The following is a 288,358-nucleotide window of genomic DNA, read 5'->3' as shown; positions in this document are numbered from 1 at the left end:
CTGTGGTATCATTCCTACAGTCAATTGCATGGAAACACACTCCTATAACTAAGCACTTCATGTGGGTGTTGGCCCTTTTCCTTCACTGTGAGCAGGACTTCATGTGGGTGTCTGACAAACAGCATAACAGAGGGTAGTTGGAAATACCTCTTACAACAAACACTGTGGAGACAGGCCAACTGGAGGGGGATGTTCCAGACATGGAGACAGAATGCAAGTATTGCTGTTCTACATTTAATACATTATAATACCCAGAGACCACTCTTCACCTACAGATTATACACAAACACTCTTGGCTCATTCTCTCTTTCTTTCTCTGTCCCCCCCCCCTCTCTGGTAGATGTGGAAAAATACATCTATTTTGCATAGACAGCAGCTTGGCTGTGCACAAACTGGAGTCCCCCACTTACTAATTGCATGTGGAACAGCTGTGGTATCATTCCTACAGTCAATTGCATGGAAACACACTCCTATAACTAAGCACTTCATGTGGGTGTTGGCCCTTTTCCTTCACTGTGAGCAGGACTTCATGTGGGTGTCTGACAAACAGCATAACAGAGGGTAGTTGGAAATACCTCTTACAACAAACACTGTGCAGACAGGCCAACTGGAGGGGGATGTTCCAGACATGGAGACAGAATGCAAGTATTGCTGTTCTACATTTGAAGTAATGCTGGTTTAACAGGGTTTTCCTGGATATGGCTGTTCTGCATTATTTAAAGTGTGGCATGACAGTGTTATGTGGTTGAGAAAACTCTCACCTGTAAGGCTAACTGCAGACTGGTCAGACTTTGGAGTCTTAGATGTGGTGTGTTACTCACACATTTTCTGTCTTTATAAATGCAATAGCATACTCTGATGATTGCAGTCAGAAAATGTTAACATCCTTGTGTGTTACTGACTTCATATCCCTCAGAAGAGATATGTCACAACAAACCCTGTTACACCAGCAATTTTCTCAGTTTATCACAGCAATATGTCAATATTAGCCCTGTGTTTGTCCCTCTGTCCCACAAGTCTGTCACCCTTTGTCCATATGTCATGCAGTAAGAGGTGGATATGTACAGTGTATCATTATTTACTGACATCATTCCTGATATCAAGCCAGTGATATATCAGACTGCCAGACATGTTATGTATAGGAGGCCTTATATTTGAGGACAACACCTGGACATTCTGTTGTAGTCTGTACAGTAGTAAGGTTTGTGTACTTATGGTGATTGTTAATAGAGTGTCAGTATAGTGTAGCAGTGCATTGTGAATATGTTATTTGGCTTGTGTACAGACAGGGGTAGATGTTAGTGTTCTTGGTCGTGTTCTATCTGATGTTGCATGCTGCTCCAGTTTATGGTACCCTGTCAGCTCATATGTTTGTAGGACCTCACTGAGACATGTCCCATACCACAGCATCAGACTACACTGTGAAATGGGCCAGTATATGTAGGGGTAGTGTGTGAGTGGCAAATATGATAATGGGTTTTGTTCACACAGTCCATATACTGTGCTGTTAATTAGGCTTACCATAATGTGACTGTGACTGTGTTAAGATTGGTTGTGGGTATGCACTTTCACACTGGTGTCTGTTACTCCATGCTGTTACATGCCTGTAGTGCCTGCTATATTTGCAATTACATGTGTATTCCCCCATAGGGAAATTGGGTTAGTGTTGTGGCAGACTGCATGTAGTTTAGACAGTGCTTGGTGACATGCCTAGCAGTTCAGTTTATGTACCCTAGTGTGATGTTATGTCCAGATATTTGTCAGATGTACTGTTGCCTGTCCACTATACATGTTGTGTATTTCTGACAAAGCAGTGGTATGCTGTGAAGATGTATGACACTAACTAGTGGGAGATATGAGGACTTGGGACCTCTGCTCCTCCAGTTAATATGTGTTAGGACAGAGAGGAGGGTGTGAATGCATCAACTGTGTAAGCTTATCTACTCCAGTATTTGTGATATATCCCCATTTTCATGGCTTTCATGGCTTTAAAGATCCCCTTTGTCAGGCTTGGTCCACATATCTTGCACTAAGGTGTTGTGTGTATACCTCTCAGCTGACCCGATTGTTTCAGACTGTCCACGTTTATTGCTCATATTTCTGCTGTATTCCGTAGGATCATTACTGTGATTTGATACTTCACTATGATGATTTTATGATGTCTGTCAGTAACTGTTTCAGAAGAACCTTCCTTCACAACATGTCTGTTGACACAACCCCTGTTACTGTAGCAACATTCTACATTTATAACTGCAATACTTACATTACGTTCCCTTGCACTAAGAGGTTATGAGTCATGGTGCTGAGATATGACTCCACTACATGTTATGGGCATATGTTATATATAATACATATATATATATATATATATATATATATATATATATATATATGTCTGTGTGTGTGTGTGTGTGTGTGTGTGTGTGTATGTACATGTATGTATGTGTGTATATATATATATATATGTGTATATATATATATATATATATATATATATATATACATACACACACACACACACACATATATATATATATATATATATATATATATATATATATCCTTGTTATGTGTAAACATGAGTGTTGTTTATACCTTCTCAGATGTATCCCACCATATTTATCTGATAAGTGTATATTTGGATATAAAAATATGAGTGATTCAACACTATTTTCACTAACAAGTAGTAAACAATTGTAGTAGTCAAAGCAGTTGTTCACTACTATTCAGTACGTGTACTGAATGATATATTTGAAAAAGCAACATACATTTTTACAGCTCAGATGGTTTACTGGTTACTGTAACTATAGTCTAGAGGGTCCTGGGTTCAAACCTACAATGGCTGTTTATTTTGTTGCTAGGCAGAACAAGGACTGTTGGATACAGAGTGGTTAAGGCAGTTTTAAGCAGCTTTAAGCGTGTTTGCGCAGGTTTGCCCGACGGTAAGCAGTGCTAATGTACGGTTAAACTAATACGTGCTTAGACTGTCTAGGCTTTGCTTACCAGTGCGCAAATCTGCTTAGCATTTACAATTAAACAATGCTTACACCTGCTAGGCATAGCTCAACCCTGGTAACCAGTGATCACATTCCAGTCTGATAAAATAGCAGGGTAATGAAATATTTAATAAGTGTATTTAATTCCATGTACATAACATGCTTCTATGTGCTGTCATTACAGTAGCAAGGGGTGGTAGTATACTGTATGGGACACCTGAGTATACATGGGTAATACCACAATCTTTTCTCTTTGTATGTGTTTCATACTTGAGTAGTATCCCAGGTTATATGCAGTCACACTTGCATGTATTGTATCATTACATTACTACTTTTAACAGGCTTTTCCAAGTAAGAGCAGATTGCACATTGTAGGACTGGAACCATACACCCCTGCATGCAAAGCTGGACTCTAAGTACTGACTATCATACTCTTGGTGTTTGAGCTCTATGTTTTTAAGTATCTCCTATTGGATATTGATCTGATATGTTGATATTAACTGTAGACTACTATGTTTTTAGGACATGTCATTGAGGACTGCTGTCATGTAGTAATGGCATACCTATCAGTTTCAGACATCTATCTTTCAAAACATTCATCCTAATGCATAACCTGTTGGCTAGCTACTTTCTGTCTGTCCTCTGTACAGATGGTAGCTATTCATCTTGGCTGCTTACAGGCAATCTCTGATTGAATGACACTGATATGTCTGCCCAGCTGTGTTATGAATGCCACAGCTAGGAAATCCCACTCTGTATGCACCACATGCCATGGATGCCTCAACCAGACTACCACAGTCAACAGAACATGTTTGGATACAGGTCCCTAACCCAGACACTGGCCATGTTATGCAATATATGTGGCATACGTGTCAAATGGAGCACCTCACTGGCCCTCTTCAAGAGAAAACCAGATGAGTGGATGTTGAATTTAACTGTCACCCTGGGGATCAGTGGCATCAGTTGATAGATGGCCTGCTGACAGTTGTCAGGTGGCATGATACCAGTGTACTCACATGCCCTACTTTTCTCATCTCTCCATGGACATTAGCTTGGTACACACCTAGGAACACCTGCACCTATGGACCTCAGTACTGACAAATGTGTCTGCGTGCATTACTGAGTATAACAGTGTCTGTGTGTTTGTAAACTTGTAGTTGAAAATACTCTGAGGGCCTTCTCACCCACTACACCCCCATTGCTATACTTAGAAAAGGCTGCTGTTGTAATTCACATTAAATGTACCTTGTGACACTCTTCACCCTATGGGCTACCTGAAGATTGCAGTACAACCATAACACTTTTCTACAAATGGGTAGATAGGCATGGGTTACCCTCTAAGTCCTAGCAAGTGTGAGTATGTATGTGTGTGCAATTGTGTGTGAGTGTGCATATTTGTAGGAGACTGCATTCTGAGGCCACATTCTCCAAATACACTAAACTTTGCCATACATTATAAGGGATGGTGATGTTGCTGACATTAGGAGAGTCATGATGAAACCCTCACCCTACTATCCCTGTGGCATGTGCAATAAATGCATATCCCTGTAGTAGCAATAATTAGCTAGAAAAGGGTTTGTATTGCAGTCCTGGTCAGTGTGTGATTGTGGGTATGTCAGAGCATTATCATGGGTTTCAGTGAGTACAATATCCAATGTGGGGTGGTGGTGCTGGGTATACTGTCTTTACACCATGGTACCCCCAGTACATGTCCCAAGGTCCACTGTGTGAGGACTGCTGTCACCATCAGCAATACGGGTAACTGATGACACTATCCAGCCCAATGATGCATGTGCTGTGAGCAAAAACTCTGTAACAGTATGGACTCACTGGCAAGATAGTCAGCACTGCTAAACCCAGGTCTGTCAAATGTGTGCATGACTGTATGTGTTTGTCAGTGTGTATATGACAGTATGTTATACTATGTATTGTCCATTAACACCCAGTACATTCCCCATTACCATGCTTTACAAGGCCTGGTGATGTTGTTCACTTTAGAGGATGCTCGGGACACATCTCACCCTACAAGTTCTGTGGTGTGTGCAATTAAGGCCAAACACATCAGTAGTAATAAGATCCTAGGTAGGGGTTCTATTCTCAGTATTGCCAAGTAAGTGTGTGTGTATGTGAAGGGATCTACTTCAGTTTGCAGAAAATATATTTCCCAGGAGATCATTTGTCCAAGAACTAACTGGCAAAAGGTAACATTTCAAAGCAATTATCTTGTGAAAATTAATTCCATCAAAACTAGCAATGGATGTGTAAATGCCCTCTTCCCCACTGTACAGCTGTACAGCGATGCTGGAGTTGATATATATATATATATATATATATATATATATATATATATATATATATAGAGTTGGGTGTAGTTGTTGTGGGCACAGCCACCCACATTGGGGTTATTGTTGGCGTATCCCCCTGCTTAGTGTGCTATTATACTGTAAAGTTTATGTTAAGAGGTTAAATAGTTGTTAATCACACTATCTGTGGTTCTACACCACCCCACACCCTCCAAAGTGGGGGGTTGTGCCCCCCCACCAGCACACCTATGTTTACTAACTCCAGGACTGCACTACATTGGGGAAGAGGACATATACCCTGCCACTACCATTTTCAATTACATTAAACTGGCGGACTGATTATTTGCTGATGTGATGTTTTGGCAATTTGGTCTTGCTGGAATTACATAGGCCAAAAACAGTTCTCTGCAAAATGAAGTACATCCATGTGAACAGTATTCTCTGTGTATTGCATCAACGCAAAAGCCTCTGTGTGTGTGTCATTCACAAACATTTGGTGTGTGCCACCCAGTACACTTATCATTGTCCACTGTAAAGAGCTGCTTACATCAGCCACCATGCATTCACCTGTATACACCCCTCAGACCTATCAGCCATGTGGCACATGCAGTAACTGTTATACAGACCTGTTACCTGTGTTCAGCTGTACCCGGGATATGACACAGTCAATGTGTCACCACAGTGCCACACCTCTTGTAGGAAAGGACAACAGACCAACATCCTCCTGACATAGACACCTAGAACACAAACAGAATACATTATGGAGACCGCAATCAGTCAGTGTTAATAACCGCTATAATGCATCATGGCTGGACAGCTACACACCCTGATGTATAAGCATTAAACATTCCAGATGACAACACGTTAAACAGCATTACATTGCCAAACTTTAGAACATTCACCCTGTGCATCAGAACAATATTAGCATGTCCCTGCATCGATGGTATGGATAACATGGATGTGGCACAAGTATCATCATATGTACATGGTATGGTGTGGGTTTGCCAGAGGCCTAGGCTGAGCCATTTGGTTTACATCATGTGTGTGGGTTAGGGGGGGTTCTTTATTAAATGGCCTATGCAGACGTGGTGTGTGTAAGTATGGAGGTGCCCTGGCTGTTTTGATGATATGTGTGTGTATGTATGCATACAGTTCTGCCATGTGGCTGCCCTATACAGGTGTATGTTGGACAGGTGCAGACCGTACATGGCAGGGTGTACATTTCACCATGTCTGGCTATGGATACGGGAACTACACCTGCCAGGGAGTTGCACAGGCACCACCAGGCAGAATCCCAGATATGGTACTGTCACCTAATGATGACAACTGTCCGCTGGATCTGTGTCCCTGATGGGACCAGCCAGGACCAAGTGCACGTGGCCTGCTGCATTGTGGTGTGGACAGCACTTTCCTGCAGTGCTGGTGCTGATACTGCCACTAGCAGGAGTGGGCATGAAATGTCACATGTTCATGTAGACCTCCACCTGTTGGCGTTGTTGACCTATGTCCATGTGGCTGACACCCTACTCCCACCACATGCTCTACCACAGACACCACATGGTCGAGGATTCCCACCATCTCAGCCAACCATCTATCCATGACCTCTGCAAAATAATGGTGGCCATCTGCAAGATCACGGATGTAGTCACATACAGCAGGTAGAGTATCCCTCTGCAGCCTCAGACTATCTCTGGAGTAATGTTCCATACATGTCTGTGCCTCCATGATGGCCCGAAACATGTGTCTGGTGACACCTGCTGTGGCACTTCTGCCAGGGGCATGATGGCCAGCAGCCCTCCTATGAGCACCCCTGTACATCTGCCTGTGTGAGACCTCATCTATCATCCAGCTATCGCTGCTATGTACAGACACATCTCCCATAGTCACCACACTTTCCTGTCCCATGCCACCTCCCGCCAACTGTCCATCATCTATTGCCCCTGGTGATGGAGTATGTATGGGCATTGTGACTGTGTGCTGGGATGGGGTGGATAAAATTGGGATGTCAACCAATGGCACAGATTCACCCCCGGACAACCCTGCCTGTGCCTCACTATGCCTGTCATCATTGTCAGAGTTTGTATGGACACTAAAAAGAAGTTATGTACTTACCATAATGTTCCATGTGAGTTGTTTATCTCGCCTTTATTCTCACTGATGGGTTCTGAGCTGATCCTCGGCTCCAACATGGCTGATAGCAAAGCTCAAGGTTTGCCAGTAGCTCGAGACCAAGCCCCTTATCCCACAATGCACTGCTGGAATTACCTCAGATCTTGTTTGCTGTGAGTATACATACCCTTTTATTTATTTCTACAAGGAAGCACTTCCCAAAAGGGAAGAAGAAGTATTGAATAACCAAGATGATACTAGCCTCTAAGTCAACTGTCAGCCAGGAGGGGGAAGGAGGGAGGGACGTGAGAATAAAGGTGAGATAACTCACATGGACGCTATAGTAAGTACATAACTTCTTTATGTGAAGTTGTTAAATCTCACCATTTATTCTGACTGATGGGTAGCGTCCCTAGCATCCTCAATCTTGGGTGGCTCATGGAAGTACGTTTTTCAGTACCTTGGAACCAAAGGAAGACCTGTCCCTGGAAGCCTTATCTACTTTGTAATTTATGATAAAGGTATGAGGCTTAGACCAAGTGGCTGCAGCACAAATATTGTCAAGGGGCAATTTAGCTTGAAAGGCAGAAGACGTAGAAATGGCTCTGGTAGAATGAGCCTTAGGTTTGTGTGTCAATGGCATACTAGCATTCGCATAAACAAAGGATATACAATCTGATAACCATTTAGATAAAGTTGTTTTAGCCACTGGATTACCTTTTCTGGCTTCTGAAAAGAATACAAAAAGTTGATCTGATTTTCTAATATCCTTAGTTCTATCAAGATAAAATCTGAGCTGTCTATGTACATCACGTTGGTGCAGCATGCATTCCAATTTGTTAGAGTGGTTGGGAAAAAAAGACTGGCAGCTCAATGACCTGATTGATATTGGATTCAGAACAGACTTTAGGCAAAAATGAGGGGTTTGTTCTGAGAGATACTCTATCAGCATGGAAAATCATGTAAGGTGGTCTGACAGATAATGCTTGGAGTTCTGACACTCTGCGGGCAGAAGTAATGGCCACTAGAAAAATAGTTTTCCAGGATAAATATTTCAGATCACAAGAAGATGCTGGTTCAAAAGGGGGAGAATAATTTGAGATAGCATAAAGTTCAAATTCCAGGGAGAATAAGGAATTTTGACAGGAGGTCTCATATGAAGAACACCTTTAAGAAAAGTTTTAGATAAATTATGGCTCATAACATTCGAGCCACCAAATTCAAGGTGGAAATTTGAGATGGCAGCTAACTGGACTCGAACTGTAGCAGCTGCTGCCCCTTCCTTAAAATTTTTTGTCAAAAATTCTAAAATGGGTGATAGCAGAGCTTGGAAATGGTAAATTTTCTGTGTGTTGGCTCAAATTGAGAACCTTTTCCACTTACTGCAGTATAATTTCCTGGTGGATGGCTTGTGACAAGACAAGAGAATTTGTCTTGTATCTTCTGAAATCGAATGAAGCCTAGCAATTAGGGAAAGAGGATTAGCCAAGCAGTCAGTTTCAGGGACTGCAGGGAAGGATGGAGGTCCCCTGACGGGTGCATCAGAAGGTCCAGAACTGGGTCCAGAATCCATGGATCCTCCAACAGGTGATGGTGGAGAAATGGGAACCAAATCTGTCGAGGCCAGTAGGGGGCTATGAGGATAACAGTTCTTCCCAGTGATTTTGCTTTCTGTAAAAATCTGGGTATCAATGGGAAGGGTGGGAATGCATAAAGGAGACCCGGAGGCCAATCGTGTAAGAGTACATCTCTCGGGGGGGTGTCCTGGAGGTGGTATTAGGGCAAAGTAGCTTCTGCATTTTTAATTGATGTGGCTGGCAAAGAGGTTGCAGCAAGGCTGGACCCATTTGCGGAAAATTAACTCAGCAACCTGTTGTTTGAGAGACCACTCATGAGGGAGCAATATCGCCCTGCTTAGCTTGTCCGCTATCACGTTGGATTTCCCCGGGATGTGCATTGCTAACAGAAAATGCTGGGATGACACAGCACATTGCCAGACCTTGAGGGCTTCTCGATGGGGGGGGGGGGTAAGCCTTGGTTCCGCCTTGTTTGTTCAAGTACCAGACCACTGACATGTTGTCCATCTGAACTGCAATAGTTCCTAGAGGAAGAGAGTCCTGAAAGTACTGCAACGCCAGAAGTACCACTCTCAACTCTAGAACATTGATATGCAGATGTGACTCTTGATCCATCCATGTGCCTTGGGCAGTCTTTCCTTGAACATGCCCCCCCACCCTATCAGGGAAGCGTCTGTGGTCACAGTGGCTACTGGGGGGGGGCAAATGGTCTTCCGATTGTGACATGAAGAGACATCAACCACCACAGAAGGTTTCTCTCTTGCAAGAATCCATGATGAGAATCATGTGGTGCATCAGTAGTTTCGGGTAAGACCACTGAGCAAAGAGGAGCCATTGAAGAATTTGCATATGCATCCTTGTGAGTGGTATAGCCAGGATTGCTGCCGCCATCAAACCTAGCACCTTCAAGACTTCTGCTGCTGTAGCTTTGTTCTTTGACACCAGTGAGCTGATGTGTTAGCGGAGAAGTGAGACTCTTTCGATTGGAAGACGTAGAGTGGTAGTTGAGGTATCTAACTCTGCTCCTATAAAAACGGTATGGCGATAAGGCAGACTTTTCAAAGTTGATTGTAATGCCTAATTGATGGCAGAGTGTCAGAATGTATTGTGTTGCCTGAGTCAATTGATATCTGGTGGTAGCGGTGAGGAGCCAATTGTCTATGTATGGAAACACCTGGAATCCTAGATGCCTCAGGTGAGCCGTGACCACTGCCATGCATTTGGTGAACACTCTGGGGGCTGTAGTGAAATCAAAGGGCAGGGCTCAGAACTGGTAATGATTGGCTCCCAGCCAGAAACACAGGTGATCTCTGGAACATCTGTTCATCTTTATGTGATAGTACATGTCCTTGAGATCTATGGAGCACAAGAAATCACCTTTCCCTAGGAAGGGAAGAATAGACTGAAGCTTGACCATTCGGAACTTCTCTTTCTTTACAAACTGGTTGAGTCTGCTGAGGTCCAAGATAGGTCTCCAGTCCCCTGTTTTCCTTGGTACCAAAAAGAATCTTGAGTAAGTTCCGAATCCAACTTGGTCTGCTGGGACTGGTTGGGTGACTCTTTTTTCTAGCAATTTGTGGACCTCTACGGTTGCTTGTTCCCTGAGACTGGGTGGAACATCAGGGATACTGTTTACAGGAATGGGAGGGGAAGAGAACGGTATGAAATATCCTCTTCAAATGATGCTTTGTACCCATGTATCTGATGTTATGTTTAGCCAGGCTTCTGGGTACAAAGACAAGTGACCCCCGACTGCCTCCAGAGCCAAACAGCCATGCCCCCTTTCAGGGGCACTGGTAGGGTTAACCAGAGAACTGACCCCTGTCACCCTGTTGCTGTGGACCCCCTCTGCCACAGGGGTGGTGTCTTCCATTATAACCCCCTCCTCTGCCTCTAGAGGGGGTTTCTCCACGTGTGTCCTGAAAGGCTCCCTGTGCTTTTCATTATCACATTTTCCCTCCCCTAGGGCCCTTGGGGTAGGGCCAAGTAGGGGTAGAAAAACAGACTCCAATGGCAGATAAGGTCTTGCCTTCCTGCTCACACCTGGTTAAAGTTTCCTTTACTTTAGCCCAAACAGTGATGAGCCATCAGATGGGATGTTGATAAAGGAAGACTTAAAGGGTTCCACAAAGGAACAGAGATGCATCCAGGCTTGTCTTCGGAGAGCAATGCCTGAACTAGCGGCTCTACTCGAACCATCAGCTGCATAAGATGTGAGATGCATGGACAAGTTTACAGCTGAGTTTAGGGTAGCGAGCTGTGTGTTGACTTTTTCGGCAACCCCTGCAGCTACCATACCCTGGAGAGTATCTCCTAGCTCTTTCAGGAGATCTCTTTGTAGTCTCATCAAATAGGTTAAGTAGTTCAGTGATCGCAGAGAAAAAGTCGCTGAACTAAACATGCATTTCCCATATCTATCCATGATCCTAGAATCTCTTTTAGGAGGATGGATAGATGCGGATGTTTCAGACACTTCCTTTTTGGTGGCTGCAGCTACCACCATGGCATCAACAGGCACTCCTTTGGTCAAAAATGGCTTGTCCACTGGGGCAGACATGAATTTATTTGGCTTGCGAGGGACAGGTTCCATGGCCTCTGGTGACTCCCACTCCTTATGAGAGATCAGTTCCATGAGCTCGTTGTAAGGTGGAGACACCCAAGAAATGGAAGGTTGAGACCCAAAAGCCTTCAAGAGCACGGACTCATCCTCAGTAGGGGTCTTGGACTACCAATCACCCCTCTGACTAAGGATCTCTAATATCTCCACAAAGGAGATATCCTCAGAGGGGGATCAAGGGGACCCTTCTGACTCATCCAAGTCCATGTCAGATGTCAAAGACTCCTGTGGGGAGTCTAAGTGCCTCCTCTTGCACAGTCTCTTCCTGGGCACCTCCTCAGTGGGGAGATCTGGGGAGGTCTCAGAAGAGCAGGGGACTGGAGCAGAGGAGAAGAGGGAACCTCAGAGACCAGCTCCAAGACTGGGAGCTGGCTCCGATTCAAAGGGACACTCAGTTCTGAGGTCTGTGGAACCGATGATCCTGTACCCTCTGAAGTTCTTGCCTTTTTTGCAACTTTGGGATTCGAAGATTTTGAAGATTTGGAGGATTTGGAAGAAATGCTAGCACCTTCCTGGCTACTTTACAACTCAGAAAAGGAATGCTGTAGTTATCCCCTGTCAATTAGCTTCCTCCTTCTCTCCAAGAGGATTCTTGAAGAAAAGGAATGGTAAATGCTGCAAGTGTCTTGGAGGTGTTTAGCCCCCAGACAGTAAACACATTGAATGTCTGTCATTGACGGACATTTTCTACCCACAATCTGGGCATTTCTTGAATCTCGATTTAGGATGGGACTTTTCCTTGTCATCCAACATACTAAATAGTACAACACAAAAAACAGTATACTGAAACTAATAGAGTGAAGTCCTTCCTTTCTTTGTAAAGACCTACACTAACTAAGGAAAGCAACTAAGCCCAAACCAGGCACTATCTATGACAGAGGTAAACTATAAATTACAAATACAGGGCTAAACAGGCCCACTGAGAAAAAACCTGACTAGAAGAAAATAGAGATTATTAAATCTAAAAAGAGCTAAAAGGCCCACACCAAACAACTAAGCCAACAGGGCACTAACTATCACAAACTACTAATTCTATTATTATAATTTTAACACTAACACCCAAACTGTATATATAAAAAAATATCTAAGAGAAAAAAGAAGATTTTTATCAAAAACTTGCTATTTTTTTTCACAAATGGTCTGAGCTAGCTGGATCACCGAGATCTCTCTTGCCGCGGCAAACTAGATCTGAGGTAATTCCAGCAGTGCATTGTGGGATAAGGGGCTTGGTCTCAAGCTACTGGCAAACCTTGAGCTTTGCTATCGGTCGTGTCGGAGCTGAGGATCGGCTCTGAACCCATCAGTGAGAATAAACGGTGAGATTTAACAACTTCACATCATCAGTTTACTTGCAGGAGGGACCCTGACCCACCTCGCCACCTGTGAGGGGCAGACAAAAAAATGTAAATTAAGACCTGTAAGTTATGGTTTACTTCTACACACATGTGCACACACACACACACGCACACACACACACACACACACACACACACACACACACACACACACACACACACTTACAAGTGAGGTGGCACAAAGATATTACACAGACCTCTCATTACCCAACAGTCAACATGCATGACATATAGCACTCAACAGCATCCACTGCAGCCATACTCAATCCTTGTTACTAAATTTGTACATCTCTGTGATGCATGAGTTGTGTTAGTAGGTGATGCCCCTTCCCCTGAAACACACTGCACCCATGTACACAATATTGCTGTGCACCTGTACAACACACTGGCATGTACTGTGCGCCATAACTCACAAGTGTACACACCATTGCTGAATGTGTATATGTGTGGCAGTTATATTTGCTCTGTTGTTTACAGCCCCTATGTGTTTGTCTGACACATACCTGGGATGATATGAGGACTGATGTCAATAATTAATGCCTGACCTTTGATTTGCAAATCTCATCATCAGCAGTGCATGTATGTGCAATCAAATCTGGTTACACTAACAACCTTCAAAGCTTAACGTGGGTATGAGGAGTGTCCACACCATTGTTGACATGCCAGCCTCTTCTATGATATGCAGTGGGGCCACAATACTGCATTTCTTAACATTACACACACCTGATATGTGACATATGACCTGTGCAATCCAATGCAATGTCAAACAAATGTGTTAGTCGTGCAGATACTGAATGAAATGCATACAATATGTGGGTTGCATAAGTGTGCACACCCTTAACACGATGGTTTGTTGAAGTACCTGTTAAGTGAACTACAGCAGTCACTATTCCTGGAAGGGGTATACTAGCATGGCCCATCTTCACTTGCCATTATTTGGTCATTGCAAGGTCAGCTCATATGCACAGCCCTTGGAGGTCACACAGTGGCTTCACTATTGCTGTAGAGTCTGGGTTATGTCTGGCACAATTCATGGTTTGAATAGGTTGCAGCATGGCTTTTGTAGGTGATGCTCATGTTCAGGTGATGGCCTCTGCACCGATTGCTGTCTCCCACTCGCTAATTGTATGCAGGCAGCTGTGTAGTTCTTCCAATAGCCAATGTCATAGCAATCCACTACTATAAATAACTACATCATGTGGGCACTGTCCCTTTACCTTGTCTGTATGGAAGACGTCCTTCATGTGTGGGGACAGCAGTATTAACAGACAGCAGGTAGAAATACCTCTTATAACACGACTTGTGGGCACAGACCAACTACATGTTTATATAAGGTTCCAGACCTAGGGACAGTGTGCAAGTATTGCTCTTATATGCATTGAATATGGCTAGTTTTACAGGGTGTGTGTGTGTACATGCTAGTTTTGCATGGAATGCAGTCTGTCTGCATAGCTCTCAACTGTGGGGCCATCCACATGATGACCAGAGGTTTGGCTGTTATGTTTTGTCTGTTCCCCACACAGGTCTTGTCCTTGACAAATCAGTGGCATTCTGTATGTTGATTGCTTTCAGTACATGGCAACATCTATTTGTGTTTCTGACTTCATATTTCTCAGTAAGGGTATGCTGCAACCAATCCTGTAACATCAGCAACTTTCACAGTGTATAACAACAATATTGCAAATATGGCCCTGTGTTTCAGCCTCTGTCCTCCAGCTATATAACAGGCTTTGTCCAGATGTCATGCAGTAAAAGGTTGATAGGCAATGGTCTATCATTATTTAGTGCTGACATTCCTGCTATCATCCCAATGATGTTGTGGACTCCCACACAAGTTGTGGGGTAGGGGCCATATATGTGAGGGTTACAGCTAGACAACATGTGTGACCCTTTACAGTCAAGATGTCAGTGTATAGAGAACACTGTTATATGCCCTTGTAAGACATTTTATGCGGGAGAGGTATTAAATGTTTTTAAGCTAGGCTGTTAGAATGTGTGAGGAATATCAGTAATAAGAAACATAAAGTTATATGGCTGTACATTTTCATACATTTCACCATGGAGACAGTGGAGGGCTACAGCCTAGTGTTTTCAACACAGTTCTGTTTGTCAGTGTGATAGTACCATTTTAGGTTAAGCACTGTTATGTAACAGATACATTTACATTGTGACAATTGATACTTTCCCCTGGGAGATTGACTATAAAGTGTAATTGGAGGCTGTTGAACTACATCTGTAATAAAATGTTGATTGATCCTTGTCTTCAAGGCAAGTGTGTTTTTTACTGTTGTACTACTTGAAGACTTTAGCCTAGACAGCAAAGTATCTTATGTTTTGCAGATTACTGTATCATATGTTTTCTTTGAAAGTTGCATTAATCAGTTATGTATTTCAGACACCTAAATGCTATACAAAATGGCATAATCAACTGAAATAGTATACAAATAAGCATTTATATGTATGCAAAATATGTGGTGTCATGTCCTTTGCATTGTGTGTGGGTATATGTTTTCATGCAATAATTCTCATTTGTAGGAAAGAATCAGACTCTGGCCATTTGAAAAGATGGCAACTGTAGGAATACTGGCTGTTTGATATTCTGTGCACCCTCTATATATACTTACTTTATATATATCTATAAGTATTTATATATGTATATGTATATATATATATATATATATATATATATATATATATATATATATATATATATATATATATATATATATATGTGTGTGTGTGTGTGTGTGTGTGTGTGTGTGTGTGTGTGTGTGTGTGTGTGTGTGTGTGTGTGTGTGTGTGTGTGTGTGTGTGTGTGTGTGTTTATTGCTTCTAAATTGTACATTCCCTATGGTAGACTGACTGTTCTGTATGAGATGTTAGATAAATCATCCCAACATCTTACAGCTCAGATGGCTTAGTGGTAATTTGTGTCTATGGTGAGTAGGGTCCTGGGTTCAAGACTTGCAAGGGCTGGTTATTTTGTTGCAAGGCAGAACAGTTCAGCTGTGGAGAAAGGGATAAGGGCAGTAATTACAAGAGGTCCCTAGTTTGGGCCCCTTCACCCCCATTTACACTTCCTTTGGTCAGATGTTTTGCAGTGAGAGGTTCTGAGTGTGGATCTGATGTCCAAATGCAATATATATATATATATATATATATATATATATATATATATATATATATATATATGGATTCACTGAAAGCCCATTTCACTGACAGCCCATTTCACTGAGACCAAATCACCTAAAGTTCATTTCACCTAAAACTCATTTAACTGACAAGTAGTACTCTAGTGTCTTTTTCCTCACTGTAGTGCGATCCTGGTGTTAGTATATATAGTTGGGGGTGGGTATATATATATATATATATATATATATATATATATATATATAGGTCTACTTCAGTCGATCAAACTTTTGCAAGTTCGAACCACATACGGTTGAGACCATATGTTCGAACTTGTAAAAGTTTGAAAACCGAAGTAAAACCACAAAAAACAAAAAACACAAAATTAAAAGTCTATAGCAGGAGGGGCTACGCCCCCCTGCACCCCCCACACCCCCCTTACTTAAATATACCAACTCCGAGATTACACTACATTGCAGAAATAGGAGATCTTCCCTTTCTGCTCTGTATGGAGATCTCCATTTAGTCAGATCAGACTTTTATAAGTTCGAACATATGGTCTCAGCCATATCTGGTTCGAATTTATTACATTCGATCGACTGAAGTAGCCCCATATATATATATATATATATATATATATAAATATATATATATATATATATATATATATATATATATATATATATATATACACACATATATGAATACGTTTTCCCTACTGTTGAATGACTGCTGCATGATATGTTTGAGAAAACATCAAACATATTTACAGCTCAGATGGCTTAGTGGTAAATTGGTGTGGCTATGATGTTCAGCGTCCTGGGTTTGAGACTTACAAGAGCTAATTTTTCTGTTGCTGGCCAGACTGAGGCACTTTTAAGCAGTTGTAATTGGGTTTGTGCAGCAGTAAGCAATGCTAACTTCCGGTTAAATATGCTTACATACAGCCCGGTTCCATGGCTAGATGAGGTGGGAGAGGTGGGTCCGCTGGGACCAGCCTTCCCAAATGTGCTATGGTGCTGCAGTATTAGAACATATGTGGGTTAGTAATAGTCAACACAATTCAGGATTAGTTATACCAGCATGCATAGATATTCTCATTAACCCAAAATAAGAGATTTGGAACAGTTGCATAGCAAACAGAACACATGCATATATGGAACCACAGCGGCCATTACAACAGCATGCAGATTACATTGATAGCAACAGACCACCAATGATAGTATTTCAACATGGAACATTAATATATTTCCTTGAACAATAGGACATATGTCCTAACAGTAGGTTTGGTGTAAAACATACCCATTGATTTGTGTGTTTAGATTATTGTGCAGATATGGTAGGGGGGGAGAGATGTCAATTAACAACTTGTATATCCTTGCAGTACTCACAACTTTAGTAACCATTGCTCTAATCATTACTCTACAGGTATTATTACAATACCCTATGGCATTTGGCATTGGTTTGGGAAGTGGAATGTTTGTACACAGTATATACTTCAATCTTCTTATAGCTACATTCTACTTCTCTTACCTGGTAGACCTGTGGGGGGAATGTTTGCTAACACTACCTGACTATTTCTACACGTATTTCCAGATTCCTTATGCATACAGCTTACTACCACTCCTGGGATTTGAGCCATGGCTGTGTCTGCTAAAAATACAACAATCTGTGTTTCATCAGAGTGAGCTATTTAAAAAACTGCTGTCTCTTCCTTCAGTGTTTTCTGTCTAAGTCACTCTTGGTTGTACAATCTGACCTTGTAATTACAGCATTCTTATACAGACATTCCTAGACATATTGTTATGTAGCACAGTGTGAGAAACAGTGGTTGACACAACAGTACTATTTGGATATCAGATCTTGGTGAATGCAACATTTCAGGCCATACAATACCAGAGTAAACACAACCAGTCCAGGATTTAGACCTTCATTGCCAGGCAGTTACACTTTTATTTAAATATGACCTATGTGGGACTATTACTGTCATATTGTCTGGTTTATTCAGTACAAACCATACACATTTTTATAGTGCTAGGTGACATTTTACTCCTTTATATTTATTTGGTATGACTACTACAAGCAGGATTATTAATCACCAGTCTTTCGACACAGCCTTTGCAACCTGCTGGCTGGCATGGGCTTCCTGGTTCACAGTTTACTCAGCTGCAGCTGTAATGAAAATAGAGAAACATTTATGGATACCTATCCATCACACACACAGGTTGGACTTTGGTAAACAGTTATTGTTATGAATTCTTACACACTGCTGGGACATCTCCCCTCTGTCTTGCTTCTTGGACCCACTGTTCCAAGAGCTCCCTCTTCCTCCGTTTCAAGTCGGCATAGTGGTGCCGGGCCTGCTCACCAGTCCAAGGGATACCAGTGGCACTGCTGAGATCACAGGCGAGACTTTCCCAGGCTTCTGCTTTATATTGGGAGCCCTGGTACTGCTCCTGCAGCAGTCTCACATCATGCGTTTTTACCAGGAGTCCTACCATGACCTTGGATTCCTGTATGCCCCAGTGCTGTGCCAGAAAGCGCATCCCCCTCCAACACCTGCCATACTGTCTACAGTGGAGAGCTACAACCAGTTATGAGCTGTATTCCCACCTGTGGGGCTTAAATACGGCCAATTTACTGCCCTGTGCCATTATTGAATGGTTTTGAAAATGCTGAGCTAAGCTAAGCTATGGGCAAACCTGCTTAGCTAAGGTTGGCAGTGCTTAAAGGAGCAGGTTCAGCATTGCTTACCAATGGGCAAATCCACTTAGCTGGGCTAGTCATTGCTTAGTATTCATATGTACACAATGTTTACACCCAGTCAGCATAGCTGTGCAGTGCTTAGCATTGCTTATGTTTTATTATATTGGTCTAACACCTGTGTGGGATTGATTCATCATTCATTACATAATATAGATTTATTTACCTTCCCTGACATCCCCCAGTGTGCTGTAATTAATTTATTCTTGTGTGACTATACTGTATTTGCACTTGTGTTTATATGGGGGTTTCACTACTTTATTACACTGACACCTCACATCTGGGCCTAATACACTACTCTGGTTGAGAACAATAAGTTACTTCCTACATAAATATACAAATAAATTACAATTGTAATGTTTACACATACAAATGGCTTTGGCGAGGCTTGAACCATGAATGACTACATGCACATTTTAACTGCTATACTATTGCACTTATGCTTATACTGGATGTCTATTGCTCTTTAACTTATCCTGACATTTCAGCTGGACTAAGCGTAGCTAAGCAACGGGCACACCTGCTCAGCTACGCTTAAACTTTATTGCATAACTCAAAAAAAATGTATTCTTGTGTTTTATAATATGTAGCCATCAGAATATCCATGCTAATGCTGAACCTGTTATTCTAGCAACTTTCTGGCTTTGTAGGGACGATTGTCCCTTATGGCTTTCTCCAGAGTCCTTACTCTGATGGGTTGGGAGGTGTGCGCTATGTGCTTATGCTAAACCTGTTATTCTATTAACTTTCTGGCTTTGTAGTGACAATTGTCCCTTATGGCTTTGTCTAGATTTCTTACCTTAATGAGTTGGGAGTGTTACGAGCGTTCTCGCTCATTTTAAATTGCCGTACAGCAATTCTAGTGTGCAGGGGGTGTGTGTATTGTGAGAGCACTGCTCTAAGCCACACCCCCTGCACTCATACATAGACCTGTGTCCATTTTACAGCATGGCAGTGCGCCTTCATACATATGCATGGCATGCTGCCATGCTGAACAGCCATGGTTGCTCACAGACATTTGTTGAATCCGGGGGAATGTCTTTGCTATTGATGAGAAAGAGTAGAAAAATAGTGAAGTACTCCCATACAGTGCTTGTTACTGGAATAGGTAGAGTAGGTCATGTCACCTAATAAAATTTACCTCATTCTCTGTACAGCTTCCCAACCACTGTTTCAGTCATCTTTTTTTTTTGTTTTTGTTTTTTTTTTTTTAATATTTTCAGTGTCACTGTGGGAATCAGAATGAACAGAAATTCTGTTTGCAATGGAAACCAGTACAACACTGAAATGCCCCAAATTAGTCCTCATACCCATAAAATTGAAAAATAAAGATAAGTTAATCTAGATGATAAAGTCTAGATGATAAAGTCTATATATATATATATATATATATATATATATATATATATATATATATATATATATATATATAGGTTCATAGGTTCATAGATAGGTACTAGGCTATCTGCCCAAGGGCATTTATGAGCCTAGCCAGAATGTGTTGGCTTTCGCCTCCCCTTTAAATTAGTTTCCTGGGCCTCTGTCTAGCAGGGCCACTGAAGTGATCCCAGGGGTAAACCTATGATTTCCCACCCACTCGTCAAGATTTCTCTTGAAGAGAATCAGCGAGGGGCTCTGCCTAACATAAATTGGGATTCTATTCCAGAGTGAGGGAAGTCTCTGAGACAGGAATCTATCCCTCCAGCATGTCCTGTTTATTGTTGTGCTGAGGTTTGGTTCACTGGAGCATGTGGCTCTAAGAGATTTGGTTTTCTTGAGGTGGAGCATGTCCATTAATTCTGGGTTGGACATGGCCTTGTACGTCAGGCAGAGATCACATCTGAGCAGGCAGTAAGCAACCGAGTAAAGCTGGAGTTTTTTTTAGACGAGCTGCATAGGGCATCTTTTTGAGGCCCATGATCCTCTTGGTGAGGTACTTTTGTGGTCTTTCCAGCTGTTGCAGGTGTTGAGTAAGGTACATTCCAAATGGGGCATTGTACTCTATTATGGGCCTAATGAGTGATGAGTAGAGGGGCACAATGACCTCTCTTGATCTAGAGGTGAACCTTTTCGTGATTAGGTGGGCTACATAGAAGGAATTTCTAACTACTTTGGCAATGTGATTATCGAAGGAGAGTTTGCTATCTATCTGGGTCCCCAGGTCCCTAATTACATCTTCCGTACTTAGTGGATTACCACCTATGTGATAATTCATGGACACTTTGTTTTTCCCAAAGGGGATGACTATGCATTTTTTGGCATTCAGCTTGAGGCCATGGTTTTGACTCCAGGTATCTGTCTCTGTAAGACCCTTCTGGAGGATGTCTGTGTCAGCCGGTGAGTTGATTATGGCCCCCAGTTTGCAGTCATCTGCGAACTTGGTCAGCCATAGTCCTCCCAGGCTTGCCTGTACCTCAGAGAAGTATATACCAAACAGGAGGGGTCCCAGGACCAAGCCCTGTGGGACGCCACTTGTAACTGATTTAGAGTTGGTCATGGTACCTGCGACTCTGACCATGTGTGTTTTATCCATGAGCCAGTTGGCCACCCATCTCATGACATAGGGGTTGATGTTCAAGCTGGTGAGCTTATCTATGATGCCAGAGTGTGGAATGGTGTCGAAGGCCTTAGCGAGGTCCAGGTAGGCTGTGTGGACTATCTTTCCTTCATCTATGGCCTTGGTAACTGTTTCAAAGAAGTCAACTAGGTTTAGGAGGCAGGATCTGCCTTTAACAAAGCTGAATTGGGTATGGACTAGTGTCTGGAGGTTCCTAATATCTCTGTTTATGAGTTCCATGATGATTCACTCCATAGTTTTGCAGACCAGGCTAGTCAGGCTTATAGGACAATAGTTCCCTGGTTCTGTTGTGGCACCACCTTTGTGGAACGGGATGACTGTTGCTATACACCATTATTTGGGTACATAGCCTGTGGTAAGGCTGAGTCTGAACAGTGAATTTAGGTGAGGGTATAGTTCCTTTTGGAGTTCGTGTAAGACACAGCCTGGGACACCATCTGGTCCCATTGATGCTGTGTTTTTAGCTTTGGAGAGGGATGTTTTTACCTGCATGTCCGTGATGTCTGGGGCTTTGCATTCTTCTGGGATGGACACCGGCCCTTTTGGGGGTGGGGGTGGGGGGTAAAGTTTGCACTGAACTTGTTAGCCAGGATATTGGCAATGTCAGTTGGTTCAGTGTATTTTTTGCCATTTTGCACTAGCTCAGAGCATATCTGAGAGTTACCACCTAGATTTTTGACATAGCTGAAGAAGGCTTTATGGTTATCTTTAGAGTCCTTGGCAATTTTTCTTTCAAAACTGGCCTTGGATGATTTTATGAGGGATCGTAGTTTCTTGCTAATATTGATCACTTGATGCCTTTCCGTTTTGGGATTTAGCTCTGTCATGTAGTAGTTTCCTCCTTCTGTTGTATAGCTTATTTATGGCCAGGGACCACCAGACTGGTTTCCTTTTTTTGGAGGAGTGAGTTTTGGTTTTACTTGGGATGGCTTGATCCATGCATCCCTGTAGATGCTCATAGAATGCACTTGTAAAGGATTCTGTGGTTTGGGCAGCATTATCCTTTAGCAAGGGGGCTATGAAACTTTCCACCTCGGTCTTGAGAAGTGTGAAGTTGGCTTTTGAAAAGTTTTTCACAGTGGTTTCCTTGACTTAGGGTGGGGTCGGGATGTGGATGTCCAGTGAGATTATTTTAAAATCTGATCTTACCAGTGAGGGGTTTAACTCTGGTGTGGAGCACTGATCCCCCATGTTGGTGATGATCAGGTCCAGTATGTTGTCACCTCTTGTGGGCATGGTGACCAGCTGTTATAGGGTGTTTGAGTTTATAAACTCTAGGAAGCATTGGGCAAAGGAGTCTGTACTTGAGTAGTTAACCCAGTCAATGTTTGGGTAGTTGAAATCTCCCAATATCATGGTGTTAGGTAGGACCTTTGTATTTTTCAATGTTCTCAGGAGTGCTGAGTGGGGGTCCTGAGACAAGGTAGGTGATCTATAGCAGGCTATGATCTGAAAAGCAGCTTTGCCCACTGATAGTTGCACATGGATGGTCTCCGAGGCCTCGTGCTGTACTACTAACCTGGAGGCGTGGGCATCCTTTATGAAAATGGACACACCCCCTCCTTTTGTATTTTGGTCCGGGTTCTTGGGCTGAAAGGTATGGTATGAGTTGTAGCCTGGTAGTACTGGGGTGCTCTCTGGAGCTTTGAACCAGGTTTCTGTTACTGCACAGATATCGATTTTCTCCATGCTAAGGAGTACCTCGAGTGTGTGCATTTTGAGGTTTAGACTTCTGGAATTGACTAGCATTACCCTCAGTTTTTGGTTTCTTGTGTTGTTTATGGAGGTGGGTTTGTCTTTTGAGCCTTGCCTAAAAAAGGCACTATGGGGGTGGCAAGAGCCTTGGCCAGTATTTGAAAGCCTAGGGGCAACAGGTGCAAGCCATCTCTGGCGAAGCAGCGTGGCTTGTCAAGCATGTCGTTCCAGGCTGACAGGCACTGGATCCCCTTTGAACGACACCAGTAGCTTAGCCAGTTGTTAAAACTGATCATTTTTTCTTCATACTGTGGCATCATTCTTGGTGAGGGCAAGATGCTACTCAGGGTCAGGGTCATACAGGCCTGGGCTACATGATCAGAGAGCTCCTCTATGTCTCTTTTCATGTAGTCCAGGGAGGTACGTCTCAGGTCATTTACACCAACATGTACAACAACAGAGTAATATTTGTACTTGTTTTGGAGTGACCTGACTGCTTGTGTTATGTGGTGGATCCTGGCACCCGACAGGCAGCTTACAGTAACCTTCTCCTTGTTCAGTCTAGTGAGTGGGACGTCAGTGTGCCTGACAATAGAGTCACCTATTACTAGTGTACTGGATGTGTTGTTGTGCCTTAAGGGCTGTGGTTGCATGGCACACTGACTTTGTGAAGTATGTGATACGTGGTTGTTGTTTGAGTGTGGAGGTTGCTTGGATGTCTTCTTTGGAGGTCTCTGCTGCTTATTCAGATTTTTATTTAGAGCCTCCAAATATGTTTTTGTGTATTTATGTGTGTTGTTTTCTGGTGCATGTGTGACTATTTTATGTGAGACTGGAAGTGTGGTGCAAGTGTTTCCCTTCTCCTCCTGGCTGGCTGTTCCTGTCATGGGTTGAGAGAGCTTGGCCTCCAGTTTGGCTGTATAGTTGCATCTCTCACATATATTTGTGCTTGTTGGAAGGAGGAGAGGGTTGTCCGTGTACATGAGGCAATTGTAACATTGCCTCAAGATTCCCAGATTCACAAGCTGGCCTGGAGAGTATACCCAAAACTGCCTTTGGACATGCCTGTATGGGTAGCTGAACTGTTTTACTGATTGTCCAGTAGGGACGAACTAATGAGTCTTGTACTATTGTATAGTAAAGGGGGAGGTGTTGTGTTAGCATTTATTAGTGTTTACTGAGAGCTTGGAGCAAGTGTTGGGCTGTAAAAGGAAGTTAGAGTGCTTAATTTGAGAGTATTGACTAGTCCTAAGGGAAAATTGAAGAGCAGACTTCGTGGAGCCTGGAATAGTTTAACCCTAAATCACAGAAACTCTAGAAAATCTGCATTTTAGGCAGCATTAGCTAAAGGCAGCAACAAAATGCAGAAAAATGATACTTAATCACTCCAAAGTCTCTCTTTTGTCTCTCTGCTGCTGTAGAACTCTGCAGGGCACCAGGTAGGAGCTTGCTGAACTATATACTAGCACAAAAACCCTGCAAATGTGGATTTTATAGCAGGGAAATGAAAGAGATAAAAATGAGCCCAAAATGGCCAATAAACTACTAATTTTTGGGCTGAAACCACTCCTCCAGGGATAGATAGGCTGCTCAAAGCTCCCTCTCTCACAGTGAACAGAGAAACTTCCTTCTATCCAAGTAAGGTATGGGCAAACACAGAAACTTGTAACACAGCCCTGAATTCAGCACTAACCTGAAAACTGGACTAAACTAGCTTAGAAAGGCAGGAAAACAAGTATATATATTTTTTTTTTGTTTGTTTTTTTTCAGAAAATAAAGCAGATACAATAAAAAAACACTTTAAATGCACATAAATGGCTATCACACTTGAGTGTGTAGCCTACAACAGTTAAACAGGTAATTTAAACACAAAAACAACTTTGTTAAAGTGCAGGCAGTAAAATAAGTACAATATGTAGCAGAAACTAGATTTTTAAATCACAGAAACTCTAGAAAATCGTCGTTTTAGGCGGAATTAGCTAAAGGCAGCAAGAAAATGCAGAAAAATTATATTTAATCACTCCAAAGTCTCTCTTTTGTATCTCTGCTGCTGTAGAACTATGCAGGGCACCAGGCAGGAGCTTGCTGAGCTGTATACTAGCACAATAATTGTGCAAATGCGGGTTTTATAGCAGGGAAATGAGAGAGATAGAAATTAGCCCAAAATGGCCAATAAACTAATTTCTAGGCTGAAAACACTCCTCCAGGGACAGATAGGCTGCTTAAAGCTCCCTCTTACACAGTGAACAGAGATATACATATATATATATATATATATATATATATATATATATATATATATATATATATATATATATATATATATATATATATATATATATACACACACACACACACACACACACACACACACACACACACACACACACACACACATACAGACAACAGCAAAATTGTTCTTTCTCCGGAATGAGCTCGAATCATATAACTGCATGATTTACTGGACTTAGTAAATAATACCTTCCAGTTGCACTATACTTGGTAATCTTGGTGCAGCTGTAGGTATCTGACTCCACTCAGCTCTTCATGAGAATAATTGTTCTCCAATTCTTAATTCTGTCACCTAAAGGAAAACTACTGACACCATTGTCCTCCCAAGTGTAACTAAAATTGCATATATAGCCCAGAGGGGTAATTAGATCACATTTTAAGAAATAAATGTGATATGAATATATATATATATATATATATATATATATATATATATATATATATATATATATATATATATTCACTTCAGAAGCTCGAAATACTGAAATCTCGAATTTCAGTATCTTGAGCCCAAGAAGTCGAATCCAAAAAACAATGAAAAGTAAAAAACGCGAAATTCAAAACCTTAAATACCGGAAGTTTTGAATTTTGCGGTTTTACTAAGCACACAAACACACCATCCACCACACAAACACACACAATCACTGTACTACATGAAAGCAGGGGGGCAAGCACCTGCCATGTGGGGGGCTGCACCCCCACACCCCCCTACTTAAATATTCTCACTCCGAGGTTGCACTACATGCAAACACATACAAAACGCCACCACACAAGCTACTTTCTCTTCGCACACACACATCACAGCAACAATACACACTGACACACACCACAGCCCCTACCCAAACCCCTTAACACACACACACTTACCTGAATACATGACCATAGTGGAAAATCAGAAGCACAAAATTCAAACCTCCGGTATTTGAGGTTTTGAATTTCACGCTTCTAAACTTCACTATTATGTGGATTCGTCTTCTTGGGCTTGATATACTGAAATATGACATTTCAGTATTTCAAGCTTCTGAAGGGAACCCATATATATATATATATATATATATAAAATGGGAGGGAAGAGGTTTCCTTCATGTGAAGATGAGTTTGTTTATTTCATATCAGAGTGAACTAGTAACTGTAGGAGGTTTAACTCATGCAAACTTTTTAATACTAGCAGAAATAGGCAACAAACATTACTTAGTTACATTTTTACTTTGGATAATATTAGAGCTAGTTTATTAGACATGTAACAGTTGTATATCTCTTTGTAAAAGAATAAGTGGGAACAAAGTTTACTTTCTGAGACCCCCTTGAATGAAAAGAAAATATAAAGTTAAATGAAATGGGGTTGCTGGAATATGCAGGACATGTATTTGTATGGAACTCAACACCTGAGAAATAATGAACAGGTATAAACTTATTAAGTGGGAATTAGATTATTTGAACACTTAAAACAAATAACGTTAAAAAATGACTAATAATGCATAGTCATATGCAAGTAATCTTATTTCAGAATAATATGACTACAAAGCAATACCTAGAAAAAAATGAGTTCTGTATTTACTAATACAGTCGTTTGATGCTAGTATACTTTTAAAACAATGAAAACATGATAGCGATCTGCATCTCATCGAGAAGCAGATAGGCTTAGTGGTAAGATAGGTCGTATAAAATACAAGATTAAAGAAATGAACTCTGAGAAACGATATAAGAACATGTCATAGTTCCTCAAAAGAATTGTCTGAGACAAGTCCAAAAAGAGGAAATGAGCAAAGTTTGTAAAAAATAAAGAGTAATTAAATGAAGAAACATTAAAAGAGTTTTTTCTGTCATAAACATTTTAGACAAAAGTTAGACTAAAATAATCCTAGTATCTTGTTATCTGAGCAAATTGCAACAAAGCTAGCATGACATAATGCAAGTATAGGTTCTGTTTCCACCTCACTGCCTTCAGTGCGCATGATTTCTGCTAGAGTTTTACATTTTATCATAAATAAACTGCATGATCCATGTCAATTAGTTGGTCATGTTGACATACTTGTAGGCTGCTCTGGAGTGGGTTTTTTTTAATATTTAAAGAGAGGTTTCTTACTGTAGATGTTACTGTGGTAGAAAGGGAAAAGTATAGTTGTGTAAGTAAACTTACCACAACAATAGATGTTTGAATAATCACTGCTGCAGTAGCCTACGTTATTTGGGTTATATATGCCAAGGATATAACAGCCAGACATCTTCCAATGCTTCAGGGCAGGCACCTCCCACATGCCCAAACTATCAGCCAGTTCAAGCTGAGCTAACTAAAAGAAAAGTTTGGGTACCAAGCTCTTCAGAACTTTGCTGCAAACATACATTGGGAGGCTGAGCCCTGAAAGGGCAATGCCAGGAATAACAAACAATCAATAAATGCCCATATCCTTGCATAAAAACACACTAAAAATACATGGGAGATGGAGGGAGGGAGCAGGTACTGCAGTAGTGATAATGCAAGTGTTTTTTTTTTTTTTTGGTGTTTTGTCTTTTGGTCTTTCAGGGTCAATGTTTAGCCATTCGACATTTGTGCACTTTGATTTTCCAGTACATCCATGTCTTTGCATCTGTCTTTGGTGTCCCACACATCCTGCACTTTTATCCCTTGTGAAACTGCTCTCCAAACAAAGTCCAAGGTGTCTGTGGTGACTGACTGCTTTGGAACAGGGAGGGAGAAGGGAGACCCAGATTTGAGGATATCTTTTGTCTCCACCAAATAATAATTATTCTAACAAACCCCAGCACTAGGATTTGAAAAGACAAAGGGTGTTGGTGCTGGGACTAAAGAGACTTCAGATACCATTGTATCTTTCTCATGTTGAGTCATGCCATGGGTATCATGAGAGTCATAGAAGTCATGGGACCCAAATTCCTGGGGTATTCCTTCACGGTGACTGAAGTTTAAGTGGAAAACCTTAGAACTAGATGTAGAAATTTTACTGTCTTGTTGACATCCCAGAAACACAGTACTGTGTGATGCTATCAAGAAGGATTTTTGAATATTCTCTTGGAATCTGAGCATGCAAAATATCTCTCACCCAAGAGAGAGAGAGAGAGAGAGAGATTCCTGACACTTTGAAAAAGACTCTGCAAAGATAAGCAAAGAATCTAAATATGAAAAAGTGTGGTTACCTTGTAGTCTGCAATGAGCTATAACTGGAGCTTGATACTTTGTGAACACTCTTGTTGTGGTGGATAGTCCAAAGGGTAAGGCAGAGAACTGATAGTGTGATCCAAAGATACAAAACCTTAAGAAAAGTTTGAAGTCTGGATGAATATGGATGTGTTGATAAGCATCCTTTAGGTCTAGTGTTACCAGAAAATGTAAAAGAGGAAGAAGAGATAACAGGTTTTGAAGTAACATTATTTTGAATTTGGGCACTATCACAAACAGGTTTAGGAAAGAAAGATCCAAAACTGGTCTCCAAGCATTTTCACTCTTTGACATTAGGAATATCCTTAAATAAAATCCTTTCCCCACCTGGGAAGGAGGAATCGGTTCTATCATTCATTGGGATAGCATATAATGAAGAACTGATGGAAACGAAAAAGTCTAATCTGAAGAATGAGGAGTGATCCCCTGGAAATGAGGTATTTTCTCTCACTGCCACCTGTAACCTTTATAAATGATCTTCAGAACCCTTTGAAACTATCTGTTGCTAAACAGAAAATTGGAAATTCAGACTTTCTACTAGAAAAAATAGGCCAGGGTTGGTGAAGGCCACAGGGTTTCTTGAACAGTCATTCAGACTGGACTGTCCTTGGTTTTTGTAGGTTTGAGGCTTCTTTTTCAAACTCCCCTTGCCATTTCTTCTTAAATGGCTGTTTACCTGTATTTTGTTGAAATGCCACGCCAAGTAAACTTCTTCTGCCTAAGGAAATTTGATGAGGCGTAGACACACCCTTAGTTTTCTGTTTCTTTTTGATGGGTAAAATGGGGCCAACTGTGTTACTAATGGCAGCAGCAGCTTTCCCAAAGATGGACACAGCATTCTGACATAGCAGAGAAGTCTTCCTTGTTCCCTCTCCCAGGAACAAGACTGGCTCTCCCTTGCCTACTTAGGGGACCCCAAAAGGTGCAGAGGACATGGCTATCCCCTGGTCCCTAGTCACTATAGGTGCTGCACCATCACCATGGGGATCAGGGGCAAAAAAATGAGTGGTCTGAGGTACAACAAATGGCCACAGCAGTGTCACCCACCTGCAGCAGAGGCAAATTGCTAGCCTGCTGTGGTGGCAAATGCTGTTTACTTAACTTTTTTTTTTGTGGCTGGTAGAAGGATGGACCATGTGACTGGTAGTTTGTTCCACTGTCAAGCCAAAAAATGGGGTGCCTCTTTTGCAGGGAAGACAAGCAGCAAATGCAGGCAAAAACTACAAGTCTTTAAATGTCATTTTTTTCACAGACACCCTAAAGAGCACTTTAAAACACCTTTCCCAGACCAAAACAAGTAAAATAAACACAATTTCTTCACAGAAAAAAATAGTTCTCAGCTACTTTGCACAACTTTTAAACTGACAGGCAAAATGAGAGCTCTTGTTTAAAAGTACAATACAGTCTTATGAAAGTCTATTAAAACACAAACCTCTTAGTTTTCATATAATTTCCTTAAGAGGAAAGTGATAAAATGCAACCAATATTTAGAAAATTGAAGGTTTTTCCCCAAAGGGAACTTATCTACCGAGCAAAGGAACAGCACCAAGCCAATCATCAATCCTCAAAAGCCTTAGAGAGCAGTAAAGCTCTGAAGGGCATGGCATGCAAGCTTGCCTTTTAGTCAGTTCAGCTTAAGCTGCATGGCAGTTTGGTCTTGTAGAAGATGCCCTAAAACTTTGGGAACTGGATGGCTATTATATCCTTGGCAAGATATGCAGTAGTGATCAATATGATGAACATCTAGTTTTCCTTATTTATTGTTAAAGTGGTAGAAAGGGAAACTGTTTTTCTTTCTTTCTTTTTTTCGTGATTTTAAGAAGCCAGGGAGCTCTGCAGAAAACTTGTAAAATCAAATAAAATTGGTGTGTATTTTCCTTTCTTGGTTCATTGCCTTGCAGTTGCACTTTAGAGTGCTTTTGCCAGAGAAGCTGTTAGATGACTCAGTGGATGGAACAGCTAACAGTAGTTTCATAGGTTCATAGTTTAGTACTAAGCTAACTGCCCTTGCGAGCCATTTTAAGCAAAGCCAATTATTCCTTGTGAGACTCAAACCCTGCACCTTGTGTTTGTAAGGCAAACACCTTAGCCATTAAGCCACCGGTCCAACCCAAAAATGGCCTCTGCAAGGCTTGAACCCAGGACCCTGCACACCATACACAAAGTGATTTACCACTAAACCATGGCAGATATATATAACCCTGATTATATATATATATATATATATATATATATATATATATATATATATATATATATATATATATATATATATATAGATAGATAGATATTGATATATATATATATATATATATATATATATATATATATATATATATATATATATAGTACTTACGTATTATCACAACCAGATTTTTAATGGCAATACCGGTTGCTTAATGATCATGAAATATGGTTGTTTTATTACTAAAAAGTTAAATAAGCTTGATATGCTGCAAAAGCATGGATCTGTTTCATAGTAACATAGAACAGCATACTCATAGTAATCCAAGCATGCAGGTGATGCAGTGTGGCTGGGGTTTTGAAATCCCATAAACCATTTCTACTGTGTAAGTTAAGGAAAATATTCATTACAATCCTGAAAACAGCATTCCTTTTTCACATGCTGTCAAAATGCCATGGTTGCATACTAAAAGCCTTTCCATAAACAGAGATAACGTAAGAATTATTCTGTGTTTCGACAAATGATACATCACTCTACCTACCCCTTTCCAGTACCTACTCCATAAATGTGAAATGACCCCCAAAATGGAAAAGAACAAAAAAAGAAAACTATTTACTCGACAGTCAGACTTGCTTCTAATTTTGTGGGCCAATCAAATAGTTGCGGCACTGGCAATCCTCAGCACGTGACAGTGAAATTACATGAAATTATTTATAATAAAAAGTCCAACACCATACAATTGTAAGGTCTTACCCACAAAAAGTAGTATAATGTAAACAACATTTGTACAACATTATTGACCATATGCCATGATCATTAAGCAACCATTTTTGCCGTTAAAAGTCTGGTTGCGATAATACGTAAGTACTATATATATATATATATATATATATATATATATATATATATATATAGGATCCAGACACATGCTCAACTACCAAATGTCCGAACCACAAAACATCGAACACACATGCATGAAAGCATCCAACATCGACAAGCGCTTCCATGTATGTGTGCCTGTTTTGTAGATCGGACTACAGTGCGGGTAAGGTCTTTTAAAATGCAGTGGCTGTTTCTAGAGTTTCAGAATATTAAAACTATCCATCAGATTAGATACTGAGTGCTGGCAGATACTTCAGAATGACAGAAAAACATGCATTATAAGAAAGACGTATTTTGGCAAAAGCCTTTCTCTCTTGGAAAAGCTGAAGTGAGTAGTTTTGACTAAAGATTAATACTGAAGTGTAGCATTTGGATTTTTAGATCTAGCTTATTACAAAAGTATTTTTTGTCTGTTTAGTTAACTATTTTAAATAATATTTTCTTAATGGGTTACCCAGCTATAGTTTAGGTGACAAAGACCATTGAGTCAGTTCAGGTCAGTAAGGAATTAAAAACATCTATACTCCATATCTTGAGTAAGTGCATCTAGAAAATAGCCATAGTAATATTGTTTTCTGCATCTTTACTTAGATGCAGTATTCTTAAGTTGCTACACATTAATCTGTTTTCTAAGTCATCAGTTATGTTCCACATCTTTTTAATATTTGCTTGTCCATGGCTTAAAGAGCACTCATGTTCATGCAGCATTGTTGCAGTCAAGGTAATTAAAGATCATAGAAATATTATTTCATTTCAAGTCTTCAGGATTTTGCTTAGCCTGCAAGTATGAGATCAGATGTCTTATGCTAAAAACCTTTGCAATCTTCATGGTTAGCATAGTTGACCTTAGGCCAAATGGTGATCCAGGCAAAGGGCTTCATTGTGTCCCCCAGCTGCCCAATGCCACCACACACGTCACCTGGTGCTTCCCAGACCCTCATCCTTTCCTGTCCACACCATTCAGATTACATTTTTCTTCCTTTTCTCTGTTTGTCTTACTCTTCAGTTGTCTTTTTCTGCAGTTATTCATTCATTCAACATGTTCTGTCTAGGCAAGACTGTACTCTGATAACTATGAAGGAAACAGAAGTCATGAGGGTTCAAAATGCTCTGAGGTGCATTTTAGAGTGTTTTAAACAACTTTTCCATCCAGTGATGGTCAGAATAAAAACTATGATTAAGGAAAGAAATTCAGTCTGACTCTTCAACCTTTCTTTTACATTCATCCTTTCAGCATACTCCAATTGGCCAAGACAGCCCTGTAATAGCTAGAGTGGAAATAACTGTATTAAGCAGTGGGTCTGGAGGCATACAGCATGCCCCCAAAAGACAGACACCTTCTGAGTATATATCTGATGTCAGACTAGGACAGAACTAAAAAAAAAAAAAATAGAACATAACATATTTGCTGTCGGATGTATTTAAATAACATGCTTCTTTACTCTCAGCAAAGATGTTTGATTTTGAGGAAAATTAAAAAATAATGAATATAATAGTTTCCATCTTTTTACTTTTAACAGTATAGTGCTCCTATACAAGCTATAGGGACCTCTGTGCATCCGTCTGAAATTTGTAATTTGTACTGTCTCCTGCATAACACAACATATAGTGACTACTTAGGTTTAGCAGGAATGTTAGAGAAATAATGACATCATCCCCAGACCTCCATACAAGTACAGCAATGTTCTGTGTACGTACATATGAGCACATATGAGCAGGGTGCTTTTAGGCTAGATGGGGCTCAAGGCAGAGGTGACTACTAAATCCATGTCAAAATTCAGTTATACAGCCTTGGTGTGTGGGGGCCACAAACCTGCACAAGCTCTCGAGGTCTGGGCATTCTGTGATGTATTTTATTCTTTATTTATTTATTTATTTTGAGATACGACTGTTAAACTGAGCAAGTGACAAGCAGGTCAGTTACTTTCATCCAGACAGCCCCCACCAAGCAGTTATTCCATTTCTACATACAATTCACATATCTGACTGTGTTAAAAAGAGGATATCTGAGTAATGTATTTCACCTTTTTTTCCAGTTAGTTGCCACCCATTCAAATACTGTACCAATGCTTCACATAAATCATATTAGCCTTGAAAAGCCAAACTAAAAAGCAGACAGCAGCAGGCAGCTAGACATTTCATTCACAGACAGCACCAGCAATTGTACCTGCTCTGTCTTTGCATATCAGGTGTTTAGTTAAGTGGTTTATCTTACTTCTCACAATTGCACACTAGACTTGTAAAGCCAGACATTGTCAAATGACAACAAGGTCACTTGCTTTCTTCCAGCCACCTAAACTCTGACTGTGCAGATATAGCCACTATGTCTGATGGCTCCACACAAATCACAATGCCAGAAATATTAATGAAAATATCTGGCTACTCGCTACCAGCATCATTGCAAAAATAATAACACTTACCTCCGTGTCTTTAATCACAATGCACCATTCCCCATCTGTTCAGAATTCTACAAAATGTCTCTGATTTTATCTTTGTATTTTTTTACCTCTGTCCCTCATAAAATATTTTATTTCAATTTATGACATTACAGTCAGTCAGTAAAGCCAGGCATTACAGATTCATATTTCTTATTTTGTTCAGAAAATACATGCTGAATCTTTAAAGGCTTCATACCTACATTTGAACATTGTAACATCTCTGCTCCTTGACCTCACAACATTCAACTCTAATGCGATGTGAACTGAATGGTCAAGTGAAATGGAACACTCTCCCTGAGGCCTCTGTCATTCCATGGGCATGTCTTAACAGAGCCCCTTTATTTATTTATTTTTTTAGAGCAAAATAAATAAATAAAAGCAGGAAAAAGTGCTCCTGCAAGCACCATGCCCCAGCAAGACACCTAGCTAGCTTATGGTTAAGGCCAGCACTGATGGTTAAACTGTCTAGTTTGCTACTAATATTACCGAGAGAATGCTGGTCTCTAGACATTTCAGAAGTACTAATAGCAGTTTCTTTGCTAGCTTGATTTGATTTTCAATTAAACATTATAACAGCTAAAAATAATATTTGTATCATCATGCAGTCATTTTTTTTCATTCTGTCATTCATTAATCCTCTGACATTTGTTTTATCATATTCAGCATAGTACCAGAGCCAGAACCTATTTCAACAAGCAGTGGCTGTGAGGCAGAGAACCATTCTGGAACAGGACATCAGCTCATCACAAGATGTGCATACATACCTACATACACACACACACACACACACACACACACACACAAACACACACACACACACACACACACACCTAAAGGCAGTATATTGGATCACCTATCAGCATATCCTTGGAATCACACACACACACACACACACACACACACACACACACACACACACACACACACACACACACACCTAAACACAGTTTAATGGATCACCTATCAGCATATCCTTGGAACACACACACACACACACACACACACACACACACACACACACACACACACACACCTAAAGAAAACCCCAACAAAACCCATCCACACAAAAGGAAAACATGCACATTCCAAACTGGGGCCACCCTATTCAGAAACTGAACCAGGAAACTAAGCAGTCTTAACCAATACTCCATTTTGCCTTCCCTGTGGTATGATGTACTATCTTATTTTTTGCTAGTAAATAAATCTATTGAAACTAGCCAGAGGGTAACAGAGGTTTAAATGATGAATATAACCTTAGCTATTTGTAGGTCACCATGATTTTTAAGCAACTTTATCTTCATTGCTGCCAGCTGACCATTAGTCCCCTGTTGGCCAATTGAGTTGTCCATTCTCCCTTCACCAGTGGTGAGAGCTGACAGACAGGATGTTGTTATTTCGTCAGCCATCTGGGGTTTTCTTATTTTTAGCTGTAATGACACAGCACATGCCTGGTGACATGTTCCAGGATTCACTGTGCAATGGGCAGCAATGAGGGTGTACAACTCACTTCTGTAAGTGACGTTACCAACAAAACTGCCCTGCCCCCACCCTGCATCAGCCAGTGCTCCCCTGTGGTCTTCAGTCTTCACTGGGGATTCTACTGCAAAACTCTACACCACAGGCATGTGCCTCGCCCCACGGAAAAGACATTTGTCAGCAGTTCTGTGTCAATCCTCCATTCTCCCTGCCAGCTCAAGCAAAGAACTTTGCTGATAATCAAACTCAGGTTGCTTGGCTCATAGTCAGGGCTTTTCCCCACCATGCCAACAGAGCTGGCTTCACAGAGTACCATGATTTGATTAAACATGTCAGTTCATAAAAAATATAAATATTAGAACTAAGGTTTCCTGTGAGGGAGATTTTCATATATCAAGGAGGAGCTCTTAGAAGACTCAATTTTTGGAGATGGGAGTCAGCTTCCGGTGATTATTTTGAAAGTTATATTATTGCTGCTAATCTCAGAGCCCTGCAGTTAAAGCTGACAAGAGTATTAACTGCTGGCTAGAGAACCCCTCCCAAGTTTCAGGCAAGAATGTGACATAGGCACATAGCCAGAGTTGTCATACCCACCTCCTGCAGCATCCACTCACTGAATAAGAAGCGCATTTCTCCTCAGTTTTATACTAACATCTCTACTTTTCTGCTGCATCAGGACTACATTTATATGGCACCAGTTATAAATATTATATATACCACAGGAATCTAAAATTAACAACAGAGCAGTCCATCCCTTTTACTGAGTTTTCTTTTACTATACAGTTTGTGATTATTGTTAGATTTAGATATGTATACTTCTGTTTATTAAAATATATGTGTAGTAAAAGTAATAGTGCATGTACACCTCTGTTTGTTAGAATATATGTAGGAAAATATAGTCATAGGTTCATAGGTTCATAGGTAGGTACTAGGCTATCGGCCCAAGGGCCTACGTAAGCCTAGCCAGCAAGGTACCATAGCTTACGCCACCCAAGAAAGTTATTTTTCTGTGCCACTGTCCAGCAGAGATACAGAAGTGATCCCCGGGGTGTATTTCCTATTTCCCATCCACTCATCAAGATTTTTCTTGAAGAGTGCTAATGAAGAACTTTGCTTGACATAGATGGGTAGCTTGTTCCAGAGTCAGTTAGATGCATGTATAAATTAAAGGGTTAAACTGCTCCCAGCTAAAATTCAAGTAAAAAAAAAGTCATCCAGTTGTTTGTAGCATGAATGTTCAGTGTCTGATACTTCAAGAAAATGCTGAAAAGGCATTTTGCTGTATGTAAGTGTCTGGTACAACTATAATGGAAAAGGCTGATAAGGCTAACTCCTTAATTCCTGAGACGCAGGAGCAAGTAATAAACAACTCCCTACCAGGTTGGAGGCAAGGATGACTCCTAAACTGTCACATAATTCACCTTGAAACAGAACACAAAATAGCTTATCAACAGACTGCATGAGGGGGGTGGAGCCTAGATGGCCAACTGGTAACTGCTTTTTTCTTGAGCTCCATATCAATTACTAAGAAACAGGAAAATTATTATTTAAAATTCTATTACCAGCTCCTTAAAGTTATACAATCTATTTGGGAATCTATAATCTACTAGATTCTCAACTTTGGAGCCTTTTCTTAAAAAAATTCCTGTCAAAACTAAGGATTATACAACTAAACAGAGATGAGCAACTCAAAATCTTCACATGCTGATTCCACATTAAGGAAGGAGATCCAGTCTATATCTACCACTCTCCAGGAACTGTCTTTAAAAAATGGATAGATTTACTGACAATCTTGAAACTTTAAAGATGAACTGTCAACAACAAACTGATGTTCTGAAGGAAATACTCCAGCAGCAACAATCCAAAATTCTGAAGATTGAAACTTCACTGAATGACATAGATAAAAGCTTAAGGAAGATGATTCCCACTGTGAGACCATACTGCAGCAAAATAACTGGCTGATAAATAAAGTAGATGACATTGAAAACAGAGAGAGGAAAACAAATAATTGAATCTTTGGTCTCCCTGAAAAAAAACAGAAGGAGAAGATATTATTTCCTTCCTAAATTCCTGGCTGCCTGAATTCTTAGACTTAAAAGAAGGTATGTCATACGGGATCGAGAGAGCACATAGAGCCATAGGGAAACCTATTTCTTCTTCCCCTAATGCTTCTCCAAGATCCATTGTTGTGAAGTTCCTATCCTTTTTAGATAAAGAACTTATTCTGAGAACAGCTTGGAGGAAAAGTCCCTTATCTTTTAAAGGAAACCAAATAAGGCTAGACAATGATTATTCCACAAGAGTCCTGGAAATGAGAAAAAGCTCTTGGCCACTGGTAAGGTTTTTAAAGCAAAATAAAATTAAAGCACAATTAGTCAATCCAGCCAAAATCAAAATCTACCAGCAAAACTAGATGAGATCTTTCAACAATATAGAATAAGCTGTTTCTTTTATCCAAAACAATAACATCATTACAATCCCAGAAGGTATGGACTGGACACCATTTATGACCCTGAAAAGATCATTTAAGAAAAACAACTGGATGGATGTAAGAAAGAAGAAATTGAAAACTGGAGCCAAAATTACTGGACTTCCTAATTCTCTCAATGATCAGACTAAGCCATAAAAGTTTATGGAAACCTAGACCTAAAGAAGTATGTATCATCACTTTATTTGTCTTGCATATGTCTTTATAAAGCTTGCAATCTAAAACTAATAATGCTATACTATTATTAGATACAACTGCTAGTGATACCTAGGGTGTATAGCTAGTTGAACCCTACACACATATGTTCATTTATTTATTGAATTGTCTTTAGATACAGCTGCTAGTGATACCTAGGGTGTATAGCTAGTTGAACCCTACACATATATGTTCATTTATTTATTGAATTATCTTTCCTTCCTTCCATTGATTTGTTAAGGGAAGAAAAGGGAAGTGGTGTAGGGAGAGTTTTGAAACAGGTAACTTTAGAACTGTCCGTTTAATTAGCAATCTGAAATAGATAATTTCAGAATCTGATTTTATATATACAATGCAAAGAACTCTTGTTATATGTTTATTTATTTATGTTTTCCTTTTTTTTAAGTCATTTCAAGCATTCTGTCACTATATGATTTCAACATATTATAATATTCTTTCCCGACTCTATTTCCAGTTTAGCGTTTTAACATTCCAAATTTCTTTCTTTCGTGAGGAAAGTAACCTCAAGCACTGCACTGAATTCAAAAGTTGCTCTCCCTTTGTTTTTTTTTGTTTTTTTCACTCATGTACTCTCGTGGCTACCTGTAAACTGAGCTTTGTTTAACATTAAGAAGCTTGTCTGAGTTGCCTTTGAGTACTGTGTTAGAAATCCGTGGTCAGCTGTACGAGTGTTGCTGACGTGTAGAGGAGATCTCATTTGCCTATCTCGCTGATTCAGCAGCCTGAAGTTACTTGATACATAACGCAAATAAGACATCAAACTAAATGCTAGAAATTATTAAAGTTGTTAATTTGATCCAAATAAAATTAATTAGAAACTGATCTCTGTGGTAACCAGGGTGGGACTATGTAGATGACGATGACATCATTGCTATATTACAAGTCTCCTCGAGTGTTTGGGAAATTAACAGATCAAAAATTAATAGATTTGGCTTTACATAATATGTCACTAATAATTAAGTACATTATTACTCTAGTCTACACACAAGCAACTGTATATATAAAAAAAATGAAAGTATTCTGCAAATAATGGATAGAAAAAGATAATAAAAAGAAAAAAAGGAATCTTTCTGTTGAATGGAAGAATGCTTACAGCTGTCATCGTTTGTAAGTTCTGGCTGTTAATGACAAATGGAGCTTGGACATGGGCAAATGCTTCACTCCATTGGGACTTGCCAGTCCCTCTATAGCTTGTTTCTTGAGTGGTTTGGACTAATTGTATGAAAGTGGGGCACGGAAGGCTAACTTGTTGTGGGAAAAAGTTTAGTTGATGGATTTCCTAGAAATCTTCATCATTCAAATAGCCTCTGGTAAAGTGCTATTACTCTTGAGTAACATGAATGAGGAAATGCTATAGCACACTGTGCTGTTTACGCTAACATATTCTTTACTGAGGAAATAACTGAATGCAACTCGACCACGGGGGGGGGGCATGTAGGCTTCACACGGGGGGGGGGCAGGAGAGCCTCTTACTGTGAGGCAACAACGGTATAGTCTAGAATGGTATAGTAAAATCCTAGATCAATAAATCAAAAAAGTTAACATGACAAACTAAAGTGGTTATGACAACTGTGAAAAATAAGCCATGAACATCAGATACGGTAATCTTCGTTGAGTATATTCATCTGTGCTAATTAAGAAAAGGCCTGAATCAGCTTATGCTTATTTTTGCATCTAAGTACAGTATTGCTTTTGACTATATCATAATCTCCTTTAATACAGAACTCCACCATTCACAACCCGACTGTAACATGAGCATAACATCAGAACAGATGCTGTTCCATCCTGAGGATGCCACATAGATAATACAACTGATATATTGTGAAATCCTGTGAATTTGTACATACATTAAGCATGTCTGGTACCCTGATCACTGCTGTGCACAAATGAATACACGAGAAAGAAAGCAAATCAGGCATTTGTTATTAATTCATACCTATTAAGGGGTTCTAGGGGCAAGTATAAATTACAGATATGAGCCTATACATTATACATCATAGCTGACAGTAACTAATATATGTTTAAACAGGTTCTGATGACTCATAGAAATCTTAAAAGCTCTGTACTAAGACCTCAGTTTGTGATCAAGAGCTGTCATAATAATCTAGTGACAAGTTCGAATATAGTATAAATATTTAGCTACAATTGGCTCTAACACATCTAAACTGTTCCTGTTTAAAATCTCCCAGTGGGTAAAACAGTAAGGATAGTCATAGGGAGCGTATAAAATCATTTTCTAGTACCATCATTTCACATTTGGACTCAGGCTCTTTCAGTTTTGATTTGGGATATCTGCTTCATTTGGTACAACTATGCTGTACCTTACAGTGTAGCTATTGAGGAAATATACAATATCACTGTTATAGGGTCTGGCCCATGAGGCACAAATATCCAAGATATTAATAAATTTCTGCTTAGCCATGCTTAGTGATGTTACAATTAATCTCCATCCTGCAGTTGGTATATAAAGAAGTTAAGCTAATTTCAAAATGTTAAAGCCCTAGAGGATTACTACTATTGGAATGTTGTCCTCATATACAATAGTGGGGGGAAAAGGATAGTAGATAGATGTCTAGTTAGATGTGTGATTTTAAAACTCTTTGAACATTTATTGTAATAAGAGTTAAATGAAAATGAATCTACCTTACTATGTGCACACAATGTCTGCAGTATAGACTCTAATATACTTATCAGTATATGAGATGTGATACAAGAAATTGTCTGATAACTACAATAACAAATAATTGGACAACACGTTAAGAAGGGGAATTTTCCTTTAATTCCATTCTCAAACTTTTCTTTCAAACACAAAGGCTCTCTTGGTTATTGAAAAAAATTAATACAGAGAATGTAAATTAACATATATGTGCATAATGATATGTAGACATAAATATGTGCTCATATATATAAGGATACATAAGAATATGAACAGGTATATATATATATATATATATATATATATATATATATATATATGAAACAACTATTATGATGAAAACAAAGTTTATACACAAACACAGTACTATTGCAATTAACTAGGTCACCAAGTCTGACCTGAGTAAAAGGCTGAAGATTAACTATGTTGTAATGGGGACTCATTGTGCAGTGCTCAAATGTTCAACTCAGTACATAAGGGATGTAATGGCAATGCTAAGGTTTATATAGCAAATGTTTCTTTTCATTAAAAGAATGTTGAAAGAGAAATAGAAAGAGGAAATAAATAAAGAGGAAATAAGTAAATATACATGTACAAAAAAAGAAGAGTTTTTCTTGAATGAGTAATGACTCTGCATTTAAATATGTTTGAAATTGTTGACTCTACCAAGTTTTACCTTACAATAGTGAAGACTATTCAATTGTTGATGAAATATTAAGACATGCTTCTTTATATAAAACCTTGCATAATTTGTTAGAAAGTAAATTTATATTTATTAATTATTGTTAGAATCTTTCCATGGCTATATGAACTTACTGAGTTTGTGATAGATAGGAATTGCTTGAGCAGTATCTCCTCTGTCAGCCATCATCATTTGTAAATATACATCCCATTTCCATATGTCCTGCTTATGATTATACTATTGTAATATTGTTACTAACCAGTAGCTGTAGGGAAATATGTGAAATTACTATATAGAGGAGTGACAATCACATAACACCTCATAGTGAGAGAAATGCTTTAGCAATTAGTTACATGTAATATATGTTACTATAAATACTTTAAATGTTGATCTACTACTGTACTGATTTATCATGGTTAACACTGTTATGTTTACCTATCTTTAAATTATTGGAAATTTTACGTATTCAGATGCTCTTTGAGACCTTAATTGATAAATATCACCTATACATGCTCATTATCAAATTATAAATTCTTTGCTTCTATAATAATTCATACAGAAGTGAGGATATGTATTTTTTAATCAAATAAAGGCTTATTAGTGAAATTTAGTTGTACTATATATAATCAAACTATATATTATATCAATATATTGTTGTTCGCTCATATCAATTAATCTATAGAATTTCATAAAATACATACTCTAGAGCCTCAAGTTGGGCAAACTTATTCCAAAAAATTGGAAGTGATGGTTAATCTGACTGGATTTTTTTTCCTGTCAGATTAGGAATGTTTTACATTCCATGTCAATTAATGGATTTACTGATTGTTAAACGTTTAGCTTTAAATATTTTTTCTTTTTTTAGGCCTCAGTCTGATATTAAATTGTATTTTATATTTGGAATCAGCACCTCATCGCTAAAATATAACCCTTCCAAGAAGGGTACGCAAATCCTAAATATTATGATTACTTTGTTATCGCACCTATTACACTCTAAAACATTGAATAAATAAGATGGATTTGATTTTTCTTTCCTTAAACGTTAATGGATTAAATAATCCAGGGAAAAGACTCAGCCTGTTAAAATACTTGAAATTAAATAAAGCACAGGTAATATTTTTACAAGAAACCTACTTCAAAATTAATGATAGTTTTAGCTGGAACCCGAACGAATACCTAAAACTATCCAACTCCTCATACACCAAAAAGACCAGAGGTGTTCTAACACTATGGAGGAAAAGCATTATTTCTCCTCAAATTTTGTATAATTATGAAGATAAGGAAGGACTTTTATCAATTATAATAATAAAATTTAGTAATAGAATTTGGACACTGGTCAATGTCTATTGGTTTCCAGGAATTGGGGTAACAACAATAAAAAAAACACTTAGAACTCATCACTAACAATTCCAAGGGTAGTTTGATTTTAGGAGGTGACTTTAATTGTTTGCTGAATGACTCAGAAACTACTAACAAGAGACCTTTTTGTATTACTCCTATAGGGAAAAATCTTAAAAAATGGGTAGATAACTTACAGTTATTTGATTTATTTTATCTTAGAAATGATAATTCATTAGAATTTTCCCACTGTGATTTTAGATACAGGACTCAAACCAGAATTGATAAAGTATTTATATCCCAAGATCTAAAAACAAAAATATAATGCTTTACAATAGCCCATGCCTTATGTCTGATCACAATGCACTTACTTTTAATCTTCAAACAGCTTTTAAAAAACTGTCTTTCACTAAAAGAATACCAGCATATATTACCAAATTGAAACAGTTCAAACCTTGGCTTGATACAGAGATAGAATTTTTCTTAGATACAAATTTAACCAGTGAAGTAAATGTAGTAATACTTTGGGATTCATTGAAAGCCTATTTATATGGCAAAATTATCTCATGGTTTAATAATAAAATGAAGGAATGGGAGTCGGAACTTTCTAATATACAAAAACAAATTGTATCAATTAATAAAGATAATACTAGAACCATTCCACACAAGAAAAAAGAAACTGAATCCTTAAACAAAAAATATAATGACATTTTAACTCATAAAACCAACTTGGCCCTAGAAAAACTTAAATTAAAATCTTTCTCTGTATCTCCAAAATATATGCGTAATTTAATAATGAGAGTGAAAAGAAATCCATTGAAAATAATATTGTGAGTATACTCCATGAAGGGAGAAATAATAAAAAAAGTTTCTGATATTGGTGATATCTTGGATGCCTTTAAGTATCACTTCTCGGAACAGTACAAAAACAAAGACATTCAACATGAATTCTCAGAGCATAGCTCGAACTTCCCAGAATTTAAGAATCTACCAGTGACTTTGATTAATGAGATTCAGAAACAAATCTCTCTAAAGGAAATTAATGGGAAATTTCAAGAAAGCAAAAATAATAAATCACTGGGTATAGATGGTATTATTAACGAAATATATATGCTTCTGCCACCCTCTGCTATATCACTCTTACACAAAGCTCTAAATGAATCTTATTTACAAGGTACAAGTCCACCCTCATGGAAATACTCACTAATTACTCCCATATTAAAAGAAAATAAAGACTCCCATTTATGCAAATCATATAGACCGATTTCTTTGATTAACAATGATTACAAACTATTAATGTCTATAATAGTTAACAGATTTAAGAAATCATTAACCTATCTCATCTCAGAAGACCAAATGGGATTTATTTATAATAGACATACCCAAGATAATATCCCAAGAGTTATAACTACTATAGATATCCTAAATAGAGACAAACAAGAGGTTCTTATAATCACTCTTGATATTGAGAAGGCCTTTGACTCATTAAACTAGAATTATCTTTTTAAAATTCTAGAATTATATAAATTCTCCACTCAATTCATTACTTTTATAAAAAAATATCTATTATAACAATTTAGCATATGTAAAATTAGGCCCATTTACATCAGAATCAATTAAAATTACTAAAGGTACCAAACAGGGATACCCAATGTCTCTGATTTTATTCACTTTAGCAATAAAACTCCTTTCTTTGGCAATTCAGCCAGATCCTAAAATTATAGGCCTAAATATAAATAATCAATTTAAACCCAAGATAATGTTATTTGCAGACGATATCTTGCTTACTTTAATAAATTCCGAAGTATCCTTACAAGAATTAGATATGCTAGTCAAAAATGTTACTATATTTCTGGTCTTAAAATTAGCAGCTCCAAATCTAATCATATGCTCTTAAATAAAAAAATTCTAATGATAATACTAATTTAACTACTAATGAAATAATTGGAAAACAGGTTTCTTCTTTGAAGTTATCTAGGGATTGACCTATGTGAAAATATAGACCTAACTTTAAACACAAACTATAAAAACATTATAAACTCACTAAAATCTCTCATAGAGAAATGGAATAAATTACATCTAAAAATTGAAGATAGATTACAATTAATTAAAATGATCTTATTGCCAAAAATAAATTACATAGCTCTTTCTATTTTTATATTACCCAGTAAAAAATGTTTAAAAGAAATAAACAAAACGCTATTAAAATTTTTATGGTACCCCAAAAAGCATAGAATGACTCTAACCAATCATATCAGACCATGGGAGCTTGCAGGAATACATTTTCCAGATTTAGAATCCTATATCAAAGCCTCTAACCTAAAAACAATATTAAATTGGATAGATCCCAAATATTCTTTGGCTTGGAAAATGCTACATATAAGTATTATCCTAAATGAAAATAAACTAATAAAAAAAATTACAATTAAGCAAATTAAGTAACAAACTTTGGTATGTACTTTGTATTAATATACAGTAAAATACTATTAAATTTACTAACCTAGATTACTTAAATCATATTTATAAGTCCTTTAGAAGTTTTGTAAATAACAATATTAACATTAAAATATGGATCCAGCTTTTATTCCCCTTTAAAGCTACAAAAAACTTTTTCGATAATATTAGTCTAGATACACTCAGCTATTGGGAAAGGAAAAAGTTTACATGCTGGTTTCACTGCACAAAGAATTTAGTTACCATAGATACACAAATTCTGATTAAAGAATATGATCTGCCGTCATCAGACTGGCTAGTTCTCAATAGTCTGCTTCCATTCACTCAAGATTTGTGCAGAACAATACAGAGTTCTTCCTTTAACTCTCCACCTAAATGCATAACTGTTATGAATGAAATACTACATGGTGAATTTAAATGGAAAAATTTAATTTCAAAAATTTATAAAATTATTATTACTTATAAGACTACTCCTAATCAGAGGTTTTGGGATTTTGTTACTAAAGACTGTACATTGTCCCTAACTTCTATGAATAAATCAAATATTTTGTATTCTCTTAAATTAACCTCTAACTTACAAATGTGAAAAGTTTTCTCCTGGAAATTTTTGCATAGAGGTTTTTACACGCCTAGTAAGATTGCTAAATTTAACTCCTCGGAGCAGGTGATGTGTTGGAGATGCGCTTTAAAATGCAAGGCTGATTGGTCTCACATCTTTTATGATTGTTCACACATTAAGAAATTTTGGAATGATATTGAAAATGTTCTCCAAGCCATCTTTACTGATTCCTTTATATTATCAAAACCATTAATTTTTCTGAATGTAAATGAATCTATTGTATTGAATAACAAAAATAAGTATATTTTTTGGACAATCCTAGCAGCAGCCAAAACATGTATTACAAGAAGATGGAAGTCACCCTCCATTCCAACCTTACAAGATTTCAAGACCCTCTTGGTTGAAGTAGCGTCGATGGAAATAAAAGTTAAAGAAGCAAGAATATATCCCAGAAAATGGACTAACAACCCCTGGACAAAAGTTTTATCCCTTATTCAGTCATTGAATTTAGATCTATCTCCATCAAATTAGTCACTTTGAAAGTATGAATGAATGAATAGTGTACCCTTCTTTATATCTATAACATTTCATGCAGTGCATGAGGCCTTTGTAAAATCTGTACATAGTTTTATCATAATTTTTGTTGTTTAAATGATTGTTACTGAAAAATCAATAAAAAACTTTGGAACAAAAAACAGACTGCATGAGATCACACAAATTCCAAACCTGTTAACATCAACAGGCTGTTCTTATGGACAAGATCCAAATGGCATGAGAAAAAATATAAAAAGGACATTAAAAGTGTATGATGTTAGATCTAATTTCTTGTTAGATCTGTATACTGGAGAACATCTTTCATCTTGTTTAAAAAGTTTAACCTGAGACATTAAAGGGTACTTACGTATTATCGCAACCAGATTTTCGCAGTTGCGAAATTCACATTGTGGAATCAAAATGAGTGCAGGAAACACAGTAAGGTGTCATTGTAAGTCTTTATTGCTGAAGAATAACTTTGGATTGCCTTCAGGAAGAAAACAAATTGCAAACTTTCTATTCCTGTTTTCTGTGCATTACACACGCACACTTGAATTGTCATGGCTGCTCTCTTACTGACAAAAGGAATTTTTTCAGTGTGTGGAAGGAATCCTGAGAAGGAAAACAGAGACACAGGAATCATGCTTTTGGTAAACAATTTTTTTCACAATTTGTAAACATACTTGAAAAGAACCCTTTCAATGAGAAAGGTGTAATAAGTAATGCTTTTCAAAAGGGAGAGTGGATTATGTGGGCAGCTGATTCTGGGGTCGTTTTTCACGGAAGAATTTTGCAGTAGTGGTTTTGTTTTGTTTAAGGATGGTGGCATGTTCGGACAAATACAGACTGTACTTCACTGATTATTGATTTTCTTACTGCTGTAACATTGTGGAGTGCTCATTCACTGGTTTGGTCTTTCTGTGTGGTGGTAAATTGTCAGCAATTGCAGTTAGTAGTGCATTATGCAGCTTGCAATAAGCGAGATGCTGGCAGTAAAGTGCATACATAAAAACAGGACATTTTTCAATTTTTATTGACAACACTACACAAAACAAACTGCAGTGATAAAGGGAACACATTATATTACTTTTTTACAACATTCACAAACAGATTTAATGAGTGGGAAGCAAACGCTATTCCTGCGAAAATCTGGTTGCGATAATACGTAAGTACCCATTAAAGCTATAAACTGTACAGTATTGTACATGTTATCTGTTGCATAGACAAGTTATTTTATTAGTACTGTGCAAGAAAGTTAATAATATACTGCTGAAAAGGTTAATAGTCTGAAAGGTTTAGTCATTGATCAGACTTTTATTTTAACAAGGCACTAGAAGCATCAGCACAGACATCAGCACATCTGCATTTAATTTTTCAATAATATCATGGTTGGTGTAGGGGAATGAGAAACAGAGGATGTGAGAAGTAAACAGGAGATAGGTAAGACTTATGTTATCATAAAGTTTTGGTAAGCATCTATGTTATGCATAATTATTGCATTTTTCTTGTTCAGAGATTATACAGTTAGCTTGGAGCTCCTTAAGGTGGGTTGTTTGCTGAGGTGTGGATGGCTATACCTTCTCCTTCTTTAGGAGATAAACTGCGGACCTCAATATAGTTGAAGTTATAGCCTTCTTTGACTTCAGGATGTTATGGTTGCATCATTGCCCCTATCTAGGTAGCTTTTTATTGTTTTGTAGTTTGTTATAAGTAAATAAGAGAGTATATGAATGACACAACACCTTTTTGTATTATACATACTGCTCTGTATAACCTGCTGTTTAGTTTTCTTAGGGAACCATAACATTTTCAAACTCTGAGAATTATAGAATGTTGTGCAACTGGAATATGGAATGTTTGCCAGAATCTTTATACATAAAAACATATGCAGGTAACACCTGGAAGAGGAAACATCTGCAGCTGGAGTGTGTTTGCTTGTGCCTTACTTATCAGAGCCTTGCCAAGTGCTTCATAGAAGAAGGAGTTTGCTTTTTTAATTAATATTAAGTGATTCAAATACCCAGTCAGTAGAAGCAATATCATTTACTATATGAAGAAGAAGGTTGATATTCTCCTGTTCTAAAAGATATGTTTATCCCCAGAGGAAGGACCGATTCTTTTACCATGCAGGGATAAAGCCCTAACTATGACCCAGTTGACCCAAGATTGATTTTAGCTTTTTGGGAAGTTGATGGAGCTGACAGGGCATGATGGGTTTGCCCATTCTTGGACTGAGAGAAGGATGCAGTGCAGGACCATCCAGTGCCACAATCCCTCAGAGAGGGGCAGTGCTGAACGATGTGGTTTTTGGTTGCATGTTTGGCCAGCAAACCACTTCAATGGTCACTCTCATCTTGAATGCATAATAGTACATACCTGCATCAGGGAGGGCACAATGGTCATTTCAGTAATGGAGGTCATCAGTACCCTTCCGATGGAAAGGGTTAGGCCTGTAAATACTCCCTCTTTGCTAGCATGCTGAAAAGGGCACAAAACACCTCTGAGGTTGCCTGTATGACAGCCTTGCACTTCCAGCTCTCACCATCATTGTGGAATACCCAGGAGATCGAATGAATGGGCATGTGGGGATGGAGGGTAACAGTCAGTAGGTGCAGTGGGTAAAAGTACATAAGATGCATCCCCACAGGAACACAATAAAATAAAGAGATATGGACACAATTTAGTTGTATCCTTAGCTCATTCCTCTGTCAAAACAAGAGGAGTGGCTATTGTGGTTGAACAACCTACGGATGTTGAAGTCCTGGACATTTTGCATAATAATAGTGGATGGTTAGCAGGGTTTAAGGGGCATTTGAAGGCTCCCTTACTACAACAAAGTCAATCTATGTTCTCCAGGATCAGCTCTATGATTTGGTGAGGTCTTGGCTTCTGCAATTTAGGAACTGGGAAAGAGGAGAGGTAAGGATTTTCAATTTCCTCACATCTCTGGAAGATAGTGATGTTGATAGCGAACCTTTTGACTCCCCAGTTTAGACTAATATGATTGGTTGATAGGAAAGTATTTTGGGAACAAAATGGCATGCTTCATTTTGCATTATAAATCTATGGCCCATGTAAACACCAGAACAATACAATGAGCTGGTCTACTATTGCAGAAAATTAAGTTCCCCCTCCCCTTATATTGCTGAACCACACTCTGCTTTCTCTAAGTCATTCCCAAGAGCTCTCACCTCCCTCCCTGAAGTGTGTTGCACATCAGTCAAGTAGTTGTGATGAGCACTTGTTGTACTTATAATTGTAATTGTAGGTGTGACTATAGTTGTTGGTTTTAAACCACAAAAGTTCATAGGTTCATAGGTTCATACTAGGCTATCTGCCCTAGGGCATTTACAAGCCTAGCCAGAGTGTGTTTGGCTTTCGCCACCCATTTTAAATGAATTTTGCTATGCCCTATTTCGAGGTTAGTATACTGTGCCTCTGTCTAACAGTCACAGAAGTGATACCAGGGGTAAACCTACAATCACCCATGCACTCATCAAGATTCCTCTTGAAGAGAGTCAATGAGGGACTCTTCCTAACCTGGACTGGGATTTTATTCCAGAGTGAAGGGAGCCTCTGGGTTATGAATCTGTCCCTGCAGCATGTCCTATTTATTTCAGTGCTGAGGTTCAAGTCTCTCGAGCGCATAGCTCGATGGGATTTGGATTTTCTGAGGTGCAGCATGTCCATTAATTCCGGGTTGGACATGGCTTTATACGTCAGGCACAGATCGCCTCTGAGCAGGCGGTATGCCACTGAGTAGAGCTGGAGTTTCTTTAACTGGGCAGCATATGGCATCTGTTTGAGCCCTTTGATCCTCTTGGTGAGATACTTTTGGAGTCTTTCCAGTTGCTGCAGGTGTCTGGTAAGGTACATCCCAAAAGGGGCATTGTACTCAATTATGGGCCTGATGAGGGATGAGTAAAGAGGCACGATGACCTCCCCTGATCTAGATGTGAATCCCTTCATGATTAGGTGGACTATATAAAATGTTTTTCTAACCACTTTGGCCATGTAGTTGTCGAATGAGAGATTGCTATCAACTTGGGTCCCCAGGTCCCTAATTACTTCTTCCATACTTAATGGATTACCACCTATGTGGTAATTTGTGGGCACTTTGTTTTTGCCAAAGGGGATGACTATGCACTTTTTGGCATTTAGCTTGAGGCCATGCCTCTGGCACCAGTTGTCTGTTTCTATGAGGCCCAGGATGCTTGTGTCAGCTGGAGAGCCAATTATGGCACCCAGTTTGCAGTCATCTGCAAACTTGGTCAGCCACAGTCCTTCCGTGTTGGCCTGTACCTCCGAGAAATATATACCGAACAAGAGAGGTCCCAGGACTGAGCCTTGTGGGACGCCACTTGTAACTGGTTTGGAGTCTGACATGGCTCCAGCAATTCTAACCATGTATTTTTTTTTTTAATTTGGCATACAACACTACACACAGTCACATTAAAATGAGGTTAAGGTATAGGATCTCCTTCCAGATTAGGGGATAGGGATATCCTTCCAGATTAGGGAGTGCTGCCCTCTGACTTGGCTCCTTAGAAGATTCTTCACTGACTACCATTATCCGAAGAGGACAGAACCCGGACCTCTGCAGTAATGAAAGCTTTATGAGTCCTTTTCTCAAGTTCATATTTTTTGTTATTGTCCTGCTGGCTAGCATGGCTATTCTTACTACCTTCTCACCTTATGTGCTGTTGTCTTTCTTACATAACATTCTTCACCTTAATCCTTATATCCTGTTTCATTGTATCCTTTTTTATTTTTTAATTTTTTTTATTACTTGATTTTATTTTGGGCAGGTAAGTGGTCATGAGCTCTGGAGTCCCTTTTCAGCCACAGCATAATTACAATAATGAAAAATAGATGGAAATAAACAAAATCATGTCAGCATATCAGAATATGCAGCAGAGAGGAAAAAATAATCAAAACTATCAAATAATTATTGTAAACAGTGCAGTAATAACAACTAGTACTATATGAAAAAGATAGAAGTTTAATATTTCAAATCTAGAGATTCAAACAGGAACACAGTGACAAAGGTAAACAAGGTAAGCAGGGAATACTAATAGAAAGAGGACATAATATAACATGGGGCAACTTTAGACAGGGAGAGCAGAGAAAAGTGAGGTCACCATTTCCTGAGGTGAGGATAGGAAAAGGAAATGTTGGTGGAGACACAGATAGCTTCAGAAATTGTGGTGGTAGATGTTCAGGAAACCAATTGTGAAGTATTATAGGAGGAGAAGAAACAAGCAAAATGAGGTGAGTTTAGATAACCAAACAGTGTGTATTATAGCTGGGGAGATTACTCTCTCCTAAAGGATCCAATAATTGGAAGGCTGTGGATGCTGCATGGGACACTTGCTTGAGGCAGGTGGGGTATAACTGAGAATACCTCATGACCAGTAATTAGAGAATAGTTAGGAACATTGACATTGTATGATCTTTGAGTGTTGGACTGAGGAGATCTTGGCAGAAGGAGGACAATAAGTGACCTATGTCTATATTAAAGAGGCTAGAATTAGAAGGCTCACTGGACAGTGGGTAGACAATTGGTGTTAGTCAGAACTCAGCAATGCTGCCCCTTCATGAAGGTCTGAACTATGAATTGTCAGATTTGATTTAAAGACATTTATAGACCAGAAACGTTTTCCCAATCTATGAATGGTAGACCCCTGTTCACAAATAGGCTGCAAAACAATGAGTCCAGAATGGACAGCTGTGGAGTTCCTCCACATTGTTTGAAAGGGATGGGAAGAGGACCCTATAAGCAAATCCTGGTAAAGTGATGTCCTACATAACTACTAAGTCACTTAATGTCAGTGGGTGTTATACCCTGACTTTTAGCTATGTTTAGCAGGAGGGGATAAGAAACACAATGAAACAATTTGCTGAAGTTGATGAAAATAGCCCTGGTAAGAGCAGTTTCTCCATATTAGAGAAGATTTTATAAGCAAAGGGTAGCATAGCTATAAGTTGCTAAATGCATGTCTAAAGTCATGTTTTGATGGATTCCAAGTGATTATGTAGATTGAGATGAATGATGAGTTAAGTAGTAATGACCCTTTCTGAAAGTTTCCTTAAGGTAGCAGAAACTATGATGATGGACATCGATTAAAAATGATGGATTTAGAGAAAGGTTTTGGGATCGGTATAATAGAAGATTTCCATAGTTCAGGAAACATGCTTAGAGAGACAGACTGATGTATGATGTGGTTGAGGAGGACGGCAACAGACATACCCAAGGCCTATACAGACTTAGGATACAGCTCATCAGTGCTAGGAAGGCCATGGGACGAAATGCATTTTAATACCCTGCTGCTGTCATACAGCCAAATGAAAGTGAATGAGAAAAAAAGAGCAGGCAGGTAGTCTGTTAGTGGTTAGGGGTGAAGATCATTTCAGAAAAGGTAGTTGCTCTTTATAAAGTTCTACACGGAAAATAACCATACCCACTCAAGTGTCAAGATTTTAAAAGAAATGTTCGGATTTGTGCCACATATTTTGGTATGTTCCTAAAAAATTGTGATTTTCTGGCAATCACTGGCAACTGAAGTCACTAAACGATGGCAAAATTTTGAGATTCAGACTTCATATCCTCTCAGAAAAGGTATGTTAAGGCAAAACTTGTTATTCTAGCAAGTTTACCAGGACAATATTTAAAATCTGCCCCTGCCTTGGGGCAAATTATGTTTGGCTTTGTATACCAAATAAAAAACACCAACAAAACAGAAACACTGCATAGAGCCATTTGTTGGAGCAAACCATGTAAAAAAATATTCCTGATTGAGTGCTTTCATCTTTCCAACCAGGCACTTGATCAGAATCTAAAAAAGAATGATTATATCACTTTGTTTTGTAAGAGAAATGCCCTTGAACACCAGCATCATTAAAGAAGCGTTATTACGCCAACATTAAATAAATAAATAACGAATAAAATTAATGTTACACCTAATTTATAAGACACTTTACAAATCACATTTAAAAATATTTAAAATGTTTAAAAATAATTATAATCACTACTTCTCGTTGATCTAAAAGAAAACAGAACTTGGAGAGTTAAAAACAAGTATATCAGAGTTGTCAATAATGAAAGATAAAAGAAAATTAAATAGCAAATAATAAATAGAGAGTCAAATTGGGAATGACAGTTAATGAAATGGTATATCACTAACCATGAACAACAAACCAATAAAATAATATAATACTGCCCAAAAAACAATTCATCCATCCACCCACAGCCAGTTTTCCCTTTTCGCATATGGTAGGGAATTATTACAACAGTGACAATCATCAACAGGGATGGATCACCCCTATTGAGCATGTTGAATAAAACCAATCACGTAATACAAAACACTGAATAAGTAAATACATGTGATCTTATTTGTTATAACGTAGCAGGCCATAGTTTTAAAACCAGTATCATGTAAGCATATTCATTCAAACCAGGTGGTAAACTTGCATTCAACCTGAGTTGTCACAACAACTCTGGCTAATCTATGAATCTATGAATCTATGAACCTATTCTAATTTAGTCTCCCATAGCCCTCCTCTTGAGTCAATGTTAACCTTTTCCATGATCTCAGACTTAAATTCTTTAAGCGCTTTGCTGGTCAGTGTGTATTTAGATAAAGCACTATTTATATTTTTGTTCCAAATATCACATTTGTGTTCATAAATTATCTTTCTCAAGATTCTCTCCATTTTACCTATATAAAATCTAGAGCAACTTGGACATACAACAATATACACTACCCCTGATGTGGAGCAGTTACCAGCCTACACTTTCACAATAGCATCCAACTCATTCTCAAGGGCCAAGGTCTCAAGAAGGAAAATACTAGTGCAGTGCTTACAACAATCGCATCTTCTCTTCATATGTCTGTAACCCCCATTCCCAATCCCTATGGGCTGTTCAAAAAAAACTTTTAAAATTCCTAGCTGTACAAACTTGGGAACAGGGCTCTCCACCTTAAGGACTAATGGGTTTGTCAAGAATATTATCCAGTTATCTCTAACAGTCCTCTTTACCTTGCTAAAACGTTTGTTGTACTGAACAACCAAAGCCTTGCTAAAATTAGCATCAAAATTGTCATGATGGCTATTTACCCTAGAAGTTGGAAATTAACTTAAAAGGCCTAATTAATAACTCTTTCGTGTAACCTCGATCAACAAAATTTTTCTTTAATTTGTCGAACTGTCTTTTCAATTCTTCAAACCAAGAAGCAATTATACCCACCCTTATTAATTGTCCCCTAACAATACTTTTCTTCTGGCTAAAAGGATGGTGACTTTTAAAATGTAAGTATGAATTGCTAAAAGTGGATTTCCTAAAAATCTTAGATTTAAAACTCAAATCAGACCGTTATATCACAACATCCAAATAACTAATACTCATTCTACTAAAGTTAAAAGTAAACTTAAAAAAATGGAAGTACTATTTGAATAAGATATAAAGTTGTCAATATTTTCAGTTGGACCATAAAATTCAAAAAGGCCAGTACTCAAAGTTGGAGTTGTCTTGTTCATTTGGACCATCCCATAAAATAAAGATGTCACCAGCAATATAAGATATAATTTACAAAAATTAAAAAACATTAACTTGAAAACAAATTTATTTTCCCATGCTAATACTACCAGGTTCCTATAGATGGGAGCACATGCTGACCTCATTGTTACATCCTTATCTTGTTTAAATATTCCCCTTTAAAAATAAAATTATTATCTAACACTTGGGAAATCAATTCAGTTAGCAACATAACTGACTCATTGGTTAAAAAGTCACATCCTGCTAAACTGTCAAGGAACCATTCAGTACCCTCTTCATGGGGTACTGAAATTAATAAATCCACAATGTCTATCATTAAGTATTTGTGTTGCATTGAATATTAACTGAAAAGGAAGTTTTGACTCTGGTTTTTCAGTTAGTTCTCCACCCCCCCCCCCTCCTGGTTTTGTTTTGGTGTTAATCTTGGTGGCTTTGAAATTCCCTGCCCCTGTTGTTTGGATACTCCTTCTGGGCCCATCTGATTTGCTCACTCAACTGAGTGCAGTGAGGTCATATTCTGATTTCAGGCACTCCTACTGTGTACAAAGAGAGCATCTGGGAAAGAAAAAAAAATAAAAATGTTAAGCTTGTTTCCTGCCTTTCCTGTAAGTTGTCTAGACTTTGTAGGCTTCTGAGCCCCCAAGCCTTTCTGTGTTGGAGGGAAGCCTTCTAGCTTAATTTTGTTTCTTAGAACTAGCCAGTTTTCTAGTTTCAGCACTCAAATCTGTTTCTTTGAGCTCAGCACTTGTTCAGAACTCATTGTAAGCACTAAATAAGCTACAAATTACTGCAGCACTCAACTTTCCTCACTTGCCTAGAGGAAAGCAGTTTTTAGTACTTAATAAATAAGCACCTATCCAGGCATGGCTAAGGGTCAGCTCCCAGTGATTTCTCCTGTCTACCTGATGAATCTGGGCATCTTGGGGCAATGCAGCAATTGCCTCATGTACACAGACAACCCTCTCCTCCTACCACCCAACACTACAACCTGTGAAAGATGCACTTATATAGCCAAACTGGAAGCAAAGCTCTCTTCACCCAAGACTGGACTAGACAGTCAAGAGGCAAAGGTAAACACTTGCACCACACCACACCACACTCATCACATAGTCCCTTAAAACCTACACCACCAAAACACATAGAAACACAAAACACACACCTACGTTCGTGGAGGCTCTCAATGAAAACCTGCCCAAGCATCAGGGACCTCCAAAGCAGAAACTCAAGCAAACTCCACCCCCCCAACACAACCCAAATGACACATAGCCCACAAACTCAGTGTGCCACTCAACCACAGCCCATAAGGCATAACGTACCCAAAACTCTAGTCATAGGTGACTCTATAATCAGGCACACTGATGTTTCACTCACCAGGCTAAACAAAGAGAAAGTTACTGTCAGCTGCCTGTCAGGTGCCAGGATCAGCCACATAATGCATGCACTCAGGTCACTCCACAACAAGTACAAATATGGCACTTTCATTGTCCATGTTGGTGTGAATGACCTGAGATGTATCTCCCTGGACTACATGAAAAGAGACATGGAGGAGCTCTCCGATCTTGTAGCCCAGGCAGGTATGACCCTAGCCCTGAGTAGCATCCTGTCATCATCCAGAATGATACCACAGTACAAGGACAAAATGATTGACTTCAATTGGCTAAGCGTCTGGTGTCATTCTAAGGGGATCCAGTATTTGTCTGCCTGGAACAACATGATCGACAGACCATGATGCCTTGCCAGAGATGGCCTGCACCTGTCGCCCTTGGGATTCCAAATACTGGCTAAGGCTCTTGCCACCCCTATAGTGCCTTTTTTGGCAAGGTTCAAATGACAAATTCACCACCATAACAGGTACAAGCAAGCAAAATATGAGGGTAATGCTACTCAGTGCTGGAAGTCTAAACCTCAAAATGGACTCACTCAAGGTACTCCTTAAAATGGAGAACATCGACATCTGTGCAGTGACAGAGACCTGGTTCAAAGCTCTGGAGAGCACCCCTGTGTTACCAGGCTATAATTCATACTACACCTTTCGGCCACCTAACCCAGAACAAAGCACTAAAGGTGGAGGCATGTCCATATTCATTAAGGATATCCCCACCTCCAGGCTAGTTGCACAGCATAATGCATCCGAGACTATCCAAGTGCAACTAACTCTGGGCAAGACCTGAATCCAAATTGTAGCTTGCTACAGACCCCCCACCATGCCCCAGGATTCCTACTCCTCATTTCTTGATACACTGGAAAGTATTAGGGTACAACCCACCACCCTAATAATGGGCAATTTCAACTACCCCACCATTAACTGGGAAAACTACTCATGTACCAACACTTTTGCTCAACATTTTATGGAATTCATAAATTCCAACACCTTGGATCAACTTATTCACACCCCCAACAGGGGCAGCAATATCCTAGACCTGGTCATTACCAGCATAGGCAACCAGTGTTCCACACCAGAGGTCAATTCCTCGTTGGTCAGATCCGACCACAAGCCAATCATCCTAGACATTCACATCCCGCCCCCACCCCCAATTAGGGAAACCACCATAAAAAACTTCTCCAAAGCCAACTTCACACTTCTTAATACAGAAGTGGCAAACTTCATGACACCCATGCAGACGGACAATAGAGGTACGACTGCTGAATCCTACACAAATGCACTTTACAGAGTGCATGAATCATGCTATCCCTAATAGAACCAAGATGCTGCCCTCCAAAAAAAGGAAGCCAATCTGGTGGTCCTCTGCCATAAATAAACTCTACAACAGAAGAAAGAAACTGTTGCAAAAAAGAGTAAACTCCCATGACTGGAGGAACTCCCTGGTCAACCTCAGCAAGAAGCTGAGATCCCTCATAAAATCCTCCAAAGCTAGATATGAAAACAAAATTGCCACTGACTCTAAAGACAACCACAAAGCATTCTATAGCTATGTCAAGAATCTCAATGGTAACACTCAGGTCTGCTCTGAGTTACAGCACAATGGCACTAAATATACAGAACCAACTCATACTGCCAACATCCTGGCAGATAGGTTCAGTGCTAACTTTACTCCCCCTCACCCCCTAGAAGGCCCATCTCTATACCGGAAGAATGCAAAGTTCCTGTAATCACAGCTGCACAGGTAAAAAACACACTCTCCAAAGCTAGAACACAGCATTCATGGGACTTGACAATATCCCAGGCTGCATTCTACAAGAACTACAGAATGAACTGGCACCCAACCTAAGTACCATGTTCAATCATAGCCTCACCTCAGACTTTGTGCCCACTGAATGGCACACCGCACTGGTTATCCCACTCCACAAAGGGGGAGCCATGACGGACCCCAGGAACTACCACCACATTAGCCTGATGAGCCTGGTCTGCAAGGCCATTTAATGTATCATCATGAAACTCATAAACAAAGACATTGGTAATCTCCAAACTCTAGACATTACCCTGTTCGCGTTTGTAAAAGGCAGATCATGTCTCCTAAACCTGATTGACTTCTTTGAAGCAGTCACCAAAGCCATAGATGAGGGTAAGGTGGTTCACACAGCTTATCTAGATCTTGCCAAGGCTTTCAACACCATCCCTCACTCGGGAATTATAGGTAAGCTCACTAAACTAGGTATAAATCCCTATGTCATAAGATGGGTTGCGAACTGGCTCACGGACAGAACCCACACTGTGAAAGTAGCAGACTCCAAATCTGACTTCGGACCAGTGACAAGTGGAGTACCACAGGGTTCAGTCCTGGGTCCTCTCCTGTTTGGTATCTACTTCTCTGAAGTACAGGCTAACACAGAAGGTCTTTGGCTAACAAAGTTTGCAGATGACTGCAAACTAGGAGCCATAATCAATACTCCTAATGATGTGGACATACTACAAAAGGGCCTCACTGAGACAGATGCCTGGTGTGAAAGCCATGGCCTGAAGCTCAATGCCGAAAAGTGTATTGTCATCCCCTTTGGTAAAAACTCTGTACCCATGAACTATCAGATAAGTGGTAGTCTACTTAATGCCGAAAGTGTGATAACAGACCTTGGGACACAGGTGGACAGTAGTCTCTCCTTTGATAATCACATCACCACAGTGGTCAGGAAATCCTTCTACATGGCTCACCTCATCACAAAAGGTTTCTCATCCAAAAAAAAGAGGTCATTGTTCCCCTCTACTCATCACTCATTAGACCCATTATAGAGTACAATGCCCCTTTTGGTATGTACCTCACAAGACATCTACAACAACTGGAAAGGCCACAGAAATACCTCACAAAGAGGATTACTGGCCTCAAACAGATGCCCTACACAGACTGTCTCAAAAAACTCCAACTTTACTCCGTCGCCGTATCGCCTACTCAGAGGCGATCTCTGCCTAACATACAAAGCTATGTCAAACCGAGAGCTGTTGGACATGCTGCAATTAAAGAAATCCCAATTCCTCCGAACTACACATTCTAGGGACCTAAACCTTGTCACCACAATAAACAGAACATGCTGGAGGGATAGATTCCTGTCCCAGAGAATTCCCATACTCTGGAACAGACTACCTATCTATGTCAAACAGAGCTCCTCATTAGCACTCTTCAAGAAAAATCTTGACGATTGGATGGGAAATAGGAAATTCACCCCGGGGATCACCTCTGTGGCTCTGCTTGACAGTGACGCAGGAAAATAATTTTCTTGGGTGGCAAAAGCCAGGGTACCTTTTTGGCTAGGCTTATATAGGCCCTAGGGCTAATAGCCTAGTACCTACCTATGAACCTATGAACCTAAGAAACCTACATCTTTAGTCCAAATATTAGTGGTGATGCTCCCTAAAAAATCCCATGAATATTTTAGTAAATGTGACTTAAAATCAGATTTAAAGGAACAATCAATAACTGCAGCTAAACGATAAGTTTTAGATGCTTGCACTGCCACGATTGGTCTGAAAGCGAAGTTGCTGATATCCTTATGGATTTTATGGATACCAAAAATAGTCAGAATAACTGGTTCTGAAATAATTTAAAATAATTGTAAACCTCTTCAGAAATCCTGTTATCCAAAAAGAATTCCTCCAAGTATAGGTCAATTTTACTGTAAGCAGTATTTACCTTATTCCTGGACATTGCAAAGTATGTATCTGAATTATGTAAAATAGTACATATTGCACTTGAATAATCTATGGAATCAAAAATTACAGTGCTACCCACTTTCTCAGGCTTCCTATTAAGAATCGTTTTGTTATTTGTTAAAGAATTAAAAGCTGCCTTTTCTTTTAGACTCAGATTGTATTTTCTCAGACCTTTATTTTCCTTGGCCAAATTATAAAACTCTGTAATACATGCTTTCTCAAAAGCAGCAATAACTGGATGCATGACTGAATTAAAAACACCTTTTTTTCCTAAATTTTCATTGACTCAGATTAGGTACAACTATTTTATTCTTTCGAAAAATACCCCAAGATTCAATTTCCTAGTAAAAAATAGCTTCAGTAATGTCAAATAGTTTAGTAGGATTCAATTTAAAGCCCTTTTCAAACAGGGAAAATTGCCCAGGTTCAATTTTTATACTATTATAATTAAAAATATTATTTCCTTTGTGTGAAACCCTTGTTCCATCCACCTGAAAATTAGTCACCATTTCTTGCATTTCTTTTTATTCACCCTTGATTGCCTCTGTTGTCCAGTTGTCCTTAGTATGTAATAATTGAATCTGTTAGTATCCAGGTCCAATGAGCTGTGAGAATGCCTAGCCAACCTTTCTAATCTCTGTGGTTCATAGGTTCAAGTGCTTTTACTAGGCTAACGACCACAAGGGCCTTTTTAAGCCTAGCCATGCATCCGAAATCTCTGACAAATTCTGAAATCCTTGATAAGTGTAAGCATGAGCCTGGGAGATGAACCATTTACATGTTACCTATGTCCATTAGCAACATAGGTCTCAAACCAGGGATGAATTTCCAGTTTCCCAATTGTCCAAGTTCCACTTGAATTGGTTAGGAAGGAACTCTACTTCACATAGATGGGGAGCCTGTTCCATAGACAGGTTAGTTTCTGGGATGCATACCTATCTCTCCAGCAGGTCCTATTTATATTGCAGGCAAGGTTTAAGTCTTTAGCATGGGTAGTTCTGGTGTTGTTTGTTTTTTGGATATGTAGGAGGTCCATCAGAGTAGTGTCTGACAATGCCCTGTATCCCCTCAAAAGCCTGTAGGAAACAAAATATAAGGACAGGGCCTTGAGCCAGTCTACATAGGACATATTACTTATGCCCCGTATTCTTTTAGTGAGGAACATCTGTGGACTTTCCAATTGTTGGATATGCCTGGCTAGATACATACCAAAGGGGGCATTGTACTCAATGATAGGTCTAATGAATGATGAATACAGTGGAACAATGACTTCCTTGGACTTAGATGCCATACCTTTGTTTATAAGTTGTGCAATATAGAATGATTTCCTCACCACTGTAGACACTTAACTTGTAACTTAAACTGCATTTTCTGTAGTACTTGTGTTATAATACATATATGATGATCAAAGGCTAGATTACTATCTATGTGTGTCCCTACATCCCTGACAACTGTCACCTCTAAGGGGTGTGTTGTCACTATGATAGTTCCCAGGGATGGATGACTTCCCAAAGGATACTATTATGCATTTCTTGGCATTTAGTTTTAGTCCATGGTTCTGACAACAGTTGTTCATCTGTGTTAGCCCCTCCTGGAGAACATTTGTGTCAGTGTGGGATTCAATGACAGCTCCTAATTTGCAATAATCTGCAAGTTTAGTCAGCCAGAGACTACTGACATTGGCCTTGACTTCAGGGAAGTAAATGCCAAAAAGGAGAGGTCCAAGGACTGATCCCTGAGGGACTCCACTTGTGACTGGCCTCTTTGTAGAGGCTGAGTCCCCTTTTCTAAATTCCTGTTTCCTGTCTGTGAGCCAGTTAGCTATCCACTGGGTGACATACAGGTTTGTACCTAACCACTTGAGTTTTTCAACAATGCCCGAGTGAGGTATTGTGTCAAATTCCTTGGCCACCTCAAGGTAGGCAGTGTGAATGATTTTGTCTTCATCCATTGCTTTGGTGACCTTCTCAAAGAAGTCCACCAGGTTCAGTAGGCATGATCTGCCCTTGACAAAACCAAATTGGGTTGAGTCCAGTGTCTGGAGGTTTACTATAGCTCTGTTTATCATATCCATGATAATTCTTTCCATGGCTTTACATATACGACTAGTGAGACTTATGGGTCTGTAGTTTCCAGGGTCTGAAGATGGCCCACCTTTGTGCAGAGGGATGACTGTTCATAGGTTCATAGGTTCATAGATTAGTACTAAGCTAACTGCCCTTGCGAGCCATTTTAAGCCTAGCCAATTATTCCTTGTGAGACTCAAACCCTGCACCTTGTGCTTGTAAGGCAAACACCTTAACCATTAGGCCATTAGGCCACCCTCCCAACCCTCTTTCATTGTCTTTCTCCATTCATGAGGCACGAAGTCTGTTTGGAGGCTACAAGTTAAATAGTAATTCTAGAGGCCTTGATAGGTCATGTTTCATGCTATTTAGATAGCATCCTGGGATATTGTCTGGGCCCACTGATGCAGTGCTTTTGGTCTTAATGGGAGCATTAAGGACCTGTTCCCTAGTGATAGTACAAGGAGTTATATTTGATGATATTTCCTGAAGGAAGGTTTAGGGGGAGAGAGGAGTAAAGCTAGAGCTGAATTTATCAGCCAGGAGGTTTGTTATATCTTCTGGTTCAGTATAGGTGGCTCCATTTACAATGAGCTCTGCACACAATTGTGTATTGCCTTTGAGGTTGCGGACATAGCTAAAGAATACTTTGTGGTTGTCCTTAGCCTGGGAGGCCAAACTTACCTCAAATTTGGCTTTGGTAGACTTTATTTATCCACTGAGTTGTTTATTTAGTTTGAATAGAGTGCTTTATCCTGCTGGGTGCTGCACCTACTAATTTATGTCATGATTTTCTTCCTCCTGTATACAGTTGATTGATTTTGTGATTCCACCAGAGTGGCTTGTTTTTTGAGTTAGTTATGTACTTCCTGGTGGGTACAGCTGCCTCTGTGCAGCTATTATCATGCTTGTACAGGAGTTCTGTGAACAGTTCTGCATAGGCAGAAGTGTTCTCAGGCTGTATGGAGGCTTGAAATCTTGCCAGGTTCTCACTTAATAGCAGGAGGTTAGTCTTAGAATAGCACCTGAATATTCCAGGTTTAGCTGCGGTCCAGGTTTTACTTTTACTTCAAAGGAGACCATTTTGTGGTCTGACCTTACCAGGGAAAGCATTACAGTAGGTGGTGTGCAGCAGTCTTCCATATTAGTGAGGACCAAATCCAGTATGGCTGCACCCCTGGTTGGGGTATAGTACAGGGAGTTTACTTCCAAGAATCTCTGGGCCTGTGCATTCGGTGTTGTATAGGATTCCCAGTTAATAGTGGGGTAATTAACGTCACCCATGAATATGGTACTGGGTTGGATGGTTAGTGTTTCTAATACGTTTAAGTACATGTTACAGGTTTCCTGGGTCATAGACGGGGGACCAATAGCTTGCAAGGAAGTGGTATTGTATTTTACCTATGGTGATTTGAACATGGAGCAGCTCAAGTGCATTGTCCTGTTTGACCAGCCTTGAAGTATATTTATTTTTGATGTAAATAGAGACACTTCCACCTTTAGTCCCTGCCTGTGAAGTAGCTGGCCTAAATGTGTGGAAGCCATTATAACCCTGCGCTGTTGGTGTGCATCATTATGGGTGTCAGATTCATTACCTTGAAACAAAACATCAGAACTACCCTGATCCCCCTCTTTATTTAAGGGAGACATTTTATCTACATTAAAAGAAACTTTATTAGAAACATCCTTATTCAATTTGAGAGGGTAAACTGCCTTGTTATACTGCTTACTGTCTCTTACAAGTTTATTAATTTTTCATTTAACAATGTCAGTACTATACTTATCAAGCCCATTAAATATATTGTTATACAATTCAATATAACTCTCAAATAATAAATCATTGTCAATCTGCATGTTTAAGTGGGTGAACAATCCAACGCTTGGTGAATTCTGCTTCACAATGATAGGAAGAGCCGAAAACGAACCTGTTGCACGACGGTCTAAGCCCAGCTTAAAATTCAATAATTCACCAGTACTTTTGGTGTTAAACTTAACAATCAGTTTAATAAGCTCCAAGCCATGCCAGTCAAACACATTGGTAGAATCCTTGTGTAAATTGCCCTTGATGTGCAAACTATACAGGAATTTAAATACCCAAAGTCCTTGCAGGGCAACACACCTAACAATGCATTTCTTTAGGTAAGCATTGTCTAACTCCAGGATTCTTAACTTAAAGAGTTTTCTTTCCATTTTAAAACTTTAAGTGAACCAAAAGCCTGTACGTTGTTAGCAGCATCTTTCTAGGACTGTAATCAACATTACAAAATGAAAACTGGTTATCCAACCATGATTTAAAATTGACAATGCCAGCTAATGGAATGTTACCTTGTACAAGGTTCGGACTGAAAACACTTGTACCACTAAGGTCTTGATACCTTTACTGGACTCTCTGGCCATATCATTCCACTAGGATTAGGCTTTGATATTCAATAGGTCACCCTTAGAGACAGATAAAGAACATACAAAGTTCATAAATAAAGATGTAAGGCATTTCCTTTACCTCCTAAGCAAAACTCACATTTGATTGTGTAAAAAAATCCCCACGAGTCGACTCCTCATAAATCACTCCTCTATCACCATAAGAGCATCATACAACAGCCGTTGATATGACAGCCGTTGTTTGTATCACATGTTCCACTGCTGACTGAGTTGACTAGATGAATAAATCAATCAACTGAGCTGTTGTATGATTCTAAAGCTGCGTATACAAAAGATTACAGTACATGCTAAGGCTACCTTGTTCTAGGCATACATTTTTTAACATGATCCTCAGGGATTTCTCTATGTCCCTGGCATTTCTCTATCTTTATTAATTCCATCAAGCTATGAAAATATTCTGGTAAGTGCATCCGCTGCCCTTATGATCTGGCTATCTAAAGTTTTGCCTTTGGTCTGAATCTATTAGTATACCTCTGTAACAGGAGCAGGTTGATTTCATTCAACACTTCATATACTTAGACCTGAGAATTAATCTCATTATGATGAAGGCTATGTTGTTTGGAATGCCTGGCTGAAGAAGTAGCACCACCTAACTGCCAAAACTGCATACACTTTGAGATGACACTTGACCCCAGTTTATCCTTTTCACAACATACTGACAAGATTCACTGCCTTGTGCTGAGAACATGTTGCAGAATCATCTCCTTTCCCTCATCCAGCATGCACCAACCCACTGGTAAAGTGGAGGGTGTGTCATTTGAGCAACACAATTAACACTGAAGCCAGAATCACTGATGCGGTTATTGTAAATGATTCTTAAATTGAAATCCAGTTTTATAATGCTGTCTGAGGGTGGGCTATGCAAATTACTCTCTATTGTTTATTATGTTTCAGCACTTTTAACTCAGCTGTTATTGAGCTTTTCCTTATTTTATTTTAGTTTTCCTTGAGTTTAGTCAGGAAATCTTCATTCTCTGTAAAGGACATAGACAGTATATAAATGATACTTTTATATTATTTCCCATAGTCAATACTACTGATGTTAATTGTTGTAAGAGCAATTTCTACTCTCGGGTTGTTCTTTTGGATTCTGGATTTAGGGATTGTTTTACAAATATATAAACACTACCACCATTCCCACTTGATGCAATACTGAAAGAGTCATATGCCTGAATTTATGATTCTTTAACTCATGTTTCATTAATGGCATAGCTGTTAACTTTCCTCAAGAAAGGAAAGTTTCTAATATATACATATACATATATAGATATGGATATAGATATAGAAATACACACTGTGTGTGTGTGTGTGTGTGTGTGTGTGTGTGTGTGTGTGTGTGTGTGTGTGTGTGTGTGTGTGTGTGTGTGTGTGTGTGTATATATATATATATATATATATATATATATATATATATATATATATATATATATATGAGTCTACTTCTAATGAATGAAGACCCACTTACCCAACTTTCTTAAGACTGAGATAACTTCACTGTCACCGCATTTATATGAACTCTCAGATCACCAATAACGAAGTCCGGGTAAGTTACCAGTTGGCCACCATGGTGAACTTTGCCCCTTTCTCCACAGTAGTGTGATCTCAGAGTTGGTATATTTAGTTGGGGGAGTGGGGGGGTGAAGCCTCCCTGAGTGGGTTTAATTTGCTTTGGTTTTTATTTTATTTTGTGGTGGGGACAAGTGGTTACTTACCAGGAGTTTTCAGTCAGTGATCTGAGTGTTTGTTCAAATGCGGTTTCGACGAAGACATCTCAGTCTTAAGAAAGTCGGGTAAGTGATTTTTCCTTTATTAGAAGTAGACTCATATATATATATATATATATATATATATATATATATGTGTGTGTGTGTGTGTGTGTGTGTGTGTGTGTTTATGCATGCATGTAGTCTCACACACACACACACACACACACACACACACACACGTAACACTGAAATCACCACTGCCGACCTTTGCCCTTTTCTGCACTGTAGTGCGATCTCAGAGTTGGAATATTTAAGTAGTGGGGGGTGAGGGGCAAAGCCCCCCCACTTAGATTGGTTTAATGTGTTTAGGTTGTTGTTTTTGTCATTGCTGGACAAGTGGTTGCTTTCCCGAAGGCAAGATTCGCTGTTCCAGGATTTCACTGTTATGAATTTTCAACGTTGTTCTCTCAATGTTCAGGGAGACGACGTTATGGGAAATCGACGTTATGAAGGGTAACTATATATATATATATCATATATATATATATATATATATATATATATATATATATATATATATATATATATAAAAGCGTGGGTGTGAATACATATGTGTATAGACATATATATATATATATATATATATATATATATATATATATATATATATATATATATATATATATATATATATATACACAGAGAGATATATAGATATAGATATAGATATAGATACTGCAGTTATTGTCATGACATCAGCTGACAGATGAATAATTCACATTTGAATAATAAAAATGTTCACACTGGGGTTTAAAGATTAATCATAAAATGTCTGTTACAGAGGGTAAAACTCCTACATCTCCCCATGCAGGAGGCTTCACACTTTGCACTTCTTTAGTGTAAACTCTAACTCTGAGGTTACTGCACCTAAGAGTCAGGTGAATTTTACCCACACAGTAACCACACTGCTGCAGTTGGGTATTATCACTTCTGTGGTTATCATTTAAAGCATTAAGGTGGCCTAGGTAAATATTCACCTGACTGATGCACTTGACAAGACAGTGAACAAAACTTTGCACCTTCCTCTGAGAAGATGGTGCTGGAAGATAGATGTACAGGAGTTGTGATCTACCAGCCTCACTTACCCACCAGGAAAGATATTGGAAAAAAGTTTGCAGATGGCCAACTGCATTTCTTCAGAGAACAAAGGTTCTGACCACATTTTGCAGCAAGGTTATTACTGAAGCAGATTGTACACCATAGACCAAGGACCTCCAGAGGATATGTTGTAACTGGACTTATGCAAGGCTTTTGATATCACTGTTACACAGACAAGTAGAGAAGCTAAAAGTCTTTACATGGAACCCAGGATGGTGAAGTGAACAGAAACCAGACCACTGAGAAGAGAGTAGAGATTTATGGTTGATAATTTTCTGTTAAGAAGCTAGAGCCTACAGATTCAAAATGCTCAGTGCTACAAGTCTGTCTTGTTCAACATTTATACCCTAGACATCATAGACAGGTACAAAAGCAAGAAAATTCTGTTTGCTATTATAGCAACATCAAGATTGGTGCCATGGATCTCGGCTATCCTTGATTTTCCCTCAAATGTCCCAGATTTTGTTTAATATTTTGGTTTGTCCATCATACATTTTGTGATTTTCCAGAAAATTGTCAAGAATTATGTTCACTAAATACAGCCAGATATCAAAGTGTCAGACTTCCTCAGGAAAACACATATTAGTGTTTGTTTGTGTCTTTCGGCTTTTCCCGGTTAGGGGTCGCCACAGCGGAACTCTGGTCCACTAATGATTGGTAGTGGATTTTTACGTACTGGGTTACCAGCCCTGATGCACAACCTTCAATGAAGGCACACCCTATTCACGTATGCCTCCACACAGAAGATGCTCTAGCTGAGAATCGAACGGGACAACGTCTTGCTATGAGGCGACAACGCTACCACAGCACCACCACCGCAGTTATTTAAGTAACTTTCTAAGTGAATACGGGCAATATATGAACAATCGCCCAGGATATTTGGACCTCTGCCTCATAATTTTGGGCCTTTGTTTCTAATTTTCAAAGTAACATCCAAACCAAAGGGTAAAAGGTCATACAGACAAAAACCACTCAGTACAAACTGCTCAAAACACCGAACTTACTGACAAATACCTTAAGCCTCCTGTAGTGGATGGCCATGGGATATATGCAAATGCCACTTTAAGGACATACCAAAGTTTCAGCTACATTGCTTCTAAATGTCCATGACCTTTTACTTTTTAAGTCTTTATGGGTACATTCTGGTCAGTAAAGCCAAACCCCACTATCTGTAGACATGCATGTTTCAGCCTTTTCTTTTTTTACTTCATCCGTACAGCATAAGTGGATTGTTGGATTCTATTTCCAGATACACCTCCCCATCCACAACCTTCAGTATCCTCTCTAAAAATAAAACTATCACCCCAAGAAACCATACCAAATTACTAGGAATGGAAATTTAAAATAACCATAAATTTGATATTCACATTGCCCAATCCATTAAAAAAGTTCACAAAAAAACTAGGTCTCCTATATAGAAACAACAGATTTCCAACAAATAACACAGAAGCCACCATTGCTAGAGCCCATCTCCTCTCAACTCTCCTGTACACCTCCCCAATCTTAACCACCCTCCACAAGACAGATCTAGCCAAACTCGAAGCCTGTTACAATAAAATCTCCAAGTTTGTCTCTAATGTCTCATACAAGTCACATCACTGCTCATCACTTAAGCAGCTCAGGTGGCTTGAACTCCCTCAACTTCTCTTTAATCAACTTACCTTCCCCCACAAAATACTCTATCAATCAGAAAAAAAACCTGCGCTCAAAGATATCATTCAGCCGTATTCCTCCTCAAGACCCCTTCGCTCCAGCAACAAATTACTTCTACACACCACCAAAGCTAACAATTCAGCAGGTGAATTATTTTTTTCCAACTACATCTCCAAACATTGGAATAATCTACTTAATTCACTAGTAACTAACTCCTCAACATTTCAATTTAAAAAACTTCTAAAAACGCACCTCACTAACACCTGGCTCTGCACCTGCAACTTCCCTGGATAACCTGTTCCTCCTTTTCACTCTATTATCATTACTCTTATTCTGCTAGCACGATCTACCACTAATGGTGGTTTCACTTTAACTGTAGATAATCATTTGAATATATCCACTAAATGTAAACAACCATTTTTTATGTAAATTACTGTTGCTCTATGTATTGTGTCTGAAACCACTATCATGTATGATTTGCTACTCACTTGGCTGTATTTGTTTCTCTATTGTATGTATTTGTTACTCTTGGAGCTTTTCTCCGTGGGCCTCCACTGAAAAAGGAGCTGTGTCCAGTCAGACTTTCCTGGTAAACAAATGTAAAATAAAATAAATAAAATAATATTTTAGAAACACTGCGCTTAAAATAAAGCCTGATGTCTATTAACATTAGGGTGCCTGCAAATTATCCCAAACTACATCCAAATATAAGGTAAACAGATCACACAGACAAACCATTCAGCAAAAAATGCAATAAAGAAGTCAGGCTAGAGGCTTTGCTGTGTAATACCTTAAATCCTGTAGTGGAGGGCCAAGGGATATTTGAAAGATTGAGAGATATGACTGACATTTAAGCCACTGGTGTGAAAACCTCTAAAAGAGAGAAGCAACAGCTGTGGTTTCTAGTAAATTTAAATGTTTGTGCACTTTACTTATAGAAATAGTCAAATGGTTCACAGTAACAATGGCAATGACAGTAAAGATTGTGATCCATTTCACTGTGCAGGAAAAAAAACACTAGTGGCAGGTATTTCTGTGCACACTGAACATGACATGCCCAGGCTATTTCATCAGGGTGTACTGCTTTTGCTGGGAATCTTTTAATACTGTTTTTGTTTTCACTGAACTCAATTTTATAAACTGCAACAGAAATGGCTTGAAAGGAATTACACAGTTTCTAGAAGGGCTGCTATTTGCCAGTTTTACACCCTAATGTTAATGGACACAGTTTCTGTAGGTTATCAAGCCTTCTTCTCACACATATATGCAAAACGCAGCTTCTTGGTTCTTCTCTGTACTGGATAAACAGTTTTCCTTTAGGCAGATACATCAGTCCTTCGTAATGAGAGAATGTGGTGGACATTCTGGTAACGTATTATAGTTTTTCAAGTTGCTCATGGTTGGCTTTTATTAAAAATCAGGGGAATTTTGACTAATCATTGTGCTTATGATCAGCAGCTTCATGATTCAGTCACATTGTTACTCGTGGTCTGATTAGAGACACGTTGCAAACTGACTTCACACTTTTAAGTACAGTATAGAATTTTCAAGGGAATTCACTACAAATGTATTTTCCATGTACCTGTTGCAATAATGTAATATCCAGGCTGAAGTGACGAGAGTGCAGAATGATTTCTACTGCTTTCTGGGGGTTTTCCATGTGTTTATTCAGAGATTTGTTAAATACTTACAAATGGAAGTGTATTCTTTACTTAACAGATAACAGTGATTCATTTTTTTTTCTGCTTTTATTTATGTTGTATAATATAATTCTTAAGTTAGAACCCTGACTCATTAGTACGGAGGAATGAAGTCTAAACAGTGACCCAGGTGACTGGGCTTTGATCAGTGGCCCCACCACTAGAGAATCCAAGCAGGAAAAAAAAGAATGAAAGGACGTGGAAAAGAATGAAAGGACGTGGAACTTTTGTCTATACTGAGGAGGTGGGGAGAGTTGTACACATTCAGAGGGCACATTGTGTGGTATGACGTCACTGGTTAAAACTAGAGAGATCACTACTTGTACTTTGGAAGGACAGGCAGGACTGACATTTGTGAAGCTGAGGGGACATCCTCTACTATCAGCTCCAAGGTGCTTTACTGGATGGGTGGGTGTGTTTCAGCAAATAAAAAAAAAAAAAAATAAAAATCTCAAATTACCCTGAGGGCTGTCTAAATGATGTCTCAACAGTCAACTGCTAACCTGTTCATGGGGAATAAATGGGTCAACAAGCCAGAAGGGAGTAGATAACTGACAGAGACTGGGGGTAAATGAGCAAAAACAAAATAATTAATTTTGAATTTACCATTTCATTCCTTATCTATAAATGCCCCATTTAGTCTTAAATGCCTTTTGACCAGCAGAACTTCTTCTGAGAAGCAGAAAGACAAAATATGATATCAAAGATACAAGAAAGAAAAACAACAGCTGATGAATTCTGCTAATTGTATATCTGTAATTTTTTCCCAAGTGGGCTGGAGATCTGTATGTCATAACCTTTTTCTTTTGTATTCCCACTATAAGGTTGCATTTTTTCTGAGAAAGTATGAAAGTAAAGCTGAGGTTGGCATAATGGTTAAGCTGTTTACCTAACCAGACACAAGGTGCAATGTTTGATTCTCATGTGGGATAATTGGCTAGATGTAAAATGGCCCACAAAAGCAGTTAGCCTAGCACTAACCAATGCACATTCTTTAGTGATGACAAAAAGTACTCTTTTATGGCAAAGCTTTGTGAATTTATAATGAAAATATAATAGTAAGGGGGAATGAGAGAGACACAGACCAGTAAATGCTTAGAACATGACCCCACCACCTGAAAAAACTTTTGACTTTGTGTTTTACTTGGCTTTTGAATCATCACAGCATTTGCAAGTTTCCCAGTTTGGTACCATTTACCTATACTATTCTAGTTTCAGACCTTAGTATTTGGTAGAGGTGCCATTAGCCTAGTAAAGCTGATATTGTGTGTTTGTCAATGTGTGTGCGTGTGTGTGGGGGGGGGCTGTGTGCGTGTTTCCAAAGAATACAGCTGAAGATAGGGGATTACTTGTATTTCCCAGCAGGGATTACCTGTAATACCCCACAGCTCTCAGTACTGGAGCCATCTCTTTTTCAGTTGTTCTTCACAAATATAAAAGTGGAAAAGGTGCTAACAACTACAAAATTTAACAAGACTGCTTCAGTAAGAGATACTAAAATTCTCCAAGAAAGTTTTCAAAAATGTACACCTGTTATGGTATTAATGACCTCACCTTAAATATGTATATAACTGTGTGTATATACATGTACATATATATATATATATATATATATATATATATATATATATATATATATATATATATATATATATATATATATATATATATATATATATATACACACACACACACACACACACACACACACACACACACACACACACATGGTTTCACTTCATAATCTCGAGTTACTGAAATCCCGAATTTCAGTAACCCATGACTATGAAGGTAAAAACCAGAATTCCGAAAGTGCATAAGAGCGAATTCGAATATCTCAAATCTACGCTTATGCATTTCCGGTACATCGCATGTAGTGTTATGGTGCCTGAGATTGCAGATGAGTGTGTGTTTGTGTGTGTTTTTGTGCATTGTATGTGTGGGTAAGGGTAGGGAGGTGTAAGTGTGAGTGTTGGATTTGTTGGTGTTTGTGTGTGTGTGATGTGTATTTGTGTACAAGTGAGTGGAGGGTGGCATGGTGTGAGTTTTTTTTTCTTTAATGTTCTGTGCGACCTTGGAGTTGGTATATATAATTGGGGGGGGTGCAGGGGCGGCTTTCCCCCCTGCTTATATGTGGTGTAGGGTTGTGTAGTTTGTGTGCTGTGGATGGAATGGTGTGTGTGTTATGTGGTGTATGGTGTGTGTATGTATGTTCGTGATTGTGTGATTTGGGATTGTGGGTTTCATTGTTGCGAATGGTTCGACTTTATAGTCTCGGGTTACTGAAATTTGGGATTTCAGTAACTCGAGATTATGAAGTGAAACCATAAACACACACACACACACACACACACACACACACACACACATACATGTCCACAAATAAAATACCCTAGGGAAGCCAAGAATAAATGGATGACCAGGTAGGCTGCTTTAATAAATGTACGGTGAGATGTTGGTGAAGAAGCTGGGATACCGGTAAAGCCTTGAGAAAGGCTGTGCATACCTGAGCGCTTGTGGTTGAAGGCTGAGTAAAGCCTTTAGAAAGGCTTCGTATACAGGTCGTAGTTCCGGCTGGTCAGGTCGCCTGGTGAGAGGAACCGCTAGTGTGGCAGCTAGAAATCAAAGATAAATCACACAGAAAAAACAGGCAAAACAACATAAATGTGGCTCGGCTAAGGAGCTCTGCTCGCCATGGGGGCAAAAAAATCAACGCAGTCGAAGTTCAGATTCTAAAAGGTCGTACTTTATTGAAGTAAAAAGTACCAGAAGTACAATCACCATCGAAGCGTAGTTCTTTAATGGAAAGAGTGATCCTCACTTTTTTTTTTTTGCCTGTTTTTTCTGTGTGATTCATCTATGATTTCAAGCTGCCACACTAGCGGTTCTTCTATACATACATACATACATACACATATATATGTAATACACTCACACACACGCGCGCACACACACACACACACACACATATTTATGGATATACCTCATAATATCGAACACCCATATACTCGAATTACAGAAGATCGAGATGATAACAGCGAACATCTTTTTCACTGCAACCTTAACATAACGAAAAGAAACATCGAACTAGACAAGTTACCAGACATCTGGTCTTCACTTAAAGGAACACGTCTCTGGTTACTGACAGCCTACACTAAGTAAATATCAGTGGTTTGGAATCAAGATGGTGGTAAAGTGAGGATTGGGAAATTGTTCTCACTGTAGTGCGATCTTGTAGTTGTTATATATAATTTAGGGGGATGTGAGGGGTGCAGGGGGACACGCCAATAGTTACTTAGTGTAGGCTGTTTCTAACTAGTGATGTGTTCCTTTAAGTGATGACTGGACATCTAGTTTGATGTCCCAGGTTTCATTATTTTACAGTTTCAATGAAAAGGCTTTTCACTATTATCATCTCAATCTTCTGTAATTTGAGTATATGGGTCTTTGATATACACACACACACACACACACACACACACACACACACACACACACACACACACACACAGATATAAGCATGAAGTTATGTCTGGCATTACTCACTGATTTAATTTAATAGAATAAGATGTTTGCAATTGCTAAATAGGGGCATGCAGAGATTACAGAGCTCCATAGCTCACAAATGTGAAGAAAGACAAAATTGGAAACACTTGCCTACAACTTCAGCTATGATGAGTAGTGGGTATGCCGATCCCTACAAAATAATCAGCATGAAAGTCATGTGCATACTGATTACTAGGATGCTCACGGTACTCGCCACTAATCTGCTCGCAGTTATGAAGGCTCCCACACTGCTAAATTCTCATTTGCTTCTGCTGCACCTTCCCTGTTCCACAAATCCCTAGTAAAGATAAGAAGTTATAAGAGGTGCCCCTACTTTTATTACTAGCAGAGCGGGAACCATAGCACAATTCAAAGGAATCAGGCAGACCTGTTTGAAAGACAGACAGGCATCTGACAAATCACTTGATCTCTGCACAGTGATGTCAGATGTCGGTCTATGATGGAAAAGTGTCATTATTTTCGAAGGGCTTTATTTGCCTGACAAGGGATCTGGCAACTGTTTTCATCATTTGCATATATCAATTTAAAAAAAAAATCACACAAAACGCAGCATGACATTGTGGATGTCCTGAGGCTGCCTTGACAGCATTATTAATGACTATTGTCCACCAAGATGGCTGTACTGTGTGTGCTTCTGTCCATGCCACTGTACAGTTACAAAAGTAAAGACTTACTCCAAACTGTTAAATGTAAGCAGTACTCCTTTTGTTATATCTTACACATGCACAAAGGTAGAATGTTGTGGCAAAGTTTGTGCCTGTGTATCCATTTACTGTGCACTAAATACAGCACTGACAGTAGTGCACAGTGTAGCTGTAGGTGTGAAACCAGGAGTGCATTTCGTGACAGTGGCACTTTAGATGCTGATCAAGGAGCTACTCAGGTAGCACTATAGGCATGGGTGAGTTAACAAATCCATACAGGCTTTGAGGATTACCTATGTCCTTATGCATTAACTCCATAATAGTCTTTGCCGTAGTCTGACAGATGAGGTTGATCAGTCGGATGAGCCTGTAATTTTCCAGGTCCACTGATACTGCACCTTAGTGCAATGGGAATGGGGATAATAGTTGCTGTCCTCCATTCATCTGGTACAAAGCCTGTTTGGAGGCTGACATTGAATAGCCTCTGTAGGGAGTCTGACAGGACCTGTTTCAGACTGAATAAAAAGCAGGCAGATATGTTACCCAGCCCTATTGCTATCCATAATATGTATAACATACATAACATATGTTTTCATATCATATATAACATATATACCTATATATATATATATATATACAGGTATGTGTATATAGATACAGATATATATATATATATATATATATATATATATATATATATATATATATATATATATATATATATATATATATATATATATATATATATATATATAAACACACATATATATAACATACGTTTTCATATCATATATAACATATATACCTGTATATCTATATACATATATATATATATATATATATATATATATATATATATATATATACATACATATATAGATAGATAGATACAGATATATATATATATATATATATATATATATATATATATATATATATATATATATTAGGGTCAATATTAAATAGACAAAAGTGCAAAATGTCGAATGCTCTAATGAGCAGAAATGCAGGAACTCGAAATTACTATTGTGGGTGGCTATGCCTCCCCCCCCACAAACACATACAGACACACCCCGCTAAATATATATTCAAGATCGCATTATAGTGAGGAAAGGACAAATATGCAGATCTTCACTATACTGCATTCCCAAAAAAAACCATCAAGTTCCTGAATTTCTGTTCATGTGAGCGTTCAACATTTTGAACTTTCGTCGATCTAAAGTAGACCCTATATATTATATATCGTAATATGATGGCCTGCACCTGTTGCCCTTGGGATTCCGGATACTGGCTAAGGCTCTTGCACCCCTATAGTGCCTTTTTTAGTTAAGGTTCAAATGACAAATTCACCAACGTAAAAGGTACAAGCAAGCAAAATCTGAGGGTAATGCTACTCAATGCTAAAAGTCTAAACCTCAAAATGCATTCACTCGAGGCACTCCTTAAAATGGAGAACATCAACATCTATGCAGTGACAGAGACCTGGTTCAAGGCTCCAGAGAGCACCTCTGCATTACCAGGTTATAATTCATACCACACCTTTCAGCCACCTAACCTGGACTGAAACACTAAAGCTGGAGACGTGTCCATATTCATGGATATCCACACCTCCAGGCTCCTTGAAGGCATTTGCCGAAGTGCTAGAGGTATAAGAAATTAAGAGTACTCTTTGTCTGTTGTTTCATGTTTATCCTTTTTTTTTTGGTTGGTGTTTTGTTTAGTTGCTCAGTATAATGCATCCAAGATTATCCAAGTGCAACTAACTCTGGGCAAGACCACAATCCAAACTGTAACTTGCTACAGATCCCCACCATGCCCCAGGATGATTTTGATTGGTGCAAGCTGGTTAAATCTGCCTTTATATTGATGTACTATAGAAGGAGTACATTTTAAGTCTGAAGAAGCGTTCAGAGAAACATGAAAGCGCTTACCGGCCATTGTTTTGTGCTCTTTGTGTGAGTAAAAAGGTTTTCATCAGGTTGGCTCCATTTGTCATGGTGTGCCTCTAGAGTTTTTTTCATTGGATTTGCTCTTTTTTTATCAGGGGCACTTTATCCAGAGCTGTGTTCTGTTTGCCTTGAATAGAGATACGACTGCTGAATCCTACACACATGCACTTTATAAGCACTTACACGAGTGCATGGATCGTGCTATCCCTAACAGAACCAAGATGCTATCCTCCAAAAAAAGGAAGCCAATCTGGTGGTCCCCTGCCATAAACAAACTCTACAACAGAAGAAAGAAACTGTTGCAAAAAAGAGTAAAATCCCATGACTGGAAGAACTCCCTGGTCAGCCTCAGTAAGAAGTTGAGATCCCTCATAAAATCCTCTAAAGCTAGTTATGAAAACAAAATCTCCACTGATTCTAAAGACAACCACAAAGCATTCTATAGCTATGTCAAGAATCTCAATGGCAACACTCAGATCTGCTCTGAGTTACAGCACAATGGCACTAAATATATAGAACCAACTGATATTGCCAACATCCTGGCAGATAGGTTCCATTCTATCTTTACCCCCCTCTCACCCCCTAAAGGGCCTATCTCTATACCATAAGAATGCAAAGTTCCTGTAATCACGGTTGCACAGGTAAAAAACACACTTTCCAAAGCCAAGAACACAGCATCTATGGGACCTGACAATATCAATATTATCTTACTCTCATCCTACCTATACCTTTACCCTATTTTATTATAAAAAAAAAAAAAAAAAAAAAATATATTTGTATTATTATTCTTCTATTTTTCTACTACTTGTATATTCTACTAATCTACTACTTATAAATTATATAAATGTTTGTAATTGCTTGTCTAATGTTTAAATGTATCATTGTATAAATCTCCCCATCCTCCGCTGAATCATTTGTATATTGTATGACTTTGGATCTTCCTGAAAATGGAAAAAAAATAAAAAATAAAATAAAATAAAATATCCCAGGCTGCGTTCTACATGAACTACAGAATGAACTGGCACCCCACCTAAGCACCATGTTCAATCATAGCCTCACCTCAGGCTTTGTGCCCACTGAATGGGAGGACCTCGGGACCAAACCACGCCAACCGTGGGTAAATCCAGCATTACCCACACCCAGGCGTGGGTTATTGCTATAATAGGTATTGAAACCCTGCAGTAACAGGATGCTTTCAATGGTCTTGAACCAGGTTTCTGTAAGTATTCATATACCAGTATTTTCCAGGATGTAGAGTGCTTGTAGGGAATGGAGTTTTTTTGTTAAGAATCCTAGCACTGATCAGCAATACCTTTATGTAAGCTGGATTCTGTTTGGTTATGTTGGAAGCTTTTGAGGACTGTTGTTGCCTAAAAAGATAATATGGAAGTGGACAAAGTTTTAGCCAATATACAAATGTTTTGGGGGAATGGGTGTAAACAATCCATAGCAAAGCAGTTGGGACTGTCTACCATTTCCTCCTAGGCTGATATATATATTGGACCCCACATGAGTGACACCAGAAACTACCCAATTGTTGAAGTCAACAGCCTTTTGTTCCAATTGCAGCCAGAGCCAGATCCAGCACTAGGTGACAAAAGGAGGTACTGCCAGCCCAGCTATCTTGAATGTTGTAAATAATAATATGTCATTTGTAAATAACAACATGATCTATATGTGTTATAAATGTATTAGAACTGTATGTCTTGTATATCAAACTGCTGGTACTGAAGTGTATGTTGAAAAGGTATTTTGTAAAGTAATGAGCTTAAAGATATATCCATAGTGTACCCTGCTGTAAAAGAACAGAAGTGTACATACACTACCGTAACTGTTTAAATGTGTATATTTTAACAGTGGAAACTGAAACACTGGAGGTTATCTTCAGTCCAGCAAAACTTCAGAAAAATAGCTGAAATTAAATTACTTTTTGACAGCAAGAGACAGGATGTCTAAAAGTCGGGAGCTTGCTGTATTGTCTTGGAAGTGTTTTATTGTTTTATGACTTCCTGAATGTGCCAAAGATCTGAGGTCTATGTATTTTCACAGGTAGATGTTAAATAGTGCCAGATTCTAGCAGTGGGAGTTTCACCTGGGATAGAGTCAGATGACATGAAATTAAATGATGTCATTCTGTTAGCTATCTCAGCAGTAATATTTGAGATATTAATTTAAGAACTCTCTTGGAGAGACTGAGCATTCTGTATTCTGTGTTTGACCTGACAACATCAAGATCCACTCACCACATCTCCCTTGCTTTGAAGTAAGTTTCTAGGGTATAGTAATTGTCTTAGATTCAGTCAGGAATATAGCGAAGTATAGCTTGGATGTTTTCTTTATTTATTTGAGACTGTCCTGCAATGTTGTTTTAAATATTTCCTGTGGTTTTGAACTCTGATGTCACTGTAAATATATATTTAGTATTGTTTTGTTTTATTATTTATTATTAAGTATATTTAAACCTTTCTTTGTGGCTGATCTTATAGTCTGGGCAAAAGGGGGCATAGCTAGTAAATCTGTGCCAGCCTTTCCCTGGTGTGTGTGTGTATAAATCAAACTTCAAAGACTGTGTGTGTTAGCTACTTGGGCAGGGACACGAAGCACTGGTTGGACAGAGAGGGTGCTGGAGGTCTTGGTTTGGCCACTCAGCTGAGATCTCAACTCTATAGCTTTGCCAGTGGGGAGTCTTACTGGGGATCTGGAGAAAGAGACAGAAACCAGCCCCAGACTGATGGTGGTCTCTGTGTGCTGTTAAGGGAAATTGCACTTGATGCAGCGAGCTGTATCTGGTAATACTGTGTGTGTACTTGTCAACCTCCCAATGTAAGTCCCCCACTGGTGCCAGTGGTAAGGATTGAAGCTCCTTGATTACTGGTCTAGTGGTGGGGTGTCACATGTTTATTGGTTGGCAGTGGTGGGATCATCACATCACATATTGGGATTCAGTGGTGTGGATATTGAATTCCTGTAGCCTGTAAACAGTGGTCATTAAAGAATGTGTTTGCACTCTCAGGCAGCCATAAAGTGAACATTCAGAGTTTCATATCACAATAGTTTTATTTATTTATTTATTTATTGTTAACTTAGTTAGTCAGGGAGAGCAGGCAAGGATGTCAACAGAGGAGTATGGCAAGCTGACAAGGAGCCAGTTGGCTGAGATGTGCCAAGACAAAGGATTGGTACATGCCAACCTGACTAAAGCAGAAATAATTGCAGCCTTAGTCACAGCTGCATCACAGACTAGCAACCAGGAGGACAACCACACTGGCCTTGGGGATGTACAATTCTCAGAAAATGGACACTTCAACCTTTCCACAGAGGACTTAAAAATCTGTCTGGAGTTAAATAGACTTGAACTGGAGGCTAAACGATTGGAAATAGAATCAGCACAGAGACTGCAGCATTTAGAGTGTGAAGAAAATGAGAAACTGCCGCAGGAGAAACAAAGGGAATTAGAAGCAGCAGAGAGACTGAGACATCTAGAAGCTGAAGAAAATGAGACTGCAGATGCAACATGAAAAGGAAATGTTGACTCTTCACCAGGGTTATGGAGGTAATGGGGAAGGGAATAACCAAACCCCAGAAGAAGAAAGGTCAGTAAATTTTTTCCATAATTTACAGAGAGTGATAATTCTGATAGCTTTATTTATATGTTTGAAAGGGTATGTAAACAGTATAATGATGAACAGGGGATCTGCGTACAGTTCCTGACCCTCTTACTCCATGGTAAAGCTGTAACTGATATTTCTAAATTGTCTGATACTGATTGCTTAAATTATAATACTGTTAAAAAATGTTTATTAGAGTGTTTTTAAGTTAACACCTGAAGCTTATGGAAAAACGTTTCATGAGCATAGATGAAAGGCACATGAAAGTGTGTGTGAATATATTGCTGAGTTAAGTACTTATTTTCATAGGTGTGTGAATGGGTGTCAGGTCACCTCTTTTGAAGGGATGGCAGATTCTGATGAGGGAATGAGCCCTTAGCACTTTACCTGAGGACATGAGAATCTGGTTGGCAGATAGGGAATGCAGGACTGCAGATGAGTTGGGGAAAAAGGGAGACCTATACCTAGCAAACTGGGCATCATTCATCATTGCATAGGAAAGGGATACCCAGTGCTGCACATAAGGGAACTCATAGTGGGCAGTCTAAACTACCCCAACAGAGTCTGCAGTAACAGGGGAAGCCATTAGTTCAGGTACATGGCCAGGATCAAGGATTAAATGTTTTAAATGTAACCAGGGGGCCATGTAGCATATAGATGTCCATGGAAGCAAGGTGGGAAACAAAAAGTGGGAGAGCCAGTAAATGGGAATGACAGAATGCCAGCAGTAAGTTGCCTGGAGACAACAAGGATAGCAAACTACTATAAGAGATTATATTATAGCTTAGTAGATGGAAAAGAGGCCACTGCTAAGAGCAACACAGCCTCTGACCTAACCATTGTGAAGCCTGCAGTGGTTAAAGAGAAGCACTACTTGCTTGGGCAGTTTACTCCAGTCAGAGCTTTAGGAGGGGACCCCATTCCACATACATTTGGCTAGAATTCACCTTGACTGGGAGGGTGGAAAAGGAAGTAAGCAAGTAGGTCTGTTTGAGGAAATCCCTGCAGATGTCCTGATAGGGAATGATTTTGATGATGCAGTACCTTGTGTGCATGCAGATGTAGTAAGTCACACAGTCAGGCTTGGAGACAAGCGTGTGGGCCTTGTAGCCTGGAGGGGACCCAGAGAGACTGCACACTTGAAGCCAGGGCTGGCGAGGTGGTTTCTTCAGAGAGTGAGCTACCCTGCAGCACTGAGAATGAAGGTGAGCCACATTTGCTGGTGAGTACTGATGTTCCCTTGGACATAGTGACTGCAATGGCAGAGGTGAGTAGTAGTGCCCAGGTTGACAGTGAGGCACCACTGTCAGAGGATACCAGATTTCCTGTGGAAGGGGAGCTGTGAAAGGTTACAAAGAGAGAGTTGAGACAGGCTCAGCTCTCAGACCCTACATAACAAGACTTAAGGGAGGTAGCCAGGGAGGGGCCTGATTCTCAAGGAAAGAGGGAATCTGTGTACTGGGACAAAGGGTTACTGTACAGAGAGTGGTCACCTGAGGGAGGGCTAGAGGGTGAGAGAATACAACAATTGTTAGTGCCCAGAGCCTGCTATCTGGCACTTCTAGCCATAGCCCATGATATTCCCTTTGCAGATCACATGGACATAAAGTGTACAAAAAGACGTATTATGCAGAACTTTTATTGGCGTGGGATTTCAAGGAATGAAATGGGGTAATGCAGGACCTATGAGCAGTTCCAAAAGGTAGGCAAGGCTGGAGACAAGGTGAAAGCTTGTTTGATTCATTTGCCTGTGACTAAGGAGTTATTTCAGAGGGTAGCTATGGATATTGTGAGTCTTCTGAGTACCCTAAGTTCCACAGGGAAGAAATATATCCCGGGAACTAACTTGGAGTGGCATGATGCCAGGGAATCCTCTTGGGCTTGGCTTACATAGGCTCCAGGGCCATTAGCCTAGTACACACCTATGAACCTATGGTAGTAGATTATGCTACCAGATACCCTGAGGTGGTGGCCCTATCCTCCATTGAGGCCGAAAAGGTGGCAAATGCTTTGTTAGAGATTTTCAGCAGGGTAGGTTTCCCAAAAGAAATACTGATTGACAAATTGCCAATTTCAGGTCAGACTTGCTGGCTTGTCTGTGGAAGCACTGTGAGGTGAAGCACCTAAAGACCACCCCTACCATCCCCAGACTAATGGCCTTGTGGACAGGATAAACTCTACTCTGAAGACCATGCTATGGGCATTTGCAGACCAGTTCATGAGGGAGTGGCACAAATATTTGCCCCATCTGTTGTTTTCTTACAGAGAGGTGCTTCAGGAATCCACAGGTTTTTCACCCTTTGAGTTGATGTATGGGCATAGGGTGAGAGGACCTCTAGATTTGATTTGTGATGAGTAGGAGGAGGATGCATGTGAATCCCACAATGAGTCTGTTGTGGCATATGTCCTAAACCTCAGGACAAGGCTCAGGGAACTCATAGCTTGGCCCAGGATAACCTGGCAGAAACCGAACAGCAGAAAAAGGTCTGGTATGACAGGAATGCTTGAAGTAGAGAGTATGCTGTGGGGCAGCCGGTTATGGTTCTCATTCCTGTTAGACACAACAAGCTGCAGGCAGCTTGGGAAGGACCCTTCAATGTGGTAAGGAAGGTTAGTGATGTTAACTACATGGTAGAACTGGTAGGCAGAGAAGGCAGGGGCACAAACTGAACCATGTTAACATGATGAAACCTTACCATAACAGGGAGGCCCTTGTGCTAAGTATTTGCACTAGAAGGCAGTAGGAGTCTGAGGGTGATCTATGGCTACAGGGAGCCAGCCAGCAAAATCCCAAATCACTATAGTGGAGTCTAGGGTTGCAGGCAGATGATATGATAGTGCAGCACAGTAATGGGGTCATTAATGCAAAAGCAGCTGGGAGCTCGAGACAGGGAATGGGTAATGTATTCCCAGATAGGCTCATCTCTCTCAAGCAACATTTCTCAAGGGTCACTTGAAAAACTAATTTGAGTCTTCGAGGGTGGGAAGAAGTGTGACAAAGAGAGGTACTGCCAGCCCAGTTATCTGGAATTTTGTACAATATGTCATTTGTGAATATCAACATGATCTATATAAGATGCTTGCGTTACAAATGTATCAGAATTGTATGTTGCGTATATCAAACCGCTGGTACATTAGTGTGTACTGAAAAGGTATTTTGTAAAGTGTTGAGCTTAAAGATGTATCCACAGTGTGCCCTGCTGGAAGAGAACAGAAATGTACATAGACTGTTATAACTCTTTAAATGTATATATTTTAATAGTGAAAACTGGAACACAGGAAATTAATTTCAGTCTGGCAAAACTTCAGAGAAATAGCTGAAATTAAAATACTTTGACAGCAAGAGATGGGATGTCTAAAACTAGCATACTTGCTGTATTGTCTTAGAAGTGTTTTATTGTTTTATGACTTCCAGTATGTACCAAAGATCTGAGGTCTATGTATTTTCACATGTATATGATAAATACTGCCAGATTCTAGCAGTGGGGGTTTCACCTGGGATAGAGTCAGATGACAAGAAATGATGTCATTCTGCCAATTATCCCAGCAGTAATATTTGAGATATTAATTTGAGAACTCTCTTTGAAAGACTGAGCATTCTGTATTCTGTCTTTGACCTGACAACATCAAGATCCACTCATCACATCTGCCTTGTTCTGAAGTAAGTTTCTAGGGTATTCTCTTAGATTCAGTCAGGAATATAGTGAAGCATAGCTTAGATGTTTTTCTTTATTTATTTGAGACTGTCCTGCAATGTTGTTTTAAATATTTCCTGTGGTTTTGAACTCTGATGTCACTGCAAATATATATTTAGTATTGTCTTGTTCTTTTATTATTATATATATATAAACCCTGTCTTTTTGTTGATTTTATTTAACATTTATTTACAGGGAAAGTTTGACTTGGAACAAGCCAATTTTCAGTGGAGACCCAGGGAGAAATGCCCCAAACACATGTCTTTGTAACATGGGAAGAAGCTGGAGTACATGGAGGAAACACCCATGAATGCAGGGAGGACATGCAGACTCTGCACAGAAGGCACCCCACCAGAGAACCTCTTGCTGTGAGGTGACAACATTAACCACTGCACCACTGTGCTGGCCAAACAAAACTGGAATAATGCTACAATAAAATAGCAGAATTTGTATCCTACCTTCCAAGTAAAACCCATCATTGCCTGGCACTCAACCAACAAGAGTGTTTGGAATTCCCCAGCTATTAAAAATTCAGTCATCTTAAACTATCCCAAAGTATATGTCATTACCCAAACAAATGTCAACACTCCTCATCTTGAGCTCTCAGGTCTAAGAACATATATGTTGTCCACGTCCATAGCCCAAATAATAAATACAGTGGAGTAATGTATTCCTCATATGTTCCCAAATGTTGGAATACTCTCCCAAAAGACCAAAGACAAATCAAAAATTTACAATACTAAAAAGAAAATCTTAGTCCTCTCCTCTTGGATTCCAAACTATGCACCTACCACTCTTCTCCTGACTAAATGTTGCTACAGCTATATCCAGCTGTACTCTATCTGTAGTGCCCTTTTAGTCTTCTTGCATAATCCAAACTTCTGGGCTTTCATCAGAAGGCCCAGTAGCTTAGCCATGCCTAGAAAGTCTTACCAAACCATTTACCTTCTAGTAGTAATGGCTTTCACATTCTGTTGTGCCTGTCTGTTAACCTAATGGAAGTTCTTAACATTTTCATTGCTACAGCAAAACTGAAATGGAGAGAAAGCACAAGAGTTCAAGGAATTACTCACTGCTAGCATTGTCGCCTCACAGTAAGACACTGTCCGGTTTGATTCTCAGTTAGAACGTGTTCTGCGTGGTGACATGCGTGAATGGGCGTACCTTCGTTGAAGGTTGTGCATCAGGGCTGGTAACTCGGCACGTAAAAATCAACTACCAATCATTAGCAGACCGGAGTTCCACTGTGGAGACCCCTAACTGGGAAAAGCCGAAAGACACTCACTCATTATATATATAAAGCTTTTTTGTGGCTAATCTGTGTAGTGATATTTAGGTTCTGAGAATACTTGCATATTTATTTGGTGACACTATGGGCCAGTCCTAATAGCATTGCTGTTGGTCAAACTATCATTTGTATTAACAGTAACATTATACAGTAAGACTGGACACTCTTTCTTAAGGCCCTTAAAGTAGCTGATAAAGAGCTGGCATGTGCAGTGATAAATACTTTATAGTCTGGGCAAAAGGGGACATAGCTAGTAAATCTAAGCCAGCCTTTCCCTGGTGTGTGTGCATATAAATCAAACCTCAGAGAGTGTGTGCATCAGCTACTTGGGCAGGGACATGAAGCACTGGTTGGACAGAGAGGGTGCTGGAGGTTTTGGCTTGGTCACTCAGCTGAGATCTCAACTCTATAGCTGTGCCATTGGGGAGTCCTATTGGAGATCTGGAGAAAGAGACAGAAACCAGCCTCAGACTGACTGTGGTCTCTGTGCTCTTAAAGGAAATTGAACTTGATGCAGAGAGCTGCATCTGGACTTGTCATCCTCCCAATGTATGTCCCCGACTGGTGCCAGTGGTGAGGACTGAGGCTCCATGATTACTGGTCCAGTCAGTGGTGTGGTGTCACATCTTGGGCCTGCTTTTGGGGGGGAATAATTCAGACAAAGGTTTTCCTTTTTCTGACTCATTGTGTTGCATCTCCACGCATCTACTAACTGCTTTGGAAGTGGACACATGCAAGTGCAACACGAACGTGAGATTTCAATTCCGAATAGGCATCTTCCTTCCATTTGAATGGATTTACTCAGGAACAGATGATTTAGTATGAGACTTGATTTCCAAAGAACAGCAAAACACTTACAGACTAATCTGAAGCACTCACACTTATGATTTGCAGCAGATAGCAGCAACATTGTGTGTGTGTGTGTGTGTGTGTGTGTGTGTGTGTGTGTGTGTGTGTGTGTGTGTGTGTGTGTGTGTGTGCGTGTGTGTGTCTTGCTTAGGTTCAGACCCTGTACCTTAACAACAGATGACAAGAGGCTTATTGCTCTACACCACATGCCAGTTGGTTGAAATTTTCAAAATGCGTACTTTTGTCATTTATTGGCTCATGCATTTTGATTCAGTGCTTAATGGAAAAACTTTCAAAACTAAAAATTTAAAATGCACTCTAATAAATGTTGCTGCATTTAACAAGAAATATATGAAATCAGAAAGGTGAATTAAACAACACTTGCGTGTATGCAGGGTACTAAAAATGTATGCAGGGGGACCATAGTTTGCAAATAGCTCGGAGACCAAGGTACACTTAATCTGCCACTGGCCAGGTGCATTTTCAGTGAATGTGAGTTTGAATTTCAATGTATTTTCAATGAATGCGACTTTCAGTACATTTTATTGAACATGAGCTTCAATGCATTTTCAATAATGGGAGCTTGTTACGTTATGTTGTCTGTTTTTAATATGTAGCAGTTTTGTTTAGCAAATGGCCATTAGTATTCGTGGTATAAAACTTGTAAGTATTGTTAGCAGAGCAACAGGTAGCATACCCACCTTTGGAGAAGAAGGCTGTGAGTTCTACTCTCACACTGTGTGGATGACTTTCTGACACTACAGAGCATTATAAGGGGAGGGTGCTGCATTCCTGAGTATGTCATCTTTGGATGAGATGTTAAAATGAGGCCCCCATCTGCTTGTATTGATGGCAGGTGCTGTGAGATCTTTTACATGCACCTGAGCTATTGAAAATAGTAGTGAGAAGTTCCCCAGTGCCCCGGTCTGGCCCTCAGCTGAGTGGCCAAATTCTGAGTTCTTTAGTTTTGATCTCCATCAATGCTGTTTTCTTCAAGGAGATAAGAAATCCTCCATAGTAGGTGCTATATTATAGTTCCATTTCCTGGTGATACACTTTCTGGCATTCGTCAGTATTGTCCATAGTAAATACAAGTTCATTTTATTCAAATAAGGACCTTCATTCACATTTAATAAAATTACCTAATTATTCAGGCTGTGCAGATGTGCTAAACTAGGTGGGAAAATTGTTTTTTTTTCTTCTTAGAAAATTGTAGTTAAAAGAGTAGACTGAGTAAATAACTGTTTTTTTGAATGACTGAGTGTGCTAGACAGTTGCATGTGAAGTAATAGTGGGAGGACTAGACAGTTGCATCTAAAGTAATAGTGGGAGGACCCCACAGAAAGTAAGGAGAAGTTTATTAATGTGTATGCGCATATGCGTACAACAAAAAGAGAAATTAACACAAGGCGTCGCCTTGTGTCAAGGGCGATACCCTTCAAGAGAGACGATTACAAGGTAAGAGGTATGAGAGATGTTCTGTGTTGTTTTATGCGTGAGTGAGAAAAAGTTAAATTAAGTTTGTGAGCCTATGGCATGCTGAAACGTATCCCCTGTCATTGCACAATGATAGAATTCCTTCCCTTTTCTCCCTTAATGATGTGTGAATTGGTGTAGCCATGTATTTTTTTCTGAATTATCAGGATCCATGATCTACAAGTAAATCTTAACAGAGAAATGGGAACAAAGTTAATTAGGCAGGATCAAATCCCTGCAAAGGAAACACCTGCATGTTTTATGTATCATAATTATGGGAAGGAAAGTTGTAAAGTGATTTCAGCTCACTAAAAATTACCCTGGTAAAGTATTTCCATTAAATGGAACTTATGATAAGCATAAATTAGGGAATTTGAGGGGTATTTTGAAAAAAAAGATAAATAATATAAGTGGGGAACAATGGGTATTATTTTATTTTTGGTATACTGACGCTCTTAAAAGGGAAAAGGAATCAGCATTAAGGGGGATTGCAGGATATTAATAAGAAGTTGCTACAACAGGTAAAAGAGGTTAAGAAGGTAGTACAGACCAGTAAAAATGGATCCCTTTATCCTGTCTTGGCAGGTTTGGAAGAAACTGGGGATGGACAAAAAAACAAAGACTTCAGAAGAGGATGATAATCCTCCACTAGCTACTGCATCCCCACCCCCATATGCACCAGTACAGGTGACTCCTGTACAAGATTCTGCTGTTTCTCACACCCCTGAATTTCAGACAACTGTCCATTGGACTCCAGGTCAGCACAGTACTGTTATATCTCAACATAGTTCCTCTGCTCAACCTTCATCTTCAGAAGAGGCATCTGTAGTCCGGGAAGTTTCTTCTTCTTCTTCCTCACATTTTCAACAAGTTTCTAACTCTCCAACAGGAGTACTAGTATTTGACACTCCTGTGGCTCTCCACACACACACTCACATGATAGGGTAGGACAAGAGGCCATTCCGTCTAAAGATGATCTTTTGGCACCACTCAGAGAAATATTGGTGGCTAATAATAGAAAGCTTGTTCATTGCCCTTGCACCCCTTCTGATTTGCATACTATGTCCAAAAGTTTTCCAAATATTAGAGAAGATTCATTAAGGTTTAATGAAGAATTAAAACTATGATAGAATGTTACAACCCTGCTTTGACATATTTAAACCAGCCAGTCACTTCAGATGAAATAAGAAAACAGTTAAAAGTGATGAGGCTAAAGTAAAAGATTTTACTCTCACAGGGAATGCACTTATAGACAGAAGGACATGGTTGTTAAATGAAATTACAGAAGCATGTCAAGTTAAGGCAGATTAGTCTAAGATACAAGCATGCATGCAAAATAAAAGGGAAGCCGCTGCAGATTATTTGCACCACCTAAAAGCAGTGTTTACCTGACATTCGGGAATTCCAGATCCAGAAGGCCAAGCTAAGCCAGCTATTGCAGTTGTTTTTGTGCAGAGTCTGCAAGCCCCTGTTCAAAATCAAATAAAGCAAGTGCTTATAGAGTAGCAAGGAAAGGACTTGGAGTCCTTTTTAAGTGCTGCAAATCACTTTACTGAGTATCAGGAAAATGGAGAAAGAATACTGAGAATAAGCCGTTAACTTTGCAGATAAGCCAATTAGAAGCCCCAAGAGGACAAAACAGAGACAGGAGAAGGGGGAGAGGAATTGCTAGGAGGTTTAGTAAGAGTGTTGGTTGAGGGGAACAAGGTGTAGCTGGTTGGCAACAATGAGATGGCAGTTTCCCTCCTGCCTCATCTGTTGGATATTGTTTCAATTGTGCTGAAACAGAACATTGGACAGAATGTCCACACAAGCAAATGCAGAGTCCAAGATACTTGGACTGAATGGCAGCCAAATTATAGCAATACTTCATTCCCCCACCACTTTCTCAAATTGGAAGGAGCCAGAAATCATCATATTGACTATATCAGAATAATAGAACAGAAATAAATATTGATCCTATGCAGCCAATAGATCAAAAGAGAGCCTGTGTTAAGGTAGAAATAAATTAAAAGAAAATTCCTTTCTTGGTGGACACTGGAGTCACTAGATCTTTATTAAAAGTTACTTAAGATAGTCAGATACCTTTTATCAAAACATAAAGCAAAAGCAGTTGGAGTGATGGATGCCACTGTTACATATCCTGTTTCAGAACCTATAAGTAATTGTCTAGGACCTATCAAAGAAAGGCATTCTTTCCTTTTGAGTACTACTGCTGAACTTGCTAGGAAGATACCTGTTATGCAAACTGGGCTGTACTATTTACTGTACACCAGAAGGGGTGCATTTGGATGCTCCAACAGAATCAGAGGGGGAAGTATTAGCAGTCTTAGCACTAGCTTTGCCACCTTTTCAAATGGCCAAAGTGGGACATTTTCGGTACAAACATCAGATTTTACAGGCCGACACATACCCACGGTCAGTACAAAGGATAGAACTTAACTTTTTTGCCTAAATAAATGCTTATTCTTGTGGCATTTTAGTTGCTTATTCTATTTCTTATAACATTTAGGTATTTTAGATACAGAATAACTGTTTTATGCAACTATTACATAAAATATAGGAAATAATTTTGTCCTAAAATCTCAGGACATTTGCCATTTTTAAGATTTTTTGTCAGGACACAACTGCCCAAAGAGGGACTGTCCCTCGCAAAGTGGGACAGGTGGTAACCCTACTTAGCACAAACTTGAGGAACAGCCTGTTGAAGGCATACAGACAACTGAAAACTGCCGCACCAGGTACCTGCTAATTTACGGGCTAAATATGCTAATGAAGTAGGTATATTAAAATCTGCAAAGCCAGTAAAAATAAAATTGGATCCATGTAACCCTCTTCCTAGAGTTCTGCAGTATCCACTAAAACCAGAGGCAGTGCAAGGAATAAACCTATATTTCAGTCCTTAATACAACAAGGAATAATAATGCCAGCTGAATGCCCTTGTAGTACTCATATTCTCCCTGTGAAGAAGCCAGGAAAGGATACTTATAGGTTTGTGCAAGATCTGAGGGCTGTAAACAATGCAGTATTTCCAACTTTTCCTGTAGTTCCAAATCCAGCAACAATATTGAATTGCATATCCCTTGCAGCAAAGTATTTTTCTGTGATAGATATGTGTTCAGCATTCTTTTCTATACCCATCCACCATGAAAGTCAGTTTCTGTTTGCTTTTACTTATAAGGGACAGTAGTATACATGGACATGGTTTCCACGGGATATACAACAGTATACATGGACAAAGTTACCACAGGATATACTAAATCTCCTTCAAAATTTACTCACATTCTAAAAAAGGATTTGAAAGCTGTGACATTTCCAGGTGGGTCTGTGGTAGTGCAATATGTAGATGATTTACTAATAGCATAGTTTGAAGCATTTGTTCTCAGGCCTCCACTGAAAATACGCTGTCCTAATCAGACTTTCCAGATCAACAAAAGTTACATAAATAAATAAATAAAAATAGCATCTGATTCTTTTCAGCAGTGTCAGCAGGATACACAACACCTTTTAACTATTCTTGTAGAAAAAGGACATAAGGTGTGAAGATAAAAGTTGCAGCTATGGTCAGCTCAGGTATGTTATCTTGATTATCTGATATCGCAGGGTAGCAGGCAGATATCTCTTATTGAGACAATAGTTAAAGCCCCAATACCAACTACTCAGCATTGGTTCAGATTTTTCTTAGGTATGAAAGGATATTGCAGGCAATGGATTTCTAGCTATGCAAAAATTAGTAAACCTTTGATACATTTTTTTAAAACAGGATAAACCAGAGCCCTTCCTTTGAAATAGTGTGGAGGAAAATTCATTTAAAATTAAGCAAGATTTAGCTACTGCCCCAGCTTTAGGGTTACCAGATTATGGAAAAACTTTCATTTTATTTTGTCATGAAAGAAATAGGCATGCTCAGGAAGGGCTTGCACAGAAACATGGGGACAGCTGTCGTCCATTAAGTTATTATAGTACAGCACTTGATTCTGTTGCAAAAGAATTTCCTCTGTGTTTAAGATGGTGGCTGCTGCCACCATTCTAGTCGATCTTACACAATCACTGGTGCTTGGGTATGATCTTATGGTAGCCGTCCCTCATTCTGTATCATCTGTCTTACTTAAAATGAAAACTCAACACCACTCAGCTGCACATCTAACTAAATATGATCTTACACTTCTTTCTGATCCATCTATTTATCTCATACTCTGTCCAGTTCTAAATCCTGCATCTTTGTTACCTTTGTCTGAGGATGGTGAAGACCATGATTTTGTGTGTGTGTGTGTGTGTGTGTGTGTGTGTGTGTGTGTGTGTGTGTGTGTGTGTGTGTGTGTGTGTGTGTGTGCGTGTGTGTGTGCGTGTGTGCGTGTGCGTGTGTGTGTGTGTGTGTGTGTGTGTGTGCGTGTGTGCGTGTGTGTGCGTGTGTGTGTGTGTGTGTGTGACTATCTGCTTTCTCCTAGGAATGACTTAAATGATACTCCTATACCCAACTCTGAACTGGATTTATTTGTGGATGGTTCCTGTGGAAGAGTTCAAAATGGAAATTTGGTCACAGGAATATCTGCCTACACCAGTAATGATGTTTTACTTCTGCAAAGATTAAAAGGTGTATATTCTGCCCAGGTAACCAAGTTAGTGGCTCTGCAAAAAGCTTCTGAGTTAGCTAAAGGCAAGGATCCAACATATTTACATACAGTAGATATGCTTTTGGCGTAGTACATGATTTTGGGCAACTTTGGAAACAGAGGGGTTTCTTAACTTCAGCAGGAGCTCAGATTAAAAGTTCTTTCTATGGCAATGCTCTTTTAGACGCTCTTTTGTTACCTAAAGAATTAGAGGTAATTATAGTGCCCATCAAAAGGGTATAGATACCATTTCAAAAGGAAATAATTTGGCAGATCAAGCTGCTAAGCAAGTTGTTGAAGGACTTTGTGCAGCATTTCATGTGATGTTATTACAAGAATCTGACATTGATGGTGTATTACATATAATGTTATTACTAGAATCTAACAGTGATGATGTATTTGATTTTAAGAAATTATCAACTTTCCAAGCCAAAGCGTCACAGGGAGAAGTTTGGAGGTGGCTTAAAGATGGATGCAGTAAATCTGCTGATGGGTTATGGTGACATCCAGATGGCAGACTTGTGGTGCCTGCTACCTTACCTGGTAAGGGCATATCATTTACCAGCACATACAGGTAAGCCAGAATTATTTAATCAAATTACCTGAAGTTGGTATGTCCCTTACGTCTCTTCTTTGATACTTCAGTATGTTAATAATTGTGCAGTATAGAGCACCATGTTAGCAAAAATGCAAATATTAAAGCTGCATATTTACCACCACCTTGGGGACCTTTCGTTAATGTGCAGCTGGACTTTGTTCAGATACCAATGGCCCATAATTTACAATACATACTGTTGGTGGTATGCATGTTTTCTGCATGGAAAGAAGCTTATCCATGCCACAAAGTAGATTCTGTAATAGTTATTAAGAAACTTATTTTTGAATTTATTCCTAGGTTTGGTGTACCTTGTACTATTAATAGTGATCAGGGGACACATTTCAACAATGCACTGACAAAACCATTCTTTATTTTTAATTATTTACCAGGAAAGTCTGACTTGGAGCAAAGCCAATTTTCAGCAGAGGCCCAGGGAGAAACACTCCAGACGCGTGTCTTTGAAGTGTGGGAGGAAACCAGAGCACCTGGAAGAAACCCACACAAATGCAGGGAGGACATGCAGACTCCATACAGAAGGCACTCCAGATGAGAATCAAACCGGAGAACCTCTTGCTGTGAGGTGACAATGCTACCACTGCACCACTATGCAAAATTTTTAATGCTAAGTTGAGTCTTCACTGTCCCAACCATCCACAGTCATCTAGAATAGTAGAAAGGGTCAATAAAACCTGTAAGAACAAGGTAGTGAAAATCTGCACCAATACAAATCTTAAATGGCCAGAGGTACTTGCCTTAGCATTTATGAGTATGAGGAGTACATTAAATACTACAAGGAGATTGAGTCCCTATGAGGTATTAATGGAGAGACCTATGGCCCTTCCAGCTACTCCCTTGTGCCAAATGAAGAACTGACTCTAAATAATAATCTTATAATGTCTTACTGCACAAAATGTATTCATTTCTTGCAGCAGTACCTCAGAACCATATGAGAAGTTCTTCCACAACCTCCTGACCAGCCATGTTACCAATTGCAGCCCAGTGATTAGGTTTATGTTAAAACCTTCCAAAGAAAAAAAAACTGTTTAAGTCCAAAGTGGAAGGCACCTTCCAGATCTTGCTAATTACCCATACTATAGTTCGCTGTGTGGGACTACCAACTTGGACTCATTTGTTACATTATGAAAAGACCTGTCATGTGGAAGTCCCAGATGAATCATCTTTGTTGGCAAAGAAATATAGAAGGACAAGCCATCTGCCCCAGTGAAGGTTTAATAAGAAAATCAACTTAGACAGCAGTCCATTATGAATCCAGTGAAGTAGGTACTTCTATTTTGTTTTTGTTATTGTTTTCTCTTACAAAATGGTGAATTAAAAATTGTTTCCTGGTGGTTCTTCAAGAATATGCTGTGGACTTAAATGTAACAATCTGTTGGGTGTGTCGACATATAAATCATCATTCTAAGGCAGGGATTCCCATGATTCCAATCCCTGCATCACAAGTGACATTTGAAAAGGAATTTAGTAACACTAACTTAACTTGGCACAATATAACTGACTTTTCAAAGGTTGTGTCTCTCCAGATAGCAACAACAAATTGTGGATATACATGCTATGCCAAAAAAGGGGTTGTACCAGTAGAAACCAGCACATCCAATGACACTAGACATGAAAGTGTGTTGGACTCTTTATACCTAAAAAGCTATGACTGGGGGCATGGGGTGGGCATGACAAAGGACCGTTACTACATTTGCGGTGATCTTGCCTACCCCTGGTTACCTGCAAACTGTTCTGGATGTTGTTTTGTGGGCTATATTACTTCTGCTATTCAACATTTCAAAAACCCTCCAGTAGATAGACTGAGAAATAAATGGGCAATTCAGTGGGCATACCGAGTATTTTCAGTCTTTACTCCTGGGTATGGGGTGGAAAGAACAATGCTTGAAATTACCATGCTTGCTCAAATTCTTCAGGATGTAGGAAACCACAGTTCACATCATGTCAGAATGGCAAATCGAAAAATGAATAAAATTCAGACTATGGTACTATAAAACTGGCTGTCACTCGACATAATGCTAGCTGCTAAGGGGGGTTAAGAAGGGGTCATAAAAAGTTGTCATTGTTCCTATATTAGTGACTATCATGATGAACAAGAAAAGTTGACTAATTTCATGGAACAAAGAGCCAAGGATCTGGACAGTACAGCTAAACAATGGACACTTTTTGGATGGTTGGGCAGTGTATTTGCTAACTTAAGAACCAGTATATTACAAAGTATTATTACAATAATTTGTATTATTCTTTTAATTGTTTTAATATTTTCTCTTCTATAGGCTGAAATTACAAAATGCTTTACCTCATCTGCATAGGCAATGCCACATATAAAAGCATCTAATGAACTTAAGGTAAATGAAAATCAAATCACTGCAGATGATTAATATTATGATGCTGAAGCATATATCACCAAATAAAAAATAAATAAATAAAATATAATTGTGTGTGCTGTGTAACACTTATAGTGTCAAATAGGGGAGAACTTTTACAGAAAAATATTACGTCTCATGTTTATTCTTTACTAAATGCATGGTAATTTGTAGTTTCTTTATAAATGTGTCAAATAAAATGTTTATGATGTGTTTATATCAAAGGAAACCTGAAAAATAAATGCATGATTATGCAACAGATATTTTCATATAAGTAGTAGCTTTATATTTCAAGTGCTTACAACTGCATTCTATCTTTATTATTGAATTATAGTGCACTAACAGACAATTGGGCAGCCACAGTGGTGCAGTAGTTAGCATTGTCATCTTACAACAAGAGGTTCCCTGGTTCGATCCTTGGCTGGGGTGCCTTCTATGTGGAGTCTGCATGTCCACCCTGCGGTTGCGTGGGTTTTCTCTGGATGCTCTGGTTTCCTCCCAAACACATGCTGCAGGTGGATTAGACACTCTAAATTGTGTGTGTGTGTGTGTGTGTGTGTGTGTGTGTGTGTGTGTGTGTGTGTGTGTGTGTGTGTGTGTGTGTGTGTGTGTGCCTTTTTGTGGAAGGTTGGGTGCTGGGCTGGCAACTCGACACTGTAAAACTCCACTGCCAATCATGAGCGGACATTTAATCTGCTGTGGCGACCCCTAACTGGGAAAAGCAGAAAGTAGAAGAAGAAGTGCACTAACAGACAACTGAAGGCAATACGTGCTAAAGGAGTTAGGCGATGTGTTGTGTTGTGTTATGTTATGTTATGTTGAAAAGTCCAGTTTCAGAAAGTTAATACATTGTGCCAGGTATCTGTGAAAACCAGATTAATCAACAGTATACTCTGATCTTCCCAGGCTGGGGGATGAGATTTAGCAAGGATGTCTGTGAGATAATGTGTGCTGGTACCGAATGTTACAAGGTTGAAAGATAATACATTCTAGACCAGGTGTTCTATGTTTAAAAATGCATATTTCTGATGTGTTCATGTAAAGCTCTAAGTGAACACATCAGAATGTGGACATTTTTAAATACACTGATTTGTTAAAGTAATGTAACATCAACATTTTGCATGCATGCAGCTGATAAGAAAAGATATATGTACTGTTTTTTTTCTTGTTCTTTGAGACTAATCTGAACATTTTGGCAAGTAGTCTCTCAGCACTGCTTATGGAATGTTAATAACAAGTACTTTTCATATCCAAAAGCATCATTTTTGACTGAGTCAAAAAGCGAAAAATCTTTGGTATATAATTTTGTACTTTAACATGGCTAATAATTACTATGTGAATGCAGGGCTGGGCTTTTTCAGAGCTTCACAAATCAATAGCAAGGATTTCACCTTTCACATCCTTTTATTATTATATACTAACTCCATGGTCATGCAAACATTTGGGAACATCAGAAACACCAGTTAAGGATAAAAAATGACTTGCACAACTGCAGTGTCAGCTGAAACAATGCAAAAACATTTCAGGAGCCACTTCTTTGGGGAGTACACTCTGATGCCCTCCTTCCAGAGGATCTACATTTGAGAAAATGAAGTACAACGGGAGCATGAATAAAAGGTCATACTAGTGGCTGTCCTAAGAACAGTAACCATCTGCTGCTTCTGTCTTCTTTCATACTCATTCTGATTTTCTCCTCTCTTGTTTCCACTCTGTCCCATGTGTGATGTGGATATCCCACCACTGCCAACCATTATGTGATATGGGTACCCTATCACTGCCAACCAATATGTGACGTCTTTCCACCTCAGGGCGAGTAATCAAGGATCCTCAGTCCTCACCACTTGCACCAGTGGGGGACTTTCACTGGGAGGATAACAGGTACACACACACACACAGTATTTCCAGATGCAGCTCTCTGCATCAAGTGCAATTTCTCTTAAGAGCACACAGAGACCACAGTCAGTCCAGGGTTGGTTTCTATCTCTTTCTCCAGATCCACAATAAGACTCCACACTGGCACAGCTATAGAGTTTTGTCCTTAGCCAGCATTCCAAGCTAAGTCCTCTAACACACTCTCTCCCTCTCTCTCTCTCTCTGTCCAACCAGTGCTTCGTGTCCCTGCTCAAGTAGCTGACACACACACACACACACACACACACACACACACACACACACACACACACACACACACACACACACACACACACACACATACACACACTTACACACCTGGAAAAGGCTGGCACAGGTTTACTAGCTATGCCCCCTTCTGCCCATACTATTAGGTAATTATCACTACCACCAAAAACCCCTCATCAGCTACTTTAAGGCCCTGAGCAAAGGGTGTCCAATTTTACTGTGTAGTATTAATACTAATACAAATGGTAGTTTGACCAAGAGCAAGGCTATTAGGAGTGGCCCACACAGTGTCACCAAATAAATATGCCAAATACTCTCAAAACTTAAATATCTCTACAAATATCAGCCACAATGAAAGGTTTAAATATATTTAATAATAAATAATAAAAGTACTTGAAAATACTGAGTATATATTCACAGTGACATAAGAGTAAAAAAAACACAGGAAATACTTAAAATAACATTGAAGGACAGACTCAGACAAATAAAGCAAAACAATATCTAAACTAAGCTTTACTATATAAAACAAACCACAGGCTACAGATCCAAATCAAGCTTTAATATTCTCTAGCGCCTTGGTCAAAGACCTTCAGGTAGCTACAAAACCCATCCCAAAAAGGACCCTTATATACAAACAAAATAAAGCAATTATTATTTTATTCAATTCAATAAAATACCATTGATACCATTCATAACATTGATACCATAACATCGAAAATTCAAAACACTGAAAACCCAAAACATTGAAAACTCAGAACATTGAAAGTGTGCTTCATAACATTGAAAACTACATTGCACAAGTAAATAATATTACCTCCACCTACACCACCACTTCTGCAGGGGGGCAAGCCCCCCAGCACCCCCACACCCCTCGTAGATTAAATATACCAACTCCAAGATTGCACTACAGTGGAAAGAAGTTAATTTCCTAACCTCAGTGTATGGTGATTGTGATACAATGAGGTTAGGAAATTAACTTTTTTCCACTATAATGCGATCTTGGAGTTAGTATATTTAATTTACGGGAGTGTGGGGGGTGTAGAAGGGCTTGCCCCCTGCAGAAATGTAGTAGAAAGTGTGTTTGTTAGATAGGCGGTGTTATAGGTGGAGAGGATGTTATTTACATATGCATTGTAGTTTTCAATGTTATGAAGCACACTTTCAATGTTCTGAGTTTTCAATGTTTTAGGATATAGATATTTTGGTCTCAATGTTATGAAATTCAACGTTATGAAATTTCAGTGTTATGAAGTAGGCCCATACTAATATGTCTTTAAGATTTCTTCCATGCTTATATAACATACACACTGACTTATCTAGCAATTTACAGAGATCTCTATCCCCAAAAAGAAAATTCCAATAATATTTCAACAAAGCACTGATTTTTTTTGCTCATAACGTTATAAGTCATAACAAGATACATTTGTCCTATCCTATCCTTAAGACCACAAACATCAGCTCTACTATAATTATTATTATCAGCTCTTACTAATCTTTACATAGCAAAAATTAAACATCAAAGGAAATACTCCACAAAAACACAATGCTGCCCTCAAGAAAGGAAACACACAGGAATAAAGTGAATGACAAAATGTATTCTTCTCTTCTGGTACCTCAGCCTTTTGCCTTCAAGGAATAATACAACAATGAAATCACATCCTTTTATATTCCAGGTACAAAGCACCATTGAGGCATTCAATGATTTAATCATTAAATAATTGAATAATTAATAAATAATCAACCAATTGAAAATGTGGTAAAGTAAGAAACCCCACAGTCAAATGCTGTCCAAAACAGAGCATGTATAAGTACTTGTTCATTTAAATACATTCTAACACAATATCTGCTTTACAAAGTGATGGTAGTATCCAAATTAATACCATGAGGGAACAGTGTATGAAAATTAATAATCATCCTACATTCTAGTCTGTTGAGTTCCCTTTTAAAATGACCTACATTAGCTGAAGGTCATGCTAAAATACTAAAAAACAAGCTGCTGAATGATCTATCATGTTTGGATGCAAATGAGCAGTTATCTGGCTTTCTAATCTATGCCGTCTTACCTCACCCAAGTGTTCTAAAATTCACACCTTGGCCCTCCTGGTAGTTTGACTTATGTATCAGCACATGTTACTACAACCACAACTGATGCTATAAACTACACCACAAGAATTAGTTATAAAATTCCTTTGCTGAATACAGTTTCCCATTGATTTTGCATCCATTCAAATTCCTATCATTACATACTGAACAGTTCCCACATTGGTAAGTGCCCACTGGACCATCCATAATGGTCTTTACATAGCCCCAGGTTGTAACACCTTCTGAATGCCTTAATTTACTATTTCTAACGTATATACCCTATTCAGAAACATCTTAGCAGATGTATCTATTTCATTCAAAAAATCTTTTTTATCACTACAAATTCTAGATAGTCTTAAAAATTCACCATAATGTAATGCTGAAAGGAGGTGAGGATGGCAACTAGTGCCATATAAATATTGGCGCTCATCCAAAAACTTTCTATGTATCCTACTACGTATCTCCCCATTATCCAAACCTAGAAGAGTTAAATCTAAATATATTACTTCTTTACCATACTGGAGTCCATCGAAGGACAAATTGTATGTATTCATTTGTAAATCTGAAACAAATTGTATAACTTCTTGTCGGCCACCCTCACAAACAAAGATCAAATCATCTGTGTACCGATAATAACATTTAACATATTTCTTCATAAAGTCATGTTTGTTTAAATACTCTAAATCAAAATGAGCCATTAACAAGTTAGCATACATGGGGGCCAAAGGTGCCCCATTGCTGTACCCTGCTTTTGTCTATAAATCTCATTATTAAACCTAAAAAATTATTTACTAAGCAAAAAATGCACCAACTCAATAATAAAATTGGTCAAGGGACCATCCCCCAAAAATAAAATAAACATTCCCCCGGATTCATGAAGCTCGGCGCAAGGCCGGTGTAAGGCTTGCGCTGGCCGTGCAGCATATAAATGGCGTAGCAGCACCACATGCATAGTAATGAGTGTGCACTGCAACCACAACCACGTACATAGGGCACGTGCGCGAGTCCAGGGAGCCTAACTAGGTTGCGCTCAGAGGCGTGGCCAAGTCGGCTGTCGATGAGCAACCTAAAGTGCTGAATCTTACAGCCCGCCTGCAATAGTAACCGCACCTATCAGTGTCCGTGGATAATGAAACGTATGCAAAGTATGCTACACATTACCCGTCCACACAAAATCGAGAACCAAACATAAATGCACGAAATACAAAATGTTCCCGTTCATGGAACAAATGATACTTAGAATACTGTGTCCATTACGTAGTGCACTGTCAGCAGTCATACCCAGTGGAGGTGTACTGCATCATGTCAGCGCGCCGCAAATACACCCGACTAGCCCCATGGGCATGGTCACCAGCAGTCCCACAGTGGTAGTGATAGTACACAGCTGGGCAGTCATGGCCATATAACAACCATAAAGAAACTAGACATCCCAAATCGCATCCCAAACACACACAAACATATGTATAGTAAAATGTGCTATACACAGCAACGTAACCATCACAAACACATAGGATGGCATATGCCGAATCGGAATATCCAGAAGCAGAACCCATGCATGCAAATGTAATACACAACCACCCCTTTATAGCACGTAACCCGCACCCATGTCCGAATGTCCACCTAATCCAGCTAGCAGCCTTGCGCAGCTGTACACCTACACAGAGCGGGTATACCCCATATGTAGTAGGAAGTTTTGTCCTAGGCAGTGACAGGCTTGCAAATATGTACCCCACATATGTCAACATCCCATCCCAGGTACTGAAATCCAAATGGCTGCATGTAAATGTGTCGGCAGAATGTGTACATCCCGCGTGTGGTTACTGACCTGTCGAAACCCCATAGGTGTTCACACGCCACGGTGTCCATAACTGTACACATCTGGACAAAGCATTATGTGTAGCCACGGTACTGATGAGTAGCTATGCAGACATGCAAAACATAATACACAGGGTGGAACAGCTGTCCACCATGCAGGTCACCCCAGCAGGGTTGCCACATGTACAGATTGTCAAGGTGGGACATCACTTGTAGATATGTGTGGATTTGCATGGTAAAACACCCACGGCCAATGCAAAGGACAGAATAACACGTATATGCCAGAATGAAAGGTTATTGCATAGCATGTGAATAGCTTAAGCTATCCAATATAATAGTCATGTGTACCAGATACAAAATGCCTGTAACATGCAAGTAGTAACGAAGGTAAGAAATATACTACTGTGTTAATATCACAGGACATATGGCACATGTCAAGTGTTGACGCAGGACACAAATGTCCAAAATGGGGCCTCCCCCGCAAAGAGGAACAAGTGCTAACCCTACCCCCCACTGAAGTATCGTCAGTATAAATACAACCCAATCACACACCACACCACCGTCCAACCTATGACAGCAACAAAAGCTGGACAAAGACTAACACGATGCGTGCACAAATAGGGACACATGTAATCAGTGCTCTCACAACCTTCTACAGGTCACTGAATAATAGTATGTACATACGCATGAAATGCTGTGAAGGATGTGTGGTAGTCCCCAGTATTACAGAGGTACGTACACATATATACTGTAACCAACCTTCACATATGTTCACTGTAACACAGCATACCTGCAGGTAATACATAGTTCAGTCATGTGCTACATAAATATCCACGTATGAATGACTACAGGGAATAGTCAAATGTGAATGGGAACAACGCACAACATGGAATATGTATGATAACCAGCACCACCCACATCATTGCATGCCAACAGCATAAGCTATTGTCAGTTGTCCAAACACCCGTGTCTGTAAACACAGATGGAATATTATAGCAATAACCCATGCCTGGGTGTGGGTAATGCTGGATTTACCCACGGTTGGCGTGGTTTGGTCCCGAGGGCGAAGCCCGAGGGACCAAACAAAGCCAACCGTGGGTAAATGCAGTATTACCCACATCCAGAAGTGGGTTATTGCTATTATACCATGACATTATTTAAGAAAAGAAACTATTAATTTTCTTAAATAATGGCATAGTATAATGCCTGTTTGCTGCCCTTCCGCAGATGTTTGGCATCCGCGGCAGTTCTGATGTACTGCGTGCCTGCGCAGTACATCAGAGCTGTGGGCAAAAGCAACGGAGAAAGCAAGATCTCCGTTGCTGTTTTTAGTGTTTCCCTATGTTAAATGGGTTTAACATAGCGACACAGCTTTAAAATAAGCAACGGAGATGTCCGTTGCTTATTTTAAAACTGTCTCGCTATGTTAAACCCATTTAACATAGCGAAACACTAAAAAAGCAATGTAGATCTTGCTTTCTCCGTTGCTTTCTTTCAAAACTTGTCTCGCTATGTTAAATGTGTTTAGCATAGCGAGACAGCTTTAAAATAAGCAACGGAGATGTCCGTTGCTTATTTTAAAACTGTCTCTCTATGTTAAACCCATTTAACATAGCAAAACACTAAAAAAAAGCAACGGAGATCTTGCTTTCTCCGTTGCTTTCTTTTAAAACTTGTCTCGCTATGTTAAATGTGTTTAGCATAGCGAGACAGCTTTAAAATAAGCAACAGAGATCTCCGTTGCTTATTTTAAAGCTGTCTCGCTATGTTAAACCCATCTAACATAGCGAGACAGGTTTTAAAAACCGAGTTATACTAATGGAAAAAAGTCCGGGCGACCGGACCTTTTTCCATTAGTATAACTCGATTTACAACGGGCACGCTGGCCAATCGGCGTGCACGGTTTGGAATAATAATGGGGGGTCATGGTATAATAAACATGGACAAACCGTGCCCATGTGCCTCGTCTGACATTCGTACATGGTCAGGGCAGTTCTGTACACTAGGCCGACAAGACCAAACCCAGAGCACCACAGGAACACCCTGACAATTAAAGACCTGTCGGGACTATAAGCCTTTGTGTTCTGAATATCCCTGCGGTTACGCCATATGCAGCCTGGGTCCAGAGCATTAGGGAATAGGGAATGTGTAACATGTAGTACCACACTTTTCCCAGCAGGAGAATGGATGCCTGTGACGTAAGTGAGTGCGGGGGGGGGGATATGTTAATGTAGCTATGTACCATGGGTATGCATATAAATGAGACAGAGCACCAAACGTGTAGTGGTCACAGCAACCGACCAACGTGAATGCAGTCCCGTTTGAATTACGAGTATAGAACATATAAATGTGAACGTGTAATTAATGCGTCTGTGCGGTAAAGACAGTTAGATATGTAAAGGTGAAAGTGTGTTTCGCATACGTCCGTTAACCGGATCAGAGATATGTTACTGGTACTGTCACAACTCATACAGGCCACGTAAGCACAAAGACTCAGTAAACATATGTAACCCAGAATACGGATATGCATGTGCGCCTGCGCGTAACCCACAATAAGGAAATGCAAGTGCGCCTGTGTGTGATCCACTCACAGCAGAGTAAATTAATGCTGTTTCCCCCACGTTAGTTATACATGTCTCAAAACTGTCAGCCTCTGAAAGTATGGAACCGGACAATGCCATGCAAAGTACTGGTACAAATAGTGAGAAACACAAGATATGTGCTAAAACAAACATAGAAAGTGGATAGAATAACGGGTGTGTTAGTAGCAGGGATTGACAAAGGGTATGCATTCGTAACCTGAACTACTTGTCAGAAGATGCCACCATAAGTCTCAAATGAAATGCCAGCAAATTGCCAGATAGACACAGGTTAATGTAAAACACACCTAAGATAAAGGGTCAACCATCCGTACACTCTGCCAGTATCTGTACAGTGGAAAGGTATGGTATGGTTATAGATGTGTGTACACAGGTAATCCATAGACATTAACAAAGCAAGGTATGAAACGAGGAGTTTACATGTATATATGTACACACAACAGACCTATGTTCCGTATATATGACACATGGATATAAATATTCCAAGTAATAGCTAATATGGGTAGACAAACAGACATCCACGAATGGGGAATATACAGCAGCAGTCAAAATCATTGGCCAGAAAGTAACAGTCCAGCAAGTTCTACACTTTAAACATGCATATTGGTGTCCATTGTAGGACTCCAAAAATTTATACATTTGCAGTACCTGCTGTGATTGACGCAAAAGATGTGACAGCCGCAAATATGAATCAGCTGTATATGCACTAGAATCAGGTGCAAGGGTGATGACACATGTGTCCATGAAATGCATGACGTATGAACTGATATCCCTAGAGTGGGGAGTGCATATAAGTGTGTCCACATCTCAGTACCGCACACATTAACCATGTGTAATGTGTACCGTAGAGGGTTGTCAGGCATGGGAACCTGGGTATGCAGAAATGGGCCTAGGTGTTGTTTGGCAGAGAATTCGTAGGCCCGCCCCATGGGAGGGATGTGGGTATAGCACATGCCTTTATTCTCAATCATGGTGCAAAGTATCCACTGGATAATGCGGAAAGCAATTTGTAAATATGTACAGCCCTATATCAGTGTCCTGTAGGCGATTCCCATGGATGGACATGCGTACGACCAAGATGGTACCCATAACTGGAAAACTGTCAGAATAACACAGCTGCAGTAAGGCATAGTACAGGAAATACAGATAGGGACTATATTATAAATACCCCATACAAAGTCAGACCGTTGTGCGAATACTGGCGTAGCCATGAATACGGATGTTGAGTGTTACTAATCATGCAATGGAAATATCAGTCACTATCACCTACCGCACAGTCCGTAATGCCTAGACAGCAATCAGCTAGAAAGGCACATCACTATGTGAAATGTAACAAGGGCAAAGGTCAAACGTCAGGGCGTGTACACATAATGACAACAGGTCAAGGGTATGAAGGAGCTAACCTGTCCAAAATACATGTACTGAACTGGTGATACTAGGCGGACAGGTGAGAAGAAAGACAGCAGGACAAATGGGCAAACATGTATAAGTCATACCCCGGAAAATGTGAATGACAGCATATGCCCTGCGAAGGTCAATGTGGAAGGTAATTAGACACAAAGGTAAAGTGTCCCCCAGGGTGTCATGAAGTGTCAACATAACAATTTCCAGACCCCCATAGTCATACGTGAGCCCTGCCACTGACATAAAGCACAAATACGACGCACACATATGGTACATGAAAGAACAATTAGTGTGGATAAGCAGATGTAGACCTGTGTGAGGAATACAACTGTCTGTGTTGGTGTGTCCTGCAAATACAAAGTATAGGCATGTGGGCTGTCATGCCGCCATACACTGTGTGAATTGTAGTCAGAAAGTTGGTATGTAGTATCAGACACATACTCTGCAACTGTACAGATGTACGCAGACTGTGTAGAGTTCTGCCTCATATGTTTGCTGTGTTCCATGTAACAGTAACAGTCTGGCACTCTCATGATAACTGATGACAGGAAACAATGACAAACATGTGATGAAGACACCAAATCAGACAGAAATTCCATACTCATGCATAACATATCATTGTGCTCACTATCAATGTTTGTAAGAGCAACATGTCAATACTGGCCCTGAGTGTCCCACTATCACATAAGGCCTTGTACAGATATATGCTCCGTGAGGTGGAGTGTTATGAACAGAAACAGATACATGTGTGTGGAAACATTATTATCCACTGCAAGATGATGAAATGTGCTGCAGTAGGAAGTGCAGTACTGTCCGCAGGTATGTGCTGATATGTCAAATTAAACAGCAGTCTACATGAATTACCTATATTGGCGACACCTGTACAGATGATTATAGTGGGACATACACACGACCATGCACACAGCTCAGATAGACATACACACATCATAAACAGGCAATGATACACAAAGTCTATGGCGTGTACGAGTACAGTGACAGTACAGCAAGGATAGCTGTCTGCCAAGATGTACAGCAGATGTCTGTAAGGGTATGTAACACCTCCCGGAACATGGACGTTGCATGGATAATGTTTGGATTTGCATCGTACCCCATTGCTATGTGTAAGCTGTGCAAATATGCGATACATGGGACAGACAGCTGTCCATGCAAGAGCGGTGCTATGGGCATAAAATTTGTATATATAAATACATCGAGAGAGATACAGACAGACACCTGTGGCAAGGCCGGTAGTGGAACCTACACATCACTACCCTATAACACCACAGCATGACGCACATAGAGAACACGCTACGGAGGTCGCTAACCACAGCAGACACACAGGCATTCCTCTAGGTTCATCTCAACATCCGCAAACACAGAGATGTCAGCAGGATATATGTGTGTTGCGAAGCGTCTAAAACCATAACCTATGAACCCATGCGGCCAGGAGTATAGACACACACACACATCTGGCAGGCATGGGAATTGACCTTACACCTACCTACCCTATCACACTACAGTATGACACAATTACAGAATGCGCTACTCAGATTACTGAGCACAGCACTGTCAGAGGCATACTTCTAGGTGGGTGACATCATCCGCAAAGGAATAGACGCTGATAGCAAATGTATGTGTTGTGAGGCGTCTAAAAGCATTACTGTCTCCAGAGGCAGCTGGAAACACACACACACACACTTGGAAGGGCTGGGAGTTGAACTTATTCCTACCTACATGAACACACTACAGCATAATGCATTTACAGAACGCGCTACCGAGATTACTGAGCACAGCGCTGTCAGAGGCATACGTCTAGGTGGGTGACATCATCCGCAAAGGAATAGATGCTGATAGCAAATGTATGTGTTGTGAGGCGTCTAAAAGCATTACTGTCTCCAGAGACAGCTGGAAACACACACACTTGAAAGGGCTGGGAGTTGAACCTACACCTACCTACATGAACACACTACAGCATGATATGCACAAAAAACCAAAGACAAGCAAAGAATAATCCACGACCTTGAAGAAAGGAACCGGAACTCTGTTAAAGTCCACAAGGCTGTATTTTTATTTCTGAAGTATTCCAAAAGTCACAGATAAAATCACACAAGCGCTTTCGCTCAGGCAATCCTGAGCTTTATCAAGTGAAAACAAATTGCAGTGTGCAGTAACCTCCATTAAATAGCCTGGCAATTATACAATTAATTAATTAGTAAATCTAGTACTAAGGTGTGGTGCTTTAGAGTTGGGTGTTAAAAAAAGTTAGTCATTATATCAACTCAAAAAATGAAATGTTTGCAATAACATATGCACTTAAATAAAAATGACTAACCATAAAAAATATTTTAAAATGCCAGTTTCCTAGGTTTCAGAACATAAAAGTCTGAAGTCTGATTGGGGTTGTAGATTGTTAAAGAATATGCTTAAAGATGTGTTTAGATTGTCAGTGAAACTACAGCATGATGCATTTACAGAACGCGCTACCGAGATGACTGAGCACAGGACTGTCAGAGGCATACTTCTAGGTGGGTGACATCATCCGCAAAGGAATAGACGCTGATAGCAAATGTATGTGTTGTGAGGCGTCTAAAAGCATTACTGTCTCCAGAGGCAGCTGGAAACACACACATGCACACACACTTGGAAGGGCCAGGAGTTAAACCTACATGAACACACTACAGCATGATGCATTTACAGAATGCACTACTGAGATTACTGAGCACAGCACTGTCAGAGGCATACTTCTAGGTGGGTGACATCATCCGCAAAGGAATAGACGCTGATAGCAAATGTATGTGTTGTGAGGTGTCTAAAAGCATTACTGTCTCCAGAGGCAGCTGGAAACACACACACACACACACACACACACACACACACACACACACTTGGAAGGGCCAGGAGTTGTACCTACACCTACCTACATGAACACACTACAGAATGATGCATTTACAGAACGCGCTACCGAGATTACTGAGCACAGCACTGTCAGAGGCATATGTCTAGGTGGGTGACATCATCCGCAAAGGAATAGACGCTGATAGCAAATGTATGTGTTGTGAGGCATCTAAAAGCATTACTGTCTCCAGAAGCAGCTGGAAGCACACACACACACACACACACACACTTGAAAGGGCCGGGAGTTGAACCTACACCTACCTACATGAACACACTACAGCATGATGCATTTACAAAATGCGCTACCGAGATTACTGAGCACAGCACTGTCAGAGGCATACTTCTAGGTGGGTGACATCATCCGCTAAGGAATAGACGCTGATAGCAAATGTATGTGTTGTGAGGCGTCTAAAAACATTACTGTCACCCAAGGAAGCTGAAAACACACACACACACTTGGAAGGGCCAGGAGTTGAACCTACACCTACCTACATGAACACAGTAAAGCATGATGCATTTACAGAACACACTACCGAGATTACTGAGCACAGTGCTGTCAGAGGCATACGTCTAGGTGGGTGACATCATCCGCAAAGGAATAGACGCTGATAGAAAATGTATGTGTTGTGAGGCGTCTAAAAGCATTACTGTCTCCAGAGGCAGCTGGAAACACACACACACAGACACACACACTTGGAAGGGCCGGGAGTTGAACCTACACCTACCTACATGGTCACACTATAGCATGATGCATTTACAGAATGCGATACCGAGATTACTGAGCACAGCGCTGTCAGAGGCATACGTCTAGGTGGGTGACATCATCCGCAAAGGAATAGACGCTGATAGCAAATGTATGTGTTGTGAGGCGTCTAAAAGCATTACTGTCTCCAGAGGCAGCTGAAAACACACACAAGCACACACACACACTTGAAAGGGCCGGGAGTTGAACCTACACCTACCTACATGAACACACTACAGCATGATGCATTTACAGAACGTGCTACCGAGATTACTGAGCACAGTATTGTCAGAGACATACTTCTAGGTGGGTGACATCATCCGCAAAAGAATAGACGCTGATAGCAAATGTATGTGTTGTGATGCGTCTAAAAGCATTACTGTCTCCAGAGACAGCTGGAAACACACACACTTGGAAGGGCCGGGAGTTGAACCTACACCAACATACTACAGCATGATGCATTTACAGAATGCACTACTGGGATTACTGAGCACAGCACTGTCAGAGGCATACTTCTAGGTGGGTGACATCATCCGCAAAGGAATAGATGCTGATAGCAAATGTATGTGTTGTGAGGCATCTAAAAGCATTACTGTCTCCAGAGGCAGCTGGAAACACACACACTTGGAAGGGCTGGGAGTTGAACCTACACCTACCTACATGAACACACTATAGCATGACGCATTTACAGAACGCGATACCGAGATTACTGAGCACAGTGCTGTCAGAGGCATATGTCTAGGTGGGTGATATCATCCGCAAAGGAATAGACGCTGATAGCAAATGTATGTGTTGTGAGGCATCTAAAAGCATTACTGTTTCCAGAGGCAGCTGGAAACACACACACACACACACACACACACACACACACGAAAGGGCCGGGACCTACACCTACCTACATGAACACACTACAGCATGATGCATTTACAGAACGCGCTACTGAGATTACTGAGCGCAGCACTGTCAGAGGCATACTTCTAGGTGGATGACATCATCTGCAAAGGAATAGACGCTGATAGCAAATGTATGTGTTGTGAGGCATCTAAAAGCCTTACTGTTACCCAAGGCAGCTGGAAACACACACACACACACTTGGAAGGGCTGGGAGTTGAACCTACACCTACCTACATGAACACACTACAGCATAATGCATTTACAGAATGCGCTACCAATATTACGGAGCACAGCATTGTCAGAGGCATACTTCTAGGTGGGTGACATCATCTGCAAAGGAATAGACGCTGATAGCAAATGTATGTGTTGTGAGGCGTCTAAAAGCATCATTGTCACCCAAGGCAGCTGGAAACACACACACACACACACACACACACACACACTTGGAAGGGCCGGGAATTGAACCTATACCTACCTACATGAACACACTACAGCATGATGCATTTACAGAACGCACTACCGAGATTACTGAGCACAGTGCTGTCAGAGGCATACATCTAGGTGGGTGACATCATCCGCAAAGGAATAGATGCTGATAGCAAATGTATGTGTTGTGAGGTGTCTAAAAGCATTACTGCCTCCAGCGGCAGCTGGAAACACACACTTGGAAGGGCTGGGAGTTGAACCAACACCTACCTACATGAACACACTACAGCATGATGCATTTACAGAACACACTACCAAGATTACTGAGCACAGCACTGTCAGAGGCATACTTCTAGGTGGGTGACATCATCCGCAAAGGAATAGATGCTGATAGCAAATGTATGTGTTGTGAGGTGTCTAAAAGCATTACTGTTTCTAGAGGCAGCTGGAAGCACACACACACACACAAGTGGAAGGGCTATGAGTTGAACCTACACCTACCTACATGAACACACTACAGCATGATACATTTACAGAACGCGCTATCGAGATTACTGAGCATAGCACTGTCAGAGGCATACTTCTAGGTGGGTGAAATCATCCACAAAGGAATAGACGCTGATAGCAAATGTATGTGTTGTGAGGCATCTAAAAGCATTACTGTCACCCAAGGCAGCTGGAAACACACACACAGTTGGAAGGGCCAGGAGTTGAACCTACACCTACCTACATGAACACACTACAGCATGATGCATTTACAGAACACGCTACCAAGATTACTGAACACAACACTGTCAGAGGCATACTTCTAGGTGGGTGACATCATCCGCAAAGGAATAGACGCTGATAGCAAATGTATGTGTTGTGAGGCGTCTAAAAGCATTACTGTCACCCAAGGCAGCTGGAAACACACACACACAGTTGGAAGGGCCGGGAGTTGAACCTACACCTACCTACATGAGCACACTACAGCATAATGCATTTACAGAATGCACTACTGAGATTACTGAGCACAGCACTGTCAGAGGCATACTTCTAGGTGGGTGATATCATTCGCAAAGGCAAGGATGCCGATTGGGAATGATTACAGAGTGAGCAGTCACACAGCATGTTACTATCCCAAGATGGACGTACAGTAACACGGCAGTGCTGCACTCGGGAATACTAACTATCTACAGAGCACTACATCACAAAATGGATACGGGATGCACCACAGACAGTGCACCCTTTGAGAGAGCAACCAGTGTGTTTGATGTAGGCATCCATTGTGGCATAGCAACTGTATATAATTTGCCTGGATGGCCACCATGGCTATACAGGATGTCAATGGCCATGGCTACATGCCTAGTATCAGACGTCGGTGTCGAATGTACAGTGTGTCCATGAGTGGCGTACTGGGCATGCTAACACACTTAGCATTTGCAAAGTGCAAACATGCATACACATGGAGTGTAATCATGAAAGGGCAGAGTGTGGAATGTACTGTGTGTCCACTTACACAGCAGCAAACTGGGCATGCTCACACACTTAGCAGTTGCAAAAGGGAAACATGCATGCACACGGGGTATAATCACAGAAGGGCGCAGTGTGCAATGTACTGTGTGTCCATCTACACAACTGCTTACTGGGCATGCTCACACACTTAGAATTTGCTAAATGCCGTCCAGCATGCAGTTGGAGTGTACACACAGAAGGCATACACATGGAGTGTAATCATGAAAGGGCAGAGTGTGGAATGTACTGTGTGTCCACTTACACAACAGCAAACTGGGCATGCTCACACACTTAGCATTTGCAAAGGGGAAACATGCATGCACACGGGGTATAATCACAGGAGGGCGCAGTGTGCAAGGTACTGTGTGTCCATCTAAACAACTGCTTACTGGGCATGCTAACACACTTAGCATTTGCTAAGTGCCATCCAGCATGCAGATGGAGTGTACACACAGAAGGTCACAGTAAGGTAAAAGTGTCCACACGCACAGGGTGGTCACACATGCAGTTACTTGTACACACACAGATGACATCACAGGTGTCACGGGTGCAGGTCACACATGTACACACTGCAGTGAACACTGTAGCTGTCATGCCAGCACCATGTCATCAGTGCAGCAGTAAGCCTCATGGTCCAACAATAGCATGTGACATATGTCCACAGGTCTGTATAGCAGTGTGCACCAGTTGTGCAGAGTACACATGTACTAACAATGATCCAACATGTGTGATGTAGTCCACTTATATCAGTATACATGGACAGGTCGGCTCCACACATACAACGGCCCTGACACAGCTGTGACATATGACTGCTGCCGTACCACAATGAACAAACGTCTGGATATGTCATACATGTGATTGTCTGGATGTGTGCATGGACTGCACACATGACACATACAAAGCCTGTAATGTACCACATGCATAACACTGGCGTACTCAGTGCTACACACACGAATGGAAGGTGGACCCATGTCTGTGGAATGCTCCCACTACAGGGTGTAGCAGTGTTGACTGAGACACATACCCTTGTATTGTTTGCCTGTGACAGCTGTGATATCATACCACAGTCCATGTTTTATGTATGTCAACACACATGTCAAAACGTAGCAATGCATACACACATGGCAACAGGAGACACATGTGACATGTGTACTGTGCATGGAGCAGCCATGCATGAGCAATGGCCGATGTCCATGACAAAGTTGCAACAACCTACCACATGCATACCCATCATAGGGGCCGTTATACGGTGGCATACAAACAGCACGTATGGAGGTATGTGTGTACATAATGTGTTTAAACACCTGTCTACATGCATGTGTGCAGGTGGTGGCTCACAGTTGTGTCACACACCATCCTACCCTGCCATGTGCTTACAGTATGCTATGTCGCTGTTACATGACAGTGCTGACATAATGCATACCCAGCGGTCAGGTGTTATCAACTGTATGTCACATGGCAACTGTAACACCTACCACCTCCCATGTGCATATATCAGCACATCTGCTGGATACAGTGTTGGTACACATAATGCACTACATACTGCTGCATGCCTGCACACGTATCATATGGCAAGTGTAGTATTCCCAGCACTGACATGTGTGCATGAATGTGTGCCCATGTATGCCACATATCGGGGGGAATATGTCCCACTTGCTACACATCCCTGTACACCCGAGTAGAGATCTGTACATACCTCAGTGTGGGGTGCATGAATTTGGATGGTGCAGTACATGCAACACGTTGTCTCTCTGTGTACACATGTGTGGTCACCACAATGTGTGTGTGTCTGCATGTTTGTATGTCTGCTGCTTGGTGTGAGGGTGTATGCTAATATACTGTTGTGAAAGAACACTAACCACACATGGTGACTATCCCGTACTGGTGCTGCATTGCACAACCCTGTTGATGCCATAGGTGTGAGCCATACTGGCTACCTGTGCATGTCCGCTCCCTGTGACATGGCGTGTGGGTGCATAGTATTGTGAGGGTGCTGACCACACAGGCAGGTGTCCCCATCTGCACACTATGGGGTGTGCATCATGGTGGTGTACACCCCGTGATTGCAACCATGTTCCTGTACTGTTACAGGGTCCTACTGCTGCACAGCGTGCCCCACAGCTAACAAGTGACACCTCAAGTCAGTGGCCATCACGCTGTGCACAACACCTGTACCATGTCACCATACCTGTAGTGTGTCCTGCTATGTATGTGACGTCTCTGTCCACTGTAGCCTGTGGCACCGACCACATGCATCAGGTGCAGTATATGTGCGGACATGTGTGTCATGTAGGTGTCCAGTCAGGTTGAGGGTACATGTAGTATGCTGATATTGCCAGATGTGCCTGTGAGTAATCCACAGCTACACGTGGGGGACCGATAACAGTGCTCCCTGTAGGCACATGCGAGTACACCATAGGAGGGATTCAGGGTATCAGAACCAACATGGTGCTACACATGCAACCGTCACACATACTGTGAACACATCACAATGCATGCTGCACCTGCACTACATGGTATGACTGCTGCATGTTGACAGTACACAACCCATGTCACATACGCATCTGTCAGTATTCATACACAACCACTGCAACATACACATTCCACGCTATGCATACACAGGTATCACATACACCTCTCACTATCCTGTCCACCCTGTGCATCAGAATATATTTGCATAACCCTGCACCGATGGTGTGGATGACAGGGATGTGGCAGAGGCTTCATCATATGCACAGGGTGATATGTTTGCCAGGGGCATAGGCTGCACCAATGGATAACATCATGTGTGTGTATGCGGGCGGTGAGTTTACTGGACATGTCTGTGCAGAATGCATGTGGATGTGGTGGAGCCCTACAGTTGTGTCTGCTGTGTGTGGGTATGTGTGTACACAGTTCAGCCATATGTGATGCCTACACGGGGTATAATTGATAGCCCCAGACTGTACAGTGCAGGTTGTACAGCTCACTGTGTCCGTCCATGGCCATGTGACCTGTGCCTGCCTGGGGTTGCACGGGCACTACCAGGTGGAGGTACAGAGTGGCTACTGTCCGATGACACATGTCCGCTGGAACCGTGTCCATGATGGGACCAGCCAGGGCCATGTCCATGTGGCCTGCTGTGTCCTGGTGTGGACAGTGCAGCACCAGCTGCACTGCTACTGCTACCGGCACTATGTGAGTGGGCATGAGAGGTGGCACACACACGTCGACCTACACTAGGTGGTGTTGCTGGCCTACACCCACGTGTCCTACACCTCACCCCTACCAGGTGTTCCAGCACAGACAGTTCACGCTCGCAGATTGCCATGCCTCGGTCGAGGATTCCAACCATTTCACCTAATCGCCTATCCAATACATTAGCAATCTGCTGTTGAGCATTTGCCAATGACTGGATGTTGTCATTTAGGGTACGGATTGCAGCCCTCTGCAGCCTCTGCCCTTCTTGGTTCTGCCGTTCTGCACGTGCCTGTGCCACCATTACAGTCTGGAACATGCGTCTGGTGATACCAGCTGCTGCGCCCTGTACTGCAGGTGCATGTCTGCCAGAGGTCCTCCTACGAGCAGCACCAGCCACATGCCTATGTGGCACATCACCAGTCATTACACTGGCAACATGGTGTGTAGTCACACCTTCTGTAGCCACCACACATTCCTGTTCAATGCCAACAGACGCTGACTGTCCTTCCTCTATGGGCAACGGTGATGTGGTATGTGTTGGCATCAGAACTGTGCGGGAAGAGGGGACATAGGTGGGATCATAACCAATGGCACAGATTCAGCCCCTGATAACCCTGCCTGTACCTCATGCATATGGTCATCACCGCTAGTATCTGTGAGGACACTAACATCAGATGGACCGCAGGAGGGTAACGCACCTACACCACCTGTGAATGCAAAGAAATACTGTAAGGTTCATTACACACAGACACACACAGACACACCATGCATGTGATATTTCAGATGGCATGCAGCATTCCTGCACTACAGCACAGGGAATGCAGCTCAGACATTAATAGTGTTAGTATGCATACCACCCTGGGGTGCACACTACATCAAGCAGGTGTCATATCAGTAGTCATGCAGTACACACAATCATGGTAGTTTGCATGCATCACCGTGACACACCATGTGGCCACGAACAGGTTAACAGTACACATGGCTGACGTTACCTTGACATGTAATCCGCTGACATGTGCATGACACAATGGTGGCCTGACACATGCACAGCATCATAATGGGCTTCACAGTGCAGTGTTGTGTGTACAGCCTACAGATAGAATGCATGTTTAGCAAATGTGCATGTGCAGGTGAGGTTAGTGTGAGCCATGTACATAGCTATACAGTGTGGAGTACAGGCACTGTGCCATTGCATGGCAACATGACGCATGTGTGTTGCTGTGTAATGCATAACATGGACGCATTGCATTGCCATGACTGCAACACAGTCATGCTGTTCCACAGATCGTATATGGTAGACATCGGTGACACCTCCGGTAGCTGCAGACAGGCATTCCGGTTGTCCGGTGTAACACATCAAATGTACAAGTGGTCCACTACGGCTATGATTTCACTATGTGTGGACAATGTGCAACGGGGTCTATCCACATCAGAAGTACTGTGTGGCAACATGCCTGTGACTATCACCCATGGCCATGTGTGAACGGGTCTTGGACAATTGTGTGTGATGGGCATCTTGTACACATGTCTGTGGTGTCCCATGTGACATACACCCATACATGTCAGAGTTGTCACAATCCACAGGGCTATGCAGACAACAGTGTGGATGTTTGTTATGTCGGGTGTAGTTCATGTGATGGTGTGACAATATTGCAGACAGAACACCACATGCTTGGGACATGTCAGGTGGCATGTCACAATGTGTGCACACAATGCAGGGGCATATGTCACAATGGTGACACCTGTGTGCTGCCCATATCACAGCTCACTGTGTGGTACTGTGTGCATACCACAAATGTTGTTCCAATGCATACTACATATGCATCCATTGTAGAACACCTCATCCATTGTATGCATAGCTGACCACACATATCACATTGACAGGTACTGTGGCTTCATGCCGGTGTATAATAACGGTTGTAGCTATTGCACATGGGTGGCATGTGTGTATGTCTGGTGGTGCAACCTGTATAACGTGACTGGAACCAAAATCAGGTGTACATGTTATACCTGGCCACATGGCAAATAACTCTACACTGTAACATGCCTGATACTGACAACAGTCTCACCTGCGATGGACCCATGTCTGTGCGACATGCCAGAGGTACCTGTATAGGGGTGACACAACAGTAGAAACATTATTCATGACTGTATGACAGCCACAGGTTGCACTGTGCATGTGAACACATTTACCTGTGTGATAGCATATGGTATGCACATGTCTGCATGCACAATGTAGCATACTGTAGTATGCAGCTTGTGTGCCCATATACCTGGCATGTGTTGTTACTTTACATGATGTACAGTGACACCTGCAACTACATTGGATATCATACTCATATGGAGGACTGACTTACCAGGCAACTCCAGGCTCATTGTTTGGGAGACACCCACCTCCACGATGGCGGCTAGTGTTTCCGCATGCTGTTCCTTGGGTGTCCCCAGACTGGCCGGTAGCTCCTCTGTGTGTGTGAGTGGGGGCTGGGTTGGTGGCCCACCACCTGTTCCACCTTGCTCTCTGGTGATTGCAGTGGCACACTGTTTCGCATGCCGTATCAGGTCCGTGCAGTGTCTGCGTACCTGCTGGTAGGTGCGGTTGTTGCCACCCACATCATTCACCCTCCTGCGTATATCCTGCCACAGGTCATCCCGCTGCTGAGCATGCTGTGGCACATGGCTGAACAGCACGTCATAGTTGTCATGGAGCAATGGAATTATGACATCATCCTCCTGGCAGCTGAAGGCTGGGAGTCGTGAACGTGGCATTATCTGTAAGACATAATGATGGTGACAGGTCACATTCTCACTGATGTACTGGCATACCGCTGAACATACATTGCTATGACATGTACTACATCTGCACAGTAATCTTTGAAAAGCATCATGACACTGACACAGCTGACGTGTTTCTGTCACACCTGTCACACCGTTATGCAGTGGATATCATATCATATCTCTGTGTCAACTCATTACAGTGTACATACTCCATGTAGATGGTAACTTGCTGTGGCCATCTGTACTTGCCTGCACCTGTGTTCTTACCAATCTGCACTTGGCCCGATGTGTTCACAGTACTACTGTTCACCTGGATGCTGTGTATATGTCACATAGCAACACAGACGCAGCCGTTATGGACTTCAGCAGTGACACTGCACACATACACATGGACACCTGTACATGCATGTGTTTTGCCATATACATCTACTCAGCACTGTACAGGTGTTGAACATCCTGCCACGGCTCGCCTGTATTGCACATGTGATACACATGGGACAATGTCTATTCATATGACATTTGCAGGAATGGTCAAACATAGCATGTGCGCCGCGTTTACACGCTGTCACACAGCAATTGTGACAACACAAGGTGCATCAGTGCCACATTACTGATCCAGTCAGTTGATAGTGCATGTACCATGTGGCCATCACACCATGTATGACTGTGATGACACGTGCAGCCTTGATGGACAGGGTTGCATGGTATGGCAGGGTATATCACATATATGGCACAGGGATGTGTCCAGCCTGTGGTAAACCAGTATTAGGATGGTGGCTGTCCATTACATATGTCATTTATATAGGTATATGGACATGTCACATGTCCATCATCATGGTGTAGACAATGTCCTTCTGCAAGGTAGGCAGCATGCTGCATGGTGGGGGTGTGTATTGTGCATGCTGGTATCGCACATCCATGCATAAACATTACCCCTTACAGGTGCTATGTGCTGTAATATTGTTCAACACAGTGCTGTATATGCCCGCACGGTGATATCCCGTGCACATGGATGGTACCCTGACCTGACATGGGTACCTCATATGACTACCTCCGGTGCCTGCTGTCATCACCATGTTGGTGGGTGCACCACACAGCACCATCCCTTCCACAGTGACCATGGTGTTGAGCACAGCCTAGGTATTCATTTATGGGGACGGGGATGTTCACATAGCGGTGACAATGCTGGTATCATCCATCAGACCGTACACTTATGACACACATCTCACACACACACAGCCCATTCAGTATGTTGTTCGCAACACTGACACAGCTATACTGCTAGGTCAGGTCCATTCCCAGCTGTACATACACAGATGCATAACATTTCCCTCTGTGGCATGGGCTACAATGACGGTGGGGTTCAACACATACCGTGTTCGACTGTAGCTGGTGCTGATGTTCTGTGCACATGTCAACACATTAACCCTGTTCTACTGTAGCCAGCGGTGATGTGCTGTGCACATGTCATTCTTGCACATGGTGTTGATGTCTGTCTGTCAACAGGCCACTGGTGGAACACGCAAAGTTATTTGTAATCAAATATACATGCCGCCCTATACAGCTGTACTGCTAACATCTCAAGTGCTAATGTGTCATGGACATGCACACCTTACCCAGAAAGGTGATAGTGCATTGCCACCCTTACTCATCACCTCTTGTGGGTTGCTATTATCCAACACCCTGTATGTATTGTATGGTCAAGCTATGCACCTGTGCAGGACATGTGAGCATGTAATGCGCTACTGATTACCTTTGCACCCATTGCACAACATGTCACACAGGTACACTGGCAGTCACACTTCACAGCTTGCTGAAGGTACGACAGGTGTTGTACACACTTAACACACATATCCTGTGGGACATGGTTGTATGTACAGGCATGTCCAACTGTCACGTACCAGTGCTACCCCTATATGATGGATATGTCGTACATGTGGCAATACAGCAACTGTCACATGTACTCATTCAATGTTCACCTACCAACATACAGCAGTACAGCCTGTGAGTGATGTGCTTTTGCATCCATGCTGTGCCCATAGCTGTCAGTTGTACATCATTACGTGCAACGTACCTCATTTGGTGTTCTAACAGATGCATGTTCATCAAGGTTCCACATTGGAAGGGTCTGTCACACATTCATTGTTGTACATGGTTTACATGCCAGCCATGGCTTAATAGATGGGAATCATAGTAATTCATTGGGATATCATATTTATACTTTAGAGCAGCGTATTTCAGCCATCATATACCCTTCCTAGTTGACACTGTTAGTCAGCCAGTAGTAGGTGTTCTACGATCTGCACATTAGTCACACAGTACGAGGGCTACTGTTACTCATTTTGGGGACAGGGTGCTGACAGCTGTGGTTGGGGGTGATGCTGTCAACAACCATGACTGCACCTGACAGTCACTTCTGGATGTGTAACATTCACATCACACACCTACCATCACGTAGTCCCACATCATCTACAACAATGGACATTCCTGCAAGAACAATGTATGCAATATGCCTGTATAACCACTGTAGGCACCACTGGTGGCCCCCATCATGGCAGCCAACATCACCAGTGTATATCCCACAGACTCATGGGTTACAACATTCACAACACACCAGTCACGGATGACTCTGTTGTGAATCACAATGCAGTTCCACACATCATGTTACACAAGGCATTATGCACTTAGATGTTGCGGACGGGTGAACACCTCTGCAACTCAACCTACGCACACATGACACATCACCTGGTACAATATATCTCTCATACATCATGTTATTGTGACTGCCCTGTGATGGCAATACACAGATTATGTGTGCTGGGACATGCAATGGCTCACCGGTGTTATAGCTCTCTGGGTGTGTGTCTAGCCATGGTGTACATTCGGCATTGGTCTGGACACAAGAACACTGTACATTGACCTACTGTGTCACTGCAACAGTTGCCTATGCTCCTATTGTTATTGTACAGGCATGTGGTATCTGACTGATATGACAGTCCAGGTCAAACACAATGCTGTGGCACGCATGACCTGCAGCCATCAGCCTGGGGAGTAGAGCACACATGTACATCTTCACATGCTATACTGCCGCTCTGGCAGTTTCACATAACTGTCACTGGCAGGGCAGTAACTGGCAAGCACGACATGGAGTCATGTGGAACAATGCTTGCATCTTCCACTGTGATGCACACAGGTGAGGCACACATACTATTGCACCACTCACATATCTCTGCAGTGACTGGGACCTGCCTCTATGCTCTGCACAGAACACCTGTGATGACGGATTGTACACGGACCGTACCTTTCGGGCACATACCTGGACTGGAACACCCGCAGATGAGGGGTTCACACATCACACAGTGTTTTGCACACATCCTGGATAGTTGCTTAGCACAATGCATCATAGGTGCTCCATGTGCAGATAACTGTGTTTGTGACCGCTATACACATTGTAACAAGCGACAGAGTCAACATTTTACACCACAGGTTACATACCTTCTGTGTTGTTATAGTGGACATTGGGCCTCAGACAGCTACTACTGATGTGTGCTGACAGTAACCCATAGGTTCATACTAGGCTAACTGCCCTTGCGATCCATTTTAAGCCTGGCCAATTATCCTTTGTGAGACTCAAACCCTGTACCTTGTGTTTGTAAGGCAAACACCTTAACCATTAGGCCACCCTCCCAGCCCCTACTTCCCTGGGATAGACACCCATGTACCTACACATGCTTGAGTCATGCACTCCGCAAAGCTGGATAAAACAATACACAACACATACAATACCTACACTACCCTTAGCATGAACACTACCTCCATGTCACTGGTGTGACACACCTGGGGTTATCCCCTCTTTGGTGGATTCAAAACATATGCTACATGGCCTTGCTAGCCACATTCTGGAAACACACCCATCACAGCATACACAGAACATGTGTACTACAACAACTACTACAGACATCTGCTGACAGCAGTTGTTAACATCATGACACCCGAGCAGATGGACACTACACATACATATGCTGACACATACCACAGTGCACTTCAGTAGCATGTACACAATTGCAGGAATCATGCTATTCCACACAGAGACATGGCGGTACTGACCAGATAACAGACACCACTGTGGTGGTCATGTTCCATGAACATATGATGTACAACCACAGGTACAGGCTGTTGCACAGTGGTGTACATTCACATGTGTGGGGTGCATCACTTGTCAGCCATGGCGAGTCCACAAGGTCCATCATCACATACTCCAAGGCTAGCTACCTAAACATGACTGCCACACATTGCGGTGTGGGGCCTCAGGCATTGTGGTGGTATGTCAGTATTCTTTGGCAACATCCACATCTGATGTCACATACAACAGTCAACCAAACATTGCAGACCGAGGTAATGTTGGCAATGTGCCAGGCGATGGCGTACTTACCGACACTACACCCTCTCACTCACTACAGGGTCGCAATCTGTACATGAACATCGTAGTGTCCCTGTGGTCACATACACAGTACTGACATACACACAATATGTCCTGGGACACTGGCCCAATGTCACCTTCCAATGTCCCTGGCTGTAATGTCCCACCAACCTGTTCAGTATATGTCTCCACACCAGGCCACTATATTCACTGCTAGCCTTTTGTCGGACATTGTAGACCCTGAATGCCGCACAGCAGCATTTATCGCACTACACAAAGGTGGCACTGCATTGCACGAGTGGGACTATAGTCATACACTCCTGACTGGACCATTCTGCATGGCGATGGAACACATCATCAGGAACGTGATTCCCACAGACATTGATGGCCTCCAGTCCTTTCCTAGCACCTGGGTTGGGCTTGTGAATGCCACAGCAAGGCACATACACATGCTGGGCACCTGTCATACAGTTGCTAGGGCAGTTGATTATGGTACGGAGGTCAACACATCATACATTGTCCTCACATTGCCTTTCAGCACCATTCCACATTCTGGTATTGACAACATACACATCCACCTGCACATCATACCCTGTGTCTCAGGATGTTATGCTATGTGGCTCATGGGCAGTAAACACAGTGGTGCCAGCATACCATAGTACCTACTACATGTCAGGTACATATTGCATTACACAGTCCTCAGTCATAGGGCCACTCATGTTCACTATATGCTTACATACAGAACATGCTGTCAGAGAGTACTGTCCATGCCTAGATTTCAAACACCTACATAGCAAGCACCATTATTGCTCCACCAGCTCATACTGATACCAACCATATGGGTGTCAGTGTGACAGATACTTCATATGAGTATCATGGCATCAAGATGCATGACACAAGGTGCATGCACATCACCTTTGCATAACAACATTCACCCACTGACTATCACATGGATAGTGGTCCCCTACATACATATCACATTGTACATGGTTGCAGTACACACATATGTCACATACAGTCCTGTGGTTACCGTATTCCACTGTGGCATGGATATCCTTCTTCAAGGCCACACCTATCTGTACTGTGTGTGATGCTGGTACATAGGTAGCCATTGTACCTGTGAACTACACACATCTACACACAGTCAAGGGTACAATACCACATTTATGGTGTACCTTCAACAGCAGCTACAGCTTTACATGGCACAACATTGACATGCCATGATGTTTACTGAGCTCAGACAGTTTACATATGCAGCTGAACTATGGACAACACATCTGTACACATCTGCATGCCACATACTCAGGGGTGTCTTCTTCTGCTCTGACACGGCCCAGGTCCACCACATTATTGATGCATATACTCCTCATACATGACATCTGCGGTGGGCACTGTGAACGAAATGCTCCTGGATATGTGCACACACCACACTGCATGGGCTGTGCTTCTGTGTTACATCCACAAACCTAACACACACCATGCTGTGGAACATAGGTCCTGTGTACATCCCGCAGGGACACACAGTAGCACTGTTCATGTGATACCTCCCTTGCTGTTTGGGTGACACATGTAGTCCTGGTATCACCACAGCAGCTGTACTGTGTAGAGGTGCAGTTGACACCTGCCTCTGCTGCTCACAAGACACTACCATGGAGAGGTGACACTACTGTGTACACTGTACATGTGCTTACACATGGACTTGCCAGACTGCATTGTAGCCCACTATGCACCTGTGCAGCTACTACAAGTCCTTTGTGCATGGTTACTTGGTGTCCCTTCCATTTAGAGTAGCTATCATGCTACTACTATGTCCCATACCTACAGGCCATATGTATACTGTTATTGTACATACCAATAGGCGATACCTGTGTTATGCATGATATGCCTGTGATACTGTGTAGGATATCTGTCATATCTACCTAGACGACTATACATTACACATATTTTACATAGTATCCCCTAATGCAGAGCATACTTGCATGTCAGCCACACCTTACATATGTCATCAACGGTATATGCCCATACACATGCGTGCTGTGACAGTATACATACATGTACTATCCCCTGCTATGGCACTTCCTTGTTGGACATCCACTACCAGCAACAGCGTGTGGTATGGCATTGTTCTCTTTAATGCCCTCCTGTAGCATCCCTTGTGGTGTCTCTGCTGTGTACATAATGTCCCACTGCTGTACACACGGTTTCTACAAGCGTTGGTATGCTCAGCAAGACATCACTACATAACTACATTTCACCACTTTATGCATTACGGACAAGTGTAATTAATTACAACCACCATTCACATACAGTACAACTTATTAATACAGATCATGTGTTACACAACCTTACATATCGTGTGTTCTACATACCTTGTTGGTGTTTCGTTTCGTTTAGTTTATTGTTTTGTCGTTTCCATTTGTTTTCAGTACTTTCGATAGTGCGATGCTTTTTCAGTATGAGCATACAGTTTGAATATCTTGAGAGTCATGCTTATATACGTCGATACCTGCAACATGTGAATTCATCCCGCCAATTGCTGTTCCTCAGTGAGTAATTACGTGCATATCACCTGTGCATCTACTCCATTCGGAAATTACACGTCAACACTGGGGTATAATTGGATTCTCCACCTGGGCGTTGGCTATTTGCCCTACCTTCGTGGAGATGGCCTGTATTGTGTTATGTTATGTGTAACTGCAACTGCTATGCATAGGGACAGGTATATTTTGAATTCATGTCACCCGTGGATTGTGTGTGACAGGTGTAGTATTTGCTTCAACATGTGGGTGTACCTGTCCTGCCGATGAATGATAACGGAGTATTGCATTCAAAAACTGTAACATGGCTGTTTTTTTTCCTTTATACAACGCATGCAATTATGCATCCGCCTTTAATTGCGTCTCCCACGCGATATGTTGTGGTTATGCAGATGTCATTGACTGACTGTATGTTTGTGCTGCTATTACAGTTTGTATTCCTTTATTATCTACAGTGGGGGATATCGGTGGTTGTACGTAACGGATACGGTTTGTGGGCCTTGCATCTCTACATAAACAGTATAGTTGTCTGTGTGCTCCATCCCTACTTGGAGAGTTAACAGTTAATAGTCTTTTGTTATGGGATTGTAGGTTGGGCTGTTGTTAATTGGTTTCGATATCGTCTGCAGGTGAGCTTGATGCATGTATACCTCCGTAACTTATGTGGTATATCAGCGACTATGTGTACGTGACAACTATCCCTTGTCTTTCTGTCCCAGATATTTGCAGTCATTGGGGTCATGTTGTTGAAATAGCCTGTTTGCCAGTGGTTGCCACATATTCATATGGGAATTGTTTGACACTTGTGGAACACACAGCGGTGTTTACGGGCCAACACGTAGCCACGGTCAGTACTGAGGTAGCACATACTTTTTTCCGCGATACATACCTATTGCTGTGTGACTTTGCCAATGTATCATATTGCATGTAACATATCAGTGTCATACATACAGGCATGACTATTACATACGTCTTTTACATTTCTTATGGGGAATATTCCTGTGCTACCATCTGGAACATATTCACTTTGTGTCATTCTATGTCAGGACACACCTAGCCAGGGTGGGGCTGTCACTACTACTCTGGGACTAGTAGTGAACATATGCCTGAGGCTAGTATACCGTATGCCTACACCTAATATTCTGATCTGCCTCTAACTTGGCACCAACATACACATGTTGCAGACATACACACATTACACTCACACAGCGACGCACACGGCACCCTCAACGCACACGTACACATACTATGGCACTCTCGGGGACGATTGCACACAGTACCTACGTGGACCGCAACACTGGCAGTGGTGACTAACTCTCCCTACATATCATCATACTATTACACGCGCATGTACTGTTACAGTAATGTGTTCTGTCGGTCTTTCAGCCTCGCGGTTATGCATATCGGTATGTTACACATTCCATGGTTGGCGATATCCTATTATTTTGAACCTCCTGGATGTTCAGATTGTCATTGCACTATCTATAATATTTACAGATATCGCTGGATACATCTCAGTCACCTTATATCCCTCTAATTCCTTTTCTTATCTGTATTATATATATGTATATGTGTACATATATATCTATATCTATATATATATATATATATATATATATATATATATATATATATATATATATATATATATATAGCTCTATATATATATATATATATATATCTATATATATATATATATATATATATATATATATATATCTTGACGTGGCAGGCACACAGCAATGCCATATGCTGTAGGACTCACGTACTGTTCAGGTGTTGGCGTTACATGTTCCACTGGCTGTTGGGTTTACAGTGTTTTGGGGCTGCCTATGTAGGAGTCACACATAAGGCCACCCATACATTACAATTTACAGGTGGTCATGTTTGTGTGCCGTCCATTTCACTGTGTGTGCAGGTGGGGAGGTGTCAGTCCATGGGGCCTACGCTGTCAGAGTATGTGCTATACGTTCCCTCTTTGCCAAGGCGTAGGCATATTGGGTACGCCCCGTCTGCCTATTGGGGCTGGCACAGTGTGTTCATGGTCTGGAACCCTCTGTGCCTGGACTGGCCTTGGCAATTGTGGTGGGCTTTGTGGCCCTTCACCATTATGTCCCTGCAGCAGCTGCTTCCGCAGGATCATATTATGTAGCATGGCACATACTATGAATATGTGGGCACATGTGCCTGGAGAGTACTGCAAGGCTCCACCAGATGTATCCAAGCACCGAAACTGTGATATTAGCATCCCAAACACACGCTCTATGATTATTCTGGTTTGTGCGTGTGCCTCATTATGGCGTTCTTGCATGTGTGTGTGTGCATTTCTGATGGGTGTCATCATCCACGGCTCCAGTGCATAGCCAGCATCCCCCACGAGATGGCCTTGTGGGATGTCCCCCCTGACAAATACCTGATACAGCTGTGAGGCATGCCAGATATGGGAGTCGTGGTAGCTTCCAGGGCTGCCAGCACACACATCCATGATAATGCCCTGGGCATTGCACACGACCTGGCAATTGATGGAGTGGAATCCCTTGCGGTTTATGTAGCGTCTACCCTGCTCACCAGGTGGTGACTTGATTTGTATGTGCATACAGTCTATCACACCCAGTACCTCCGGGTATTGTGCCACACAGTGGAAGTGGCGCATATTGCTAGCCAAATCCTCCTGAGATCTGGGGAAGTATATATGCTCATTGGCATGTGGTAACATGGCATCCAGGAACTGGTGTAGTACCCTGGATGGTGATGCCTGTGAGATGCCCATTATATCTCCAGTTGGCCTTTGAAAGGTACCTGTGGCCAGTATTCGCAAGCTTACACATGCCTTTGTGTCCACTGGGATGGGTTCCCCTCTGTTGTTTCTTGTTCTCAGGCATGGCCGGCACAGCTCCACTATTTGCTGTAACATGTCCCTGTCCACCCTGTAACGCTCTACTATCTCCAGGTCATGTAGCCCCTGGTAGGTTACCCTTGGTCTGAACACTCTCCTTCTCCTCCGAGGCCTGCGGTGGTTGTCGGCATCCTCCTCCACAACACCGTCTGTCTCTAACATATGCTGAAGGATCACAGCTATGGCAGCACCCAACATGTACATTTTAAAAGTTCCCCGTGTGTTTACACCTATGGTGTGGTGTTTGGGAATACACGGCTGTGTGTTGTGCGCATTCACACTTTATACTATTGTGCTGTGCACACCGATGATGTCATAGGGTGTGTTTGTACGGCCGTATCTAAGGGTTATCTTCCGTGTTTTACTGATGGAACTACAACGGTGTTGCCTTTGGTGTTGAATTACTTTTGCCTGCCATGGATTACCTTTCGACCTTCCCTTACTATTTCTGCACGTTGCACCTACTATTTTCTGGCATGCATCCTGCAGAGCACTGTCATTTGTACTTTCATGGGCATGGCATATCATGCGTTTTGTGTGCTACTGCCATTGTACTGCCAGTCTGCTTTGCTCTGCTGTGTCAGGTCTTCTATCTTTGCAATCTGCTACCTCCCCTACTTTCTTTGCATTCATATGCCTCCCCTATCCCGTTTTGCAGGTTTCTGCATGCAGAGTTGTCAGCTGCCGTCGATTGGCCTTCGTGGGTTGATTAGTGTTGATTGCTCATTAGTACTTCAATTGCACTTCTTCCGCATTTCCTTATATTCTTCACATCACCTTCCTGTTTCAGATATTGTTTGCGGAGCGTGCGTCAGATTACTAGGTTTCGGGAATGTTGTCATCCTCGTACACATGCACTTTTGCGCGCAATGTGTGCTCTCAGCTAAACTATTACCCCACACCCCGGTCCTGCAGCTTTGATTAGCGATGTACAGCCCAGGTTTGCTATGCTCCAATGTGCTTACTGCTACGGTGGCACACCCCTCTGCAGATGTCATGTATTTCCTCTGAGCCACTCCTCGGTGTTTTACCGCTGCGCCGTATGGTACAACCTTACTCCGGCGGGACATTTGCGATTCAGTATTATCTGCCTCATTTGCATGGCATTGACTACTAATTCATAGTTACCACGCCGAAGACTGCCGCGAGTCCTTGGCAACCCTTGCACCGTGGTTGTGGTGTTCCATGCATACCATGGTGTATTATGCTGTAAACCTGATTTCTATTACGATGCTATTTTATAACATTGTTATATTATTTCATTATGTTGCACCTTCCGCACACATGTCCTGCGGTTCTGATGTGAGTTACTGTGAACATGACTTTTAAGTTGTTATTTATGTGTTGTGCATCTTTTCTTATGCCATTGTCTGTGTATTTCGCCATTGGCATATGTTAACAGTGTGATACCTGGGTCTGACACTCTTCCATTACTCCGATGTTATGTTTGGGAAAATGTAAACCGTTTTTTTTTGGTTTACATTGCCGTGGGCTTATGCTACGCCTGCACCACTTCGTGAATCACTATATGCCTTCATTTGCATGGTGACACACTGCACATAGGGTGATTAGCATACCTACGCCGGGGGCTGCGCAGATCTGGCATACGCCAGTAGTGCACGTGGAATTGGATCGTACCTGAATCGCTCGGCGGCCATATTTCGCGTTATAACGCCTACGCTATGCGTGCGCCTGGCGCAAGATTCATGAATCCCGGGGATTGTATCCCATCTTTATGCTTAATTGTGGTATAAAGTCTCTTGACATCAAGAGTTATCCAGTACACGTTTTCATTCCATTTTAGGTGAGAAATCCTACTCAAAAGATCAAAATTGTCCTTAATATATGAAGGAACCCTTAAAACATATGGGAGGAGCAAGTTATGTAATAAAACCCCAATATTTCTCAAACAATATTTACAAGCAGAAATAATGGGAAGTCCCGGTGAGTTACTAATATTCTTATGTAACTTTGGCAAACAATAGAATGTAACGAGGGCACATCCTTCACTATTAAATTTCCTTTGGACATCTTCCTGGGATAAATATCCTAACCAAACACCTTTCTGTAATAAATCCTGGAATTGTATTATAGCATCTTTGTAGGCCTTACTATCCCTTCTTTCATAGACTTTCCCATTGGACAAATGTTCTAAATACATATCAAAACTACAATCCACTCTGCTACAGGCCCCATGAAGGCTCAGTGTCTCTCCAACCTAACACCACTCTTAAGTATTCAACTGCGGTGCCACCTTTAACATTCCTATAAGAAAAGTGCAGTCTGGGTCTGAACTGTCTGCAAACAGCTACAGTTAACTTTGAACCTAACACCACTCTTAAGTACTCAACTGCGGTGCCACCTTTAACATTCCTATAAGAAAAGTGCAGTCCGGGTCTGAACTGTCTGCAAACAGCTACAGTTAACTTTGAACCTAACACCACTCTTAAGTATTCAACTGCGGTGCCACCTTTAACATTCCTATAAGAAAAGTGCAGTCCGGGTCTGAACTGTCTGCAAACAACTACAGTTAACTTTGAACCTAACACCACTCTTAAGTATTCAACTGCAGTGCCACCTTTAACATTCCTATAAGAAAAGTGCAGTCCGGATCTGAACTGTCTGCAAACAGCTACAGTTAACTTTGAACCTAACACCACTCTTAAGTATTCAGCTGCGGTGCCACCTTTAACATTCCTATAAGAAAAGTGCAGTCCGGGTCTGAACTGTCTGCAAACAGCTACAGTTAACTTTGAACCTAACACCACTCTTAAGTATTCAACTGCGGTGCCACCTTTAACATTCCTATAAGAAAAGTGCAGTCCAGGTCTGAACTGTCTGCAAACAGCTACAGTTAACTTTGAGTATGTGTTTAACTGTTTGAGCCAATCTTCATTTTCCCCTGGAGAGCACTGTGCTTTGGCTGTAAGCAGCCCCACCACCACCACCACACACATCTTCCACTTTCTCTTATTCCCTTCTGTTAGCAAATAGTATCCATAACTGATCAATACTGTGTGTTTGTTTATTTAAACTATACCACAATAGCCTACTGATACAAGGTTATCCTGGTTTTCCACCTGAGAAATTAAGACAAGACTTACAGTTTCAGAGCAGTCCTTGGTCAATTGTGATTGTTCTTAACACATACGTGTCTTGCTTTGTGATTGTTTCCAGCCCCTCATACAAGAACCTAACAGGGTCTCTACCTGCTTCGCTCCCCACCCTGCCCCCTATTCCCTCCCGCCCCCAGTGGTCCCACCTTTATTGCACTCAAACCCCTCCCATCTTTCCAATAGCCAACCACAGCGCTAACCCAACACTACCTCCTCCATATTCCCTCTACTATCACACTCCTCAACTGACATGTACAAGCATACCTTTCCTTTGCTCACTACATGCACTCTCCTTGCATATCTTACATCCTACCAAAGCTCCATCATTCCCCCACTCAACCACTACCACTGTACTAATACTCACACCACCACCCATGTCTCACCCATACTCAGCTCCCCTCCCACCAGCTCAAGAACCACCCCTATGCACCCCCCACATATTCTACCAACTATATTACTCAAACGTAAAGCATCCCTACAACTTAACATAGTAACCCTCCCACCATACCTATTACCCACAGAGAACAATCATAAAATTTCCCTTATAAACAAACACATTCAAAAACAGAAAACTAATAATCTCATGCATATCAAAACTAGCCCTAAGTGGAGACATCCACCCCAACCCTGGCCCTACCATCTTCAACCCCAATCCTCATAATCAGACTAGAAACCACAACTTCTCCCATATTACAGCCAATAGAAAGACAAGTGACTTCCTTCTACTAAGCCTAAATATTAGAAGTATATCCAATAAAGCCCATGAACTCCATGCCTCCATAGACTTATACTCCCCAGATATAGTCATTCTGACAGAAACATGGCTAAAACCTCACATTACCAGTGAGCAAATACTCCCTACAGGTTACGGCATACTAAGAGTAGGCCGGCTAAACAAAAAAGGAGGTGGTGTAGCTATAATATTTAAACAACATCTAAACATCCAGATCTTAAAATCATCAGCTCCACAAATAGGCAATGAAGAAATAATATATACCAACCTCAAAATTAACTGAAACAAAACCATCAACATAATTGGATGCTACTTCCCACCTGGCCAAAACATCCCTCCACTAGAAAACCTCCTCAGCTGGTCTACCCACCATCTCCCCCAAGAAACTATCATCTTAGGTGATTTCAATATTGACTGGCAATCCTGTTCTGGCAACAATCCAACCCATCATGTACACCTTCATGGCTTCACCCAACTAGTCCAGTCACCAACAAGGATAAATAAAAACTCCAGCAAGCACTCTACCCTGGATTGGATACTAGTCAGTAAGAACCCCAGTCATATATAACAGGCTGCTTATCAGATAGCCTCAGTGTTCACTCCCCAACATTCCTACTCAAAAATACCTGTACCAAGCTAAACCTGTCATCTATCATCAAATACGTAAAAATAAACTTTAACCCACTCACATTCATCTCATCCCTCAAAGAATGTAACTGGCATGCTCTAAAGTACCTCAGTCTAGATGACGCAGTTGAATCTTTTAATACTACCTTCCTGAACATCCTTAATTACCATGCCCCCATAAGATTTTCCAGAACCAAAGCACAACCCTCCCCATGGCTACAGAAAACCACTAAATCAGAAATGAAAAACAGGGATAAAGCCTGGGAGCACTGGCACAAAACCAAAACCCCCGCAGCTAGACAGAAATTCCTAGAACTACACAATAGAGTCAAAAAGCTAATAAAACAGGACAAATTCCAATACTACCAAGTCTGCCCTAGACTCCTCACAACACAGCCTCAAACAATTCTGGTCCTCCATAAACTCCATCCTCCACCCAGGTAAAGTCAGTACCCCTCCTCCTAACATCCCTCACTCCTCAGAAAATATTGCTACCTCATTCAACACACACTTCACCCAAACCATACTATCACTAGCTAAACAACACAACCCCCCCTCCAACCCACACCTTCAACTAGTAATCTCCCCACTGTCTTCGCTTTTTCTCCTGTACCTACCTCCAACATAAAAAAACTCTTAACTAAACTTAAACCCACCAAATTAGCAGCAGACAACCTCCCAAGTGAATACCTACAAATCGCAGCTGATGCTCTGGCCTACCCAGTATCCATCTTGATTAACCGATCTCTGTCAGAAAGTTACGTTCCCACATTGTGGAAAGTCTCACATATAATTCCCCTCCACAAAGGCGGACCCTCTGCAGAACTAACCAATTACCGCCCCATAGCTATTCTCTCTCCACTCTCCAAAATACTAGAGAGATGCATACACTCTCAGGTCCCACACTACCTCCTTACTAACAACCTCCTTTCTAGTACTCAGCGTGGTTTCCGACCAAACCATAGCACCACCACTGCCTTACTCTCCTTTACAAACACTATCCTTCAGCATAAAAACAATGGCTATCTCTCCTCTGCTACTTTCCTAGACCTATCTAAAGCATTTGACATGGTCCCACACAAACAACTTATCTCTGTCCTCAATAACCTATCCTTCTCACAATCAGTCACCAACTGGTTTCTGAGTTACCTGTCTGACCGCCAACAATCCGTTGTATGGCAGAATGACATATCTTCCCAACTACCTGTCTCCATAGGGGTTCCCCAAGGATCCATCCTTGGACCCCTACTTTTCTCTGTTTACACCAATAATCTAGCCTCTGCCACCAAACATGGCACACTCATCCAATACGCAGATGACTCTACCATCATCTGCTCAGCCCAGTCCCTACCCAAACTTCAAAAAGTCAGACAGGAAGCCTTTTCCTCTGTTGAAACATGGTTATCCGATGTGCAATTAATACTCAACCCATGTTCTGTTTATTGTGGTGACAAGGTTTAGGTCCCTAGAGCATGTAGCTTGGTGGGATTGGGATTTCTTTAAGTGGAGCATGTCCAACAGCTCTGGGTTTGACATAGCTTTGTATGTTAGGCAGAGATCACCTCTGAGTAGGCGATATGCGACGGAGTAAAGCTGGAGTTTTTTGAGACGGTCTGCGTAGGGCATCTGTTTGAGGCCAGTAATCCTCTTTGTGAGGTATTTCTGAGGTCTTTCCAGTTGTTGCAGATGTCTTGTGAGGTACATGCCAAAAGGGGCATTGTACTCTATAATGTGAAGAAGAAATCACACCGCTACTCCACAGCTATTCCAAGTATAAAGCATTATATTAAAAATATTAAAAGTGCTTTTAAAGCGTTCCCAATTCCTTGGTTAACCACCAAACAGTCCCACTCCTTCTCAGTAAGCACGTCATTGCATTTAAGCACAAATGTTCATCTTGCAATAAGGCTACCAAAAACAGCTGTTACCATAAAAATCTTTAAATGTGTATAAAACACGCCTTGATACTTGTAACAAAAGCAAATTATTGTTCAAATAAAGTGCAGGGCTCAATAATTGGAGCCAAATGAGCTTCCAATTTCTGTCGATGTTCCAAGTTCACTCACAATGCAAAGCGTTTGAAAAGATGCTAGTGTTTTCTTGTTCTGTTAAACACTAGACTGAAACTTTGCAAATGTTGGCCAGACTGCGTTTCAAACATGTAATAGGAAACGATTCTCAAGCATAAAGTTCTCAGCAGCAAATGGTTCAACAAGTTCTCCTTCAGCAAATGCTTTGACAAGTTCTCCTTTTGTTCGAATATAGGTATAATGTCCCAAATAAACATACGATAAGTGCTTCTGGAAAATCCTTCATCAGATCATACTGAACAGGGACACCATTGCGTGTATTTATACCAAAACTTTATCCAATAAAATTCAAAGTAACAGACAACACCTTCTTCTTCTTTTCTCCAACCACTTAGCTTCAATGACACACCTACCCCTCATCCAATGGTAGGTCTCCTTGCCTTGAGCATTGGTTTGAGTGGAATAATTGCATTCAAGCCAGGGTCTCGATCAGCCCGTAGATTAACTATCCATTTAGTTTCACAAACTTCCGTTTTATTGACAATATCGCCTCCTTTGATGTTGCCAGATATCTTCTCAATTACTTTAAAAACAAAACTATGGCTAGGAAATTTTGATATATGTATCGCCAAAGCGTTATGAGCATCTCCTCTTCTAATGTCTCCTAGATGTCTTAATATTCTCTTCCAGACAATAGTCAAGTCAGAGAGATTATTACAAATTTTGGCCCATTCTTATCCAGGACTCTAGACTGCGTTCTATAGTTGGAGACAAACCGCAATTTAGTTATAAAAATAAGAAAAAACATTAAACGTCTCCTATGTAACCTACTCTAATAGGAAAGAAAGGAACTTTTCAATGTGGAAATTGTTCTGCCTGTGGGCACATTGATAGTAATAACACCTTTAGATGTCTGGGAATGAATAGAGATTTCATCTTCAATTGCAAGGCTACATGTGCCACTAAAAATGTTGTTTATTTGGCTACCTGCACAGAATGTCCTTCCTTCTATGCTGGAAAAACCAACGAGTGGGATAACCGTCACTGTGCACGATTCAGCAGGCACAAAGCCTGAGGTGAGGCTATGATGAAGAAGGTACATTGGTGGGGTGCCAGTTCATTCTGTAGTTCATGTAGAATGCAGCCTGGGATGTTGTCTGGTTCCATGCGCTGTGTTCTTGGCTTTGGAGAGTGTGGTTTTTACCTGTGCAGCCGTGATTACAGGAACGTTACATTCTTCCGGTATAGAGATGGGCTCTTTAGGGGGTGAGAGGGGGGTAAAGTTAGCACTGAACCTATCTGCCAGGATGTTGGCACTATCAGTTGGGTCTGTATATTTAGTGCCATTGTGCTGTAACTCAGAGCAGATCTGAGTGTTGCCATTGAGATTCTTGACATAGCTATAGAATGCTTTGTGGTTGTCTTTAGAATCAGTGGTGATTTTGTTTTCATAACTAGCTTTGGAGGATTTTATCAGGGATCACAGCTTCTTACTGAGGCTGACCAGGGAGCTCCTCCACTCATGGGATTTTACTCTCTTTTGCAACAGTTTCTTCCTTCTGTTGTACAGTTTATTTGTGGCAGGGGACCACCAGATTGGCTTCCTTTTTTTGGAGGATAGCATCTTGGTTCTGTTTGGGATAGCACGATCCATGCACTCATGTAAGTGCTTATAAAGTGCAATTGTGTAGGATTCAGTAGTTGTAACTGTATTGTCCATCTGCATAGGTGTCATGAAGTTCACCACTTCTGTCTTAAGAAGCATGAAGTTGGCTTTGGAGACATTTTTTACCATGGTTTCCTTAATGGGGGGTGGGGGCAGGATGTGGATATCTAGGGTAATTAGCTTATGGTTGGATCGGACCAATGAGGCATTGACTTCAGGTGTGGAACACCGGTCACTCATGTTGGTAATGACTAGATCTAAGATATTATTGCCCCTGGTGGGAGTGTGGATAAGCTGATCCAGGGCATTAGAGTTTATGAATTCCAGAAAGCGTTGAGCGAAGGAGTTGGTACATGAGTAGTTTTCCCAGTTAATGGTGGGGTAGTTGAAATCGCCCATTATTAGGGTGTTTGGTTGAACCCTAATATATTCCAGTACATCAAGAAAAGAGGAGTGGGAATCCTGGGGCATGGTGGGTGATCTGTAGCAAGCTACAATTTGGATTGCAGTTTTGCCCAGAGTTAGTTGCACTTGGATAACCTTGGCTGCATTATGCTGAGCAACTAGCCTGGAGGTGTGGATATCCTTAATGAATATGGACACACCGTCGCCTTTGGTGTTCCGGTCCAGGTTACATGGACGAAATGTGAGTTATAGCCTGGTAGTGCAGGGGTGCTCTCTGGAGCCTTGAACCAGGTCTCAGTCACTGCACAGATATCGATGTTCTCCATTTTAAGGAGTGTCTCAAGTGAGTGCATTTTGAGATTTAGACTTCTAGCATTGAGTAGCATCACCCACAGTTTTTGCTTACCTGTTCCTGTTACAGTGGTGAATTTGTCATTTGAACCTTGCCTAAAAAAGGCACTATAGGGTCGGCAAGAACCTTAGCCAGTATCCGGAATCCCAGGGGTGACAGGTGCAGGCCATCTCTGGCAAAGCATCAGAGTCTGTTGACCATGTCATCCCAGGCAGACAGATACTGGATCCCTTTAGAATGGCACCAGAAGCTTAGCCAATTGTTGAATTCAATCATTTTGTCCTTGTACAGCGGCATTATTCTGGGTGATGGCAGAATGCTACTCAGGGCTAGGGAGATACCGGCCTGGGCTACAAGATCGGAGAACTCTTCCATGTCTCTTTTCATGCAGTCCAGGGAGGTACTTCTCAGGTCATTCACACCAACATGGACAATGACAGAGTCATATTTGGATTTCTTGTGGAGTGACCTGAGTGCGTGGGTTATGTGGCAGATCCTGGCACCCAACAGGCAACTGACAGTAACCTTATCCTTGTTTAGCCTGATGAGTGGGACATCAGTGTGCCTGACTATAGAGTCACCTATGACTAGTGTGTTGGGTACGTTGTTTTGCCTTATTGGCTGTGGTTGAGTGGCACACTGAGTCTGCGGGCTATGTGTCATTAGGTTGTGTTGGGGGGTGGAGGTTGCTTGCATTTCTGCTTTGGAGGTCTCTGTTGCTTGAGCAGATTATTATTGAGAGCCTCCATGAATGTTTTTGTGTTTCTATATGTGGATTTTGGTGGTATAGATTTAGTGAGACTATGTGATGAGTATGGTGTGGTGCAAGTGTTTACCTTCTCCTCTTGACTGTCAAGTTCAGTCTTGATTGGAGAGAGCTTTACCTCCAGTTTGGCTAGATAAGTGCATCTCTCACAGGTTGTAGTGTTGGGTGGTAGGAGGAGAGGGTTGTCTGTGTACATGAGGCAATTTCTATATTGCCCCAAGATGCCCAGATTCATCAGATAGACAGGAGAGAACACTGGGAGCTGACCCTTGGACATGCCTGAATAAAAAAACTATTTTCCTCTAGATAAGTGGGGAAAGTGAGTACAAGAGCTGTTTTTCTCTAAGCAAGTGAGGAAAGTAAGTACCAAAACTGTTTTCCTCTAGGTAATGAGGAAGGTTGAGTGCTGTAATAATTATTAGGTTATTTAGTGCTTACAAGTTCTGAACAAGTGCTGATCACGAATAAGCAAATTCAAGTGCTAAAACTAAGAATCTGTATCTGGACTAAACTAGTTACTGGAAAGGGGGGAAACAAGTGCAAATGTGAGCTTTTAAATCAGAAAGTTGAGAGAGATGGAAAAACTGCCCAAACGGCCAATAGCTACAATTTCTGGACCAGATCCACCCCTTATGTGGTAGATAGGTTACCTAGTGCTTACCACTCTCACTAAGATAGAATGCTTCCCTCCAACACAGAAAGCTTGGGAGGGTTCAGAAGCTTACATACAGTCCTGGATACAGCAAATCTGAATCTGTACTACAGTAGTTACAGGAAAGGTATTTATATATATATATATATATATATATATATATATATATATATATATATATATACAGAAAAGTAGTAACTAAAGCAGCAGTAAAAACAATTCAAATGCAGTGCAAGCTAGCACACTTGAGTATGTAGCAATGTTAGATCAAACAGTTTAAAAATGCAATTAAATAAAAATGACTAAAAACAAGTGCAGAAGGAGTCTATTAGGTAGAATGAGGTAAAGAGATGGGACTGGGGGGAGTGTCCCAGATCAAATCTACAGTGGGTGCGGGCAGCTGCAAAAGCCTCCAAATTTAAACAACAAAACAGCAGTAGGGAGGGTGGGTATGTGAAAACCAACACCTTCAGCAGAGATCTGAAAAGGTATACAGTGAAGCAAAAATAACAGTGCACAACTCTGAAGTCAGCCAGCAATGATATAAAATTAGTCAAACAACAATTACCAGTACACAACTCTGAAGTGCCAGAAAAATATACTCAGCTCTGTATATCTCCAGATAGTTTGAAGAGCACTCTTTCAGGACACAGGAAGGCTCCAGCAATGATATCATCCAGATCAGAGCAGCACAAATAAAAACTTTCATTACTGTTTTCAAATTCTATTTCATTAATTACATCCTAACTATTAGAAACATTTGCATAAAAAACTTTTCAATGAAGCTTTCTTACAAAACAAAAAATGTATTGTTTAATAACATATATACGAGGTAATACTGTATTTATAAACTTCAGTCCCAAATTTAAAACAGCAAACTGTTCTTTGCGATAAAGTACAACCAGATAAGTTAACAACTAAATTAAAATCCCTCTGAAATTAGTCACTGCCATCTACCTCTTTTTTGAAAATGCTGTTGAAATGAATGCAATTGTTGTGAAGTCCCTTTACTGTTACCATGGGACCCACTCCTCCCTCTTTTACAGTTAAAATGTTCTGTGCTATTTCCCCCTTCATTCTGGAAATGCTGTTTGTGTTCTAATGTTTGTTATGCAGCCGGTAGGGATGGATATTCGTTGTCTTCAGTCTTCACTTTCCTAGCCTGTACTATAGCCCATTCCTTCTGAAGATGCAAAGGAAACAGAATGCTATTTTTTAAAACCTCCATGCTAGCGTTGCTGTTTCCCATGCTTCTGATTGGCTGAAAATACAAAAGCACACCCGCTTTCATAATCTCTGATATCTCTCATCAGTTTGTTTTTTTTTTCTGTTCCACCAAATCTGCCTCCAAAGAATTCAACTTTTTATTAACAGTATTCATCACACAGCCCAAATTATGAGCATTTAAGGATCTAGAAATCTCTGTTGACAAAGTCTGTAGTTCCTGTTTTAATTTTTGTTGTTTAAGTTGATCACGTTCAGTTAGAATGGCAACCCAATCCATGGCAGATCTATGTGCTGCTGAAATCCAGCGATCCTGGAAAAGCTTATCAGATGCACTCTGGGTGTTATCTTCAATTCTATATAGCGCTGTAAACCCAGAATATTAAATGTACCTTGGTCTCCTTTTGTAACACCTGTTCAAATTTATCAAACTATTCATGCACGTCCAAAGGAACTGTGTTAAAAGTCTGTCCCACAACTGAAAATGGACTGTGAGAATGTTGTTGCCTTTCTTCCACATAGCGATCAAACAAACAGACATTAGCAGATCCATTAGTTCGTACCTCATTTGGTGGAACATAACCCAAATGTATATATTGTTCCATAGTTTTCTGTGAACTACCAGAAATGCCAACTGCACCAACAGCCCCCAATGTAGAAGCTACTTTGTCACATAAAATTTGTGGTATATTGTTGCCAGGATCTGCAGCCATAAAGGATAAACAAAAAAATGCACATACTAAAATAAAATAAATAAAACAAACCACAGGCTACAGATCCAAATCAAGCTTTAATATTCTCTAGTGCCTCAGTCAAAGACCTTCAAGTTATTCCATTATTCAATTAAATAAAATACTTCCAATTAACCTCCTAACAAAAGCCTGTAGGTACCAATGTACCATATTACGAAATAAAAACAGACTCTCAGTGATATCAGAGTTCAAAAACCACAGGAAATACTTAAAATAACATTGAAGGACAGGCTCAGACAAATAAAAAAAAATATCTAAACTAAGCTTTACTATATTCCTGACTGAATCTAAGAGTTACTATTCCCTACTTACTTAGTAGAGCAAGGCAGATAATGTCGTTAATGGTTCTTGTTTTCAGGTCCAAGACAGAATATAGAATGCTCTGTCTCACTAAGAGACTTTCCAAAATAATATCTAAAATATTACTTCTGAGATAGCTTGCAAAATAACATCACATCTGGTCATCTGACATCTAGCTCCCATGCAAACCCCTCACTGCTAGAAGCTGGCAGGACTTAGCACCCACCTGTAAAAACACACACACAAGGGGCAGGATTCACGAAGGCTTGCACGGAGTGTAAGAGACGTGCAACACTCCATGCAAGCCTCGCGATCCAGGAACAGCCCTAAGCTCCATGTAAGAGACCAGCTAAAACGTCTCTTACACGGACTGGGCGTGGACATGCTAAATACCTCACTTGCATCTGAAAGGTATGCAAATGAGGTATATTAGTGATCCATGAAGCAGAAACCAGTCCGTGTAGGAGACGTTTTAGCTGCAGAAATGTACTCAGCTGACAACTGTACACAGTGAAAAAAAAAAATTTTTTTTTCCGTTACAAGTTTGTATATACACTAATATGTATGAAATGACCTGAAGGGAGTGTAGTTTTAAAAAGAATTAATGCCTTTCTCAATATGTAGATAGCACTATATGTTTTCTATTACTTGATCTAGACTAATAAGTATGCATGGTTGCTCATTGTCTATGTCACAGACATTTATTGTAAATGCTTAAATTCTATAACCTTGTTTTAATCTGTGGAGCTTTTCTCCCCGGGCCTCCACTGAAAATGGAAATTATCCAGCTGGACTAGCCCGGTCAACAAATGTAAAATAAAATAAAAAAAAAATAAATAAAAAATTCTGCAAATTCCACAACGGAGCAATGTCAGCTCCAAATAAAGGTTGCATATGACTCAGGCAGCATGCCAATGGCCAAATATGTGGCCATTGTCAAGATAACCTGATGCAAAAATATTAAAAATATAATTTTTTTTTCGGCGATCGCCGATGTTTAAACCCAGTGCAGCCCCGCGCAAACGGGCTGCGCTGTATAAAACCATAAAAAAGAAGGTTATAAACCCACAAATGTGGGTTTCATGCAATACATGGAATAACAATGCAGGGACCAGCAGACCAAAACCAACATGGCCACTGTGTAGTGGTTGCTAAGGGGGTAAGCTGAGTCTAAGACATGTAACGAAGCATTAATAGGCAATCTCATGTAAATGAGGGTTCGGATACTGAATCTCACAGTCACATACCAAATGAGCACAGTCTGAGTAGTGTAAGAGATACAAAAGGGGGAGGAATAGAGTAGGAGATAGGTGACGTCACAGGGGGGGAATGGTAGAAAGAAATGCAGTTCATTGGAGGCCAGTGTAACATGACAGATGACAGGCACAGATCATGGAAAGAGGTGTGCCACTAGATAAGTCATGGAAAGTCAAGAAATGGAAGGTATACACTGTTACCTACACCAAAGTTTCTTGCTGGCCGTGCATGTGCATGTGTGTGCACCATGAAGCGCGAGTAGGACAGTGTGCGCGCGTGTAAGGCAGTGTGAGCATGTGGGAGCGTGTTGGGAGATGTTTAACACTGTTTGCGCGGGTGTGCACGCGTGTAAGGCAGTCTGAGTATGTTGGAGGCTGTTGGCAGACGTGTAACAGTGTTTGTGCGGGTGTACGCGCGTGTAAACCCGAATAAGTAGATTCTGAACCGTGTAAGAGGGTGTAATGTGTGTCTGCTTGAGATGTCAAGCATGACAAGCCATGCTGCTGTTACAGGGATGGCTGTCAGCTGTTACCCGTGTGCATCTGGATACTGGCTAAGGCCAAAAAGATTACCCACCACCCTAGAAAACATAAGTGGTAGGAAACATAAGGGTAATGCTGACCAATGCCAGATGTGTAAACTGCAATATGCATGCCCCTGAGGCACTTCCCATTATGGAGAACATTGATGCCTGTCCAGTGACAGAAGCCTGCTGCAGGACTAGTGATAGCACACCAGCACTACTAGGTTATACCACATACCATGTGTTATGGCCCCAATACCTGCACCAAGACATCAAAGGAGGGGGGTATCCATATGCAGCACAGACACCCATATAGCCAGGTAACTAACAATGCACAAAGCAGCGGACACCACCCTTGTGCACATAACTGTAGTCAAAACTGCTGTACAGTCTGTAGCATGCGACAGACCACACTCTGACACACAAGAACCCCACTCAGACATCCAAAGACACTGGACAGTATGAATGTCCCACCAAATACCAGACAAGGTACACAAAGTACCACATAGGTGTCAAACCATTATGTATGCAAGGAGTCATCAGGGACCTAGGGACACAGGCCGACATTAATCTGTCATGTGACAGCCACAATGCCAATGTGGCTATGAAGACTGTTGATACTGGACACCGTATCATGAAAGGATTCACATCAACATCAACAGAGGTCACTGTGCCACTGTACTGTTCCCTTATCGGACCCATAATCTAGTGCAATGACTCATATGGGATGTACCATACGTGACACCTGCAGCGGTTCGGAAGACCTCATAGTTACCCCACCAACAGGATAAAGGGTGTATAATATATGTCATATGCTGCCTGGCTGTAGACACCCCAGCTGACTGCAGTCACACACTGCCTACACAGAGGCATTGTATGTCTGTTGTACCAGGCCATGTCCAACACAGGAGTAATGGACATGCTACACCACAGGAAATCATAGCCATTGGAGCTGTGAGAGTCACAGATGTCAACCTCAACACATAATGAAATAAGATGTGCTGGAGGGACAGATACATAACCCATAGGCTCCCCACACCCAGAAACAGAATCCCAATCCATGGTAGGCAGAGCCGCTCACTGACACCCCTCAATAGGAATATTGCCAAGTGGATGGATGACCGTACATGTATACTGGGGGTCCCCACTGTGTCACGACCAGACAGAGCCACAGTGAAGAACCTCATAAATGGCCATAATTGAACATAGCAAGGGGTGGCGAAAGACACACACACTCTAGCTAGGCTTACTAATGGCCTAGGGTGTCTAGCCTACTATGAACCCATGAACCTATGAATATACAAAACGTACAGGACACTAAGGATAATCACAAGGCATACCCAGCTGATGGTAGGAACCATGTTGGGCATCCACAGATATGCTCCAAATCACACAGATATTACAAACAACATACCAAACACACACACATATTGCTAACATACAACCTGTCAGGTGCAGTGCAAACACCCCCCCCCCGAGTGCAAAATACCTATCCCAGCAGATGGTCCCCTGACATTGCAGATGCTGAGGTAACAGCCATCATCTGCAAAGCAGAACACACAGCAGCAAAAGTATGTGATGGTGTCCTGTGCTGAGGCCAACATGGACCCCAAGAGTAATGGAATGCAAAATCACACTACTGGCCAATGTCAGCCTTACCACAGGATATGTACCCAAAGAGCAGTGTACAACAACAGTGGTCCATCACAACAAAGGTGTTGCCTGAATGGATACTCCAAACTACCACTCCAGAATCCTGACAAGCTTGTTCTGCACAGCTATGGAAAGGATCAGTATGTACCGCAGACAGAAGGCTAATGTGGACCTACTGATACTGGACCCTACACACTGTGGCTGTTGTAACTGCAGAACCGGCCCCTAAACATGTCTGACCCATTTGAAGCAGTCATTAAGGTCATTGATGAGGGCAATGTGGTCCACACAGTGTAGCTGGACCGTGCACATGCTTCTAGACAATACCGTATGTGTTCATTATGGATATGTTCACCAGCTTAAATATACACCCCTATGTCAGTAGAGGGGTTGCAAAGCAGACCAAGGACAGAACTGACATGGTCAGACATGCCGCATCCATGTCAGACTACAAAGCGGATATGAGTGGCATCCCACAAGGCCTGGTCTTGGCCCCCCCCCACCCACGTTCTGTATACATGTCCCATAGGTATAGGCCAACATGGAAGGACTGTGACTGAGCATGTATACAGAGGAGTACAAACAGCCCACCATATCCGACCCCCAGTTGACACAAGCAACCCACAAAAGGGCCACCTACAAACAGACAACTGTAGCCATAGTCATGTCAGCAAGCTAATCACAGAACTGTGTATAGACAACCACCGTGGATATATAGTAAGTGCCCACAAATTACCACACAGGTGTTAACCCATGAGGTACCTAACATGTAATGTGAGACCTGGGTACAAAAGGTGATAAATATCCTGCACTGGACAAACATGTGTCTGTAGTGTTCGCAGCAACATGTACCATATACCCATATACTCACCCAAACATGAAGGCTGGCAGATGTAGATAAGGGGAACTCACTCTGGCTCTGCAGCCATCCTCCATCAGCATCACAACTGACTACAATAGCCCCTGTGGGATATACCGCAGCAGACACCTCCATCAACTGTAAAGTCCACAACAGTACCCCACCAGGGGTAGCAAAGAGCATGAACAAATGCCATGTGTTGCCTGAGTAAACAAACTGCAGCCCCACACACCGCCATCCTTCCCAGCTACAGGAAAGCTGTGCCTGATGTATGAAGCCATGTCCAACCTGGAATGAATGAACATGTTGCACCTTGTACAATCTGAATGGCAGTGAGCTATGCACATGAGAGACCTGAACCCCAGCACTGACATACATAGGACAAGCTGTACAGAATGATCCATAACACAGAAGGCACCCCCACACTTCAGTAAACTCCTGGTACAGGTCAGCCAGAGTGCCACATATCGACACCCCTCAAGAGGCATCCTGATGAGTGTATGGGAGATGGTAGGCTACCCTGGGTATTACTGTTATGTCAGAGGTAGACAGAGGCACAGTATACCAACCATGACATATGTAATGGCAAACTCCAGTTACAATGTGTGTCGAAGGACAAACACACCCTGTGACTAACATCAGAAATGGCCTATGGAACATCACTAGTGTTTGCCAATGTCCATCCATGTTGTGGAATACACTAGCAATGTTGGACGAGCCTGGTGTAGGTAGTCCATATCTGAACATATTGCAACATGGTCATATGTGCACAACTGGCCCCTACACAGTCTGTTGTGCTCACTATGAAGATGTCAAGCAGTGATAGGACTAAAGCCCAGGATACTGTCCACCACAGTGAAAGTACCGAACCAGTACACTATACGGTACTACAGTGTTAGGTCATTATGAAAGTATGTTGAGAACTGTCTGCAAAGTATCCCATGCAATTCCTGCAGGCACAGTATAATCCCTGTTGTGGCAGACACGAAGCAGTTGGCCAGTTAGTACACAACATGACACCCAACACACAATCATAAACATGTGATAATGTCGAAGGTCACACACACCCAAATATGTGGTGGACTTCAGAGTGCAACATATGGAAAGCTCACACTGGGCATGCTCGCACACTTTGATAAATGAGGCATATGTCAGACAACATGCCATGGAAAGGCTGAACTGGGCATGCTCACACACTTAGGCCATATCTCCGTGTAGCAGTTGGCCACACATATCTGGTATTTGTACGTGTCAGTCCAGGAACCAACCACAGCACAGCAATCAGCCCAGTGCACACAGTAAATGACCACAGAGACATAAGTGATATAGTGGAGCGCCGTCATATGCAAACATCTGCCACAGATACACAAGTTGGTCATTGGAACAGGGAATGCTATGGCAATAAAGACCTGCAAACAGTTGAACAGCACAACAAATATTGTGCATCCGACAATTGAACATATGGGTGTAGAGGTCAATACTAGGCTTCTTGCCCCAGGGAATGACAGCTCAGCCAGAGTGTGCTTGGCATCTGCATCCCCAGGATAGTAGGCTACCGTGCCACTGTAAAGTAGGTCACAGAAGGCAACATGTGAGGCTAGTGAGCTGTGCCTCTGTCAAGCAGGGGCACCGTGGAGGTCGCAGGGATTGAATGTGCTAAGCCACAGCCATGTTGTCGGTGTGTGCTGTGAGAGGGTTGCTGAGGATCTCTGACAGTAGGTGTCTGTCAATAACAGACTGAGGGAAGCCCTATCTGCATTCTCTGGACGATTCCACTGTCAACACTGTGTTGTAATGAGTATGTGTGAATGAAGTGCCATGCTGGAACTGTCCACAGATGTCCTCCCTCTGTGGGCTACAGCTCTGCAATGTATTAGGTCACTCTGTCTGTTGAACGGCGCATATATGGCCGGTGTACAGCTGACAGGTGTCTTGTTGTGGAGCAGTCATGGGTATATGTGGGATAGCATGACCAATGCAAACTGTACACATGCTCATAGGATGCAATTGTCAAGGATTATGCTGAGTGGCCAGTATAGTACTCCAGCATGCGTCCTCTGAAGTCATCCACCCCAGTCTACACAAGTGTAAAGTCTGCTTGTGCTAAACACAGTTTGTGTGCAGTCACAACCTTGCCTGGGGGTGGAGATGAGATATGGATGTCCAGGGAAAGGTGGGTATGGTCGGATATCAACAATGGTGGTCTACCTCTGGTGTGGAACAGTGAGTACCCATGTTGCAGATGGACAGGTGCAATATGTATTCACCCATGTGGCTGTGGTGTGTGGTTCTGCCATAGCATATGGACCCACAAATTGTAGTGGCTGTAGGGTAAAGTGGTAGAGGCCTGAGTAGTTCTCACACACAATATGCCTGTACCTGATGTTAACAACTGGAATGGTGTATGTGAATACCTGCATATCCTGGCACTGTTCCCAGGGAAGCTAAGTGTGTGTCCTGGATGTGGGTGTGGTGTTCTGGACTGGTTGTGTTGTGTGTTACAGGTCCTGTGGTCCCAAAGCATGGTATAGAACATAACCTGCCAGTGCGATGTGCATATCTGACCCTGACGTAGGTGGCTGCAAATGCATATATATGCTATCCCCCACCTGACAGGTAGTACTACATTTACATACCTCTGTAGAAATAAAGATGTCAGCACCCTAGAAATACTACAGGTGCAGAACAGATGCCCAGTAATTCGGATAGTGCGCTCTGCTAATGCGTCTCCCTCAAGTGTCATAATATAGTTAGGTAGGGATTCGAATCCTGCAAATGCTCAGTGTGGGTGAGTGGGGTTTGTGTGTGTGAGAGAGAAATGTCCCTTTTGGCAACTGGGAAAACACACTACAAGATGCACATTCCCCTTACTAAACACTGATGAAGTCAGCACCCTATAAGTGCAGCAGGAGAAGAGAAGCCTTCCAGTAATGCGTATAGCGCGCTCTGCTAATATATCTGTCTCAAGTGTCATAACATAGTTAGGTAGTGGTTTAACTCCTGCAAATGGCAAGTGTGTGTGTTTGGATGAGGGGGGTTACTGTGTGTGTGCAAATTTGTGTGAGGGAAATGTCCCTTTCGGCAACTGGGAGAACACACTACAGGATGCACACTCCCCTTTCTAAACACAGATGATGTCAGCACCCTATAAGTACAGCAGCAGAAGGGAAGCCTCCCAGTAATGCGAATAGCACACTCCGCTAATGTGTCCGTCTCAAGTGTCATAACATAATTAGGTAGTGGCTTGAATCCTGTAAGTGTGTGTGTGTTTGGATGAGGGGGGTTATCGTGTGTGTGTGCAAATTTGTGTGAGGGAAATTTTGGCAACTGGGAGAACACACTACAGGATGCACACTCCCCTTTCTAAACACAGATGATGTCAGCACCCTATAAGTACAGCAGGAGAAGGGAGGCCTCCCAGTAATGCGAATAGCATTCTCTGCTAATGTGTCCGTCTTGAGTGTCATAACATAGTTAGGTAGTGGCTTGAATCCTGCAAATGGCAAGTGTGTGTGTTTGGATATGGGGGGTTACTGTGTGTGTGTGCAAATTTGTGTGAAAGAAATGTCCCTTTTGGCAACTGGGAGAACACACTACAGGATGCACACTCCCCTTTCTAAACACAGATGATGTCAGCACCCTATAAGTACAGCAGGAGAAGGAAAGTCTCCCAGTAATGCAAATAGCACGCTTCGCTAATGCGTCCAGCTCGAGTGTCATAACGTAGTTAGGTAGTGGCTTGAATCCTGCAAATGGCAAGTGTGTGTATTTGGATGAGGGGGGTTACTGTGTGTGAGAGAAATGTCCCTTTTGGCAACTGGGAGAACACACTACAGGATGCACACTCCCCTTTCTAAACACAGATGATGTCAGCACCCTATAAGTACAGCAGGAGAAGGGAAGCCTTTCAGTAATGCAAATAGCGTGCTCTACTAATTCGTCCATCTCGAGTGTCATAACATAGTTCGGTAGTGGTTTGAATTCTGCAAATGGCAAGTGTGTGTGTGTTTGGATGAGGGGGGTTGGTATTTGTGTGAGGGGAAATGTACCTTTTGGCAACTGGGAGAACACACTACAGGATGCACACTCCACTTTCTAAACACAAATGATGTCAGCACCCTATAAGTACAGCAGGAGAAGGGAAGTCTCCCAGTAATGTGAATAGCGCGCTCCGCTAATGCGTACGTCTCAAGTGTCATAACATAGTTAGGCAGTGGTTTGAATCCTGCAAGTGTGTGTGTGTTTGGGTGAGGGGGGTTACTGTGTGTGTGCAAATTTGTGGGAGGTTATGTCCCTTTTGGCAACTGGGAGAACACACTACAGGATGCACACTTCCCTTTCTAAACACAGATGATGTCAGCACCCTATAAGTACAGCAGGAGAAGGGAAGCCTCTCAGTAATGTGAATAGCGCACTCTGCTAATGTATTTCTCCCGAGTATCGTAATGTAGTTAGGTAGGAGTTTAAAACCTGTAAATGGCATGTGTGTATGTTTGGATGTGGGGAGTTTGTGTGTGCATTTCCGTATGAAAAACAAGTTAGTTTTGGCAATCAGGAGATCACACTACCTGATGCACATTACCCTTTCAAAATACTGATGTTGTCAGCACCTTATATGTATAGCCAGAGAAGAGAAACTATCTAGTAAACCGAGTAGTGCACTTTGCTAATGCGTCTCTCTCATGTGTCATGACCTTAGTTAGGTAGGGGAATGAATCCTGCATGTGTGGGGGGTAGTAGGGTGTGTGTAAATGCAAGTGTGAGCAAACAGATCCTTTTGGCAAATACTACAATACACCAGATGCTGCATACTCCCCCAGTAAACACAGGGGATGTCACCACACTATCAGCACAGCCAAACAGAGCTAGTTGGCTAGTAATGCCAATAGTGTGCTCTGCTATGTGTCTATTACCATTGTCAGAGTACAGATAGGTATGTTTTGGTAACCCACAACTGTCATGTGGTTGTGTCACACAATATGACCTTGTGTGGGTGTTTGTACATAACAATGCATGCCATTGCCTAAACCAGCAATGGCATTGCACACATGATGTATGTGTGTGACACATACACATAAATACCTGTGACCTGCAGTAGTTACCATGTCTGACACATGCTTCAAGTGGATAAATGGTATTTGCAATGTATACCAATATGACTGTGTCTTACTGTGCAGGGTCCGCACGTGGTATGTCTCTATACAGTGTAGGTGTCTATGGTGAAAGACCTACAGCAGAGGATACACATCTGGTCTGGGCCATATAGTGTACATGTAGTCGATGTACAGGTGCTGCATGTTCCCACCTGTTGTGGTAGTGGTAACATGTCATTCCACTGCAATTCAGTGACCACATGCTGTGAACCCTTCAACTAGTGTGTTGTAGCTACAGTAATGCTCACACACAATGTTTGGCTGGATGCAGTCTGGCCATATAAACACAGTTCTTGAGACTGTCATATTGCCAGTGTTGTTATGGAGGATAGGTGGTCTTCCTGTGTATGGGAGGGTTGTGTGTGCCAGGCTATGAACCAGATGGCAGTCCGACACACTGTTAGCTGCACATGAGTAGGCCCTGATGGTTTGTGTTGTGCCAACAACATGGAGGTGTGTGTATCTGTGTTACCTTGGGATACCACCCCCCTATCCATGTGTGTTACATGTGTAGGGGATGACAGGCATGGTATGAGGCATAACCTGTCAGTGATGGGTAACACCTGTGAGCCATGAATCATGAATCTGGTACTGCACAGACATTGCAGTTCACCGTACTGAGGGCAGTGTCTGGTGCATGCATCTTCCGGTGTACACTGCTGTTGCTGTGTAGCAGCACTGTTAGTGTCCTAACCTGTGTGATACCCACGGCAGTCGCTATGTAAACCATGTCCTGCAGCATAAGGCAGCATGTGTGTACCAAGGAGCTTTGCCATTATACATCGGGCCATGAGTGTCACGTGCAAGATGACCCTTGCACATCATTGTGGCTTCCCTAGCATGTAAGCACACGTTGACAGCCAGTGGATACCCTATGAATGACAGTGGAGACTGTGCATAATGTAGACATACAACACCCTTCCCACATATAGTGGTAGAATACCTGGTGAGGGTATGTTGGCAACCAACATCAGGCTCATACTGGCCTGTGCCACATGCTGAGAGATCCATTCTATGTTCCCTATCATGTAGTCCAGGGAGGTATGTCTCAGGCAGCCATACTGGCATGTTCAATGAGTGAGTCATATCTGTCCATGCCTCTGACTGACCTGTATGCATGTGTGCTGTGGTGGACTATAGTGCCCCTGAGGCATATCACTGTGACCCTCACCAGATACAACCTGTTGAGCGGGACCCCAGTGCAGTACACAAGACAGGTACCTGACACGTCTGTAGCAGGTGTGTTGTGTAGCCCTACAGGCTGTGAGTGTGTGGCACAGCGGATGTGCGTGCCATGTGTGGCATGTGCTGTGTTCCGATGGAACATATGCCTGTGTGCCAGCTGCGGAGGTGTGTAATGCCCAGGCAGGCTGCTATTCTGAGTCCCCACATATGCCCCAGTGTGTTCAGCATGCTGTCAGTGCGTGTCAATGTCTGACTGGTATTGTAGTCACTGTAATATATTTTATTGATTTATTTATTTATCCTACATTTGTTGACTGGGATAGTCCAACTGGATGCATGTCCATTTCCAGGGGAGGCCCGTGGAGACAAGCTATGAGGGTAGCAGATACAGCATTACATAATACTAGCATTACATATTACAAACAGATTATTTACAGAGATTACATAAGTAAGCAAGTCAAACATGTTCCACAGGTTAATGTTAGACCTGAGCAAAAGTCAGGATTAAATTAAAATTACACAGTAAAGTGGTTCACAGATTTTACACATTCGAGTTAGCCAGGCTTGATACATTGACATAGCCAGTTAAGTGACAAATGTTGTTTGAGTCTACTGTTAAATTGACCTAAGGTGGACAGTAGGGTAATATCAGCTGGAAGTGAGTTCCAGGATCTACTTACAGGGTTTGCAAAGAGAGAATCACCAGCTGTGTTATTAAACTTGCTAGTCTGAAGTAGTAATTTGTTAGAGGATCGAAGCGGTCTAGGATTGTTATAGGGGTGATAATATTTGAAGTGCAGGAGTATTGTCTGGATTATAGAGGATTTTATAGGCCATAATCAGTTGGTTATACTGTATTAGGCTGGGTATTGCAAGCCAACCAAGCTGATTTAGATTGATGCAATGATGTGTCCTAAAAGGCAGCCCAGTGGCAAACCTGGCAATGTGGTTGTAGCAAATTGAGTGTTTGTTAAGGACAGTCTTGTTCATATTCGAGAGTAGAGGGGATGCATACAGAAGGGTTGAAACAAGGTGTGAACAAGCTATGGCACCTTTAGCTGGAGGGGCTAGGAAGGCTTTAATTCTGTAAAGTGACCCTAGTTTTCTATTGATGGCTTTGATAATCTGGTTAACATGTAGGTCACATTTGAGATTATTGTCTATGATGACACCTAATAGTTTCGGAGATGGGTCAGGGGAGATTATTGTGCCATCAGTTGATGTTATGGTAATGGTGAAAGTGGTAGACCTACGTGTTGGTGAAATAACAGCAGTTTAGTTTGATTGGGATTTAGGATCAGACGATATTCAGAAAGCCAGTTTTCTATTGTATTAAAGGTGGTCTGGGTAGCTGACCATAACTCTACTGGAGATGTGGCTGAGCAGATCAGAGTAGAGTCTTCAGCATATTGGATACAGCTGACTTTTGGGATGACAGTATAAAGGTCGTTAATGAAGATGGAGAACAGCAAGGGCCCTAGTATAGAGCCTTGTGGTACTCTGAGGGTGTTAGGTAGAAGGATAGAGAGTTTGTTCTGCCAGAGGCCAGCCTGCTGTCGACCATGCAGGTAGGATTGAAACCATTGGAAGGCTCCAGTATCTAGACAGTCTTTGCAGGGTGTGGAGTACAAGTTGGTGATCAACCATATCGTATGCCTTGGAAATATCCAAAAAGAGGGCTGCGGATATATAATTATTGTTGCAAGTATGGCTTATGGTGTTAGTAAAGGCTAGGAGGTCTGAAGTAGTGCTGTGATGAGGACGTAAGCCATGCTGAGTGTCTGCCATAATGCGAGTTTGAATTAGGTGGTGCATGAATTGTCTATGACGAAAGTTTCCATAATCTTTGCAAGTGGAGAGAGTATAGCTATTGGCCTATAATTGGAGACTTCAGTAGAGCTGCCTCCTTTGTGAAGTGGGATTACATATGACATTTTCCAGATGGTGGGAAAGTTAGATTCTAACATGGTTCCTTTGATTACCTTTGAGACGGGGTAAGCAATAGCATCATCTGGTTTTGATAGGTACTCGACAGGGAGTAGATCAGCAGAAAGTGTAGTGGGTTTCACTGTTTCAATCAAGGTACGGAGAAGTGAAGTGGCAACTGGTTGGCAGCTGGACGCAAGTAGTTTTCTAGGGGTGCTACTTTCAGGACCAGGGGAGCTAGGAGGTAGATGGCTAGCTAGGGCCTGAAATGTCTCAGTAAAGAACTGGTCAAAACTATCAGGAACATCTTCAGGGGTATTATCAATAGTAGCAGCAGGGATTGGGGCTGACATTTGTCCGGGATGTAGTATATATGACATGCCACCTGACAGGGTATGGCATTACTGAGTTCAGAGAGACCAGTCCCCAGATCGGCTGTGTGGTTGCATCCCACACATGTGTTGTATGTTCCTGGCCAAGGGGGATGGCTGACTGCATACATGTGGCAGCTGTGACAATGACACATGACTCACATAAACCACAACTGGACCATAGAGGCGATTCACAGGTTACCTTTGCAGATGCTACCCTAGTAGTGTGATTGCCATGGTGAGTACCAACACATAGGGAAAATGGAGAACAACATACTGAAGGTGTGTATGTGTGGGTGTACCACTACTGTTTCATAGCACTGACATATATGACTGCACACGTGGGTAAATGCCAGGTAAGACGTGTGCAATGTGTCACAGGCAACGTACATGCATACAGGACAGACAGTGACGTTCTGTCATGTGTAAAGTTGACATACGTATCGTACGCTATGCAGATGTCACTAGAAGTCTAGAGAAGCACTGTAACTCTGCATTGCAGGTGTAAGCAGTGTTACAGGGAACCCCAAGCGAACATGCATGCAAACAAAGCTACAGTAAACAGGGCTGGAAGTAGTGCATTATACAACAAAGAAGGGGTAACAATAACAGTAAGTAACAATGCAAATATGTAGGCACTATCAACATGTACCCAGGAATACGCAGCACAGATGCCCATGGTAGAACTGATATTATGTCATACTTATTTGTGATTTGGATTACATTGGTGCTGCACACATATCTACATGCGCCAACATCCACAAGGCATAGTCGTTGTGGGCAACTTGACACCATTACTGTACATGTCCACCATTGCATATCACTACTTGCGTTAGCTTTCCCCCTGTGATACCCATGTATGCGGCTATCTGTTGACAACCTTACCACTGGCATGCAATTATGTGCAGCTGTTATACTTTGGTATGTACTATGGGTGCAGATAACAGTTCAGGACATTCATACAGTTACTGCAGCAGGCATGCTGGGATAAACACAGTCATAGCAGCACACTGTACTGTTACCAACATGATACTACTAATACACTTCTATGTAGTTACCCTGTGCATCAGCAACGTGTTTACCTGTTCCCGCAATGATATTGCAGATTGCAGGAGGTGGCACAGTGTCATTATATGCACAGGGTGTGGATTAGGTATGCCTGAGTCAGCCACTGATACCACCAATTGACATGTGTGTGTATGTGTGTTGGTGAGGGGCAGCAGTACAGGGTGGGGCAGTGTTGATGCAGTATGTGCGTGTATGTGGTTGCCCTAGGTGTTAACATTTCACATGTGTGTATGCACGCACACAGTTCCACCTCATGGCTGCCATATACAGGGGTTTGTGGACAGCCACAGACTGCACCTGGCAGGCCATACAGATCAGTGTCTGTGTGCATGGACACGGTACCCGTGCCTGGCAGGGGTGCTATGGACCGTATCCAGTACAAAGCCAGACTGGGTACTGTCATCAGAAGCGGGAGTGTGTTGACTGGACACAAGTCCCTGTTGGGGCTGTCCAGAGCCACGTGCACGTGGTCTCCTGGGGCGTTCCGATGACAGCACAGACCCAGCATTGCTGGGGCTGCTGCTGGCACTATGGGGGTGTGCGCGAGCCTGTTGTCATCCGCGCCGACTGCCAGCTGCTGCTGCTGCTGGCATACGGCCACGTCGACACCGCAAACGCCCACCATTGCCCTGGCTCATGGACATCTGGTTGTGGAACTGCTGTAATATGTCCCCACAACGTCTGTCTATGACATCAGTGAAGTTACGGATAGCATCTGCAATGTCACGCATACTGTCTGTCATGGCTGTGCGACATGCTCTCAGCTCCCTCAGACCCTGTCTGGTGTACCTTTCCATACGTGACTGTGCCTGCATGACAGTCCGAAACATAACTGAGGTTGACAGACCTCTTTGGGCACGTCGGCCAGAGGCAGTATGCCCATGGATGCTCCCACGAGAACCCATGGGCAACTGTCTGTGTGGTACCATCGGAGGACCCTGCCCATGGCTGCTGTGTGGGGATGCATGTGCCACAGGTACCACATTACCCTGGTCTATGCCCACTGTATCCTGTCCATCACCTAGGGACAATGGTGACAAAGGATGTACAGGCAGGATGACTGTGTGCAATGATGGGGTTGACAGCTGTGTACTGTCAATTGGCTGACCAATGGCAGACCCTGACACACCTTCCTGTACCATTACACAAATATCATCATTACCAGTTGCCGTGGCACAGGATTCAGGTTCCCTGCTGCAGGTCACCAGAGCAGCCCCAGAACCTGTGGGAGGAAGACAGGAAACACAGTTTACAGTCTCCAGACATTGTTACCAGTGATGCACTTATACACACATGCACATATGCACACATGGACACATGCACACATGCACACATGGACACAGGCACACATGCACACATGCGCACAGGCATACATGCACACATGGACACATGCACACAGGCACACATGCACACATGCACACATGGACACAGGCACACATGCACAGATGCAGACATGCACACGTGGACACATGCACACATGCACACGTGGACACATGCACACATGGACACATGCACACATGCACACGTGGTCACATGCACACATGGGCACATGCACACATGCACACATGCACACGTGGTCATGTGTACACATGCACACATGCACACATGCACACATGCACACGTGGACACAGGCATACATGCACACATGCACAGATGCACACGTGGACACAGGCACACATGCACACATGCACACATGGGCATAGGCACACCTGCACACATGCACACATGCACACCCCGCAGTATACACACAGAGCACTACTGAGTTACACTACTATTACTAGCATTATCAGGACTATTATAGGTTATGTTAAATACACTTACCAGCATGGATGGCCTGTCTTGCTGTAACCCTGGAGTGACCTGCAGAAATGATGAGATTAATGTCAGTGGGCACAACTGTGCCATTGATATTGCATATGATACAGTGTACAGAACAGTCAAGTGTACATATGGCATATTACCTGCACGCTCCATGTCGTGCTGCTGTGTGGAACCAGCCTCCATCATAATGCAGGTGTACTGCTGTTGGTGTTCCGGGGCTGGAGCCACAACACTTAGGAGTAGCCCCTCCAGTCTTGTGAGGTGGGGATGTGTGGCCACCCCACCTCCTGTGGCGACCTGTTGCCTGTGGATATCTGATGCACGCTGCCGGACACTTCGGATTAAATCACTGCAGTGATGTTGTACCTGCTCATATGTCCTGTTATGCGTGCCAATATCATTTACCCTACGGACAAGGTCTTGCCACAGTGCGGCCCTCTCCTGCTGATTCTGACTGGTGCGGGAAAATAGGATGTCATACTCCCACACTAGGCTCTGGTGGATCTCCTCATCTTCCGCCACAGAGTAGGTGGGGTTACGCTGTCGCGCCATCTCCCTGGAAGAGAACACAAACAGGATATCAGCAGACCATGTCAGCAATATATGGCACACATACTATACATGATACTCATGTGTAGTGATATACTACTACTCCCATATGTTGCATGTGTGTGTGTCGTGGTGGATACACAGGTACATGGCCAGATATCAGTGCTCAGCCAACACCTGTGCAACAATACCTGCCACATTCCACACAACATAGTAGCATGCCCCATCGGTCAGCACACACTGACAGGTGCAATGCACAACCTCACTCTGGGGGTTCATCCCAAGGTACTGTATGTGGGACACCGTCCACTACTGTGATGTGGACAGAAGTTACTCGGCCTGGATATACATATCCCACCACCACCACCAGCACAGTAGACTACTTTGATATGTATTTGATTAGACAGTTATTGACTTGCTGGGACTGAGATGGTATCCATGCAGCACACTGGGCCAGTGGAAGCCACAAGCCACACTGCTGACCCCTTTGCAAATGCTTACCACGGACATGCCACAGATTGCATGGAACTTGCACACACATTTCTAACCCAGACCCTATACACAAAGGTTAGGCATCCTGTTCGGTGGACCCCAGACAGAGGCAGATTGTATAACAATAGCAGGAGGCTACTTCAGGACAGAGCACATTCACATTAAGGGAAGGCATCTGTGGTCAGTACTGGTACTACGCTACGGTCCGTCATAACAATGGCCACGGCCTACTCTGGGAGGGAAATGGACACAAACACTATGGATGACCACAAGGCCGTCTTCAGTTATGTTACACATATGGACCACATGCCTCAGATATGCTCTGTGTTAATACACACCTACTTAACATTCACCAAACACACGGATATTGGCAACAATCTTGCAGACATGTTTGGTGCACGTATCCCCCCTCCTTCTCCCCCACCAGTTGAAATATTTATCACAGCTGGATGTAACCTCCCTATCATCTCACATGTCCAGGTGAGGGCCGCCCTCAGCAAAGAAGAACACACAGCATCACTGTGACCTCGTGGTATCCCTGGATGTGTGCTACCGGCACTCCGAGAGGACATACAACCACATATAACACTGATAGTTTATCTTGGCCATACTACAGGATATGTACCTGGACAGTGGCATACAGCAACAGTGGTCCCACACCACTAAGGGGGCACCTCAACTGACCCTGGGAATTACCACATCATATGCATAATGGGCCTGGTCTGCTAAGCTATGGAATTATGCAGTATGGGATGCATATGCAGTTACATCGGGTACCTGCAGACACTTGTTCCCAGCCAGTGTGCCTTTGGCATGGGCTGATCCTGACTTTTGAACCTGGCTGACCTTTCAAAGCAGTCACTACAGCCATTGTTGGGCCAATGCACAGACAACTGCTGCCAGGATCATGGCCTAAGACTGATTGACATGTAATGTGTGGTCATCCCCTTTTGGTGGAACTACGTACACACAACATATCACATGGACATACCTATGGATACAGACCTATGACACATTTGGAGGGTTCACAGTATGCACACTATTAACCTGCTACTTTGCATTACCTCTGTTTGTCACAGCTGGTTGCGTTACCACAGCTTCTGCTTGCTGCTGCTACTGTCAGTGCTGACAGCTTCGGGTGACAGAGTCACAGTGTCTAATTTTTTTTTTTTTTTTTGCTCTCTATTCTCTCTCTCTCTCACTTCTCGCTCTCCCTCTGTCTGCTTACAGACAATGCAATGAATGTATTGCATGTGGTGAGTGTTAGCACTGGATGCTTTTGTAGGTATCTGAATAGGTCCATGTGATGGCCTCTGCACCAATTGTAAGCCAGCATTTGCTAATTGCATACAGCCAGTTGTGTACTGATTGCAGTTCTCACTGTGATTTCAGGTCAGTGCTATAAAAGGATATGTGGGATAGGCGTTGCCCTTTCAGATTGTGAGGGTGGGGACCATGCTGGTATGCTGTGGACAGTGTTCTGTGAGTGTAAAGGTTAGTATCTCTCTCATGATTCAGGCTGTGTTGTATATTCACATTTCTCTATTCCTCTCTCATGTTCCCTGTAGCACGTGTGTATGCACATTGACTCCTACAACTATATATATATATATATATATATATATATATATATATATATATATATATATATATGTACATATACATACATTTATATATCTACTTTAACTGACCTTATTATCTACAAGCTGCCAACTAGCATGGATGTTTCTGTTCACACACTACTAATATGGAAATCCAGTAGTTTTGACAGTAATTTTAAATGACATGCTTTGTGTACTACACATCCTATATTCCCTTTACGTTCATCCCTACTATCACATGTTATATTTATTTTAGCACAATGTTTTTGTATAAGAGTCATGGCTTAGTGGTAGGTTGTACAGACTAGTGTTTCCAAGGTCCTGGGTTCGGGACTGACACTGGGATTTTATTTTGCTTTTGAACTGAGTACAAGACCTGTCAATCAAAGTGACTAAAGCACTTTTAAGCAGTTGTAACCGGGTTAGCTCTAGTTTGCGCGGAGCTCACGCATGCGTACTGGTGGTTAGCTCCGCGCACACAAGCGCACACCCGCTTACAACCGCTTAACGGTGCTTACTCTGGCACACACCTGCGCTATTTTCTTTGAAAGAAAAGAAAATGGGGAGACAGGAAAGTGGTGAAAAAGGAGTCACAAAGAGGGTAAGACAGTAGGGAAACAAGCTTGGGATGTGCAGGAGGGATGTAGGTAAGGCCCATAGCTGCCCATTTCTTCATCAGCAACAGCTGTGCATATGTATGTAATTTGGTGTGACATTTGAAACCTTCCACCCCTGAGAGAGGTGTCAGGACAACAATAATACTTGTTGTACAGCCAATTGTAATTGATAGGTTCCATGTCCAGCAGACATGTGTGCGGAATGGGCAGCTATGTATGGGGTGTAATTTTTTTGTGGGTACAGAGTGCCCTTTTTTTTTTTTTTTTTTTTCAGGTGAGAGTGGTATGTCAGGTGAAGGAAGTCAGTACAGCTGGGGAGGTAGGTTGGGTAGGTAAACAGACAAGACAAACAAGACACATACAGTGGCGGTGTATGACACGTGTTGGGGGGGTTACACAATTGACGGGGATGGAGGTTTGGATATCCAGAGCCCATGAGCCCACAGATGGCAACAGTGGAACTGATATCCCCACCCATAGGCAGTTGCCACTGTTCCTTCACTGCCCAGGATGGGGCTGTGCTGGGGGCTGTGTAGGCTGGGCAACAGGCATGCCCGTTAGTTGCGCCACCCGTGCCTCGAGCTGGCGTAGGGGCTCGAGAACAGAGTCACGAATCTCCCTACGCACTACAGTCCGGACGCTACGGAGGGTGAGTGGTGGTTCTCCTCCGGCCACACTTGCAGAGGGGGGGTGAGCCCCATCCCCTGCAGCGCTTCCACCCGCAGGTGGCACAGGGCCACTGGAGGAGGGTCCGGACTCGGCACTAGTGCCAGGTGCACTCGCCAGCTGAGGTGGGAGAGGTGGGTCCGCTGGAACCCGCCTTCCCTGTCATCCTATGTTTTGCATTATGTCATGACAGTTTGGGTTAGTGACATATAATACCATTCACAATTAGTTGTAACAGCATGCATTAGTATTCCCATTAACCAAACACCCAGATATTCACACCATTGAACAGCGTGCAGAACACATGCATAATTTGAACAGAAATACACAGTCCAACAACATGCAGGGTTAATTGATGGCAACAGGCCATCAGGTGTGGATGTATGAACAGGGCAGATGCATCAACGGACATGCAAATATATATGACCCAACAGGACAAACATCCAGGGTTGTTAATTGTGATTGCACATACCATTTTCACGTGGAATGGGTTATATGTGGTTATAGGGTGTGGTAAAGAAAGTAATATTAACACCTTCGAATAACAATACATATGCTGTACATTTCTAATAGCCACAGTTATATACACACTACTGTTCTAACTACAGTTTCCTATATGATAACTATTTCAACTTGGTGATAGGACGGTTAATGCAACATCAATATACATTTTATTGTTCTTCATACACATTCATATCTAGCTTTGTTCAGCTACATCATCCTGCTACATTTGCTTTATATAGCTGTAGACAAGTGTGGATGTTTGGTATATCAGACAATCATCCTATCTGCATATTGCAGACTGAGAGCAACATATCCAGATTTTGGGATACACATTCCAGATGCAGCAACACTTTGAACAGATTTCACTGTTTGGTTTTGAATCTCACATGCATTTCATTCTGTCTTGACTGCAGTATACTTTATTCAGGGGTTATTACTACTGTATTGCTGGATTCATGACACTTTCTCACACTCACTTGCTTTCATTTTACTATTCAGGATGGTACTTACTTCTAGGCTTTATTGACATGTTTTACCTGTAGTTATTACAATCCTTTCCAGCAGTCTCACTTCTGTCATGTTTCAGTATTTCCACAGGGATATATTTCACACATGTGATTTCATCATCTTCTGCAGCTATACTTTTCAGCCTGCTGCAGGTTGTGTACTATTTTTCTTACAGGTAGGGCATTTTTATTTCAGAATATATGTCAGACAGTTTCATTTTTCGGTTTAACTTACAGGCTGAAACACACTTTTGTAATCAAGCAATACTTGCAGACACTTTCACACTGTTACTTGCAGATTTGATTCCTTACTGACTACACTGCACTCTTTTGCTGACTGTCATACTTTTATATTTCTTTACAGTTACTGGTAGTGGATTACTGACCTGCCTGGTGGCGCAACCGCACCAGCCTATCACCATAGGCTCTGCGGTTCGCAGAACGGACACCTGCAGCTGTAATATAAATGAAGTAATATTGGAATACACATCTCCATAATATCAGCTAGTTTAATTTCTTACATACATAATTAAATGTTACTTACTCAGTAGTGGGGCATTGGGTGTTTGCCGGGCCTCCTGGATCCAAAGGTTCAGTTGGTCCTGCTTGCGTCTCTTCAGGTCCGCATGGTGGTGACGGACCTGCTCACCAGTCCTTGGAATCCCTGTGGCACTGGTGAGATCATGAGCCAACCGTCCCACGCCGCCCTGTATGCTCCCAGAGGACCTGGCCCTGCATGAGTTGGGCCTCATGATTATGGACTAGAAGCCAGACCATGTACCTGGACTCCTCAACACCCCACCTCTGTGCTCGAAAGCAACTACCCTCTCCTACTCCTGTCATTCTGCCTGCAGGTCAGTTCTACAATCGTTTATGTTGTGTATTCCCGCCTATGGGGCTTATATAGTCCATTTTTCCCGCACATATCTGTGATTGGCCATTTTGGAATTGTATCAACTTCAGTAAACCTGCATTGTCATGCTCTAGTTTGTATTCATTCCTATATATTAGCTATTATTGCATTTCTAGGTACTGCTGTCATGGCTAAGTGGTTCTGTGCCTTGACTATGGTGTATAGTATCCTGGGTTCGAACCTGGCCACTGCTTTTTATTTTTTATGACTGTCTAGACATGTTGAGGGGTGTGTCTGTGCTTGTTTGCGCGGTGCGCAGCTCCGCGCAAATGGGGTATGCTGCTTTAAGCCTCATTTGGCTATCGGCACGCATATTATGCTCAGCTCAGTTAGGGGCACATAGATTTAGCATGTTAGACCACTGCTCAGCTACGGGCACTCATTTTGCACCAGTTAAACCACTGCTCATCTACGGGCAGATGCACTCACTCTGTTAAACTGTAGCTCAGCTATGAGCACATCTGGCATTTTTTATTCTTTTGTTACCTCATATTTCTTCAATATAAATGGGCTATTTCATTACATTTTACATAAATTGTGGTTTTATGTGTACATATTTGTCAGGGACTTGTTTCCTGCTTATTTTGCTAAAAAAAAAATTGGTGTTGTGGGGGCTCGAACCATGAATGCCTGCTCTTCAGCCAACATCTCTACTGCTATGCTATTGCTTCCTGGCTTATTTTGCATATTTAGTTCTTATATGCTTTCCCACTGACTGCTAACTGTAGCTGCGCTATGGGCACGCCAGCCAAACGAAGCGACTCATGGTTAAACATTTTTACAATTTAAAAAAATATATAAAACGTGTTTATTTATATGTTTTCTGTTCATAGTCTGTGGGGGGCATGTGTTGTGTTCTGTTTATTCACATTTCTGTGGACTCTGTCATGGGTGTTTACTTTGGGTACTTTTCCTCTTCTGGGGGCGTGTCCGCTTACAGGGCTCGGCCTATGGACACGCCCCCTACTGTCTTACATGGACCGTGTTGGCCTTAAGTGTGATTCAGCATGCTCTCATGAATATGCAGAGCATGCTGACATCACTCCGTTTAACTGCAGCCTCCGTGTGTGAGTTATAACTCTTACATGGAGGCTTCATGAATCCTGCCCAAGGGCTTTTGCTCAGATATTTGGCAGGTTCTGAAAGTCATAAAATAATTGCATACCTCCACACTTCCAGAGTAGTAATTAGCTCACTCCAAAAACAATACCGAATGCTTCCTAGTACAGACTTTGTGTCTCTGGCTGCATTGACACCTGTGAGATAGCATCTTTATGGTGTAGCCTATAAAGTGATTCATTTTCAAATATTTTTCTAAAGTTTTCTGGACTGAGGTTAACCTCCAGTCTGCCAGTTTCCTCTGTTAAAATGGGTTTACTTCATAACACTGAAATTTCATAATGTTGAATTTCATAACACTGAGACCAAAACATCTAAATCCCAAAACACTGAAAACCCAAAATATTGAAAACTCAGAACATTGAAAGTATCCTTCATAACATTGAAAACTACAATTCACATGGAAATAACATCTTCTCCACTTATAACAACACCTAACAAACACACTTTCTACTATGTTTCTGCATGGTGGCAAGCCCCCTTGCACTCCCCCCATAAATTAAATATACCAACTCCAAGATCGTACTACAAAGGAAAAAAGTTAATTTCCTAACCTTACTGTATCACAATCACCATACACTAAAAAAGACTTTCAGCTTTTCCCAGTTAGGGGTCGCCACAGCGGAACTCCGATCCGCTCATGATTGGCAGTGGATTTTTTTTTTTTACGGTGCCAAGCTACCAGCTCGACACCCAGCCTTCAAAGAGGGCACACCTATTCACGCTCACACCTACCTGCATGTCTTTAACGCCACTAGACCATGGGGAGGACATGCAGACTCCACACAGAAGGCACTCCAGGAGAGAATTGAATGGGAGAACCTTTTGCTGTGAGGTGACAACGCTAACCACTGCACCACTGCAGCTTACAATACACTGTGGTTAGGAAATTAACTTTTTTCCACTGTAGAGTGATCTTGGAGTTGGTATAGTTAATTTACAGGGGGTGTAGGGGGCAGAGCCCCCCCCCCACATGGGGGGTGCAGGGGGGCTTGCCCCCTGCAGAAATGTAGCAGAAAGTGTGTTTGTTAGCTAGATGTTGTTGTAGGTGGAGGTGATATTATTTACTTGTGCAATGTAGTTTTCAATGTTATGAAGCACACTTTCAATGTTCTGAGTTTTCAGTGTTTTAGATTTTCAGTGTTTTGAATTTTCGATGTTATGGTCTCACTTTTATGAAATTCAATGTTATGACATTTCAATGTTATGAAGTAGACTCGTAAAAACATATGCCTTTAAACAGTTACAATACTGCATGTACATTTCTGTTCTCTATCCAGTAGGGCACACTATGGATACATTTTAAACACAAGCACTTTACAAATACCTTTTCAACACAAATGTCTGTACAAATCAGTTTGATATACACATGACATACAGTTCTAATACATTTGTAACACAAGCATCTTGTATAAATCAGTTTGAGATTCACAAATGACGTCTTCTTCCTTTTCTTCTTCTTTTGGCTTTTCCCGGTTAGGGGTCGCCACAGCGGATCACCTGTCCACTCATGATTGGCAGTAGAGTTTTTACAGTGTTGAGTTGCCAGCCCGGTGCCTAACCTTCCACAGAAGGCACACACACACACACACACACACACACACACACACACACACACACACACACACACACACACACACACACACACACACACACACACACACTCCTAGGGCCAATTTAGAGTGTCCAATCCACCTACAGCATGTCTTTGGGATGTGGGAGGAAACCAGAGCACCAGGATTAAACCCATGTGACCACAGGGAGAACATGCAGACTCCGCACAGAAGGCATCCCAGCCGAGAATCTAACTGGAGAACCTCTTGCTGTGAGGTGACAACGCTAACCGCTGCACCACCATGGCTGCCCTTGATATTCACAAATGACAATTTACAAAATTCCAGCTAGCTGTGCTGGCAGTACCTTCTTTCATGACACCATGTACATGCATTCTTTCTTTGACCATTCATTCCTTCTTCCTTATTGGCCTTTAAGCAAAACATTAGAACATGCAACACTAGTGCATAGTCCTTGACTATGTTTTCCAGTCATTCTTACACTCAAATGTCTGGCTCTGGTGCTGCTATCACTGTCCAGCTGGAAATGTACCTTTCTGGGGTCCCTTCATTTGGCTGCATAATTCTTGGACTCACCATTTTCCCATCACTAGTTGCATTCTACATCCTCTGCCAGTGGTTATTCTGCTTTACTCTGCTAAGTAACCAGTTTCACCATCTTTAACTGTGGTCATTGTCTGCTTGTTTCACCTGTTTACCAATTGCCGGGCACCATTTCTTCTCCTCCTATCTCACTCATTGTAACATCAGCCCATGACTAGAAATCCTCATCTTCTACACCCCAGTGTGTTCACATTCTTCCTTTCTTTTTCATTATGCATTCTAAATTTGGGTTTCCTTCTCTTTCATTGGAGCTGCTTCTTTGAAGAAACACTGCCATAGCTTAAGTTCTTCTGCTCACAGACATATTCATACTCTATTGTGCATTGCTTGCTCCCTCTTTCAGTAGACCTTAAGCATCCTAATGTTCCAATCATAAACATCCTCCATTCCATATCACAATCAACTTAGTGTAGAAAATAGTCAGGCTGCAGCCCACCTGTCACCATCTCCAAACTGCCTTCTCATATTTGTGTGTTGACATACAGTTTCAATGAAATGTCTTCAGCCATGAGCACCATATGAGTTGAAAGCATCAGACCTGTTAACTCTTTCAGTCTTTTCAATTGCCATCCACTTAGTCATTTTCAAATAATGTGATTTGGCAATAACTTATTTTGGCCATGAGAAAGCAGCCCAGAACTTTAATAGTAAAGTTGAAATCCTACCAACAGAAAAAGTTGATTTTGACAAAACTATGGTAGAAGGACAAAGTACTAAAAGTGGGAGACAGTAGATCCCCCCCCCCCCTTACGTTATGAGCAGAGTTCATTGCTATGTTCTTCCCCTCTGGTATCCCTGGGAGATTTATCAATTCATGGTGTAGCCATTCAACAAAGAGTAGCCCCCTTATAATTTCACTTAGGACCAAAATAAACCTTGAAATGGGGACTTCCAAGTTGGCTGCACACTGAGTAACAGCTTAACTTCAGTTCTCCCAGAGTGAAAATAGAAACTCAGAAAAAAAAAGCCAGTGGATTTTTCTTTTTGGGTAAATTTCCGTAAGTGCACTGTCTAGATGCCTGCAGAAAAGAAATTCAAAGAACCTGAAAGAAATTAAATCTCAAAAGGTGAGGAGAAAACCCTAGCTGGGAAGAATCCTGCAACTGTTCAGCAAAAAGTAATTAAAGCTCCAGCTTTGGTACAAGACGTGACTTCCAGGACTCTAGGGAAAATAAATTAATTAAATGTGCTCAGAGCTGACAAAAATAAACAAAACACTGAAAAAGAACATCAACTCAAATAACAAAATACTGGGAAAAAAATGGAAGAAGCTTCACACAGATATCCGGGTGAGCTGATAAAACTGCAAAAATCAAAGGTCAAAGTGAAGAAAAAGCAAGCTGAGTATGAGACTGCTCAGGAAAAGATGTTTCAAAAAATGTAGAATTAGAGGACTGAGCATGCAGAAGGGAAAGCCTGAGATTTTCTTCTCTGTCAGAGAAACTGTAAGAAAGAGACTATATTAATTTTATGAAATCACAAATAAGCAACTTGACTGGTATTCCACAACAGGAGTTGTTAATTGAAAGGACACAGACCATGAGAAAGCAGCCCAGACCTGCTGAAATAGTAAAGATGCACGCCTAACAGTAGAAGAAGCTGATTCTGACAAAACTGTGGCAGAAGGACAAAGTACTAAATACGGGAGACAGTATTGTTTGTGGAGAATGATTACTTGTGCACCAGACAGAAGAGAAGTAAATTTATTCCAGCAATCAGGGAATGTCAAGACATAGGTGTGAGATACAAGCTGCCATATCCAGCTATTTTCAGAATATTTTTCCTGGTGGGTCAAATCATTTTTATACAGATCATGCTAAGGAGAATATACAAAAGTTTGTCCAACAAAAAGTGAGCTAACAAACAGAAGGAATTTTGCTTCTTACTCTTTTGATAATAAAAGCCATAGAGAGACTATGCCAGTGAAACATTTTCCAATGTTCCAAAGGAAAAGGCTTGAGAGACAGAAAAATAAGCACAAGAGTTAACAAAAATAGCCAGGAGTACATTGTAAATGAACCAGTTATTGGATCTGTGAGATGGAGAGCAACAAGAATAAAATAGAATAAAATAAAATAAAACCAGCAAGTCAGAAATTGATGAATAAACATGGGATGACAAAGCATTAATTACATTTATGAAGTATAATGGAACAAGAAAACCTGGAAATATTGAACTTTTTTTACCTTGTTAAACTTGTAGGGGACCCCAAAGCATACGCCCTACTTCATCCCATTAATGTTAGGAAGAACATTTAGGATAGGGATGAGGAAGGAAAGAGCTAAATCTAAGTAAAACAAACTGTTATAATACATGACATATACAGCATGTTATAAAGTAAAGCATTTTCAGTTATTTGTGTGTGAAATAGGGATACTAGAATAAATAACTGCCCTTATTTCTTCCTTCTTCTTTCTTTCTTTCCTCTTGCATAGTTTTAAGAAATGCAGATGCTGTAATGTAAAAAGAGAAGAAAGCCTGGACAAAACAGCATGATAAAGGAAAACATTATATATTTTTTTTCTTATTTTTGCATATGGGAATGACTGGCTTAAGGTCCTTGCCTTGATTTAATAACAAGTTTTAAGTGGAAGTAAATAAATAAAAGAACACTGAATATAATGAAAAGTTTCCCTCTAGTCACAAATGCTGACAGTGCAATATGTGTAGTGAAAGGCAACAATGTATCTGATTCTCATGTTTCTGTGGAGACAATCTGATAAAGAGGCAGTAAAAACAAAATATTTCTTTCTTTCAATGTCTAAGAGATAATGTTTCTGAAAGCATTCAAGTTATTTTCTACATTTAGTAGTGGAATAAAGATAAAAAAACAGATAGCACTTAGTGGGAGCAGATTCATAGGCTGTATCATGTGTTCTTAGCATGAATAACCTTTATTACAGGTTATTTTATTTCAAGCATCTGAGTGTGGTTGTCGGTATGGGACAAATGTTCCTATTAGTAGTATTAAAATGCATTTTTTGAAGATATACACAGTTTTGTATGTTATTATTAAGTTAATATGTTTTGGGGTGTTCTGGGGTGTGCTTGATTTTTATTTGAGGGTTTTCAATAAAACAAAATGTTTTGTAACAAGAAACAACTGTATAAAGATCAACCTGCCAAACGTTAGTCTATGCATGTAACACAAAAGCTAAACTAGACATTTAAAAAAGTTGTTATATATAACAGGTAAGAACAATAACATTATCATAATGACACTTTCCACTTTATCTTTAAATATGAATGGTTCCACAGATATATACAATAAGAAAGAGTTGTTGTTATTGTGACTTTTGGCTTTTCCCAGTTAGGGGTTGCCACAGCAGAACTCCATTCCACTAATGATTGGCAGTAGATTTTTACGGGCCGAGTTGCCAGCCCTGATGCACAACCTTCAACGACGGTACGCCCATTCACGCATGTCTCCACAGAGAAGATGCTGTAGCTGAGACTAGAACAGGACAACATCTTATTGTGAGGTGACAATGCTACTGCAGCACCACCACCGCAGTTATACAAAAAGAAAGAGTAGTGAACTATATTAAAGAACACAGAGAGCAAATAGGTATGTTACAGGAGACGCATTTGGAAAGAAATGAGTTTGTGAATTTGATAAAAAAGGATTTCAGGGTGGTTATTCAGCAGAATATCTGGGACAAACAAAAAGAGGAGTACTTCTATTAATTGTAAGAGGATCTCAAATGGTGATAGAAGAGGAAGAAATATAATAATGGTACATTTGTAGTACAAAGGGGCTACTGGCGAGGGAGGATGATTATGCTGGCATGTATTTATATTCCACCTAAAACTGCTACAATGGAGTTTAAGAACATTCTGGGAGAAATAATCAGCTTTCAGCAGGGAATATTACTTATAGGTGGGGACAGGAATTTGATGTAGCTGGGGGCATAGAAGGGAAAATGTAATAAAAGACAGTAGATTTCTGAAGAAAATTATGCATGTGAATTCAGTAGTAGGAGATCAGAAAGAATTTATATATTATTTTCCTAGGTACTAAAAACTAGGGTAGGCTAGATAGAAATTAAATTTTGCAGGACTATGTGCATTTAACTGAAAGTTCTGATACACATCCAATAACTATTTCAGATCATGCACCAATAATAACTAAAATAAAAATGCATGATAATGAAATAAAAAATGTGACACTGGTGCTTCCCCATGATCTGTTAAAAATAAAGGAATTGAAGGAATGGGAAGTGGAAATTATTCAGGAGTTATTAGAAAAGATAAAAAATTCTTCTGAAAATAAAGCTAGGGACTGGAATAAAACTGAAGTGGAGTTTAAAAATAGGGTGTAAATAAAAGAAAAAGAGATATGGTTAAGATGTAACAATAATTATTTAGTGGGATTGCAGAATAGGGAGGATCTCAAAGAACAAGAAGAGGTGAAATTGCAAAGTACTAAAGATAAAATAAGGGACTACCTCAATAATATGCATGAATTTCTAAAGACTGCTGTTAAGCAATTGCTTTTTGATAATAACTCCAGAGCACAAACACTTTTAGAAAAACAGCTCAGGCAACAGAAAGTAGACAGAGTTGTTGTCAAGCTTAGGGTGCCTATAACAAGGAAAATAACCAGAGATCTTGTAAGGGTATTAGAAATAGTTCAGAAATGTTATGAAAATGTATATTATGCAAAGAAATGTGGAAATCAAGAAATAGTACAAATGGAAATGTTTATGGAAGAATTAAATATGCCAAAGTCAGAGGAAGGTAATGCTCAGTTACTAACAAGATGGGGGAGATGAGATACAAATGGTGATGTATAACCAGTCTAGGAAAAGATGATATTGTTGGGGAAGTTTGGAAGCTAGGAGGAAAAAAAGTGATAAAGATCTGGAAGGTTTTGTTTAACAGTATTTTAAGAAGCCAAAAAACTTAACAAAGTGGTGCAGTCCTTAGAATACACATGGCCAATAAAAAATAACATATAATTCTATGATCATTTATTATGGTGACTTTATTACAGAGGTTAGGAAAATTATGTCCAAAAATTGAGTTATGTTTAAAAACTGGGTTATGTTTAAAAACAATTCCGATTTATGGAACATCTTGGCGGAAGGACCAGATTTTGTCTATAAGACAGAACCCAATCTTAAGTTTTGGTTAGTACATCCTTTATCAGTGCAAACTAACAAAAAGAAAGGAAAGTATAAATGTGGAGCATGTAAGTACTGCAGTTTTGTATTGGCGGGGGACAACATTACAGTAGGTCAACCACCACAAAAATTTATATTAGAAACAGGGAGTTGCAATATCAAGGTTTTAGTATACTTAGCCATCTGTCAGAGTTGTACATATTATTATGTAGGGGGAAATGGAGAGAAGTCTTCATAAAAGGATTTACAAACACAATTATGCCAGCCAGCATGGAAATTTAAATAACGCTCTTTATAAACATAGTATTAGTTGTTTGTCCTTTAGAAAGTTTTATTTTTTTGTCCTTGAGATAGTAAAGGACCTCGCTGCCAGGATTAAATGAATCAGTTAATCTTATGCCAGTATTAAGGAAAAGGACACTTGACATTTAACCCCCATTAGTTTTGTGAGTAGAAACATTACATTAAGGGGCTTAGCAATAAGCATGTTTTTACTGCTTCCAGCCAAAAAGGTTTATGAAGTTTAGCATATATTTTTGGTCTTGACTTATTAGAAACAGTTTGTTTGTGTCTTTGGGCTTTTCCCGGTTAGGGGTCGCCACAGCGGAACTCCGGTCCGCTAATGATTGGCAGTAGATTTTTACATACAGAGTTGCCAGCCCTGACGGATAGCCTTCAACGAAAGTATGCCCATTCACGCATGTCTCCACACAGAAGACGCTCTAGCTGAGAATCGAATGGCATGATGTCTTGCTGTGAGGCGACAATGCTACCGCAGCACCACCACGTATTATATTGTGTTGAACAAATTGGTTATGGATTGCAGCTGATGGATATATAAACTTATGGTGTCACATGACTGTTTAATTATGTTTAAAAAGAACTAGCTTTTACTGATTATTTTGTTCTAAAGAAGTCCATAGTTCAACAGGGACAAAAGCGTTTAATGTTTTAATAAAGTGCATGTTATATTTTATTAGCCGTGTGTATTCTAAGCACTGCACCACTTTATGAAGTTTTTTTTTTTTTTTGCGTTTTAGTTTTATTTGGCTTCATGAATTGTGCTTTTTGTTTTTTTTTTTAGTATTTTTAAAAGGAGGAGAAGCACCAACATCCTGGAAGAAAGCAGTGGTGACTGTAATACCTAAAGATGGTAAAGACCCATCAGATCCAGCTTCATGTAGTCCCATTTCAGTTCTAAAGTATGATTATAAAGTGTTTATGCCTATAATGGCTAAAGGAATGCCAAAGGTAATGCCAAAATCGATAGATATGGATCAGCATGGTGATCCAGAGAGAGAGAAGCAGAATGCAAAAAAATAGCACTGTTGTTGATGGATCTTGATGCAGTTAAAACCAAAAGAAAAAATTTAGCAAGGCTAGACTTTGCTCTGTGTGATTCCTTAAACCTCTTGTATTAGAGGCAACATTGGATATATGCTGTGACAACATGAGATACTGCCAGCCCAGCTATCTGGAGTTTTGTAAATAATTATATGTCATTTGTGAATATTAACATGATTTATATAGAAGTGTAACAAAAAAAAGATACTGCCAGCACAGCTGTCTGGAATTTTGTAAATGATTATGTGTCATTTGTGAATATCAACATTATTTGTATGCCTATGCTGCAAATATATTAGAACTGTATGTTGTCTGTATATCAAACTGCTGGTACAGATGTGTGTGTTGAAAGGATTTGTAAAGTACTGAACTTAAAGCTGTATCCATAGTGTACCCTACTGAAAAGGAACAGAAATGTATATACACTATTGTGATTGCGTAACTGTATATATTTTAACAGTGGAAACTGGAACATAGAAGGTTAACTTGCAAAACTTCAGAAAAATAGTTGAAATTAAATTATTTTATAACTGCGCCAAAAACAATGGTTTTAATGCAGCAAGAAGACAGGATGTCTAAAACTAGGGAGCCTTCTGCAGTGTCTTGTAAGTGTTTTATTGTTTTATTTCTTCCAACAGCTGTAAAGATCTGAGGATTATGTATTTTACAGAAGTAGATGCTAAAGGCTGGCAGTTTCTAGCAATGGGGGTTTAGCTTGGGAACTAAAGTCAGATGACAAGAAGTGATGTCATTCTGCAAGCTAACCCAGCAGTAATATTTATGATATTAATTCAAGAAGTCTCTGAGACAGACAAAGTATTCTGTATTTGTCTTTGATCTGACATCAGCTAAAAAAAAAAAAAAACATTCACCACACTTGCCTTGCTCTGTAAGTTAACTAGGGTATAGTAATTCTCTTAGATTCAGACAGGAGTAAAGTGAAATATAGCGTATATGTTTTCTTTATTTATTTGAGATTGTCCTTCAATGTTGTTTTAAATATTTCCAGTGATTTTGAACTCTGCTGTAACGGTGATTGTTTACTGAGTATTTTCTTGTTCTGTTATCATTTATTATTAAATATATTACACCTTTCAATGTGGCTAATATTTGTGAGATGTATATTTAAGTTCGGAGAGTACTTGCATACTTATTTGGTGATACTGTCGGCCACTCCCAATAGCCTTGCTCTTGGTCAAACCACCATTTGGATTAATAGTAACATTACACAGTAAGATTGGACACCCTTTGTTAAGGACCTTAATGTAGCTGATAAGGAGTGGCTGGTGGCAGTCAAAACTACCTTATCGTCTGGGCAGAAGGAGGCATAGCTACTAAACCTGTATCAGCCTTTCCAAGCTCTGTGTGTGTGTGTGTGTGTGTGTGTGTGTGTGTGTGTGTGTGTGTGTGTGTGTGTGTGTGTGTGTGTGTGTGTGTGTGTGTGTGTGTGTAAATAAAATCTCAAAGAGTGTGTGTGTCAGCTACTTGGGCAGGGACATGAAGTACTGGTTGGACAGAGAGGGTGCTGGAGGTCGTGGCTTGGCCACTCAGCTGATATCTCAACTCTATAGCTGTGCCAATGGGGAGTCTTACTGGGGATCTGGAGAAAGAGGGAAAAAGCACCCCCAAACGGACTGTGGTCTCTATGTGCTCCTAAGGGAAATTGTACTTTACTGTCTGTGTACCTGTCATCCTCCCAGTGTGTACATCCCTCACTTTTGCCAGTGGTGAGGATTGAGGATTATTAATTACTGGGCCAGTGGTGGGGCCTCACATATGCAAATTACTTTTTAAGGAGCTCAGTTGTTTCAGCTGTGTGGCAATTCTGATTGTCCAAGACTTTTTTTTTTTCAACTTTATTTATGGACAAATTCAGGCCAATAAACCAAACCCCAATAAAGCATATGACAAAGTAAGGTGGAATTTTATGAGTAGGACAATGAAACCATTTGCATTCCCTGATAAAATTATAAGGTTGATTAGAAGGATATATGAGGGATAGGAGGTGAAAGTTAAAGTGGGTGGGTTCCTCCCTCATAAGTTCTTCTTAAGAAGGGGAACTAGGCAGGGGTGACCTCTTTCCCCTTTGTTATTTGCAAAATATTTAGAATCATTGGCAAAGAAAATAATGGAATCAGGAATTACATGATATAAGTGGTATGGCAGTTAAGAAAAGTTGGCTTTATTTGCAGATTAAATTATTTTGATACCTGATAAAACCAGAAAAGGACATTTCAGTGTTGGGGATCATTCTGAGGCAGTTTCAAGTCTTTGGGAATACAAAACTAATAAAGGTAAAACAAATTAATTACTGCAAATTATGTATCGCCGGGTCTACTTCAAATGCTCAAAGTTGCATAACCACACATCATCGAGGATGAGATGATCAGTGTTCTTCAACATCGAACATGAAAGTAGACTAAATAAAAAAAAATTCAGCTTGTATGTTTTTTCAGGGGGGCAAACCCTCCTGCACTCCACACCCCTTGCTACTTAAATATACCAACTCTGAGATCGCACTACAGTAAAGAGAACAGTAAATTTTCCATTATGTGCCATTCTGTTCACTGTAGTGCAATCTCGGAGTGAGTATATTGTAGTAGCAGGGGGTGTAGCGGGTGCAGGGGGGCTTGCCCCCCTGCAAAAACATGAAATAAGAAGTTTTCACTTTTTTTAGTTTGATATTTGCAGAACTTTGATCCTCTGGTCCTCAGTGATCAGAGGTTCGGATGTTCTGCAATTTCAATACTCTGAAGGGGACCCGTACCAACACACAAATTGGTTCAGCAATACCCATATTTATGGGAATGTGATTAAATGAAGTACTTAGGATTATACGTTAAAAATGATTCTGTTATGGCAGCTAAGGATATGTGGGAGGAGACTAAACAAAAGATAATACAAAAACTGAGAAACTAGAAGCTCGGTTTTATGGATATGGATATTTAGTGCCTTTAGTTTTATACACAGGCCGGGCATATTTTTATCAACCAGAGGGGAAGTTGTAGATAGCAATTAATAAACATTTGAAGGATTTTATCTGGGAAGGGGAAGAGGGCAAGGGTCAAATGGGATGAGTTTATCCTACCAATAGAACAAGGTGGTTTGGGATTACCTGATTTAACAGGGTATTTCAGAGCTACACAGTTAAGGGTCCAATACATAGCATGAGCATAAAGCTGTAATTCAAAGTGGAAAGGGATGATGATGAAATGGGAAAGCTCTAGAAACAAGGAAAAACTAGGATTTTGGATGCAGATCCTTAAGGAGAATAACAATACCATGCAGAATATTATATTTGTAAAAGAGCAGAAAATATTCTAAGAACTAAGCCAACATGAGGATGGAGAAAGGAGAATCTGCTGTTAGGGATGACTGCAATTAGGGATTCAAGGAATATGCAAGAGGGGTCTAGAATTTACTGGAGAAAACTAGCAAAGGAACCAAGGTATTGTGAGCAAATAATTTGAGAGGGAAAGGTAATAAAATGGGAAAAGGCAAAGAATTCCTTTGGGCTGCAGGATAGAGACTGCCTTCCCAATCAAGGACTGATACCAGAATATAGACAGAGAAAGAAACAGGGGATCTTATGTGAAGACCAGCACTGGTAGTGTTTTAGTAGAATGTAGAACAGAAGCTGCTGCCAAAAAAAGAGATAATTAGTAGGGCAGTTAAAATATTGCATGAGAACTATAGGAATCAATCAGAGGAGGTCAGAAAGGATTGTGAAGAGAGACTGGATAAGCAATTCACAAAGAAACAATGGGTAATATATGTATGGCTCCCAAATATGCAAAAAGACTAGAATATTTGGTATCTTTGCTTGAAAGAGTTTGCATAACTCTAACCAAGTAGACTCCAAAGACATTTTCTCAGATAGATTGCAAATGCTGGAGGTGTAATAGGGAAGAAAGAGGTAACTGAGGACATATTTTTGGTAGTGTAATGAGCCGGCAGACAAAAAAAATTCCCTGCAGACTACTCTAACAGAAATACTGTGTGAGAAAATTGATGTAACCAAGGAAATGATTTTTTCAGGTTTGCTACAGATTCAGAATTGCCTAGACATAGTAAGGCCTTCCTGAGTTTAATTCTGGTAGGTGCCAAAAAGCAATTACTAGAAAATGGAAATCAAAGTCTAAACCAACTGTGTTAGAAATAGTGGAGATAGTAACAGAGATAAAACAACTTGAAGTGGGCAGGAGCAAATTACATAAAAATGGGGATTGTGGGAATACCTACAGAATAATGTTTTGGAGGAGGAATGAGGTTTAGGGGAAGGCAGGAACTGAATGAGCTTTGTAATGTTTGATTGATAATGCCAGAATAGATTATAAGTGATGTGTAATGTCTGCAACTGAAAATATGTCAATATGGTTTGTTTTCATTTATGCCTCCTACCTCTTCCATTCTCTGCTTCATAGCCTTCACCATTTTGCTTTTCACTCAGCCCATCCCCCCTTTCAGTTCTGTGACACCTCTCTTCGAAACCCTTCACCACTCTGTCAGTCCTCTCATCTTGGCCATGTTACCATGAGATTGGTAACATAGGGGGCCTATATTTTCTTTTCCGTTCTCATTTATTGCAGACTTTATTTGAACAGAATATTATCCTTTGTATATACACCTCAGAATACTCACAGCTGTTGTAGGTGTGAAGGTTGTTTACATCATAACCATAGTTCTTCCTGAATGCGAGCACCCCCCATCAAGCATCAACCTTGTTTAATCTTGTTCTCAATTTAGCTTTAGTGATGGCAAAAAGCTGTCTCTTTCTCTCTCTTTATGTCTGCTGTATTGTCAGAATATCCTTACACATACAGTAAATGTATTTTTTTCTGAGTATATTCTTTTTGTTATTAGTAAGGTCAGTTTTGCTACAGCTGAAATGCCTGAAATTGCCCACACTTGACTAGAATAGCAGCGTTTAGTGGTGTTTGCAGTTCCTAGCACCTGGATGTAGATTTCAGGTGTCTGACACTTATTTGGAACTATTTGCCATGCTCTTGCCATTTTCTCCAAAAGAAATGTACAAAAAATATATTTTTCTCTCAGTGTAGTTCAGATAACTCTAAACCATTTCAATGCCTTGTATTTCCTAAAATACTAACTGCAGCAGCATGTTTAAATTGCTGTGTTATCATTACAACTCCTTTTCCCATAAACACACACAGCAGTAGAATGAAATATGCACAATTTATTTATTTATTTATTAAAAAGATACAAATCATAGACAGTTAACATTTGTGGGTACCCTTGCTTTTCTCCCCCCCCCCCTTTGTTTTTCTCTCCCTTATAGTGATGTTGTGGTATTTGTGTGTAAAGAATAGTTCTCTTTTTAGTTTTCTCATACTTAAACCTGCCTGGGTGTTTTCCAGTCTAAAGAATATGCCAGTTAAAAGACTAGATGCATACATTTCCAAGAAAGGTACATTTATAAATATTTTTTCTACATCAGTTTTCTGAATGAATTTCTGGTAATGCTAATTCTCAGCACAGCAGTACTTTGTGCAGGTGAGTAGGAGGTGGCTGAATTTTTTTTTTTGAGTTAACTGTTGAATTTCCTGTCACTGGTAAAGAACCAATTGTTGACACAAGACCAGGAATTGTTAAATGCATCATCTAGTGATAATTCTACTGTTGCTTTATCAAGCTGCTGTCAGTCAAGCCACTTTGGGCCCTCAGTTCTCGTCATGATTAATCAGATGGTAGGGTTTTGAGTAAGAGATACAATTATTGCACCTTTGTAGTAAGACTTAGTATGATCAAGTTTCAGAATCATAATTGTTTAGTAATAATGCTGTTGTGAAATCATGTAACTAAATGGAAATTGTGGGAACAAAACATGCAGAATAATGTTTTGGAGGAAGACCGAAGATTAAGGGAAGACAGGAATTTGTTGAATGTTGGATTGATAGTTAGACAAAAGAATATATGTGATGTATAATATAACTGGAAACATGCTGACATGGTTTGTTTTCTTTTATATAAATGTATGAAAAAATGCTGTTGTGGAATCATGTAATCCACATTGTAATGTGTTGAGAAATCATGTAATCCACATAGGTTCATAGGTTCATACTAGGCTATCTGCCCTAGGGCATTTATAAGCCTAGCCAGAGTGTGTTTGGCTTTTGCCACCCATTTTAAATTAATTTTGCTATGCCCTTTTTCGAGGTTAGTATACTGTGCCTCTGTCTAACAGTGACACAGAAGTGATACTCAGGGTAAACCTACGATCTCCCATCCACTCACCAAGATTCCTCTTGAAGAGAGTCAATGAGGGACTCTGCCTAACCTGGACTGGGATTTTATTCCAGAGTGAAGGAAGCCTCTGGGTTATGAATCTGTCCCTCCAGCATGTCCTATTTATTTCAGTGCTGAGGTTCAAGTCTCTCGAGCGTGTAGCTCGATGGGATTTGGATTTTCTGAGGTGCAGCATGTCCATTAATTCCGGGTTGGGCATGGCTTTATACGTCAGGCACAGATCGCCCCTGAGCAGGCGGTATGCCACTGAGTAGAGCAGGAGTTTCTTTAACTGGGCAGCATATGGCATCTGTTTGAGCCCTTTGAGCCTCTTGGTGAGGTACTTTTGGGGTCTTTCCAGTTGCTGCAGGTGTCTGGTAAGGTACATCCCAAAACGGGTATTGTACTCAATTATGGGCCTGATGAGGGATGAGTAAAGAGGCACGATTACCTCCCCTGATCTAGATGTGAATCCCTTCATGATTAGGTGGGCTATATAAAATGTTTTTCTAACCACTTTGGCCACGTGGTTGTCAAATGAGAGATTGCTATCAGCTTGGGTCCCCAGGTCCCTAATTACTTCTTCTGTGCTTAATGGATTACCACCTATGTGGTAATTTGTGGGCACTTTGTTTTTGCCAAAGGGGATGACTATACACTTTTTGGCGTTTAGCTTGAGGCCATGGCTCTGGCTCCAGTTGTCTGTTTCTATGAGGCCCTTTTGGAGGATGCTTGTGTCGGCTGGAGAGTCGATTATGGTGCCCAGTTTGCAGTCATCTGCGAACTTGGTCAGCCACAGTCCTTCCGTTTTGGCCTGTACCTCCAAGAAATATATACCGAACAAGAGAGGTCCCAGGACTGAGCCTTGTGGGATGCCACTTGTAACTGGTTTGGAGTCTGACAAGGATCCAGCAATTCTAACCATGTGGGTTTTGTCCTTGAGCCAGTTTGCAACCCATCTAGTGACATAGGGGTTTATATTTAAGCTGGTGAGCTTATCTATAATGCCCGAGTGGGGTATTGTATTGCAGGCTTTTGCGAGGTCCAGGTAGGCTGTGTGGACCACCTTCCCCTCGTCAATGGCCTTGGTGACTGTTTCAAAGAAATCAACCAGGTTTAAGAGGCAGGATCTGCCCTTAACAAAGCCGAACTGGGTAGGATCCAGTGTCTGTTGGTCCCCAATATCTTTATTTATGAGGTCCATGATGATCCTTTCCATAGCTTTGCAGACCAAGCTAGTCAGGCTTATGGGGCGATAGTTTCCAGGATCCGTTGAGGCACCACCTTTGTGGAGAGGGACCACTGTTGCTGTACGCCACTCTTTGGGTACATATCCTGTAGTAAAGCTGAGATTGAACAGTAGTTTTATGTTTGGGTTTAGCTCTTCTTGGAGTTCATGTAGGACGCAGCCCGGGACACCGTCTGGTCCCATTGATACTGTGTTTTTTGCTTTGGAGAGGGCAGCTCTTACCTGAGCATCTGAGATGTCAGGGAGGCAGCACTCTGCTGGAATAGATATTTGCCCTTTTGGTGGGGGGGGGAGTTTGCGCTGAACCTGTCAGCTAGGATGTTGGCAATGTCTGCGGGTTTGGTGTATTTTTTGTCATTTTGGACTAATTATGAGCATATCTGGGAATTCCCACCCAGGTTCCTAACATAACTAAAGAAAGCCTTGTGATTATCCTTAGTGTCCTGTGCAATTTTTCTCTCGAAGCTGGCCTTAGACGATTTTATGAGTGCTCGTAGTTTTTTGCTAATACTGATCAGAGATGCCTTCCCTTTTTGGGATTTTGCTCTATCATTTAGTAGCTTCCTCCTTCTATTGTATACTTTGTTTATGGCTGGGGTCCACCAGACAGGATGTCTGGCTTTGGAGGATTGGGTCTTGTTGGCATTGCATGATCCATGCATTCCTGAAGGTGTTCATAGAATGCATTTATAAAGGATTCTGCAGTCTGGGTTGTATTTTCCACAGGCTCGGGGGCTTTGAAGGAGTTGCTTGGGTGTCTGCTTTGGAGGTCTCTGCTGCTTAGGCAGATTTTTATTTAGAGCCGCCGAGTATGTTTTTGTGTGTTTATGTGTTTGGTTTGCTGTCGTGGTAGGTCTGTGTGAGACTGGAATTGTAGTGATTGTGGTTTCCTTCTCCTCCTGAGGTAGTGATATGACAGTTATGGCTGAGAGTTCAGAATTTTCATTGTCAGATGATGATTACAATGATACTGAGCATGCCACATCTTGGAATCCTGAACTACAAAAGGATGACAATTTTGGATGACCTTTCAAGCTCGCAGCTACCCTGCCCTACAAAAATGTTATGATAAGGTAGTTGCTGCTAAGTGTGTTGGGGTAATAATGGGGGTTTCACAGACAGAGGTTAAGACTTTGAACTGTGTTAATGTAACTCTGAGTTTGCAGCCAACACTCCCATGAAAAAGACATTAGGTCCGCGGTGGTGGTGCTGCGGTAGCGTTATCGCCTCACAGTAAAAGACGCTGTCTGGTTTGATTCTCAGTTAGAGCATCTTCTGCGTGGAGATATGTGTGAATGGGCATACCTTCATTGAAGGTTGTGCGTCAGGGCTGGTAACTCGGCATGTAAAAATCAACTACCAATCATTAGCAGACCGGAGTTCCGCTGTGGTGACCCCTAACTGGGAAAAGCCGAAAGACACAAACAAACTCCCATGAAAAAGACATTAAAAAGATGTATTTCTGACTCAGGGACTTATGTGATTAACAAATGGATCACAAAATTCAGCTAATAATGACTACAGATATGGACAGCCAATATGTAGGTTGAAACTACGTATACAGGTCTTTCATTCAGACGTCTTCCTCAAACAGCCTTTAATAAGTCATGCTCTTTCTGAACTGCATGTGCAAATCTTTTTCTTGGATTTGTACAAGTTAGGACTCTGGCTTCAGTTTGCTGAATGTCTCATCTCGATTGTTTAGCAGTCCATATTTAAAAAAAAAATGACCATTTAGCACTAATATTTTTCCCCTTGACTAGCAAACATATTACTTAATTCATATTAACTATATAGTGAAAAGGATGAAAAAGAAGCTTCTGCACAGGTTTAAACAGCTTCATCAGTCTTAAAGATTGCTTCTCTTACTGCATTTCAGGGTTGTTCTCAGCTTGTTTGCCTACAGCTTTATCTGAAAATTCTGCAAACAGATGTCGAAAAAACAGTTAACCTAGGTGTGGTTTGCATACATCTCTATGTACCACTGCATAGTCAGTGCAGCCCTAAAATTATCACATCTGCTGATCTGATTTTGCTCAGGTTTTCTTGGCTCACAGGTTGAGATTCAGTATTACTTTCTAGGTACTGTTTTATTTTACTGATTAAAATATGGTAATGAAAATAAATTGCCTATACTCCACAATAAGTGGTGATGCAAAGGTTGAACATAGCATAGTACACTATAACTAGAAACTAACTAGTTTCCCTTGAGTAAAGGCAGAGTTTTCCAACTACAGGTTCTTTAAATTGTTGCTTTACAGCTACATATTAAAGTCGCACCCATAATGTGAATAACACGTTACAGGACATGTTGAAATGCCACATACTACTTCAGCTTTTGATGTATATCTTCAGCCCATTGTCAAGCATTGTTACTATGTTTCCTGAAAGCACTAAAAGGAGCATTTCTAGAAACTCTTGACAAATTTTTGCCCTTCATAACTCTATAAACCAAATATTCTACATAGTTAATGCAGTGTGGATAGATCTTCATTTGTAAGTGAAGTTTAAGGGAGCTAATACTGTATAACATTAAATATGTTTATACAAATCAGACAAATTTGATTCCAGTACAGTATGACTACATAATAACTGCAAATAGTTTGCACACTCTTCCATGTGAAGAAGCTGATGACATGCACATATTCAAAACAAGCAACTCAGAAGCTTAATAAAGTCCACCAAAGCAAAGTTTGAGGCTAAAATAACTACCCAAGCCAAAGACAATCAGAATGCATTGTTCAGTTATGTTTGCTGTCTCAAAAGTACAATGTAGCAATGCACTGAGCTGATCGTGAACAATATTACCACCACTGAGACTGAAGATACAGTTAACCTACTGGCTGATAAATTTAGCCCTAACCTTACCCCTCTCTCCCCTCCATCTGTCCTTCAAGAAATACCTGAAACTGTCTTACCTCTAAATATCACATAAGACCAAGTCCTAAAAGTGCTATCAAAAGCTAAAACTATTGCATTGATTGATGCTAACAATATCCCTGGATGCATCTTAAATAGCATGAAGACCAGTTTAGTCACAGCCCTAACAATACTGTCCAGTCTCAGCCTCCATACAGGTAATTACAGACCCATAAGTCAGACCAGCCTCATGCGCAAAGCCATGTAAAGACTTATCATGGAATTAATCAATCAGAACATAGGGAACCTACAAACACTAGCCCCATCTCAGTTTGTATTCATCAAGGGCAAGTAATGTTCACTCAACCTGGTGTTTTTTTATTTTGAAAAGGTCACCAAAGCAATGAATGAAGGCAAAACAGTGCACACAGCATATGTCAACCTGGTCAAAGCTTTTGACACAACTCCCCATTCATGCATGGTAGAAAAGCTAAATAAACTAGGAATAAATTCCTATGTCACATCTAGATTGCCTAGTGGCTCACAGGTAAGATGCAGATAATCAAAATAGAGGAAGTTGCCATCACAAAGAGACCAGCCATGAGTGGAGTCCCCCATAGTTCTGTGCTGCTCCTGTTTGGCATCTACTTTTCTGAAGCAAAAGCCGATACCAAAGGGCTCTGGCTGACTAAGTTTGCAGATGACTGTAAACTAGGAGCAGTATCCAAATCTCCAAATAACTTACCCATCCTGCAAGACGATTTCTCTGAAATAAATAAATAACTGATGTCGTGATCTGAAACTAAATGCCAAAAAATTTATTATTTTATCATTTGAGAAATTATCTACCCAGGGAATTGCCAGATTGGCAATACACCCCTAAGAGCTGACTCAGTTGTTCAGGATTTAGGAACTTATGTGGACAGTGACCTAACTTTTGACCAACATTTGTATATTGTTGTAAGAAACTCCTTCTATTGCACATCTTATAAACAAAAGGACTGTGTCTAGATCTAGGGGCGTCGGTGTTCCCCTTTACTCAGCTCTCATTATGCCAGTCCTTGAGTATAATGCCCCCTTTGATGTGCATCTGTCTAGACACTTGCAATACCATCCACAGATATACCGTACTAAAAGGATGCAAGGCCAAAACATGTCCTACATGGTCTGACTCAAAGTCTTGTCACTATACCTGGAAGCCTACAGACTGCTTAGAGGTGACCTGTGTCTGGCAAATAAGGCATACCTCAACCCATTACTGATGGATTTACTGCACATCGAGCAAGTCAAATGGAATCAGAAATACTCAGTCTAGGGTTCTAAACCTCTTCTGCAACATCAACAGAATGGTTTGGAGGGATAGGTATGTTTCACAGAGGTTTACCCCTGCTATGGAACAAACTCCCCATCCACATAAAATAAAGTTCATCTCTGACCATTTTCAAGCGTAACTTAGATCTATGGATGGGAAACACAAAATGTAAACCAGGACTACCCCCAGTACTACTAATGGACAGAGGCAGACTAAATGCTTTATCCCATGCATGGGTCCCCTCAAATTATCTATGGTATAATCCCGGTTATTCTCATTACGGGTAATATATAATTATTGACCACAGGTTGGGTAAGATCAATCTATAACCAAATGGGATAGGATACTTTGATCGCAAAAAGAAAAACTAGCTAGGCATAAAATAGAGCAGCTAGCCTAGTAGTTACCTATTAACAGTTTACTATCATGAAGCTTAAGCCTCTGGTTCGCTGCCACACCATGATGGTCCAGATATTTATCAGAGACAATTCACCGTGCTACAGATATTTTCTTAAACAACAGAGGTAAGTATCACTGGAAAGCATTCAAGATCTTGGACCATGAAAAAGAAAGAAACAGTTAACAAAAAACATATTGTGATCAATTAAAGTGCAGAGAATCTAGAAACATTTACTCATTGAAACTAAAATGTGATTTGCCTTGAATATGACATGCTGGTAAACCCAAAAACGAACCTCCTGCGCGTGAGCAATTGCACGGCTCAAGGCAAAAATTCAGAAAAACATCAAGTGAGCCAGCAAACTGTTGCCTGAAAGAAAATTTATTATATAACTGTAAAAAACATATAAAAACAACAAACAACCAGATCGGTTTCCGCTGGCACAAAAACCACAGCCTTCCTCAGTGTAAAATTAAATATTCAGATGTTGCTGTTTAAGTACATGCAGCTGAAAGTTCATTGGTTCTACCTAAAATTGTTCATTTAGACCAGGTGGGAATAATCCACCTAATTTAACAATCCACTTTTTTTCTTTGGAATTAAGAATTGAGTGCCAAGTTGTTTTGTTGAGTTTGTTACCTTTAATAACATCAATTACCATAAAGGAACATTTTGCAGTTTTATGCAACAGTTGATGTTTATATAGAGCATTGTTAACATTTTTATTTTTGACATTACTTACATGTTCAGATATTCTGAGTCTAAGGGGGCGTGAAGTTTGCCCAATGTAGAAGGATCCACAAGGGCACGTAGCCAGATAGATCAACCAGTCAGTACTGCAGTTAGCAAACAAATTAACATCATAAACTGTAGCAGAATTACGACTGGTAAATTGTTTGGATTTACTTACTTTGTCACAATTAGTGCAATGACCACATGGAAAACAACCAGTCAGAGGTTCCCCTGTAAGAGTAGTCTGTAATGCCTGAGACTGCCTATTGTCATGAGAATGTTTATAATGGTTAAAACAGCCACCTAAATTCTTGCCTTTTAGAAATGAAAAAAGACATCTATCTGGTATAATAGCGATCCAGTAAACAAGGCTAGGGGTGTGCACAAACTTGCCAGCACTATTCTGAAATGGACATCACTGAATAATGCTAATTACCTCATTTGCTGGTGAAAACCATACAAATGAGATAAATTAGTGATTCAGTAAGCAGGCAGGCATCCATGTCAGAGTAGTGCCCATTGCAGAAATGTATTTGGTTACTAACTGTGTACATTTCTACAAAAATCAAAACGGGGGCATGACATCTCAAAGTAAAGTATGTATTATGACTATTAGGAATGCCAACGGCCAATAATATGGCCATTGGCATGGAAAACAGTTGCAAAATTATGAAAATCAAAGTTTTTTTTTACCAATTTTGGCTGTTTAACCATAGTGCAGAGACACGCAAATGAGATTGTGTAGAAAATAAGAAAAAAATGTAAAAAGGCAATTTTAAGTGAAATCTGAATTTTTCCATTATAGTGAATAGCATGTAGAACCAAAACAATAACAGGTAACACTGGTTGCTAAGGAGATAAGCTCTGGTGTAGTGGTGTAACAAGGGACTAAGGCAGTGAGGTATACAAATGAGCTAAATTTATTGAATAGCAAAATGGGAGACTGTGCCCACCTGCACCTAACTGTGTAGGAGTTATAATGCTGCAGTGTAAGCAGGAGGAGCAGCTGACATGAAAAGGGGGTGTGTCATGCTTGGTGTAAGCACATTGGAGGTCCGCTGCTGCTATTTGCACTCAGCTAAGCAAGGGGGTGTGTCTGAGCTAGTTCATGAAATGCTGAGCATGTTCTCATCCCTGGGGGAGTCCTTTCTGCTCAAAACTGTTTACTATAGCTGCAGGGGTTTGCGTGGCATGCCTCGGGGCTTAAACACAAGGGAAACAAAAAAAAAAAACCAGGAACCAGCAGAAGTGTTTACATTTGAGCAGCGGGTGTGCACAGCATGCTGCGGGGCTTAGTAGGGGCGAAAATGGGAAGATAAAAAAGGGGAAATAAGAATAAAGGCACTCAAGTACAAATAATATAGCTGGCAAGTAGAATGTGTCAGAGTCAGCCAATCACACAGGCAGCATCTGTAGCACAACAGTATAAATTATGCAAATGCCTTTCAGTCTGTTTTTTCCCACAAATTCTGCACCACTGGTGTACACACTCGGGGGAATTTTAACTGACAAAATGTTAGGGGCTGCTGTCACTTTGATACATCAGTATGTACTAGAGGCTGAAGGAAGTGAGGAGGATAATGCTGACAACCGTCCCAGACTGAGGAGGAGGAGAAGAGTGTTCAGACCCAGGGTAACCTACCAGGGGCTACATGATCTGGAGACACTAGAGCACTACAGGGTGGACAAGGACTTACTTCAGCAACTCTGTGAGCTGTGCTAGCCTCACCTCAGACCCAGAGCCAACAGAGGGGAACCCATCCCAGTTGAAACCAAGGTATGTGTAGCCTTAAGAGTACTAGCTACAGCTACCTTCCAAAGACCTACTGGGGACATCATGGGGGTCTCACAGGCATCTGCATCCAGAGTACTCCACCAGTTCCTAGATGTCATGCCGGTGAGCACATATATTTCCCCAGCACTCGTGAGGAGAGAACCAGCAACATGTATATCTTCCAACATGTAGCAGACTACCCAGAGGTACTAGGTGCCATAGACTGCATGCACATTTTATTTTATTTATTTTATTTTACATTTGTTGACCGGGTTGGTCCAACTGGATACATGTCCATTTTCAGTGGAGACCCGGGGAGAAAAGCTCCAAAGAACAGAGGTACATAAACAAATATAGTGACATAAGTTAGGAAATTGAGACAGGCAACATTAAAAATACAAAAATATAACAGTAGGTAATAGTATAAAAAAAATTTCAATTAGTGATATTAGTTAGTAAAGATGAATCATTAGGGCTTAATAGTGGACCCTTAAGTTAAGGGCTGGGTGGAGGCCTAGGTAGGCCGGGTTGAGCTGGGAGCCTGAGCTATTAGTCTGGATTAGAGCATGGACATAGCCACTGAGATTTTAATAGAGTTCGGAGTTGAGTTTTGAATTGGTGGAGAGTGGGTATAAGTCTAAGGTTGTTGGGGAGAGCATTCCAGGTTTTGCCAATGGAATTGGCGTACAGTGCATCACCACCCGAGTTAGTAGATTTAATGGTTAATACTTGAATACTTTTGGATGACCTTAGGGATGTTAGATTAGTGTAGGGGGTAAGTATATTGTTCAGTGAGGGAGTTTTTTCAGGATGTTTTATAATTTTGAATGCCTCTGTAAGTTGGTTAAGTTTGAGGATGTTGGGCAATTCTAGCCATCCCAGTGTTTTTAGATTTAGGCAGTGATGGGTGCGGTAGGGCAGTCCGGTAATGAATCTGGCTATGTGGTTATAGGTTGTGGATAGTTTATTAAGCTCTTTCTTGTGAAGGAAGGAGAATATTGGGGAGGCATAGAGGAGTGTGGGTAGGAGGTGGGTACGGGCAATGGTTAGTTTGGTGTGGGGGGTTAAGAATTTCTTTATTTTATACATGGACCCAAGTTTCTTGTTAAGTGATTTAATGGCCTGGTTTACATGGATGTCAAATCTCAGTTTGTGGTCAATTGTCACTCCAAGTAGTTTAGTGTGGGTGACAGGATAAATTTTGGTACCGTTATTAGAGGACACATCCACATTAAGGCTTTGTGGTCAATTGTCACTCCAAGTAGTTTAGTGTGGGTGACAGGATAAATTTTGGTACCGTTATTAGAGGACACATCCACATTAAGGCACCACCCAGTGAAGAGGGTAGAGCCTATGTCAACCGCAAGGGCTATCACTCCATCAACTGCCAGGTCATGTGCAATTCCCAGGGCATTATCATGAATGTGTGTGCTGGCAGCCTTGGTAGTTATCAGGACTCCAATATCTGGCAGGCCTCACAGCTGTAACAGGCATTTTCCAGGGGGGACATCCCATATGTGGTGGGGATGTTGGCTATGCACTGCAGCTGTGGATGATGACACCCATCAGAAATGCACACACATATACACACACACACACACACACACACACACACACACACACACACACACACACACACACACACACACACACACACACACACACACACACACACACACACACACACACACACACACACACACACACACACACACTGAAGAATGCCATAATGAGGCACACGCACAAACCAGGAACATTATAGAGCATGTGTTTGGGATCCTCAAGTCATAGTTCCACTGCCTTGATATATCTGGTGGAGCCCTGCAGTACTCTCCAGCCACATGTGCACACATGTTCATAGTATGTGCCATGCTATACAATATGACCCTGTGGAAACAGCTGCAGCAGGAACATCACAGGGAAGGCCCACACAGTCCACCACCATTGCCAAGGCCCCCACAGGCACATGAGGACTTGGAGAAGGAACCCCCTGACCCTGATCCTGTAGGCAGATGGAGGCATGCTCAGTATGCCCAGGCCTTGGAAAAGAGGTAACACATAGCACACACACTGTCACTGTAGGGACCCAGGATCTGACACCTCTCTCTGACTCGCACACACAGTAAAATGGATGCCACACACATCACACTACCTGTATCATACCATGTATAGGCTGTGTACTGCATGCATCTCACAGAGCCAGTCCTCAAGCACCATCCTTACAACTGCTGCAGGCACAAGTAAGTCAGTCTTCTTAACAATAAATGAATGGAGTAATACATTGTGGTAGCATCGCTATGGTATCGCTGCATGTATGCAAGGGAATGGGGTGGCCTACCGGGATAGCAGCAGAGAATCGACAGCTATGTGGGACAACAGGAAATGTCTGCTCAATACTGGCATCCCCAGAGATTGCAGTAGTCCCCGAGGTGACAATTCTCACTGCAGTATATGTGGAGGGCTAACAAACTGGGGGGTCATAGGTCACATGCATGGATGTCAATGTGGGGGTCCCATACTCACCCTTCAGCCTCATCCAGCATGTCAGCCATAGAAAACCATAAAGAAATGTCTGGCAAAGGCCCACATACAGGAACAATGATGACATATGCCCATACAGACCTACACAGTGATATCACCTCACAGCAAGTCTTGCAGTTGCAGTAAGGCTCTGAAGAGTGAGAGGTCTGAAACCCAAATATCTGCCATTACAATCTAACCTGTGGTCTTTAGTGATATGCCTGTAGTCTCCAAGACAGGCACCATACTATGCTAAATGGAACCAAAATGTAAAGGGAACATCAACATAGTCTGTGCAAATTTAAACAACTGACAGGTGTGTCCCCCCCACACACACACCCATGTTCCCATAGAAATGCAGTAACAGTAAACTTTTTAGGGTATAAGCAGCAGAGCACACATTCCCAGGACTGTCCCAATCAACTTGATAACTTGTTGCACGTCCACAATATGCAGGGTTCAATGAGCTACGTATATGTGTGGTCAGCACTGTCAGTATGTGGCCTGCACTTACTCCTGGCTGTCATGGCTTAGTGGCCTAGTACAGTACTGTGGTTGACAGGGTCCATATTCCAAGAACTGCAGTGCCAACTATTCTGCATGTCAAATGCAGCTACGGTAGGAGTTGTACACACTGTCCAGATGTCAATATCTGTTACTGCAGAAAAGTTGGATAGGTCAGGGACAGGGTGCCACACATATGGACAGTACATAGCTCAGAGTAACCTACACAGTACCTAGCATACCCCTCAACTGTACAGACATTTTGCAGAATGTCCAGTGGTTTGCATCATGTTTATGGTCTATTTACCATGAAATCGTGGTTGTCTGGCAAATCACTGGCAAATCACAAAAGACTAAAGTCAGAAAATAATGACAGATTGTAGTTTCAGACTTCATACCCTTTAGGAAAATGCATGCTAATGCAAAACCTGTTATTGTATCACCTTTCTAGGTTTGTAAGGCCAATAGTTAACAATATTATTAATTAATAATAGTTAACAATGGTCCCCATATGTAGGCCTTTGTCCCCAAATTACATATGGCTTTGTCCAGATGTCTGGCTCTAAATAGTTGGGAGGTACGGTGCCTAGTAGAACAGCAGGTACCTGAAGGTCAGTGTACTGCCAGGTCATAAAAGACTGCCAACTTACTGTGTCAGTACTGACATGTCACTGGCCAACATCCATACCCCTGGAATGACAGGTTGTCACAGAAGGAGCACAAGTGTGCCTTGTATATCTGTTCTGCTTGTTCTAACATTGCATTTGCCTGCCAAATATTTGCAAAACAAGACAGGGTCTTGTCAAAACATCAGTGGCAGACAGTGGGGAAGCAGATGTCTACCCATAAGAGAAAGCAAGCAAATATAAAACTGGTCTCTCAACTGTCTATGTTTGGCAGAGCAGTAGTAACATCCTGTCCCCATGTGTGTGCCTTTGTCTGACTGTCATATATGAGCCTGTCCAGATGTCAGTCTGTGACAGTCTGACAGCTAGGCCAACATGTAGCCTCATAATAACATATAGCAACACAAACCATCTGAGGACCACAACAAATGTAGTGGTGCAATGATGGACAACCTGCTAAATAGGTACACTCAGAGGTGTGAAGTCCACATCCTTGTGTGTGATGTTACTGCATTTACCTCACTCACATCAGAATTACAAATACATAACAGCAGCCACTGCGGAAAAAGCCTGTGACTGGGCTACAGAAGGACAAAGAAACACACATAAGGGGAAGGGGAACCACTGGCCAGAAAAATGGAGAATGTGCACACCAGAACAAATTGTGCAGTAACATAGGTGCAATGCAGTGTTTGGAATCAGTTAACATCACCTACAAATACATAATACTCACCTGTGTAAGTGGAGGTCTGCAATAAAACAAAATCCCAAACAAAGGACACCTCAGAGGCAAAAATACATGAGAACTCCACAAATGTACACACCACAGACCATGCAAACTCCACACACCAGGGTCTTGCAAACATTAAGGCCTTATCCCAAACCCCAAACACCTGCCCAACACAGATAGGCTAACAGCACTGTCCCTCTACCCCATGCCATACAGACTGTGCTGAGATGACCCCTTGTCTGGCATACAAAGCAATCCAGACCCTGCCTTGATGGGACTGTCGCACATCTGGAAGGCAAGGCTCACTAGATCAACCCATAGTTGCAGCATCAACCTGGTCTGTGATATCAGTATGTCTTGCTGGTGTGACAGATATGTGTCCCACACACTTCCACATCTGTGAAATACACTCCCTGTCCACATCAAGCCAAGTGCCTCAATACCCGTAGTGATGTGCTCCCTGTATAAGTGCATGGGAAACGCAAAATGCAGTCCTGTGATTCCACTTGCGTCCCTGCTGGACAAGGGCTCAGTGTGCTGACATTGCCTGACATGGGCTACACTCCAATCTATGTTGGTTATAAGGGCTTCAGGGCCAATACCCTACTAATGTCATATCAACCTATCAACCTATACACAACTGTCTGTCAGTGGTTCACCACAGTACTCTGTACTGCTCTGCCACTGACATACCTGGAAGTCACACAGTGCTATGTGGAATACACTACACATAGAATGGACATTTCTGCACAGTACAATGCACTCTGTACCCTTACCTCTCAACCTCTGACAGCAAGATATCTGGACAAGGTCATAAATAAAAGTGGGACAAAGGCCCAATGATAGGCACGTGTTGTAAATATTGCTCTTACAAACTGAGAAGGTTGGTAGAATAATGGATTTTGCATTAGCAAGAATTGTCTGAAGGTTATGAAGTCTGAAACACTAATGTTTGTCATTATTTTGCAATGTCAGTCTTTAATTATTTGCAACTAACTTGCCATAAAAACACAAGTTTATGTAGACTGGATGAAACTTCTAGACAACCCCCTGGACAATCTGCCAAAAACTGTACACTTGAAAGGTATGCCCACACCAGGATATGACCTTTCAGGTAAGAAGAATACCACACACGCAGGAACTGTTTACACAGCTTCATCAGTCAACCGGCTGTAGTCACACCTCTCAACTGGCCTTTTTGGGCAAGAATGTCTATAGTTGGGCTCATAATATTGGTCTGTGCATCATACATCTTGTATTCCTCTGGTAAAGCACTGTGATGATCTTAGGACGTCTGTCACTAGGTAATAACACAATACATTCCAGTGTCAAACTTCAGATATATCAGAAAATGTCTGTAGGGGGGCAGAGCCTGAATGGCTAACTGAAAGCAGCAGATTTTCAGAGGTCCATAAAACTAATATAAAATACAGGAAACAATTTATTTTTTTCCAACAAAAACATGCAGGATTGATAGATGAAAGTATAAACTATATAACTAGAAACTTTGGTAGATTTAGGTGAATTTTTTCATGTCAAACTACAAAGGAGAAGATTTTTAACTGTGGCGATAAGTACTTCAAAGAATTCTCACACTGACTTGGCTATAAAAAGAGAGCTTCATCTGGTAACTACAGCAATACAAGAACAGTCATTAAAAATGGATGACTTTAAGGAAAATCTACAAAATTTTAAGAAAAACTATCAGAAACAAACAGATATACTTAAACAACTCATTCACCAACATCAGTCTAAAATAACTGACATAGAAACTACCCAGAATGACTTTGAGGGAAGACTCAAAGATGAGGAAACACAGAAGAAATTACTTATCAAACAAAATATTGGGTTTCTAAACAAAGTGGATGACCTTGAAAACAGGGAGAGGAGATCCAACACAAGAATATTTGGCATCCCTGAAAGAGCTGAAGGAGAAGATATCATCACTTTCTTAAATAAATGGATTTCAGAAGTCTTAGGCTTAAAAGAGGGTTTCTCATTTGGCATCGAGACAGCTCACAGAGCTTTAGGAAGACCAGCATCAACATCATCATCTACTCCCCCTAGATCAATTGTTATAAAGTTTTTATGTTATTTAGACAAAGAACTGGTCCTAAACACAGCCTAGAGAAAGAGCCCTTTAAAATATAATCAAAACCCAATAAGGTTTGACAATGACTATTCTGTCAGAGTCCTGGAACAGAGGAAAACAGTCTAGCCACTAATAAAGCTTCTAAAGCAAAACAACATCAAAACTCAACTTGCCTTTCCTGCTAAAATGAAAATCTTACGCCTAAAAAATGAAATGAGGACTTTCGACAACATAGAAGTCACTGCAATCATTAAAAACAATAATGTTATATCCATACCTGAAAATATGGATTGGATAGCTCCTTCATTGAAAAGAGTCACAGACAAATCTTCCTGGACTGATGTTAAAAAGAAAATGTAGTTATTTATTTATTTATTTAATTTTACATTTTTTTAAACGGGTTAGTCTGGCTGAGCTTTTGGCTCATTTTCAGCAGAGACCCGGGGAGAAAAGCTCCTCAGGACTAGAAAACAATTTATTAAATTTTAGTAACATAGTAGTAACTATCAGCTATAGGATATTCCAAGCAGAGACCTGGAGGAAAAAAAGCTCCTCAGGCAATTCAGTTATACAGAGTATTAACAACTGGCAGACAAGTATGTGAGTTGTTACAAGCAAGGTTTTAAACAACTAGCGGAAGGAAATGTGACTAGTTACAATATTATTTAAGCTGCTTAGAGCAAAATGAGTTCATAGTTAGGCAGATGCTTATTTAAAGTGGGTTGGATCTAGCTGTATAGGTGTTTGGGAACAAGAAAGGAAAGTAAGAATGGCTAGTAGGAGATGTAGGGGAGGTAGAGTATAGGAGACAGACTAGACAGGTAGGTTGTTAAGCAAATAACTGAATCAAAAATTGCTGCCTCTTCTAAATCTCTCAAAGTATCTACTGCAACTTGACTGGTATACATAATGTATTTATCTTATATTTCGAACAAGGTATGTCATGTAAATGTTCTTATTTATATATATATATATACAAAATGAAAGACAAAAGAAAGGAAAAAATGCAAGTTCTATCGCATCAATAGCAATGAAATATAACAGAATTACTTTTGTAGTAAAGTTAAATAGTAAACTGTCTTATGCTTAATGATTTAAAAAGGGTGACAAGTTTGTAAGTCTTGTTTTTTTCTTTTCAACTCATATATACAGCTTTGAGTGCTATGGATAAATAGTTGTTTCATACAGTCATCCAAATTTAAAATGTTTAATAGCTAAATAATGGAGTTATTGAAAAAAAAATCTACTCCAGTTTTAAACTATGCAAGATTTGCTCTTGTGATCAATAACTCAGAGCAATAAAATGTAAGTGCCTTAATCCTAGTAAATGCTTGTTGGTTACTAATACATAGGATTAGACAGAATATATGTGTGTGAATGAAAGGGAGGATAGAGGAATGGTGAGGATGCAGGGAGTAGAGGTGGCGAAGGTGAATGAGTTTAAGTACTTGGGATTAACAGTTCAGAGTAATGGTGAGTGTGGAAGAGAGGTGAAGAAGAGAGTACAGGCAGGATGGAGTGGGTGGAGAAGAGTGTCAGGAGTGATTTGTGACAGACGAGTACCAGTAAGAGTGAAAGGGAGGGTCTACAAGAAGGTAGTGAGACCAGCTATGTTATATGGGTTGGAGACAGTGGCATTGACAAAAAGGCAGGAGTCAGAGCTTGACGTGGTAGAGTTGAAGATGTTAAGATTTGCACTGGGTGTGAAGAGGATGGACAGAATTAGGAATAAGTATATTAGAGGGTCAGCCCAGGTTGGAAGGTTTGGAGACAAAGCCAGAGAGGCAAGATTATGTTGGTTTGGACATGTGCTGAGGAGGGATGCGGAGTATATTGGGAAAACGATGCTAAGGATGAAGCTGCCAGGTAACAGGAAAAGAGGAAGGCCTAAGATAAGGTTTATGGATGTGGTGAGAGAGGACATGCAGGTGGTTGGTGTGACAGAGCAAGATGAGGACAGGAAGAAATGGAAACAGTTGATCTGCTGTGGCGACCCCTAACGGGAGCAGCCAAAAGAAGAAGAAGACGTAGGATTACGTTTTAGAGATAACTACATCTGGCAGTGAATCTTATTTCAAACGATGTATGTCCCCGATTAAAATGGAGTCTAATTAGCTAGCTTTTTATGCTTTCTTGCCCATGATTGATAGATTGGGCTTTGCTCTGTGTGAGATATAGTAGGCGAGTGCATCATAATCTCTGAACATCCGTTTTTGCTCTTCTTTGATTATCTAGAGTGTTATAATAGTAGTGGGTTTGGCTTAAAGTTTTAGTTTGAAACATGATTACCCATTTGAGAGGTAAGTTTTCTACATCTGATTTAATAAGTAAGAGATTATAGAGTATGGCTGGTGTTGGTAACAGGGGAAGGAACTTGGAAGATAGATGCCTGTGTGTAGGTCTGAGACGCTGGTTGGGGCAGAGATGCTATCTTACACTATGAAGATTTATGCTCCTATTATTCCCCATGATAGCTGGAGGTTAAAGAAGTGAGTGTCCTTCATATATAGTGCTGATTAAATGAACAGGTTATGCTGTTGCGACATTTGTTTGGGTTTGTTTCGGTTTCGTAATATGTGAATGGATGGACTGTTTTTGTAGAGGTGGATGTGGGGTTTGTTGGACAGTGATTGCAGTTCTTGGGTTCACTGTCCATAGGTGGGGTTGATTGATGGGGAGACTCTCACAAGAAGGGGTTGAAGTGAAGGAATATGTGTATTGATGCAAGCTGAGCGGGAAATCATATACATCATACCTAAAGTGGTTAAGCTTTTTTCAATGCTCGAGACAGCATATGGGTCAGTCTGTCTTCCACTCATATATCACAGTGCTCGGATTACAAAAGTAATGTGAATAGAAGGTAGTGACTCCTTGATTGGTTGTTAAGGTAAAGAGGGCTTCTCCTCTAGTGAAAGCGATTTAGAAGTATTTAGTGATGCTGCTGGTGTTTTGTTTAAAAGAGATGACACTATGTATAATAGAACATGCAACAGTTTTATACTTTCTTTACACTTCTCAGTAAACAGTTATTAACATTTTCTCTTAAATGAGAGATACATTTATGTCTACTGGCAATGCCCATAAAATAAGTAAAAAGTGGAAGATTCATAAAATCTAAAAAATAACAGAATATGTACCAACTCATATGCATCTCGGAGAAAACAAGTAATACATAGGAGTGCATAAAATGACTTCCTTCAATGCATAAATCAGGAAATTTGTTTATAAGTTATAATATGTTTAAAGCTTTGGCAGATTATTTTTCTGTATCACAGACGACAATTCATGCTTAATATATGACAAAAGGTGCAAATAGAAAAGCCATGAGTCCTTCTTATTAAATTGTGTCTGTGAAGTTGAAACAGTGCTGCTTAAACTTTCAATATCATGAAACAATATAACAAATAGAGCCCTAGTTTAAGTATGATCACACTAACCTCACAGACAACTGCTCCTAATTCTCTCATAGTGTTATACTCTTTAACAGACACTAATGAAAGCTGATATTAATACCAAAGGCTCAACATAAAATAATAATGTTATTCACTATATCTGTTAAAACTGCACAAAATTGCTAATGACAACCAATTCAACAATCAATCACTTTGTTAAACAGAGTCCTTATAAAGATAGTGCATGGAGTTGTCCTAACAACATTTGATACCATCTATCTTTTGGATATTGCTTACAGATGTTTATGTATAAACACTTAGTTCTTTTTACTTTTATTCTGGGTAATTGCATTTGATTATAATTAATAAACAAAAGAAAAGGGAACATAAATATTGTATAGATTTGTTAAATAGGCTACATTAATCTAGGAACGTCTTTAGAACAACTTGGACCATGTCTTTCATTATTTTAGTTAATTATACACCGTTCAAGTAACAGGACTACTTAGCATATAGCCTGAATGAATAATATTTATAAAGTCAGACAAGTAACCAAGCTTATACTTGCTTACATTCTTATATCTGGAAACTTAAATTCATAAAATACTTGTTTGTTTCTTGTATTCTTTGAATTGTCATCTTCACATCAGTAATGCATTGATGACAATTGTAGGTTGTTGATTTACTTAATTTAATTTATAAGAGAAATTAAAGTCTGAATGGATGAAAAGTAAACATTACCAGTTACTCAATTTATACATTTTTCTGCTTTAATGTTTATTGTTTTACTGGCCCGAAAAGAGTGAGAAGGTGGTTAATAAGGTTAGTCTAACATATTTATTTTTGTCTGTTAGACTAGGAATGTCCTTCATTCCATGGTTAGTATGGGTTAATATTTATACATATGCAAGTTTTGTTAATAGGTTTTTATTCTTTTTTTCCTCTAGTTTTAAAATGCCTGACAAAAATGTTTATTGTTAAACCTCATGAAAAAATAACAATGCTGATTAAGATAATTAAGAACTATTTAATTAACATAGAGTTAACTATACAGGAAGAGTTTTACGTATCTAGGATTTTATTAATACATAGCTGTTTTTATCTAAAAAAAAATCCTGACATGGAACTGACTTTGGTGTCTTAAAATACTAATGGCTTAAACAACCCAAACAAAAGATCTAACTTATTGAGATACTAAAACTAAATAAATCTCAAGTAGTCTTTCTTCAAGAAACCCATTTTAAAATAAATGACACATTTAAGTGGGATCCTAATAATTACAGAATACTAGCTCAATCTTCTTATAAATCAAAGACTAGAGGAGTAACAATACTATGGAAAAATACCTTATTGAATCCAGAGGTTATCTGTAAACATGTGGATAGGGATGAACTCATTTAACAACAGAATATGGACTTTAGTGAATTTATATTGGTTCCCTGGTATGGGGTAGGATTAGCTAAGAAGCACTTAGACCTCATTACAACTACCTCTAAAGGCAAAATAATAGTAGGAGGTGACCTTAATTGTATTACAGATGTCACAGAAACCACAAATAAGAAATCACCCCAACTATCATCCACATCTAAACTATTAAAACATGGATAAAGATGTTTAAACTAAGAGATGTTTATGATGCTACATGATCTAATTCATTACTTTTCTCACATCAAGACTATAGACATGGAACCCAAACCATAACTGATAAAATATATATCTCTCAAGATTTATATAATAAAATTTTAAATTTGTTGATACAGGAACAAGAAGCAAAAAGTCCAAACTCACTCCAAAGAAAACAACACCCACAAGGAGTCTTCAGACACAAAAAGCAATTTTTAATACAAAAGTCCAATAAGTTTATACCAAACATTATAACTTTAAAAATATGATAAGCTCTTTCGTTCTAACATTAACACTATAAAGGAAATTCATCAGATAAAGATAAAATACATCATGGGCTATTTAAATGCCTTGTAATCAATAATTTCACAACATACATATAATTAAAGGCACGCCACCCTTTACTACCCCATATAAAATCACTATGCAATAACACATATTTGCCTAAGTAAAACATAATAAATGCATATATAGCTACATAAAAACAACTCAAATCACAATAAATATTTACAATAAATATCTACACTTATATTTTCAAGGCTTTTAATTTCAAGAGACATACAATAGATTCCACCTCATTTAATCCTGGCCAAAAGCAGGCATTTTATCTTACTTGCCATCTAAGTTCTGCTTTTATAAACAGAAGGGGCCACACATCCCCCCTCATTCTGATATGGAAATTGTTTCCAATGCTATAAATTTAAAACAATGGCCATCATTTTTGAAAATATGTCTTGTAAGAGGATTTGTTTATTTTTTCAAATGTATATCACTAAAATGCTCTGCCATCCTAGTCTTTAACTTACATTCAGTCTTGCCTATGTAAAAACACAGGCAAGACAAACAAATGTCAAAATAAACAACTCTAGATGCATTGCAATTTGGTTTACCATAAATCTCATCATGATAACCATTAACCAAGACTTCACTTGTGTCCATCACATATTTACAAAAGGAACGTGTTCCACACTTTGTCATGCGCCCAGGATTTTTTTGTATCTGACTTCTTTCAAAAATATTCTTAAAATTTAAACCTCTTTTATAAACAAAAGACAGTTGTTCCCCTAATATGTTGAATATACTATGTACACTTCTAATAATAGCCCAGTTCTTATTCATAATATTTTTATACTAGTGCTATATGCTCCAAAAACCAAAATAAATGAATTTGTAAATTTTGACTCATTACAATTCTCACAGTCATAATCTATTTCAATCATATCTACCAAAGTATTACTAATGAAACTATTATCTCCCAAACTATTAACTTCAGTCATAATAATTGTTTCACCTAAAATAGGATTGAAATGGCCAGATAATCGCTTCATTTTTACTTCTTGACCAAGTTCCTGAATTAAAGTGTATGGATAACACCTAGAAAGGAACATTTATGATAGAAGTTCACATTCCTCTAAAAAGGCATCTCAGGTGGTGCACATATGAGCTGCCCTGACAAACTGACCTTTCATGACAGCTCTAATTTGTGCTTGGGGATGGTTAGTAGTGTTGTTCAAAAAGGCATTTGAATATGTAACTTTCCGATATACTTGGGAAGTAAATCTCTTATTAACACTATCTTTTTTAATAAGTGCATCCAAATAAGAAATATCATTAAACCTTATTGAATGGGTAAATCTTAAAAAAATAGTAGTATTATTAATAAATCCTAAGAATTGATCTATGAGGTGGACAGGCCCTTTCCATAAAACAAATGTATCATCCAAAAAGCAGATGTAAAGCTTACAATATGCAAAATATTTTGATGGAAATGGAAACTGCTTTTCCCATTCCAACATTACAATATTCGCATATAAGCCCCCACAAGCTGACCCCATGGCCACGCCCTCCTTTTGGCTATAATACTCTTTATTAAAAATAATAAAGTTGTATTTTAAAACCATACCTAACAGTGGTTCGTATGTATCGATAAGATCCTGTGCTAAGCCCTTCAATAATAAATAATCACAGAACCATTTTTTACCTATATCATGTGGTATAACACTGTATAAATCTTTCACATCTATAGGGATACATATATACTCATTTTCATACCTAACCACATCAAGTCTTTTCATTTTGGCTATGGGGTGAGTTATGGAACCGCTTGCATCCACAATCAGGTACATGGGGGGTTGATCCTGGTCCTTATGGATTTTGGGGACACCAAACATCATAGGGGTCACAGGATATAACACATTTAAGTAATTATGTTCTTCAATGGAAATCATTCCATCAATAAACAGATCATGGACAAAGCCCCTAATTTTTATCAATGTTTGATTAAATTCATTTGATGAACTATGTTCATAGGTGTTACTGTCCAAAATCATACTCAAATTATTGTCTTGTAGTTTTAATTATTTATTAATTAAATATTTTAAAACCTTTTAACTGTGGCTGGTTTGTGTAGAGATAAGATAAGCTCTAGAGTATATTGCATATTTATATTTTACTGTCCAAGTCACTCCAAATAAGCCTTGACTGATTAGTCACACTTACCAACTGGATAATAATATTGCACAGTAATAATTGAACACCCTTTTAAGGGCCTTTGAGTAGCTGATAATTATTAGTGGGTGGTGGCAAGGTACTACCATTTAGTCTGGGCAAAGGGGGCACAGCTGGAGAATCTGTGCCAGCCTTCCCCGGAGTGTCTGTGTTGTTGTATAAACTCTTCTCAAAGTGTATGTGTGTGTATATGTGTGTGTGTGTGTGTGTGTGTGTGTGTGTGTGTGTGTGTGTGTGTGTGTGTGTGTGTGTGTGTGTGTGTGTGTGTGTGTGTGTGAGCTACTTGGGCAGGGACACGAAGCACTGGTTGGACAGAGAGGGTGCTAGAGGTTTTAGCTTACCCACTAGGCTGAGATCTGGACCCAATAGGTGTGCCAGTGGGGAGTCTTATTGGGGAACTGGAGAGCAAGGAAGCAACCAGCCCTGGACTGACTGTGATCTCTGTGTGCTCTCAAGGGAAATTGCATTTTACTGTGTGCATTTGTTATCCTTTCCTCATATATGAGATGCCCGCTCCGGTGTTAGTGGTGAGGATTGAGGCTCCTTGATTGCCGGGCCAGGGCACGGGCATCACAACCAGAAACAAATATATTTACGGTATGGGATTCATTAAAAACTTATATACATGGTAAAACCGTCAGCTGGTACAAAAATAAAATTAAAGAATGGGAATCAGAATTACAGGAATTACAAAATCAACTTGTATTACTTAAATCCAATAAGAACTTATGTGAGTTGGAAAACAAAAAGAAAATAGAAGAAGCCAATAAAAACATAATGAAGTCTTATCCCATAAAACTAACTTAGCCCTAGAAAAATTAAAAATAAACTGTTATGTTACTTCTCCAAAATATCTGCATAATCTATCTATGAAAGTTAAAATGCAATCAAAAATTAATAATGTTGGTAGCATATTACATGAAGGAAGAAGGAAGATTTTCTCAGACATATGTGACATTTTAGATGCTTTTAAATATCATTATGCAGAACACCATAAAAGTGAAATAAGTATAAATGAAATTTGCATCCTAGATAATATAACCCCCAACATTAAAAAAATCTTTGAAGAGCTAAGGCTGGAGTTGCAAAAACCAATAACACAGAAAGAAATTTTAGACAGGATTAAAAAAAGTAAATCTAACAAGGCACCAGGAATAGATGGTTTAATTACAGAAATTTATAAATTATTTCCCAATTCTATAACTTCTCTCCTACACAAAACCTTTCTTCAAGTCAATCATTACCAATATCTCCCCCTTCATGGAGATATTCTTTAATTACCCCTATCTTAAAATAAAATAAATACCTTAAATATTGCAATTCTTATAGATCAATATATTTGCTTAATAATGATTATAAAATCTTTATGTCAATTATAGTTAGTAGAATGAAAGTCCCACTGTCCAATATAATCAATAAAGATCAAATGAGTTTGATGGCCTAATGGTTAAGGTGTTTGCCTTACAGACACAAGGTACAGGGTTTGAATCTCACAGGGGATAATTGTCTAGGCTTAAAATGGCTCGCAGTTAGCCTAGTACTAATCTACGAATCTAATCTATGTATAATAGACAAACACAGGACACTATCAAAAGGATATTAACATTAATTGCTTATTTAAATAAAGAAAATCAGGAAGCATTGATAGTTGGTTTAGATACAGAAAAGGCCTTTGATTCTTTAAACTGGGATTATCTGGTTAAAGTTTTGAATACATTTGATTTTCCTCTCTCTTTTACCACATTTATAAAGAAAGTTTATGAGAATAACTTAGCATTTGTTAAAATAGGCCCTTTTACCTCTGAAGCCATACAGATCACTAGAGGCACTAGACAAGGATGTCTCATGTTGCCTATCTTGTTTGCATTCGCTATAGAAATTCTTGCGATTCTAATATGTAGCAATTCAAAAATAAGAGGGATAAATGTATATGGTCAATATAGTTCCAAAATAATGTTGTTTGCTGATGATGAGCTTCTCACTTTACCTATCTCTAAAAAAGTATTGGATGAAGTAGATTTACTAATAGGAAACTTTCAAAAAGTCTCAGGTCTCTACTTTAATAAATCAGAATCAAAGTTCTTGTTGTTAAATAAAAACAGGAGGTACAAGTGTCTGAAAATCATATTATTGGTAAGCGAGTTCCAGCCTTAGACTATTTGGGGTCACAGCGGTAGCATTGTTGCCTCACAGCAAGAGGCTCTCCTGTTCAATTCTTGGCTGGAGTGCCTTCTGTGTGGAGTCTGCATGTCCTCCCCATGGTCGAGTGGCCTCTGAAAGACATGTGTGAATGGGCGTGCCTTCACTGAAGATAAAGATAAAGATAATAGAATGTGGTACTATTTGAGTATAAATCTACAATATAATATAGGAAAACCAACCAAATCAAACCGGGTCTATATTAAAAGACCAAAGAGGTGTTTCGGTGAACACCTCTTGGTCGACATGTAATGAGCGAATGCACTAAAGCACGAATGCTCAAAACAGCGGTTTCTTTCCCTAGGAAAGAAATTGCTAGCACAAACACACACACACTTTAAAACATAACAATGTGGGGGGCTTTGCCCCCCACACCCCCACTAACTAAATATACCAACTCCGAGATTGCACTACAGTGAGGAAAGGGGAGAACACAGGGGGACAGCCAAGCGATTTCTTTCCCAGGGAAAGAAATTGCTGTTTTGAGCATTTGCACTTTAGTATGTTTGCTCATTATGTGTCGACCATGAGGTGTTCACTGGACCACCTCTTCTGTCTTTTAATATAGACCCATTAAACCTAATAAACCATATTTTTGATGCCTTTAGGAAATTTGTCAATATGAATATAGTTATAAAACTCTTGATTTGCATTAGTAACTCCATTCAGTATTACAAAAATTTCCCTGATAAAGTACATAGAGAGATTTTCACTTTGTGGGGAAATAAGAACATAATATACTGGTTTCATTGTATAAGAAAACAACAAGTCTTGGGAACACAACATTTAATCTCAGCCTATGGATTAACACCTAATGATTGGCTAATGTTGCAGAGTGTTTTAACATATTCTAAGGATCAGGTCTATATTACAACGTCGAACTCACAGGAGTCCAAACATTGTAATATTGAGCCCATATGTTCAAAATACGACAATAGCGAAACCACAGAACACTGATTTTCTTCCCTGGGAAAAAAATCAGTGGGCCATTTTTGCAGCTTTGCTATTTCCTCCATTGTGGTGTGATCTCAGAGTTGGTATATTTAAGTAGGGGGTGTGGGGGGCAAAGCCCCCCACATTAGTTTAAGTTTAAAGTGTCCATGTTTTTTTTTTTGGTACCAGAACAGCAATTTTTTTCCCTGGGAAAAAAATTGCTGTTCTGTGTGTTCATACTTTCTGGGTTTTGAACTTAATGGTTCAATATTACATCGTTCGAACTCCTGTGAGTTTGATCAAGGGGTGGCGTAAGCCATACAGAATCAGGCTAGGCTTATAATTGCCTCAGGGCAGATAGCCTAGTATGAACCTATGAACCTATGAACCTATGATGTGATATAGACCCTAAGTATCTATGTAGAATAGTAAACAATTTATCATTTAAAAGTACCCCTAAATTTAAATCTTGGTTGTTTGAAATTATCTATAACAACACTAATACAAAAAATGAGTTATCATACTTATATAATATATTAATTACTTATAGGACAGCTCCTAAAGCAAAACTTTAACTAATGTGTTTCTGCAGGTGGGCAAGTATTACAGTCTGGCATTTTAATTATCCCTACTCCGAGGTTACCAAATGTCATTGAAAAGTAAATACTTCATTGATGTGGTTTCTTTTCCCTGATTTTGGGTTGAGTCTAGCTCTGCAAAAGCAGGGTTCATGTTTTTAAAATGTCATCAATGGGTCATAGTAATGGTGTTTAAAAATGTTGTAGTCCTACTCCAGCAACATTTCAAGTACCACTACAATTCATGTTTACTGTTGTTTAAACAAACTATGACAGAGTTTCTGCCCGACATGCTGTTAGGTGTCATTTTAGGAATGACAAGAGACAGTAACTTCTTGAGATGCAGAATCACAGGCAAACATGGATGAATTGCAGCAACAGCAGAAGATCGATCAAAGCTACATGAAACCGTATTAAAGTGGCGATCATCAACAATTTAGGAACAAGTAACATCCATAGACATTTCTAACAAGCAAACAACTTTTGGTGCATTAAAATTATTTTATTTTTAAGTTTACATATTAAAAGTGAGTTGTATTATAAGGGTAAAATGGGTTATTTTCAAATAAACATCATTTTCTAATGCGATAGTGTTTTTTATTAAGTTCTAGGGAGTTTTTCCATCATTGTAAAAATAATTGGCACCAAAGTTACTGGTCCTGATTCCGGTTAACCTAAACAGACCTGCTGAAGAGGTTCTGAGTAACACACTAATATTTATCCTAATCCTGGACCCTTCAAAAAAGGGTAAAATAAAAATCCATCTATTAAATAATATAAATATCAAAAAATCATTATCCAAAAGGCATAAAACAAGCCTTACAGACTACAATGACATGATATGAAAAAAAAAAACACAAACAAACACAGCAAACAAGGGACATCACAGTCAACATTCATTTCAATGAAAAGTCAAAATACTAACCCATAAAAAATTATCTGAGTCCTAATTAAAGCATAACACATTTGACACTGAGATTACTATCCTCAAAAATATTCACAAAAATAAGGAAAACAATACTGAAAAAGAGTGAAACCAGCCAATAAGAATTCAAGAAAAATTTGATTAAGGAACCACCTAAAACTCAAATGTAAAAGCATATTTAATGAGACTACTTTAAAATAAACCACAAGTACAAATTAATTTGAAGCCATTAAAATGACTAGAAATAAGGAAAAACACACATATAAACATGTAGGAGCTTAGTGGGAGGACATACTGAATCACGGATGATTGGAATGCAAGTGGACAGGCTATGCACAAAGCTGTGTGAACTCCATAGCACTGAGTTAAGAATACAGCCAATTAAGTATTAACTTGACAGTATTTGTGTGGGATTTTGTATTACTTTTGTGATTTTTTCTGAAGTGAGAGTTTAGTTTTTAAATGTAAGTGGATGGCTGTCACGGAGACTTTGCATAGGCAGGTATCAGATATTTTATTTTTATTTTCATGCAGTCAGGGTTTTTAGGTTGCAGCAGTTTTATTTACTTTAACTGTTGAGCTTGTAGTCATGTAAAATGTTTGGCTCAAGGGTGGACGGGCATACAGAGAGCTCTTTGAGAAGCATTTTTCCACTTTTGGCCTGTTGCTGTTGGCCTACAGATCACCATGGCTGCACTGGTTGTTCAGAAGGTCATGAAAGACTTTAAGGGACATTTATACTTCAGTCTTTAAGGAAACTGGATGCTTGTTGTAATGATTTTATTTTGTAAGTTTCTTGTCTATGGTTTTGTTATTCCTTTTTTTAGTATATTTACTAGTTGAAAGAATGAATATCCCCTAAAATCACTACCCAGGTACAAGTCAATGAGCTAGCAAGTTCCCTAAAAATAGGGGAAGGGAACACCTTATGTTATCATCTCCCTGTAGCCTGAGTGTTGCACCATCAGTTTTTTTCACTCCACTTCCAATTCTGTCAAGGGAATAAACTTATTGTGTGTTTTTTTTTTGACAGAATGGGCATCTGTGGTATTTTTCTTATGTTTTATTGGTTGGTCTTTACTTTTGTAGTTCTTCTGAGTTTACGTGACTAAGTAAGATTGGTGTGATTGGTTATAAATAGCTTAGACTGTTCCCTTTTCTACATGCTTGCACAACTATAGTTGCCATTTGAAAAAGTAACAGGAACGTGTGTGGTGGGGGGGGGGGCAAAATCCCCACATAAGGAACTGAAGAATATTTAAAGGAATTTCTTTTGTGTGTTAAACCAGTGAATTGGGGATTTTATCGAGTTATGCATAGGCATCAATCATTTGGGATTTGTGATGGTGGAAACATTATATGTAGGTTAACTCCCCCTCCCCCTCAGAAAAGGTTGCTAAGTCAGGATGTGAAATATTCAAACACCAACTCCTACTATCTGGTTTAATCTGCTTTCAGCCAGAATTGCACTTTTGCATTCACCTTTTTTTAATAAGAATTTTTTTATTAATTTAACATATTTACAATATATACATGGAAAGAAAGGAATAAATTCAACATTACATATTCTTAGGTAAGGAACTGGTATTCCTACACAGGCCCAGCTAGAACATAAATAATTCAGTCCATTAAGACAATGCTGAAATCATTTATTATGCACAAAGGCAAAAAATAAAAAAAGATAGAGTAAGCCAAAACTAAATAATTTCTAATTGAAAGGCTGCCAAAAGTAGCAATGGCATATGAGGAAACATTGAATTATCACTTGTGGGTTTTCAGGCCCCAGTCCAATCCTTTGCAAACCAGAAGATCAGCATAAGAGTTACAGGCCTCTACTGGTCCCAAGTTACTGAAACCACCTACTCATCACAAGAACACATCATTTTTACAGTAATGAGGATCACAAGTGGGAAGGACAGAGAAGTTTAATGTACTTTATTCAGCATTTCAGTCAAGTCCTCTCACTCAGCCTCGTCCAGTCAGCTCAGTCCTAACACATCAAATCCAGTTATGTTTCTTGAAGGACGACTAGCTTGTACTTTGCCTCCAGTGACTTTAAGAAGTGAGTTGTGCTTTGTACAAGCATGATTACTAAGTTAACTTGGGTCTGGCTTCTCTTTTTCCACCTGATTAGCAAACAGTATAATTACATTTTACTGGGAACACAGACTCCCATAAATGTGCTGAGTAGATTCTTCCCTATAGCGTAATCGTTTGACCCTTGGCACTACAGAATGTATTAGTATGAAGGAGATGTTTGTTTTTTGTGATCCTTAAAAAGTTGCATATTTCCCTTCTCCTGGGTGCTGTTCAGATCTGATGTTGCCCATTTCCTTATGCATCATGAATGGGTCTTCAGATCCGTCCTCGGATCTGACTGTGCCATTTCTTCCAGAAATACTGTCTGAACCTCAAACTCCTCCCTCTCCTATAATGCCTCAATCCTCTTCAATGCCTCAATCCTCTTCAAACCCTCAGATCTCATTTTCTGCCTTCCAGCCAAGCCAGCGGGTTCTGACAAACCCTCTGGTTTTAAGAGATATGCCTGTTGTGGGCATAAGATTCCCCAATCAGATGCCCACAAGAGGTGTGTGTATTGTCTGGGACCGGGGCACTTGGAGATGCCATGTGATATCTGCTCAGCCTTCAATTTCCATGCCCTTACTGACTTCAGAAACAAGCTGATGTTGAGTAGCCCTCTGACCAGACCCCTGTCCCTAAGAAGCATGCCCCCTCAGCTACTGTGGGGACCACAGCTTCTGCCCCTGAGAAGCACAGTAGGCTGTCGGATCCATCATCTTTGGATCCCTCCTGCTCATGCTTCTCTCCAGATCCAATCGGGTATTGGATCCAGTAGAGCTGGCCCAGCCAAACCTACCTCTCTGTTGGAACCTCAGCCTTCTGATCCAAGCAGTCAGTTGCAGCCTTTGGAGATAGTATGGAGACACAGCTCTTCATGTCTGGAGCAGACTCCTTCAGGTCAGACCAGAGATCCTGGAGAGATAGTCTGTGTCTTAGTAAATCTCCCTCACCTGTCCCAACTGTCTGGCCCAGCCTGACACCCATCAGGTTGACACATTCCTCAGTCTCCTCTAGATTCTCTCGGCTGTCCCACTCCGATATGGATCGGATGATGATGAGTTTTCTCAAAGCTCAGATCCAGTTGGGGATCTTGAACGATGGATATACATCCCAGGTGCAGCAAAAAAAATCAATATCCAACATATAGCTCTGCTCTGTTTCCTTTCCAGCCATATAGCACAGAATGCTAAGGCTACAATCTGCTATCAGTCTGTTTGTGTAGACCTGCTTATGTTTGATTCCCTCTAAAAAGCTATAGTTTGTAGAACTGTATTGAATTTCCTCGGTCCCCATTTGAATGATGTCTGACTTTGAACAATTCCATTACTAAAGCTCATAGGTCAACCATGAAAAGAAGCACTTAACACCAACTGGGTTTTAACCTGACTTAAGGGTAGAGCCCTGACTGCTTTGAGAAGCTACTTAAGTAATGTATCAGTATACACTGCATAGCTATAACTTGCAAAAGTGTTAGACACGATCCCACACTCAGGTATCAGCTAAATCTTAATCCCGTTATAACTCATTGGACAGCAAGTTGGCTCATAACTAGAACCTAAAATATTAGAGTGGTTTGCTCTACCTCCTCCAAAAGACCTGCCAATAGTAGTATACCCCACAACTCAGTCCTTGAAACAAATCTCTTTGGCATTTACTTCTCACAGGTCATAGCTACTATTAAGGGTTTATGACCAACAAAGTTTGCAGATGACTGTAAACTTGATGCCATTACAAACTCCTCTACAGAGACACCAAGATCCTCCAATAGGGCCTTTCCAAAACCAGTATCTGGTGTCAAGCAAAACCAAGGATTAAAACTGAATGCCAGGAAATGTATAATAGTATGCTCTGGTAAGCAAGAAGTCCTTTGCAGCTATCACACTGACAACACACCCGTGTAATTTGTTCCAATAGTTAGGGACTTGGGAGCCTATCTATACAATGAACTGTCCTTCAATAATCTCATATCCACTATAATAAGAATGTGCTTTTTTATTGCTAAGAGTATGGCTTCCAGGTCCAAGCATGTGATCATTCCACTGTATTCTCCATTCATCAGGCTGATTACTGAGTATGATGCCCCCTATGGTATGTACCTGTCCAAATATTTGACAAAATTTGAATGACCACAAGACTTTCTTACTATGAAAATCAATGACCAAATCATAAAACACATTCTGGCCATCTCAGAGCCTTGTCCTTTTTCACAGTGTCATATAGTCTACTGAGGGGTAATCTCTGCCTGATGTTCAGAGCCTCAACATATGCTATTCTTTCAGACCAAGTGCACATTCGTAAGTCCAATGGGGGCATAAACACTTGCTCAAGAGATCTAAATCTCTTTTGCGTAATAAATATTTCATTTTGAGGGGATAAATGTATCACAGAGAACACTACTTCTTTGTAACTGTATTCTCTTAAAGAGATTGATTGATGGTCATGAGTCAGTCACTAATTCTGATGACATCCCTCACTGTTTTTTGAAGTCTTTCCCACACCACAATTTCCACACCATTTCTACTCCATCCTCCTCCTAAGTAGTAGATTCTGAACCCAGAACCAACTTGATCTGGATCCCACTGTCCTTCCACCTTGTCCCTGGATACATAGGATGTCCAGCTTCCTCCTTACCATCATGTTATCCACTTCAAAGCTCCATCCTGTCAGTGAACCTACACTGTCTGTAGGAATTTTTACTTCATGTTTAGCAGGTTGTAGGATTTATAGCCAGCTTTCTCTCAACAGAGCTATCCCAGGTAATCCACACTATGTACACCAGCCAGCCAGTAGCTTATTAACCCAGGACTGCTAGGCTTTATGGTGGGCACACACCATTAGCACAGGATCCCCGGTGTAGGTCAGATCCTAAACCCACTTATTACTGGCAAATACTCATGCCCATTTTGGCAACATTAGTCAGCATGACCAACTCACCTACAGCCATATTTTTACACTGTCGAGTGGCTAGGCCTGCCACTGTGCACAGTCTGTGATCCATGTTCTACCTTTCAGATACTGTGCACTACAGTAGATACCCAAAGTGGTTGGTCTGTATAAATATTCTCCCTATAGCTAGAGTCTGTGCTGCTGCTCACAGCTCCATTCTTTGATGAGGTTGAGATGGAAACACTCAGTGTGTTTTTCGTAGGTGATATAAAGCCCACAGAGACACAGGGAGAACACATAAACTCCAAACAGGCATCTGGATATGAGGATCAAACTTTGTACTTTGTACATGGGAGGCAAAGACTTTAACACTTATGGCAATTGGTCTCTCATGCTGAATGGGACAATTTAAAATTTGTAAGATATCAAAAATTAATATTAGTAACTTGATATGTTACTCCGGGTTACCTTTACATTATCGAACGTTCAAATGTTCGACAGTCATATGGCCAAAACCATATCATCGAAGATTCAAATGTTCGACAATGTAAACGTAACAAAACAAAAAAAAATTAAGCAAAACAAAAGGTGCATAGCAGGGGGGCAAGCCCCACTGCACCCCCCCCCCACACCCTACTACTTAAATATACCAAATCCGAGATCGCACTACATTGCGGTAATGGGAAATATTTCTGTTCCACGCTGTCTGGAGATGTCCATTCAGTCATTTGCTGTGACCGCAATTTAGTGCGATCTCGGAGTTGGTATATTTTGGTAACTGGGGTGTGGGGGTGCAGGGGACTTGCTATAGACACAGTTTTTTATTTTATTTCTTCCATATTATCTTACCTTTACATTGTCAAACATTCAACTGTTCGATGATATGGTCTCTACCATATCATTGTCGAACATTTGAACGTTCGATAATATAAGGCTAACCTGTTACGCCACATCTGGACAGGTTAATCTTTACTTTACATTTCTCCTGTGCTTTGTCACATCATGCCATGGATGGTAGTCGTAGTTAACTTGAATAGTACATAGCTTAGTATCGTACTAAAAGTGAGAATGCATAGTGATGATTCACAGATCATGACAGCACTACAGAGCAATGAGTGAAAAAAACATGGAAATAGGGCATGCAGATGAGTGCGTAATGTAATGTATGTGAAGAAATGCACTTCAAAGAATGTGTAATGACATTTAAATGAAGATCACTCAGAGCAGTGCATGATTCATAATCGTGAAACATGACATAATGCCATCAGTCCTATCTATGTATGAAGGGAAAAAACAAGCCAAATATTCAGAGATACATTTGACAATAATACTGTAAGCAGAACTGTCATTAATAGAGCAACAATTGTTACACAAGTGCCTTTACCAACCACCATCCAATAGCACTTTGCAGCAGAAGGCATCATGATGAGAAGTGAAACAACATATGTCAGCATGACATCAGATGATGATGGGAGTTGGCACAGAGGATGAAAGCATGAGTTGTAGTTTCTGTGGTAGAGGGTGTGATTCCCTCAGCCCTCATTTAGAGGTTAGGACCTAGGATAATAGATAAGGTGTTTACCTTGCAGACACAGGTGCAGGATGAGATTCTCACATGAGGTATTTGGCAAGGCTTAAAATGGCCCTGAAGGGCAGTTAGCCTAACACTAATCTATGACTTTATGAATCTATGAATCAGCAGCTTTTTTGTGTGAGCCAAGACTTCATACAGATGTTGGTTGACCTGTATGGCCCACAGACTGGATGTGTGAGCCAAGACTTCATACAGATGTTGGCTGACCTGTATGGCCCACAGTCTGGATGTGTGAGCCATGACTTCATACAGATGTTGGCTGACCTGTATGGCCCACAGTCTGGATGTGTGAGCCAAGACTTTATACAGATGTTGGCTGACCTGTATAGCCCACAGACTGGATGTGTGAGCCAAGACTTCATACAAATGTTGGCTGACCTGTATGGCCCACAGACTGGATCTGAAGGGATGCATGGCCTTCACATATCAGTAGATACCAAAGTATGTGTAGCTCTTACCACTATAGCTACTGGAACATTCAAAAGGCAAAAACGTATATATTGGACATTTTGCAGACATAAGCTTGTAGACTACTCAAGATAGTCCTTCTTACATTTTCAAAATGCATGGATGAGTGCATCTGTTTCCCCAGCATGGCAGAGAAGAAAGCCACCATTCTATGTGGCTTTAATGATGTTGCCCACTTCTCAAAAGTGTTGAAATATATGAATTTTACATATGTGTCATTAGAGGCCCCCATCTGGTGTCCATAGACAGCATTATATCAACACAAAGGGCTACCATTCCATTAACTGCCAGGTAGTGTGCAATACACAATGATTCATACCCAGTCTATTTGCACAGCACCCTGACACTGAGCATGACTTTCACATATAGAATTCAAGTCATCTACATTGCCACTTTCTGCACTGGGACATTCCATATGGGGCACCTACTAAATAAGTGGCACCTGTATTCCCACATCTGCAGCCACACACATTAGATATACCTGTATCACACCCTCCGCTTATGTCCCTACTATGTTACAGGTGATACAGAATACCCCCTGTAGCCCTGAATGATGACACCCACATGGAATCCCTAAAGGATGGCAAGACATGAAAACAATGCCACACATGCCAAAACCAGGAATATAGTGATGCAAGTGTTTGACTTCTTTAAAGTCTAGTTTTATTTTATTTTTCATTTGTTTACCAAGGTAGTAGTACACTGATCACAAATGACCATTTGAAGTGAATGTTCCCCTGTTCACCCTTACACAGCCTGTGAGGTCTTTGTAGCATGCTGTATACTATACAAAGTTATAATAAGGAAGAAGACATCCCAGCCAGCAGTCCCAGAGTAGATCACCAACAACAATAGGCCATCTTATGGCAAGTGACACTGAAACATACCAAGCAGCAGCCATGCTGCCTCCTCAGACAGGTTTGAACAAAGTATACAAATGTGCAGGTGAAGCAGCAACATCTAGTGCATCTGTGTGCTCTTTGTCACCCAGAATAAACTGATGCATGTCGTGTCGTTTAAGGTGTAATGGAGAAGTATGTACTCCAAGTAGGTAAATGCTTGCATTGAATATGCAACTACCTTCATCCTATTAAGTGAAACATGACAAAACAGCTTTCTCCAGAACATTACGTCATGGAAAATTTCTGGAAAGTACTAAGGATTGTAGTTCATTGATAGGAGAAGGACTTGAAAGAGTGCTGCTAATGGTATGCCTACCACTGTAGACCTATTATAAGATATCCTTTCTGGGGTCAGATGGAATAACTCTCTCTCTAGAGACTGTTGGACTGGCCAACAACATTTATTGTGCAGTGAGTGTGTCTAGAATTTAGCTGAGAATAGAACAGCATGCTACTCTGCGTCAGTGAGTTTATTTCTACATTTGTGTCTCTGTCTTTCTCTGTCTGTCATGTTCTGAAAATTCAGGTAGTGGAGACAGGCTGCAGTAGGTCTTATTTAGATATATCTAGGCAAAATTTAGCAGGTTTGGATGTTTTTTTTTTTTATTTCAGCATCACATCTGCTCAAGCTAGTTACTTTTGTTTTCTCTGTCCAATGATATATTTCTATACATAGTTAATTCTTAAATGTACTGTCAAACTTCTTTTTTAAGTGAAATATCCTTTATTCACATTTAAAAGCACGTGGCTGATTTATTATTTACACATTTATTTGCTTATTTATAGATAATAGGGTACTTACTGTGAATGGAACTAGCAAGTGGTGTTAGCTTTTCATTTCACATGCTTCTCTGCTTTTCATTTCCATTTGTGTTTAACTTATTTCTCAAGAGATGAGCAGCAACCTGGCTTCTCCAGTCAGGTATTCTGCAGTGGTGGTGATGATCTACTTTGAGATAAAATACAAAGATGAGGTATTGTGGAATACATGCATTTAAATGCAATAGCTTATTTAGAGTACAGTTACTGCATGGAAGGGAGCACTAGAAGGCACTAAATGCAGAAAGAGCTGAGAAAGGAACACTCAAAACCCCCGATCAGTTGCTGGTCAGTGGGAAGCCTATTCTTGGGTATAAATGGTGTAGGCCCATAATCCAGGATAACAGTGCACATTTATTGTATGCTACTGAGGCTAAGCTTCACTTCTATTAGTCATCCAGAGATGCAGTTCTGTGCAGATTAGGGTTAATGGTGTGAATCATGAGACCTAACCAACTGATGGGCAACAGATTATTCTGGGCAGTAGAGTGGATCCACTGCAATAGCCCTGTCCATTATCACAACATGGTCTAGTCACATAATGCATCAGAAATACCCATTTACAGCACACAGGAGGGAGAGTGGTACACATATTGGCCATCATCATTTGCATAGCTGCCTAGGGATACCCAGACATATGGCTGTCTATACATCTTGGGGGTGTGGAGTTAGCAGTTAATGGAGGTGGAGATAGGGTGAAGGGGAGGGGTGACATGAGTGGCATAACTGATTTACTCTGTGGGCTGGTTGGTGGAGCTACTACATGCCCATTCACTATGCCTACTGCAATGGCCACATGTAGCAGGACTACAGGATACCATGGGCACCGATGTGGCAGTACAGGTGGATAGTTCCTTGAAGGTGAATCATTACTGAGATGCTTCATCCCTCAGGCATCTTTGTTGTGACTTCCCCCAACACTTAGTAGGGACTGTGACAACCCCCACTGTTGCAGGTGCAGACTTTATTCCCTGCAATAGCCTTCCTAATCATCCAGCCCAGGTAGTGGCATATAGATGACCATCACCATGGTCAGGAGACATGGGAAGGGCACCAACTGCATCACTTGCTACCTTCTGCAGAGGGGTGGCCATGGTGCCAGCTGTGTCAAAAGAACAACATTATCTCCAAACAGGGATGCCACTTGTAAGTCAAGAACCTCACCAAACTCAGATGTGTCTCAATTCCCAATCTCATCTGTGACTTGCTATGCTGACAACCAATACAAGAAAGACAAGCTGTAATGAAGCACACCCTTGGTGCAACCAGAGAGTCACTTTAAATAAATGCATCTTAACATTAAGAATATAAATGCAATTTTTCACTCTATTCATAGAGGACCCAGACAGCATATATTAGTAGCCCTTGTACCATCAGCCTTGTAGAACCCCCTCAGAACTCCCAAGATCCTTAACTCATCTGTGAAAGGCTGAAGAACTACTCCTCTTTTCCATGGAAAGAATGGAATCTACAATGTCCCCCCTGAGTCCACGGTTCAACATCTGGATGAAATCTCATCTCCAGTGCTCTGGCACAAGCTTTTCAAGAGAAGCTGAGAAGTATAACTGCCATACAATTACAGCACATCTTTGGGCTCTCTTTATGAAGCACGGAGAGCACCACTCCACGTTGCCACCCAGAGCAGTTATCCATTTCTTCCTTGCAGCATTGATGAGGAATATTAACCAGTCTCCCCTAGTCTTGTCCATTGCTTTCACCATCTCCGTTTCCATCCATATTTGCGGCCTTAGAATGTAGGATGACTCTGACTACCACAGTTACTTATAGATTCATAGGTGTTTACTAGGATAACAACTACAAGGGCCTTTTTAAGCCTAGCCATGCATCCCAAATCTCTAACAAGTTCTGATTCCCTTGATAAGTGTAAGCATGGGCCTGGGAGATGAACCATTTACAGGTTACCTGTGTCCATTAGAGGCATAGGTGCCAAACCAAGGATGGATTTCCGGTTTCCCATCCAGTTGTCCAAGTTGCACTTGAATTGAGTTAGGGAAACACTCTGCTTCACATGGATGTGGAGCCTGTTCCAAAGACGGGGTAGTCTCTGGGATACATACTTATCTCTCCAGCAGGTCCTATTTATAACACAGGCAAGGTTTAAGTCTTTAGAAAGGTAATTCTTGTGCTGTTTGTTTTGTGGATATGCAGGAGGTTCATGAGACTGGTGTCTGACAATGCCCTGTATGCCAGCCATAAATCTCCCCCCAAAAGCCTGTAGGAGACAGACTACAAGGATAGGGACTTGAGGCAGTTTGCATAGGACATATTACTTATGCCCTGTATTCTTTTAGTGAGGAACCTCTGTGGATGTTCCAATTGTTGGATATGCCTGGTTAGGTACATACCCAAGGGGGCATTGTACTCAATGACAGGTCTGATGAATGCCGAATACAGTGGAACAATAACTTACTTGGACTTAGATGCCATACCTTTGTTTACAAGTTTCGCAACATAGAATGATTTCCTCACCACTGTAGACACATGATGATCAAAGGCTAGATTACTATTTATGTGTGTCCCTAAGTCCCTGACTACTGGGTCAACTCTAAGGGGTGTGTTGTCAATATGATAGTTACCAGGGAAGGATGACTTCCCAAAGGATACTATTATGCATTTTTTGGCATTTAGTTTTAGTCCATGGCTCTGACACCCGTTATTTGTCTGTGTCAGTCCCTCCTGGAGAACATTTGTGTCAGTGTGAGATTTAATGACAGCTCCTAATTTTGCAATCGTCTGCAAATTTAGTCAGCCAGAGACCACTGACATTCTTCTGAGAAGTAAATACCAAAAAAGCAGTCCAAGACTGATCCCTGAGGGACTCCACTTGTGACTGGCCTCTTTGTAAAGGTTGACTCCCCAATTCTAACTTCCTGGGCCCTGTCTGTAAGCCAGTTGGCTATCCACCGGGTGACATACAGGTTTGTACTTAACCTCTTGAGTTTGTCAACAATGCCTGAGTGGGGTATTATGTCAAATGCCTTGGCCAGGTCTAGGTAAGCAGTGTGAACGATTTTGCCCTCATCCATTGCTTTGGTGACCTTCTCAAAGAAGTCTACCAGGTTGAGTAGACATGATCTGCCATTGATGAAACCAAACTGGGTTTGGTCCAGTGTCTGGAAGTTTACTATATCTCTGTTGATCATCTTCATGATAATTCTTTCCATGGCTTTACATATAAGACTAGTGAGACATATGCGTCTGTAGTTTCCAGGGTCTGTAGATGGCCCACCTTTGTGCAAAGGGATGACTGCTGCCTTTCTCCATTCAGGAAGCATGAAGCCTGTTTGGAGGCTACAATTAAATAGTAATTCCAGAGGTCCTGATAAGTCATGCTTCATGCTATTTAGAAGGCATCTTTGGATATTGTCTGGGCCCATTGATGCAGTGTTCTTGGTCTTAGAGAGAGCATTAAGCACCTGTTCTCTAGTGATAGTAGGAGGTATTTATTTGATGATATTTCCTGAGGGAAGGTTGAGGGGGAGGAAGGAGTAATGTTGGAGTTGAATTTATCAGCCAGGAGGTTTGCTATATCTTTTGGCTCAATATAGGTGGCTCCATTTACAATGAGCTCTGCACACAATTGTATATCGCCTTTGAGTATGCGGACATAACTAAAGAATGCTTTGTGGTTGTCCTTGGCCTGGGAGGCCAAACTTTCCTAAAATTTGGCTTTGGTAGACTTTGTTTGTTCTCTGAGTTGTTTGTTTAGTTTGATAAGAGTGCTCTTATCCTGCTGGGTGCTGCACCTCCTAATGTTTACCATGATTTTCTTCCTCCTGTTATATAGCTGATTGATTTTGTGATTCATGCATAGGCAGAAGTGGTAACATGGCTTATGAGGGCTTGAAATTTTGCCAGGTTCTCACTTAATAGCAGTAGGTTAGCCTTAGAATAGTTCCTGAATATTCCAGGTTTAGCTGGGGGTCCAGGTTTTATTTTTACTTCAAAGGAGATCATTTTGTGGTTTGACCTTATGAGGGAAGGTATTACAGTGGGGGTGTGCAGCAGTCTCCCATATTAGTGAGGACCAGATCTAGTATGGTTGCATCCCTGCTTGGTGTATTGATTATCTGGTCTAGGGAGTTTGTGTTTACAAATTCCAGGTATCTCTGTGCCTATGTGTTCGGTGTTATATGGTAATTAAATCATCCATGAATATGGTAGTGGGTTGGATGGTTAGTGTTTCTAATAAGTTTAAATACATGGTATGGGTTTCCTGGGTCATACAGAGAGACTTGCAGCTTGCAAGAAGTGGTATTGGATTTTATCTAATGTGGTTTGAACATGGAGAAACTCAAGTGCATTGTCATTTTTGACCAGTCTTGAAGTATATTTATTTTTGATGTAAATAGAGACACCTCCACCTTTAGTCCCTGCTTGTGAAGTAGCTGGCCTAAGTGTGTGGAAGGAATTATAACCCTGCACTGTTGGTGTACTCTCTGCAGCTTTAAACCATGTCTCAGTGACCGCACATACATCAGCATTCTCTAGGGTAAAGAGAGCTTCTAGGGAGTGGAGTTTTTTGTTTAGACTTCTAGCATTGAGCAGTAATACCTTTATATATTCTTGGTTTTGATTTGCTATGTCGGAAGTACTTTTAGTTTGGCATTGCCTAAAAAAGGCACTATGGGGGAAGACAATGTTTTAGCTAATATTCAAAAGCCTTCAACAATAATAACAGATTACTACCCACCAAAGATTTCAGATGCTGTCTCTCAATATGTGGGCATGTCCATTGGGTTAAAAAGTTCCTCTGAATACTTCTTTCACTCCAGTAATCTCCTCAGTACTGGGCAGCACTTTCCCACCTTGCTTAATGCAGTCTTGTGAGGCCTTGATTTCCTATCGTGAGACAGTGAATGCTTTGGCAGGTCCACTTTGAAGCCATCTAATACTCTTCCTTCAATGATTCCTCAAATTCCTTCATACACTTTTGATGACTGGTCTCTGTTTATGGCCTTCTCAGGAAGCTTATACCCCTCAGTAGATTTAGGACAGCCACATTTTTAAAGGAACAGACTTCCAAACCATTAAAGTCAACCAGCAGGTATTATCATTGCCACCATATAGTTATCAACCATTTACCTTCAGAATCTGGGACTAGGCCAAAATTACTAGGGGCAAAGGCCTCTGATGAGGGATACTTTTTAAATATTGGTATTGTTGATTTAAAAAAAAAACTTGACAGAATAAGAACACAAAAAAATAGCATGCATTTTGTGAAGTAAAAGAAGTATACAGCTTTCATGATTGTCAGTTTTTCTAGAGTGTAATTCGCCATTTCTTTTTTCAAAAAAAAAAATCACTGATTGTAGGTTGGACAGATCAGCATGTTTTTCTCTGAATATCATGAATACCTAAGAAGTAGTTACCATCATGCCAAACACCAACCTTGCTGCTATCTCAGTGATTTAGTTTTTGTAATGGGTAAGGTGTTTACCTTATAGACACAAAGTGCAGGGTTTGATTCTTAAATGGGGTAATTAACTAGACTTTAAATGGCCCATGAGGGCAGTTAGCCTAGTACTAATCTATGAATCTATGAATCTATGAACTTGATCTGTTTAGACTCATTGTCCAACATTTTCATAGAAGTAGAAGTTGAAATATCTTACGCAGAAGCCTCTACTGGGTGGCCCTAAGACACTCCTTTTGTTTGTTTAGGTCTCCCTGATCTGTCCAGCCAGTACCTTGCATGCTGACTCTAGCTGACCTCTGTGTGGTGATTATTTAATAGTCCTGTCCAAGCTTTTCAGCAGAATGTCCAGAAAATTTATAATCTGGTCTGTTGATCATACAATTTATCTCCAACTTTCAGCCCAAGCTACTGTGGTGCCAAGTAAACATATGGTCTGCCTCATGTTTGAACTGTGGTGCCAAGTAAACATATGGTCTGCCTCATATTTGAACATGGTATATGACATGCAAAAATATATGACATGCAAAAAAGTCTAATAATAATTTTACAATTCAGATTCAAACTCAGGAGGCTATCACTCAGAATTACATGCCACTAGATATCTTAGTCATTCCCCATGTAACTCCTGAAGACTCACGGCATGACTGCATAGTCAGTGAGTCTATATCATTACATCAAAAAATGCTAAACAACAAATTCCCATTCATCAAACAATCAATTGAAAGCTACATTCAGTGAACCGTCACTTCCACAAATTTTTTTCCAGTGTAGTGCGATCTCGGAGTTAGTATATTTAGTTGGGTGGGTGTGGGGGGATTGGGGGGGGGAGGTGTAAGGATGCAGCCTCCCACTTGGGTGGGTTTTAAATTATGTAGTGCTTGTGATGGGAGCTAGAATGGTCCACCAGTTAGTTTCCCTGGGAAGAAAATTCATTTAAGAGATCATTTGCTGAATGTAGCTTTCAATTTATTAAATTTGATGAATAGGGATTTGCTGTTTAGTGTTTTTGACATAATGATATAGACCCATAGTCAGTAGGTGATATTCTCCCATTCATTACACTATACACTTAAATGTAGCCAAAAGACTGAGACACCTCTCCCACATTCTTCAAGATGACTAATTCATAGACATTTATAAATATTTAAAGGAAGTTTAGTCGTAGGACCATACGCACCTTGCCAGTATCCACCCTCAGGCTATACCCCCTTTCTTAGGGTGGGCTAGGTCAGTTAATCCTGTTGTACATTTGTGGGACCCATCCAATCATCCATGTTCAGTTTGAAGGATGCTAGTGAATCACACATTTAACCTAGAGAGGAAGTCTGTTCCAGAGGTGGGGGAGTTGCTGCAGGATAAATTTGTCTCTCTTCCTTGATTTGTTTTTAGGTCCCTGATGTTAATGGAAGTATTAAGACTTGCAGAGATACAGATGATCAAGGAAGCCTGGTCTCCAATAGCAGGGTAGGCTAAGTATAGGTGTCCCCTCAAAAGTCTGTAAGATACTTAATAAAGGACAGTGCTTCTAGCCTGTCCTGGTAACTCATGGTCTTTAGGCTTGTGGTATTCTTGGTCTGGACATTCTATAGCATCTGTGGTCGTTTGATATGCCTAGTGAAGCACATGCTGTAGGGGGCACTACACTCAATAACTGGCCTGATCAGCCCTTCTTAGCTCTGAATGATACTCAGTGATTAGTCTTTAACATCCTCAGAAATAACTTTGGTGCTTGAGACACCAGCAATTGACCTTTATATTACACATTAACAAATCAAGAATAAAAATTCACAAATTACTTTTCTGGGCAAGAAAGATCCCAAATGTGGTTTCCCTGAAGAAAAGACTTTGTTTGCAATTCCTATCTGTATTACACTCACTTTATTTTATTTTTATTTTTATTTCATTTGCCATTTGTTGACCGGGTTGGTCTGGCTGGGCAGGTCCCCTTTTTCAGCAGAGACCCGAGGGGAAAAGCTCCACTTACAGCACAGAATTTTTGCAATCAATAAAGTATTTTCACATACAATTCATACAGCATTTAGATATACAATCTAGAGGAGGTACATACAGCAGAAATAGATTACATTTTTTTACACTATATGAGGGGAAAAAGAAAGAAAAGAAATTAAACAATAGAGATGAATCTCTATAGGCACAGGAAGTACTTAAAAATAATCAGTACTTTGGAAAGGGAAAATACTAACTTATGCCTTAGTGAGTGAGGCATACAGGCGTCAGAGAGAGTGAGCCATGCACGAAGTGGAAGGAAGAGGAGGGGTAAAGAATGATAGAGGAGGGTGAATTGGAGGTGGAAGTAAAGACTGAAGATTGGAGTATAATGGATGGGCATGGCCACAGAGTGGGAGAGTTTAAGAATAAAGACTTACTTACCTTTAATTTGTCTACAAACTGTCTAAAATTACTCTAAATATTAAATGATTCTCATATACCTTTCACTGATTCTTAACCAATGCTTTTATATTATGTCTAATTTGTTATAATTATTTAAACTGCAGAAGTTTTTGTTTTATTTTTGAAGATTGTGCAATTATTGTTCTTAAAATGTTTTGTAATAATTTAGAGCTTTTCTCCCCATGCATCTGCAAAATGGGCTTCTACCCAGTCGAGCCACCCTGGTAATCAAATATCAATAAATAATAAATAAATATAGCGACCACCTACCCACATTTCTTATACGACAACACATATTCCCACCAAAACCTACTATGTTTAAACAACTCAGAAAAAAAAACATAACTTTAATTTTGATAACTTTCTAGCTGACCTACAAAGGTACAATTGGACTCCACTCAAATACCTTGACCTACATGATGCAGTGAACCGCTTTAATAAATCTTTCTTAGATATATTAAATACACATGCTCCTGTTAGAACCATCAGAATAAAATCAAACTATGCCCCCTGGCTAAGCAGAGATACTAGGGCCCTTCTGAAAACTAGAGATAGTCAGGGAACTATGGCGTAAGACTAACACAGTAGTTTCTAAACAACAGTATCGAGAACTTAGAAATTAGGCAAAAAAACTGATAAAACAGGATAAAATAAATTTCTATCATAACATTCAAAACACATATATAAAAAACCCTCAAAACTTCAGGCCAGCTATAAACTCAATCCTTCACCCAGGAAAATCTACTACACCAACGCCAACCATCCACAATAATTCCAATAGCATAGCTACCATATTTAACAAACATTTTACTGAATCTATAATTGTCCTTCCCTAACAGCAAACTCCTACTCCTGATACCAAACCAGCCACGTCTACAACTAGCAATGCCTCATTCTCTTTCTCCCCAGTTCCTACAGCCACTATAAAAAAACAACTACAGAAAGTAAAACCTACTACCCTTGCCGTAGATAACTTACCCAGTGAATACCTCAAAATTGCAGCTGAATCTATAGTCTTCCCAGTATCAATCCTTATAAATAGACCCATTCTTGAAAACAAGGTCCATCAATTGTGGAAAATTTCCCATGTATTCCCACTTCATAAAGTGGGACCTTCCACAGAACTGACAAACTATTGGCCAATTGCAATCTTTCACCTCTTTCTAAGCTACTCGAAAGGTGTATTTATCTCCAGGTCATGAAATTCTTACTAACAAATAACCTTCTCGCAAACACTCAGCATGGGTTTTACCCATCACATAGTACCACTACAGCTCTCTTATCCTTTACTAATACCGTAAACTAGCACAGGGATAACAACAACTTTGTATCTGCCATCCTTTTAGACCTATCAAAAGCTTTTGATATGGTCTCCCATTCCAAACTAATAGATGTACTAACTGAACTATCCTTCTCACCATCTGCCACAGCATGGTTTCGTAACTATTTATCTGACCATCAACAATCTGTTCTATGGCAGGGTGACCTATCTCCATGCCTTCCTTTATCCATTAGTGTACCCCAAGGATCTATCCTACCCCTCTCCTTTTCTCCCTCTTTACTAATAGTCTACACACACCTACTCCCCATGTTCTATAATACAGTATGCAGATGATTCAAGACGTATCTGTGACTAATAGTCTACACACAGCTACTCCACATGGTTCTATAATACAGTATGCAGATGATTCAAGACGTATCTGTGACTAATAATCTACACACAGCTACTCCCCATGTTCTATAATACAGTCTGCAGATGATTCAACACTTATCTGTGACTAATAATCTACACACAGCTACTCCACATGGTTCTATAATACAGTATGCAGATGATTCAACACTTATCTGTGACTAATAATCTACACACAGCTACTCCACATGGTTCTATAATACAGTATGCAGATGATTCAAGACGTATCTGTGACTAATAATCTACACACAGCTACTCCCCATGTTCTATAATACAGTCTGCAGATGATTCAACACTTATCTGTGACTAATAATCTACACACAGCTACTCCACATGGTTCTATAATACAGTCTGCAGATGATTCAACACTTATCTGTGACTAATAACCTACACACAGCTACTCCACATGGTTCTATAATACAGTATGCAGATGATTCAACACTTACCTGTGACTAATAATCTACACACAGCTACTCCACATGTTCTATAATACAGTATGCAGATGATTCAAGACGTATCTGTGACTAATAATCTACACACAGCTACTCCACATGGTTCTATAATACAGTCTGCAGATGATTCAACACTTATCTGTGACTAATAGTCTACACACAGCTACTCCCCATGTTCTATAATACAGTATGCAGATGATTCAACACTTACCTGTGACTAATAATCTACACACAGCTACTCCCCATGTTCTATAATACAGTCTGCAGATGATTCAAGACGTATCTGTGACTAATAATCTACACACAGCTACTCCACATGGTTCTATAATACAGTCTGCAGATGATTCAACACTTACCTGTGACTAATAATCTACACACAGCTACTCCCCATGTTCTATAATACAGTCTGCAGATGATTCAAGACGTACCTGTGACTAATAATCTACACACAGCTACTCCACATGGTTCTATAATACAGTATGCAGATGATTCAAGACGTATCTGTGACTAATAATCTACACACAGCTACTCCCCATGTTCTATAATACAGTATGCAGATGATTCAACACTTATCTGTGACTAATAATCTACACACAGCTACTCCACATGGTTCTATGATACAGTATGCAGATGATTCAACACTTACCTGTGACTAATAATCTACACACAGCTACTCCCCATGTTCTATAATACAGTATGCAGATGATTCAAGACGTATCTGTGACTAATAGTCTACACACAGCTACTCCACATGGTTCTATAATACAGTCTGCAGATGATTCAAGACGTATCTGTGACTAATAGTCTACACACAGCTACTCCACATGGTTCTATAATACAGTATGCAGATGATTCAACACTTATCTGTGACTAATAGTCTACACACAGCTACTCCACATGGTTCTATAATACAGTCTGCAGATGATTCAAGACGTATCTGTGACTAATAGTCTACACACAGCTACTCCACATGGTTCTATAATACAGTATGCAGATGATTCAACACTTATCTGTGACTAATAATCTACACACAGCTACTCCACATGGTTCTATGATACAGTCTGCAGATGATTCAACACTTATCTGTGACTAATAACCTACACACAGCTACTCCCCATGTTCTATAATACAGTATGCAGATGATTCAAGACGTATCTGTGACTAATAATCTACACACAGCTACTCCACATGGTTCTATAATACAGTCTGCAGATGATTCAAGACGTATCTGTGACTAATAGTCTACACACAGCTACTCCACATGGTTCTATAATACAGTATGCAGATGATTCAACACTTATCTGTGACTAATAATCTACACACAGCTACTCCCCATGTTCTATAATACAGTATGCAGATGATTCAAGACGTATCTGTGACTAATAATCTACACACAGCTACTCCCCATGTTCTATAATACAGTCTGCAGATGATTCAAGACGTATCTGTGACTAATAATCTACACACAGCTACTCCCCATGTTCTATAATACAGTATGCAGATGATTCAAGGCATTATCTGTGACTAATAATCTACACACAGCTACTCCCCATGTTCTATAATACAGTATGCAGATGATTCAAGACGTATCTGTGACTAATAATCTACACACAGCTACTCCCCATGTTCTATAATACAGTATGCAGATGATTCAAGACGTATCTGTGACTAATAGTCTACACACAGCTACTCCACATGGTTCTATAATACAGTCTGCAGATGATTCAAGACGTATCTGTGACTAATAATCTACACACAGCTACTCCACATGGTTCTATAATACAGTATGCAGATGATTCAAGACGTATCTGTGACTAATAGTCTACACACAGCTACTCCACATGGTTCTATAATACAGTCTGCAGATGATTCAAGACGTATCTGTGACTAATAGTCTACACACAGCTACTCCACGTGGTTCTATAATACAGTATGCAGATGATTCAAGACGTATCTGTGACTAATAATCTACACACAGCTACTCCCCATGTTCTATAATACAGTATGCAGATGATTCAAGACGTATCTGTGACTAATAATCTACACACAGCTACTCCCCATGTTCTATAATACAGTATGCAGATGATTCAAGACGTATCTGTGACTAATAGTCTACACACAGCTACTCCACATGGTTCTATAATACAGTCTGCAGATGATTCAAGACGTATCTGTGACTAATAATCTACACACAGCTACTCCACATGGTTCTATAATACAGTATGCAGATGATTCAAGACGTATCTGTGACTAATAGTCTACACACAGCTACTCCACATGGTTCTATAATACAGTCTGCAGATGATTCAAGACGTATCTGTGACTAATAGTCTACACACAGCTACTCCACATGGTTCTATAATACAGTCTGCAGATGATTCAAGACGTATCTGTGACTAATAGTCTACACACAGCTACTCCACATGGTTCTATAATACAGTATGCAGATGATTCAACACTTATCTGTGACTAATAATCTACACACAGCTACTCCCCATGTTCTATAATACAGTATGCAGATGATTCAAGACGTATCTGTGACTAATAATCTACACACAGCTACTCCACATGTTCTATAATACAGTATGCAGATGATTCAAGACGTATCTGTGACTAATAATCTACACACAGCTACTCCACGTGGTTCTATAATACAGTATGCAGATGATTCAAGACATATCTGTGACTAATAATCTACACACAGCTACTCCACATGGTTCTATAATACAGTATGCAGATGATTCAACACTTATCTGTGACGAATAATCTACACACAGCTACTCCCCATGTTCTATAATACAGTATGCAGATGATTCAAGACGTATCTGTGACTAATAATCTACACACAGCTACTCCACGTGGTTCTATAATACAGTATGCAGATGATTCAAGACGTATCTGTGACTAATAATCTACACACAGCTACTCCACATGGTTCTATAATACAGTATGCAGATGATTCAACACTTATCTGTGACTAATAGTCTACACACAGCTACTCCACATGGTTCTATAATACAGTATGCAGATGATTCAAGACGTATCTGTGACTAATAATCTACACACAGCTACTCCACATGTTCTATAATACAGTATGCAGATGATTCAAGACGTATCTGTGACTAATAATCTACACACAGCTACTCCACATGGTTCTATAATACAGTATGCAGATGATTCAAGACGTATCTGTGACTAATAATCTACACACAGCTACTCCACATGGTTCTATAATACAGTCTGCAGATGATTCAAGACGTATCTGTGACTAATAGTCTACACACAGCTACTCCACATGGTTCTATAATACAGTATGCAGATGATTCAACACTTATCTGTGACTAATAATCTACACACAGCTACTCCACATGGTTCTATAATACAGTATGCAGATGATTCAAGACGTATCTGTGACTAATAATCTACACACAGCTACTCCACATGGTTCTATAATACAGTATGCAGATGATTCAACACTTATCTGTGACTAATAGTCTACACACAGCTACTCCACATGGTTCTATAATACAGTATGCAGATGATTCAAGACGTATCTGTGACTAATAATCTACACACAGCTACTCCACATGGTTCTATGATACAGTATGCAGATGATTCAACACTTACCTGTGACTAATAATCTACACACAGCTACTCCACATGGTTCTATAATACAGTATGCAGATGATTCAAGACGTATCTGTGACTAATAATCTACACACAGCTACTCCACATGGTTCTATAATACAGTCTGCAGATGATTCAAGACGTATCTGTGACTAATAATCTACACACAGCTACTCCACATGTTCTATAATACAGTATGCAGATGATTCAAGACGTAGCTGTGCTGCCACTTCTCTATCAACCCTTCATTCTCAAACACAGTAATCTTTCACTTCTGTTGAAACATGGTTAGCCAATGCCCATCTAATCCTGAACCCAAATAAAACTAAATTATTACTTTTCCAACCTAATAAGACATCTATCTCATGCCCAAAATTTAACATAATAGCCAAAGACAATACTGTGATCTCCCCAACAACCCATACAAAGCTTCTTGGAATGGAAATAGACAGTACCCTAAAATTTGACTTGCATGTCTCCCTAACTATAAAAAAGTCCACAAGAAACTTGGAAGTGTATATAGGCACAAAAGGTTCAAGACCACAATGGCCAAAATGACATTAGCACAAACCCATCTACTCTCCACTCTACTATATGCCTCTCCAATTTTAACTAATCTAAGGAAAACTGACCTATCTAAGCTAGAAGCATGTTATAATAAAATTGCTAAGTTTGCATCTGACTGCCCATATAGAACACATCATTGTACAGCTTTAAGGATACTAGACTGGCTTGAGCATCCCAACATTATTCTTTACAACCAACTCTTTCTAACTCACAAAATTGTAACACAACCAACTAGAACCCCTGCACTACAAAATCTCATCCTTCCTTACAGTTCCAGCAGACCACTTCACCCTAACAAGAAGAACTTACTCACCATCTCTAAGGCCAACAACACTGCAGGAGAATCTTTATTTTCCAACTATATATCTCATATATGGAACTCCCTTCCTAACTCCATTCTCTCAATCTCATCCACTAACCACTTTAAGACATCACGTAAAGCTTATCTAAAAAATAAGTGGTTATGTTCCTGTACTAACCCCTCATGCGCACTCTGATACATCACAGTATATCCAAAACATAGGTTCATAGGTTCATAGGTAGGTACTAGGTTATCTGTCCAAGGGCATTTTTAAGCCTAGCCAGAGTGTGTCGGCTTTCGCTGCCCCATTGATTAATTAACTGAGCCTCTGTCAAGCAGAGCCAATGAAGTGATCCCAGGGGTGTATTTTCTTTTACCCATCCACTCGTCAAGGCTTCTCTTGAAGAGTGTTAGTGTGGGGCTCTGCCTACTGTAGTTAGGAATTTTGTTCCAAAGCATGGGGAGTCTCTGTGACAGGAATCTATCCCTCCATGTTCTATTTATTGTTGTGGCGTGGGTCGCAGTGACTTGGATTTCTTTAGGTGGAGCATGTCCATCAATTCTGAGTTGGACATGGCTTTGTAAATCAGGCAGAGATCACCTCTGAGTAAGCGATATGCCACTGAGTACAGCCAGAGTTTTTTCAGTTGGGTTGCATAGGACATATGTTTGAGGTCAGTGATCCTCTTGGTGAGGTGCTTTTGTGTCTTTCCATCTGTTGGAAGTGTCTTGTGAGGTACATCCCAAATGGGGCATTGTACTCTATGATGGGTCTGATGAGTGACGAGTGGAGGGGTACTATAACCTCTTTATTTCTAGATGTGAACCACTAAGTAATTAGATGGGCCACATAGAAGGATTTCCTAACTACTTTGGCAATATGATTGTCAAAGGAGAGATTACTATCTACCTGGGTCCTCAGATCTCTTATTACCTCTTATGTATTAAGGGGGCTGCCACCTATATGGTAATTCGTGGGTGTTTTGTTTTTCCCAAACGGGATGACTATGCATTTTTTGGCATTTAGCTTGAGGCCATGACTTTGACACCAGGTGTCTGTCTTAGTAATGCCTTTTTGAAGGATGTCCGTGTCAGCCAGAGAGTCAATTATGGCTCCCAGTTTGCAGTCATCGATGAACTTGGTTAGCCATAGTCCTCCTGTGTTTGCCTGTACTTCTGAGAAATATATGCCGAACATTAGGGGTCCCAGAACCGAGCCTTGCGGGACACCACTTGTGACTAGTTTAGAGTCGGACCTGGAGCCCGCTATTCTTACCATGTGAGTTCTGTCTGTAAGCCAGTTGGCAACCCATCTTGTGACATAGGGGTTTATGTTCAGGCTGGTGAGTTTTTCTATAATACCTGAGTGAGGAATGGTGTCAAACGCCTTGGTGAGATCAAGGTAGGCTGTGTGAACCACCTTTCCCTCGTCTATGGCCTTGTTGACTGTCTTAAAGAAGTCAACCAGGCTTAGTAGGCATGATCTGCCCTTAACAAAGCCGAACTGGGTTGGGTCAAGTGTTTGGAGGTTCCCAATGTCTTTGGTAATGAGTTTCATGATGATGCACACCATAGCCTTGCAGACCAGGCTAGTCAGGCTTATGGGGCGATAGTTACCAGGGTCAGTTATGGCCCCTCCTTTGTGGAGTGGAATAACCGTTGCTGTGCACCATTCTATGGGCATGTAGCCTGTGGAGAGGCTGAGGTTGAACAGTGTGTTTAGGTGGGGGGTTAGTTCATTCTGTAGTTTGTGCAAGACGCAGTCTGGGACACCATCTGGCCCCATTCATGCTGTGTTTTTGGCTTTTGAAAGGGCTGTTTTCACCCGTGCTTCTGTGATTTCCGGGACACTACACTTTTCCGGTATTGTTGTGGGCCCTTTTAAAGGTGAGATGGAAGTGAAGTTTGCACTGAATCTAGCTGCCAGGATGTTGGCAATATCAGTAGGTTCAGTATATTTTGTGCTATTTTGCACTAACTCAGAGCATATCTGCGAGTTGCCTCTTAGAGTCTTGACATAGCTAAAGAAGGCTTTGTGGTTATCTTTCAAATCCTTGGCTATTTTTCTTTCGAAGTTAGCCTTGGATGATTTTATGAGGGACCTTAGTTTCTTACTGATACTGATCAGGGATGTCTTTCCTTCTTGGGATTTGCTTTTTTTCTGAACTAGTTTCCTCCTTCTGTTGTATAACCTGTTTATGGCAGGGGTCCACCAGACTGGTTTCCTTCTCTTAGGGGAGTGAGTCTTGGTCTTGCTAGGGATGGCACAATCCATGCAGCCTTGTAGATGCTCATAGAGTGCAATTGTAAAGGATTCTGCATCTTGGGCAGTGTTATCCTTTAGCGTGGGGGCTGTGAAACTTACCACCTCTGTCTTAAGTAAGGCGAAGTTTGCTTTAGAAAAGTTTTTCACTGTGGGTTCCTTGGTTGGGGGTGGTGGTGGGGTGTGGACATCCAGAGTGATTAGTTTATGGTCTGATCTAACCAGTGACAGGTTGACCAAGTTCTCCCCGGTGTTTAATCCTTTGTTCCTACCGACCTGTCTTAACCTTATATCTTGACATAAGTCATACCTACAAATAGTTCTAGCTATGCCCAAAGCCCAGGTTTTGTTGTCAGGATGTAACAAATTTGTATGTTCTTATGTATACTACATTTTGTTTACTTTATACTTTATTGATTATTGTAATGTGTGCCTGAAAATTTACTGTTACTCATGGAGCTTTTCTCCCCAGGCCTCTGCTGAAAAAGGACCTGTGTCCAGTCGGACTTTCCCAGTAAACAAATGTTAAATAAATAAATAAATTGGTTGTGCTAAGTGAAAGGAATTCCTGACCCATGTTGACACATGATAATCAAAAGATATGGAGTTATCAATCCAAGTTCCAAGGTCCCCAATTACATTTTCATTTTGTAGTGGACATACAGTGTGTTGATGGGAGGATTTTCTACCAATTTCAACAATACTGCATTTCTTAACTTTTAATTTTAGCCCACCAAGAATTTATGAGGAAGAGGTTTAGCTGAAGGGTTCTGATATCAGTAGGGGACTTAACAATAACTCCCAGTTTGCAATAGCCTGCATACTTGATAAGCAAAGGTCCTGTCTCTCTGCGTGGAGATCAGAAAAGTAAATTCCAAAAAGAAGAGGTCAAAAGAATGAGCCCTGAGGGACAGCACTTGTCACCTTTATACTTTCTGATGAGGCACTTGTGATTTGTACTGTATGGGGTCATAGCAAATTTGTTATCCATCTTGCCACATAGGGATCTATTTTTAAATCAATTAACTTTCTTATGATGCCAGCATGGTGTACAGTTTTGAATTCATGGCCACTGTCAAGTGCCTGTGTGACCTTCTTGAAGAAATTAACTAATTTTAATTGGCAGGATGCTCCCCTGACAAAGCCAAACTGCTGACAGACAAGCCTTATAAAGTTTTTGAGATCATAGCTTATGCAATCAGTTAGAATATGTTCCATGGCCTTGTAAATGAGGCTGGTCAGGCTGATAGTCTATAATTCCCAGGGCTGGTGGCATGGCCACCCTTATGTAGGTGCATCATAACTGCAGTGCATCACTCCTCAGGGACAAAGCCTATAGCTAAGCTTAGGCTAAACAGTCAGTGGAGTGAATCAACAAGGGTGTGCTTAGTACTACTTATTAAGAACCCAGGTATATTATCAGGCCTCACGGAAAAAGTATTTCTGGTCTTATTCAGCAACTTCAGTACATGTTCCTTTGTGATAAAGGGTGAGGCAAGAGATTCTGGAATTTGTGGAGTATGGTAAATAGTCTCAGGAGTGAAATTAGTACTGAAATCATTAGCAAGTACACTGGCCATGTCAGCTGGATCTGAATGAGGGATGTCATCTTGAGCAAGTTCTGAGCAATGAAGGGTGTTGTTCCTTAAGAAGGATATATAATTATCTAGTAACTAATGATTCCAACATATGTTCTTGGTTAACTTTAGCGGACCTCATGATAATTTTCAGTTTCTTTGTAATGTATTTAATACGCTCTCTTTACACGTGTTTGATGGCATAAACACAAGTGACTGTTGGAGTTTACTTCTCTGTAAGTCATAGCTGCATTGTGATAACTTTCTTATTCATACAGAAAACTATAGCTGCACAGCCCTCAGCCAGGAGCCTTTAAGTATCCAAATACCTATCATGGAATTCTCATAAGGAGCATCCACGGAACAATGAGCCAATTCCTATGTCCACAGGTAGTTACTAGGCATGCAGTCCAGGATAGCACTGAGAAGCGCAGCCGAATTTTCCACTTTCCTCAAAGTGCTGTCTGGTTAAATGATTCACTCAAGGTCACACAGTAAATGGAGGCTAAAGGAATCAAACTACAGGAGCAGCTCATTAATAGCTCAGAGCGTTATTTCTCTGCACTAACTCCAAGATTTTCATTGACTTGATTAAGAAGTCTGTATATAGTTGGTGCTTTTCCGCGTCTTGCATCAGTAAAGAGTTCTTCCACATCAGTGAGGGGATGTTCCATATCCCTAAAGCTAATTTCAATAATTAAGATTCTGATCACTGTTTTTGCCCACCACCCAGTTGGCACTGTACCCAACCCAATTCTTCACCTTTCACGTGGTAAGCCTAAATGATGACTTTATGTAACTACTTTTAACTGTGTTCCCTGGGGAAGAGCTGGGTCATCTAGATCATGTACTCAGCAGCAGACACATCTCCCTGGCTTTACATGAGATGCTTTGAAACCCTAGTCTGACCAAAATATTCTTATATTGATTTTTACCTCTCATTATGTTTTGCAATATTCTTTGTTTGTCCCCCCCACTCCCCGTCAGACCAGGCCTGTTCACCAGGGGAATGACCTACCAGGAGCATAAGGGTTCAGACAAAATGGCTCAGATGTTTGATGGAGTACCCATGGCCCTCTACCACAACAATAAGGTAGCAATCCATGGGGCTCAGCTAATATTGTCTCACTTTTACGGCTGTTTATCTATCAAATAAACACATACAGGGCCCATTACCCTTACCTGGCAAACAAAACCATGAAAAGTTAAAACCTTAAACTAAGCCTACAGACAGACCCTAAAATAAAATTGCTGTAAATAAAACTGTATCAGGGGAATGTGACTGTTTTAGTGACATATAAACATCAAAAATCAAGCATTACTTTAACTTTTATTACAAGTTGCATCTTAGCTGGTACTTTATATCCCTACACTAACAACAAAGAGAGGATTTTAAACTTATTGTGACTTAATCAAACATGCATGTACAAATATCACCTAATCTCCCTAATCTGTGCTAGAAGTAATAAACAATCTTACACAACTACTGATGCATTGCTCATCAGATGTAATCAATGTCCTAGACAAAGTGACTAAAAATCTTGTGCATCACATCTGCCTATCTGCCTTCCCAAACTGTCAGAAACAATCTTTGTTTTCATAGATTAAGTAAGACCTGATGGAGAGTGACAGTGCATAATGGACGTCGTGTAACCATAGTGTAACTTATCTTGAAAATTTCCCTGCACCTCTGTCTGGTATGTCTGGTAAGAAAACAAATGTGAAGAACATTTCTCAGAAAGTCCAGTGATTCAGTTTCCTTGCAGATGAAAGATCTGGTTTTGAACACTCAGCTACAGCTCTGGATTCTAACTGCTTTGCAAAATGAATTCTGTTTGTAAATAAAATGAAAATTAAAATTTGAATAAGTACTCCCTACTAAATAGCTAATATAAAAAGTTCAAATATCTTCTTTCACCATTTTGTTATAATATTTGAATATTGTCTGACCTATTACTGTTTTGTTTACTGTGGACTTCAGTGAGTTATCTGTCTTTACAAATCTCTGCTCTAACTGCATACATTTATTGCTTTGCAGACTGTAGAAAATTACTTGCCTTCCAATTTCACAACTTGAGAAAGACAGTGCATGAGCTTCTTCGGGTTTTTACAGAGCTTAACCTAATCTACTGTGCATTTTCTTCTGGTCTGACATTCTGAACTGAAACCTAGGAAAATCTAAGAACATCTCAGGGGATATATCTCAGTGAACACAGAATAGCAAATGTCTGTGAAACACTCATGCATACACAGATACAAATGAATCAAGGACATATGCTACACATTGGCTCTAGATGATTGTCACTGAAGTGATTCCTGACCCCTTGTGCAAAGATGAAAAAAGGGGTTCTGGATGGATGGACATGCTACACACACAGCCCATGTGCTCACACACACACACACACACACACACACACACACACACACACACACACACACACACGCACAGACACACACGCGCACGTGCACAGACACACACACACACACACACATGCACCCACGTGCACACATGAGCACACGCATGCACACACAGTCAAACATTATTAGTATTTTAACTCCAAGGTCATCATTGCTACTGAATAAAGCGTTTGTCAGCATTGGAAGGAAACAATAGCAGGCTTAGTCTCTGTACTTTATTTACAATCCAGACTCCAGTCTGTATAAACAGGAGCTGATGACCTGAACTGTGACTTCCATACATATGTCTCTAATGTACTTAATTTGCAGAACATTATTCATTCTGCCTCATAATGCTTACCTTAGACCTTGTAACACTTTAGATTTTCTAAACAAAATCACTAAAAACTACAGCCAGTCAGTATTGCCAGATTATAGACTTTTAATCTTATAGAAAATATATGTTCTTGCAAAATCTTTCATCCTATTAACTTCTTTAATGAATTACAGTAATACTGTTTATGATTTTGGGCCATTGTGCCCTATCGTTTCTGGCTTTGCTCCTGATTGCTGAGCAAAGCCATTAAAAGCTATGCCAGTACAAATTAGTTCCTGTATCAGAATGTTTTCAATTTACAGTTGAATCTGAACCTTCTTACCCATTATAAGCAAATTCTGAAGTATTAACTAGTCCAAAACAGGGAACTAAAAGCTGCTGTGGAAATTTGAAATGTATAAATTGAATAAAAGTACTGGAATTCATGACTCTGGGAAGCATGGAAGCCCTAACTGTGAGAAATGACCTTTTCTGGTATCAGCTGATATCTGATAATAAAGTTAAAAATCTAGATTTCTTAAAACAAGAATTTGATCTAAGAGAAACTTGCTGGTTAGAGGTTCAGATCTTTAGACAACATCTCATTGATAGAATAGATCTAATGTCTATAACAGTTAAAGAATCTATTCCAAAACTGATTGATTACTTGATATTAAATTTACAGCATAAAGTTTCTGATAAAGGTAAACTTTCATATATACATAAAATTATCAGACAAGAAACTTTTTACAGTGTAGATTCATACTGGAATTATTTCACCTCTATTAATGGGGACCCACCAACTCAACAAGATAAACAATATATATTGGAATCTGCTTATAGAACTACATCTTCCATTGTCTGGAGACTTTATACATGGAAATTTTTACATAGATCTTTTTATACACCTTTGATGATGAATAAAATAAATAATAAAGGTAATCTATGTAAGAGATGTAATGTAGAAATTAATGCTGACTGGGCTCATATGTTTTATGACTGTATGAAGTTGAAAGAATACTGGAAGTCAATTAATGAATTTTTGCAGGCTCTTTTTACAGATAATTTCATTATTTCTAAGTCTCTTATATTATTCAACACACCTGTACCTCAATGTGTTAAAAAGATTAAGCTTCCCTTGTTATGGTCTATCCTAGCAGTGGCCAGGAAAATAATAACTAGAAATTGGATTTCAGATACACCTCCTTCGTTCAATGAATTTAAAAATGTTATGAATATAATGTGCCATATGGAAATAAGCACAATTAGAATGAGAACAACTAGAAAAACATCATATTATATTGTATGGGATAATTTACAAAATTTGTTAAAAAAATTCTAATTTCAATAGCACGGTATTTTAGTTTAATTAATTGATCTGATTGTAGTGAATGTCTTTGTAAATACTTTAGTTGTTTTGTTGAATGTTATAATAATACCTATTTTAATTACTTGTATAAAATTGTTATGATATTTCTCTTATATGTTAAAACAATAAACCTGTTTTGAAAAAAAAAAAAAAGAAATGACCTTTTCATCAAAAAGAGGAGAAAAAAGCTTTTATTTCAGTTCTGCTTAAATTATACTTTTTTTTCTTTGTACCTTTCTGCATGTTTCCATGTTTTAGCCAAAGAAGTTATCCGTTTGCATTTTAAGTTGTTCTAGAACATTATTATTGCAGCTTCATATGCAGTTGGAGGAGAATTGTGAATTACTGCAAGGTCTGAGCGATATTTATATGTTATTCTGTGCTTCTATCCCCATAAGTAGAATTACTTGTAAAAGCTAGCTGTTTGTATTTTGAACTCAGAGACCTTAGTCTTGTCATTTCATTTGCAATTGTGAACTACTGCAGGATATATACCTAATTTAGTCATTAATTACTGCATTTTGTCATAAACAGTGTTACTGGTAAATCTCTGCCTAGTTCATAGGTTCGTAGGAGGTTACTAGGCTAATGGCCCTAGGGGCTTACAAGCCTAGCCAAGTTTAACCCTTGTTCCCTTAAGGGTCTAGAGATATGGTCTATATTATGAACAGATCAAAATCAGCACTGACTGTCCCTATCCAAGAGGGACACAGGTAAAACCACTGGGTTAAATTTGCAGTTTCCTATCCAATCATACAAGTTACACTTAGAAATGGTTAATGAGGTGCTCTGTTTAACGTGAATTGGAAGTTTATTCCAAAAGTGAGACAACCTCTGGGAGACATATATGTCTCTGCAGCAAGTCCTGTTGATGTCACATGCTAGGTTAAGGTCCCTAGAGCGAGTGAATCATGTACCATTTGACTTAACGAATCTTCAGCATTTCCATTTAGGCAGGATCAGAGGTTGGTCTGTATGCAAGGCACAGGTCACCTCTGAGTAGTCTATACAATACAGAGTATAGTGACAGTGATTTCAGTCTGTCCACATAAGACGTGCTGAAGACCCTGAATTTCCTTTGTGAGGAACCTTTGAGGTCTCTCCAGTTGCTGCAGGTACCTGTTTAGGTACATACCAAAGGGAGCATTGTACTCTATTATTGGCCTGATGAGGGAAGAGTATGGGGGGGGGGGGTTGTAACCTCTTTTGTTCTGGAAGCTATGTCCTTGTTTATGAGGTGAGCAATGTAAAAGGCCTTCCTTACCACCATGCAGACATGGTGATCAAAAGTCACTGTCAACCTGTGTACCCAAATCTCTCACCACTGATTTAGAGCTTAAGGTGTTGTTATTGATATGGTAATCTGCAGAGACATCAGGGGGATGATAATGCATTTTTTGCATTGTGTTTAAGATTATGACTTTGGCACCAATCACTAGTTTGTGTAAGTCCTTCTTGTAGAATGTTGACATCATTTGGGGACTCAATGACTGATCCCAGTTTGCAGTCATCAGCAAACTTTGACAGCCACAGACCTTTTGTTTTTGCCTGTACCTCTGAGAAACAGATTCGAAACAATAGGGGCCCTAGCACCAATCCCTGTGGAATACCACTGGTAATGGGTCTGCTGGTGGAGGTGGAGTCCCCTATTTTGACTGTATGTGTTCTGTCGATGGCCAGTTTGCAACCCAGCTGACAGTATATGGGTTGATCCTCAGCTGGGTGAGTTTTTCAATGATGCCTGAGTGGGGAATTGTGTCAAAGGCCTTGGCCAAGTCTAGGTAGGCCGTATACACAGATATGCCTTCGTCCAGGGTTTTGGTGACAGTCTCAAAGAAGTCCACCTGGTTCAACAGGCAGGATCTCCCTTTAACAAAACCAAACTGGGTCAGGTCAAGGGTTTAAAGGTCTCCTATATTCTTGTTGATAAGGTCCATGATGATTCTCTCCCTGGCCTTGCAGATACAGCTGGTTAGGCTAATGGGTCTATAGTTCCCAGGGTTGGTGGATGCATCCCCCTTGTGCAAGGGGATGATGGTAGCTGTTTTCCATTCAGTAGGGACAAACCCAGTGCTTAGGCTGTGGTTGAAATGAGTGCCCGATGGTGTTGCTAACTCCTGTTTTAAACCATTGAGAATGCAGCCTGGGTTGTTATCATATCCCATAGAGGCTGCGTTTTTGGTCTTGGAGAGTACAGTTAAGACCTGCTGTTTAGAGATACTAGGTAGGAAATGGGTGGTAGAAATGTTTAGGGGTATATGTGGCAGAGACAGAGGGAGAAGTTTTCACTGAATCTGTCCACTAGCATGTTGGCTGTTTCCACTGGTTCAGTATATGTGGTACCATTCACTACCAGTTCAGCGCAAACCTGGGTTTTTCCTTATTAAGGCTTCAGCTGTTCCTAAAGAATGCCTTATGGTTATCCTTAGCTAGGGATGCTAATCTAGATTTCTAGTTAGCTTTAGTGGACTTTACAAGATGTCTTATTTGCTTGTTCAAGCTGAGAAGGGTGCACTTCCAATTTGCAGATTGTTCCTTCTTGCTCTTAGATAGAAATTTCTCCCTATTATTATATATCCTGTTCATGGTAGATGTCAGCTAGGCAGGCTTGTTTTTTCTTGAGGATTTTGCTTTGGTCAGAAACAGCTGACAATACAATTGCATAGATGTTTATGCAATGTATTTCTGTATATCCCAGTATAGGTGTCCTTGCCATCAGTGGGGACAGGAGCTTTGAAGCTATTTATGCCTTCTCGTAAGAGGATGTAGTTGGGTTTGGAGACGTTTTTTAGCCTAATTTCTCCTGAGGAGGGGTCTGATACTATTGTTACTTTGAAAGAGACTGATTTATGATCAGACTTCACCAGGGAGGGGTGCACCCTTGTGGTGGTGCACCATTCTACCATGTTGGTCAGTACCAAGTCTAGAATGCTTGGGCCCCTTGTCGGGGAGCCAACTATCTGTTCCATGGCATTTGAGTTAGCAAAGTCCAAGAACCTTTGGGCAAGTGTTTGTACACGTATAATTTACCTAATCTATTGGTGGGTAGTTAAAGTCATCTATTACCAGGGTGTTTGGTTGTATTTTGAGTGGCTAAAGTAGATCCAAGTAGTCAATGTGGATATCATAGTTCATGGAGGGGGATCTATAGCTGACAATAACTTGGAAAGAGGTCTTTTCTATAGTTATTTGCACATGGAGTAATTCTAGGGAATCATTCTGTTTAACCAATCTGGTGGTGTATTTATCTTTTATGAATATTCGTACTCCTCCCCCCTTAGTTTTCATGTGTTCGTTTTGTGGTCTGAACGTGTGGAAGGCATTATATCCTGGTATGGCCAGGGTGCTGTCCGCAGCCTTGAACCAGGTCTCTATGACTGAACAGATGGCCACATCTTCCAAGGTGAGGAGTGCTTCCAGTGAGTGCAGGTTCAGATATAGACTCCTAGCATTTAGTAGCATAACCTTAAGGTTGTTTTTTCCATATATTTTTACGTTGATAATTTTGTTTTTGTAACATTGTCTAAAAAGGCACTATGTGGGAAGCAAGAGCCTTAGCCAGTAGCCAAAAGCCCAGAAGTGACAGGTGGAGACCATTTCTGGCAAAGCATCATGGTCTATCAACCATATCATCCCAGGTTGACAGGTACTGGATCTCCTTAGAATGACACCAGAAACTAATCCAATTGTTGAAGTCAATCATTTTTTGTCTGTATTGAGGCATCATCCTAGGTGAAGGTAGAATGCTGCTTAAGGCTATGGACATACCTACCTGGGACACATAATTAGAGAGCTCATTCATGTCTCTCTTTGGGTCTATATGACGCTATCGAATGGACTAAATAGCAAATGCTATTTAGTCGATCCAATACTGTTGAAATGACAAAATAGCGAAGTCACGGAACATCGAATTTTTTCCCAGGGAAAAAAATTAGGTGGGACATCTTCAGGACTTTGCCATTTCCTCCACTATGATGTAATCTCGGAGTTGGTATATTTAAGTAGGGGGGTGGGGGGCACAGCCCCCCACTTAAATTTGTGTCTAAGTTTATTTATTTTTTTTTTTTACGGAGCAGCAATTTTTTTTCCTGGGAAAAAATTTGCTGTTCCATTTGTTCGATATTTTACTGTTTCGATATTATCGGTACAATGAAATAGCATTTGCTATTTACATCATACGATAACATGATATAGACACCTCTCTTCATATACTCCAGTGAGGTACATCTCAAGTCATTCACACCAACATGGACTATGACAGAGTCATAACAGTGCCTGTTGTTGAGAGACTTGAGTACGTGTGATGTGGCGGATCCCGGCACCTGCAAGACAGCTGACCATCACCTTTTCCTTATCCAACCTGGTGCGTGGGACATTTGTGTGTCCCACAATGGAGTCAACTATGACTAAACCATTTGATTTTGTGTTTTGCCTTAGGGGTATGTTTGGTGAGACACTGGTGTATGCATTTTATGTGTACTGTGATTTACTGGGAATGTATTAAGTTTGTTTGTTTGTGTCTTTCGGCTTTTCTCGATTAGGGGTCACCTCATATTAAGTGAAGTGTGTTTATGTTTGGGAGGTCTCTGATCTTTAGGTAGGCTTCTAGTGAAAACTTCTGCATGTGTAGGTTTAGGTGTACATATAGATGGTGCAAGTAATGAAGTGTGTGTGGGCTGACAACCTGCTTTGTATCTGATATACTGATTTGTGAGTGAGAGAACCTAGGCTCTATATTCTTAATATAGCTGCATCTCTCATATATTGAATTTGTATGGATTAGGAGAAGTGGGTTGTCAGTGTATATCAGGCAATTGCTACACTGCCTCAGGATACCAATGTCTATCAGATTGGCTGGAGAAATAGTTGGAAACTGTCCATTCATGCTGCTAGGAGAAGTACTTCAGTCAGTAACAGGGAGGGGACTAGAAGGACTTGGTATGGCTAAGGGACAAGAAAAAGTTCTAAACTGCAAGGGGAGGAACCTCAGATCCTCAGCTGAGTGTCTAACTGGGCAGTGAAGCACAACAGTGAGAAACCTCCGATGGAGCACAAGCAGTTGGCTAAGGGAAAATTATCTAAGAGTTTGTGTCTATAACTGCCAATGGTATCCTCCACTGTGAGGTAGTGTGCAGTTATGTGGGTGGTGCACTCTACACAAATCCACGCTAATGTGGGGAACAAGTCGCAATGAGATTATCCTGATTTCAAACACTCTAAACAACACTAGCAGACTAGGCTTGGCCCTGGACCAACAATCACCACTCAGATAGGTCCTTAGCTACACTGTACTCTCAGTAGGGTGTAGGGGGGACCCTCTTTTGTGGAGGAAATCTGGACTAGTGCTCAGAAACTGTAAAAACAGACTGGGTCCAGCAAATCAGAACCAAGTTTTATGCTAGGCTAAATCACATCTAGATCTAAGGATGTTATAATTGCATTATACTTGGCCCTCATCTGACCAATAATTGATTACAATGCTCCCTTTTGCTTGTACTTTATCAGACACCTGCAACAGCTGGAAACCACAAGAAAAATCTAGCCAAGCTAGAGTGTTCACTATGTGATACCTTAAACCTCCTGTAATAGAGGTCCGTGGTATGAAAATGGCCCCTTAAGGACATCAAGTGTTTCAGCAGTATGTAGAAAAACAAAATACTCCAAATTGTCATGACTGAGTAACACGAAAAGTATTTATTAACAAAAAGGTGAGTGCTTTCATGGTAGAGAAACACCACTTCTTCAGACCAAGAATATAAACTCTGTACATACATTTAAAGTAAATACAAACCAATCAGGATTCCAAAACTAAATCACATGTTAAAATACTAATTTAAAATGGAAATTAAGATATTTAAGAGGCACCTATGAGGATGAAGAACAAGACCAAACCTCTTATATCAATGTATAAACATCCAGTCAAAAAACAGGTTGAATGAAAAATATACTGTTACTCCATGAGGAAGGGCCTTAAAAAAATTCATCAACAGTTAAGGAGAAATGCTCTACCCCTGAATGCCTCACATTGAATAAAATTTTAGAATAAGAACCTATTGTTTGAGCAAAGCCCAATAACCAGGGGCTTTGCAAACTAGGCATTTCAAAAGCCTAAAGTTGTGTTCAATTAATATATAAAGCAAATCTATATTATTAAAGATCCAAAACAGTAAATTCAAATTATTCATTAATACCAGCAATACAGACTTAATGGCTAATAATGTAAAAAGTAGATACACCTGTAAAACAAAATACCCCATTCTGAACTCCTACGGTATATTTCAGTCTTGGTAAAATCATCAACATGACAATTCCTAATGCAAATAAAAACAAAGTTTAAACCAATCGTGTTAAAGATGAGGAGTATAATTTACTTTCTTACCAAAACAAAATGGCCAGAAAGTGATTCCATGCTGTCATACCAATAGATAAAAAAATAAGGATAAACAAGAAAACATCTAAAGCAGATGTCCCACTTAAAAAATAACTCATAGTTAAAGAAATAAAATATGGATGTATATATCCTGCTGATACAATCCAAAAATAGAGAAATACAAGTCTAGTAATGGACTCAGTGTCCTAATACCATAAATCAAGCTTTGCAAAAATGTCAGCAGCTTAGAAGCTGTATACAATATCAAAGTATTAATAAAAAAATAGAGCGATCAACTTAAAAATGTAACATAGTCTTCCATTCTATATAAAACAATACGGCCATAAAAGAGGCCTATCAGAGGGTGAATCCAGACATAAGAGCCAATCATAAAATGAACAAATAAAAAAGAACCAATCATAAAATGAAAGAAACCACGAGCAAAAGCAACACCTATCAACAATGTTTGAGAATGCACAATTACAAGCCATGAAGGAACAAAATTAGACTATCAAAACATGCATCTGAGCATATAGGCCAATAAAGAAGCAGGCAGAAAACACAGAGCAGAAAGCAATATCTACCCATGCAAAGCCTGCGTAAATTGCTAACTTAGAAGCATATTAAGTGTCAGTGAATACAAGAAATATATATATGTATGTTATATAGAATAAAAAACATATGTAAATGATAAAACCTGATAATTATGAAGGCAATTAAAGTAACAGTGATGCATCAGGCATACCAACAATCACAGAAACAAATGGAAACAGAAAAAACAGACTAGCTGCTCCAGGCTATTTGAATCTACAAAGTCAAGAAATCTTTGGGCCTGCATGTTAGTGGCTATGTATGCCTCCCAATTAATGGAAGGGTTGTTAAACTCACACATGAGTATGGTACTGGGCTGGATGGTGAGTGATTCTAGTAACTTGAGGTATTATGTATGGGTTTCCTAGTTCATGATGGGGGACCTGTAGCTAACAAGAATATGCTAATGGATTTTTCCCATGGTTAGTTGGACATGGAGTAGTTCAAGGATGTAATATTGTTTGAGCAGCCTTGATGTGAGCTTATCTTTTATGTAGATAAATACACCTCCACAGTTTGCTCTTTCATGTTCAGTGGGTGGTCAGAACATATGAAAGGCATTATAGCCATGCACTGTCAAAGTGCTTTCTATGCCTTTGAACCATGTTTCACTAACTGCACAGATGTCAGCATTCTCCAGGGTGAGGAGAGCTTCCAGGAAGTGCAGTTTCTTGTTGAGGCTTCCAGTACTGACCAGTAACACCTTTAGCTTGTCATGAGTAGCTTTTGTTACACTGGAAGGTTTGTTTGTTTGACAATGCTTAAAAAGGACTACAGGAGTGGATAATGTTTTGGCCAATATCCAAAAGCCTACAGGTGACAGGTAAAGACCGCCACTGGCAAAGCATAATGGCCTGTTAACCATGTTCATAGGTTCATTGGTGTTTACTAGGCTAATGACCACAAGGTACTTTTTTAAGCCTAGCCATGCATCCCAAATATCTGACAAGTTCTGATACCCTTGATAAGTGTAAGTATGGGCCTGGGAGATTAACCATTTACAGGTTACCTGTGTCCATTACAGACATAGGTGCCGAGCCAAGGATGAATTTCCAGTTTCCCATTCAATTGTCCCAGTTGCACGTGAATTTGGTTAGGGAGAAAAACTTCCCAAATTATACTATTATGCATTTTTTGGCATTTAGTTTTAGTCCATGGCTCTGACACCCATTTTTTGTCTATGTCAGCCTCTGCTGGAGAACATTTGTGCCAGTGTGAGATTCGGTGACAGCTCCTAATTTGCAATTATCCGCCAATTTAGTCAGCCAGAGACCACTGACATTGGCCTTGACTTCTGGGAAGTAAATGCCAAAAAGGAGCGGTCCAAGGACTGATCCCTGAGGGACTCCACTTGTGACTGGTCTCTTTGTAGAGGTGGACTCCCCAATTTTAACTTACTGGGTCCTGTCTGTGAACTAGTTGGCTATCCACTGGGTGATATATGGGTTTGAATCTAACCTCCTGAGTTTGCCAACAATGCCCGAGTGGTGTATTGTGTCAAATGCCTTGGCCAGGTCAAGGTAGGCAGTGTTAACAATTTTGTCCTTATCCATTACTTTGGTGACCTTCACAAAGAAGTCCACCAGGTTGAGTAGGCATGATCTGCCCTTGATGAAACCAAACTGGGTTGACTCCAGTGTCTGGAGGTTTACTATATCTCTATTGATCATCTCCATGATAGTTCTTTCCATGGCTTTACATATAAGACTAGTGAAACTTATCGGTCTGTAATTTCCAGGGTCTGTGGATGGCCCACCTTTGTGCAGAGAGATGACTGTTGCTTTTCCCCATTCATGAGGCATGAAGCCTGTTTGGAGCTACAGTTAAATATTAATTCCAGAGGTCTTGATAGATCATGTTTCATGCTATTTAGAAGGCATCCTGGGATATTGTCTGGGCCAATTGATGCAGTGTTCTTGGTCTTAGAGAGAGCATTAAGGACCTGTTCCCTAATGATGGTAGGGAGATTTATATTTGATGATATTTCCTGAGGGAAGGTTGAAAGGGAGTGAGAGGTAAAGTTGGAGCTGAATTAATCAGCCAGGAGGTTTGTTATATCTTCTGGCTCAGTATAGGTGGCTCCATTTACAATGAATTCTGCACACAATTGTGTATTGCCTTTGAGGTTGTGGACACAGCTAAAGAAAACGTTGTGGTTGTCCTTAGCCTGGGAGGCCGAACGTAGCTCAAATAAGGCTTTGGTAGACTTTATTTGTCCTCTGACTTGTTTGTTTAGTTTGATGATAGTGATTTTATCTTGTTGGGTGCTGCATCTCCTGATTTTTGCCATGATTTTCTTCCTCCTGTTATACAGCCTATTGATTTTGTGATTCCACCAGGGTGGCTTGTTTTGTGAGTTAGTTCTGTATTTCTTCCTGGTGGGTATAGCTGCCTCTATGCAGTTACTGACATGCTTGTACAGGGTGTCTGTGAACAGTTCTGCAGAGGCAGCAGTGTTCTCAGGGTTTATGGGGGTTTGAAATTTTGCCAGGTTCTCACTTAATAGAAGGAGGGTAACCTTAGAATAGTTCCTCAATATTCCAGGTTTAGCTGGGGGTCCATTTTCTTTCCTCAAAGTAGACCATTTTGTGGTTTGACCTTACCAGAGAAGGTATTAAAGCAGGGGGAGTGCAGCAGTCTTCCATATTAGTGAGGACCAGATCCAGTATGCTTGCACCCCTATCTGGTGAATTGACTAGCTGGTCCAGGGAATTTGTGTTTACAAAATCCAGAAATCTCTGTGCCCGTGTGTTTGGTGTTGCATAGGATTGTCCGGTTAATAGTGAGGTAATTAAAGTCACCCATGAATATGGTTTTGGGTTGGATGATTAGCATTTCTAATACATTTAAATACATGCTATGGGTTTCCTGGGTCATAGAGGGGGATCTAGAGCTTGCAAGGAAGTGGTACTGGATTTTACCTATGGTGGTTTGAACATGGAGCAGCTCAAGTGCATTGTCCTGTTTTCACCTCCACCTTTACTCCCTGCCTGTGAAGTACCTGGCCTAAATGTGTGGAAGGCATTATAACCTTACAGTGTTGGTGTGCTCTCTGCGGTTTTAAACCATGTCTTAGTGACCATACAGACATCAGCATCACTAGGGTAAAGAGAGCCTCTAGGGACTGGAGTTTTTTATTTAGACTCCTAGCACTGAGCAGTAATACCTTTAAGTTTTCTTGGTTTTGATTTGCTATGTTGGAAGTACTTTCAGTTTGGCATTGCCTAGAAAAGGCACTATGAGGGAAGACAATGTTTTAGCTAATAGTTGAAAGCCTAGAATCCTCCTAGGCTGACAAGTATTGGACCCATTTGGAATGACACCAGTAGCCAAGACAATTCTTAAAGTCAATCATTTTCTGCTGCTATTGTGGCATCATCCTTGGAAACAGTAGAATGATGCTCAATGCTAGACTCATACCTTCCTGTGACACATATTCTGAGAGCACAAACATGTCTCTCTTCATATACTCCAAGAAGGTATGTCTCAGGTCATGCCCACATTGGACTATGACTGAGTCATACTGGTACTTAGCGGTAAGTGACCTGAGTGTTTGCAGATCTGGCAGTTCCTGGCCCCTGACAGGCAATTAACTCTAATCTTCTCCTTATCCAGCCTGGTAAGACAGACATCAGTGGGTCTCACAATGATGACCAGAATACTGGGTTGTAGAGTGAGATGTGGCTTTATGTGTTGTAATGGGAATTGCCCATTGGGCCTGAGAGGCCTTTGAAGTTTTAGTAAGTTACATGTGAGCACTTCCATATATGTGGGTCTATCTATTTGTGTGCTCCTTTGTGGGTGCAGTGAGTGATGTGTGTGAGTCACTGACAACCTGTTTGCTGTTTTTTGTGTTTGTATGTGAGAGTCTAGCCTCCAGTGTCAATGTGTAACTACATCTCTCACATTTTTCACAAAGGACAGTCGTATGTATGAATCTTTTGAAGAAATTTCAAATAATTTTAAAGAAAAAGGCTATCCACAGGATGATATATCTGAGGCACAAGATGACGTTGTCTCATTTAGGGAAACTCGATCAAAACCCTACCTGAATTCAGAAGTGGGCCCTGTCAATAACAAGACTGGGAACTTGGTAGGTAAGGCAAGAATGTGCCTCATCTTCTCCAATGATTCTTCTGCTATATGCAATATTATTAAAAAACACTGGAAAATAATGCGATCAGATGCCAAATGTAAGGAGACATTGGGTGAAGTGCCACAATTTACCTTTAAAATCAGAAATGTCTAAAGAGACTGCTCTGTTATAAATCCAACAGAGTTGTTAATAACGGGAATGAACTTTTAGGGAATGCTATTTCAGGGACCTTTCCTTGTCGTAAATGTACCGTGTGTTCTTATGTAAGTAATGATGATATGTATGTACACCCTGTGACTGGACATGTCTATGAGCTTAAGGCATATGCTGACTGTAATACAATAAATGTTGTGTATTTAGCTTCCTGTGAGCTCTGCAGAATGTTTTATGTGGGCAAGACTAATAGGTGTTTGAGAGATCGGATACGTGAGCATCTTTACAGTATCCAGAGAAATTATAGTAAAAATGCTCTTGCAAAATATGTCACACAGATGGGAAATAATCATTATTTTAAATTTTCAGTATTAGAGATTTGTCAGCCTAATGTTAGAGGAGGTGATATAACAACTAGGACTGAATGTCAAGAGGTGAAATGGATGTTACTTTTACAAGTTACAGGGACTAAGGGGTTAAATGAGTTCATTCCCCTTAAACCTAATTTAAAGTCACGTGATCTGCAGCACTAGTTGCCTGTATTATTTAAATTGTAACTGCTATTACTGTATAGATCTGAAGAAGTGCTCTGTTATGTACGAAAGCGCTAATCTTTTATTTTATTTTATGTATTGAATCAGTGCGTTTTATTGGATTTATTAAATTTTCTTGCATTACTGCAGTTTGGTTTACTTTGATACAAAATATTTTTTCCTGCAACCGGACTTTGCTACTTTACCTTGTTTTACTTTGTCAGTACATCTCTCACATACTGTATTTGTCTGTTTGAGAATTAAGTGGTTGTCAGTGTACATAAGGCAATTGTTACATTGCCTTAGGATGCAGATGTCCACTAAGCTGGATGCAGAGATTGCAAGAAAGTGCCCATCCATGGTTGCAGGTCATAGTGTGTACTTGCAAGGAATAGGAGTGGAGGGTATTTGTAAGTGGATGAGGGAAGCATGCTTAATCTGCAGCTAACCTAACCAGTGATGCTGGCCAGTGCCCAAACCAGATGATCTCTGAGCAATAATAGGCCTGGGTGCTATAAATGGTAAGGTAGACCTGAATAGTCCTAACTGAAGGTTTGCACAAATGTGAGGCTTATATATACTATCAGAAAAAAAGCAAGGTTTGAAACTAACTATGCCCTAAGGCCAATCAGGTAAGCACACAATGAGCTTTGTACCAGCTATTCCCAGTTCAGATAAGTGAAATCTGCCCTTTGCCATAAGAGTACAGGCTTTGAACAGGAATTCGGTAGTAGGAACTCAGAGAGAATTTACATATTATTCCACAAGGTACAATAACTGTACTAGACCAGACAGAAATTACACTTCACATGAACATGTGCATTTAATTGAAAGCAACATATTCCAATAAGTATTTCAGATCTAATGCCAATAACAACTAAGATAAAAATGCAGGGGAATGAAGTAAAAATGAGGCACTGGTGCTTCCACACCTGCTTGTCAAAAAGAGAGCAATTTACGGAATGGGTAGTCAAAATAATTTGAGAGTTATTGAAGAAGATAGAAAGTACTCCACAAGTTATAAATAATGAGTGGGATAAAATGAAAGTGAAGTTTAAAAATAGGGTAGAAATAAAAGAAAAAGAGATATGATTAAGAGGTAACAGGAATTGTTTAGTGGGGCTAATAAAGTATTACAGAATAAGGGGAATCTCACAGAACAAGAAGAAGTACAACTGCAGAGTGATAAAGAGAAATAAGGGAGCATCTGGATAATATGCAGTTCCATGTATTGCTGCATTGTGTTTTTCAAAGTTTAGAAATATTGCAGTTAAGTAACTTTTTTGACAATAACTCCACAGAACAAAACTTTTAGCACAACAACGTAGGGAACAAAAAGTAGAAAGGGTTGTAGCCAATATTAGGGAGCCTATAACAAGAAAAATAACAAAATATCCTTTATTAGAGATATTTCAGAAATTTTATGAAAATTTATATAAAACAGAGAAATGTGGAAATCAAGAAAAAGCACAAATAAATATTTATGCATGACTTAAGTATGCCGAGGTTAGAGGTAGATATGACTCAACAATTAACAACTAAGGTAGGAGGAGATGAGATAAAAATTTTTGACGTACAACCAATCTGCTGGAAAGTCTCCAGGAGTAGATTGTACTAATGTGGAAGTCTGGAAGCTAGGAGAGAAGAAAGTTTCAAAGGTCTGGAAGGTTTTGTTTAATAGAAATGTAAAAAGAGAGGAAAAACACAAACATAATGGAAGAAAGTTGTAGTGGTTGTAGTACCTAAAGATGGCAAAGACCCATAAGATCTAGCTTCATGTAGGCTCATTTCAATAAATGTTTATGTCTATAATAGCTAAAAGAATAGCAAAGGTGTTGCCAAATTTTAAAGATATGATTGATGTGGTTTTGTGGAAGAGAAGCAAACATTTGACAACATTAATAGAGCGATTATAATCCAGAGGGAAGCATAATGTAAGAAAATACTGTTGTTGTTGCAGGTCTTGATGCAGAAAAAGCATTAAACAGAGTAAGCTAAGATTTTATGATTATGGCAATGGACGCATTTGCATTCCTTGATACAATAATAAGGTTAATTCAGAGGATATATGAGGAATCAGAGGCAAAAATTAAAGTGGAAGGGTTCCTTTCTGACAAGTTGTGTCTGAACAGAGGAACTAGGCAAGGGTGTCCTCTTTCCACATTGTTATTTGGTTTATATTTACAGCCATTGGTGAAGAAAATAAAGGACTCATAAATTGACGAATATAACTGGTATGGTAATCCAGAAAAGATGGCTTTATTTGCAAGTGATATTATTTTGCACATAGAAAAAAACAGAAAAGGGCATCTCGGTGTGTTGTAGAACATCTTGAGACAGCTTTAAATCTTTTCATGATATAACATTAATGAAAATAAAACATTGTGTACCCACACAGGAATTGTTCCAGCAAGTACCCTTATTTATGAGGGCACGATAAAATGGGGTTCATATTAGAAGAACGAAAATCCTAAACCGCAAACGCTCACATGAGTGAAAATGCCGGGAATTGAAAGTGGGATTGTGGGGTCGTGTTACAGTGAGGAGTGGGATATTTGACCTTTGCTCACTGTAGTGTGACCTCGGAGTTAGAATATATAGTTAGCGGGGGGGTGTGGGGGGCACAGCCCTCCACAATAGCAACTTCGATCACCGGCATTTTCATTCATGTGAGCGTTCGCGGTTTAGGATTTTCATTCTTCTGATATGAACCCGATAAAATGAAGTATTTAGGAGTATGGATTAAAAAGGATTCTGTTTTTGCAGCTAAGGATGTGTGGAAAGAAACTAAACAAAAGATAATACAACAATTGAGAAGCTGGAAGCTCTTGTTTATGGATATGGATAGCAAGATACAAGCAGTGAAAATGTTTTTAGTCTATTTGGTTTTATATACAAGGCAAGCATATTTTTATCAATCAGAGGAAAAGTAATGGACAATAATACAGTTGAAGGAATATATCACCAAGGGGAAAAGGGCAAGGGTCAAGTAGGATCAGCTGATCATTGCAATAGAGCAAGGTGGTCTAGAATTACTTGATTTGAAGGGATATTTTAGAGCTACACAGTTAAGGCTCATATACATAACACAAGCAGAAAGCTATAATTAAAAGTGGAAAGGGATGATGGTGAAACAGGAGATAAATTCAAGAAATAAGGAGAGAGTGGGATTTTGGATGCAGATCCTTAAGGAAAATAACAAAAGTCATACAGAATATTATATTTATAAAGTGACAGGAAGTATTCTAAGAATTAAGCCAACATGAGAATGGAGAAAGGTGATTTTGCCAATAGTGATGACTGCAATTAGGGATGCAGAGAATAGACAAAAGCAGGCTGAATTGAATAGAGAAAATTGGCAAAGGAACCTATGCACTGGTAGCAAATATCTAGAGAGGGAAATGTAATAGAATGGGAAGAGGCAAAGAAGACATTTGGACTGCAGGCTACAGACTGCCTTCCCTATCAGGGAATGATAGCAGAGTGTAAACAAAGTGAAAGGGATAGGGAAATCCAAAGTGAAAGACCTGATCTAGTAAAGTTTTTAATTGAACCAAGAATAGAAGCTGCTGTTAAAAAGGACTAATTTAATTAGTATGGCATATAAAATATTGTATGATAACTACAGGATTCAGTCAGAGGAGGTTAGAAAAGATTGGGAAGAAAGATTGGATAAGCAATTCACAAGAAAACAATGGAAGTACATATGTATGGCTGCCAAGCATGTGACAACGTCTAGAAAATTTAGAACTTTTGCCTGGAAGTATTTGCATAGGTATTTTTATACCCAAGCAGACTGAGAAGAATCTTTCCTCGGGTAGATGGCAAATGTTGGAGATGTGATGTGGAAGAAAGAAGTAACTAGTAACGGTTTATCTTTATATGTGCGTAATGCACATATGTGAAAGTGGATTGTGAGAAAGGATGTTTTCCAGTTTTCAGATAGCCGAAAAAAATGCATTGAATGTGCAATGAGTGAATGCACAGTGACATTCGCTCATTGCAGATTTGGCATTTTGGGTGCGGATTGCACTATAGTGGGGATTGGAAAATGGACCCTTTCCCCACTGTAGTGCGATCTCTGAGTTAGAATGTTAAAGTAGGGGGGTGTGGGGGCACAACCCCCCACATGGGAGGGGAGCAGGGGGGCTTGTCTACCTGCATTACATTGTGTGTTCGACATCGGAGTTCGAAACTCAGCGAATCTGATGTTCGATTTGCTGAGTTTTGTACTTCCGTGACATTAGACATCCAGAATTCGGCATTTCGGTTAGACCAACTGGCCAATCGATAACATGATTTTCAACGTTTCAAAGGTAAACCACTAGTAACATGTGTTTTTAGAGTGTAATGAGTTGGCAGACTTCAGAAATTCCCTACAGAGTACTCTGTCAGAAATATTGGGGATGCAAATGAGTGTAACTAAGGAAATTATTTTTGAGCTAGAATACAAGATCCGAATTGCGTAGACATAGTAAGTTCTTGTTAAGTTTAATTCTGATGCCTGCCAAAATGAATTAATAGCAAATGGAAATCAAATTCTAAACCAACTGTATTTAAAATATTGAATATTCTAACAGAAATAAAAAAAAAATGGAAGTGGGATCTTCAGAAAAGGGTAGGAGCAAATTACATAGGGAAAAAAACGGAAAATGTGAGAACAATACGTGACCAATAATGTTTTGAAGGAGAAGTGAGGTTTAAGGGAAGGCAGGAATTGAGCAATTTAAGTAATCTTGGATTGATGATCATTACCCAAAACAAATGTGGCATATAATGCTTGTAGCTTGGTTTGTTTTAATTTTTGTAAATGTATGTTTGTCTGTGTCTTAAGTGATAATTCAATAAAGGTGTTTAAAAAAAAGAAAGTAAGAAAAGTAATTCACAGAACGATAGACCCTTCCCATTGAAATAAATAAATAAAATCCACTAAAGGCAAGTTGGAGGCTAAAATAGCCACCCAAACTAAAGGCAATCACAACACCTTTTTTTAGTTATGATCTTAATTTCAAAAGCACAATGCAACAATGAATGGAGCTGCTTGGGAACAGTGTTAGCTACACTGAGGCTGAAGATATAGTGAATCTACTGATCGATAAATTCAGCTCAGAGTTTACCTCTCTCTCTCTCAACTCAGTCAATCCCACAGGATATACCTGAACCAACTCACCTCCAGCTACCATATAAGAAAAGTCCTGAAAGCACTATCAAAAACTAAAAATACTGTATCAATGGGTCCTGATAATATCCCTGGATGCATCTTAAATAGCATGAGGTCCAAGTTAACAACCTCATAATAACACTGCTCAGCTACAGCAGCATCCTCCAACATCTTTTTAACTGTGTGAATGGAGAGCAGCTACAGTCATTCCCCTGCATAAGGGAGGACCTTCCACAGATCCAGGCAGTTACAGACTCATAAGTCTGACCAGCCTCATATGCAAAGCCATGGAAAAACTTATCATGGAATTAGCCATCAGAGCATAAGGAAGTATGGATTCATCAAGGGCAGGTCATGCTTACTCATCCTGGTGGACTTCTTTGAACAGGTCACCAAAGCAATAGATGAAGGTAAAATAGTAGAGACTGTATACCTCGACCTAGTGAATGCTTTTTATACAATCCCCTGTTGAACATATTTAAAAAATTAATTAACTGGAAATAAATCAATATGTCACCTCCTGGATTGCCAGCTGGCTCAGAGATGGGATGCAGCAGATCAAAATAGGGGAAGCTGCTTCCACAAAGAGTCCAGTCTGCAGTGAAGTCCCCCAGGGTGCATTGTTAGGACCTCTCCCATTTGATATCTACCTCTCTCAAGTGACAGCCAATACCAAAGGGCTCTGGATGACTAAGTTTGCAGATGACTGCAAGCTGGGATCAATTATTGAACCCCCAAATGACTTATCTATTATGCATCTAGCTTTGTCCCAAACAAACAACTGATGCCAGAATAATGAACTGAAAGTAAATGCCAAAAATGCATTACTATATCCATTGGGAAATTTTCTACCTTGGGAAGCTACAATACTGACAGTGACTCCAACCCATTTCAGTTTGGTAAAGGGCAGATACTGCCTACTCAATCTGGCAGACTTCTTTGAGAAGGTCATCAAAGCAATAAATGAAGGCAAAATGGTGCATACTGTCTACTTTGACCTGTCCAAGGCATTTGACATGATACCCCACTCAGTTATTGCAAACAAAGTCATGGAATTAGGCCTTAACCCCTATGCTACACAATGGATAGCCAGTTGACTTAGGAAGTTAGGATAGGGGAGTCTACCTCCACAAAAATATTGGTCACTACCAGAGTCATTCAGGACTCAGTGCTGCATCCACTTCTTTTTTGAAATCAACTTCTCAGAGGTCAAGGCTAATGTCTAGGGTCTCATGACTGCAAACTGGGAACAGTCATAGAATCCCCAAAAACATTAATATCCTTCCAGGAAGCACTAAAACATACAAATAACTGGTGCCAGAGCCACTGCTTAAAACTCATTGCCAAGAAATGCATAATATTACTTTTTGGGAAGTTGGCTGCCCCAGAAAACTACCCCATTAATAACACACCCCTAAGGGTAGACCTTGTCTCTAATTGAAAGAACTGGCCTGTAAATGCTTGTCCCATACCCATTAAAATAAACTCTAAGGCACCAATAACTTATTGAATACATTTGGGATGTATGGCTAGGGTTAAAAAGGTCTTTGTGAACCTATAACCCCATGAACCATATTAAAGCACAGCTTGGATCAATGGATGGATAATACAAAATGTATCCCTGTACTTTCCCTGTACTATTAACAGACAGAGGTGGCTCCTAAATATTTTACCCCATTCATAGGTCTCTTCAAATTATTTATGGTATAATCCCAGTTATTCTCACAACGGGTAATATATAATTATCAGTCAGGGGATGGATAAAGCCACTCTAACACCAAACAGGATAGGTTCATTCAAGCAGTAAAAGGGAAATTGTCTAGGCTTAAAATGGCCTGCAAGGACATTTGGCCTAGTACTTAACTATGCACTATGAACTTTAAAGTATAGGCTTCATATGGAGATGCAGCTGATGATGTCTGACTATACTAATGGGTTTAAGCTTTGCTTAACCTTACAAGTTCTTTATATTTGTTTGTCCTTGGGTCTACGTGATAACACCGACATGTGAAAACACCGACAATGAAATCACCGACACCACAATACCGAAAGTTCAAAAACAGGAAACTTCACATGACAGACAAACCACAATCCCGACAATCAACAAACAAAACAAATCCCCTGTCCAAAAAGCACACACACAACACAAGCACACCAAAGACCTTACAAACCTACACTAAACCTTACATACACAACTATCTATGCACTAACCTTAACCCAAACCCTAACCCTAAGGTCCGCCACTATCGCACACTCACCTAACCCGCACCCTAACTCACTTAACCCGCCCCTAACCCTACAGTCTGTCACTATCACACACTCACCTGACCCGCGCCCTAACCCTAACTCACTTAATCCACCCCTAACCCTAACTCCACACTTACCTTAACATGTCGGTGTTCTCAGCGTCGGGATTTTCGACTGTTGATCATCTCCATTGTTGATCTTCAGGTGTCTGCGTTCTCGTCAGGGGCATTTTGCAGTTTCAGCGTTATCAGGTAGGCCCTTGTCCTTATGTGTTTACTATACTTTGTGTTTGTATTATTTGTATATATGTTTTTGTATTACACTTTATTCTATTTTGTCGAAACAAGTTTGTATTTATTTATTGTATTTCTTGTATTTATCACATTTTATTTATTTATTCAGTCTTTATCTTCTTGACTGAAAATTAAAAGAAAAAAATATTTACTCTAAAAATAAAATTGTCTCCATACACTATTATTTTCATGCAAATTTACCTGTTCTTGCAAATCTATTGAAAAACAATCTCAAGATACTGGTAGAAGTTGTAAAATGTAAAGAATTATGTAAATATACACAAATTTGCATAGTGCAATATACATCTGTGCAATTATTTCACAAAAATGCTATGAGTCACAAATGGTTATTTTTTTAACACAGATACATGTGACTTTTGCATAGAGTACCTGAGAAAATAAAGGTGAAATGGTAACAAGCAAGAGAGAAACGCACAGCTTGCAATTCAGTGCTGAAGTTGTCAAGACACAACACGTTGAAACTGAGCTGCAAAGTTAAGAGTACAGCAAAGTGCTTCTTAAGTGGTGTTGCACATCTCCTACCAATAGTTCCTTAGGGTTCTTTATCCCTTCTTACTTAAATATACCAAGTCTAAGGGTGCACTGACTTGGATAAAGGGGTACAATTTTGGTGAGCTGTGTTTTTGATGAGAACAGCCACTGAAGATTCCTAATGTTTTCATACTGGGAAATCAAAATCTGATCAAGCCATATATAATTCAGGAACAGTATGCATGATACCACTGATTAGTAATCTAGTAAAAAAAAAGCAGCAAATTAAAAATCTAGACGGTACTGCAGTCCAAAAATTATAGAGTACAGTAGCAAAAGAATGCAAAAAAATGGATGAAACTACTGACATTTGGGATTAGACCTGCTATGCTAACTGACCGAAAGCTCCTTGACCAGTACATGGCAGGTACAGAAATGCTAGACACAACTGCTGATCTGTGCAATTTGGCCCATGTACCACCTGGAGTCCCCCCAGTCTAGTCACCAAAACTGATGCCGCACTCCCAATCTTAGCTAATGGGACATTTCAGGTGCTTGTAGTAATAGACTATATAAACATCTAATTTATCTACATCAGTCCTAACATGTACGCTGCAACACATGCAGAAATACTTAATGATCTCCAATATACTTCAGGAATAACAAATCACCCTGTAAACAATCCATGGGGTGGCAGGCCTGTCAGTAGCATTTCATGTATAGACTGCATGTAGTCTATTTATTTATGCTTTTATATATGCATTTATTTATTTGTTTCCTGTAATTTAGTAACCCAGTAAATGTGCTGATCAAATTACCCTTTTCCGCTATGACTCAGGCTCTTGAGGAGCAGCAGAACAGCAAAAAAGGAAACAAAAATACAATGTAAGAAATTAAGAATAGCAACTTAATGTAGCAATACAGAAAATTTCTTGCTAGATCATTAAAGTAGAATGTTATTTCCAGTATTTACAACAGTGTTTGCCATGCATTAGAAAATATTAAATCATCATCTGGGATCATGGTTATTATTGTCTTTAAGGAAAGAGATTACCAGTTTATTGTAACATTGCTTATTCAGTGTCTTGAAATCATTTACTAGAAGCTTCCTGCTTCAGATGCTCTTTCGGCTTTTTTCTGAACTCATTTTTATGAATTCTGCAACCTTACCTCTGAGGGGTGATGATTCCATGTGGCAGAGCCATTTTGCAAGCCACATCTGGAGATGACAGGATAACATATATAAATCAGAAGGATTTCCACTACTGCAGCTGCCAGGTGGGGTGCATTGCAGATAGTTCTATGATCAGATACATACATAGATTCCAGTCTACATTAGGCAGAGCTCCTCGCTAACCCTCGTCAAGAGAAACCTTGACGAGGGGATGGGAAACAGAAAGTTTAGCCCAGAGATCACTTCAATGGCTCTGCTGGACAGAGGCACAGTGAACTAACCTAAGGGGGCGGCGAAAGCCAACACATTCCGGCTATGCTTATAAATGTCTTCGGGCAGATAGCCTAGTACCTACCAATGAACCTATGAACCTATCAATGTGTTCTGCAAGCACTCAACAATTCTGAGAGCTCTCACAAAGCTCATGTGCTACATGAGTCGTCTGTCATGGACATTCGTCTAAGAATGCATATGTATGCACGCCGTGGAACTGTTGTAGGTAACTGATAATACTAAGGAAACAGTTTTAAGGAAAACATGCAACAGACAGCATACAAAACCTAACCAATGTCCTCTTGTATTGTATGGGTGATCCAGACTGCACATAGCAATCACTGATGATGAAGATGATGATACCTCTCTGGAATCCTCACTTTCTAGTGAGGATGTGTGAGACCAGGCACAGAGCCTAACACATACTGAACTACAGTATGCATGTGACATCCTGTAATGGTGGTTCAGATACTTGGATACTTTGGCAGAGGTGGCCAGGTGCTGGTTACAATGGACCTCTAATGTGATCTTCGGAATGTTGAAAGAGTAATAGTGGGGTAAAAGACACTAAGTGTGGGGCTGCACTATATCGCTGTGTTCCCCCCTACTCCATGGTATGGTAACCTTGAAGATTACTATGTGTAGTTTGCTGCAGCCGGCTCCACTGATGCAGAGGGATAAAGCCCTGGCTATGACCAAACCTGCTGCGAGGGACCCATGTTCAGGGAGGACAAAGTGCATCAATTTCCCTGGTGAAACTGGAGAAATATGTCCATCTGGGTTGCTTGTGGGCTTATATCACCCATGGAAGAGAGTAGCAGTCCCATATTATGCCCATTCCGTCTGCCTCTACAAGAACAGATACTGGGCATGCAAAGAGAGTTAGGGTCATAAAAAATAACCTTGGCTCCAAACAGATGATGGCACCACTCCTGCTTCACTCACCCCTAGGAAAACAAATGGGCCATCGGATCAGTTTAGTGGCCAGTGTTGGAGTCTCAATGATCACTGGAGACCTGAGAAAACTACATATGGTTATCAGTGGTGGGGATCCATATTGGGAGGCATAGGGTTTACTGTTTGGAAGTTGAAATTGAAGTTTATTTAATCTATCTATCTATCTATCTATCTATCTATCTATCTATCTATCTATCTATCTATCTATCTATCTATCTACAGTGGATATAAAAAGTTTACGCACCCCTGTTAAAATGCCAGGTTTTTGTGATATAAAAAAAATGAGACCACAATAAATCATTTCAAAACTTTTCCCACCTTTAATGTGACCTGTAACCTGTACATTTCAATTGAAAAACAAACAAATCTGTTAGGGGAAAAAATATAACAAATAAAAAATATATAATAAGCTGGTTGCATAAGTCTGCACACCCTTTAATACTTGGTTGAAGCACCTTTTGATTTAATTACAGTATTCGGTCTTCTTGGGTAGGAGTCTATCAACATGGCACATCTTGACTAAGCAATATTTGCCTACTCTTCCTTGCAAAAGCACTCCAAATCTGTCAGATTGTGAGGGCATCTCTTCTGCACAGCCCTCTTCAGGTCACCCCACAGATTTTCTATTGGATTTAGGTCTGGGCTGTGGCTGAGCCATTCCAAAACTTTAATTTTCTTCTGGTGAAGCCATTCTTTTGTTGATTTGGATGTATGCTTGGGGTCATTGTCATGTTGAAAGGTGAAATTCCTCTTCATCTTCATCTTTCTAGCAGACGCCTGAAGGTTTTGGGCCAAAAGTGTCTGGTATTTGGAACTGTTCATTATTCCCTCCACCTTGACCCCAGTTCCACCTGAAGAAAAGCAACCCCAAAACATGATACTGCCACCACCATGCTTCACCGTGGGGATGGTGTTCCTTTGGTGATGCAAACTGTTGTTTTTGCACCAAACGTACCTTTTGGAATTGTGGCCAAAAAGTTCAACCTTGGTCTCATCAGATCAGACATGATGTATTGTTTTGCAAATTTTAGCCAGGCCTGGATGTTTTTCTGTGTAAGAAAAGGCTTCTATCTTGCAAACCTACCCCATTGCCCAGACATATGGAGAATACAGGAAATTGTTGTCACATGTAGTACGCAATCAGTACTTGCCAGAAATTCCTGCAGCATTTTCAGTGTTGCTGTAGGTCTCTTGGCAGCCTCCCTGACCAGTTTTTGTCTTGTCTTTTCATCAGTTTTTGGAGGAACGTCCAGTTCTTTGCAATGTCACTGTTGTCCCATATTTTCTCCATTTTTTTGATGACTGTCTTCACTGCATTCCATGGTATATCCAATGCTGTGGAAATTTTTTTGTACCCTTCTCCTGACTGATACCCTTCAACAATGAGATCCCTTTGATGCTTTGTAAGCTCCCTGCGAACCATGGCTTTTGCTGTAGCAGGCAACTGAATAAATGTCAGGAAAATCCTACTAGGACAGCTGAACTTTATTTGAGGTTATCAGAGTCTCTTTAGTTGATGGCAGGTGTGTACCCAAGAAAACTGAATGATCTAATTAAATCAAAAGGTGCTTCAACAAAGTATTAGTTTAAGGGTGTGCACACTTATGCAACCAGATTATTGTGCATTTTTTATTTTTTATATTTTTTCCCTTAAAAGATTTGTTTGTTTTTCAATTGAATTGTGCAAATTATAGGCCACATTAAAGGTGGGAAAAGTTTTGAAATGATTTATTGTGGTCTCATTTTTTTATATCAAAAAAATCTGGCATTTTAACAGGGTTGTGTAAACTTTTTATATCCACTCTATCTATCTGTCTATTTTTAATATTGGGAATCATTGTTACAGCTCTGAAAGCTACGTCAAAGAGCCATTCCTGACCTATAGCATGTTTCACAATATGAGACTTCAGTAATAGCAGCTGAATAATACATGATATAGGTGCAAGCTAATGCTAGTACATCACACGATGAAAAAAGGGGAATTTAGGGGAATCAAAACAGCTGGCACATATGTCACAAAATAGCACAAGACATCCATGCTGTGGCATTTTGCTAGCATTTGATGACCATAAATAATGTAATGTGTCAGATGAGAGTGCAGTGGATGTTACACAAGTTTGCGTTTGGCATGCCTAAGACAGCTGAATAATGAGTAAACCTGTACATGCAGTTCAACTTGGCTAGTCACCAAACTCTGTGGAGCTGTGTTAAAACAGGCGCAAACCTACGCAAATGCAGGGCTCATGTAGCAACTGTGAGAAACCCTTTTTAAAACAAGTTAAGCATTTTTCAAACAAGCTTGTCAATGGAAATGTTCGATACAGAGCTTTATTTCAACAATCTCCAACTCAGATGGATCCTTTGCTACACTCTTCTGCCACATGGGTGCAGGGGGGCCCTCTTAATGTGTGATGGCTGGTTTTAGTGCTCAGATAATGCCAAACAGTCTAGATTAAGCAAATCTGAATCTAGCCTATGCTATAAAAAACACAAGTACTAAAAAATACAAAGTGCAGGATAAACAGTCTCAAACAGCAAAAGTTTGAAACAGTGAAACAGCAAAATAGTTGAAGAGGCTAAAATCAGTTAAAAGTAAGTGGCAATTCAGTAATACACCATTTAAAAGTGCAGTACAGTGAATAGAAATACTTATTTTTCAATAGGTTAGTACTAGACTAACTGCCCCCTGTGGGCCATTGTACGCCTAGCCAATTACCCCATGTAAGAATTAAACCCTGCACCTTGTGTCTGTAAGGTAAACACCTTAACCATTATATCAACTTTTGCAGGTTCATAGATTAGTCCTAGGTTAACTGCCCTTGTGGGCCATTTTAAGCCTAACCGATTACCCATGTGAGACTCAAAACTTACATCTTGTGTGTGTAGGGTAAATACCTTAACCGTTATGCCAACCTCCCACAGTACGGACATCTGACATACAGGGATCTCTTTCTGCCTCATTACAACCATGGCCTTGAGCCACAAATGTGGTCTACAATATTTTATTGTTTGTATATAATATTATCCCAGACAGTGTTCCTGTCTGGGTTGTGTTAATTGCCATACTTTCCTGGTTATCCTTTTTGCCCCAAGTGCATTATTCAACAGTTTCTTATTTTCTTACTCTGATGTTTAGAGGTCATATTCTTTGCGACTATTTATGCTGTATTATAAATGCAAATATGTAAAATCTTAATCAGAAGAAAAGACAGAGACAGATTTCTAAATGCAAATTGTAGATAGAGAATAGAGTGGCAAAAATTAAGCATGCATAAAAACATTTAAGACTTTGTTTTGACACAAATTCAACAGGCTAAATAAAAATAAATGTAGCAGTACATCAATGTATATTACATTATACATGACGTCATTGTATGCATACGTATTATAAAAACATAATATAGAAAATAATACCCATGGATGATGTTAGATGTCCATACATCTGCTTTGTGTGTGTGTGTGTGTGTGTGTGTGTGTGTGTGTGTGTGTGTGTGTGTGTGTGTGTGTGTGTGTGTGTGTGTGTCTGTGTGCAATACTGGACACTCTCTCTCTCTCTCTCTCTCTCTCTCTCTCTCTCTCTCTCTCTCTCTCTCTCTCTCTCTCTCTCTCTCACTCTCTGTCTCTGTACGCACATGCATCATTCATTCTCAGGAGAAACTTTGGGTTTCTTTGAAGCTAGAGTTCTTGCAGCCTGATTTGTATACATTAAAGATCTGTTATTTTGGTTACATGTCATAGTATGTGTGAGTACATATGTTTTCCAGTGTTTAATAATGCAGTTGTTACTTATATTGGTGGTCAGAACTGTTTGAAAATATATCTGCAGATATGAGTTAAGCAGCCAGAATATCTTTCATTTTGTGTCATATTATGCAGTTTTACTCTGTCATCATCTTTTCCCTGTGCCTTTCTTACTGGAAGTGGTGTATAGCAGAAGAGGAGATGAACACATCACTTGAAGAAAACTGACCAAACAAAGTCTGTTTTTATAGATACTAAATTTGTATTTTGCATGTTGCTATACATCACCAACGGTTGTCAGAGGAAATGAACGTTGGTCTCATTAAGGACCATTATATAGATAATGACACCCTAAATCTTGTGTATTAAAAACATTGCAATGAAAAACTAGAATGTTCTTTTTCTTAATTACCCAGATGTATAAGTTCAGTACAGCTTTGCAATTTCAGTTATTAGACCAGAGTCATAGCAATGTCACAGTGATGGGGATGGCTACCCCAACTGTAAGCTCTTAGGGGAAATGATCAGTAACGTAGAAGAGGCACCAGTCAGTCTTTGCAAATAATATTAGCAATCATTTATGCGCCTGCAACTGCTTAAATGACAGTCAGTATTTTTGTTTCAGGAATGAAGCAAGGATCTAGTACAGCTCTTTGTTGCACTTTAACTGGCTTTTACACTGTTTACAAAAGAGTTGTAATAGCTTTATGCCTAGTCTGAAAATATTTTTTGTTCCAGAGTGAATAAACTATAGCAATAAGCTATTATAGCACTTTTCTACAATTTATCAACCATTTTAACAGAGTAAAGGGGACATATATAGGTACTGTATAAACATAAATAAATATAATAGTTCATTGTTTAGCCTGCCTGGAGACATTTTTTGGTAATCACTTGACGAGGTAACCGGCATAGCTATAGCTCTGTACTAGAACATTATATATTGTATGGGTAATTTAGTTTGATTAAAAACAACATGCAGTTTGAAGCAATGACATCAAGCGCTGCTAGGCCCCATAGATTATCAGATCAATAAAGGAGATGATGAAGCTAGAGCTCTAGGCCTTGGTGTTTCAAACAGGCCCACTCATCAATATAAGTCTGTGTGTTGTTCTAGCTTTAGAAGTCAGTGCTGGCTGTAGGACATGGCTGTAAGGTCAAAAGTCACTGAAAACTAAGCTTTTGAAAGTGTGGCTGTACAAGGACCACACCAGCATGCACATTTCCAACCATGTTTTCTGCCATAGATGAAGTAAAGTGCACAAGAGTGTTCATAGGAAAGAGTATTGTTAGAATAAGACAACAGTATTTAAGACGCGAAAAGACTGGGAAACATGAAAGTGGGAAATATGAGAAAAATGAAAACATTTTTCAAAGAACAAGAAGCAATAAATAAATAAATAAAACAAAATCTAAAGTAAATAACTAAGGGTGAGCTGGCTGATCCAGTGAGCTCATCCACTCCCAAGTCAGACTATTGCTCCGCATGCTTCTTCACCAGAGGGCTGCCAGTCCCTCATAGGTTCATAGGTAGGTACTAGGCTATCCATGGGGCCTATACAAGCCCAGCCAAAAAGGTACCCAGGCTTTTGCCATCCAAGAAAATTATTTTCCTGTGCCACTGTCGAGCAGAGCCACAGAGGTGATCCCCGGGGTGAATTTCCTATCTCCCATCCAATCATCAAGATTTTTCTTGAAGAGTGCTAATGAGGAGCTTCGTTTGATATAGATAGGTAGTTTATTCCAGAGTATAGGAAGACTCTGGGACAGTAATCTATCCCTCCAGCATGTTCTGTTTATAGTGGTGACAAGGTTTAGGTCCCTAGAGTGTGTAGCTCGGAGGGATTTTGATTTCTTTAAGTGGAGCATGTCCAACAGCTATGGGTTTGACATAGCTTTGTATGTTAGGCAGAGATCACCTTTGAGTAGGCGATATGCGACGGAGTAAAGCTGGAGTTTTTTGAAACGGTCTGCATAGGGCATCTGTTTGAGGCCGGTAATCCTCTTTGTGAGGAATTTCTGCGGCCTTTCCAGTTGTTGTAGATGTCTTGTGAGGTACATACCAAAAGGGGTGTTGTACTCTATAATGGGTCTAATGAGTGATGAGTAGAGGGGAACAATGACCTTTTTTTTTCTGGATGAGAAACCTTTTCTGATGAGGTGTGCCACGTAGAAGAATTTCCTGACTACTGTGGCGATGTGATTATCAAAGGAGAGACTACTGTCCACCTGTGTCCCAAGGTCTCTTACCACACTTTCGGTGTTAAGTATACTACCGCCTATGTTGTAGTTCATGGGTACAGAGTTTTTACCAAAGGGGATGACAATGCACTTTTTGGCATTGAGCTTGAGGCCATGGCTTTGACACCAGGCATCTGTCTCAGTGAGGCCCTTTTTTAGGATGTCCACATTGTTAGGAGTTTCGATTATGGCTCCTAGTTTGCAGTCATCTGCGAACTTCATTAGCCAAAGACCTTCTGTGTTAGCCTGTACTTCAGAGAAGTAGATACCAAACAGGAGAGGACCCAGGACTGAACCATGTGGTACTCCACTTGTCACTGGTCTGAAGTCGAATTTGGAGTCTGCTACTTTCACAGTGTGGGTTCTGTCAGTGAGCCAGTTGGCAACCCATCTTGTGACATAGGGATTTTATACCTAGTTTAGTGAGTTTATCTATAATTCCAGAGTGGGGGATGGTGCTGAAAGCCTTGGCAAGATCTAGATAGGCTGTGTGAACCACCTTACCCTTGTATACGGCTTTGGTGACTGCTTCAAAGAAGTCTATCAGGTTTAGGAGACATGATCTGCCTTTTACAAACCTGAACTGGGTGGGGTCCAGAGTATGGAGATTACCAATGTCTTTGTTTATGTTCCATGATGATACGTTCCATGGCCTTGCAGACCAGGCTTGTCAGGCTAATGGGCAGTAGTTCCCGGGGTCCATGGTGGCTCCCCCCTTGTGGAGTGGGATAACCGTCGCTGTGTGCCATTCAGCAGGCACAAAGCCTGAGGTGAGGCTATGATTGAACATGGTACTTAGGTGGGGTGCCAGTTTGTTCTGTAGTTCATGTAGAACGCAGCCTGGGATGTTGTCTGGTCCCATATATGCTGTGTTCTTGACTGTAGAGAGTGTGGTTTTTACCTGTGCAGCCATGATTACAGGAACTTTGCATTCTTCCGGTATAGAGATGGGCTCTTTAGGGGGTGAGAGGGGGTAAAGTTAGCACTGAACCTATCTGCCAAGATGTTGGCAATATCAGTTGGGTCTGTATATTTAGTGCCATTGTGCTGTAACTCAGAGCAGATCTGAGTGTTGCCATTGAGATTCTTGACATAGCCATAGAATGCTTTGTGGTCGTCTTTATAATCAGTGGCGATTTTGTTTTCGTAACTAGCTTTGGAGGATTTTATCAGGGATCGCAGCTTCTTACTGAGGCTGACCAGGGAGCTCCTCCACTCATGGTATTTTACTCTCTTTTGCAACAGTTTCTTCCTTCTGTTGTACAGTTTGTTTATGGCAGGGGACCACTAGATTGGCTTCCTTCTTTTGGAGGATGGTGTCTTGGTTCTTTTTGGGATAGCACGATCCATGCACTCATGTAAGTGCTTATAAAGTGCAACTGTGTAGGATTCAGTAGTCGTAACTGTATTGTCCATCTGCATGGGTGTCATGAAGTTCACCACTTTTGTCTTAAGAAACATGAAGTTGGCTTTGGAGAAATGTTTTACCATGGTTTCCTTAATGGGGGGTGGGGGCAGGATGTGGATATCTAGGATAATTAGCTTATGGTCAGATCGGACCAATGAGGCATTGACTTCAGGTGTGGAACACCGGTCACTCATGTTGGTAATGACTAGATCTAGGATATTGTTGTCCCTGGTGGGGGTGTGGATAAGTTGATCCAGGGCATTGGAGTTTATGAATTCCAGAAAGCGTTGAGCAAAGGAGTTGGTACATGAGTAGTTTTCCCAGTTAATTGTGGGCAGTTGAAATCGCCCATTATTAGGGTGTTTGGTTAAATCCTAATATTTTCCAGTACATCAAGAAAAGAGGAGTGGGAATCCTGGGGCATGGTGGGTGATCTGTAGCAAGCTACAATTTGGATTGCAGTTTTGCCCAGAGTTAGTTGCATTTGGAAAACCTCGGCTGCATTATGTTGAGCAACTAGCCTGGAGGTGTGGATATCCTTAATGAATATGGACACACCTCCACCTTTGGTGTTCCGGTCCAGGTTACATGGCCGAAAAGTGTGGTATGAGTTATAGCCTGGTAGTGCCGGGGTGCTCTCTGGAGCCTTGAACCAGGTCTCAGTCACTGCACAGATATCGATGTTCTCCATTTTAAGGAATGCCTCAAGTGAGTGCATTTTGAGATTTAAACTTCTAGCATTGAGTAGCATCACCCTCAGTTTTTGCTTGCCTGTTCCTGTTATGGTGGTGAATTTGTCATTTGAACCTTGCCTAAAAAAGCCACTATAGGGGCGGCAAGAACCTTAGCCAGTATCCGGAATCCCAGGGGTGACAGGTGCAGGCCATCTCTGGCAAAGCATCGTGGTCTGTCGACCATGTCATCCCAGGCAGACAGATACTGGATCCCTTTAGAATGGCACCAGAAGCTTAGCCAATTGTTGAAGTCAATCATTTTGTCCTTGTACTGCCGCATCATTCTGGGTGATGGCAGAATGCTACTCAGGGCTAGGGTCATGCCTGCCTGGGCTACAAGATCGAAGAGCTCTTCCATGTCTCTTTTCATGTAGTCCAGAGAGGTACGTCTCAGGTCATTCACACCAACATGGACAATGACAGAGTCATATGTGTACTTGTTGTGGAGTGACCTGAGTGCGTGGGTTATGTGGCGAATCCTGGCACCCGACAGGCAGCTGACAGTAACCTTCTCCTTGTTTAGCCTGGTGAGTGGGACATCAGTGTGCCTGACTAGAGAGTTACCTATGAACTAGTGTGTTGGGTACATTGTTTTGCCTTATTGGCTGTGGTTAAGTGGCACACTGAGTCTGCGAGCTATGTGTCATTTGGGTCGTGTTGGGGGTGGAGGTTGCTTGCATTTCTGCTTTGGAGGTCTCTGTTGCTTGAGCAGATTATTATTGAGAGCCTCCGCGAATGTTTTTGTGTTTCTATGTGTGGATTTTGGTGGTATAGATTTAGTGAGGCTATGTGATGAGTGTGGTGTGGTGCAAGTGTTTACCTTCTCCGCTTGACTGTCTAGTTCAGTCTTGATTGGAGAGAGCTTTACCTCCAGTTTGGCTAGATAAGTGCATCTCTCACAGGTTGTAGTGTTGGGTGGTAGGAGGAGACGGTTGTCTGTGTACATGAGGCAATTTCTACATTGCCCCAAGATGCCCAGATTCATCAGATAGACAGGAGAGAACACTGGGAGCTGACCCTTGGACATGCCTGAATAAAAAACTACTTTCCTCTAGATAAGTGGGGAAAGTGAGTACAAGAACTGTTTTTCTCTAAGCAAGTGAGGAAAGTAAGTACCAAAACTGTTTTCCTCTAGGTAATGAGGAAGGTTAAGTGCTGTAGTAATTAGGTTATTTAGTGCTTACAAGTTCTGAACAAGTGCTGATCGCGAATAAGCAAATTCAAGTGCTAAAACTAAGAATCTTTATCTGGACTAAACTAGTTACAGGAAAGGGGGAAACAAGTACAAATGCGGGCTTTTAAATCAAAAAGTTGAGAGAGATGGAAAAACTGCCCAAACGGCCAATAACTACAATTTCTGGGCCAGAACCACTCCTTATGTGGTAGATTGGTTACCTAGTGCTTACCACTCCCACTCATAAGCTAGAAGGCTTCCCTCCAACACAGAAAGCTTGGGGGGGGGGGCTCAGAAGCTTACATACAGTCCTGGATACAGCAAATCTGAATCTGGACTACACTAGTTACAGGAAAGGCATATATATATATATATATATATATATATATATATATATATATATATATATATATATATATGAGTGTGTGTGTGTGTGTATATATATATATATATATATATATATATATATGTATGTGTGTATATATATATATATATATATATATATATATATATATATACAGAAAAGTAGCTAAAACAGCAGTCAAAACAATTCAAATGCAGTGCAAGCTAGCACACTTGAGTATGTAGCAATGTTAGACCAAACAGTTTAAAAAATGCAATTAAATTAAAAATGACTAAAAACAAGTGCAGAAGGAGTCTATTAGGTAGAATGAGGTAAAGAGATGGGACTGGGGGGAGTGTCCCAGATCAAATCTACAGTGGGGGTGGGTAACTGCAAAAGCCTCCAAATTTAAACAACAACACAGGAATAGGGAGGGTGGGTATAGGAAAACCAACACCTTCAGCAGAGACCTGAAAAACTATACAGTGAAGCAAAAATAACAGTGCACAACTCTGAAGTCAGCCAGCAATGATATAAAATTAGTCAAACAACAATTACCAGTACACAACTCTGAAGTGCCAGAAAAATATACTCAGCTCTGTAGATCTCCAGATAGTTTGAAGAACACTCTGTCAGGACACAGGAAGGCTCCAGCAATGATATGCAGACTTTTTTTACTAAGAGGGTCTAACTTTATGCAAGTAATCATTGAGATGGTCAGATAACACACAGGATGTAAAACCAGTTATACCAACTTAAGACACAGAGAAATAGGGGAAGCGGGGGGAAAACACCTTCAGCAGAGATCAGAAAAATTATACAGTGAAGGAAAAATAACAGTGCACAACTCTGAAATCAGCCAGCAATGATATAAAATTAGTCAAACAATTACCGGTACACAACTCTGAAGTGCCAGAAAAATATAGTCAAAAATATACTCTTGCTATGACATGATCATTGTACCTTCCACATACAGATCATTTTATGATATCCCATTTTCTCCGGAGGCCCAGGGAAAAATATTCCATTTTACATAATAAATAGAAGGTAGTGATACAACATTTACATAATTAGTTATTTACTCTGTTAATGAGGTTAGTGAAATAGTTTGCAGACCCTTTTCAGCTATGATCCAGGCCAGTTAGGCAGTTACACTTTAGAAAACATATAGCAGTTAGAAGAATAGAATAGATAACTAAGGTAAGTGTAGCACTTAAAATATTAGCTATGAGAACCTTCCCAAGACCAACAGGGGATATGCTGGGGGTGTCAGTTCCTGAATGCTATGCTGCAATATGCCAGTGACAACATACTTTTTCCCCAGACACCTCTGGACAGAGCTACAACTATGCAGGATTTCTACCCTGTAGCACACTTCTCTGAAGTCCTGGGTGCCATAGACTTCACGCACAATGAGATCAAAGCACCATCCGGGGAACAGAGAAAGGTGTACATAAATAAAAATGGCTTCCACTCCATTAACTGCCAGGTCATGTGTAATGCTAAGAGAATCATCTAGAATGTGTGTGCTGTCAACTCTGGCAGTTACCATGACTCACATATCTGGCACAACTCTCAACTCTACCAGAGGTTTTCTAAGATGGATATCCCACAAGGTCATTTATTGGGTGATGAAGGGTATGTACTTGAACCACGGCTGTTGGTGTCCATCAGAAATGCACACGCACCCACCAAAGAATGCTATAATGGGGCACATGCCCAAACAAGAAATATCATAGAGCATGTGCTTGGGTTGCTGAAGTCACCATTCCAGTGCCTAGATACATCAGGAAGAGCCCTGCAGTACAGTCCCTGTACATGTGCTGAAATTGTCACTGTTTGTGCTATATTTCACTATATTAACCTGAGAAAACAGCTTCAACAGGAGCACCAAGGGGAATGGGTGCACATCTCACCACCACGGGCAAGGTCACTGCAGCCACAAGAAGGTGAGGAGTCAGAGAGGGAACCACTAGCTGCTGTGTGATGGGTAGATGTAGGCATGCACAATATAAGACACCACAGATGTTTCTCACCAAGAAAATTCAGGCCTGCCAAAGCATAACCTACATGGAAAGACTGAAAGCCCTGTCACTGTACTCTGTATCCTACAGGCTGCTGAGAGGCAACTTGTGCATGGCCTACAGAGCAGTCTCTGATCCTGCCCTGATGGAAATGCTGCACATCCACAAATCAAATGGGACAAGAGTCACTCACTCCAGTGATCTCAACCTAGCCAGTGACATCAACAGAACATGCTGGAGAGACAGATATATCTCCCAGAGATTGCTGCTCCTGTGGAGTAGAAGCACAGCTCCTCAATAACCTACCTACTACTTTGCTACCTAGACAATTGGATGGGAGACCATAAATTCGCCCTGGGGGTAGCACCTGTGTCCCTTTTGGACAGGGGCAGTTGGGGCTGATCATAGACTCGCTTTGCAAATAACGATTATCTAACCAAGGTCACTTAGGGAAAATGGGTATAACATGGCTAGGCTTATAAAGGCCCTAAGGCTATTAGCCTAGTAACCTCCTATGAAACTATGACCCTATGAACCCATGAGATCAAGGTTATTGCATGTAACAGATTCAGCTGTATATTGTTATGCCATATTACAGTTTCATTTATATATAAGTATATGTATGCCACGGAAACCAGGACAATGAAGGCATAGTGGCTGAGGAAGCTTGAGGTGATGGACATAAAGTACCTGACACAGGCAGTAAAATGCACACTATGGGGTAGACAGCAGAACAGAGGCCAAAGTAGCCCTAGTTACAGAGGTGGTCAAGAAAGAATGGATTACAGTGGCTCAGTGACATGTGCAGGAAGGCAGAAGGCAATTTGGTAAAGCAGATTTGGGGAATCTGGGAAGAAAGCAAGAGAACACATGGACATCCACTCAGAAATGGATGGATTATGTGACAGAAGACCTGAGACAGGCAGGCATGTTTGCCAAAAAAATAAGCGAGTGTCTCTAAGTACAGTGAAATGGTGATGGTTGGCTTGACACTTTGAACCCATCTAAAAGTGGGGAAAAGGGAGTTGATAATGATGAGATGAATACAGGATTAGTACCAACTCACATTGCTGCAGTCATTTATATTCAATTTAATTACAACAACGTCCATTTAAAGAATAATGTCAGACTTTTCCTTTATAACAGAATATAGTGGCTAACAGGTGCTTGTAAAGTGTTTACAATACTTGTATAATTAAAGGTTCCTTTTTTTTTATCAAGTACGGTTCATCAAAACACAACTCAATGAAAAAATAAATATCAAAACTCACTCTAACAACCGACCTTAGAAAAGGGACTCACTTCTGCCCCTCAGGACTCATGATAGCTCCTGCTTTTTATGTTCACTGCAGTGAGGTTGTATTGCCACTAGGTTGCAGTTAAATTACCCTGTACATCAACAAAGTATATAGACCGTAATGTATATAGACCGTAATGAAATACCTAGAAAAGTCAGTCTCCATTCTCCATGTTATTAGTAAACAAGGATTATATGGGTCCATGTCTTACAGTGATAAATAACCGTTCATTCAGCATAATGTACACAAGACCCTTTAATGTCTTTGTAAACACTTAAATTCAAACAAGGAACACATGCTAATGCTACAAAAAATAGTAGCTGCATTACTTTATAGGATGCATACCGTGAAGCATATCATGACGCCTGAAAGATGTTCTGTTACACTTGTTTTCTAAAAAACATGGATGACCCACCTTTCCATGGATCACTGCAATTATGAAAAGGAAACACTGTTTTTATTGCAATGCATAACACTTGCAGTTTCAGATACCTAGACATGGTTTGTCTAAATTATAGTATGTATGTAGGATGGTAATAATCGTCAACTGATGTATTTAATTTGCTAAGATATTCCATGTATCTGTGGCAATGGCCAGATTTGAAGTCCTATTTTAGTTGAAAATCAAGTCTTTATATAAAACATAATCAATTTTTTTTCTCTACTTGATGATGGGTGACCCGAATGCTCACATTAGGATAGACAGAACAGGATATGATGATTTGCTGGTTCCATGTAGTTCAGACAACAGGAATAAAGGAGAGGCTGTTGTACACTTTTGTCTGGCAGATGGCTTAAAGGTGGTCAATAGATGGCTTACCAAGAGAAACAGTCACAAGAGCCATATCACAGAACACTCCTGACTTTGTCTCATATTTTTGCCCTGTCCCTCTTAAATTTTTTTGATTTTCTGGTAAATCGCTGGGAGTTATTGACAATGCTTATTAGAGTTTCGTGCTTCTTAATGTTCAAAAAGTGCATGCTGATGCAAAAGCTTTTGCTCTATTCATTTTTAAGTGAATCAGTAAACTTGAATCAGCCCTGAAAAGTGTCCACTAACCCGGTCAACAAAGGATAAATAAAAAATAAAAATAAATATTTTAAAAACGTCCTTGATTTTGGGTCTTTGCCCCGCCTCCCTCCCATTATTTCTGTCTTGGTCCAGAATTTCTTGGGCAAAGAAGTTCAGCGATATGACAAGATCACATACAAGAATGGCCAGCACAAAACTCAGGTAGACTTCCCCTTACTAAGGAAACAGTACTGATGTCAACCCAAAGACTGAAAAATCATCACTAGTGAAATGACCAGACACCAGCATAAACCACTGTTGGCCAAAATCAGATGCAAGCAGTAGTCAGAGAAGGCTTTAGAATCAATGGACACTAGCTGAAGATGTGCAAGCTGAGTAGAGCAAAAGCGGTGGACTTCAACTCATGGCTCTAGAACCAAAGGAAGAAGAGGAAATAGCTGACGCAGATGAAGAATAGTAGTGCTCAAAATGACAAATGTGAAGACAGTAGAATGAATCTGTGGTTGAGCCAGGTGTGGAAATAAGGAATATTAGAAAAGCTGGTGATGGAATGCAGAAGTGCAGAAAGGTATGAAAAGAAAGAAGTGCAGAAAAAAACAGGAGACAGAATAGAGATAGAATAGAGAGGTCAGGCTAAGGAGGAACAAACACTGGCTGCATGCCAAAGGGGCTAAAAGAGCAGTTCTAGTGTCAATCATAGAACCTCTATTGTCTTCTGGAGAGTGACTCAGTGGATAGTGCAAAGAAGCTAGAGGCTCTATAAGCGGTACTGCTGCATGTGTAGCCTACAGTTAAAGGAGAAGGAGAACGCACCCTAGAAAAAGTACAACATACCCCAAGGAAAATGAAGACAAGGACTAATGTAATCATAGCAGACCTAATCAAGTTTTAATGTTTGTTAGGGGGAAGTGGCTCCTGAGTGCACTCGTTGCAGTACAAAGAAAGAGACATATTACAGGAGAATAAACATTCCACTGCTAGTGTACAAAATAAAGGGGGTACTCACAACTGCAAGCAGTACTGAGATATACTTTGCCTGTTACAGTGCATGAAAGTGCCGGTGAGAGTAAATAGGTTCATAGATTAGTACTAAGCTAACTGCCTTTGTGAGCTATTTTAAGCCTAGCCAATTGTCCCTTGTGAGACTCAAACCCTGCACCTTGTGTTTACAAGGCAAACACTTTAACCATTAGGCCACTCTCCAACCCTGATAAATGATAAATAATCTGCTGAGTAGCAGAAAGTAAGAGGGAAAATGAGCAGTTCAGCTTCAGATCAGGATGCTGCACAATCAACCTGATGTTTGCAGGGAGACACATAGTGGAGAAGAAGCTGGATGTCAGAAAAGAGTCCAAATGGATATTCCTAGATATTGAGAAAGCATATGACAAGGTTCTAAGAAATCTCATTTGGGCAGGCCTGCAATGGTTTAAAGTTCTGAAAACATGAATAGAAATATTGCAGGTTATGCACAAGGACCCAATGACAGAAGTACAGTGCTTTGACTCACAGAGGGCTTCCCAGTGGGACTGGGTGTGCATCAGCATTCAGCTTTCAGCTCACTCCTATTCTTACTAATCATGAACTACATCAGTAAACACATCAGGGACTCAGAGGGAACAGATAACAAAGCTGCTATATGCAAACAATGTGATATTACAAAAAGGTTCTGAACAGCATCTTCATCGCATGATAGGGGACTGGAATGCAAAGCTGAAGCCACATGCGATGAGTACAAGTAAGACAGTGGTCATCACAACAAATGGGGAATATGAAGACTCTGAAAACTGAAATCAAAGGGAAGACAGTGGAACAAGTTAACAGCTTCAGGTATCTTGAAGATATTGTTGAAGAGAAGGAAATGTGAATAAGGAGGTCAAAGTTGAATCAGAGGTGATACAGCCAAATGTCACAAAGTGTTAGGACAAGTGTGTAACAGAAGAATGGCAAGGATACTGAAAAGTAGGTAGCACAAAGCATTGGTGCAATCAGTCCTTCAGTATGGTACAGAAACCAGGGAACTGAAGGCATGGGAGCTGAGGAAGCTTGAGGTGATAGTGATGAGGTCTCTGAGATGGGTAGTAGGATGCACACTGTGATACAAATGAAGAATTGAGGATAGCAAAGCTAAAGCAAAAGTAGTCTGAATTTCAGAAATGGTCAAAAAGAACAAAGTATACAGGAAAGTAGAAGGTGTGTTTGTGTCTTTTGGCTTTTCCCGGTTAGGGGTCGCCACAGCAGTACTCCGGTCCGCTAATGATTGGTAGTTGATTTTTATGTGCTGAGTTGCCAGCCCTGATGCACAACCTTCAATGAAGGTACACCCATTCATGCATGTCTCCATGCAGAAGACGCTCTAGCTGAGAATCGAACCAGATAACATCTTACTATGAGGCGACAACGCTACCGCAGCACCACCACCGTGGCCATCTTGGTAAAACAGACTTGGGACAGACAAGAAGAAGGCAAGAGGAGACAGTAGAATCCAGCCAAACGATAGATTACATGAGAGAAGACTTGCAACAGTCAGACATGACTCTCAGTGGAGGTGGGAGGGTGGCACTGAATCAAGAGAGGTGACACTGGTTGACACGTTACCCAGACCCCAAAACAAGAAAAAAATGAGAAAAATGTAATTGCTGATGCTGCTGCTGATGATGATGATAGGTTGCTCCATTTAAAAAAATCACACTTTAGTACATTTGTGCTTGAATATTTAGTAAGAGTAGTCTACTAAACAATCCAGGATGCATAACTAAGGATGAAGACACAGGTTCTTGATTTATTTTGGGTGTTTGCTCATTATAATTATAAATCTGGGCTACCTATAGCCCAGGATCATAAGCAGAACCTCAAAATATTAAATGTTCATCGGACTGGGAGGAGAGTAGAACAGCCGTATTGCCTTCCTAAGAAGGAAAGTAAGCAAAAAACATTGTGTAGTGTACAAGGATCCTAGAAAGAATAAGTAACTGGACGAAACAATGGCCAAACTAGAATCCCTCATGAGACAGTATAACCATTCTGCCTGGGTCGGCGGCTCTTACCATGCATGAAAATAAAATGTGTAGAAAAACAAGTTGCCTGGTGTGTGTGTGTGTGTGTGTGTGTGTGTGTGTGTGTGTGTGTGTGTGTGTGTGTGTGTGTGTGTGTGTGTGTGTGTGTGTGTGTGTGTGTGTGTGTGTGTTTTTTTTAAAGAGCATGGGCAAAGCAACAAAATGTAGTCTCCATGGTATGACATCATTATGTAGTCTCCATGCAATGACATCATTTACTTCTGTTCCTACCACTTCACCCAGCGGCCATTTGCTGTTAACCATCAAATCTGTATTTTGCATTCTTTTAAACAATGTAAGAGTTTTGCAACTTTATCAGTGGAATATTGTGAAACAATGGCAGCTCATACTGTTTCCAAAATCAATAATAAGTTAAACTGATGTGCTGAATATGTAAACTGCCATTTCAGGCTGGCCCTTCTCTATTGCACTAATGATTGACCGATTGATTGTCTTTTAATTGGGAAAGTCTGACTGGGCACAAGTCCCATTTTCAGCAGAGGACCAGAGAGAAAAGCTCCAATATAAAATACATGTTTACAATGAACAGTAAAACGTTAAACATTTTAAGCATTACTTTGCAGGTAATACTGAAACATAAATAGTAAATACATTTAATAGCTGGAGATAAAAGGCCAATGATAATCCATATAGGGTTAGTATATATATTGCAAATATGGCCGGATGTCACCACAGTAGGAGCAGAAAACAGAATAAGAGATGAACTTGTATATAAGCAGAACAAAAATCAAGACAAATGTAAGGAGAAAACGTTCTGATAGCAGGTTGAGGTACAGTAGGTAAGGGGGTGAGGTGAGTAGGGAGGCCAAGGGGGTATTAGTAGAATATAACTGATAATACATCCTTCTGTAAATGTCTGTATATGTTACTGCATGTTATGTTTCTTGTCATTTCCCTTACCTATTCTTCAGACACCATCCGTGCTCTACCGTATGTTAGTAAATATTTATTTATTTTATTTTCCTTTAACTCAGAATAATTCATCCTATTTAATTTAACATAATTTATATCTTGTATTGTATATTTGTCATATATCTTTTGTCACCTGGCATATGTAAAACCGTAGCTTTAGGTCAAGTGCCACATTTACATTTATTGCAGTCACATAATTCTCCAACTGTTGCTATCATTTGCACCATTTTGAAAGAAGCAAAGATTGTGTCCTATCAGGCTCAAATGATAGAAGGACAGCTTGCACTGACCATTTCATGTTACTGCTTAAATAACTTTCTTTGGGTTTAAAATCTATTTCTCTGTGACCGTGTGAGTAACTTCATAGCAGCTACCTGCATGAGTTTTCTTGACTGCATTTAAGTGATAACGTGTCAGTATATTTATGGACTCTGTACATTTACTGCCAGGATTAAACAGCTGACCTTGTACGTGGTCATTGTTTGAGCAGTGCTCTAGCACTGGAAGCAATGTTAAATAAATAAAACATTTGTTTTATATCACTTCTTGTAAGAAGAATGAATTTCCTGACTATATATATTCAATGCAGCATAAACTTCTTTGATCTAGATAAATGAAAGAAAATGCAGTATTAATTTAGCTTTTTTGAGATATTCAATTTTCAGGAGGTACTTTTAATTGTCTTCTTTACTTGGAAACTATTTTTAATCTCATTGCTGTTTTCAACTATGGCAAGCAGGGACCCGAAAGAGAAGTAGTTGAACAAAACAGCGGCTGTAATAGAGCTGAATGTCGCACAGTATGAAAGTTCATTGAGAGGGTAGTACATTATTTTTATTAAAATAACAATGTAAGTGGAACTACAGACTGGTAACTGTCTCATTTGAAAGGGCAGTACCAAAATTACAAAACACTGTCACAGTTGTGGAATAACACTCTGATTTAGCTGATAATATTTCAGTTTCCATGTGACAAATAATCTCTACCTGTTACCAATCAAATCTGCAATCACTTTCTTTCTATTAATGCTCCATTTTATCAGTGGAATGCTGTGATTTGTTGCAGCATGAGGGACCTGGCATTGAAAGCACTGTAGCCAGAGAACAACATGTTACGTGGCTAGCTTGGTGATTTCTGCCAACAGAGAGCAGTTTCCAGAGAATGGAATTAATAAGAACATCCAAAAAAAAATAACAAAAGTGGATGGTCCTTCCAACACAATCTATCCTCCAGCACTAAATGCTTTGCAAAAGCTGTACAAAAGTCTGCAAAGAAGACGCAATACACTCTTACAAGCAAATAGCACAACATACTACATTCAGTTAAACTGATTTACAAAGAGGACATAACTTATATTCCTACTATTATTTTCATGGTGAAAAATGCTCTTGTTAAAATATATGCTCTTTGGCTGGAGACAGTAATCTTCTGCTGTAGGTAGCAGGAGAAAATATTTCAAGATTTGCTTCAAAACTTGGAGTGAGTTTAAGACACCTTTGACTAAATAAGGCACTGTGAAGCATTCATTAGACTACTGTAATTTAGATATTCTGGTACTCACCAGAACAAAAATTAATGGAGTTACAGATTCTTTTCAGACTGATAGTATCCCAGTGGCAGGCATTTTTTTTTTTTTTGGTTTTGGACAAAACTGTTTAATTTTTTAATAAACCTGTTCCTATTTTGGGATGGGGAGGTGCTTTCTCCCTCCTGTATCACACTACTGCTCCTTACCCAGTGCCCCCCATCCTTTGCCGGGTCTGCCATCCACCTCCTAACATCCGCCAGACTATATCTGATAAGGCAGGGGTTGATGCAGATCTTGAGGGCATCCCGGTGGTCTGGCCTGAACGTTCACATCCACTGGGGAGAGTTCTATTTATAGCCAGGTCCCAGTAACTGCTTTCAAGGAGCATGGTGCAGTGAGGATGTGCAGCGTATCTCCTTGCTTCAGCAGCAGCAGCTCGCCCTTGTCCAAATCCTATTCCACCTTTTGGCTCATGACTGTACTCACCCTTGTCCAAACCTTATTCCGTCCTTTGGACCATGTCTCCTAGATGTAACATCCCCAGCCTCCATCAGGGATTGTGACAGGAGATCCCAACAGAATCACCCACCCAAAAGGGATGTCGACACTCATCCCACACTGCCACTCTGTCAATCACCAGAGCTGCTAACTGAACCCAGGTTGCCTGGGCTGTAGTCAGGGCTTTATTCCACTATGCCACTGGAGCAGAGTAAACCCATTATTATTTTTGAATAACTTCATTTGTTGGGGAAATGGAAGATTAAAGTGATGGCATACTTTCTTAAACATGTTTTATTATGCTTGCCACATGTTATTTTCTCACAATACTATTAAATAATAAACAATAAACTAAATTACTAAATAATAATTTTATTAAATAAATAAATATTAAATAATTAAATGTTCTAGGTACTAACATATGCATTGTATTAATGGTAACTGTTCTGCATTAGTGGGCGGGCTTTGTGACAGCAAAGATTATTCTTCATTAGGACTGCAAATGTTTGTACAACCTAACTCTACCTTATCACTTATTAACAGTCTATGTTCAACAGTGGGGAAACTCAGGTCCCTTCACCTGTTACAGTAAAGGCCACTGTAAGCACAAATGTATTATCAGAAGCAGTTCAGGAGCTAACTAATGACAGAAATTAAGATAACATTGGTGAAAATGTTAAAGGTTTCAGTTTATCGAGAAAAGGAAACAGACACTTGCCCAATGGGCAGCTGTGCTGGAACAGCTGTGTGACTGTCAGTTGTGTGAAAACCACACCAATATGAGAACCTAGATTGCACTCTAAGTGGAAATTTTCTTTTTCCTAAGGTACAGTGACTTTGAAGTTGATTATATTAAGTAGGAGGATGGGGGGGGGGGGTCAAAGCCCTTCCATGAGAGGTACACAGAAAGCTTTACATACCACAACAGTCAGACTGCTTTGTTTGAATATTTCACACTGTCTGCTTTGTGAAATTGGACTTTGAACAGTTGTCTTCTGTACTCTTACTCTAAAGCGAGAGGAAAACAATTAGGAAAATACAGAAAATAAAAGTTCTTCAAGAAAAACATGAGGGGTGAGCCTTTCCAGTAAAGCATGCATGCAGTAGTGGACATTTGTATGACTGTTTATGGTCCAAACAACAAAATCTCCAAGCACCTCATGGAAGAAAACTGAATGTCCTTTGGTTAGAAAAGTGTATTATTTAGGAAGAAACAAAATACATCGAAAAGAAAGACTATTCACAGTTGTAACTTGCAGATATGTTCATTAGAACCTGCTTTTTGTGGATGTTTATTCAGAGTCAACATATCAAAAGGGGACTATATATTGTTTTTTGTCATCAATGGGGTGACAGGTGAGGTCTATAATAAATACTGTAGCATGAATTTCAGCTTATAGCTTGATCTGCTCTAGAGGAATAACATGAATGTGTTTCGAGGAAGAGTAATTCAACTTTCTTTATAAAAACGTTCAGGTAATGGAATGTATTAGGAATTTCATTCAAGACAGAAGAACTAACTTCTGAGTTTTTTGAGCGTAAATGGATGTAAGTGGATATGCTAGAAAGAGGAGAAAGGAGACACAATACTGTTCTTTAAATATGCAAATATATTCTAAGGCTGAGTCTTATAAATTTCCTGGGTCTGTTTTTTTTTTTCTGTACTGCATGGCAAGGTTGGCAACTTGGTTGGGATATTAACTTTGAATACACACTCAGGCCTCAGAGGAGGAACATATACTGCACACTGGACAAGTCTTCAAAACAAGAAATATATATATATATTTATAGTTCACTCTGTTCATTTTAATCAAACTTGAATACAGGAGTTACTTCTAGCCATTAATGGAAACATAAAAGATAATACTATGCACAAAATATTGTAGCTGCATTTTCTCTGGCTACTGCTGAGTTTCTGTATGAGTTCAGGCTCTACAAAGACACATCACGCAGTCCAATGATCTTACAATTTATTACTGTTTAGTTAGTTTAAGTTTCATTTCCATCTCAGTAATACTCTCTCAGTTTAATTAGTACATGTTTCTCAATCTTGACTCATATCTAAGGAATCACTTTTTAGTTGTCATATTACTCACCATTCAGTTGGTAGCAAAAGATGAGAATAATCCTACCTAGTCTGTTCTTTAAGTGCATTCAGTCCCTATCTTCACCTCACCTCTTCTTTAACTATCCCATTTGAATGCCTCTATGGATTCCCTCTCCACTAACCAAACCAACAAACCATTCCATGGATGCATAGCCATTGTTGTGAAGAAATACTTTTGGAAATCCCTAACAGCAGCTGCCATGCACCCTCATCTCTTTCTATACTTCTTGCTCAGAATAACCCCTTTACATCTCCCTGGCAAGATCTTGTGCACCCATTTCATGTTTCCCTATCTCTTCTGATTTATGGAGACAAGTTCCTCTAGTATTTGGTCATAATGTTTTCTCTTCATCCCATGTAGCTTTCCTCTGGATCCTTTCCAGTAAACTGATGTCCCTTTTCTGGTACAGCCTCCAGAACTCCACACAACAGTTGAAGTGTGGTCTGATCAGGGCACAGAAGAGAGGCAGCATTACTCCTTTGCTTCTGAAGTCTAACTCACTGTGGATAACCCCCAGCGTTCTCTTTGCAGCTGACACCACCCTCTCATTCATCTTCTAATGGTTCAGTCTAAGTGTGATTAAACACTTGGCCAACAGGAAATAAAAAGCAAACTGAAGCGAATAAAACCCACCAAAGTGGGGGGTTTCTCCCCCCACATCCCCCATGCAGTGCAGAGCAGTCCCTAACTAAATATACCAACTCCAAGATCGCACTACAGTGGAGAAAAGAGCAAAGTTCACTATCTTGGCCAACTGCCTCCTTTTGCGGTGAAAACTTACAAACGTTTGTTAATGTAAAGTTTCATGGTTTTCATCTCGCTGTTCTGCAATTTGATTTTATAGTAATTCACTGTTTTAAAGGGGAACCATATATGTGTGTGTGTGTGTGTGTGTGTGTGTGTGTGTGTGTGTGTGTGTGTGTGTGTGTGTATATATATATATATATATATATATATATATATATATATATATATATATTTATATATATATATAAATATATATATAGTGTGTGTGTATATACACACACACACACACACACACACATATATATATATAGCTATAATTGTGTGTGTGTGTGTGTGTGTGTGTGTGTGTGTGTGTGTGTGTGTGTGTGTGTGTGTGTGTGTGTGTGTGTATTTCTGAATATGTGAGCCTGTCTCTCTGTCTATGTATTACATCTTAACAAGTGCCATGCATGTCTTGTAATGTAATATCTATCATACCTCTTGACCTCTTGTTACAAGAAATCTGGACAAAGCCTGTCAAAATGATGGGGACAAATGCCCAAAAATAGGGACAGATTTTTAAATATTGCTTTTATAAAAATTTAAAAAAAATGCTAGAGTAACAGCATTTCTGTTAACGTACAGTTTCTGAAGAATTTGAAGTCTGATACTCACATGTATGTTGTTATTTAGTGACTTCAGTTCTCAGATCTTCTTAGTAATTTTCCAGAAAAACACACATTTTAAGAGGAAAAGACCAAAAATATGAGGCAGAAATCAGGACATTCTGTGAAAATCTGGACAGTTGAAAAGTATGGTATCTGTAGACTAGGGTCACTAAACAATAAAAAAAGACTTTCGGCTTTTCCCAGTTAGGGGTTGCCACAGCGGAACTCGGGTCAGCTCAGGATTAGCAGTGTATTTTTTATGGTGCTGAGTTGCCAGTCCAACGCCCAGCCTTCAAAGAAGGCATGGAAATTCATGCTCACACCTACCTGCATGTATTTAACGTCACTTGACCACAGGGAGGACATGCAGACTCCACATAGAAGGCACTCCAGCCGAGAATCGAACAGGAAAACCTCTTGCTGTGAGGGGACAATGCTAACCACTGCACCACCATGGCTCTCTAGGGTCACTAAACAATATACTATCTAACTATTCACAGCTGAGCTGATTCTTTATCCTGCCAACCCCTGGAACACTAAATATGAGAAAGACTTTTATCAGCAGACCACATAATGAGCTGGTAAATGAAACAGACTACAAATGTCTATATAAATAGATTGCTCAACAGTATACAGGTGATACTTTCAAGTTTATAAATGAATCAGTTTCCTTTAAGATGCAGACATATTCTTGTAAAGTACAATCCTTCCCTAAAGCACTCACCCCTCACCAAACACTGTAATACATTTGCGAGACATAAGAATGTGTTGCAGACCATGTAAATCTACTGCACACTAAAAGGCAAGAAGGGTCACTGAGTTTTAAGTTATATGATACAAATACACTGCATCTTATCAGTGCCTTAGTAAATGTTCTGAGCCTTCACCATGGGAAGACATTTAAAGTACCTTTATCTCCTGATCACTTCTGCTAATGTACCTTACTAACAAACTGGAAATATTCCAGTTCTGTTCATTGCGCACTTGCATTTGGTCTGTAACAAACTGCCAATCTTCATTCAGGAAACACTGCAGTAGGGCAAATGCAACATCAGCAAAACATTTTTGACATGGAATCTTCTTCTTCTTTCAGCTTTTTCCCGGTTAGGGGTCGCCACAGCGGATCACCTTGTCCGCACATTAATTGGCAGAGGAGTTTTATGGTGTCGAGTTGCCAGCCCGGCGCCCAACCTTCCACAGAAGGCACACTCACATGCACACCTAAGGCCAATTTAGAGTGTCCAATCCACCTGCATCATGTCTTTGGGATGTGGGAGGAAACCGGAGCACCCGGAGGAAACCCACGCGACCACAGGGAGGACATGCAGACTCCGCACAGAAGGCACCCCAGCCGAGGATCGAACTGGAGAACCTCTTGCTGTGAGGCGACAATGCTAACCACTGCACCACCGTGGCCACCCATTTTTGACATGGAATAAAGTTGCCATATTTGTTACCTTTGCTCTTCTCATCCCTAGCTATTCATAACCAGTTGTGATAGCCAGCAATCAGTAATCAATAGCAAAATCCCTAGATTATGTCATTTCCAACTTTACCCATTTACAGTGACCTAAACAGCATGTGTGCAGTACGGGATGTTTTACTTTTCTCTGGCACCTTTTTTTGTAAGTGTGGGTAAGCTCTTGGTATTCTGACACTCTGCTCCTTGATATTATATGATTTGGAAGATTAATGACATATAAGATGATTTACTCATTCAAAAGTCAGTGTGCTGTCCTAACTGTACAGTAAAATTCTAAACTCTGCTGAGGACTAAAATCAGTGTTTTTTGACACAGTGCTGAGAAGTGTGAAGATGGGAACTGAAGAATAACCGCACAGCTCAAATGTCACACATTGTGAGGTATATCACACATTCTTGTGCTAAAAATCCCTTAGTAGTAGAAGAAGGCCCTTTTGCATACCGCCCAGTGACACTTCAAAGTATAATGCTGCATTTGTTTCCACCATGTTTTGTGCTTCCAGTTTCAAGTTTCACCACTTGTCACACATTGTGACACGCATTTTAATGAAGAAAGATTGAGGTCTGAGTGTAGTGAATGATGTAAATAAAAGAGTTGACTTTCTTTGTTAAATTATTAAGATCTTCTTTGATTATGTCATTGTGAACCTTTTTAGAACAATTATCATTTGAGTAATGTTTGACTGCAAAGCAATTGCATTCTTCAGGTTTCCTGCAAGTAAAGTGTTACACACTAAGCTAGCATATCATTTTATTTATTTATTTTCAGTGCAGGATCTACTAACATAAGTAACTCTTTTTGGTGTCATCCTGCAAATACTGGTCAGTGAAGTGACTAATTTATTTAATTATTTATTCATTCATTCATTTGTTTGTTTAAATGTGTTGACTGAGGTAGTGCACTGATCCCAGGGAATCTTTTTAAGGCCCAACGTAGGTGTTGTACTACACAAAAATAAAAGATTAAAAAGAATATAGGTAATGTAAGCAATAAACATATCAAAAATTGCAGCATTTCAAATATCGGTGGAAATAAGTTACTGAATGCCAACAACTTGGTTAATGATAATAGGAGTTGGTTGCAAGTTGTGTCGAGGACATGATTGCTTAGTTGTCTTGCTTAGAGCCAAGCAAATATATAGGCGGAAATTTGCAAAGTCAGATTGACAGAATCAAACCCAAAATGTTAGAATGAAGCTTGTTAGCTGTTCATAGATTTTTTTACTAACTGCCAAATTCTGTCAAATCAATTTTAAAACTATAGGACAAGGCATGACAGAACTTTATAGCCTTAACCTTTGCGCTATAATGCCCATTGGGTTCCCTGGGCTTTCTTTAGTTGTATTATCAATTCAATTTGTTTGTATCAAATGGGTTAAGATACAAATATTTTAAGTTTGTATTACCATTTCAGATTGCCATCTCTTTTCATTTATACAGTTTATTATACATTTTATAGATGCTCAAAGGTATGCAAAATTTGTTTATTTTATCAATACCATTTTATTCAAATATGTCAACTAGCTAGGTTATTTACCTATGCACAATATACAAGGCCTAATACTGAAACACACTTTAAAAGAATGAGCGTGCCTTCGTTGAAGGTTGTGCATCAGGGCTGGTAAATCGGCACGTAAAAATCCACTACCAAACATTAGCGGACCGGAGTTCCGCTGTGGCGACCCCTAGCACCCTAGACCATAAGCCGAAAGACACAACAACAACTTTAAAAGTTTTATAACTTGACTCTGTATTCTCTGTTTAATATTTCACTTAACTAATGCATACCGAAAGGATATTAATCCCTTATATGTATTTTGTTGTTGAAGTAACTGAAAGATGATTTGACGGGACAAAGTGTTTGTAGTTTTCTGATATAATATATTCTTAGCATTTATTAATTATGAAAGCATTTATTTATAACAAACTAGTTCTGTGGGGGATCACATTAGTATTATAGGCTTTTTTCCTTACTAGGCTGATCTTGCATGTTTTATCCACATCCCTATCCCAATAAATGTTGAATCATAACTAAGCATTTTGTCCTGCCCCATGGCTTAAAGTGTTTGGAGGGAGGTGCTTCCAGGTAATGAACATACAGCCTTCTTTTAAACCATATTATTACCCAAAAATACTGATATCCTTTTTCAGTTATGTTGTCTATGAGTAAGGCCTGCTAAGAACAAAGTTTGTTAGCATGTGAAGTTCAAACCACGAGCCTGTGGCTCAGGTGTGAAGCTGTGATGAATTGGTGGAAGAAAGGAACTTGGAAACCTACACTGTATGGTAAAGGATAATTTTAATGGTGGCTCAAAGCTTAAATTAAAATTCTCACTAGTAAGGAAAACAATTTCAGGACTTATTTTTGTTTCATTCTTGGCTCAGAATGATGTCTACTGGAGACTGTAGAATGGCTCATTGACTAAAATGCAGTGCAATAATTATCAAAACTAGAAAATGTGACCATGATCATTAACATAGAAATCAAACCTTAAAACTTGCAGTGACAATTTATAAGCCACTCTATAGCACACACACCCTTCCAAGTCTGTTCCTTAGAGTAGGAAGAAGGAATACCCCAAACTCTGTGTTACTATATAAATCAAAGTGATCACTTTTTTTGCGATCACACTTTAGATTGTCAGTCACTATTCTAACACACCTGCCTGATGTCCCTGTGAAATGCCACCATGGTTACTCTCTACATAGGTACATAGATTAATACTAGGCTAATTGCCCTTGAGGGCCATTTTAAGCCTAGCCAGTTGCCCCATGTGAGAATCAAACCCTGCACCTTGTGTCTGCAAGGTAAACACCTTAAGCATTCTGCCATCCCCCCTAGAATTAGTGGCATTTTTCACAATCATGGGTGAAGCAACCCTCCTCTCTAGAATCAAGACTTCAATTTGCGTAGCATCCTTCTTTCCTTTCTAAAAGTTGATGATGTTTTCTCACAATTCTGTCATTAGCCAGTTCAAAAGACCAGGGTACACTACAGAATGAGTCCAGATCCATTATTCTTCCAGACATCTAGCTTCCCCATACCAAAACTTTTCATATTTATTCAGTCGCTTTTTTATTTTATTTGTATTTGATAACTGGGGCAGAGCATGGAGCCACACAGATCTTTTTCAGACTCATCCCAGGAGTACTGCATGTTTAAGTCTCTTGCTCAAAGTCACATGGGAAGCAAATAGAGACTCAGGGAATTAAACTCAATACTGCAGAATTCTTTAACATCTCATAGTTTTAATTCTGTCTACTAATTGTGAGATATCTCAGAAATCTATACCACTCTACTTCTTTTGCCTGACTCACTTTGCACACATTTTTCATCTAAAATTAGGATGATGCAAGTCAAAAGTAGACATCAGTGTTCTGCCAATTAGCATTTCAGCTATTGACAATACAGCAGCCAAACACAGCATAATTCAGTAACTAAACATGAGCTGTTTTTCCTGCAAGGCAACCTTTAGTCAAGTTCCTCATGAACTCTTTAAATGACTGTACTCCTTGTTCTGCTAAACCATTTCGATATGGATGACAGGCAGCAGACGGGATATGAATAATTCAGTTTCTCCTTATCAATGTTCTAATTATGAATGTTGCTGTCTTGCCTATGTGATCATTTCTGTTATCCTGTGAATACAGAATCTTGCCCTTAAGTGTTCAACATCTGTATCAGGAGTTGATGTTGCTGTAGGATACATATTCATCCAACATGAATATGTGCTCCTAATGAATAAAAACATTATTCCAAGAAATGGACTGGCATGCTTAATGTGAAATCTTTGTAGTGCATTTTTTCTAGCTATCCCCATGATACAGCATAGGTTCATAGATGTATACTAAGCTAATGGCCACCAAGACCCTTATATGGCTAACCATGCAACGCAAATGTGACCCGCAAATTTGCTTTTTATAGGGGGGTGATTTACTGGCTGCCTCTGTTCAGCAGAAACATAGGTGCCAGACCAGGGGTGAATTTCCAATTACACATCCATTGGTCCAAATTGCACTTAAATAGAGATAGGAAGGAACTCAGCTTCACATGGATGGGGAGCTTGTTCCAGAGAATGGAAGTTCTCCGAGAAACATATCTGTCTCCAACATGTCCTATTTATGTCACAAGCAAAATTTAGGTCTTTTAATGTAGTAGTTCTGATACTGCTTATGCTGCAGATGTGGAAAAGTTCATCAAAACAGACTCCAGGGATACCTCGTATGCTAGGCAAAGATCACCTCTCAGAAAGTTCGTATAATACTGAGTAAAAAGACAGGGCTTTGAGGCAATCAATGTAGGACATTGTGTTTATTCCATGTAATTTCTTTTGTTAGGAACCTTTGTGGATGTTCTGTTTGCTGCATGTCTGGTCAGGTACAAACCAATGGGTTATGATGACCTCTCTGGACGTAGATGCCATACCTTTGCTTATAAGCTGTGCAATATAGAAGGATTTTCTTACTACCTTGGTCGAAGGCTAGGTTACTTTTTACATGAGTTCCTAGATCCTTGACTAGTGAATCAATTTTTAAGGATGTTTTATTGATAACATAGCTACCCAAGATGGTAGGCTTCCCAAAAGATACTTTAATGCATTTCTTGGTACTGCGTTTTAAGCTATGGCTTTGTCACCAAATATTTGTCTGTATTAGACATTCCTGAAGGGTTTTGTCATCTTGGGGTGATTCAGTGATTACCTCCTGTTTGCGATCATCTGTGAACTTGGCTAGCCAATTTGACATTGGCTTTGACATTTGA

Source organism: Protopterus annectens, chromosome 2.part1 (assembly GCF_019279795.1).
Source record: "Protopterus annectens isolate FY-2018-M chromosome 2.part1, PAN1.0, whole genome shotgun sequence".
NCBI classification, from domain to species: Eukaryota; Metazoa; Chordata; order Ceratodontiformes; family Protopteridae; genus Protopterus; species Protopterus annectens.
This window is presented reverse-complemented; position numbering follows the sequence as displayed.